Genomic DNA, 243,793 nt, shown 5'->3' on the forward strand with positions numbered 1-243,793 from the left:
GTCTTATACAGTAATCCCCCGATCATTGCGAGGGTTCCGTTCCAGGACCCCTCGCAATGATCGGTTTTGCGCGAAGTAGCGCTGCGGAAGTAAAAACACCATCTGCGCATGCGCAAGCCAATTCGCTTCAGGACTCAGCTGGGAAGCGGCGCGAGCGAACGGCGTGGGCGGGCGAAGGGTGGGCGAGCCACGGGCGCGCGGGCAGGCAGGCGGCGGACAAGCCGTTCGCTCGCGCCGCTCGCTCACGCCGCTTCCCAGCTGAGTCCTGAAGCCAATTCACTTCAGGACTCAGCTGGGAAGCGGCGCGAGCGAACGGTGTGGGTGGGCGAGCGGCGGGGTGCGCGGGCAGGCAGGCAGCGGACAAGCCGTTCGCTCGCGCCGCTCACTCACACCGCTTCCCAGCTGAGTCCTGAAGCCAATTCGCTTCAGGACTCAGCTGGGAAGCGGCGCGAGCGAACGGTGTGGGCGGGCGAGCGGCGGGTGCGCGGGCAGGCAGGTGGCGGACAAGCCGTTCGCTCGCGCCGCTCGCTCGCGCCGCTTCCCAGCTGAGTCCTGAAGCCAATTCGCTTCAGGACTCAGCTGGGAAGCGGCGCGAGCGAACGGCATGGGCGGGCAAGCGGCGTGCGTGCGGGCAGGCAGGCGGCGGACAAGCCGTTCGCTCGCACCGCTCGCTCACGCCGCTTCCCAGCTGAGTCCTGAAGCCAATTCGCTTCAGGACTCAGCTGGGAAGCGGCGTGAGTGAACGGCGTGGGTGGGCGAGCGGCGGGCGCACAGGCAGGCAGGCGGCGGACAAGCCGTTCGCTCGCGCCGCTCGCTCGCACCGCTTCCCAGCTGAGTCCTGAAGCCAATTCGCTTCAGGACTCAGCTGGGAAGCGGCGTGAGCAAACGGCGTGGGCGGGTGAGCGGCGTGCGTGCGGGCAGGCAGGCGGCGGACAAGCCGTTTGCTCGTGCCGCTCGCTCGCACCGCTCGCTCGCGCCGCTTCCCAGCTGAGTCCTGAAGCCAATTCGCTTCAGGACTCAGCTGGGAAGCGGCGCGAGCGAACGGCGTGGGCGGGCGAAGGGCGGGCGAGCGGCAGCAAGGAGTTTGCATGGGCGGTGGGGAAACTCCCGCTCGCCCTCCCGCCAGCAAGAGGGGGAAGACCCAGGGAAGCCGCCCAGCAGCTGATCTGCCCGGCGCCATCTACGCATGCGTGGCCATAAAAAAGGGCGCGCATGCGCAGATGGTGTTTTGACTTCCGGGTTGAAAAATCGCGATTTAGCCCGTTCGCAATGATCGGGATCGCGATACCCGGGGGATCACTGTAATTGCTCCTTCTAAGGGATAAGTAGGCTAAAGTCTCAAAACATCTGGGGGGATATCATCCTAATTATATCTCATACATCAAATGAGCCAATGAGCTCTCAAAAAATAATGTTAAGTTCATTGCTCCAGAAATATTTCATTCAATACAATGTGACTTAGTGCTTATTTTATCTTATATCTTCAAAACCATTATTTAAAGCACTAGATAATATGCAAGAAAAGTGTAGAGGGAGAAGTTACATTACAGTGAAAAATGTATGCTTCTATGTCCTTCTGGAGTGGTTACTAGAAGAGGTTTTGCTTTCTTAACAATATATAAGGAAAGCTATTAATGATTTAAAGTGCCCAATTTATCTTTCATTAAGAACTATTGCAAATCTCTGCAGGTAAGCATCACACTGAGATTCTCCCATTGTATTTCAGCATGTGCCCATAGCAAAGCCACTACCACCACAAAAATGTATCTGCCCAGCCTTCCATTGTGGTTCTAGATTTGGTTGCTCTGCTTCACCACGTTCACCAAATCTGTGTCTCCTGTTCCTTTACAAGTCAGAGGAAGCCAACCCTGAAAAGGAAGTCTTCCATCCATATGATTTTATTTGTGTTCCACTAGCACCGTTATAGTCATACAGTAGCTACATAATTTTTTAGTTTTATTATCACCTCTAAAAAGAGTCAGAAATGTGAAAATTGAAGCCAGAAGGTTTGTATCACAGGATTAATTAGGCAAGGCCAAGTGGAGTCACACTCCCCTAGGCAGTGAGTGCCTCAAGAAGGTGCCTGCCTTCAATTATAGAGTGCACAAAGCAATTAAAAACCCTGTTTCTTTTTCCTAAGGTGTTACTTCTTACTGGATTTTTTTCAGTTCTCTAGAGACCTGAACTGGCTTTAGGTGCAATTCTTTAGGGCAGATATTCATGAAAAATTGATTTGGCCGTAATTCAAGAACAATATGGTCACAATAAGTGTAAAAGGAATGCAGAGACATTTTATGGGCAATGTCTAAATTCATACATTTATAGATTTACCTAAATCTAAGCAATGAAGTATCTAGAAATGATTTTTTTTTTCAAAATAAAACTTATGCCAGTTGTTTCTTCTAGTATTTTTGGGATTTTAATTTTTTGTTGTTAGTGGAGATATTCTATTTTGTTTTTGTTTTTGCTTAACTTTATTTTAGACAAACAATTCAGTCTCTTCAGATAAAAGTACAAACATAGTCAATAGCCAGGAAATCTGAGATATGGAAGTTGCCTATCTGTATAGAACACTTGAAAAGGAAATCCAATTTTACTTATTGGTGACTTCAATGCAACCGAAGGCAGAAAACTTGACTATAAAGATATAAATAAAAAGCAAGAAAACTTGTACCGGATGGTGGATGAATTTCAACTGAAGGATGTTTGGTGCCAATAACAAAATTTATATCTTTTTGTCACAACCGCAAAAGTCCTGGTCGAGAATTGATGTGGCTTGGGCCAATGCTGACTTTCAAACCAATCAGTTAGAATCTGAAATGTCCCGGTCCTGCTGGGGAGAGGTAGATATGGCGGGAGTCACGGGGCTAGCCGTTCTGGAGGAAAAAGAGATCGCTGCTTAATAGCGATCCCTTGTTCCGGTCCCGTGAGCTCAAACCGGAGCCCTGGTGATGAGTGTAATCCGGGCCCTGGGCTCAAGCTGCTGCTACTCAATGCCAGATCGGTCGTGAATAAAGCTCTCCTCATCCGGGATCTGATCCTGGATGAGGAGGCCGATCTGGCATGTGTTACTGAAACCTGGCTAGGCCCAGAGGGAAGGGTGCCTCTCTCGGAAATATGTCCAGCCGGGTTTCAGATATGGCACCAGCCTCGACCCCAGGGAAAGGGGGGAGGAGTGGCTATTGTAGCCAGGGAGAGCCTCCATATGCGTAGACTCGTTGCTCCTGAGATCGCGGGTTGTGAGTCACTCCTTGTGAAGTTGGACTTAGGGGTTCAGGTGGGCTTGTTACTCACGTACCTGCCTCCCAGCTGCGTGTCAACAGCCCTGCCTGTGCTGCTCGAAGAGGTGGCCGGGCTGGCGGTGGAGTTCCCCGGACTCATTGTCCTGGGGGATTTCAATCTGCCGTCACTCGGCGGTTCCTCAGGATTAGCACAGGAGTTCATGGCCACCATGACAGCCATAGACCTGACTCAAGTAGTTCAGGGTCCAACTCACGAGGGTGGATACACACCCGACATGGTATTCCTCTCGGAGCAATTGAATAGTGGTCTGAGACTAAGGGGCTTAGAAGCATTGCCTTTGTCATGGTCAGACCATTTTCTACTGCGGCTCAACTTCCTGGCTCCAATCCTCCCCCGCAGGGAAGCGGAACTGATTAGGAGGTTCCGCCCCAGACGCCTGATGGACCCAGAGGGCTTTCAGAAGGCGCTTGGGATTTTACCAGAGTCACTCGTCCACAGCTCAGCAGAGTCTCTTGCTGAGGCCTGGAACAAGGTTGCAGCGGAGGCTCTTGACCGAATTGCGCCACTGCGACCTCTCTGTGGCACTAGACCCCGTAGAGCTCCATGGTTCAACGAGGAGCTCTGGGAGTTGAAACACCAGAAGAGACGTCTAGAGAAGCGATGGAGGAAGAGTACGTCCGAATCCGACCGAACACTTGTAAGAGCTTTTATTAAGACTTACAAAGTGGCGCTCAAGGCGGCAAGATGCGCGTACCATGCCGCCTTGATTGCATCAGCGGAATCCCGCCCGGCTGCCCTGTTTAGGGTGACCCGCTCCCTTCTAAATCAAGGGGGGAGTTGGGGAACCCTTGCAGGGCAGTGCTGAGGAATTTAACTCATTTTTCGCTGATAAAGTCGCTCGGATCCGAGCGGAACTCGACTCCAATTGCATAGCAGTATCGGCTGACAATGAGTCAGTCGAGGTGACTGGGGCTAAACGTCTTTGTCCATCTGTCTGGGAGGAGTTTGACTTGGTGACACCTGATGACGTGGACAAGGCCATTGGAGCTGTGAGTTCTGCCACCTGCTTACTGGATCCGTGTCCCTCTTGGTTGGTTTCGGCCAGTCGAGAGGTGACACGGAGCTGGGTCCAGGAGATTGTCACCGCCTCCTTGGGGAGGGGGGCCTTCCCGGATCCTTATAAGGAGGTACTTGTGCGCCTCCTCCTCAAGAAGCCTTCCCTGGACCCAGCCGTGCTTAATAACCACCGTCCAGTCTCCAACCTTTCCTTTATGGGGAAGGTTGTTGAGAAGGTGATGGCGCTTATCTAGGTCCTCAACAGTCGGGTTTCAGGCCTGGTTACAGCATGGAAACTGCTTTGGTCGCGTTGATGGATGATCTCTGGCGGGCCCGGGACAGGGGCTTGTCCTCTGTCCTGGTGCTTCTTGACCTCTCAGCGGCTTTTGATACCATCGACCATGGTATCCTTCTGCGCCGACTGGAGGGGTTGCGAGTGGGAGGCACTGTTCTCCAGTGGTTCTCCTCCTACCTCTCTGGTCGGTCGCAGTCGGTGTTAGTGGGGGGTCAGAGGTCGACCTCTAGGTTTCTCCCTTGTGGGGTACCTCAGGGGTCGGTCCTCTCCCCCCTGCTATTTAATATCTACATGAAACCGCTGGGTGAGATCATCCAAGGGCATGGGGTGAGGTATCATCAATATGCGGATGATACCCAGTTGTACATCTCCACCCCATGTCCAGTCAGCGAAGCAGTGGAAGTGATGTGCCGGTACCTGGAGGCTGTTGGGGACTGGATGGGTGTCAACAAACTCAAACTCAATCCAGACAAGACGGAGTGGCTGTGGGTGTTGCCTCCCAAGGACAATTCCATCTGTCCGTCCATTACCCTGGGGGGGGAACTACTGACCCCCTCAGAGAGGGTGCGCAACTTGGGCGTCCTCCTCGACCCACAGCTGACATTGGAACATCATCTTTCGGCTGTGGCGAGGAGGGCGTTTGCCCAGGTTCGCCTGGTGTACCAGTTGCGGCCCTATTTGGACAGGGAGTCATTGCTCACAGTCACTCATGCCCTTATCACCTCGAGGTTCGATTACTGCAACGCTCTCTACATGGGGCTACCTCTGAAAAGTGTTCGGAAACTTCAGATCGTGCAGAATGCAGCCGCGAGAGCCATCGTGGGGCTTCCCAGATTCGCTCACGTTTCTACAACACTCCGTGGCCTGCATTGGCTGCCGATCAGTTTCCGGTCACAATTCAAAGTGTTGGTCATGACCTTTAAAGCCCTACATGGCATTGGACCAGAATACCTCCGGAACCGCCTACTACCGCACGAATCCCAGCGGCCGATAAGGTCCCACAGAGTTGGCCTTCTCCGGGTCCCGTCGACTAAACAATGTCGTCTGGCGGGCCCCAGGGGAAGAGCCTTCTCTGTGGTGGCCCCGGCCCTCTGGAATCAACTCCCCCCGGAGATTAGAACTGCTCCCACCCTCCTTGTCTTCCATAAACTACTTAAGACCCATCTATACCGCCAAGCATGGGGGATTTGAGACACCTTTCCCCCAGGCTTATTATAATTTATGTTTGGTATGTATGTGCTGTTTGTTTTTTTTGTTTTTGTTTTTTTTAATTGATAGCGTTTTTAGTTTTTTCTTAATATTAGATTTGTGCCTGTACAATATTGTTTTATCGCTTGTTGTGAGCCGCCCCGAGTCTTCGGAGAGGGGCGGCATACAAATCTAATAAATTATTATTATTATTATTATTATTATTATTATTATTATTATTATTATTATTTAACACTTGGGCTGATCATAGCCCATTGTGGCTAAAATGGAAGGAACAAGACAGTCCGGTGAATAAAAGATGATCAATGAACCAACTAATGGTTAAAGAAAAAGAATTTATCACCATGATGAAAAAAGATATAGAAGTATTCCTTCAGATTAATCATGATAAATCAACAACCATTCAAAATGCATGGGATACCTTAAAACCATTCATTAGAGGAATATCAATTGCTTATCTAGCCAAACGTAACAAAGAAAAAAGGAGGAAAATAGATATTTTGACCCAAGAATTAAACAAACTAGAAAGCAAATTGCAAGAAAATCCTTTTGATACAAGAACACTAGAAGATTTAAATATAGTGAAACATAAAATTAACCTATTGACCCACAAAGAACTAGGCAAAAACTAAAAGGGATAAAACAGAATTTCTTTCAGTCGGCAAATAAACCAGGCTAATGCACAAAATAGCAAAACAAAAACTGAATAGAAATATAGACATTCTAATAGATTCAAAAGGAGAAAGACAACTGACTACTAAAAAGAAAAAAGATGTAGTCCATAAATTTTATACCAAACTATATAATCAGGAAGAAATAAACAAAGACTCAATTAGGGACTATCTAAGCCAAAGCAATCTCCCGACTATTTCAGAGAAGGATAATAAAGTATTAAACCATAAAATCACACTAACAGAATTTAAAAAGGCAATAGATAAACAAATAATAATAATAAAATTCCCGGGACAGATGGCATACCCTTTGAAATGTATAAAAAAATTAAAAACTATTTGATTTGATACTAGAAATGTTCAATGAGATAATGTAGAAAGGAAATATAACTGAAACTTGGAAAGACATACCACATAACACTTATTCCCAAAGATAAACAAAACAAAGGCCAAATACAGAACTCCAGACCCATATCCCTTCTCAATAAGATTATAAAATATTTGCAGCCACATTTGCAGAAAGATTAAAAAGAATATTAAATAAATTCATTCATCGAAACTAAAATGGCTTTCTACCACATCATCACATTAGGAATAATACGAGAAAACTAATGAATGCAATATAATACTATGATATCCACATTGTCAAACAGGTAGCATTCTTCTTTATTGATGCGCAAAAAGCCTTTGATAATCTAAATTGGCACAATTTTATTAAACAATTAGAAATGATGGACTTTGGCAAAAAAAATATTAGAATAATCAAAGGTATTTATGCTCAACAGACTGCCAAAATTGTAATAAACAGGGATCTTATAGATAAAATAAATATTTAAAAAGGAGTTTGGCAAGGCTGCCCACCGGCACTATTAATTTTCATTTCAGCTCTGGAAACATCATTAAGAAACATAAGAAATAATCCAATAATTAGAGGTTTAAAGAAGGAGGAATATAAAGTCTTAGCATTTGCCGATGATATGGCATTTATTGTTGAAGAGCCTATAATTTCAGCTCATATTTTAATAAAAGAAATTGAAAGATTTGGGAAAGTTGCAAGTCTGAAAAACAGTAAGGAAAAAACAAAAATAATAACAAAGAATATGTCTACTACTTCAAATTCAAAACTAGAAGACCTACTTGACATTAATACAGCTCAAAAGATAAGATATCTAGGAATTACAGTATCGACAAGATGTAGCTCATTAAAAAAAGATAATTATGACATATTAATCCCAAAAATAACTAAGAGCCTAGATTGATGGTCTAAATTACAGCTATCTCTAATGGGCAAAATATCTGAAATTAAAATGAACATTTTATCAAAGTTACTTTTTATGTTTCAGACTATTCCGATCAAATTTAATAAAACATTTTTCATTAATCTTAATAGAATAACTCATAAATTCATATGGCTAAAAAGAAAAGCAAGAATTAAATTCAAATTAATGCAGAATCACAGAACGAGGGTGGGTTGAGACTTCCAAATTGGGAAATTTATTATAAAACCACATCTCTAAGCTTGATAAGAGAATGGATACTTCTATGAGATAAAAGGATGTTAATGTTAGAGGGTTTTGATGTGCAATTGGAATGGCATACATCTTTAATGGTGGACAGAGACAAAAAATACACTCATTTTAGGCACTACTATATTAGAAAAAGTCTTATGGACTTATGGATAAAAATAAGAAATTACCATTGTATCCAAATGCCCAGATGGTTTGCCCCTGTAGAGGCAGAAATATACCCAAATGCCTTACGCCCAAGCAAAATTATAACATATGAGATACTACTGGATGAAAAGAACCAACTAACGTTCAAAGAGATTCTACAACACAAAGGTATTTACTTAGACTGCAATATTTTCAAATCAAACCGAGATATAGTAAAGACAAAACAAGCTTTCAAAAAACAAACATCCTAGATAAACTCCTGTTTGGCCCCGATAAACAAATAATATCAAATTTGTACAAATTTCTTTTACTTCTGGAAGAGGAGGTAACGAGTCCCTTCAAACTCCAGAGAAAACCTGTCCGCTTGCCTCAATCCTGTCCAAACTCCTTCACTCTGTTATGGTTTTAATTTAATGTAAGCACGTTTCTGCTCTTTCCCGCTGCCATCCCCTGAGCTGGAAAAAGAACCGAAAAGGACAAACACCATCTGTACACCCCACCACCACCACGCTTCCTTTGATTCACCTCTCAGTGCTTGCTTTTAGGCTGGAGAAAGGCAGGGTGGCGGCATAGTGTGGTCATCTACAGCTGTCGCCAGTCCTTAGAAATTATGAGTAGCCTGATTTGTAACTGACTTTTGGGGAGGGGGTTATGAGCACCTGAACTAAATGTAATTAACAATTGTGTTTGTGGTTTTCTAAAAGCATAAAGTGGCAGGTACCCAATGTGAATAGAAATTAGAAGAGAAATCTAATCCAGAACAAATCCTTGGGTTTGTTGTTTTGTTTTGTTTTTTTTTTAATTACAAAAGTTATCATTTGTCTGAATGACATTGTACCTAGTTTGGCTTTGAGGAAAGGAGCCTATGCACACTTTTTGAGAGTTTTTGTTGCATGTATCAACAGCAGTCTAGCAAGAAGCCTCCCTCTTCTTCCTTGGCATAATGTTCTGAACATCTAACCTTTATAATTTCGAGCTGGAAAATCATTGGTATCCAACACTGGCCTGAAGCCTATAAAGAAAGACTGACTTTCTGGAAGACAGCAGAGAGTTGAACCGTAAAGCATTTAAAAAAAAATTCTGCTTCTTATAACCCACTGAACTGCAATATAACATTTATACAGTTTTATTTATTTAAAAAACTCTGCCATCTATCTTAACAGATCAGTACTGATAGAATATACTGAATATATCTGATTTTTCATGCTCATTTTTTCCTTCTCCACTTCTATTCATTTTCCTGAACATAACAGATGTGTGAGATCCAGATTTCTGGGACTCCAGCAATCCTAGGCTGCAAGTTATTTTCTAATAGCAAAGAAGTATTATTAATATATTAGTATTTTGTTAGTTTTAAAAATAAAAAAAACTGTTTTTATTCATTAGCATTGTTCAGTAAATTAGCTAAGGCAAATTAATTTGTAAAATGAGAGAGGAAGATACATAGATAGAGAGAGAGAGGATAGAAAGGAAGAAAGGAACAGAGAGAAAGAACGAGAGAGAAGGAAAGAGGGATGGAGAAAGAGAGAGAAAGGGAGGGAGGAAGAGAGAGAGAGAAAAAAAGAAAAAGAATTTTTCTTTGCTCCATATACACCAAATTTTTAATCAAGATGCACCACTGCCAAACCCCCCACCACCCCCAGTCAATGGTGTCCCTCTTTAGCAATGTAAAAATCTGGTCACATTTATTAACAAAACAACAGAATGTGCTGAACTGACAAAAATGACCTTTGAACTAAAGGACAAAGAAGAAACAGAATTCTAGAAATCATGGGGCAAATGGTATAGCTGTTTGGGTAAAAAGAATATAGAAATACAACATGAATTTCAAAATCTGAAAGACTCATATAGAGATTTATGGAGTCTATTAATCTATAAAAAAGTTCAAAAAAAGAAAAATGATAAAAACAAGAAAAGAATGATAAAAACAAGAAAAGAAAGATGATAAAAACAAGTACTATTCATTACGAGAATAAAATCAATCTCTCTTGGAAAAAAATAAAAACAAATAAACTAAATAGTGAATTAATCCAGATCAAGTATGCAAACTACACAACATCAAGAAAATTTATAGTAAGTTACTAAGAAGTTATAGGGTAAGATAGTCAATGGATAGGTTGACAATAAATACAGTACCTATATAAATAGATATAAATTTTCTTTCTTTTTTTCTTATTCTTTTTCTTCTTTCCTTTTTCTCTTTCCTTTTGTGTGCCAAACAGCCTAATCTAGATACAAATGAATAAAATTGCACAAAAATGGGGGGGGGGAGCTTTTATGAGCAAAATAAAAACTAAGCATTAACTTTTTCATTTCAATTTTCATTTCATTGTGTTCAGAAGTGTTCAAATTAGTATCCCAGTAAAAACGTTTTTAAAAAGATCAAATTTAAGTACCTAAAATAAATCATTTTTAGTCCAGGTCATATTGACCAGGGAACAGTAGAAGAGGCACCATTCCAGGAACAGAACAGCAGGGTTAAAAAAAAAACGTTTAAAAACTCTATGTGATAAACCTATACAGATAGCTCTTAACTTACAAGCATTTCTTTAGTGACTATTTACACTAAACTATGAAAATTGTAACTTACAACCAGTTTTCACATGTATGACTGTCACAGCAGCCTGGCCCCTAATCACATGATTAAAATTTGGGTGCTTGGCAACTGGCATGCAGTTACAATGGTTGAAGCATCCCAGGTAATATGATCACCATCTGCAACATTTCCAGCTGGCTTCCAACAAGCAGATTTAATGAAGGAAGTTGGATTTCTTAATAGTGCATGATTCATTTAACAATTGCAGTGTATCTCTTAGCCTTGGTTAAAAAAAAGTCATAAAATGATTCACTCAACAATTGTCTTGGTTAGCAACAGAAATTCTTGTCCTAGTTGTGGTTGTAAATTGAGGTTTATCTATGCAGAATTCATTTATTTAACCAAAGGGCAGATTTGGAACCATATTATGCTGATTGTCCAAATATACTTTTTCAGGGGGTAACTGGACATTTTTGTCCTAAAAAGCACCTTTGGGACAATCATGACTGAGTGACTGAGAATCTCTACATAATATTGCGTTATTGTGTTATTTTATTTATTTTTATCAATCCGTATAACTGGCAATCATACTGATTTCAAAAGCAAAGTTGTTAGCAAGCTGACCTTTTATGAATGCATTGCTTATGGGACTCTTGGGAAATGAAATTTCAGCTTGAATTCCATAGAAGACACCCTTTTGAAAACCATTACCCAGTACCTTGCACAAGGATGATATGATTCTGACGGAGGCCAGTAGGCTGTACTGCAGTACAGATAATAAATAACTCTAGCACTTTGGCACTTTGCCCTTCATAATAAAATTAAGTTCCATCAAAGAAAAGCTGAGGCATACTCAAACTTCACTTTGTTTTTGAGCTTCTGGTTAAAAGACATAATATATTAATGCCCTGCAACTTTGTCAGGGCTCACTTTAAAATTTATATTAAGTAGGTTGTTGCATTATGGTAATGTACTAAATTACCTAAAGCAAAGTAATACAATGATTAACTGACCATAAACATTGGTTTATGGTCAGTTTATAAAGTATTGCAGAGATTAACATTGTGCATTTTCGTAACAGAGAAAATTTGTAGGATGAAATATCTGTCGACCAACTCAGTGCTATTAAGATAATAAAACAGGGGTATCACTCCCAGTGGTCTCAAGTTTCAAGTCGCAAGTAAACTTTGTTTTAAATCATCTTTGCAAATGTCATATATATTCATCATTAAAGAAATATCCAATGGTTTCCAAGCATAGAATAACAGTTTCCAGTATATATTTTCTAATGTATAATGTATAACAAAATATTTTTTTCTTTTTTCTTCTCACTGAAATTATCCATGGAGAATTAAACAGCCAGTTGATTTACTTCCCTTTTTCTTTTATTATAGAAAATTGCTTTGAATCAAACATAAATATCAGATAAAAATCACACTCCTTGATTTTTCTTGCTGAAGGCTTTATTATGTTGAAGGTAGATTGCACTAAACATTGTTTTTAATCACACCTTCATGTTAAACAATACAACGGGTCCAGCTTTTGCAAAATAACTAAAAGTAGCTGTTTCTGCACAAAGGACTGGGGAAAAATAAATGCATAAATGCAAAGCATCCCACTTGAAACTCCTTCATGAAGTAACATGGCCAACATTATACAAAATATATTGGCATTGGCACCATCTTTACATGGAAAATAGTGAAAATTACAATTATTTAGAAAACACAAACATTTCACTTTTTAAAAATAAAATCTTTTTTTTAAATATAATTTATTTATGAATACAAAAAAGGGGGGAGGGAAGTATGAACAGAAAGAAAAAAGGGTAAGGGGAGAGGATACAAAATCAAGGAGTTTGGAAAAATGGTAGTGTTATACATAGTAATACATGAAGTTCTTTACATCAATATTATATTTCTCAAGCTTTGTAGATAAACAGTATTCTTATTATTACCATTTATATCATATATTATAGTAGTAAATCTTACATCTAGTTTCCGATTAAATTCCAATTTCTAATACATATATATATATATATATATATATATATATATATATATATATATGTCACATGTTTAAGCTGAATTTGAAAATTAAGGGAGACTAGGATAGATCTATTTCGGCCTTATTTTGGCCTCATCAGCTAGCCATACCCACTGGGACTTGAACCTGCAACCTTTGCCTTGTAAGGCAGAGAATTATCCTCTAGGCTACAGTATCCAATCCCTTCAGCTCTGTACCAGGGAAGGGTTACATTTTGTGTCGAATCAATATATATTAGTTAATAAAAGATAAATAAAGATGATTTCAGAAAGAGGAAAATAAGAGCAAAGGAGTTAGAAAGATTTGAAGTTTGTTAAGCAGGTGATATAAAAATAAAATCTTAATTCATTGACGTAACCTTGAAGTAAGTTTCTCTTATGGATGAAATAGTTCTTTGCCATCATTTCATTCAAAGTTAACTTAAAGGAACTGGGAAAAATGCTGTTTGAATTTGTATGGATATTCCATAGAGACCTCAGGGTAAAAAAAAAAATTAAAAGAAATATTAAGATGCTATGTCTAATCAAAACAACAGAAAAGGACATTCTGGCTACAGACTTACAACTATTGCTTTAGTGACCAAAATTATTACTAAAAAAGTGATGGGTTCTCACATGTACAACAGTTTCAGTATCCCTTTGATCATGGAATCATGATCTCGGTACTTGGCAAACATTTTGGCAACCAGACAATTGCAGCATCTCACAGTCACATGATTGCCAGCTGGCTTCCAATAAGCATGTCAATAGGAAGCCAGCAGGAAAGATTGTAAGTCATGGTTTTGTGATGTCTCACAATGGCTGCAGTGATTCACTTAATAGCCACAAAAGTCAAAAAGTTGGGTGTGATCTCATGATGCCTTACTTAAAAACTGTACCACTGAAAAACAAATTTTCTGGTTCCTATTGTAGTTGTAAGTTCAGGACTACCTGTAGTTATGATAACAACTTTTAGCTCATTATATCTGTTATTCAAAGTTCAAAGTCAAGATTCTTTCTCATAGCTGAATTAAAGAGCTTTTCTCATGGCCAAGTTAAAGGGACATTAATCTCACTGCCAATATAATATGAGGCTACCAAATGATGCTGTACATAGTTATGGTTCATGGGCAGATTTAAATAAAAACCTAGTGGATTTTACTGGCTTTGTTTTCCTCCCCTGCTACCAGATGTTAGGAAACAGTGGGAAAACAATCACTAATCACTTTCCTTAAAATGGATTAGAAATGGAGTTGGGCAAATGAGGAGTTTTGACAGCTGGCTAGACCAACATGGGACCTTTTTGCTACTTCATGATGCAGCTCTCTCCATACCTGTCAGCAGAAAGTCATGTTCATTTTGAATGCAGGTTTGGCAGAATTCCAGAAGAGTGCTAAATTTATGTTCAAAGGCATATAACAAGGGATCATTTTTTACTGAAGTTGATTTACAGGACATTATGCATGTCAACTCAGAAGTGTATGGCCTCTAGTAGAATTAACTCAAGCAAGCATGTTCAATATAGCTTTAGCTAACAAAATAAGGTTGATAGGGTTGACTTATTTGCCAAACCTTCCAGGTTCTAGTTCTGAAAAGTATTTTAATATTGATCTTTTCTTCCTGCTCCATCATCATCAATCTTGTTCAGGTTTAAGATGAAGTTATGCTTCAAAGCTCTCAGGCATTGGGGACAAATCCATACTGTTATAACAGAGCTATACATTCTAGAAATTAGTTTTAGTCAATGAATTGGTCAAAGGAAATGCAGCAATATTCAGTGAAATAAATGCTATGTACTATGTACTACACAGCTGTCCTCCTGTACTCTCTATAAATTTTAAACAAGATGAAGAAAAAACCACTCCGGAGTTAAATACTATGCTTTCTTTATAGAGCCTATTCAAGAAGCTGCATACTTTTACAAAATTAAAGAATCTGAGATATTTTTTTCAATTGTGAGTTGTATTGAATTTATATATCCCAGACCTTTGATTCATCACAAACTAAATTCTCAAATGTTCAGGTTTACAGGTATGCAGAATGAGGACCATTAAAGATTTGTGTGCCAAACAAAAGATACTGATTTGACTGCTATGAAAATTACCAAAATGGATGAAAGAAGCTATACCTTTTCTATGGATAACCTCCTTTGCACGAAGACTAGCAAATTAAGCGATATATTTATGTCTATCACTCTCTCCATTCAAGCATACTGTTTTCCTTTCTTTAGGGGTTGCATTTAATTACATCAGAAATATATTTAATTCTTGCAGAAAAATCTTGTTTAAAACACATTCTTTGTGGAATCTCAATGACATTCAGATTCTATTCCTTGTATGGTGATCTAAATATCTACCTAATCCACAATGGAGCTGAGGAAAGCAATGAGAAACAACAGGGGGGAAAGAACAGGGCTAGATAAATACATTCATGAGATATATTTATTTATTAGAATATTTATGAAATATAAATATTTTTCCATCTGAAAACATACATAACTTTAGGAAACAAATAGACCAAGCAATCAAGCAATGAGAAGAATGAAAGTCTATGTAGAAGTAACAAAATAAAATATTTAATAAACACAAAGCACATACAAATAAGCAGCCGAAATATCTGTTCCAAATGGATTCTAGTCCATTTCTTGTTTTCTCTTCATGTTATATTTTCTCACTTGATTTCCCCCCCATGTATTAAAACAAATTAGTAGATGAGAAAGCTGGACCCAGTTCAAATAGATATCTAAGCTTTGTTGGGTTGTACTTGTATTATATGACTTTGTCAACCAATGTACCATTCCTAACTGCATTTAATAAGATGTGTCCAGCAAAGGTAAATTGGCATTTGATGATATACTGACAATAAGTATGTATTTACATTTCTCATCAATTTGGTACCTCCATTTCTGTATCCCTGCTCTTTTTGGAATATGAGTTTTTCAAAATCAAATCTACTAGTCAAAGCAGTGAAATAGATCACTAATTTGGTGTAGGATAATTTTGAGATTCGTGCATTCTTTCTTTGAAAGAGATACTTGCACAGAATAATATATATTACCATGTTACCAGCCCATTACTATACAGACAAACCAACATTCAGATACAAATAGGTAACAATCTTTTACCTGGCAAATTTCTAGTTAGAAGACTTCATAAATAAGTTTTCTTTGCTGATCAGTTTGGTCATTGTGGCAATTTTTGCCTATTTCTTTGCTTCTGCACATGCGCAGAAGCAAAGAAAGGCTGAAAATCGCCAAAGTCTCACGCATGCAGGCATCCTTGCATGAGATTTTGGCAATTTTCACCAATTTCATTGCTTCTGCACATGTACAGAAGCCAAATCTCGCATGGGTCTGTGAGGGGTGCACGGGGGTGCGCAGGGGTGCGGTGGGGACATGCAGATGCATAAGCATTGCTGTTTCCGCTACTGTAATGGCGACCCCAGACATATCATGGGCAGCCCAGCCCTGCTACCATCCCTGTCCTAAAGTTCCCAAGTATTTGTAAAATATCTTGTACTCAAAACCATGCTTAAACTTCTTACATATTCATTTTTTGTACTTCCTATATATTGTAATTCTTATATATCCATACATTATATATACTTTCTAATTATATGCATGATAGATAGATAGATAGATAGATAGATAGAAGATAGATAGATAGATAGATAGAAGATAGATAGATAGATAGATAGATAGATAGATAGATAGATAGATAGAAGACAGACAGACAGACAGACAGACAGACAGATAGATAGGAGAGAGGGAGGGGGGAGGGAAGGAAGGAAGGAAGGAATCCCTCTTGAGTCTCTTGTTCCACTCACTATGCAGCTATGTCCTAAGCTGTCTGTTAACTGACGTAACCCTAGGCATCATCTCTTTACCCCATTTCCCACATACTAATACAAAATCAAGTTGTAGGAGGGCTGAGAGATAGAAGAAGCAGAGTTTTAAGGGATTAATGCACTCATTCATTCTGGATATTGTATTTGTAAAACAAAAGGGCTAATGCAATATAACAAGCTTTAAATTATTTTTGTATAGAGGGGAAAAGATCTGTCAAAGTGTGCCCTGCCTTGTTTCCTTCTGTTCACAATGTCTATAACTTCAACAAATGGTGCTCTTGCTCTTTCTGTCTGTTGCTCAATCTGTTTGGAAGCTATCCATCATTCTACAGCCAACCATAATATTTGACACTTCCTGACATCACAAGAGCCACCATCTGTCTATCACTCAAGCCTGATACTTCTTATAGATTGCTTGGACTGCTCTTTAATCAAGATTAAAGGGAGAGAGCACTTTATATGAAGCATTGAAGGAGTTCTGACTGAGCAAATTTGTATTTAAAACAATGAAGTTTGATGTAGTTTCAAGTGAATGCAGGAAGCAAAAAGCTACTCCGGTATCCCCAGAGCTGGCCTCCAGGCCTAGGAGGGCAGTGAGGCCCCTAGCGAGGGCCAGACAGGCTGACGAAGCGGCCCAGGATCAAGCGGCCAAGAGGGTGGAAGGGAGGCCTAGTGGTCCAGGTTGGCATGACCTAACATTACCTGCTCATTCCTGGTCTAAGATCATCGAGCGCTTGGATGAGCTGAATGCCCGCTGGTGCTCCGTCTACAGTCAAAGTTAATGGGGCATACCTCCCTGGGCCTCTGCCTTGCTTGGCAGGCCCCCAAATGAACCAGAGTCTCAATCAGGACCCAGTGTGGCACCTGCCTCCATTGCAATGACTGGGACGGCCAGGCCACCACAAGAGCCCCTGGGATCATGCCAAATTTAACAGGTGAGCAGGTTGCACCCAGTCAACTGCAAGAGTTGGTAGATTTACTGAATTTCACCTGTAGGGTGGTTTCACCTGGCAGGGCCTTTCTGTGCTGTTTATACATGGCCATGAAGGGGCTTTGTTTACCCCATCCTTGGACTCACTTACGCATGGGGTCAAGAGCGACCTCCGCACGTGGCAAGCGTTTTTGGACCATTTCAATGGTGTGTCTTTCTGGAGACAAGAGCTTCTCTTAGAGGCAGAATTACAATTATGCTCCTGGACCGCTGGTGCCCATGGCTTCGGTGTTACTTTGGGAGATAGGTGGTGTCACTCGACGTGGCCTTCGGAGTGGATGGCCTCCACCATTAGAAAGCACTTTATGCTTCTGGAGTTTTTCCTCCTAGTGGTAGCCTTGGAATTATGGGGGGAGGAATTCAGAAACAAGACTGTGCACTTTTGGTGCGACAATATTGCTGTGGTTCACATGGTCAGCTTGCTGACATAGAAAAATGACCATGTTATGTGCCTGGTCCACTATTTTATTAGCAGATGATTGGTTCTCAACATTCTGTTTTTGGCCCACCATGTCCCTGGGCTGGAGAATGGTGTGGCTGATGCCCTGTCACATGGTCAATTATCCAGGTTCCGGATGCTGGATCCGGGGGCACGAGAGTTGCCAGACGCCTTGCCACAACATTTATGGAGCCTGGGGGGGGGGGCCTTCCAAACATTGGAAGATCGAGGTAGGCAGGGCCGTGAGCCTCTCACTAGCCCCCAGTACCCAGCGGGACTACTATAACTCAGGTAAGGAGTTTTGGGATTTTCACTAGGCTAAAGACTATGTTCATCTATGGCCTATCCCGGTCAAACACCTTATGGAGTTCTGCGTTTTGCTTAAGCAATGTAGTCTTTCAACTAAGACCATCCAGAGCAAACTGGCTGGCCTGGCATTTATTGCCAAGGTCCAGGGGTTTCATGACACTTCATCAGATTTCCATATTAGGAGAATGTTAGAGGGTTGGCAAAGAGAGCAGCCGTGCACCTTTGCACACAGCAGGCAAGCTTTGTTCCTTCAGCAACTTTCTGACATTAGCAGGGCCTGGGCTAGGCTTTGTACCTCATGAGGCCCACCTGTTTCATGCCATGGCTATCATAATGTTTTTCGGTGCACACTGAGTAAGTGAGGGTCTCACCTCCTCCCGGTCAGACGGGTCGCTCCGCACCTTGCAGTTTTCTGATGTGACCTTTGAGGAGCCCGGGGAGTCCCTGCAGGTTAGGAGATCCAAGACGGACCAGCTAGGTAAGGGAACAAGGGTCCTACTAGCGCCCACCTCTGACCAGACAGTCTGCTCAGTGCCAGTCCTATCTTTTTTCTGTACAGTACTTTTAGAGGTAATTACAGGGGTTACCTTTATTGTCATGCTGACAGGTCCCCTTTGACTAGGTACCAGTTTGGGACCATAACAGTGAGGGCTCTTAGGGAGATAGGGGTTGATCCCTCTTTATATAGGACCTATACATTTTGTATGAGAGCCGCCACCGTGGCTGCCACCTCGGTTGGAGGTCAGCAGCCTTCAGGACTTATGTTCCCTGTGTAAGGGAATCCAGCTACCGGACATGACTAACCTTCCTTTCTACCTTCTAGATAGACCAATCGGGAAGAAGCCAATGGCACTGCTGTGTGGCCACAGCATGATATTCTGGACCGGTTGGAGTGCAGCGAGGTCAGCTGTTGGGACATAGTTGTCACTTGGCCATTGGGTCAATGTCATCTGGTCCGGGCGGAGGGTCCTGCATTGGGAGGGGGCTCCTCCCTTTGATTTTGGGCAAGCGCCACTCTATGGCGGCTCCCAAATTGTTGTTATTGCACCTTGGTGGCAATGACCTGTGTGTTTTAGGGGGCCTGACAGTCATCTGTCAGGCCCATGAGGACCTATGGGCTCTCTGAGATGTCTGGCGGTCCACGCAAGTGATATGGTCTGAAATCTTACCTCTTCCCGAGGGTTATTCACAAGCTGAGAAGGAAGGAGAGTAAGGCCATAGGCAAAATTGTTTTAGAGTTAGGGGGCACTATTGTTCCACATCCCCGTATTAGCATTGACAAGCCATGGCTTTAGCGTGCCAATGGTGTTCACCTGTCTGAGGAAGGCTACGCATCTTCCTGCAGGACCTGGAGAGGTACCTGTGGGAGCTGGCGCAGGTTGAGGGGGGAGTCAGGGGGCCAAGATAGAGATCTGGCCCCCCTCATTGGCAGGTTAGGGGCAGAAATTGGACAGTGGTTAGCAACTGCGTGTTCTCCTTTGGGCAACTTTGAAGATGATGGACAGCCTCTCTCCAGGAGCTCATGGTGTCTCACTGGCTTGTGAGATTGGGGAAGGGGTGCCCCTAGGTCTCGCCCTATCCAATAACTGGATGGGGATTGGATGGCAAGCCTCCCCATATGCGTAGCATGGCTAGGATCCAGGTGAGGGCATGATCCCCTTCACCTGGATCAGCAAGGAGCTATGCCCATAGTTGCCAAGGAATGTTTTATTAAGTAATTTCAACCCCAAAAGTTTTAGTGACCTCTACAGGTCCCAGTTATTTGTTGTTTAATTAATTAAGTTTTTATTCAACTTAATAAAATGACCCATTTTAAATCCAGCTATGGTCTCCATGTTCTCACTCTTCATCCGGTGCAATTGCCTGTTGGCCGACTTACCAGCCGGATGGGATTTTGTGCTGGGGCTGGAGGAACGTGGCCTCCAGTGTAGCCACCATCTTGGGGGCTGGGATCACATGAGAATTCGTGATAGCCCAGCCCAGGCCTTGCGCGTCATGGCACTGGCCTATGACGCAGCCGGGGTGGGCTGGGAGAGCCCTATATATAGGGCTGTACCACATTTTGGCATCCTTTTTACCCCAGCTGCTGAAGAGCAAACACCTGCCCACCCTCCCTATCTTTCAGTTTGCTTCATTTGGTTGCCCTATGGGGCTGAATAGGATTTTTTTGCGGCCACGGCATTTTAGCTTTTGACCATTTTTTCGCCTATTCCATACTGCAGTGCAGGATGGATTGGTTAGGGGTGCTGCACACATAGTTTTATGATCCTTTAATTGGTTTCCCTTTGGTCACTGGGGTAGGGGCGGAAATTGGGCGGTGGTTAGCAACTGCGTGTTCTCCTTTGGGTATCTTTGAAGATGATGGGCAGACTCTCTCCAGGAGCTCATGGTGTCTCACTGGCCTCAGAGATTGGGGAGAGGATGCCCCTGGATCTCGCCCTATCTAATAACTGGACAGGGATTGGACGGTGAGCCTCCCCACATGCGTAGCATGGCTAGGATCCAGGTGGGGGCATAGTCCACCTGGATCAGAAAGGAGTTATAGGCATAGTTGCCAAGGAATGTTTTATTAAAACATTTCTGTGCAAAAAGTTTTAGTGACCTCTGCAGGTCCCAGTTATTTGTTGCTTAATTCATTAAGTTTTTATTCAACTTAATAAGGTGATCTATTTTAAATCCAGCTATGGTCTTAATGTTCCAACTCCGCATCCGGTGCAATACGTCATTTAAATGTTTCCAAGGAAAAGTAACTTGATACACCAATATTGTTATATACAATATTGCTATGGAAAACACTATACTGTTCTTTGCAATTGTAATATTAACACTAGATTATTCTTTCAATTCTTATGTTTGGGTTTGTACTAATATTTCAAAATAACTCTGCACTGCATCCTATAACATTTTGAATCTCCAAAGACCTACACAATGTAGGTTTTGTAGACTTTAGTTCAGCATTCAATACCATCATACTACACATTGTTCTAACTAAACTAAATCAGCTAACAATAGTTGGATATATAAAAACATAAAACAGATTTAATTGCACTAATCTTGATTTCATAACATATAGACCAACTCAAGAAGAGTATAATTCAGGCATAATGACATTTCAAAACTAAAACTCTCATTACAAAAAACATGATGTATTGGCTTAACAGTTCCTTTATATAATTACCTTCAAAATTGACTTATAGAAACTGTATATATTTAAATGATGTATGAAATAGGAATTAATGCCTATATCAAACTGCAGCATCTACATACAGCTTTTGTGATTTCTGTACTTCAATACATAGTACTTCTACATAACATTCTGGACATAAATAGTAACCTTAAAATTACAGGTATGAATGTTTACATGTATACATTCATGAATGAATTCACATTTAAATTTTAATTATTTTTCTTCAATAAAGTAGCTTTCAATTTTGTTTAAACCCACAAGGATTAATGTCGATTGTTTCTTCTGGTATTTTATGCTCATGGATATTAAATCTGTATTTTCAGCATACTGATACTATCCTCCTCCATACATATTAACAGCATAAAAGAAAAGACAAAACTCTGTAATTCAGCATCTCAAAAAGTAGCCCAACAAGAGCAAGATTATTCAGCCCAGAAATATAAATATAGTTGATTGCATTGAAAGCTAATGAAAAATCCTGGAGAATTAGAATGACTACATTCCTCCAATCTGCTGTGGTAGAGAAATCCACAAAGGTAACCAAAGCACTAGCAACACTAGCCAAAATCTCAGCAGAAAAGGGTCCAGAGAATCTATTTAATCCAAACATATCTGTGGCTGCTGATGATAGTAATGTCTGGTTCCTGTTGCCACCAAGTAAACATATTAGAAGTACCAAGATCATCAGAAAGCACTCTGCTATTGGTATGCTTTAAGCTGGAAAATTCTGCCAGAAAGTTCTCTAAGTCTTAATTTTCCCATACACAATCCCATATCTTTCAGATCTAAGCCAAATCCTTTTATGTTTACTTCAATGTAACCCTTATATTTTCCAAAAGAAATTATTTCCAGCTGTATGTGCATAAGACAGCAGCCATGGCTTTTCTTTCTGAGTGCTTATCTAAGGGCATGAGGAGAGAAATGGGAGCACAAGAAGAAAGAAAATAACAAGGCTGTAGGAGAACATCTTCAAAACACAGATCTAGTAAACATCATCATCCTCTTTCGAGAGTTTCATAAAGCTGTGAATGAGGGAGAGGGGTGAAATGTTACCATTTTTTAATTTTCTCAAACAAAAGAGGCATAATTTTATAAAACAGTTACATTGACTCTAGCATTACAACTAAGTCATTTACAGACGGGCAATGGAAATTTTAGAACATTAAACCCCCTAGAAAAAGAAAACATATTGGTTAAATAAAGATAAATTATTCAGAACATCTGTACTGTTTTGGAAGAAGCTATTTCAATATTGATTAAGCTTCTCACTTTTCAATAGACTAGGGAAAGAAAGCTATCCCAAATCAGACCAGGGCCATATATTGTAGCTTCTCACAAATTGCTTTTTCAACTCAGAGACAAAAAGTTGAGGCACTGGCAAGTGGCCACTATTAGAAACATAGTTTGTAATGACAACTAATTTTCAAGAATACAGTCTAATTAATGAAAATTTCTATAATATTTGAAATGTTCCGTATTTGTTTAATGGGTAACCTGTCAAACTTGATATTCCATCATTGGATGCCTCGCAGACTATTCATTCATTAAAAATTTGAAGCAAATCTCTTCTGAACAATGTTTTAATATATTAGAAATATATAAAGATATGTATGAATATGGCAGGTAGGGAAATAAAACACAAAATATACTATAATTTATCATGAATATATGTCAATACACTGCACATATATGATTTACATACTAGTGATAGTGTGTACAGACTTAGACATAATTGCCTTTTGGCTGCACTACTGTTTTATTGATCAGAATGTACCTAAACTGTTTGTTTGTTTGTTTGTTTGTTTATTTGTTTATTTGTTTGTTTATTTATTTATTTATTTATTTATTTATTTATTTGTTTGTTTGTTTGTTTGTTTGTTTGTTTGTTTGTTTATTTATTTATTTATTTATTTATTTATTTATTTGATTTGATTTGATTTGATTTGATTTGATTTGATTTGATTTGATTTGATTTGATTTGATTTGATTTGTATGCCGCCCCTCTCCGTAGACTCGGGGCGGCTAACAACAGTAATAAAACAAACATATAACAAATCTAATATTTAAAATAACTAAAAACCCTTATTAATTATTAATTATTAAAAACCAAACATACACACAAATATACCATGCATAAATTATATAGGCCTGGGGGGAATGAATATCTCAATTCCTCCATGCCTGACAACAGAGGTGGGTTTTGAGGAGCTTACGAAAGGCAAGGAGAGTGGGGGTAATTCTGATCTCTGGGGAGAGCTGATTCCAGAGGGTTGGGGCCACCACAGAGAAGGCTCTTCCCCTGGGTCCCACCAAACAACATTGTTTAGTCGACGGGACCCGGAGAAGGCCAACTCTGTGGGACCTAACTGGTCACTGGGATTCGTGCGGCAGAAGGCGGTCCAATAGATATTCTGGTCCGATGCCATGAAGGGCTTTATAGGTCATAACCAACACTGTGAATTGTGACCAGAAATTGATCAGCAACCAATGCAGACTGCGGAGTGTTGATGTGACATGGGCATACCTAGTGAAGCCCATGATTGTTCTCGCAGCTGCATTCTGCATGATCTGAATTTTCCAAACACTCTTCAAAGGTAGCCCCATGTAGAGAGCATTACAGTAGTCGAGCCTCGAGGTGATGAGGGCATGAGTGACTGTGAGCAGTGACTCCCGGTCCAAGTAGGGCCACAACTGGTGTATCAGGCGAACCTGGGCAAATGCCCCCCTCGCCACAGCTGAAAGATGTTTCTCTAACATGAGCTGTGGATCGAGGAGGACACCCAAGTTGCGGACCCTCTTTGAGGGGGTCAATGATTCCCCACCCAGGGTGATGGACAGACAGATGGAATTGTCCCTGGGAGGCAAAACCCACAGCCACTAATTAGCATTGTCTTTGTTGTTACTAGAGTATAGTATACACAAGTACAATTAAAGTTGGTATTATTAAAAAGCTATAGATATGGGGTGGACAAAAAAACTGGAAACACTTGACTTTTTGGTATCATAATGTTTGAACATGTTCAAATCAATCAAAACTTGACATATTTTAATGTTTTTTTAAAAAAAATCCGTTATTTGATGTTTTTTAAACTACCTTTTTTTACAGAAATTTAAGGAAATTGTTATAACCTTCTAGAAATGGCAGACCTCTCAGACTTTCAAAGAGGCCAAATTGTTGGTGCTCGAATGGCAGGCACTAGTGTAACAGAAAGTGCCCAAATGTTTGGCGTTTCAAGAGTTAATGTCTCAAAAGTGATGACTGCTTTTAAAAGAGAAGGGAAAATGTCCTTAGCCAAGCACAGGTCTGGTCAAAAGTCAAAGTTATCTGAGAGACATCATCGGACTCTAAAGTGAATTGTTACAGCGGATCACAAGACCACAGTTCCTAAAATCACTGCAGAGCTCAATAGACACGTGCAGAACCCAGTTTCCACAAAAACTGTTCGAAGGGAGCTTCACAAATCTGGATTCCATGGAAGAGCTGCAATTAGAAAACCTCTGCTCTCAAAGACAAATGTTTCAAAGCATTTAGAGTGGTATAGAAACCACCAGAAATGGTCCCTTGAACAGTGGCAAAATGTGATTTTCTCTGACAAATCATTGTTTACCCTTTTTCCGACCTCCGACCATGTTTACGTTTGGAGACAGCCAAAATAATCATTTCATCCAGACTGCCTTCTCCCAACCGTCAAACATGGTGAAGGTTCAGTGATGAACTGGAGTGCTATTTCTTGGAAATCTGCAGGGCCAATGATTTCCCTTCATGGAAGAATTAACAGTCATCACTATTTAGGAATATTGGCCAACCAAATTCATCCTATGGTTCAAGAACTGTTTCCAGAGGGGGATGCCATCTTTCAAGATGATAATGCACCAATCCATAGAGCAAGAATTGTTAAAGAATGGAACGAGGAACATTCTAATGAAGTTCAGCATCTCATCTGGCCACCAGAATCACCAGACCTCAACATTATTGAGCATTTATGGTTGATTTTAGAGATTCAAGTAAGAAGTCGATTTCCACCACCATCATCTCTAAAAGAACTGGAGGGTGCTTTAACTGAAGAATGGGATAAAATTCCTTTGGAAACAATTCACAATTTGTATGAATCAATACCTCGGAGAATTGAGGCTGTATTTGCCGCAAAAGGTGGACCAACACCTTATTAAAAGATATTTTGATGATTTTTCAAGGTGTTTCCATTTTCTTGTCCACCACCTTTTGTCCACATATCATGTGGGAAATCATGTCTTAGTATAAGCAAATGTAAATTGTGAAGAGCATGAATTTTCAAATGAAATGAATTAAAGTAGATAAGTTAAGTGCTATGAAGTAAAAATGAAATAGGAAGATTGCAACACATTTAAATTAATATGTTTTAATTTTTATGAAGATGAGTTGATAAATATGTGGAATGAAATTAAGGTTTAACCCTGGTATTCTCCTCGGGTCTAAAAGGACCCAAAATGAAGTTTGAGACCCTGTAAAAAATTTCCCTGCATATCTGAAACTTGAAATTCCATGACTTATTCCCATTTGAGGGGTTCTTTCTAAGGGTGGTGGGGTTTTTTTTTTTTGGGGGGGGGGTGTTGTATAGTTTTTTCTGGGCAAAAAAAGTTACCAATGCTACCCTCCGTGTCCTTTTAGACCCGGCGTATAAAAGAGTTGGTTCTAGCTATTGGAATGGTCTTTTTGAATACTTTTTTCACTAATATACTAATTTGAACATTTCTGAACACAATGATATGAAAATTGAAATGAAAAAATTAATGCTTATTTGTTTATTTTGCTCAGAAAAGTCCACCCCCTTGTTTATGTGAAATTTTGTTCATTTTCATCTAAATTGGGCTGCAAAATCTTACCTTTTTGACATCTTTGGCATTGAAATACTAATTTGAACATTTCTGAACACAATGAAAATTAACTGGAAAAAATTGATGCTTATTTGCTTATTTTGCTCAGAAAAGGGCCTTCCCCGCACATCTGTGTGCACTTTTTTCAATTTATAGATAGAATAGCCTGCCAAATCAGAATTTTTTGACCATCTTTGGCATTGGCATACTAATTTGAACATTTCTGAACATAATGAAATTAAAAATATATATATTTTGAACACCTGTAGTCTTCCGGGTCATATGTGACCTGGAGTAAAAAAAGGTTGGTTCTAGCTACTGAAATGGACACCACAGCTTGTCCTCTTCTCTCCCCCCCCCTTTCCCCTCACTTCCAGTGCTCCCTCATGTATGAAGGGGAAAAATGAAGAATATGTTCCTGCTGTGGGCTTTGGAGAAGATCCTGATCGGGGTGGGGATGGCAGTGAAGGAAAGTGTCTGTGAGGCAGGGGGAAGGAGAACAGGGTACCTGTGGCAGGCAAGGACGGGCAACAGAGGTGGGGGAGGGGGGAGGAATTGAGGGTCATTTGGGGTGAAAGGTGCGTAAAGTGGTGGGCGACAGAGAAGCACCGCAGTCAAGTTTTCAGCTGGAGCTGGGAGAAGTGGATGAGCTCCATGGCCCTTCGGAGATGCAGAGCCAGGCCTTTGTGATTTGGCAATGTGGCAAGTCTCTCTCGGAGGTGGATCCTCGCAGCAGAGGAATTCTGGGAGTTGAAGTCCACAAGCCTTGAAGCTGTTGGTTAGGGGTTAGGGGTGCAAAGGACTTCAAACCTGGCAAGTTTAAGGCTTTTGGACTTCAACTCCCATTTCTGAGCTAGCATGACTGGTGGAGGAATTCTGGGAGTTGAAGCCCACAAGTTTTGAAGCTGTCAAGTTTGTAGTTTGTAAAAAGTGAACATGGTTTTTAAAAGTGTACATGGTTTTAAAAAGTATACATGGTTGTACAAAGTATTATACTACATTAGTATTTTATTAAACAATATAATACTACACCATTTGATTCAGAATACTTTTTTCCTTGTTTTCCTCCTCTAAAATCTAGATGCGTCTTATACACTGGTGCATCTTATACACTGAAAAATACGGGAAATTCCCAGAAAGAATTTAATTTTTAAAAAAAATTTGTTGTGAAAGTAAAGATAATTTGATGTAGTAGTATAGTGAATGGTTTGTATTAATTAGATTCATCTGTTACTTTTTAAATAAGTTTTTAATTTTCTTGCCTAACTAGGTCTTGCAGTCCATGTATTGTGTGCAACATTATTTAATCCAGAAGAGTGTATCATAATTGAAGTAGCACGGATAAAGCAACCAACAAATAAATAAATAATAAACTGTATCTACATCAGTAGTTCCCAACCCTTTTTTGGCCATGCCCCACCTAAGCATATCTAAAATCCTGATATCCTCCCCTCCCATGACATATAATACTTATTATTCAAAAAGTAACTCCTACTCATGTGGAGCAAGCCTAGAAGGCCATTAAATGGGTTTAAACAAGGTTCCAATTGTCCCCATTAAAAATCAAATAGCCCCCTGTGGGGCATGGGCCCCACATTGGGAACGCTGATCTACATATTAATGAGGGTTTTCTCACTAATAAAACTTGCATAAAACTATTTTTTAAAATAGTTTAAAAAAAAACTATGAAATTTTGTCTCAGCCATTATCAAAATGGGATTCTTTACATCGCCATCATATATTGGGATTGCAGGAGATAAAGGGTCATGTTCTCTCTCGTGCGCGTGCGCTCTCTCTTTCTGTGTGTGTGTGTGTGTTTGTATGTAAAAGAGAGAGAGAGAATGATTATGTAATCATGCAAAAGCTGCATCTTGAGTCAGATGTCCTAACATTTGTATTATTGCATCATCAAGCATATGTCATTTTGGCTATCAAATCATATATTCATCTTCCCATCTCATGCAGATTCACATCTTTCTTTTTAATGCCAAATAGACAGCAGGCTTGCGTATATGCATATTTATAGATCACACAAATTCTCAATGATTCAGGCAGTCAATTAATATTGTTAAATAAATAAATACATAAGGAAGGGTGCATTGTTGAGAGAATCACTTTTTCTCTAATAAAACGAATACTGAAAATAATGGTGCCTACCTGTCTTTAGAATGACTTCAGATTTCCAAATCCTCAAAAATACTGCATGAATGTTGCTAAGTTGTACTTGTTTTCAATGTCTTCAATATTTTTTTCCTCAGGAAGAAGTATGTTATATCTTTTTCATCTATTTTTGGTTCCTAACATTTGCCATAGTGCACTTAAACTGTAATAAACAATAACCAAAATAAGAAAAGTTTAGTTCATTGTTTTTGACTTGTTCCCCAGATTGCTTTGCGCCAGAAGCGAAGTAAAAACGTGGTTACAGAGCTGGATTTTAATTGAGTCACTTTTATTAAATAAATATAACTTTATTTAATCAAACAATAAAACTGCGACCTGCAGAGATCAACTAAGAATTTTGGGGCAGAAATGATGTCAATAAAATTCCTGGACAACTATGTGTGTAGCTCCTTGCTGATCCAGATGAAGGGGACCACGCCCTCTCCTGTATCCAATCCATGCCACGCATGTGAGAGGTCTCGCCGTCCAATCCCAAACAGGCAATTGGGTGAGGCGAGACCCAGAGGCAACCTCTCCCCAATCGCTCAGGCGGCTTATGACACCATGAGCTCTTGGAGAGAGTCTGCCAATCATCCCCAAAGATGCCCAAAGGAGAACACGAGTTGCTAACCACCTCCCAATTTCCGCCCCTAACCTGCCAAGGAGGGGGAGCAGATCTCTATCTTGGCCCCCTGACTCCCCCCTACCTGCACCAGCTCACGTAGGGACCTCTGCAGGTCCTGTAAAAAGATGGCGTTCCCCTGTTCTGACAGGTGAATGGCGTTGCACGATAAATCCATGGCTGATCAACTGTAATAGTGGGATGGGGAATAACTACACCACCTAATTCTCTAACAAACTTGCCAATGACCTTATTAACCTTACATCTAGCCCTATAAATGGCCTTGGGGGAGATGGCGTCCCTCCAAAAATCCGTGGAAGGATTTCAGACCAGATCACTTGCATTGTCGGCCAAGCAAGATGAAGAACCCACAGGTCCTTGCGGGCCTGACAGATCACTGCCAGGCCACCTAGAACACAAAGTTCATTGCCCCCAAGGTGCAAGACCAACCACCTGGGCGCAACCACATTGTGGCACCCACCCAGGAGCAAAGGGAGGAGCCCCTCCCAACGCAGGCCTCTTCATCCAATCCAGATGACTTTTACCCAATGGCCCAAAGACAGCTGTGTCCCAATGACTGATCTTGCTGTGCTTCGGCCGGCCCAAAACGCCATGCTATGGCCATACAACGAATGCCCTTCTCCTTAGACTCAGGGCAGCTTACAACATGTTAGCAATAGCACTTTTTAACAGAACCAGCATATTGCCCCCACAATCTAGGTCCTCATTTTACCCACCTCAGAAGGATGGAAGGCTGAGTCAACCTTGAACCGGTGATGAGATTTGACCGACAGATCTACAGTCAGCTTCTGTGACCTTCTGTGACCTGCAGTACAGCACTCTACCTGCTGCGCCATCCCGGCTTTTATGATGTAACTTGTTGCTTGTATTCTTATGATTTGTATTAATATGGATTTTTTCCTGCTTGCTTATTTGTACCCTATGACAATCATTAAGTATTGTACCTCACGATTCTTGACAAATGTATATATTTTTTTATGTACACTGAGAGCATATGCACCAAAGACAAATTCCTTGTGTGCCAAACCACATTTCACCAATAAAGAATTCTATTCTATCTATTCTATTTATCAAAATGTGACCATGGAAATGTGCAATGATCATAAATTGAGAACAATTGTCCCTTTTTTTTTCAGTGCCGTTGTAACTTTAAGCAAACTGTTATAAGTCAAGGACCACCTGTATTTATTGTTCAAAGCAGAATTTTTAAAATTGTTTTATATTTGTGATATATGCAGTAATTAGTTTCTGGGTGTTTAAGAGCCCCATTAAGAGTTCAATCAGTGCTTAACTCATTAGCTGAAACATAAACCAGGTTGAAACTACAGATCCAGTTGTTTCTCAACATAAGATCTCGTGTTTGATAAACAGACGTTCATATTATGATTTTAGAGAATGGGCAGCATACATTTTATGCAATTCTTTTTATTTATCCTTCTGGTTCACAGATTAATATAGTCCAACTAAAAATGTTTTCACCAGTTTCTTTTTATGTTCTATTTTATCAAAGGTACTTATTTTTCCTCCCTCCAAGAATATAACTCCTACTATTAAATATTTGTGTCAGAGAAAGGGCAGATAATTAGTGGGTGGAGTGAGCACAGGAGTTTTCTCTCCAGTGAATCCATTCCTTACAGATCTCTAATTAAACCAGAAGTTTCATGATGAGCTATGCTATTAAGCATTAAAACCACAAGTAAAACTTGAATAGATTAGTAGAGACTGGAGGACTAAACTGGAAGGATTTTTCTGCTGGTTTTGCTTTAAGGTTCCCTTAATAAATCACATGGTTCTCATCTGCATTTTTTGCATTCACGTTTATCAAGGAAGAGTAGTAGTAACACATGCCATAGCAACATATCAGCTTATGCTACAATATAATATTTGTCTCTTAGACAAAAGTTTATCTTTTCTTTTTAAAAAAATATATTTTATTGGTTAACAAACACAACAAACAAAACATAAAACACTTAATGGAGCTACAGTTGCTCCGCTCAAAGTAGAAGTCTTCATATAAAAGTAAAAAAGTTTATCTGTAAAATACATACTGTTATATAAAATAGAAATATCAATCTTAATGTAAATCTAAGTCTGTATCAAAATTTATAAAGATATATATGAAAAAGAAAAAGGTTTTATGAAAAAACAAAGAGAAAAAAAGGGGGGGGAAAGAGATGAAAGAGATTTATATTTATACTAATAATTACCATACAATTCTAATACTAAATTCAAATATGCAAAATAATATAACAACACGCTTATCTCTTATTCCTTGTTTCCCACCAGATATATACTTTCTGCCAGATATCATAAAATTCTGATTCTTCTTGATTATTTAACCGTCTCGTCATCATATCTAATTCGGCACAGTCTAAAATCTTCTTAAGAATATCTGTTTCTTTTGGAATCTCACTATCTTTCCATTTTTGTGCAAAAACTAACCTAGCTGCTACTAATATATGAACTATTAAATAATATATATCTTTTTTGTATTTATAATTTGATATGCCCAATAGAAAAAATTCTGGTGCTTTCTTAATATCTAATTGAGTTATTTCTCTCAGCCATTTTTCTATTATGTTCCAATACTCTTTAGCAGTGTTCTCTCTAATTTTTTGGGGGGGTGGGCGGAAAAGTATAGTGTCTGAGCGGCAGTCCCTTCTGGACTGGGCGGCACAGAAATAATAAATAAATAAATAAATAAATAAATAAATAAATAAATAAATAAATAAATAAATAAACAAACAAACAAACAAACAAACAAACAAACAAACAAACTAAAAAGCCCACCCTATTTTGCCTCAGAGAATTTCAAAATAAAATACAGTACTGTACTGTGTGTCTATAACAGTGAGCTCATAATAGGGCAACTCTATCAATATCAAAATGCCACTTAAATAGTTGAGCTAGTTTCAAACTAGATTTTGATTTTCTTTCTCTCTTCCTTACTCCCATTCTTTTTCTTTTTCTTTTCCTTCCTCTCTTTTTTCTATCTGTTTCTCTCTTCCTCTCTTCCTCTCTCTCTCCTTCCCTCTCACTCTTTCCCTCTCGGCTTCTGGGCAGGTTTGGAAAACTCTGAGTTGATGATGATTTTTAAGTGAGCGATTGCTCACTGCTCAGCTTAGAGGGAACTATGCTCTTTAGCTTTTGGGCATGTCCACCAGCACGTCAACTATATACAATTTTATTGAAGAAAATTGGCTGATTTGGCTCTGTTACCTGCCAGTCAAAATTATGAGGAATGTCTGCACATCTTCTATCATTTCTGACTGGGTGCAGGCAGTTTAAAAAAAGCAGTAACCCATGAAAAAAATAATAAGGGATGAATAACTTTTAAAGACAATAAGGACTATACCCGTGATGGTAAACCTATGGTATGCATGCCACAGGTGGCACGTGGAGCCACATCAGAGGGCATGCAACACTTTGCCAGGTTTCAGCTCCAGTGCGCATGCGCATTGGCCAGCTGACTTTTGGCCTTGAAAAAGGGCTTTCGTCTTCCGCACCCTTCAGGGAAGCTCCCTGAAGCTCTAGAGGCAAAAAGAAATCACTCAACGAACAAACCGGAAGTTTGGAAAAAGGCACATCCAGTTTGTCATTATTAGCATCCTTAGCAACCAGGATTGGCAGCACGTGGGGTGCAAAAGTTTTGGCCTTTGGTCTTGATTCGACTTTCCACTCCAAGATAGCTGCTGCTGCAGCTTTAGCTACTGCACAGCCATAGCAATGCCTATCTTGAGCACAGAGAGCCGGGTCAGAAGCGGCGGCTGAAACCTCTGTGCCTGTGTGCAGCCAATCCCGATGCACCCACATGCAGTCAATCCTGTACCAGCCGCATTATGGCTGTTAGTCAGCAGGGGACGGAGGGGGCACAAGCCAGATGGGCAGCAGTTTTCTTGGTGACATGGTCAATTCCATTGGGATTGGCAGGGCATGGGGTGCAGAGGTTTCAGCTGCCACTTCTGATCCAGCTCTCTGTGCTCAAGATCTCCACTGCTGCAGCATTATCCCCTGTGCACCACCAAGCAGCACCCTGCTCCTGCGCCCCTTCTTCCTGGCAGCCACTCTGTGTGGCTGCTGAAGCTGCAGCAGCGACTATTTTGGGGTGGAAAGCTGGACTGGGAATAGTGTCCAAAACCTCTCCACCCCAGGTGCTGCCAATCGCAGTGGAATTGGCTGCGCACCAAGCAAGCTGCTACCTGCCCAGCTTGCGTCCCCCAGCCCCTACTTGCCCATGTCAGACCCACTATGGATCTGAGTCAGCAGGGGCCAAGGGGCGCAAACCAGGCAGGCGGCAGCTTGCTTGGCGTTGTGGCTGATTTCACTGAGATTGATGGTAGTGGTCAGGTTTCAGCTGCCATTCCCTATCTGGTTTTCCACACCAAGATAGCCACTGCTGCAGCTTCAGCTTCTTCTGGGCTTCTCCCGTTCTTAGCTCTGGGTACGACGTCCACCTGTGCTGGTCCTCCAGTCGCTCTCTTTTCTTGGTGGTGGTGCCACAGCCTCTGGAGACCAAGCCCCCACTTGGCCTGGGAAGTAAGAGGCACAGGGAGACTGCGCCCACCATCCCTGCGGTCCCCTTGGGAGGAAGCCAAGACAGAGAAAGGCAAATAGAGAGATGGAGGCAGAGAGAGAGGGGTGAAGTAAGAGAAGGTGGGAATGTGAGAGAGAGAAAAGGAGAAAAATTAGAAAACAATGGAGGGAAAGAACGAGGGAGAGAAAAAAAAACAAATTGAGAGAGAGAAGGGGAGAGAAGGAAAAAGAGAGGGAGAGGGAAGAGAAAAACAGAAATGAAAGGGAGAGAGTGTGAGAGAGAAATGAGAACAAATGAGAGGCCTGCAAAGTGCTTCTGAGGTTGGGGCAGGGGGGACAAAAGTTTTTTTTTTACTTAACTCTTCACAATCTTGGTGTGTCTTGTAGTCTGAAAAATATGGTAATTTGCCCTATTGGCACTCAGAGATAAATACATGGATGTTGGTTTGTGGTATGGGCACTTGGTCTCAAAAAGGTTCACCATCACTGGACTATACTCTACATTTAAATAATGTCAGGAATAGGTATGACCAAGAAAAACAAACAAGTAAGGATGGAAAAAAAGTTTGATTTAATTGAATTTTATACATTTGAACTATTCATGTTAAACTTAACTGATTCAATAATTTCACTCTTAAAATTATATTTTGATAACAATTCTTGGAGAAGATTTGAACATTTCATCCAAGATACAAGGCTACTCTTATGGACCTTTGAGTTTCTTTTGGAACCTCGGTTGAAGCATCCTGATTCTCAACAAGTGTGTGATTTGTGCTTTACTTATGCTAAGTTGTCATCAAAAGTCAAATTAAAAAATATTCAAAGCAAGTTGCAAGATATGTCAAATCTCTTTTGGAAGAGGGAGAGGAACAAGGAAAAGAGACAGTGTGTCTACACATCCACAGCACAATATACAACACCTCTCAGTTCCACATGCTGTTGGGAATGTGCTGAGTTATACAATATCAGTTTGAGATGTGTGGAGTTTGTTTTGTGAATAGTAACATTTTTGCTGTTACTACACTGGAAGGTGCCAAGGGGAGACTGCCAGTTTTGGCAACATTTGTCTATCTTAAAGAAGTATACAAACAGCCCAGAAGGAAACTGCTTGAAGCTTATTTGGTATATTCACTTGTCAGTCTAATGCACACACATGAACACATGCAATATAATCATTGTTATTTGTCTAGGACTGATTTTTAGAGACAAAACTGGAAATAGAGTGGTTTTTAACTTCATTTGATGCAAAGAAGACTAAATATTGTTGTGCATCTAATTTCTTCCATTTCAAAGGGCTCAAAGAGTTACTTTAATGTTTAAAATATATGGCACTTTATCATCACTTTTCATGTGTAAGACAAATCTGCATATAACAGTAATATAACAGTTGAGGCTGGAATTTAGAGCCACAATACATAGTCCAAGATATAAGAAATGAAGAGGATAATATATGGCACAATCTGAAGTTAGTTGGGGGAAAGATCAAAAGCAACGTGAGAAAATATTATTTTACTGAAAGAGTAGTAGATCCTTGGAACAAACTTCCAGCAGACGTGTTTGGTAAATCCACAGTAACTGAATTTAAACATGCCTGGTATAAACATATATCCATCCTAAGATAAAATACGGGAAATAGTATAAGGGCAGACTAGATGGACCATGAGGTCTTTTTCTGCTGTCAGTCTTCTATGTTTCTATAATGCTAGCTTAGCTCCAAGTATATATCAGAATTTTCAAAAAGACAGAGCAAAACAGTCCTCATTCTTAAAATAATTGCTATCAGAGCAAACTTTTATTTCTGTAGTCCTTGGCCTACTTGGGTGTCCATTTTATTCTGCAGTGAGACAACGTATTAAGTACAGCTGGATCCTACATCAGAGTTAGAAACTTCAAAGCAGACAAACTGAAAGAGTTGGAAATGTAAGGGTAGGTAGGGAGGGAGGGAGGGAGGGAGGAAGGAAGGAAGGAAGGAAGGAAGGAAGGAAGGAAGGAAGGAAGGAAGGAAGGAAGGAAGGAAAGATAGTTTTGAAAAATCAAAATAAAAACATAATAACTTAGCTTACCCTCACATCAGTCTGCTTTTACTTCTCAATCCTTCCATAGTCAACCTGAAGCCAGCAGGTAACTGTGATCACTATCATAGTTACCCCCAGGCTATCAACCTCAAATTGCTGAGCTATCAACCTCACATTGCTGAGGACATAGCCACAAGCCTATTAATGATCAACTTCAGCTGACCAACCAGAAAAAAATAATCTAATCAGAATCCTAATTTCTGAACTAATGAAGAGATTTTACTGAAACAAAATTTAACTCACCTCACTCAATGGAAAAATGACCACCACATGCCTGCCAATATTGTATGCATTTGTCTAGTTATTTGAAAAAATTACAATAACTCAGCATGTTACATGGAAAACTTGATATTTCTTCACCTCTATGGAAGTGAAAAACCTTTCTTACAAACTGTAATGGTGAAATTATAATATGCTACTATTTTAGCAAGAAGGTGATTTCTCCAATATAAGGATTTCACTATAATAACTTGACTGAGAAAGGCAGGAAGTTATTAGTTAAATTGGCTATAAGCATCAAGTCATTATGTTAAAGTTTTATGTGAAGTTATAAAGATAAGACCTTAGTCTTAGCAGAGTATGCTGATATGGCATAAGAATGGGTTAGACTAGCTTGTATCTACTTTATATTATTTCAAGACCATAATGTGAAAGTCTCAACTAGCAATGACCATGAATGGCAGTCAATACCTATGGATTAATCATGTAACAAATTCATTAAATGGAAATACCAACTTGTAATATGAGATATATGTCATATAAATTTGGAATGAATAATCAAATTAAATTTTAAAAAATAAGTTTCTGGGGAACAAAGAGACAAGAAGAATAATAGATCAGAAATAAAATCATGTAAAAAGCAGAATGCAGGCATGTATGGTAGTAAGTTACAGGCTTAATTATAAATTAAGGGCTTATATAAAGTCAGAAAGTATGCATTTTTTAATAATTAAATTATTGTGGGTGTATATAAGAATAGGAATTTATAGGTTGGTTGTATCCAGTAATGGGCAGCCAAAGTTTTTACTGCCACACTATGAGTGTGGCTTATTTTGTGGGTGTGGCTTGATAGTCATGTGACTGGGTAGGAGTGGCTTGCCGGCCATGTGACCAGGTGGGAGTGGCTTGAACGATTATCATCATTCAAGTGAACTGTTAAGTCCTCGACTTACAACCTCATCAGTGTCGCTCTCTGGGGTGACAATTTGCTTCACGTTTCCCGCACTCTCCTTCCTGGATCGCCCCCTGCCTCAGGCTGGGTAGCTAGGCAAATGGGTGCTGATCAGCTGCTGAGAAAAGAGGCAGGAGGAAAAGGGCCCCCTGCAACTCCTGCCGGTGCTGGTCTCCCTGCTGCTTTCTGAGAAAGAGGAGGAGGATGGAAGGGGGGGGGGATAGTCAGCTGGAGCTGGGCACACAGCTTCATTTCCGCTGGTGGAACTGTGTTCCACTCCGTCCTGCCTGCTACCCATTCCTGGTTATATCTACTGGGCATGCTCCAGTGAAAGGCCTCAAGAACCAACCTGCAACACAGCCGCAAAAAACTACTTTAGAGCTGAACTCAACATAAATAAAAGCACAGTATGGAACCATTTGTGGGAACTCAATGAGTACAAATCCCCAGGACCAAATGGACTAAACTCAGAACTGGCAAACATTGCAGAATCACTACTCCTTATCTACCAGTGATGGGCTCCTATGGGAACGGTCAGGAAAACAGTCCACCCCAGAACACGCAATTTGCACTGAAAGATGTTGAAACAAAATGCATAATCCACGTCCACAGTGTGGTAGTAAAAATTTTGGTAGCCCATCACTGTTATCTACCAAAAATCCTGGCACACAGGATAACTACCAGAAGATTGGAAACGAGCCGATGTAGTTCCCATCTATAAAAAAGAAAAAAACAGATCCACACCTGATTTCTATACCTGAAAAATACTGGAAAAAATAATTTAAAAAACAGCTTTGCCACTACCTAGAAACGAACAAGATAATAACCAGTAGCCAACATGGGTTTGTCAGGAACAAATCATGCCAAACCAATCTCATATCATTTTTCAACACCGTAACCATATTAGTAGACATAATATACGTGTACTTTAGTAAAGCTTTTGATAAAGGAGATCATAATCTCCTACTCCACAAATTAGAAAAAAAATGGGGTAGATTACAACATATGTAGATAGATTAATAGTTGGCTGACCAACCGCACCCACCAAGTTGTCCTCAATGGCTCCAAGTCCACTTGGAAAGAGGTAGGTGGTGGGGTACCACAGGGTTCAATCCTAGGGCCAGTGCTTTTCAACATTTTCATTAATGACCGAGATGAGGGAATAGAGGGGGAACTAATCAAATTTGCAGATGACACCAAGCTAGCAGGGGTATCCAACACCCCAGAGGATAAGCGCAAAATACAGAAAGATCTCAATAGACTAACACTGTAGGCCCAAACTAAAAAAAAGGAAGTTCAACATTGAGAAAAGTGAAGTCCTACACCTAGGCAAGAAAAAGCCCAAGACACACATACAAACTGGGAGGAGCCACACTTAACAGTAGCAACTGTGAAAGAGATCTCGGAGTCTTGGTTGATAACCAACTAAATATGAGCCAGCATTGTGTAGCAGCATCTAAAAAAGTCAACACAATCTTAAGCTGCATCAACAGAGGGATACACTCCAAGACCAGGGAAGCACTAATACTACTATATAATGCCCTAGTCAGACCACACCGGGAGTACTACATTCAATTCCGGTCACCTCACTACACAAGGGACATAGAAACTCTGGAAAAGGTACAAAAGAGAGCAACCAAAATGATAAAGGGACTGGAAACCAAGACATACAAAGAGAGGTTGCTAGAACACGGTATGGATAGTCTAGCGAAAAGGAGGGCCAGGGGGGGACATGATAGCAGTATACAGGTACTTGAGGGGTTGCCACAGAGAGGAGGAAGTCACACTATTTTCTAGGGCGCCAGTGGGCCAGACCAGGAGCAATGGAGGGAAACTGATCAAGGAGAGATTCAACCTGGAAATAAGGAAGAACTTTCTGACGGTTAGGGCGATCAACCAATGGAACGGCCTGCCAGTGGAGGTTGTGAATGCCCCAACCCTTGACATATTCAAGAAGAAATTGGACTGACATCTGATTGGGGTGGTGTAAGGTTCCTGCTTGAGCAGGGGGTTTGGACTAGATGACATGCAGATTCCCTATCAACTCTAATAACAAATAAAATAAATAAAATAAAATAAAAGTGGGAATAATTGATAGAATTTGTTAGATAGGGTGAATGGAAGAGGCAGACAGAAGTGGCTTCAAACAACAGCTTTTTATTTGACAACTATTTACAATCCAGCAAAGGCTCAGTCTGACAGCTAGCCCTTTTATAGGTAAGGGCTAGAAAGTCTAGCCAATCAGCAGTCAATACTTTCCCTCCAGAATGGATGACCTGACTGAAGCTTATGTACTATCCCTGCCCTCTTAGTTGGGCTAACCCCACATGGGACGTAGTCACACTGATAGGCAGGGCACTTAGTTTGTCTTTCAGAGCTGGATGAGTAGTCAGGTTGGGTGAGTTTCTGTTGCTTCTGGATTTTGGCCCAGAACATTGCTGGATCTTCAAAGACTGGTTCACTTGGAGCCTGCCCCCTGGCATGAGTGTTATGAGGTAAGTCTTCTGGACTTGGTTGGGTTGATTTATCTCTGTTTGGAGTGGGGGACTGCTCCTATTGGTTAGGTGTTGGCTCAGAAGTTAGTTCTGGCAGCCTATGAGTGGAGTAACTGAATCAGAGTTGGTCAAAATGTCACCTCCAGCTTCTACTGTCCTTGAGCACTACTCAGTAATAGCAAGGGCTGGGGATCTCTGTGACCATAGCAGGAACCCAGAGACAAACCCAGAGAGGACCCCCAACATAGTTCTGGGTGTATACTTTATCCCCTATGCTAAAGTGACTATGGGAGTCAGCTGGCAGAGTAGTTAAGGTGTAGCTGATCTAGGTGGAATCGCAGTCAGTGACCTATTTGAAGTTTGGAAGGACTTCTACCAGTGGTGCGAGAAGGAGTGATATGCTGCACTAATAAAAAATTATTGATTTGGGTTTGCCAATTACCTGGGCCCATGTGTGAAAGGGCTTCTTTTGATGATCTCACCATTCTCTCCACTTGATCATTGCAAGAGGGTTGGAATGGTGAACCAAGTGTGTGTCTGATCCCCTGCTCTGATAAATAGGTTTCAAATAATAAGGCTGTGAATTGGGGCCTGTTGTCTGAAACCAGGACATCAGGCCATGCATAGAGAAAAGTCTCCATAGTACCTTGACTGCCTTTGCCATGGTGGTGGCCATAAGAGCTATCTCTAACCACTTTGAGTATGTGCCAACCACTAAGAGAAAGGTTTGCCCACAAATAGAAGTCAATGTGCACTCTGGACCAGAGTGCCTTTGGCTATTCCCATTTATGTGCAGGCACTTCTGAGGACCAAGAAGTCAATTAAAAGCACAGGTGTCTCAGGTGTGGTTCTTCCAGTAGCTCTGGCAAGGGACAGTGGCTGAGGGCGTCAGTATGCTACAAAATCTGTCCAGGCTGATGAATTAGTTGGTAGATATAGGGGGCCAGAAAAATGGCCCACACAGTCATCCTGAGTGATAGTGAAGCAGGCGTAGGGCAGTTGCCTGTGATTAGTCCGAAAAGTAGTTTATGGTTAGTGATCAAGTCAAATTGCCACCTATACATATAGTTATGAAACCACTCAACTCCAGCCACAACCAGCATTTCTCTGTCCAGCTGACTGTAATTGCACTCCGCAGTGGTGAGTCCCAGAATAGAAGGTGATGGGTGCCTCGGTGCCACTGGGTAGGTAATGGCTGAGGACAGCCTTGATGCCAAAGGGTGAAGCATCACAAGTCAACACAAGTGGCAATGTATGATTATATTGAATCAGGAAGCTGTCTGCAGTAAGTAGAAATTGGACAGTTGCAAAGGCAGCTGCTTTAGTCCTTCCCCAGGTCCATTTTGCCCTTTTCCTCAACAGCTTGTGGAGCAGCTCAGCCACCGTAGCCTTCTTTTTGAGGGAAATGCTATAGAAGTTAAGGAACCCAAGGAATGCTTGTAATTCAGTCTGGTTCTGAGGGGTCGGGGCATCCTGAATTGTCTTAATTTTTGAATTGTAGGGTGAATCCCAAAGCTGTCAATTATGTACCCTACCATGTCCACTCCAATCTGGTATTTCCCCTTTTTAAGCCACAGATTTTGGTCATGAATTCAGGTCAGCACTGTCCTCCGTCTTTGAAATAATTGTTTTTTTGTCTTTGGACAAAATTAGAGTATCATTGAAATATGGCAAGACCCCTGTAATTCCTTATAACAGATGTTCCACAAGACTTTGGAACAGTCCAGAGGCTATGTTAACTCCAAACTGGAGCCACGTATATTTAAATGCACTCCTGCGTGTCACAATAGTCTATGGAATATTCTAAATTTTGCAGATCACTCAGTCAAGCAGTAGCTCACCTAGATTGCACAACTCAAAATAGACAGCAGCCTTGTGCAGTGCTGCAAAGTATTCATTAATGGACTTCCCCTCCTTCTGGTTCCAGGCATAATGGGTCTTGAGCATTGTCTGTAGGGTGGATCAGGTAATTGTCTGGACTGGCTTTTGGTTCAGTCAGTGACACATCACAGATGTGTCTTTATCACATCTATGTTGCAGTAGCTCAGGAAAAGCACTTGTTTGCTGTAGTTTGCCCAAGGAGATTGTTTGACTCCATGAAGCATTTGAAGCAAGTCATGTAGGTGTCTTTCTGTGCTGGGTTGAAGTGACTCAGTGGGGCATGTGTTGTCATGTCAGCTGAGTTGGCACTTTAGAAAGGCTGTTTGTCAAACACTTACTGCCCCAGGATGGATTGCAAGGTTGTCAGCTCTTTGTTGGCCTATCTGCCTTCCAATCCCACTTTCATTGCCAGTGTTAGATAGGGTGAATGGAAGAGGCAGAATGGTGGACCTGATTGAAGTCTATGTGCTTCAGTCTGAGAATGTAACAAAACTAATTACATTCATTCAATGTAATTTTGAATGAATGTTCAATGTTATTTTGAATGAATGTAATTAAAAATGAAAATATTATTTGGGATAGCTTACATTGATGGATGGTAAGCAAACAAGAGTAAAGAGAAAACATAAATTGCTGGTCAAAATTCTTGCCAAAAAAGATACTGAAACTCCAAGCTTTACATTTATATAGCAAATGTACCTTCCCTCTCCCAAAACACAGATGAAATGCAACTCTGTGCCTGATAATAGCTTTATCCCAAGATCCTGGGTTTCAGCAAAAACAAATAAGAATTTGACCAGCCCCTGCTGTAGTATTGACCCAGACTATGTTCTAGTTGCAAATCTCAAAAGTGCTTAGCTATATTGTGTTCCAGGAGAGCCCAGAATCCTTGAAATATTTTTATTCTGAGCATTTAATTCTGTGCTCGGTGAATAAGATCTGAACATCCCCATGTTTGTAGCACAACCATTCAAGCACACCATTTAAATTCTGAGATATTAAATATATTTTATCATTAATAATCAATACAGTTATTGATTTGTTTTTATCATATTCAAAATCAGTTGCTAAAGCAACAACTCTAAATAATGGTAGGGCTGGTCCTCAGGGCAGTTCAGCAAAAAGAAAAGCTTAAAACCAAGAAGAAAAGGAACAACTAGATTTAAACAGGCTCTTGCTTATACTTGAGTTTATTATATCTTCTATGGTTTTCCTTGTCAGCAATTTCTACAGTGGCAGCTCACACATGCTAATCCTTAAGGGCTACCACATGAAAAATTCTTTGCACCATAAGTTGAATGATCCCTATAGCATCCTGTAAACCAAATATTACCAGATTCATTAACACATTTCATCACACTATTCGTATTTATCAAATATCCAATGCATTTTAATTTTGAGAGAGAGAATCAAAACACATAGTAACAACATCAGGACAGGTTTAAGAGAAAAGCTGTAAAAGCAAAGGCAGCCCTCCCACACTCTTTCAAGGATGGAAAATGAAGTCATCTGCCTCCTTGTCACTGTGTGAATATGAATATTCTGATGAATCCAGTGAAGCTGTTGCTTTGCTTTCTGTTGATCTATGTTACTCAGTGTTTTCCAAGGCTGGGAACAGATGGTGCACCACCTGACTTTGAACAGTCTAATGTAAGATTCATTGTGCTTCACAGGAAATCAAAGATCAAGCAACATTGCAGAAGGTGAAGCAGCACCTCAGTCACTAGCAACACAGTATGATGCAGTCATCATGGGGAATTGAGAAAGAAGGAAAGAAAGAAAGGGAGAGAGAGAGAAAGAAGGAAAAAAAGAAAGGGAGAGAGAGAGAGAAAGAAGGAAAGAAAGAAAGGGAGAGAGAGAGAAAGAAAGAAGGAAAGAAAGGGAGAGAGAGAGAGAAAGAAAGGGAGAGAGAGAGAAAGAAAGGGGGAGAGAGAGAAAAAGAAAGAAAGAAAAGGGAGAGAGAGAAAGAAAGAAAGAAAGAAAGAAAGGGAGAGAAAGAAAGAAAGAAAGGGAGAGAGAGAGAGAAAGAGAGAAAGAAAGAAAGAAAGGGAGAGAGAAAGAAAGAAAGAAAGGGAGAGAGAAAGAAAGAAAGAAAGAAAGAAAGAAAGAAAGAGGGAGGGAGGTCGTTTAGGGAGCATACGCTTAACTTGGAATCCCAAGATTCATTTCTGACAGATTATGCTTACAGTTTTGTTTTTACCTTTTTACCATAGAAGCATGAACAAACCAGATCCTATTTTACTAGCTCATCCAGTGTAGTTCATGCTGTCCTGTAATATCTGCACTCTTGCTCTTCCTATTGGGGAATAAAAGATTAGCTGCCCAAGATGGATGGAAATGGTATTGCTACAATCATAGCTATTTCCTTCAATTATATTTCTCTCTCCCTCTCCCTCTTCTCCCCTCCCTCCCTCCCTTACCAGGAGCAACAACAATAACAACAAAAAAGAGTTGAAACAATGATATAAGTAATGGAAGAAAGCAGCAATCTTGGCAGAATTTTAATTTATGCTCCTGTTCTTGAAGTACACTTGCATTAAACCACCAATCCTTTCTCCTTCCTTTGGACCTTATTGTCATTGTTCATAAGCAAGCTAGCTCTGAGTTTCCTCCTATAGTAAAATGATGACAGTGTCTAAGCAGGGTCATTTCTATTGTCTCCCTCTCCCAACCATTTACATGAACAGGCCCACTCAGTTATTTGTTTGTTTGTGTGTTTGTTTATTTATTTATTTACTTACTTGTTTGTTTATTTAGTCCAATACACAATAATACATAATGAAGGTTATAGAGGATATAGTAGAGAAGAAATACAAGATATAGTTTCAATAGTGGATCTTCTAGTCCCTCACTTTGATTTTAAATTGAGTAAAGTGGTGGTGCCATTTTGACCTTTCAATCTGGCTCCAGATGTCCTTGAACTGCACGCTATCTTTATTCATACATATCCTTATCTATATATCTGGATTTATCTGGATCTGCTCAAAATATGGTCCACTTTATTCTCTAGGCAGTACATACTCTTTTGTTGGCTGGGCTGGTCCTAGGGTAGTACTCATTAATGCTGTAAGATAACACCACAGCCCCAAGAGAGGAAAATGAACAGATAATGCCTTAAATTGAATTTTATTCACTGCTCACTTCTAGGATGTGGTGAATTTGATAACCTGCTTGTTTTGGATCCATTGATATGAGTATTGTTTTGAGGTTCTTTGAAAATCCTTGGTCAAGTCACATGATTGTCCAGTCACTTCCACCTGGTCACATTGCCAGCAAGCCACTCCTACCCAGTCATATGACCATCAACCACACCCACAAAATAAGCCATACCCACAGTGTGGTAGCAAATATTTTGCTAGCCCTTCACTGATATAGATATAGGTGTAAGTGTAGGCATAGATGTAGATATAAATATACAGTACACATACATATACATATACTGTACATATACAGACACAGACAGACAGATAGATAGACACATGTTCAAGGGTGGGCAGCAGGCAGGATGGAGTGGAACACAATTCCACTGGCAGAAATGAAGCTGCATGCTCAACTCCAGCTGACTAGCGGCAGTAACTTCCTGGATTGCTGGTCTCAGCTCGGCTCTCCTTTCCCTGCTGCTGCTGCTGTGTGCTCCTCACTTTTTTCCTCTTTCTTCCTTCCTGGCCTTGGACGAGCTTCCCTCTCTCCTGCCCGGCAACCCTCCAGCCTCACGCGGCCACCTCCCAAGGCCAGGAGAGCTGTGTCACACCGAAGCAGCCTGGGCTGTGGTTTTTTTCCCTTCGTGAAGCCCTCACTCTGCCCACAGCTGAGATTAAAAGGCATCGTGCGGCAATACCATTTTGATGATGATAATTCAAGCCACTCATACCCAGTCACATGACCATCAGGCCATACCCACAAAATAAGCCACACCCACAGTGTGGCAGTGAAAAATTTTGGCTGCCCATTACTGCACACACACACACACATGCATGCAAACATACATATTAGATATCTTATATATTTAGAGATAAGGGCAGTAAATATTTGGGGCTATTTATTTTATCAGAATGAAAAATAGCTTAATAGTTTTTGACTAAGAATTTCTTACAAAATCAACAGTTTTGGTCTTTGAGGAAAAATAACTCTACTTTGACTTGCCAACTTGATGCTGCCATTGAGTTTGGGGGGGGCAGCGGGGGAAAAGCAGAGTTTTTATGTTATACATTTTTAATATTATGTATTGCTTAGAGTCATCTTGTGTGAGTTGGATGCCATGAAACTTGTTTAATAATAATAATAAATAAACTTAATGCCACTCTTTTTAAAGAAATCATAAATAATTATATATATTTCCATGTTACTAATGACTTATTTTAGTTGTGTATAGTTCAGAGTTTGGAAATAGCTAAGAAATTATTATGTCCCCCCTTCTTTTTAAAGAAAATCTAGAGATACTAGTGTCAGTGTTCCCTCTAATTTTTTGGGGGGTGGGCGGAAAAGTATAGTGTCTGAGCGGCAGTCCCTTGGGGACTGGGCGGCACAGAAATAATAATAAAATTTCCCTCTCGGCTTCTGGGCAGGTTTGGAAAACTCTGAGTTGATGATGATTTTTAAGTGAGCGATTGCTCACTGCTCAGCTTAGAGGGAACTATGACTAGTGTATCAAGATAGATTTACAGTTCATAAATCGACTTCCTGAGAACAACAGTTTTAGCAAAACTGTTCTATCAATCCAGCTATCTCAATCACTAACTTTAATGATCAGGTGCAAATTCATTTTATTTTTTCCTATTCTGATCAAGAATGTATATATTACGACTGCAAAGCAATTTGCACATATCAAGTTGGAGGCTAAGCATTGAGCAGACTAGACTTGCCACAAGGCAGCTGGATAATTGCTACTTATGGACTATTCTATCAATGCTTTAGTTTCCTTTCTATGTTTTTGTATATTTCTGTGAAAAATAAACTATAATATTCTCCTGGATTTAAATAAAAACTATGCTATAAGTATAATGATCTGACACTTTTATTCCATATAGAATAGCACTTTAAGGCCCCTCTTTTCTGTTAATTTTGGAAACTTGAACATAGAGCAAAATGATCTTGAAATTTGACAACCTGAATTTCAACCATAATGTAAGAATATCAGGAATTTACATCATTAGATATGGTGATGGACATCAAATGGTATAGGGTTTTATATAGTTTTATATGGTAAATAGACAAATGAACTGATGATTTTGTGATATATACAGTATGATGGTTCCATCCTATATTCTGAATTGTAGGCACAGTATTATGAATATGTCTGTGGGGAAATATAACAAAAGAGACCCTTTTTGCACTCCTTTCCTTTTGATAAGGCATCTGAAGGCACTTGTTTGGTGTCTGCATGATCTACAGCATGTTAGATTAAATAGGTGCCTTTCCTTATCTAGCAGCAATGTATTTTCATGGTCAAATCATCATTAAAAGACCACTGTGTTCTTCAAAGTTTTGTGCTGCATTGATAATTTACCAGAAATTGCATGTGGCATTGATAATTGTTAATATCTTCCAAGTTTGTGAAGTCAAAAAGAAAAGAGACCGGGATGCTACTTTTCTGAAACTGATCCTTCAATATGGAACAACTTCATCTGAGGGTTGACATTTTGAAAATTGATAAAGTGTTCTTCAGAGAATTTTTGGTAATTGATGGTGACAGATTTAGAAGTAATTCAGACTATATGGCTGCCATGGTGAATCTGTTGTTATTAGTGCTATCTTATTTTTAAATTAATTTTGTATATTTAACATGGATGTTTTATTAATGTACTGTTGTTTTGTCATCTGCCAAAATCATTAAGTGATATAAAAATTAATAAATAAAAGAAATCTGTCATAGCAAACAAATGTATTAAATGGCTTTCTAGAAATATCAAGTGGGAGAGTAGTATGTCCAACAGTTTTCTTTAGCACCATAACTCTAATCTGCTCAAGATGTTTCTGATATTTGACATCTTCCCCATAGTGGGTGGGGCTAACCTCCAAGAATGGGAAGACATCGTCCTTCAGCCAATAAGGACTAAGTTTGATTTCTTAATATTTGTCCTTCATCCTGTCCTTTTGAATCAGCCATTTGGGTAAGGATGTATGTCTTCAGTTCCCATCCTTGAAGGCTATTCCAGCAAATGAGAATTCTTTGCTTCAATTCAAAATTGTGTTTCTCCTCTGTGGCTACCTGTCATCGAAATTGCTAACTATGGGCTTCAGCTCAGCAAGGTCCTGTCATTTACTGTCATCATGGTTACTGGCTGTTAGAGGCTGTGTGGTCTGGCCATCTATAGCTGTGCATGAAATAACATCTTGTCACAAGAGACTTTTTATGTTCCTCCTCCATAAGTCAAAAAATACAACCAACCTTTCTTCTTCTTCCTCTGAACCTCAAAAAGTTATGTGGTAGACCTCTTGTTCAAGGAGGCAACCTCTCAGACTGAGGTCATACCAGCCCCAAACCTATTTGTAGATGACATCCTAAAACAGTCCCTTACCTCTGGGCCCCTACCAAGCTCCCTAGACAAATGGTATTATAATGTGGCCTCTCCTCTGGCCCAACATCTCCTCCGGTAGATGCCCCTGTCCTGATACTGCGTTCTCACAATCACCTGCCCGATGACTCTGATGAGCTCCTGCAGCTAGAGGACTGCAGAACAGAGACTGCACTTCAACAAGTGCACAATTGGCTGCCTGGGCCATGAGGGCATCCACCATGGCTTCTTTCTTCTGTCATATCTCTGTGAAATGGCTCAGCACTCTCCAGGACTACCTGCCTGTCTCTGATGTCCAGGTGCAACAGAACTTAAATAAAGTCTTGGCAGCTGCCCAATTTTACATCTGACCTAATCCTCCAATCTGTCTGGTTTGCAGACATTCATTATGAGTACAGGGCTCTCCCATTTGGCCTGTCCTTGGGCCACATATGTTTACTAAGGTCCTGGCAGCATTAGTCACCTTCCTCAGGACCATTCCCATGTGCATCCAGTGCTACCTTGACGATATCTTAATCCAATCCTCAGCTCAGCTCCAGGCAGACAAAGATGTCCAAGTAGCCCTTAACACCCTCAGACACCATGGGTTCCTTGTCAACCTGGCCAAAATCCAATTGTCTCCTTCCACTAGGACCACTCACTTGGGGGCCATTATTGACTCTCTCGAGTGCAGGGTATACCTCTCCCAGGAGTGCAGGCACAGCCTTGTCAAACCGGTTCAACAAGTCCAGGCTCAACCTCAGGTTCCCTTCAATCTGCTCTCCTCGCTTCTTGGCAAAATGATTTTGTCCATTCATATCACCCCTTGGGCTTACCTGCACTCCAGAGAATTGCAATGGTTTCTCTCACCATTTCAGAGGTCAGGATTCAGAACGTCGCCGGCTTGTTTCAGAATCCTAGCCACTCCAGTGGTGGATTTCTCCAGCCATAGCCAAGGGTCTAGTTTCCTGGAGCCTCTCAGCATCCAGACCCATGCTGGCTACAGCATTGCCTGGCACTTGAGCAGGGTGCTCTAAAACATTGCCAAGTCCAAAAGGACATCATGAAAACTCTCCTGCCCTCCAGAAGGCCATCCACAGAGCGTATTTATTCAGCCACTTGGAAAACTTTCTGCTCCTGGTGTACTCAGGCTGGGTATTCCCCAGATGATTTGTCAGTTATTAATGTCCTCCAATTCTTGCAACAAGATTGGCCAAGAGTCTATCCCCCAACATGCTTCACCACCAGGTGGCTGTGCTTTCCACGGTACTACTGTCCAATCTTTCGGTGGTTTCTCCATCAGTGCATCCCTTGATCCCGAGATTCTTGAAAGGGTTATTTAACAGCTGTCCCCCCCCCCATGGTCCACAGATACCCATCTTGGAAACTGTCAAGGGTACTAAATTCCTTACTTGGAGTTCCCTATGAGCCATTGAGAACTGCCTCATTTTGATATTCGACGTGCATGGTTGCCTTTTGGGTAGCCATCACCTCTGCAAGGTGAATTTCAGAATTGGAGGTCCTGTCGGTAAGGGAGGACCTTTGTAGCTTTTACAGGGACAGGGCAATTCTATGCTTAATCCTACCTTTGTCCCAAACATTAATTCCCTTTTCCATAAAGCCCAGGAGCTAGTGCTCCCCAGTTTCTATGCATATCCATTGTGTTGTCTAGAGAGACAATGGCACAAACTAGATGTTAGGAGGGCATTTAAAATACACATAAAATGCAATTCCTCTCTTTGATGAACTGAGGTGCTCTTTGGGTTTTCCAACCCACCTCATTGGGACAGAAAATGTCTTCACAATGGGCCATTGGTTGCATTCCAATGGCTTACAACCAGCAGTCCCTGCCTTGACCAGCCAAAATTACAGCCCACTCGACTTGCAGCACCACTACCATTTCTGCCTGGTCTACTCAGGCATCCATTGGTGAGGTTTGCCGTGAGGCTGCCTGGTCCTCTCCACTCCTCTTTGTTCATCACTACAAGATGGGCATCTTTGCCTTAGCTGAAGTAGCATTTGGGCGCAGAATGCTGCAAAGAGTGGTGCAGGACATAAGGGATGCCAGCCAGACTTAGCCCTCTAAACAAAGAGACGGCTTTGGTAAGTTCCATTTCTGGATGTTAGCTTCACCCATTATGGAGAATGGGCATTGGTCTTACCTGATATGCCCCATCTCATAGGATGGAGCTAACCTCCAATCCCACCCAAAGTTAGTCTGATTTGGCCTTAAGGACATTGTACTATTGTTATGTTTGTGTACATGGAAACTGATCACGTCAACTTGCTGAGTCTAAACATCATCAAAAGAGGAGGAATATAGGATGAAGGACAAATATAAAGAAATCGGGCTTGACCTTAGCTGAAAGGATAGTTTCTTCCCATTCTTGGAGGTTAGCTCTACCCTACAAGAAGGGGCATATTAGGTAAGACCAACACCCATTTTATTAATTATTAACCAGAAGCAATCTTCATAAGCAATTATAACAACTGTATTAGCAAAGTCAATATTTCATCCTGTTATTCCCAAGAGAGTATTAGTTTATAAAGCTATGTCATGGGTAATACAGTGATCCAAAACAACATAACTGCTATGCATTGCTTAAGTTTAAGAATATTTGTTACAGAATTGTAGAGAAAAGAATAGAAATACATGTCTTGAGAAGAGGGGCGCAGTCTGATGGCCGTGGCAGCAGGATTCTTTCCTCTCCTTAGGAATGACTCCGAATTCCCACTGCCCGGGGGTTCTGGTTCTTTTGGACCAGACCAGATTCTTCCTGTAGGGAAGGTGAAGCATGGGATGCTGCTAGAGGCCTGGTAGGGGCCGGCATGCCCCGCCAGGCGAACTGGCTTGGTCTCACACTGGCTGTGGTGAATCCGGCCAGGCAGCCATGCCTGAGTCGACACAGCCACGGAGACAACGCAATGCCGGGATGGAAGCTGAATGATGACATCTGGAAAGAGCTGCAGGAGGAGTACTTACAGAGAAGGAAGGGATATCCAGTCATTGGTGGTGAGCTGAGAGTGCCTGAAAGGGATTTTGGACTTTTGTTTTTCGATTGGTTTGTGGACGGAGCTAAAACATCAGGAGATTATAGAAAGCAGCTATCTGTGCAAGGGGGCATTCAGCGAAAGCTCTAGAAAGTAGCAAACTGCCTATGATTGGACTTTTAAGTTACCTAATTGGTTTTTTAAAAACTTGCCCCTTTGAATCGGGAACCTTAAATTTCTGTTGTGGAAGCTATATTTTTCTTTTTTATTTATAAACAAAGAGGAACATAAAATTACTGGAAGAGGATATCAAAACCGGAAGAGCTGGAAAAGAGCTGGAAAATTTGTCATCTAGCGCCATCACGTGGCCGGAGGAAATATAGCAGCTTGTTATTTGTTTAAAGACTTTGACATCGCAGTTAAAATATACTTTATCTGTTTGATTTTTACACATCTGTTTGGCTTTCACACTGATTGGCTATGAGAAGAAGGATCAGCTATGGCATGGAAGGAAGAAAATATTCAAGATGAAATTGACTGAACTGATTTGAATTGATTGAACTGTCTGATTTGATTGAAAATACATTGGATAATATAATTTGAAATTAAACACTTTTAAGAAAACCCAGAAGATACTAAAAGTTGACAGCACTATAAAGAGGAAGAAGAGGATTGATCTTTTCTCATAAAGTTATAAATTATAAAAGTTATAAATTATAAAAGGAAATCAGTATCCATGAAGAATTGGAATTATTAATATTTTACTGGAGTTTATTATTGAAAAATATATATATCTTATACATATATATATAAATATATAAGCAAGAGATATAAAATTTTAAAATGGAAGAACTATACAAGGGGAGAAAATTTAAATGATTTATGGATGAGAAAATTGAAAACATGATTATTGTGGCTAATATGGACGAGATAATGGAAAATGGTTGTGATTATTTCTGGATGATTATTATTTTTTATATTTTCTTTTTCTTTTTCTTCTGATTGATTGAATTATAAACTGATTACCTGACTTATAGTGATAAATAAAATAGGAGGAGTGTGGAAAACAAAAGGGAAGAGGGACATAAATATTAGGAGAAGGATTAATATGAGATAATAATTAGTATTGATTATTATTAGTATTGATTATTGATTATTTGATAGTGGAAGATATTTAAAATTAGGGAAATATATAGATTAGGGAAGATTATTGCACTGCAATTAGCAGTGAAAATAATTAGAATAGGGAAGATTATTGCACTGATATGACAGTGACACATAGATTAGGGAAGATAATTACACTGGGATTGGCAGTGGAATTTATAGATTAGGGAAGATTATTACACTAAGAACGGCAGTGGATTGGAATCTCTGCAGGGGGGTGAAAAACAATAAAAAATTTCTACCCCCCCCAAAAAAGAAATACATGTCTTATATAATAAATATGAAGAAAGTTATAATAAAAAAAGAGAAATACTCTGTATTATTCAGAAAGTTAATGGTCTGAATAGTATGTGATGGATAATTTCTTAAACAGCTTTTTAAACTATTTTTAGTTGTTACAAATGTTTGTTGAATTGCAGTTGGAAGAAAAATGATACAAAGATAGAGACAGGGCATGTAAGGGCTTACATGGCATGTAAGCTTCACACATGGCAATCACCTAATTTTTCAGTTAATTACTGGGTGGAGAAAAAGCTTAGGCTTCCCCTAAGTATTTAGGTATCTTACAATCTTACACTAAAGTTTTCCTGAAAATTTCAGGAAACTACAGTATTCTGCTAATTATCTACAATCATAGCTAACCAAATGGGATAGGAGACCAGCCTAATTTTAGGCTAGAGAATGCAATAAACATTGAGTTTTCTTCAAGCAAATTCCTGCAAAACACTTTTTTCTTTAGCAAAATGAACTTTGTGCATGCTAAATTTCTATTATATAGAGCTTCCAAATAAATGGTGATCCTGATGGGTGAGAGCTAAAATGATTGTTTCTTCTTAAGATAGCATGTTATTTATGAACTGCTTTCATGTCGCTTTTCTTATCTCATCAGCCTTTGCATTAATTATTCACTGACATTCTGGTTATATGATCTTGGCTTTGCTCAAAAGCAAGTTAAATTTAGTAACTATTCCCTTTTGTCAATGCAGTTTCTAATATTGAAATCCACATTCTGAAAAGATCAAATAACATGCAGCGTTCCTACTTTTCTGATCAAGAGTTATTGTAGGCCATTGCTGGCCAAACAGCATGCAATAATTCATTGCGTGATTTCAACCTGGAGCAAGAGCAATTGGCCACTATATCACATTCTCAAATGAGAATAACTTAAAAAAAACATTAAGTTGTCAAATCTATTTGGGAGCCTTACCTAACATTTAAGTTACAAAGTTACATGCCATAAAGTGCACTCTATACTATATCCTTGCCTGGACCTGACTCTAATCATATCTTTGCATAGTTTTTATTAAGATGCATTCTACTCAAGTTGCTTTATGCTACCTTAGCATTAAGAGGCATGGCATGTAAGCTTCACTTATTCTAATAATACTTCTTTTTATTATTAACACCACATTCATATCTTTTCTTACAAATGAAATTGGATCTTAAGTTGAAAATGATTACTTATCTAAAGTTTTCTGAATAGTCACCTCTGTTCATTTTTTTTGCATAATTCCAGATAGCTGATATGATTGCTGTTATTTGGGAATTTCACAGTTGTGCATGCAGCGGCTTGCTGCTGTTCTTTCATGACAATTGGCATGAAGAGATGTTGCATCTCAAAACAGATTGGATAAATACCCTTCCACAATGGGAAACATCTCTTAGTTCCTTTTCAAGGGAACAACCAGGGTCCATAATATTCTTATTTTACCAAAGCAAGATGAAGAGACAATCCATTTTCACATGAACTGAAAAGAGTTGGGGTTACAATCATAAACTAGTAATTACTCTTCAGCAGTGTAGACCTGGAACTCTTTTGAGTACTTGCTATAACCTTACATTTTAGTAACACAATAACTACATTTCTATGGTTATTTATTATTTATTTTTTTATTTTTTTATTTATTCTTTGTCCAATGTACAATACATATGAAGGAGAATAGACATTAAGTAATATATATAATGATAGAAAGTAAGAAAGAAGAGAGGTTGGAGGAAAGGAGAGAAAATGTATGATATATGAGATAAGGAAAGAAGATTGGACAGGGGACGATAGGCACATCAGTGTACTTATGTACGCCCCTTACTGGCCTCTTAGGAACTTGGAGAGGTCAATCGTGGAGAGTCTTAGGGAGAAATGTTTGGGGCTGGGGGCTGACACCACTGAGTCTGGCAATGAGTTCCATGCTTCGACAACTCGATTATTAAAGTCATATTTTTTACAGTAAAGTTTGGAGCGGTTGATGTTAAGTTTGAATCTGTTGCCTGCTCTTGTGTTGTTGCTGTTGAAGCTGAAGTAGTCATTGACCGGAAGGACATTGCAGCATATGATCTTGTGGGCAATACTTAAATCGTGTTTTAGGCGTCGCAGTTCTAAGCTTTCAAGATCCAGGATACTTAGTTGCTCTTATAAGCAAAACATTTTGTTTCAATCGATGTCAGGACCCTTGTTGAACCTCCTTTTTAAAAATTCCATTAAACTCCATTGTTATTTGTAGACAGTAATGGAGCTGACCATTACATAATTTGGCAAGAATTATTATCTAGCCAAAGAGGACTGAAACATTCTTGGGAAACAAAATATTTGGAAGGAGATTGGGAAAATGCTGTCCTGATTCTTTGGCATATGTGATGGAAGTGAGAATAAACACAATAAGATGTATAAGTCAAAAAAGTGTAGTTCCAGTCTTTTTGTGGAATTGGTTTTCTGGTCTCGTCTACCTTGTGCATCTAACATTGGACCAACACTCTGTTTACAGCTTATTGTTCTGATTTTGTGTTCATCATTTGGGAAGACAAAGGAACTCCTTTTTATGTCCCAGACAAACCAATAGATGTATAGACAAAACTGAAAAGGAGGACATTTCCACAAAGGAAAGTCTTGCAGATGAATTGTGAGCATTGGAAAAACCCTAAGCCATTATTTTGTACTTAAATTGGTATATTTTTCCACAGTTGGGCATAGCACTGTGAAGGAGATCAGACTCTTATTATACATGAAATGCTATCTCCCCCCCCAAACTGACATCTGACATCAACCCACTTAAGCCACCACTCTCTATTATCTCTCTTCACTGAATATACTTCAAATACAAACTACAGAAATGTTGTGATTCAGCCTGAGGCTCCTCAGGGACCGGCTGGAGCTCTGCCGGATCCATGCCCAGAGGAGGAGGACAGTGACCAGGAGGGGGAGGACCAGGCAGACGGGGGAGAGGCACATCAGGAGGAGGAGGAGGGAGAGCAGCCTGAGACCCCCCGGGGGGGGGGCTCTCCCCAGCTAGTAGCCTAGATTCATTGGATGAAGACGCACAGGCTATAATAGACATGCAGCAGAGACATGCAGCTCAAAGAAGGGGCCAATTAGAAAGATATTTCCATCCCTGAATTCGCAACAGCTGGGTTTGGGTGTGGTTCTCCTCAGCAGGGTTGAAAAGACAGGCCCGCCCTTACAGTCTCATGGAGAGTTATCAACTGGGAGTCCTGTGACCTTGCTTCGATTCTTGGCATCTCTGATCTTGGCTTGTGGCCTAGAAGCCTGGAAGACTTGGGGGAGGCGTGGGTTTTATTATCTCCAGAGTTGTTTTTGCCAGCAAGAATCCTGTTTTATTGCCTGGCCTTCGTGAAACCTCTGTGAAACTGCATCGTGTTCCTGTCTGTAAGAACAGTTTTTGTTACCTGTGTTTGCTTTCCAGTATATAAACTGCCTTTGCTTTTTACCAGTGTGTCTGGATACTCTTTTTGGTTGGTGTTGGTGTCTGGGGGGACCCAGACAGAACAAGAAACAAGGAAAACTATAGTGCAGTAATCTTTAGGAAACTAGAAATGTTTTGCGCATGATGACTTCCTCTTTCTTCCTCCCCTTCTTATCTTCTGGTGACTATTATTTCCATTAGAAATCCAAATTTATCATATTGCCTAACAAGGCTTAGTATCATGTATCCTCTCTGGACTGCTAGTTGTTTCCCTCAGTCTTGAAATAACAAATAATTTTAAAAGAAGCTAAAATTTGCTTGTCAAATTTTACATTTTCCTTTTAACACAGATGCTCAGGTTCACCAATCCTGGTGTGCCTGGCATTACCCTAACAACTTGTATGAAAAATCTATTTTGTTCTGAAAGAGACCCAAAATTTGGCTAACTGCTGGTAATGAAATTTTAAGTACAATATTAGAATAAGATTCCATTTGTTTATGTACTTCCTCCATTGAATTGATACAGCTTTTTAAACTGTATGAGTTTCCCAGTTTCAGTCTTGTGAGATGTGTAGCTCTATAAAATGTATGTATGTATGTATGTATGTATGTATGTATGTATGTATGTATGTGCCTTCTCTGGGTCCCGTCGACTAAGCAATGTCGTCTGGCAGGGCCCAGGGGAAGAGCCTTCTACGTGGTGGCCCCATCCCTCTGGAACCAACTCCCCCAGAGATCAGAACTGCCCCCACCTTCCTTGCCTTTCGTAAGTTGTTGAAAACTCACTTGTGCTGCCAGGCATGGGGAAATTAACACCTCCCCTAACTACTTGGTTTATGTATAGTTTGATTAGGTTGTGTGATTATTTTATTATAAGGGTTAGGGTTTTAAACATTGGATTTGTACATTGTTTATGATTGTTGTAAGGTGCCCCAAGTTTTTGAAAAGTGGCGCCATACAAATCTAATAAATTATTATTATTATTATTATTATTATTATTATTATTATTATTATTATTATTATCATCATCATTATGTGTGAGTGGGTGGATGGATACTTGAAGCTGTTGAGATGTGTTGTCACTGTAGCTCTCAAAATCTAAAAGACCTAATCAGCATTAATGCCTGCATGTAACTACCTTCAATGCTATTTTTCATAGTCTAGAATAAATTGATGTAGGTTAAAGAGATATACTGTACTGATCTTCAAAAATAATGTCTAAACCTAAGAGGAAATCATAATGAAATCAACAGTTGTCATCTGGATTAATTTGAAATCAATGCTAAACATTTTAGGATGATGAAATTATATTTCAAAGCTCATTATTTCCTTTCTTTCTCTCTTCATAGAAACAACAGAAATTATGATTAAGTATTAAGGACAATAAGTATTTAACATAAGAAATCTTTTGGTAACACAGTTGTGTAGCTACACCATTGGGACTACCATGTTTCCCTGAAAATAAGATCCTGTTTTATATTTCTTGAACCCTAAAATAAGTGCTTGGCCTTATTGCCATGCACTCAAAAGCCTGATTGGGCTTATTATCAGGGGATGTCTTATTTTGGGGAAAACAGGGTAGTAAGCAAATTTCTTGGGCTTAATTTAACACAACTTTCCTTTTTGTTTATAATTTCTGTTCAAAATCAAGAACATCTACCACCCCAAGCATCAATGCTCTTCAATATCTAATTTCACAGTTTTCTTAACACATATCTCATGTTATTTATTATAGTCAATGTCATCCCAACACCTTTGCCTATGCTTGCTACATTTTAAATGGCAGAGCTGGCAAACCATCAATCATAAATCAAGAAATAAATTTTAACTTCAAACAAGATCAGTTTGTAAAGAAAGCAAATCTTGGATAGCCTAATTGGATACATTACTCACATCTATAAGTGATAAATGCCTGTTTGAGAGAGGTTGTTTTGGGGTTTTGTGTTTTTTTTGACAAGTTCAGTGACAGCAAATTAAAACCCTTTGTCCCTTTTTAGTCAATAAGGAATGTGAAAAATACACATGGATAGTAAAGTGGGAAGGACAAATTATTTCAATTTATATTCCAATAACTATGAAAATGTGATTTTTTAATACACTGCTATATGCAAACACTTCTCTGTTCATCTTGATATGTATTTTGATGCGTGAAGACACAATTGTTTCTTCTACTGTAGTACAAGGTTCTGAAGCACTCTTGATTCACCTACCTAATTACTGAGGAAACTCTCATTAAATATTTTACTATAGACCTGTGGCTATTTATTTTATTTGTAGGAGTTACAGGCTCTTTCAATCAGTGACATATAATTCCTTAATCCATAATTAGATTAAAATAGATACCAAAGCAAATTAAAAATAACATTATCAATTAAATCATGTAAAACTGGGAAGAGCATTTAAACAATAATAAACCAATCCATTGTTTGGATAGATATTCTTGGTGAAACTGCAAACTCAAATCTATTTGGCTAAGCAAATGTTGAAAATAATCTGACTTTTTTGAGAACAAGTCCAATAGTTTCTATTAATCTTTAAAGTAGCGGTGTCTTTTTAAGGTTTCATATCAGTCCAAGGAAGGATCCTATTCTATTACTTTTAAAAGTTATTTTAATGAATACAAATACACACTATAAAATTATTCCCAACTAGGAGATTTCAGGCTAGACATAGCCACAAGTGTAGTTAAAAAAGTCTACGTGGTAGCCATGATGATGCAAATTCCTCCTGTTTTTTTTAATGTGCATTGCACGTATGATAAACTTTTTAAAAATAGGTATACAGTATAGCTTTAAATGTACTATTGTAACCACTATCTTGATTTCTTTTATCATACTTTGCAGATACTCCTGCTTTGGGCACTGCCTGATTTAATTGTGCCATCAAATCTTTATCGACTTAGCAACTTCATTTTTTTCCCCTGTGACAATCTGTTCCCAAACTTTAACCTTAGGTATTCTAAGAGTGCACTCATTGTCACTGGTGTATGCTTTTCAAAAATCTTGTAAAGTTTAAGCCATTTGTATGACTTAAAAATTGTATGTTATTTGCAGTACCTATTGGGCTATTGTTTTACTCATGTTTGAACATTTTATTCTTGAGACATCATTTTTACAACTAATGTGCACTTTGCTGGTCTGAAATAGTTTGAACAGACTTTTGATTGTAAAAACACTAGTTGCCAATAGGGAAGTAACAATACGTGTAAAACATTTCTCTCATCACTAATTGATATGTTGAAGAGAACCTATCCTTATTTAATAAATTGTCCAGGGAAACAAATAAATAATTAGATGACAGTACTATTAACAAGTTTAGCACTGGGCTACATAGGATACAGACTGTTAATTTGTATTAAAAATATAATTTTGTTAAATGAGATTCAGATAATTGGAGTCCTACTGCACATCATCTTTTGGTAATTAGATCTGCTCTGAACTTGCTTCAGACCACATCAATTTAATACTATTATTAGGTTATTAGTACAGGGAATAAGCATGTGGTATTCCCTGCGTGTTCTTACATCTCAAAAGCAACATTAATAATATGTTAATTAAACTGCTGAAGTGAAAGGATCTGAAAAAACAATGATAGGTAACAAGAAAGCACACTCTTTTTATTTTTTTAAAAATATTACATTTAAACAAAAAATAAACTGCACAGATAATGGCATTTTGAAATCCAATAAAAATGACTGAATTTCTTTTTGACCATGGAATAAACTGCAGAAGGCATATTAACCAATTGATGTTCATTTCACCTCACATAACTTATTGTACTAACACTGATTCTAAGATGATTCAAGAAATAATGTTTCTAAAACAAACACCATTTGTTGCTAATGATAGGGCAAAGCAAACTTGAGGAACATTTATAAGCAGTAAAGTCTCTCTTTTGCAAAATCCAATCTCTATTATTTGTAGATAAAATAACTATGGCTCAAAAAAATTATTAAGGCCATCTGCTTGGGTATAGAAGAGAAGAAAAGGTAAAATCCTGATTCTGCTTATGATGTCTGTAGACCAGGGCTGTCAAATTCATGGGCTGGATGTGTCACACTCTGGCCACACCCATGTCCACCTAACAGGTTTTTAATTCCCACAACACTGCTAAACAATTTAGTAAGTTTGTATTATTATTTACTTACTTACTTACTTACTTACTTACTTACTTACTTACTTACTTACTTACTTACTTACTTATTAGATTTCTATGCCGCCCTTCTCGAGACAACTCGGGGCGGCATGCAATATTATAAATGCAATAATATGTAAAGAAATCTATATTACTATATACAGATTACTAAAAGTATTAAAAACCCCACATACAGTCATACACATTCATCCAATTAAATCATACATAGTATCAGCCAGAGACAATCTCATCACTCATGGCCCCCATGCCCGCCAGCAGAGGTAGGTCTTAAGAACTTTACGAAAGACCAGGAGGGAGTGGGCGGTACGTATCTCCAGGGGGAGTTTATTTCAGAAGGTCAGAGTCACCACAGAGAAGGCTTTTCCCCTAGGCCCCACCAGCTGACATTATCTAGCCAAGAGGACCTGGAGAAGGCCAACTCTGTGGGACCTAACCGGCCACTGGGTTACATGAGGCAGAAGACGGTCCCATAGATAATCTGCTCCTAAGCCATGTAGGATTTGTAGATCATAACTAGCACTTTGAATTTTGCCCGGAGACCAATTGGCAACCAGTGCAGCTCATGGAATAATGTTGAAATGTGGGCAGATCTTGATAGCCCACTATAGCTCACGCAGCTGCATTTTGCACAATTTGTAATCTCCGAACACTCTTCAGAGGCAGCCCCATGTAGAGAACATTGTAGTAATTGCACCCTGAGGTATTAAGGGTGTGAGTGAATATGAGAAGATAGGGCTGCAACTAGCGCACAAGGTGTACCTGTGCAAAAGCCTCCCTGCCATAGCCAAGAGATGGTCTTCTAAGCTCAGCTGTGGATCGAAGAGGACACTCAAGTTGTAGACCCTCTCTGAGGGGGGCAAACACTCTCCCCAGGGTGATGGGCGGACAGTTTGTATTGTCCCTGGGAGGCAAAACCCACATCATCATCATCATCCTCATCCTCAACTTTCCTATTACCTACCACCTTTTCTACTTATGATTATGACTTTGTTGCTTACAATTTAACTAGTTTTATTTAGTTTCCTAGTATGATTTATATTGATTGCTTATTTAATAACCTATAATTATCACTAATTCTTTCTTATGATTTATGATGAATGTATTTTTATGATGGCTATGATCATGATTTATAACTCATAGCTTTTATTGACACCAACAGCTTATGCACCAAAGACAAATTTCTTATGTGTCCATCACACACTTGGCCAATAAAGAATTCTATGTTCTAGGTTTGAAAGCAGCAAGTGTGACTAGATACACACCACAGTTAGTTCTCTGCAGGACATCTTGCATGGAACAACTCACTGCGGAACAACTTAACAATTCAATTTAATTATTTAAAAAATTTTTTTTTTAAAAGTTGACATTCATATTTTATTATCTCTCTCCTTTTGTATCCTTTTTTAAAATGATTCTATGCCACCATTTCTTTGATATTAATGTAAATATTGTCCCACAGTAACTTGCCTCACAGTGAGTTGGCTGTGGCAGATTGTCATAGATCCCCACTTTGGTGGGAAGGCAATAGCATTCTGCATGCTTCAGTATAGAATCATGCTGGCCATATGGCCACAGAAATGTCTTTGGACAATACTGGTTGTTTCAGCTATAAGAAACATTGTAACATATACAGTGGTACCTAGTAATATGAACCCCTCGCCATACGAACAATCCAAGATACGAACCTGGGGTTCAGAATTTTTTTGCCTCTTCTTCCGAACTTTTTCCATCTTATGAACCCGCCGCCCGAACGCCGAACCCGGAAGTTTGGCAAAAGTTCGGGGTCGGTGTTCGGGTTCAGGAGGACGTTGAGAAGCCCCGCCGCCCGGCTGTTAACTTTTCAAAAGAGCCGTGGAGCTGTCTGGCCGGTTGGGAGGCTGGAAAGGAGGTGGGGAATCCCAATAGGGAATTCCATGGGCGGAGCTTTGACGTCATGAAGACATCCTTCCTGGAGTCCACGTTTCAGCCGGCCAGGAAGGACGATCTCGCCCAGCGGTTTCATGTAGATATTAAATAGTAGGGTGGAGAGGACCGATCACTGAGGCACCCACAAGGGAGAAGCCTCGAGGTCGACCTCTGACCCCCCACTAACACCGACTGCGACCGACCAGAAAGGTAGGAGCAGAACCACTGAAGAACACTGCCTCCGACTCCCAACCCCTCCAGCCGACGCAAAAGGATACCATGGTCGATGGTATCAAAAGCCATTGAGAGGTCAAGAAGCACCAGGACAGAGGATAAACCCCTGTCCCGGACCCTCCAGAGATCATCCATCAATGCGACCAAAGCAGTTTCCGTGCTATAACCGGGCCTGAATCCTGACTGCTGAGGGCCTAGATAATTGGCTTCTTCCAAGGACCGCTGGAGCGCCACCACCTTCTCAACAACCTTCCCCATAAAGGGAAGGTTGGAGACTGGACTATAGTTGTTGAAAATGGCTGTGTCCAGGGAATGATTCTTGAGGAGGGGGCAAACAAGTGCCTCCTTATAAGAAGCCGGAAAGGACCCCCTCCCCAAGGAAGCGTTGACAATCTCCTGGACCCAGCTCCGTGTCACCTCCCTGCTGGCCGAAACCAGCCAGGAGGGACACAGATCCATTAAACAGGTGGCGGAACTCACAGCTCCAATGGCCTTGTCCACTTCATCAGGTGTCATCAGATCAAACTCTTCCCAGACAGATGGACAAGTACGAGCCCCAGTCACCTCGGCTGACTCGTTGTCAGTCGACTCTGTTATCCAAATCCCACAGAGTCGGCCTTCTTCAGGCCCCATCAGCAATAATGCCTGGCAGGGCCTGGGGGTAGGGCCTTCTTTGTGGCTGCTCTGGTCCTTTGGAATCAACTCCCCCTGGAGATTTAAACCGCCCCCACCCTCCTGGCCTTTTGAAAGGTTTTAAAAACACATCTTTGTGCCGGCAAGCCTGGGGCCGTTGAGCACTGACATTCTTCTCCAGCTGATAGTATGACTGTGTTTGGGATGAATTGTTTGTAATAGTTTTAATTGTCTGGGGTTTTGAGATTTAGACTTTATTTGGTTTTCATAAATTTTGTATTTTGTATTGATTTTTTTTGTAAGCTGCCCTGAGTCCACTGGATAAACGTATAATAGAATTCATTCTTCCAAGGTGGGTAAAATGAGGATCCAGATTGTTGGAGGTAATATGCTGGTTCTGTAAAGCACTTAGAAAGGGCTGTAAAAAGCACTATGAAGAGGTATATAAATCTAAATACTGTTGCTAATGCTATTGCTATTTGTCTGCCATTGCTAAGTTGCCTTCTACCATGGCCCTGGTTTCCCTGGTTGAGTGAGAGCCTGAAGGCTCCAGTTCAGTACACTGTCAGGGGTCACAAGCCCCAGTCAAGTCAACTCCCAGGCCAGGCTGGCTTAACTCCTGTCACCACTGCTGTGGAAAGCCCTGGTCGAGTACTGACTCTCTGGCCAGCCTAAGCTACCACCGCTGCACTGCCCCCCCCCATCCCCGGCCTTGCCGGCGCCACCACATTTCCATGTTATGCGGTATGCAGACTAGATAACTAGGTATTCCCTCTCCATCCCCAGCCTTGCCTGCTAACTGCACCATGGGAGATATATTTCCATTTCACACAGCACATGGGCCCAGCCTTGTTAGCTAGGCGATCTCCCCCCTCCTAAGTTAACTTCCAAGCTGGGATATCCTACCTGCCCCCACTGTCATGGTTGAGAGATTCCCAGGCCGGGTCACCCGACCTGCTGCTGCTGCGAAAAGTCCCTGTCGAGGGCCAACTCCTGGCCTGGCCTAGGCCACTGCTGCTGCATTGCCCCCCCCCCACTCCATCTCTAGCCTTGCCTACCTACCTTCCCTACTCCCTTCCCTGAAGCTTTCCTTTTGGTCCCCATGTAAGGATTTTTTTAAAAAATTGCCTCCAGTTTATCTCCTGCCTTGTTTCACACAGCTCAACACCATCAGTCTGATTAGCCTGCAAGTCTCTTTGAATTTTCTTGCTTGCCTTGGTACATTTGGGTACAGTTATTTTTTGTAATGTATAATAGCATTTTTTCATAATATTAATAATAATCACATACTCATAATAATTGTTTATCCATTTTAGTGAACTTTGCTTAAATAATTGGTTTTATCTTTTATATTTTTATAATTCTGACTTCTGTTAGTCGTTGATAAAAGAAATCTCTTGTCAAGAAGTATTCAGTTTCTTCTTTCTCCTTAATTTTAAGTGTTGTAATCTATCAGTCCCTGCACAATCTAACATGTTTTTATATTTTCATCTATAGGATGTCTTTGTTTTCCACTATTGTGCAAACATAATTCTAGCCACTGTTAACATGTGTAAAATTAAAAATGCATTCCTTTTATTATGTTTATCTGTACACAAATATCTCTGGTTTTAAATCTATACGTTACTTGACCATGTTTCCTAGCCATGACACTACTAACTCTTGAATAGCTACTTGACTTGAGTACAAGCTGAGCCCTAATTCATATATTCCTGTTTTTTAAACTGAGAAATACATTTCAGAAAAAAAATTCAGTATTGCTCTGTGAATGTGCCTATGAATTTCATTCTTAATCTAACTTTTAAGATGATTTTTTACTATTGGGGAGGGGGCTTCAGTACATTTTTAAGATGAAAAGTCTAAGAAGCTTAGGCAACTAAACGTGGCTTCCACTGGCTTCTCTCTCTTCTATGGAAAGAGCATTCAATTAGGGACTGTTGGTCCAGGTAAAATATGGGCTACTGGAAAATAATATTGGCTAGTAAAGATTTTTGTGCAATATTGGCACAAAAGAACAAACTCCCTTGATTTGTTAATTTTATTTTATTTTTCAATTAAATAGTTTCTCATAATTGTAATTATGAAAATATATATCTCTCTCTCTCACACACACACACACACACACACACACACAGAGAGAGAGTAACATCTTTTGTATGTCATTCTTATAGGCTGTCATTTTCAAGTCCACTTTCAGCTCAGTTTTGTCGGGTGAAACTTGTTCCTCTTCCATAATAGCTGTTCAACACTGAATAACCATAGTGTCAGACACTCTTAAAAGTAACTGAATATTACTGATCTCCACTCCTTGCCTGCTTTCTTTGCTTGTCTGCCTTCACTACTCACCCAATTACATGACCACCTAGCCACATTCACTCAGTTACCTGACCACCTAGCCATGCCCCAAGCCATGCCCATATAATTGGTTGTTAAAAAATTTGAATCCCACTGACTTCCCACTCTCAGAAATCCCCAGCATGCATATCTTAAAGTTATCAAGTTTTCAAATATTGCATTGGACTTTTCTTGGACATGGTGGGGGGGGGAGAGGAGATGACCAATGAAAAGTAAGACAAGTTCCTGACCAGTTTTTATTTTAGTCAAAACTGCCACATTTTAAACTACTATATTTAGGGGCACCATTCCCCGAAAGCTGCGTGCCCCCCCAAGTGCCCCCCCGTGTACCCTTTTTCACGGCTGCATGCTCCCCATCCCCCTGCCAGCCCATGCTGGGGGCAGGGATGCACCGGCAGCAGAAGGGAAGGGAGCCGCGGCCGCCCCTGCCTCCCCACGGTGCCTCCGGCCCCCTCAGCCTTTCGACGCTGCCCCCCCGCCCACCCAATCCACCCCCTCTGCTCCTCTGCCGCCTCCTGCCTTTGGGCGCAGCTCCTCCCGCACCCGGAACGCACACCCTGCCCGTCTCACAGTCTCTTTGCCAAGAGCACTTTCGTCCCAGGCTCTCAGCAAGGGGATAGCAGGAGAGGCGGGGCAGGTGTTCTTCAGCGGAGGCCGCCGAAGATGATATTCAATGTCGGGGGCATGCGCGCAGTTGCGCACGCTCCCTATCTGCATACCAGCCCACTCGGAACATTCAAAATAAGAAAAACCTTCGCTGGCGAAGGCTTTTCTTATTTTGAATGTTCCGAGTGGGCTGGTATGGAGATAGGGAGCACACGCAACCGCCCGCGTGCCCCCGACATTGAATATCACCTTCGCCAGCCTCCGCTGAGAATGGAGAGAGAACGAGAGTGAGTGAGAGCAACAGACAGCAAGATAGAGAGAAAGTGAGAAAGAGAGAGAGAGAGAAAGGGGGGAGAGAAAGAGATAGCAAGAGAGAGAGAACAAGAGAGAGAAAGAGTGTGGGAAAGAAAACAAGAGAGAAAGAGTGAGAGAGAGAGAGAGAAAGCAAGAGAGAGAAAGAAAACAAGAGAAAGTGAGAAAAAGAGAGAGAGCAAGAGGGGGAGAGAGAGAGAAAGAGAGAGAAAGAAAGAGAGAGATGAGAGAGGAAGGAAGAGAGAGAGAGAGAGGAAGAAAGCAAGAGAGAGACAGAGAAAGCAAGAGAGAGAGAGAAGAGTGGAAGGAAGAGATAGAGAGAAATGATAGAAAAAAGGGGAGATAAGAGAAATGAGAAAATGATTGAGGCAGAGAATGACAGGAAAGAGAGAGAAACAGAGAGAGAAGTGACTCTTGATTTAAAGCATATGGTAAAAGCACTTAAATAATAACAGAGAAAAAAAACCCAGCCCTCACCTGTTTTTATTAATAGTTATGTTTTTGGTTTTGCTGGTTGATTTAGTTTTAATAGTAATGGATTTTGGTTTTTTTAAATTATTAATTTCTTTTAATAAAAAAGAAGGGATTTTTTCTTATTTGTTTATTTATTTATTTGTTCTATGCCGCCCAGTCCCAAAGGGACTGTCGCTCAGACACTATACTTTTCCGCCCACACCGAAAAAAAATTAGAGGGTACATTGTTTAGGGGACAACTTGAAATACAGTCCTTAATTGTTTGGCTAATAAACATTTGAAATCAGAACTTCTTTTTTTTGCTGGGGATAATGAAAGGCTTATGGGTGATTATTTTGAACATAGTAACCGCAATTAGCACAAATTTGGAAAGTCTTTGTAATATCTAAAATGGAGGTATTGGTGAAGATGACAGAATTGGCAGAGATGGCAAAATTGACTTTCTTAATTTAAAAAAAGCAGAAACTACCTACATTTATTAGTGACTGGAAGTCCTTTACATTGTGTACTTTTTGCTGGAAACAGAAAAAAGTAAACATATTATTTATGGATATGATTAGAAAGGAATATGGAAAGAAAGAAACTGTGCTATAACTAAGGAAATAGAGGGTTCTTTATAGCTGTAGTAAGAAGATCAAGTCACTTTTTAACTTCTTTTTTTTCAATTTCTTAATTATATTTGCACTATTTTTTTCCGTTTCCCTTCATTTCCTTTTAAATGCTAAAACTTTGTAAAATTTTAATTAATATTTTTTACAAAAAACAAATAGATGCAATTTTCAAGCAGGAATGAAGGAAATGCATCAAATCTTTTTATTGGCCAAATAAAAGTTTAATACTGTTCAAAACTCTTATATATCTTTGGATCACAATTGTTTAATTAATTTTATTATTTAATTTTATTGGTGGAAAGTTGGGCTATATATCTAGCAAAAATTAAATTAAATAAGCAGCCGCTGTGAAGATTTCCATATTGATAAATATAGAAGCAAAGTACAGGAAGAAAAAGATTAACTATTGATGAACTATTCGTATTCTCTGATAAAAGTATATCCAAAAATGATGAATGCAAAACAAAAAAAACAGCAATGAAAAATTAAAAGTGTATCAACCAGTAGGTTACTAATCTCCACTTAATTATCACACAAAGAAGAAATAAATCTTCAAAATATATTATATGAAATACAATGCAATATACTCTAAAATGCTTATGTCCATGTTTTAGTTTCTGCTATTGCTTCAAGAGGTCAAGAAGATATATATAGAATTCTCCTTCAGTATTTATATTAGAACACATCCTAAATAGTTGACCTCTGTCCTAACATTATGAATGAATAGGACATGGATGTGTCTTGGTCTCCACAGTCCAGTTATTCATATTTTATTACTGCCTGTTGCCAAAAGTGAACATAAAACTATAGCTGGACCCATTTGGCTATGACCTATAAAGCCCTTCATGGCATCGGACCAGAATATCTTCGGGACCGCCTTCTGCCGCACAAATCCCAGCGACCGGTTAGGTCCCACATATTTGGCCTTCTCCGGGTCCCATCGATGAAACAATGTCGTCTGGCGGGACCCAGGGGAAGAGCCTTCTCTGTGGTGGCCCAGACCCTCTGGAATCAACTCCCTCTAGAAATTAGGATTGCCCCCACCCTCCTTGCCTTTCGTAAACTCCTTAAAACCCATCTCTGTCATCAGACATGGGAAAATTGATTCCCCTGGGCCATTTTATGTATGGTTTGTATGAGAGGTATGATTGTTTTTTATATTAAGGGTTTTAAATTGTTTTAATTATTGGAGTTGTACTGTTTTGTTGTTGTGAGCCGCCCGAGTCTTCGGAGAGGACGGCATACAAATCTAATAAATAAATAAAATAAAATAAATATCCAAAATCTACCTCTGGATAAGCATATTCATAGGAAAATAGACATAGACAATGTTTATTGCTCATTATCAGATTCTAGAATAAAATGTATCTAATTAGAAAAGCAAAATGTTTCCTTTCTAAGTATTGGTTGCCTCAAAATGATAAATAGTGCTAGCTAGCATGCAATAACAAAAGATGCTGTGAAATATAATGGAGTCACAAGTTCTCTGCCTTAATTATTAAGGGGGTTGATAAGCAGGAGCATTTCCAGGAGTGAGAGACATAGGCAATATCAGGTAGAGGCCTAATTAGAAGAGTTGAAAATGTAGTATCAGACGGTATTCTGTGATCCATTTAGATTTATCTTATTGGAAGAAAGCATACCACCCACTCAGGTGTGGCAGGAATGGGCATTGGGAGAGGTCCTCTTTAGAGAGCTGGACAGTTAGGATATAGTGGTAGTAATAAGCCAAAAAAATGTGTGATGAAGCAGATCATTACAGGGAAAAAGATATATGAGAAGAGTCATGTGAGCTGGGTGGCCATATAAAATGATCAATCAATCAATTAATAAGAAACTTGGCTCCACTGCCCTGTTGGTTTTATAGCACAGACAAATGTTTGGGTGTTAAATTATTTAAAGTGCTAGATTCTGCAAAGTCTTGCATTAAGATTTATTTATTTATTTATTTATTACTTAGATTTGTATGCCGCCCCTCTCCGAAGACTCGGGGCGGCTCACAACATGTAAAAACAAATCATAAGCAATCAGACAAATTTAAAATATTTAAATATTTAAAAAACCCCATATGCTAACAGTCACACACACAGACATACCATGCATAAATTAAACGTGCCCAGGGGGAGATGTTTCAGTTCCCCCATGCCTGACGGCAAAGGTGGGTTTTAAGGAGTTTACGGAAGGCAGGAAGAGTAGGGGCAGTTCTAATCTCCGGGGGGAGTTGGTTCCAGAGGGCCGGGGCCGCCACAGAGAAGGCTCTTCCCCTGGGGCCCGCCAACCGACATTGTTTAGTTGACGGGACCCGGAGAAGGCCAACTCTGTGGGACCTAATCGGTCGCTGGGATTCGTGCGGCAGGAGGCGGTCTCGGAGATATTCTGGTCCGATGTCATGAAGGGCTTTAAAGGTCATAACCAACACTTTGAATTGTGACCGGAAATTGATCGGCAACCAATGCAGACTGCGGAGTGATGGTGAAACATGGGCATACCTAGGTAGGCCCATGACTGCTCTCGCAGCTGCATTTTGCACGATCTGAAGTTTCCGAACACTTTTCAAAGGTAGCCCCATGTAGAGAGCATTACAGTAGTCGAACCTCGAGGTGATGAGGGCATGAGTGACTGTGAGCAATGAGTCCCGGTCCAGATAGGGCCGCAACTGGTGCACCAGGCGAACCTGGGCAAACGCCCCCCTCGCCACAGCTGAAAGATCTGTTGTGTTAAGTATAGGTTGATTGCAATAGGATCATACTCCTCCATGATTGTTGTAGAGAAAACAGCAAGAATAAAACCTAGTGAAAATGAAATATTTTGGGTGGAACCACAATCTGAACAAGGCTGTGTACTAGAGGATGTATCTCTGTAAGTTATAGAGAGGGCCCTTGGGAAATCAAGATCCAGCCAACGACGACCGACACCCCCCCTTCCCTCATGGCATCAGTGGACAGAAAGGTGGATGAATCTGGCACCAGGAGACGGAGGTGGCAAAGATGGGGGGGAGAAGAGACTGCTGAGGGTGGAGGTTGAATTGACATCCCTCCCCCCCCCATGGACTGTCACCTGCGGAAGGACAGTCCTGTTCCCTCATTTCCCTCTTGAAAGACAGTAAAGGTTGTAAGACTGTAAACACTTCTTACTTGTGGGGAAAAAAACTATGATTTAACTGCCTCTAGGACAGTGCTGCAAACTGATTCAAACTGTCTCTTTATTGCACTTTATTGCTACATTAATTAAGTCAACATATTGCTATATTAATTTAAATGATTTTAGCGGGATTGGATTTTAATATAATTATTCTGTCTATATTTTTAATTAATTATTGGGGGGTTCTTTTAAGGATTGATGCTTATGATTACTGGAATGAATGGAGTGGATAGAATGGGGGTGGGTGGGGTGGGTGGGTGGGTGTGACTATGGTGTGGATGAAGGGAATAGATATGGTAGCAATGATATACTTGGCACACCTGATGTTGGAGAGGCAGGAGGGGAGGGGGCAACTATCTCAGGGGTGGCAGAGGGTCAGAATATTCCGGTCTTGCTGGGGAGAGGCAGATATGGCAGGAACCATGGAGCTAGCTGCTTAATAGCAATCCCTTCTTCCAGCTCCATGAGCTCAACCCAGGGTACTGGTGACGAGTGTAATTCTGGCCCTGGACTCAGGATGCTGCTACTCAATGCCAGGTCGGTGGTAAATAAAGCTCTCCTCATCCAGGATTTAATCCTGGATGAGGAGGTTACAGTCGGTATTAGTGGGGGGTCAGAGGTCAACCTCTAGGCTTCTCCCTTGTGGGGTGGCTCAGGGATCGGTCCTCTCCCTCCCTACTATTTAACATCTACATGAAACCGCTGGGTAAGATCATCCAAGGGCATGGGATGAGGTATCATCAGTATGCGGATGATACCCAGTTGTACATCTCTACTCCATGTCCAGTCAATGAAGCAGTGGATGTGATGTGCCGGTGCCTGGAGGCTGTTGGGGTCTGGATGGGTGTCAACAGACTCAAACTCAACACTGATAAGACAGAGTGGTTGTGGGTTTTGGGTTTTGCCTCCCAGGGACAACTCCATCTGTCCATCCATCACCCTGGGGGGGGGAAATCATCAGAGAGGGTCCGGAATTTGGGCATCCTTCTTGATCCACAGCTCACATTAGAGAACCATCTTTCAGCTGTGGCGAGGGGGGCGTTTGCCCAGGTTCGCCTGGTGCACCAGTTGCGGCCCTATTTAGACCGGGAGTCACTGTTCACAGTCACTCATGCCCTCATCACATCGAGGCTCGACTACTGTAATGCTCTCTACATGGGGCTACCTTGAAAAGTGTTCGGAAACTTCAGATCCTGCAGAATGCAGCTGCGAGAGCAATCTTGGGATTCCCTAAGTATGCCCATGTTACACCAAAACTTCGCAGTCTGCATTGGTTGCCGATCAGTTTCCGGTCACAATTCAAAGTGTTGGTTATGACCTATAAAGCCCTTCATGGCATCAGACCAGAATATCTCCAGGACCGCCTTCTGCCGCACAAATCCCAGCGACCAGTTAGGTCCCACAGAGTTGGCCTTCTCCGGGTCCCATCGACTAAACAATGTCGTTTGGCAGGACCAGGGGAAGAGCCTTCTCTGTGGCGGCCCCAACCCTCTGGAACCAGCTCCCTCCAGAGATCAGAATTGCCCCCACCCTCCTCACCTTTCGTAAGCTCCTTAAAACCCACTTCTGCCGTCAGGCTTGGGGGAATTGAGATATTCCTTTCCCTTCAGGCCTATACAATTTGTGCATGGTATGTTTGTGTGTATGTTTGATTTTTAAATAAGGGTTTTTAGTTATTTTAAATATTAGATTTGTCATATGCTGTTTTATTATTGTTGTTAGCCACCCCGAGTCTACGGAGAGGGGCGACATACAAATCTAATAAATAAATAAATATGTTCATGATACCATCAGCCTCAAAGAAGGCATTGATGCCTTCCAACCATATTACTCAAGTTATCTTAATAATTTCTATTCAGTCAGCAATCTTCCTTTTTGGGAGTTCCAAATGAAATGGATTATCTATATCTCTTCCTATTTATTTACTGTGTTTTTTGGAGTATAAGTTTCACCATTCCTCCCTAAAAGAGGCTGAAAATTCAAAGCTTTTTTCCCCAGCCCTAACTAGGTGCTAATGATCTTCCTAGCTCTTGCAGGTTATATCATTGTTACTGTCTGCAAAGAATGTTTTCTAAGCTCTAAGTCTTTGTAGAGTTTTTTTCATTGCTCTAACTTGCTCCAAATGTTTCTTTCCAGCCCTAACCAGGTGCTGACAATGTTCCCAGTTCTTACTGGCTTGCAAGCTCTTTCATTGTTACTCTCTCCAAATAAGTTTTTTTTAAAGCCCTAACCAGGGGATAAAATAATGTGCTGAAACTGACTAGACTAAGGATGCTAGCCAGATGAATATCTGGTAAGCAGATTCTTTCCCCTATTTTCCTCCCCAAGAACTAAGGTGCATCTTATACTCCAGTGTGTCTTATACTCTGAAAAATACAGTATTTGTTTGTTTGTTTGATTTCTCTGAAGACTCAGGGCAGCTTATAACATACAAAAATACAAAAACCAATTCAAAGTCCATTATTTAAAACAATCTAAACCCCCAAATTTAAAATCATACAACCCTACTCACTCACACCAGAGTCATACTACAGGCCAGAGCTAGCTGTTCAATGGCCCCAGGCTTGCCGGCAGAGGTAAGTTTTCAATACCTTGCAAAAGGCAGGAGAGTCGGGGCAGTAAGGATTAGAATAGTTAGGATTCATACCAGGGGATGGCATGGAAACTGTATCAATTGCTGTGTCTCTGTAGTGGGACACAAATGAAGCCCTCATGGGCATTCTAGATCTCTCAGTTGTAATTTGAAAGTGAATCACTTTTACGTGGATAGGTAAATGCTCATTTCTTCATAAGCAAGCAGCACTATGGCTTTCCAAATGATTGCACCAAAATTATTCTTATTATTCTTATTATTCTTATTTATTAGATTTATATGCCGCCCCTCTCCGCAGACTCGGGGCAGCTCACAACAATAATAAAAAACAATGTATCACAAATCTAATATTAAAAAGTCTCTAAAAACCCCTTATTTAAAAAGCAGGACACACACACAAACATACCAGGCATAAATTATATAGGCCAGGGGGAGATGTCACAATTTCCCCATGCTTGACGGCAGAGGTGAGTTTTAAGAAGGGTGGGGGCAATCCTAATCTCTGGGGGGAGCTGGTTCCAGAGGGTCGGGGCCGCCACAGAGAAGGCTCTTCCCCTGGGTCCCGCCAGACATTGTTTGGTTGATGGGACCCGGAGAAGGCCAACTCTGTGGGACCTAACCGGTCACTGGGATTCGTGCGGCAGAAGGCGGTCCCGGAGTTATTCTGGTCCGATGCCATGAAGGGCTTTATAGGTCATATGTTAAGAAATAAAATGCTACTCTAATTTTCAGTGGCAAAGGAAGAGAAAAGTAGCTAATCTAGATTACATAAACAATGATTCCTAGGAATAAGTCACATTGAACCCATTGATATTTTTCTTGATGAGATAATCTATGTCATTTCAAAGAAAATTATTGTTATAAGACTATGTTATAAACAAGTTATGAAAGCATGTATAATGATGATCAATTTGATTAAGTAAGTTGGCTATGTTTCTACGTATGTGTAATACTTTTTGATGTGTATGGATGCCTGGATGAACAACTCCAAGTCAAAACAGTCATTATTTTATCACACTAAGAATAATCAAATATTCAGATAATAAATTTGAAAACCATGTATGTGCCAAAAATAGTTATGTAGATGGCACTATACTTCATATATAAATTAGTCTCCCTGATTTTAATGAAAAGTCAGAAACAGAGACTATCGTCAACTTTTTTAAAAAAAAATGTTATGACAATAGTTACTTGTAGTGCAAAACAAACCTGCACAATTCGGGTCCGTACCGAATTTTGCGGTATTCGGCATACCGAACCCGAACCCGGATTTTTTTTAAAAATTTGTGCTCCGGTTCAGCATTTGTGCCAAGCACCGTGATGCGCCACCGCCTCCTCCTCATCTACTGAGAAGAGGAGAAGGAGCTGGGCGCCAGTGGCAGCGGAGGAAGGCGAACACTGGGGAACTGTGGGCCGGTCAGGTGGCACAAAAGGAGCTGGGGAATCCCATGATTCCCATGTATACCAGCAGATTGCTAAGGACGCCAAGGTGATCACTTCCTGGATTCCATCCTCCCTCCACTATTCTAGTGCCGCTCCCGGAATCCAGGAAGTGATCACTTTGGCGTCCTTAGCAACCTGCCGGTATATCTGATGTCAAAGCTCTGCCCCCGGAATCTCTTCGTGGGATTCCCCAGCTCCTTTTGCTTGCGGCGCCACAAGCAAGGGAGGTCTTGTCATGTAATAATAATTTTTATTTTTTTTTACGTAAAGGACGCCGCAGCGGCACTGAAACAAAGGGAGGTCCTTTCATGTAAGGACCTCCCTTTGCTTCCGGCACCGCTGCGGCATCCCTTTTCGTAAAAATAAAAATAAATAAAAATAAAAAATCCATAAAAATAAAAAACGATGGGATTCCGGAGGCGGAGCTTTGACACCACGGACCGTTCGGAGTTCACGTTCAGCTGAACTTTGCATGAAGTTCATCCAAACTCTCTGAACCCGAACACCGTTGGGTTTGCCCATCACTAGTTACTTGCCTTTAGGCATTGTATGTCAGTACCATACACAGTAAACTCAGATATTGTTAGCACTTTTAACTGCAGCCAAAATCACACAGATGGTTTGAGTAAACCAGCCTTTCCTAGCCTGCAGCCCTATAGAAAGGCTATGTTACAAGTTTCACCATTTCAACTAGAGACTATGGAAAAGGTGGAAGCCATCAAAAGGTAACAGGTCAGGAAAAGCACATTCTGAATTACTGTAAACAGCAAGACAACTCCCCGACACACACACACACACACACACACACACACACAAAGCATAAGGGACAAAGCCAAGTCAATTAAAAAGCAAAACTGTAAATTCAGAATATTTTAAATAGGGGCCCACTGTATAGTACTATAAAAAGGGAACTAATTAGCCAAACAATGAAAAACAATATCAGAGAGACCTAAACCATATTCTTGCTGGCCTTATCAAGTGTGGCCCTGATAAGGGAACTGTGATTCAAAAATACCTACAAAGTTATATTTTAAATTTGATTCAAAAATGCCTACAAAGTTATATTTTAAATAGAAATACAGGGTCTCATAATATTTTAACAAGTTAATTTAGAAATAATTGTTATATTTTTAAAGCAATAAAAATCCCAATACAGGAAGGAAAACTATTTAACTGGTGTGCTATTGATAAGAAACCTCAAGCTCATTCTTTACTTCCAGAGGAGTTAACATTCTCTCCAAACATTTTAGAATTCCACTCTCTTATTGGTTTCAAGTATTTTATTCTTAACTTGAATGTGAACCTTATCCAAGATATTCAGGTAGATCCCAAACTCCAGTAAATAAGGATACACAGTACAAGAAGAAATGGTGGAAACTAAACAAGGAGAGAAGTAACTTAGAACGGAGGTGACATTTCCTGACATTTAGAACAATTAATCAGTAGAACAGCTTGCCTCCAGAAGTTGTGAATGCCCCAACACTGGAAGTTTTTAAGAAGAATTTGGATAACCATCTGTCTGAAGTAGTGTAGGGCTTCCTGCCTAAGCAGGGAGTTGAACTAGAAGACCTCCAAGGTCCCTTCCAACTCTGTTGTTGCTATTATTATTATTATTATTATTATTATTATTATTATTATTATTATTATTATTATTATTAAACAATTGTGTTGCATTAAATAGTCACTGAAACTAATTGATGATGAGCATATTCCCTCTCAAAATGGGCAAATCCTTCCAAATTGGAGATATGTGAACATAATTGTCTAGCTTTACCATTTAGAAACATAGAAATATAGAAGACTGACGGCAGAAAAAGACCTCATGGTCCATGTAGTCTGCCCTTATACTATTTTCTGAATTTTATCTTAGGATGGATATACAGTATGTTTATTCCAGACATGTTTAAATTCAGTTACTGTGGATTTACCAACCACGTCAACTGGAAGTTTGTTACAAGCATCTACTACTTTCAGTAAAATAATATTTTCTCACGTTACTTCTAAACTTTCCAACTAACTTCAGATTGTGCCCCCTTGTTGTTATGTCCACTTTCCTATTAAAAACACATCTCTCCTGAACCTTATTCAACCCTTTAACATATTTAAATGTTTCGATCATGTCCCCCCTTTCCCTTCTGTCCTCCAGACTATACAGATTGAGTTCATTAAGTCTTTCCTGATAAGTGTTATGCTTAAGACTTTCCACCATTTTTGTAGTTTGTCTTTGGACACGTTCAATTTTATCAATATCTTTTTGTAGGTGGGGTTTCCAAACTGAACACAGTATTCCAAATGTGGCCTCACCAGCGCTCTATACAGTGGGATTCTAATCTCCCTCTTCCTGCTTGTTATACCTCTAGCTATGCAGCCAAGCATTCTACTTGCTTTCCCTACCGCCTGACAGCACTGTTCACCCATTTTGAGACTGTCAGAAATCACTACCCCATAATCCTTCTCTTCTGAAGTTTTTGCTAGCACAGAACTGCAATATTTTTTCTTGTTGGTTAAAACTTTGAAAATTGGGATTAAGGTGATCCTCATCTTTCAGTGAATCAAAAATAAAGATTCAAGTGTAAACTTCATGAAGGCAGATTTGTATTAGATGTATAGCCAAGGGTTGATGTCTAGAGTGTAATCTACAATTTTCTTTTTCTTTCTTTCTTTTTTTTTAATTTCCTCTATTTTGCATTTGTTCCTCATTGAGCATATTCAGGCAATTCAAAACAATCATTGTTTTTCCTGCTCCTGGGAGCAGAGGAGAGACATTGGATTTTTATTAGGGGAAGATGTATGCAAAATGATGAGGCTGTCCTAACATCCTTTTTGATACTCCCCAAACCAACCTTCCTGTCCATCATGCTGTCAGCCAAAAAGGGCTGCCTTTTGAGGTAGTCCAGACTATAAACACAACAGGGATAACAACTTCATTTTTATTGTAACATTCCAGTAAAAGTCTCTTGAAAGTTTGAAAATTTCTTTTAGAGAGCAGGCTTGCTAGAAAATGGTCAGCCCCTGGCCAGCTGTCATTTGCTCCTTTCAGCCCTCCCTCCAGCTAGCAATAGGGACTACAACTATCAAAACTGTGTTGTTAAACAACTGCAGTGGGTAATGTGAAGGAAGGGAAGAAAGTGTATGTTCTCTCATGGAAATAAAGCTGTACAAAAGAGCCTAAAATTGTTATAAAAATACTTTTCTCCAGTAGTAGGACTCATAAGAAGTAGTAGTGGAAGCAGTAATAGTAAAGTAGTAAGAAAGAATGAGTAGTGAGTTGTAATCTCTGTGTGTGTGTTGCCTAGGGACCTGAGTTGTTGGCACCCTTGAAGCCAATGATTTTCATCTACTAAAAAGAAACTGTGACATTCATTCTTACTCTCATGAAAATTGGGGAGGCTTCCTTCATGGATGCTTTCATCGCCTCTCTTCCTTTGGAATCAAATTTAATTTATCTGATCATGTCTAGGCTGTAGCTCTTTGTCTTATCTTTCAAGGTCATCCCCCACATACCATTACAAGAGGCTATGGCGGCAGGTTTTGATGTCCGATGTAATTTTCATATTTATCTTCCCCAGAAAAACACTGGGTGAGTTATTTAGGAAAATGCCTTCAAAAGGAAAAGGGATAGACCAGATCTCAAAAATAACAAGCTATTTATATTTAACCATATATGGAAAACATATATACATAACAAGTATATGTGATAAGGCTACTACTCAGAAAGTGAGGAGAGATACCTGTCCTGATGTGAAATATTGTAATTTTGTACTATGTTTCCAAGTAAGATTGATACTTAATAATGTAATAACCCATTGTGATTGCTCAAAGAAATGGGTTTTCTTTATTTTTAGAAATTTTGTTTGCCTTCGTTTGGGGGATTTTTAGCCGCAAGCTACACATAAACTATGATAGTTGCTTGCTGTAATGTTGTAGATGCAGCATGGAGTCACCTTTGTTTTGTTCCAATACACTTTTCAATTATGTTGAAAGAATAAAAATAAAACCATTAGACATTCAAACAACCATCTTTCAGAAATCAGCTGCCAGATTTATTAATCTACCTGGAAAAATGTGGAATAAAAACAGAACTTAAAATAAACTCTTTTTTAAAAGGTACAATTTCAAAAGGATCCAACAATTCCAGATAACAAATTCTTATACCATTTTCCCCCTGGGAATTATCTTTTTGTTCAGTGAATCACTACCATATACAGCATATAGATATAGATATAGATATATATTAAATATTAAGACATTTGACTCAGGCTTTCTTTTTTTCAACTAATATTTTCTTTTCAAATAACTGTTCCTTGCAATAAAACCAGGACCGAAAGTAACCACAGAACTTTTTATTTAAGGGAGACGTATATTGGGGATCTATGTCAGTTAAAAGTGGCTCTGTAAATCTGGATTAATCCATACTTTTAAGAACAAATACCAGGATTTTTTTCTGCTTTTTTGCTATCAGGTGACATCTTCTGTATACCCTGCCCATTAAAAATTCAAAAATGATGTAAGAGATTGCAGGTGTACTCAGTTATCCTGTGGACTGAGACTAGTAGACTGATAATCCCAGATCAAATGACATGCTACCTTTGGGGCTATCAATAAGGGTGGTGGATTAATATTTTCATTAAGAAGGGCTTTGAGGAGTGGAGATAAAAATCTTGGCCTCCCGAATCTGCTCAATATACTTTAATGTCTGGCTACCTGAAAGAATAAAGCTACAATTATCATTAAGCAGAATGTGTTTAGGCTTCTAGTAAACATACTTGCTTCTTCCTGTAAGGACTTTTAGCATGCATACCTTGTCATCTCTTCTGTTTCAGAGCCAGTTTATTTAATACGCCTTGTTTAGAAACAAGCCTGTTTCTTCTCATCTACCCTAACTTAGCAATTAAGGTAAGGAGAAACCTTATTTTAGTTTCTTGTTGGAGGATCAAAATTGGCAAGAGGGTAGATGTGCAATCACATCAATACCCTGCCCTTTTGTGTGTATGTAAGTACAAGAGGTGGGGCTTCAACTGTGATGTTGCACTTGCAACTTTCGAGGTCTTGACTCCTACAAAGATGCTTCTGTTGTTAAGACTGGGGGACATATTTGGAATTTTAAGTTCCTCGTTCAGAAAAAAAAGGTTGATAGAGATGACTTCATAAAATGACTGCCATGATGGATGCAGCCAAACAGAAATCACCCATCTACCAGATAACAAATGAATATATATCCCCAGGACTTTTACCACCTCATTTACCTAGGTATATTCTTAAATGGCAAGTGTACATTCCCCAACTGTTTTCTTAAATGAGTAGAATTTTTATTTTTTAAGCAGAACTGTGATTCAAGACAGCTGGAAGTTGACACTCTGAAAATACTAGCCTCCCATTTTTAAATTAGGTGAGGAGGGACGTCTAGGAAATGTCAATAGACATCTGTAGGCATCATGATTAAAGTCACTGATTCTATCCCAATGGTAGCTTTTCAAAAACAAAAACACAAAACAAATTTTATAGCCAGCTAGAGAAATTTTGCCACCGAACAAAGGCAGGGATGAAGCTCTTTTAGCAGAGATTTCTGTAAGGTTAACATGCCATGGGATTTTTAACATGCACACATGAAACTCTCTTAATGTTTTAGGATGAAAGAGATGCATACCCAGTGTGCTTTGTTACAGCTGTGGTTTATAGTGGTTAATACTCATTAAGTTTGAAATGAATTGCATTATAAATCATTTATAGATTTATAGGGTTCCTGACTAATTCTTAACATTGAGTGCAAAGTAAATAACTACATCCCGGCATCTCTGATATCATGTCATTTACAATGAAAGATTATTTTTGAAACTAATAATTATGGACTCCTATCTGCCCTTTCTCTATTTCAGAATTGATGATTTCTGGGCAAACTATGTATATGACTATTGGGATGGATGTTCTCTCCAAACTTCAAATATGCTTTCTATTTCCTTTTCCAATGCAAAAAAAATTAAATCTTCTTAAATATTATTCATTTAATTTGAATTCAAGAATAAGATTCTTGTCTTCTTTCCAATGTTGCCTTCCCCCAAATTAATACAACTTCTGAAGGATTTCCCAAACTTAACTAATCACACTTGCAATTAGTGTTCCTAACAAAATTGTTAAGCATCAGTGCCAGCACTACATGATACAGCCCAAAACAAGAAAAAGAAAATAAGTATTTTTTTTTATATTATGCAGAGGTCTCTGCTCCATGGAGTAGAGCATTATAAAAGGTTCAGCAGAGATCCTCTTTAGCAACTGGAAAGTCCTATCAATGTCGCAATGCACATTAAAGCTGTTTATAGCACAGCTATGGCATAAGCTATTTTTCCAAGCAGTTCAAGTCATCTATTTTGTCCTGAATGCTAACTGTAGTTACAGCATTGCTTATAAAGAACATAGTAAATTCAGCAAAGAGAGTATTACAGGAATAAAGACAGCAGCAGAAGCGATAGCATTAACTAGTATGTATATATGCTTATGAACATAACACAGCAGTATAAAGGCTTAAATGCATATTATTGGATATCATGTCTAAAAATTACCAAAGTACTTATTTGTATATTGGATGTTTTGCTGAAGGAGAAACTGCTTGGACTAAAATAGCATAATGAGATATAAGAACTAGTACAGTTAATTCTTATTGATTAAATAACCTATTTATGAATCAAAGAAAGTGGAAGGATAGCATTCTGTCTCACCCTTTGCGATCACAGTCCTGTACATAAAGTTAAAAGAATATGCAAAATGATTCAGTTAAACAATTACTACACTCAGGTGGACATTGAAAAGTTGAAAACAATTAAATGTTGATGTATTTGCATAACAAGATGGCACTTGATATCAGAAGCGAAGCTACAGCCTTGCAATTTATAATCACAAACCAAGAACTGTGTTCTTTGGACCAGAATGAATGCTTTCCTTAATGACTTCTGTACAGAATCAAGGTAGTGTTTAAGATACATAGATATGTTTTTAAGAAATAAAATAAAAGTAGAACCTGTCTTTCAATGAACAAAACTAAAAATCTAATTCTAACTTCAAACCCAGCTTCTATTATTGGTCCATAGCTTAAAGGTGGAGTACATATTCTGAACGTGCAAAGCTCAATCTTTGTAAAACGTAAATAATGTCTGTCTAGCAATAAAAAAGACAAGAAAAATGGCTAGACTATAGTTAAAAGGGGAGAGAGAGGAAAGTGTCCATGACAGATAGTTCTCCAAGTAGGGTACAAATGGTTATTGACCACATCTAGAATTAACTGTACTATGGGTAATTAGAGAACATGTACATTATTTTTAACCAAGAAAGAAACAAACTCAGACATGATACAGCTTTGTTGTACTTAAAACCTGTATTTTCCACCCTTGTTCCAAAGAATAAACAATTAGATTCGAAACTTCCCTTTTCAAATAAAGTGCACTGTCCATGTCAAACTACAGGAGTAATACAACAGAAGAAACCCCTTTATAGTACTCTTTTATTCTTTTTACAGTTTTTAATCCTTATTCTTATAAAATCAACTGAAGGGAATTCAGCTTTTGTCTTGGTCTCATGAAAGAGGGAAAAGCTTAGGATGAAAAAGGGGCTTCACTTCTATCACTCCATTAATATACATATCCTTCATTATAAGGGTGGGTATTACAGCAGCCTCCTTCTTGAATATAGACCATACTCTCATCAAAGTGGGACAGAGGGACAGTGTCCTCTTCATTGATATGACGTTCGACGTCAGTTTTCAGCAAGGGACGCTGGTTATCCGGAAAGGCCATGGAGAAGAGGGCTTCAGGGTCACAAACAAACTTGTACACGTATCTCTCTCCAGCAACCTTAAGAGTAATATTAAAGAAGAAGGGTGGAAAAGAGAAAGGCTGTAAGAGATGGAAGTACAATTTTCTTTTGCAGCCATATTAGGGGCATCAAAAAATATTTTGTGCATCAGGAACACAGAAAACAAGATGCACAAGGAAAACTGGGCAAAAATTAGATGATAATGAATGACATAGAAGATTAATGGCTTTACTATTTTTTAAAAATAATCACACTGAATAGGGATTTACAAACTTTTTCAGGCTGTAGAACCTTCATTTTAAAAAGTATCCTAGAACTGTTGACGAGAGGCAAGCTCTAGTGATAGAAAAATTGGGTGAGTCTACATGATTTTTTTCTTTTCCCTTTATCATGGAACTCTCCCAACATTTTTTAAAAAAAACCAGAAAAACAAAAGACCCTAAGATTCAGGGAACATGATTTTAAAAAACAATCCCAACATAAAGAATTCTTTTGAATTGCTTTACTGTTTTAATTTGAAATGAACAATCCAACCTATGACTCATTATTAATAAGCTTCTGCTGTCTCAAATGCAGGAAAAGAAGAGGTATAAAGGAAGAGAAAACTGCCAGACAAGTGTCCACAAGATTAGACAGGTCAAGGACAGTCTTATTCGTTTCTCATATATAGAGATATTATATATATGTCAAAAAAAGAGCAAAAGAGCTTGAAATAGATCTATACTAGCCTCCCTTCCTTTTCATTATCAGCAAAAATATGTATGTATGCATGCATGCATGCATATCTTCAATATGGCTCAAGAATACATATATGTATATATTATACGCACACACATACATACATGCACATATACATATATGTATTCTTGAGCCATATTGAAGATATGCATGCATGCATGCATGCATACATAAATACATACATATTTTTGCTGATAATAAATTTTCTTGAACCGTATTGAAGATATACATAATTTATATACATAATTTTCTTGAGCCATATTGAAGGTATACATGCATACATACATGCATACATATATAATTTTATTGAGCCATATTGAAGCTTGAAGCAATTGAGGTTAGATTGTAACACGTCAGCTGATGCTGTATTAGTTATTCCTGGCTCTTTAAGCTAAATGTGGTTGGCTTTCTCTTTTTATTTTATGATGGACGAAAAGTATATTGGAAGTTTTGAGTATTTATATACCATCAGTCTATTTTGATGTGGAGGGGTGACTAAACTTGATCAGAAAAACATTCAACTTCAAGAAAGTAAGTTGATAATGGACTCCATCAAGATGTTATTTTCACAAGAGCTCAGAAAAGAGAGGCTTTGGTCATTTAAGACAAGTATAAAAAAGCTGACGGCTTTTGAATACCACAATTTTTTGTGCCTGACTTCAGCAAAGTGGCAGAACTTTTACCACTCTGCCTGGATTTTATTATGGCTACTTTTACCAAAGAAACTGTAACAGGAAGTTTGTGTATCATTCAATGACAGTCTCTTTTTTATCCCCGTAATTTTGAGGCAAGTTCTTGAAACAACACATCATGCTTTTTTTCCCTTCACTGCAAGATCTGTTTGGCGTATTTTCTTGCAACACAAAGAGGTTAATCTAATACTGACTTGGTTAGCACCAACCATATATTTTCCTACTCACAGACCCTTCTGTTTTGGAGAAAATAGTTTTCTTATCTGGTAAAGCATTCTTGGAAGCTTAAAAACTGTTAATTCACAAATGTACTATTGGCCTAATGAAATACCGCTTTCATCAGATTTTGATTTTATTTCCCACTTTGAGCTAATTTGAGTTATTTGTGTTTTGGTTAATTAGGTTTTTACAATGATTATTTTAAACAAGTGAGGAAGGTTGGCTTTAAAAAGGCAGCACAATTATGTTTTGATTAAGAAAAATAGTAGATATACTGAATATTGAGTACACTTCTATAGTTATTCTGATTATTAGTGTAAGTACTGGATAAAGTTGGGGAAACAAAATTGAAATTGCCAACAAGTCACTAAAATCAAATAATTTTATGCCAATCACTGTATGTCTTCCTTTCAAAGCAGGGACCTTCAGATATCACAGAACTATTTCCTTTAATAACCTCAAGTAGTATATCTAATGTATACCATCATCTGGCAACATATGAAATCTTTTAATCCTTCTCTTGGCAGTCTTAACCTTTTATTTATTGATTTATCAAATTTATTATTCCAATTTATCTTAATTAACAATAAATTAAGCAAATTTATAAATTAAGGAAATTATTATAAAAATAAAATGATAGGATAAGAATGACACGTATAGCTTCAATCATAAAAACAGCTAGTGTTAAAATGCACCCAAAAAATTGGACCCAGTTTAATTAGTTAAGTGTGCATGTATGTGCGCATGCGCAAACACATACACAACCATACATATAGAGATTTTTTTAAAAATATAATCAAGGATAATAGTTTTCTATTTATTTTTTTAAACTTTTAAAGAAAACTACTGTAATCTGCTCAGATTTGAGTCGTGGCTCCTTAAAAGGTTTTGAAGGAAGTTAAAAACATACTTTGAAAGAGGGTTGCATTTTTCCTGACATGAGGGTATGTGAAAGAGAAAAATACGCAGAGGCAATAGACAGGCCAATCTGTTAATAGTGCAGAAAAATGTACAAAATTGACCAAAACTGTACTATAACTTTTCAATTTACATCAAGGTTCATGTTCTAAGTCATGGATTTTGAAATAATAGGATGGGGAGAAAGTTTTGTATGGAAATTTAAAAGTTAGACATTTAATGAACTTCCTTATATTAGTCATACTGGATACGCAGTTTAGAAATACTTGCATTTTTAAACCAATTTATAATTTAACATGCAATATTTCACAGAAATACAAAAACTACAAATTCCTCACCTTTTGCATGATTCCCTTTTCATAATAATAACGAAGTGAACGGCTAAGTTTATCATAGTTCATAGCTGGTCTGTTTTTTTGAATCCCCCAGCGGCGTGCCACCTGTCACCAAGAGAGATTAGCACCCATCTGTTATATTTTATAAAATTTGTTTTATAAATTTGATAAAATGGCTTTATCTGATCCCTTCCTGTCAACATTTAGGCCAGCCCATAATAAGGAGATGATTGATTGCATTGATTGATTGAACTTTGATATATCTTATGATCTCTCCTTGATCTCTCAGTACTTTTTGATGCCCTCTGTCATGGTATCATTTGGACTGGCTTACAGATATGGGAGACTTGGCATTGATGTGGGTCTCTTCCTTTTTCCAGGATCACTTCTAGTTGATATTGGGGAAAGGAATAATCAAAAGCTTTGGAAAGCTAAGGTACCATAGACTAAGCTAAACAGCATGATTACTTCACTATTTAAAGCAAGAGTTCTAAGTTGCGTGTAGCAATGAAAATATCATACATTAGCCAATTCCATTGGAAAAAATTGCTTGCAAAATGTGTATGTGGGGACAGCTTTGTAAAGAGATATACAGTGTTCCCTCGATTTTCGCGGGTTCGAACTTCGCGAATAGCCTATACCACAGTTTTTCAAAAAATATTAATTAAAAAATAATTCATGGTTTTTTTCTATACCACGGTTTTTCCCACCTGATGACATCATACATCATAACCAAACTAATAATTTTTGCAAATAAATAACAAAAAAAATAATTATTGTTAATAAATAATTATGTTTATAAATATCAGGAACACTAATGTCTTATTCAATGGTGACTACCAGTAATAATGGTGAGTAAATGGTTGCTAAGGGAATGGGAAATTGTAATGTAGGGGTTTAAAGTGTTAAGGGAAGGCTTGTGATACTGTCCATAGCCAAAAATTGTGTATTTGCTTCCGCATCTCTACTTCGCGGAAATTCGACTTTCGCGGGTGGTCTTGGAACGCATCCCCTGCGAAAATCGAGGGAACACTGTAGATGAAAATACACAAAAATACAACCTTTTTGTACACACACACACATGCACACACATTTAAGACTTCTAGTTTAAAATAATAAATGACAACTAAATCTATAATAAATCCATTATACATGGTCTGATTTATACAACAGTTGCAATCCCTAACCTATAGTGAAGAAGACACATATTTGCGGTGAATCACCGCTGCTAGTGAGCAGAATCTGGCCACTTGTGCTACAGTTATGTCCTGTTCATCCTTAAGCAGGCATTGAAGTTAGGTAGTGTCAGAACAGCCGGATACCTTGCAATTATTGGCAGAATATGTTTTTTTCCCTAATCTCCGTAAAAGGAGCATATAAGGAGCATGTTTCCCACAGTCTCCACCTCTCCTGAGCTGCAGGGGCAAAGTCTTTTCATGAATGATATTTTTTTATACTTTCCACTTAAAATGAACAGTGGAAACACATGGCATTGTGCAAGCACAAATGTTTTTTGATGGATTGCTGATTCCAACTGATTAAGATAGCTGGCAGAAACACAACACATCTAGTGGCATCTGGAGCCAGAAACAACAGAGTTTTCCCTAAGTCTGCCTGCCTCTCGATATCCTCCACCCTTTGTCGCAAGGTTGTCTTGTTAGATCATAATCCATCTCAAGAATTAAAGCTGAGAAACTTAAGTTGGCAAGATTGGGCTTGACTGCCTTGATCCATAAGGAAGAGAATTTGTCTTGGAGGAGTATCTTTAGCCAAACATTTAGAGATACTATACAGATTCTTGCTTAGACTTTTATCAGTCCTGTCTCCAGTGCAATTGACACAAAAGATAGCATCTGAAGAGTTGATCTAATTAATTTGCATTGAACTATTTCTAATGATGTAAAACATGAAGCTGATGGTCTGATAAAGAAGTTGAGCTAGTGATTTGGCCACAAAAAGTTTAATAGCAGCAGGGACATAATATCCTCCCTTTGTGTGGAAAAAATTAAGAATGGTGCTCTCTGATCTTTGACCCAAGATAGCTGCATATTCTCCATGTGCTTTTTTTGAACCATTGGCCTGAATGACACTCTCAGTATTTGAAGATGGTTACCTGCTCTATTTTGTGTCCATTTAGATACCATGAATAAAATTTTGGCCTTTTTAATATTTGTTTTCTCATAATTTAGATCTAGTTTATTGTTATTAAAGTACTAGAGAGTGATGCTTTGGTCACATATTTGGGGGGGGGGAGGTATTTGGTTTGTTTAGCCATTTTACCACATCATATATGTAAAAGTGAGTATCAGGCCCCCAAAATGCATTCCTGTTTAACCCCCTTTTGAGTTTTAACTGGCTTTGAGAGGGACCCTTGCATATTACACCCCACTTTGAGGGATGTTTTGGTATGTAGGACGCATAATAGATAAAGAAGCCTGTGGTCAATTGAGGCCATTTCCAGCTTCTCCCATTGCTTAGTCCTAATAATTGATCAAAGGCTTTCTTGAGATCTATAAAGCTGGTGCATAATGATACAAGCCTATTTGAGATGCATTTTTCAATTGGTTGATGAAGAACTAAGCACTGATTGATGGTGCCTCTCACCTCTCCAAACCTGGCTTGCTCTTCAGGGATCAAATTCTCAGAATCCAGCTGCCCCTTTAGTTTATCTTGGAGGTGTTTGGAGTAAAGTTTGCTGATCATATTTAGCAGATTTATTGGTCTATAATTGACTGCATCATATCTTTTTCCCTTTTTAAAAATTGGGACGACAATTGCCAAACCCCAATCTTATGGAACATAGCCAGTGGAGTCAATTCACTTGAATAGCACTGCAAAAACCTATAGCCATCACTCTGAATTGTTCTTCAGAAATTAAGTGGTAAAAAGAGTCAGCTCCTCAAGCCTTTAATTTACAATCCTGAGTCGGCCAATGAGTGATTTGATTTTGGACTCTGAAATTAGGGGCCAATTTGATAAGTCCTCTATTGTAGACATTATACTCTCACTAGATAGGTCTTCGTACATTCTCCAAAAGTGAAGTTCCCAGGTTGTAGGACTTCTGTGGACATCTAATGGAGTATGAAATCTGTCCGAGTGTCTAGCTATTAGATGCCAGAATAGAGAGTTCTTTTGCTTTGTGGCCACGTTAAGCTGTTCCAGGAGGTCCTTACGTCTTGTCTCTTCTTAAGAGTAATCAGTTGCTTAGATTGTTTTTGAGGGTAATAAAATGTTTCAGACTTGTTTTATTAACATTCACAGCCTCACTTTTGTACATCTTATAAGCCAAGGTTAAGCTTTCTTGGCTTGTACATAATCCTTGTCAAACCATTGTTTCGAGGTGATACAGAGCCTCTTAGCTTAGTCATGTATATTGGTTGTAGCTTATGAACTACATTGAACATGTAGATATGTTTTTATGGTTCCAGTAAATTTTGTGAAGGGTTGGCTATAATAAAGGCTGAGCAAAGTTTTCAGAGGATATTGTCCTCTGAAAGAGCTCTTCTCACCTTCTGGTCAAGTTGTTCGGAACATTTGAGCCTACATCTTGATGGGCCTGCTAGAGGAATAAATTGCAGGAATAAATTGGTCCCCGAAGGGTATTTGCCAGGTGTAGGCCTTCATATATATATACATAAAGATGGTCATTTTCCAGGCAAGGTAGGACTTCAAAATTTTCTACATGATGTAATAAGTCCACAGATGTTAGGATATAATCAATGGTGGTGTTTTTGGACCCTGACATAAATGTAGTTTTGCCAGGGTAGTTGCCAGCCCAAGAGCCATTGGACATATAAAGATTGAGTTATTCACCATCTTTGCAAGACATAAGCCAACAAAATTTATCCTCTTGTCTTTAGAGAGTTGTATGAGGGAGGAGCTGGTTCTTATGGGAACCTACACTGGTGGATAATGATGATATTTCGTATATAATGTAGAATAATCTGGTCCCAATCTAGCCTTGAAATCTTCCCACAGTTAGACTCTGGCTTTTGGATGGTCTATGTGATGTTTACTAATATAATATTCCAACTCCATCTACACTGCTGTGATTTCAGCATTTCTTACCAATAGAAGAAGATAAACATTAATTATTAAGAGCTGGACAGAGTCCATCTTGAGGAAAAGGGTCATAACCATATGTTTTAATGGGGGAATAAGAAAGGGCTCTGCTCTCAAATTGGTGGAAATGAAAATATCCAGCCCTCCCTTCAGTCTTCCTGGGCCTCTGCCTGGCCTTGCTTCTAGCTTATGCAAATGATATCCATTTAACAGAAGGTCATCCTTGGTCCAGGTCTCTTGCACCAAAATGATATCTTTATCTATCAGAGGATCAGGATAATTTAGACCTCTAAAATAGTACCAGCTTGTAGGGTTGTTGCAATGGATTGAGGTGTCATCACGCTCAAATCTGGCCTTCTTTAAAAGTGAGGAGGCCCATCTAAATCCAGTATAGGCTCCTGGGAAAATTGTTCAGCGTAAGAGGCATGCCATTTTGATGTCTTTTTACTAGGTGTTGAACAGAGGGTTATTAGGTCATGCTCCACTCGGCTTTGAGATGATGACACTGATGTGAGGCCTCTCTCGATCTTGTTGTAGTACTAAAGGTACTATCTATGTACCTATGTAAGTAGGCATTCAGGCTTACAAAAGCTGTTTAGTTTTCATTGTTTACCTATTTTGGTTTACACAAAGTATCTTCTTACACAAAGATGCTTACACAAAGTATCTTCTTAACCAGGGGGGAGTTGGGGAGCCCTTGCAGAGTAGAGCCGAGGATTTTAACACGTTTTTCACTGATAAAGTCGCTCAGATCCGGGCCGACCTCGACTCCAATTGTAAAACAGAGTCGACTGACAATGAGTCAGTCGAGGTGACTGGGGCACGTACTTGTCCACCTGTCTGGGAAGAGTTTGATCTGGTGACACCTGATGAAGTGGACAAGGCCATTGGAGCTGTGAGTTCCGCCACCTGTTTACTGGATCTGTTTCCCTCCTGGTTGGTTTTGGCCAGCAGGGAGGTGACACAGAGCTGGGCCCAGGAGATTACCAACGCTTCCTTGGGGAGGGGAGTCTTTCCAACACTCTATAAAGAAGCGCTTGTGCGCCCCCTCCTCAAGATGCCTTCCCTGGACCCAGCCATACTTAATAACTATCGTCCAGTCTCCAACCTTCCCTTTATGGGGAAGGTTGTTGAGAAGGTGGTGGCACTCCAGCTCCAACGGTCCTTGGAAGAAGCCGATTATCTAGGTCCCCGGCAGTCTGGTTTCAGGCCCGGTTACAGCACGGAAACTTTTTTGGTCGCGTTGATGGATGATCTCTGGCGGGCCCGGGACAGGGGTTTATCCTCTGTCCTGGTGCTCCTTGACCTCTCAGCGGCTTTCGATACCATCGACCATGGTATCCTTCTGCACCGGCTGGAGGGGTTGGGGGTGGGAGGCACTGTTCTCCAGTGGTTCTCCTCCTACCTCTCTGGCCGGTTGCAGTCGGTGTTAGTGGGGGGTCAGAGGTCAGCTCCGAGGTCTCTCCCTTGTGGGGTGCCTCAGGGGTTGGTCCTCTCCCCCCTGCTATTTAATATCTACATGAAACCGCTGGGTGAGATCATCCAAGGACATGGGGTGAGGTATCATCAATATGCTGATGATACCCAGCTTTACATCTCCACCCCATGTCCAGTCAACGAAGCGGTGGAAGTGATGTGCCGGTGCCTGGAGGCTGTTGGGCCCTGGATGGGTGCCAACAGACTCAAACTCAACCCGGATAAGACGGAGTGGCTGTGGGTTTTGCCTCCCAAGGACAATCCCACCTGTCCGTCCATTACCCTGGGGGGGAACTATTGACCCCCTCAGAGAGGGTCCGCAACTTGGGCGTCCTCCTCGATCCACAGCTCACATTAGAGAACCATCTTTCAGCTGTGGCGAGGGGGGTGTTTGCCCAGGTTCGCCTGGTGCGCCAATTGTGGCCCTATCTGGACCGGGACTCATTGCTCACAGTCACTCATGCCCTCATCACCTCGAGGTTCGACTACTGTAATGCTCTCTACATGGGGCTACCTTTGAAAAGTGTTCAGAAACTCCAGATCGTGCAGAATGCAGCTGCGAGAGCAGTCATGGGCTTCCCTAGGTATGCCCATGTTTCACCATCACTCCGCAGTCTGCATTGGCTGCCGATCAATTTCCGGTCACAATTCAAAGTGTTGGTTATGACCTTTAAAGCCCTTCATGGCACTGGACCAGAATATCTCCGGGACCGCCTCCTGCTGCACGAATCCCAGCGACCGATTAGGTCCCACAGAGTGGGCCTTCTCCGGGTCCCGTCAACTAAACAATGTCAGTTGGCGGGCCCCAGGGGAAGAGCCTTCTCTGTGGTGGCACCGGCCCTCTGGAACCAACTCCCGCCAGAGATTAGAACTGCCCCTACTCTTCCTGCCTTCCGTAAACTCCTTAAAACCCACCTTTGCTGTCAGGTATGGGGGAATTGAAACACCTCCCCCGGGCTTGTTCAATTTTCATGCATGGTATGCTTGTGTGTGTGTCTGTTAGTATATGGGGTTCTTTTAAATCTTTAAATATTTTACAGCTATCTGAATTATTTATGATTTGTCATATCTTGTTGTGAGCCGCCCCGAGTCTTCGGAGAGGGGCGGCATACAAATCTAAATAATAAATAAATAAATAAATAAATAAATAAATAAATAAATAAATAAATAAATAAATAAATAAATAAATAAATAAATAAATAAATAAATAAATAAATAAATAAATAAAAAAAATCTGGTCATCATTTTCCCAAACTCAACTTGGATCATATTATTCAGGATCGCAATTCTTAAGTTTCTTCCAAATACACCAATACTCCTCTAAATTTCAAACAGCCCTTTTAAGAGTTCTTCTAAGCCTCTGTTTTTAGGGTACAATAATATTTCAAACAGAATAATATCTTTGCATCTTTTTGGAGATTTTAATGTGCTCCAATGTATGATAGAATCTGAAAATCCATGCATGGATATGAAAGGGTGTACTGTATATCAATAGTGGGTCATAAATCATGTTGCTACCAGTTTGCTCATGCATGCACAGAAGTATCCGGGGCAAGTGGGTGAGCCTCCTGCCACCACCACTATCAGTTTGTTGAACCAGGCCAAACCAAGAGCAACCCACTCCTGGTGCATGTGTATAATCTCTAAAAGGTGTGAAGAATTACAGATCACATGAAAATCAATATAAAGACAGAAAAGGAGACTAACAGAGAAGATACATAGGCTCGGTTCAGATATTAAGAGTTGTGAGAGAATTATATTATTTAAAAAATGAATTTCAAGACAATATCATGCTTGAAATTGTGTGAATTAAATCTTAGCCAAGGTATGTGTACAATAGACACATCTTATCCCCATTTACTGATAAAGATAAAGATTATTTATTGGATTTATATTCTACTTTACTTCCAGTAGCTCAATGTGAGGAACACAGTGATCACTCCTATTTTCTTCACAATAATCAATAATTTAATAATAATAATTTATTAGACTTGTATGCCGCCCCTCTCCGAAGATTCAGGACGGCTCACAACAATAAACAATGCAATACAAATCTAATAATTAAAAACTATAGCTAAAACCCCACTATCATTAAAACAATCAAAATTACACAATCATCACCATACATAAATCTTACTAGCCAGAGAGGGGATATATTAATTACCCCATGCCTGGCGACATAAATAGGTCTTCAGAGTTTTGTGGAAGGCGAGGATGGTGGGGGTGGTTCGAATCTCTGGAGGGAGTTGGCTCTTCTATTAGGTCCCACCAGATGACATTGTTTAGTTGACGGGACCCGGAGAAGGCCAACTCTGTGGGACCTAATCGGCCGCTGGGATTCATGTGGCAGAAGGGGGTCCTGTAGGTATTCTGGTCCGATGCCATGTTGGGGTTTATAGGTCATTACAAACACTTTGAATTGTGTCCGGAAACTAATTGGCAACCAATGCAGGTCGCGGAGTGCTGACAAAACATGGGCATATCTGGGAAGGCCCATGACTGCTCGAGCGACACCACCTTCTCAACAACCTAAAGGGAAGGTTGGAGACTGGACGGTAGTTATTAAATATGGCTGGGTCTAGGAAAGGCTTCTTGAGGAGGGGGCAAACAAGTGCCTCCTTGTAGGGAGCCAGGAAGGATGCCCCCCTCAAAGAATCATTGACAATCTCCTGGTCCCAGCTCTGTGTCACCTCCTTGCTGGCCGAAACTAGCCAGGAGGGATACAGATCCAGCAAACAGGTGGCGGAACTCACAGGTCCAATGGTCTTGTACACTTCATCAGATGTCACCAGGTCAAACTCCTCCCATACAGATGGACAAGGACAGGCCCCAGTCACCTCGACTGACTCATTGTCAGCCGATACTGCCTTCCAATCAGAGTAAAGGTCCATCCGAATCTGAGGGATTTTATCAGCGAAAAACGCATTAAAGTCCTCGGCACTGCCCTGCAAGGGCTCCCCAAGTCCCCCCTGATTTAGAAGGGAGTGGGTCACCCTAAGCAGTCCTAGTGCTGTTGGGTTGAGAACAAGTGGCAACATGTAGATTAGATAGACTGCAAGTCTAATGCAGTCGATTCTTGCAAACTTTGATGGGTATGGAGTCATACACATGTACAGAATCCTATCTGTTAAATTTAAAGACGTCAAAGGTCTTATGCATAAGACCATATTAATTTTTAGTTTTCTTAAGACAATATAGAAATAAAGAAGAAAAGGTACTGAAGCAATGTTTTAAAGTAACGGATTAATATTGGTGGCCCTACTTACCTCTTCTGGTTCAATCAGCTTGAACTCCATACCTCGGCCAGTCCAAGCAATGAAATGAGAGTTTGACGGATCATCAAGAAGAGCTACCAAAAACTGCCACAACTGAAGGGAACCACGCCTCTGGTATGTGGGGCCCTCACGATACATTCCTGGCTCCTGTTTAATGTCACCTAGGCAAAAGAAAATGTGAGTTCATTTATTTCAGTTCATTGGACCCAAGGATGGAATAAATTTAATACCAACAAAGAAAAAAAGATGCTATTGTAGTAAGTGAGAAGAGAGAAAGGAAATGGTAGATAGGATACTATTCAGGATTTTGGGATAACATAGGGCATGATAATTCTTCAGAAAATACTAATTACAAACTTATGGGAATGCAATGTTAGTTACTCATTCCAGAGTCAATTCATACAGTAACAGTATGAAAGTAGCTATCAAAAGTTATGCAAGATCCAGCTTTGGAAATGGTATGTAATATTTGATATAATTTCTCATTAGGAAAAACAGTGTATGTATCTTCTATTGCCTGAAAATACTTATATGAAAAAAATTAACAGTATCTGAATAAAATTTAACAGGATTTTTTGTATGGTATTCAAATTTTATGGATCAATCAGTTTCTTTTTAATACTCCACATTGCTGAGCTATTCATTCACAATTATCTGAAAAGCACTATTAGTTGAGAAAGTATGCATGCATATATTAAAGCTCAAAGATAATCTAACAAGATATATTTTTCCCACAAGAACCCATAAAATATTAATTACATGATTCAAAAAATAACCACATTGAATAAAATATTCAAAATATACAATTGTCAGATAAAAGTTCATAAGTGAAATTATTAATTTTATTCACCTTTGAGTATTGCAATTATTTTTAGCAGAATTTCCCACACTGATGAATATATTTTTTTAAAAAACCCTACATCATATGACAATTAAATTTATTTAACCTGTTGATAGTAAGTTCCTCACCACCATACAGCTTAAAAGTTTAGAGAACTTTCACCTCATTATGTGCAAAATTGAATTAATATGACATAGAATTTAATATGACATGAAATACCCACTCAAATTCCTTTGGTTACAAAAACCAATCTTAACCTTATTAGTAATTTCTCTTCAGAATACATACTGGTTTGATATTTTATTATATCAAATATATATTAAAGATAGTATGTGGTATTACATTATATATTCTACTCTTTGGGCATCAGTTTTAAGAAATACAAGAAATTATAACAATCAACAAAATTGTTGATACACGTAGAAAAGCAGATATGCTCTGTATAATTCATGTCTTCAATAAATAAATTAAGAGAATAATAAATTAAGAGTTTGGATTATTAATAAGTACAGAGCTGCATTCTGTTCTGCTTGTTAATTATGAGATCAGTTTGCATTAAATCTCTAATAACAGGTTTTATGTCATTATCAATGCATTTGAAATCTATCTATGACTCACTGGAATAAATTAGAAGTAATAATTAGAAGTAAAATAGATTGCCCTGGTTCTGGATTTAGATTCCTTGCTTTCACAAATGAAGTGATATGATTGCAAAACATATTTTGATTTCTAAAAGCAAGGGTCAATCATATAAATGACAAATTATATATCTATCTCTCTGCAATTGGATCATAACTGTTTTATCAAGTAAAAAAAACGTTATTCTCTTTTGATTTCATTACATAGAATTTATTTATTATTTATTTTATTTTATTATTTAGATTTGTATGCCGCCCCTCTCCGCAGACTCGGGGCAGCTCACAAGAAAGTGAAAACAATTTACAACAAATCTAAATTACTGTTTAAAAATATTTAAAAGACCCCATTTTCTAAACACACATACATACAAACATACCATTCATAAATTGTATATGCCCGGGGGAGATGTCTCAATTCCCCCATGCCTGACGACAAAGGTGGGTATTAAGGAGCTTACGAAAGGGAAGGAGGGTAGGGGCAGTTCTAATCTCCGGGGGGAGTTGGTTCCAGAGGGCCGGGGCCGCCACAGAGAAGGCTCTTCCCCTGGGGCCCACCAACCGACATTGTTTAGTTGACGGGACTCGGAGAAGGTCCACTCTGTGGGACCTAATCGGTTGCTGGGATTCGTGCGGCAGCAGGCGGTCTCGGAAATATTCTGGTCCAGTGCCATGAAGAGCTTTAAAGGTCATAACCAACACTTTGAATTGTGACCGGAAGTTGATCGGCAACCAATGCAGACTGCGGAGTGTTGGTGAAACATGGGCATACCTAGGTAAGCCCATGACTGCTGCTCTCGCAGCTGCATTCTGCACGATCTGAAGTTTCCGAACACTTTTCAAAGGTAGCCCCATGTAGAGAGCATTACAGTAGTCGAACCTCGAGGTGATGAGGGCATGAGTGACTGTGAGCAGTGAGTCCTGGTCCAGATAGGGCCGCAACTGGTGCACCAGGCAAACCTGGGCAAACGCCCCCCTCGCCACAGCTGAAAGATGGTTCTCTAATGTGAGCTGTGGATCGAGGAGGACGCCCAAGTTGCGGACCCTCTCCGAGGGGGTCAATAATTCCCCCCCCCCAGGGTAATGGAAGGACAGATGGAATTGTCCTTGGGAGGCAAAACCCACAGCCACTCCGTCTTATCCGGGTTGAGTTTGAGTCTGTTGACACCCATCCAGGCCCCAACAGCCTCCAGACACCGGCACATCACTTCCACTGCTTCGTTGAATGGACATGGGGTGGAGATGTAAAGCTGGGTATCATCATCGTACTGAATTACTTCAGTAAGACTGGATAGATGAAAAAAAATGTAACATACCATCAAATTTTTCTGGAACAACACAAGTGTCATCATAAAATTGTCTTGGACCTTTTTCATACATACAACCTATAATTTTAGGAAAAGCAGACACATTAGTCACTTGAAACAGATTATTAAAATACAACTTTCAGAATTCTTATCGAGAAAACATGATGAATTTTAAAAATTGGCATTCAAAACTGAAAAAAATCCCACATAAATGCTATAGCTAAGGGTCAAGATACATATATTTTATCTGCCAGGCTCATTAGAATGTTGCAGGTTAGAGTATTAGTTAGCAATACAATCTGCTGAGAGAATAAAATATGAATCCTCAAAATGACTGATTTGGCATAAATAGATAAAATTGTGGTTTTACCAAGTCAAATGAAAACATTGAAAAGCTTCACCTACAAGCTGTTTCTTCACATATACAAAATGTCTTGCCTTGAAAGAAGGGGTACAAGGAATGTAGTAAATGAATAATGAGATAAAAAATATACTGATGGTAATGGCATAGAACAGTGCTGGCGAACCTATGGCACAGGTGCCACAGGTGGCACCCAGAGCCATATCTACTGACACGCAAGCCATTGTCCTAGCTCAGCTTCAACATGAATTTTGGCTTGCACAGAGGCTCTGGAAGGTGGGATGGGAGAGAGTGTTTTTACTCTCCCCGGGCTCCAGGCAAGCCTTTGGAGTCTGGGGAGGACAAAACATGAGCCTACTGGAACCACCAGAAGTTGGGAAATAGGCCCTTTCTGGTTTCCAGAAGGCCTCCAGTTGATGGCGGAAGCTGTTTTTGCCCTCCCCAAGCATTGAATGATGGGAGTAGGCACTCACGCATGCAGCATAGTGCATGTGCAAGCGCTTTCGGCACCAGAGGGAAAAAAGGTTCGCCATCACTGGCATAGAGCTAGAATTATTTTATTTATTTTACAATATTTAGCACAAAGTATTGTCAAGCCATGCATTCTCCCTTTTCCTAAATGTAATCTTACAATCTTAGTTTATTTTATTAATTAAATGCAAAGAATAGTGATTTTAAATAACTGGACAATTGTTAAATATTATAATAGCTAAATTAGTTCCCTAAAAAATATAGAAACATTTTTCAAAGAAAAGGGTGGCATATTTATTGCTACATAAATGTTATATACATTGTGGTTTCTGAGAGACAACACTGACAGAAAAAATAAACTTGTTGCTGGTCAAAAAGTTGTATCTGTAATAGTTTGAAATTTGACAGAAGGTACAAATTTGCAATAAACCAATACAGTATATGGGAATTGAATAACAAGATGAGAAGCAGTTCATCTTAGACAAATAACTCTTACAATATTCCTTAAGATACTACACAGGATGCTAGAACCCGACTTATTTATTTATTTTTGGAAATGCTTTTTATTTTCTTTTGTACAAACATTTCATCTTTCATTAATAAGTGTGTTGTCTGATATAGTCTGGTTTTGTGTCTTGATTAAAATTTACCACCATAATCATAATTTGTATCTATTCTTATATTACTATTAATATTTAACATATGTGCTGTCATAGAATTTATCTTAACTTATTTGACTTTATAATACATTGCTTTCATTCTCTAACCATTGATAAAATAGTTTCCATATAATCAGATTCTTCCTTTCCTTTAATTGCAACTGTTAATCTATTCATTTCTGCACATTTTAATTACATTTTATCTACAGAGATCTCTTCAATTTTGTAATTTTGTGCAAATACAATTCTAGCTTCACTTATTATATGAATAATCAAATATACATTTTTTACTATAATTTTCTGGTAAAATCCCCAACACAAATGTTTGAGATTTTAGAGCAACATGTTGCTGTATCATCTTCTCCAACCACATACACATTTTTGCCCAATATGTTTTTTCTTCTACACATGTCCACCATATAGGATAGTATGACTCTGGTATCTGATGACATCTCCAACATTTGGATGATTGTCTTTAAACATTTTGCCACTCTTTCAGGTGGTGGATGCTAGAACCCTACTATGCTCTTAGAATGCTATTGTAAATTTATGACATTAATATGGCTATGGCAAACAATCCTATATTTCTTACTAATTAATGTAGTAAAATGAAGTAAGATATTTTTTTACTGGAAATTTTTGATTTCAAAAAATCTAGAAAGAGTAATATTTAGAATTCAAGAAACGTCTTATGAAATTATTTATAAAACATAAGCTACAGTGAAAAATAAGCCAAATGTTTTCTCTTGGTTTCCCAAAGGGAAAGTTAGGGATGCACAGCACACATCCTGAACAGCCCAACAGAGCCAGGAGGTTGCCAGCCAGAAGCCAAAGTCCACTGGTTGAGGAGCACCAAGAAGAGGGGAGAAAAGAGCTAAAGACTTGTCCAGGATCACTTTAGGACAGCCACTTAACTAATCAGTATGTTCTGATCTGAAAGATACTTCCACTTGTATTAGAGCTTGCAAAGGTGGAGGAGCAAGTCAAATCCTATGAGAGATGGATGGAAGGGCAGTGCCATGCTGGGCCTTTCTTTGGGCTGCTACAATGGAAGACATGGTTCATGGAAATTCAAAGGGAGGTGAAAAGGGGAGGAATTGGCCAGAGGAAGGCCCACCTCAGCAAAAGCAACTGACCAGGAAGGGAGGAAGCTTCCTCCTTCTTGGGGAAGCATCATGGGACCCTGGGTCATCTTCCTGCAGTGCTCTCATCCCAGGCCAAGATTTCAACCCAGGTTGTGCCTTGATTGTTCTTACAGCTCCAGGGCAATTCTAGATGGGCTTCCTCTCTTGAAACTATTTTAAGTCACAAATTAGTTCACAGTTAAATGAACTGATGAGGAGTTAAAACAAATGTGAGCACTTTTTTTTCTTATCATGAATTTTATTGACCAGCCTTGTCAATAAAATTGACAATAGCTTCACTATTGGCAGATTTATAATGTATAAAAATACTTTTTCCCCTTTTCTTTATTCTTTACTTTGATAGAAATATACAATATCATGGTGTACAAAAATAGGTAACTAGGGAATGCACAATATGTTCAAAATGAATCTAAACCTGAAGAATAAAGAGTACTTTGCCATGCTACTTTCTATTTTAGATAAAAGATTTGCTTCTACTGTAGTAACATAGAGTTGTTCCATAAGCTACTTAGAACATGCCTGAAAAATATGAAATAAAGAATTAAAACTACCCAAACACAGGCCTCTCTTCCAGAGATTACATGTGGTTATTTAGAAAAGCTTTTGCTTCAGAAACAAGCACCACATTTTTACATTTTTAAAAAAATCCTGTTCATTTTAGCATATTTAGTCTAAGCTAAAATCCTGTTTTTATACAAAAAGAAAGCAAAGTTCACACACATATACACAGAGAGAGACTTAACTTCTGTTCTGTTTGGGTGGCTGAGGAAGCCTTCTTGCCTCATGTAAATGGAATGGCAACTAGGCACTTCTGAAATGAGAAGTCAATATTGGTCAGAGAATGGTTTGATTGCAACTGCACATGCCAAACATGAAACATATTTGAACATTTAAAAAAATACTGTTAAAACTTGGTTCCATTTAGAATCCATTTCCTAGTAAAGGTCCTCGCTCTTTAATCTTTAAATGGGTGAAATTATAGCATCATGGGGGGAAAAGTACCTCAAATGAATTAATTTACAGAATTCTGTGATTCGTTACTCACAAGGGAAGAAAATTTTAGAAAGTTTTTACCACTTCAGTGCTGCTTTCTGCTGCTGATCAGCATCATCACCACACTGCCATAGTCATGTGGTCCTAATTTACAACTTTCCTAAGGCCCTCCCACAAATCACGGGTGAAACTTGGGAAGATAGCAGGGCAACAGTTGAATGTGGGAGACCAATGGTTTGGATTTGCATTGTGTTTAGATAAAGGAAAGTCCCCAACTCCAATGATGGCTTCGGCCTGACAGAAATATATCTGAGAGGATGACTCAATGGGTCATGGGTTATTCAAATTCTAAAATTCAAATGATTCTATATCTTTTTTTTTTTTTTAGCTTTCAGTCATTTAGATATCCTGATACGAAATGTTCAACTGATAAAGACTAGTTTTGAAGGATAATGTTTTGATGGAAAGAAAACATATTCACTTTAAAGGTCTACAAATATTTGATTTTTCCAATAGAATCATTTGGAAGCATTTTTACTGATATATTAAAACTAACCATCTCATATAATCAAGTACTCCATCAAACTTCAATCAAGCATCAGACTTATGTGTAAGTTTATACTATTTTATTATGATGTTTAATCAATATAGCCACAATACATAATGAAGTTCTCAAACACATTTAATACTCTGAGTATTTTTGCATTGTGAATGTCAGGTTAAAATGTGATAAATAGGGTTTTGAACTTTTGTTCAAACACCAGGCACTTTTTCCTTTTATTTGTCTGCTCTGATAGGAATGGTAATAAGGAAAAATTATGTCTACCTAGCCAAGGTTTTTCTAGACCCTCTTGTTTCTTGGATTTTTTATTGCTGTTGTTTGGCAATTTAAATGCAAAATAGGTAATTGGTAGTGGAAGGGATATTCATATCATTAGTTCATGTACTAAGTTACATGGGGCTACCTTTGAAAAGTGTTCGGAAACTTCAGATCGTGCAGAATGCAGCTGCGAGAGCAGTCATGGGCCTACCTAGGTATGCCCATGTTTCACCAACACTCCGCAGTCTGCATTGGTTGCCGATCAACTTCCGGTCACAATTCAAAGTGTTGGTTATGACCTGTAAAGCCCTTCATGGCACTGGACCAGAATACCCCCGAGACCGCCTGCTGCTGCACGAATCCCAGCGACCGATTAGGTCCCACAGAGTGGGCCTTCTCCGGGTCCCGTCAACTAAACAATGTCGGTTGGCGGGCCCCAGGGGAAGAGCCTTCTCTGTGGCGGCCCCGACCCTCTGGAACCAACTCCCCCTGGAGATTAGAACTGCCCCTACTCTCCTTGCCTTTCGTAAGCTCCTTAAGACCCACCTGTGTCGTCAGGCATGGGGGAACTGAGACATCTCCCCCGGGCATATACAATTTATGAATGGTATGTGTGTATGTATGTGTGTTTAGAAATTTGGGTTTTTAAATGTTTTTAGTAGAAATTTAGATTTGTTATAAATAGTTTTTCACTTGTTGTGAGCCGCCCCGAGTCTGCGGAGAGGGGCGGCATATAAATCTAAATAAATAAATAAATAAATAAAATAAATAAGTTGATTGTTCACGTATAGTACTAACATTAAACCTATTTTATTCTTCAACAACACCCCACCCCCAGAAATGATGCAAGCAGCAGCTTCCCAACAAAATATGACATAAGTTATCATAAAATGAATACAAAATACCATTTATTTATTTATTTATTCAGACAATTTATATAGCTTCCTCATTTCACATATAGTGCCAGAATTGGGAACTTACTCTGGATACCTTCCTATCATTTAATTTTACTTAGTTCCAAATATTCCAAGAAATTTGGGATATAAAATTTATTTTTAAGTAAATCAATACTTTACTCAAAAGTGCAGTGTGTTTCCCTAGATTTCTCCAAATTATTGACATAATTTTTAATTATTTACTTATTTATTACATTTTAATCTAGCAAATCTTTATTTTATCTTTAATTACATATGTTCTTATTTTCTCATATTTTCCTGACAACAACAACCCTGTGAGATGGGTTGGGATGAATTGCCCAAAGTCAGCCAGCTGTGTAAGACAGGACTAGAACTCACAATCTCTTGATCTGTTAGACAGCAGTTTCAACACATATTTTGTGCATAATACTTGCAGATTTTCTGAAGAATATTAATTTTATTCTTGCATTTCAATTCCATAGCAAACTGTTCATATTCATTATTCTAGAATTTTAATTTTAACATTCTCGAAACAAAATGTAGTTTGCTATATTATCACATTTTTTCTTAGATTATCTCTGAAGAATTAGAAAACAACAATAAAGGATCAAATGTAATTTATTCAGTGTGGTGTGCAGTCCTTTTCCAAAACGCAATCCTCAATTTCACTGCTCACTGACTAGTGATACGTATCAAGAAGTTAGGGGGAAAAGAAAATGAGATTTTACATTGAATTCACTAAATGAATATAGCCAATGATAACGGTAAGAGCATCTATCAGTTTGATTATTCCTAATATCTTTATTCTTTTTTATTATGAACTACACCTGTCAGATTTGCCATACTTAAAACATTTATTTAAAGTCAGTTAAAAATAATAACAATGCACGGCAAAATACTGTAAATGCAACCTGTCCTTCCATGAACAACAGCAATTATTTCTTCTATCCCTGTAAGGTTTAAGCAAACTTACCTTTATTGTGATAGTTTTGGGGGTTGTATTTCCCACCTCAAACATCAAACTAACAGTAAATACTATTAGAAGACTGGATCGTGAAAATTCATATCAACATAGAAACATAGAATATTTGCTCTAGCTGTGATCTCATATTACTCAAGAATTTGCAGCTTTGCGTGTAGTCCAAGATTAGTTACATTATAAAATATGTAAGCAAGGTAATGGAGAGAAGTGTTAAAACACTGAAGCGCCTTCCCCACCTCTGTTTGCCAAGTCAGATCCTGATTCCATATCCTGGTATGCAATCCCTATTTTTACCAAAAGGGTGTTAAGAATCATAGTATGCCCAAGGAAGAAAGTAAGGAAGGGGCAAAATAATCATACTGAGATTTAAAAAACACACCCTACGAAATAAATTTTACAGGAGTACACAGAAGCTCTAATCACTGCTTTTGCCTTAAATCCATTTATTTCTTAAATGGAATTGACCATGTGTTAAATCTCTGTAGTGTGAAGGCTTTGTAAGGCACCAAGAACATATAACATGTAGAGTTCTTGATCATATCTATACATCTTTAGGAATGTTTTTGGTATAAAAATGCATAGGGTCAATATCTTCTTTCTGAAAGCATAGTCTGTACAGGTGGTCTTTAGCTTACAAACATTCATTTAATAATAATTCTAAGTTATGAGGAAATTGAGAAAAATGAGCTGCGACCAATCTTTACACTTATTATCATTCCAGCATTTCTGTGATTATGTGATTCAAAATTATGAATGGGATGTTTTTTCAACAGTTGCAACATCCCAAGGTTTCATCTCCATTTGTCATCTACCCATCCAGCTCCCAACACCAAAGTCAATGGGAAAAGCCAAATTCAATTAATGTCAGTGTCAATAAAAGTCAAAGAAGAGCACTTAACCACTGTCTCACTTAGTGACAGAAGTTCTGATCCCTGTTTGATCATAGGTTGAGAACTACCTGCATGGGCAGTGAGCGATTTAATTATTGATGATTGAGCCTGTAGTCTAAATATATCAATTCTTAATATTGCAATTGACATGTTAGCAGCTAAATGCTATCCACCACTTTGCATTTAACATAGCCATATGATTAAATGCTACACTATGATTTGAAAAGAAGACTCTCGTATTTTGACTTCTTTCCCCCCGAAGGAACTAAAGCCGTATGATTCTAAAAGTGCTGTTGGTTAATTTATGACTATCAGAATGGGTCAAGCTCTAATCAAATTTTAGAAACATTTCCAAAGTGATTATTCAATCAAATGACTATCACGGTTAATTAGGAGACATAAACATTGCTCTGAAGTTCATCAAAGTAATGACTTAACCAGAAAAAAATACTGCCAATTAAATTCCCTGCTGCTTTCATTTCTAGTTTATCTAATAAAAAGGCCAACAAATGAAATTTAACATTGCAGTTTTAAATTGTGCTAAATGTTTGACTAATACCTAGCAATAATTTAACTAGCAAACTGGCACTGGTTGATAATGATTAAAAACTGTGCCACTGTGTATATTTTGAAAGTTGATGGCCTTTTTGAAAGGAAGAGGGAAGAATAAAAATAGCAGATTCGATAATAATGTTTGAAACAAAGCAGATGGGTAGAACTATTGCAGTTAATATTAGAGAATAGATCAGTGTTTTTCAACCTTTTCAACTTTTAAGATATGTGGACTGCAACTCCCAGAATTCGGGGTACTGATGTCCATACAGTAAGTTGGTAAGGTGGAGGGAAACCAAGCTATAACACATGCAAGTAGTTCCAAGTTAGTTCCAACACTTCCTAAAACTGGAAAGTTGATGCTAGCATTAGCAAGTATAACTGAGTATTCATGGTATACTGTTTCCAAACTTCATATAGATGAAAAAGCAATAAAGCAAACTATAAATAGAAGCAGCATTCAGTATATAAAAAGACCACAAGTAATGTTCATGCACAAAATAAAGTTTTTCTTTAAAACAAAATCAATCACAGTACTTCAAAGTGAGCCTGCCAGCATCATTATCAAGGCAGTTTCCATCAAAGACTATGGGGCACCGAGAAGGGTGTAGCCATAGGCCCAGTGAAGAGAAAAGATGGACAAATAGAAATAACCCCAACCCTGATTGACTCATGCTCTTAAACCATCAATCCCTTTGTTTAAATCCAGCTATGATGGAACTTTATTAAACCAATGAGCAGAGAGCAATTTGCATTCTCAGAAGTGAAAGGAGGACTTTATTACATAAAATAACAAAGTAAATTCAAATATATCCAACCACAACATTTGCAGTGGAAATCCTTCTCTTCAGTGTTCCTCAACCTCAGACAACTTTAGAATGTGTGGACTTTAACTGCAAACTGAGGAATTCTAGAAGTTGAACTTCAATATCTTAAAATAGTTGCAACTTTCCAGTATTCCAAAGCATGTACAGTATATGAAACACTGCCTTCCAGTATTGCAAAGCCTTTGCAAGCCAGTTTTATAAGCTCTGAGTGAAATGGTAATACTTCTTCCCAAATATGATTTTTGTCCATATCTACAAAGTGTTCTCTTTTTCCCTTAATGATGTCTGTCCAGAACATTTGTACAGTGTGGACTCACTGTAGCCGGAATTGTATCCAAGTATAACTATTGTCTCTAAGTATAGAGAACTGGAATACCAAGAATGAGGGGCAAATACTTAAGAAACAGCCAATAGGGAACAAGGTAGACTGCCAGAGGAATATAAGAAGCCTCCAACTGTATGCTATATTTTTTCAAATAATCAGGTGATCTGCTAGTTCTCTTCTCTGTATCAAATATGAACTTCAGTTCTTTGCTGCTTCTTTCCAATATACAATTTCAGCAATAGAATGATAAATACCTGGAATTCAACTCCCCAAAACCCAAAAACTTTACCTTTAGACTATCTACGGTCGACCTCACCCCATTCCTAAGAGGTCTGTAAGGGGTGTGCATAAGAGCAGCAGTGTGCCTACCGTCCCTGTCCTACTATCCTCATTTATCTGTATTAACTTTGTTTGTATTTGTGTTCATACCTACACCTGTTATCTTGCACATGTTTGAAAAACAAATAAAATAAAAATAAAATAAAACAAATAAGCAAGCTAATCACTCCTTGAGATTTGGTTACAGGGTTGCTAAAAGTAACAGTGACCTTAATTATATTTCTACCTTGACAACTATGTTGTGCTGCTTATCTTAAAATATAAATTGATAGATTAGATGCCCCAGGACAAAGAAAACTAATACAGTACACAGCTCCCATTATGCTGAACCACAGCAATCTTCTCAAGCCACAGATCTTGAGAACACAACAAACAATTTTACATTTACGGAACATATGTAAAACAAGATGCAGCAAATCAGTTCCAATAGATGAACAGCTGAAGAAAGGAATCGCCTGATTGAAAGATGTATTAAGTAATTCTGATGCTAATATTTATTGTTAAGGTTTCAGACTATACTAAATAGTCTCTCTCCCATTAATGGCATTAGGACAAAAGAATTGCTTCCACTGTTGTAATGTAAACAAAGGTCTTTCCAGGTTCTATTTACTGACATAGTTAATATACGACTCAAATATGTCAAGAGCAGCATGATGACAGCATGTTCTTAATCCTCAGAATTGGATCAGATAATTGCCACAACAATTTCAACACATCTTTTTCTCTGCCCAATTTTATGAAAATGGTTCTAATCTGCAATATTAAAATAAAGCTTTACCTTTTCTGATGTACTACTTGAGCTACGCTGTAAACAATATGATTTAAATTAGCGGACATCTTTATAGAAGCATTTTTTTAAAAAAGGAATATCCATATGATGTATTTATAATCTATAAAGTTAATTGACTTGTTAAATCTGTTTCCTGGAAAAGTAGTTTGGCAGCTGTTACAGAAATCCTGTTGACTCCTCTATTGTTTTACAATATGTTTGCTTTGCCCATTGTACAGAATTTGTAATGAAAGGGATTAAATAATAAAACTGAACATTTCGGCATATATATGTGTGTGTGTATCTGTGTGTATGGATGCATATATGTATGTATGTATGTCAAATATAATAATGACCATTAGTTTTTCAAAGTGAATAGTTGCTCTTAATTCTATAGAAAACATACTATATTTCACCATAATCTCAAGAATTGCAGAATGGATTGAAAAATTCAAGTCAGAATAATCAATATTGAGCTTCAGAGATCTAAGGATGTTGGGCATTTTTTTAAAGAAATTGGGTGGGGGGGTGTCTAAGATTTAAGGGGGGGGGAAACCAATGGAGAAAAATAAATTAAATTGTAAAATTAGATAGCAAATCTGCCACAAAACAATCTATATTTCATTTACAATTAAAATTATATATAACTAATAGTATGCAACATGATTTACTTACTTCTAGCCAAAATTTCTGTCAATTAATCTACCTATTTCATTCATGGAATTTTACTGGAGCAAATTTAAATGTAACTATCATTCACTCCTTCTCCTTTAAAAAAATTATCAATGTAAAGTAGATGTAAGCTCTTTTTCCTGTATTTGAACAGGGAGAACAGGGTCACATTAAATCAAGATTCAAAATAAAATAAAATTAAATGGTCTTTGTAAAATAACATTAAAAATTCAGCATAACGGAAACATCACATTATGGCAGTTACAAAATGCAAAATCCAGCCATTTAAGGGGGAGGGGGCTTACGATCAACCTCTCATCTGGCAACAACTTTTAAATTATAATCTAATTTGTCCACAGCCATTCCGAAAGAAACCAAAACATGCACAAATAAAAGCTATAGTTTTCCTCCCTGAAATACACCAGATTGCTTTCAATAGCAAACTGCTGGTTTATTCTGGCATTGTCATGACATCCGGTTTTCAGGAAAAACATCAGGCAACAACCAGCCTCCTTTAACAAATGGTTACTTGTACAGAGGATTGCAGAATCAAAAAGGCATGTGTGTTTGTAATGCAAAAAATAAAAGCTGCAATCTACTGCCTATTTTTATGTATTTATTTCAGTCATATGGCATTAGTTTAAGTCAGTGATTTTCAACCTTTTTTGAGCCGCGGCACATTTTTTACATTTACAAAATCCTGGGGCAAACCACCAACCAAAATGACACTCTAAGACACTCTCCTCTCTTTTTCCATCCCTGTCTCCTCCCCCCCTTGTGTGTGTGTGTGTGTATATACACACTCTTGAACCATTTCCAAAACAGGTGAGGGCAGGGGGGGTTTTCTCCCTTGTTCTTTGGGTGCTTTTTATCATATGCTTTAAATCAAGAGTCACTTCTCTCTCTCTTTTGTTTATCTCTCTTCCCTCTCATTCTCTGTCTCAATCATTTTCTCATTTCTCTTTTTCCCTCCCCTTTTTGCTCATTTCTCTTTCTCTCTCCCTTCCTCTCCTTTTCTCTCTCTCTCTCTTTCTTGCTTTCTTTCTCTCTCACTCTTGTGTTCTCTTTCTCTTTTCTTTCTCTCTCTTGCTTTCTCTCTCTCTTTCTCTCTCTCTTGCTTTCTTTCTCTCTCTTTCTCTCTCTCTCACTCTCTCTTTCTCTCTCAGCAAAAAGTTGCGAGACTGGAACCCGAGCTTCCTTCTTCGCGGCACACCTGACCATGTCTCGCGGCACACTAGTGTGCCACGGCACACTGGTTGAAAAACACTGGTTTAAGTGATGTGTAGACTAGCTTGCCTTTTCATAAAGAAGTGCATATAAATGAGTGCACACATTACACCATTTTTCACTCCCTTTTGTTATCTTTGGCTGGAAATACACATCAACATCTGTGCTTTAGCCTCTTCCTCCACCGTTCTCTGTCTATAAAAAATTAAGTTCTGCAAACACTGCTGGGCTATAGTGACATATTTGAATGGAATTCAGACCAACCAGTTCCTGTTTATGTTTCTGATTGGCTCAGAAACCAGTTCCTGTAGCCTTTTCATTCACTATACATTAGAAACATGCCAAGGCCACATAAATGGTGTCAAATTACACACTAAGGAGGCCAACACACATTAATCATTGTTTCAAGTCAATGGGCAGGAGTAGCAGCTGATGGAACACTACACCCTTCAGCTTTGTATAAATGGACATTCCACTGCATTTCTCCCATTACTCTCCCCCGCCTCCTTCCCCCCTAAGCATCCATTTTATGAATGAAACTCCAGGCTCCATTCATATAAAAGCTTTGCTTACTGGGTATAGCCTCTAGGGATCAGTCAGACTTGGGTAAGGCTGATGCGATTGGTTTAAGACAAGTTTCAGCCTTCCATTACTGATTGAAAATTCAGCTGATGTCCATTTGACCTACATTAATGCACAAAGAGTAAATCCAGACTGTATTCTCAATTCTCAAATCAAATCATTAGCCAATGCCACTTACTGTAACTGTAGATTCAGAGGATATTTTATCTATTCCTTTGGGGAGGAGAGAGAAGAAATAAAATCAAGAACAAGACAATCTTTTGGAGTATTGCTACTATGATGTGATGTATGAGATTATAATTATATAAAAATAATTTGACAACATTCATTTCAGTTTTTATATACAGATGGGAGAATGGTAAAGATTTGAGGATATAGCTAGAAAATATTCTTTCAAAGACAGTAAAATCATACATTCTCATGATATAGTACTTATTCCAGACTGCATTCCCCTGATATATAACCCAAAGCAAAAACCTGTCCGTTAAATCAGTGGCCCCCAACCTTTTGGGCACCAGGGACCTCTGTGGAGAGAGGTTTTTCTGTGGGCAAGAGGGTGTGTGGTTTTCTGTGCTACCTGCATCCCAGGGATTGTTTGTGTAACCCAGTTTCTTGCATGCCATGGCCCAGTGCTTGTCTATGGACTGGAGGTTAGGGACTCCTGCTTTACATTATTTGTCCCTTATATATTGTGCTGATTTAAATTAAGTTGCCTAGTGTAAGAAAAAAAACTGTATCATCAACATAGAAATTTATGGAAGCCATGTGGACCAGAGGTGGGTTCCTAGCAGCTCTAAACGGTTCTTTAGAACCATTAGTAACTCAGTGTTAATATCACGAAGCCAATTCTGGTGGTGTATCCATGGATGCCATCTTGGATTTTGCTTCTGCACATGGTCAGAAGTTAATCTTTGCTTCTGTGCATGCAAACGGATCCAGAACCCACCCCGGCTATGGACCCCACAAGTTCCCTTATATTACTTCTTCTTAGGTATTGTAGGATCAAATGGCCTGCCAGTTCGAAACTTGAGGCAAAACTTTATATGATCTTAGAACAATTCTTATCTGAAACTCGTTTCAAAGTATTAATATTGATTAAATATTGGATGTCCAAGACACCAAACCCATTCTAGTTGTCCTTCATTAAAAAATATTTATAGATCAGCTTTCACCTTCTGAGGATTTTCTTTTCCTTTGTCAAATAGAAAAAAATACCCAGATTTTTAAAAGAATCTCTTCCTAATAACTTACAGCTCTTCATCAGATTTGATGTCAAATTCTTTTCGAGAAAGAATAACTCATGAGATTCTAGGACCAAACTTGTAACACCACTTCTATGAACTTTTGTATAAGAATAGATAATCTGAAATTCTAGGTTTCTATTTGATGTGAACTTGACAAATTGCCCAATCATAATCTATAATTCAATAGAAGAGAAAATGTTGAAAAGATAGATAATAGATTCTGTAACAATATTTTATGTACTTAAACCACCTTCTTCTAGGACCAAAGTGACATGCCAAGATTTTCAGATAGTTTCCTAGTCCTAAGGCTTTCAAAAGTAAGAACTGTGATATGGCAATGTGAGTTTGACAAAGCCCTCCAAGTAGAAAAGAGCAAATTAATCAACTACAGTGATCCCCCGATCATTGCGAGGGTTCCGTTCCAGGACCCCCCGCAATGAGCGGGTTTTCGCGAAGTAGCGCTGCGGAAGTAAAAACACCATCTGCGCATGTGCAGATGGTGTTTTTACTTCCGCCGCAGCAGCGAGGCTTCTCCGCTGACTCCTGGCGAACTTCCCCGCTTTAGGAGTCAGCGGAGAAGCGGCGCACCTGTTTTAAAACGATTGGAAACCGGCCTGGTGCGCCGCTTCTCCGCTGACTCCTAAAGCGGGGAAGTTCGCCAGGAGACAGCCGCGAAGCGGCGCGGGTGTTTTAAAACATCGCAGCCGGCCTGGGGGGCTCGGGGGCTTGCCCCCGAGCCCCCCAGGCCGGCTGCGATGTTTTAAAACACCCGCGCCACTTCGCAGCTGTCTCCTGAAGCCGAACGCGGAAGTTAGCGTTCGGCTTCAGGAGACAGCTGCGAAGCGGCGCGCGTGTTTTAAAACGTCGCAGCCAGCCTGGGGGGCTCGGGGGCAAGCCCCCGAGCCCCCCAGGCCGGCTGCGACGTTTTAAAACACCCGAGTTGGGGGCTCGGGGGTTGCTGGAAAGCCCCCCCAGGCCGGCTCCGATCGTTTTAAAACAGGCGCGCGGCTTCTTCGCTGACTCCTGGCGAACTTCCCGGGCGAAGGGTGAAGGGCGGGCGAGCGGCGAACGGCGGGCGAACGGCGGGTGGCCGGGCGAAGGGCGGGCGAGCGGTGAACGACGGGTGGCCGGGCGAACGGCGGGCGAGCGGGTGCTGGGGGGGGCTTCGCCCTCCCGCCAGCAAGAGGGGGAAGACCCAGGGAAGCCGCCCAGCAGCTGATCTGCCCGGCGCCATCTACGCATGCGTGCCCATAGAAAAAAGGGCACGCATGCGCAGATGGTGTTTTGACTTCCGGGTTGAAAAATCGCAAATTAGCCTGTTCGCAATGGTCGGGAACGCAATAACCGGGGGATCACTGTATAGCCATGACATACCTTCTAGAAGAGAAACCCAACATTTTTAATGTACAATTGTTACCTGAACAGTCAGATATACTGTTTGGTATAAAATGCACTGGAGTATAAGACACAGCTTAATTTTGGGGACGGAAAACAAGGAAAAAAGTCCTCTGCCTCCTAGCAATTTGCCCAACAGCAAACAGCACTGATGATATGCACAGTGTGCATGTGTGCCTGAGCCATAGAAATAGCAAAGAATTGAGAAATGTACATTATGACAGTATATTAGTCCCAGAGTTTTCTTAAATGTAATCACACTTACTCCTCCCAATTATTTAAATAGAACTACTCCAAACATGACTAAGTCAGGGTTTAACTCAGGTGCCTTATTTTAATACTAATAGTAAAACAGGATATTTCAGATTATACATTTATTTATTTGTTTGTTTGTTTGTTTGTTTATTCAATTTTTATGCCGCCCTTCTCCTTAAGACTCAGGGCGTCTTACAACAATAGCATTTTTTTAACAGAGCCAGCCTATTGCCCCCACAATCCGGGTCCTCATTTCACCCACCTCGGAAGGATGGAAGGCTGAGTCAACCTTGAGCCGGTGCTGAGATTTGAACCGCTGACCTACAGATCTACAGTCAGCTTCAGTGGCCTGCAGTACAGCACTCTACCTGCTGCGCTACCCCGGCTCTTCAAGATTTTACAAATCTTTAAAACTGATGTGGCATTCTGGAAGTATTCTTTGCTATTTAAAAGAAGATACAATAGCACTGGACCTCTTCAGATCAAGAATTTATTTTAAAAAGCTTTGTTTTGTTAAGTTGTCTAGAACAATAATAAAGCAGTCTAAAAAATAAGTCTAATAATTTGAATGTTCTATAGGTATTATAGGCTTTAAAAACTTTCCTGTGTTGGCAGGCTTAGGGCGATTGATTGAGCTTAACATCTTGCTCCAGTCATATATGTGAGACTGTGTGACTGTTGTTGAATGAACATTTTTATATTATAGGGGTTTTAATTATTAGTTTTAGTGTTAGATTGGGTTTCATTTGTCATATAGTATTGCATTTTGTTCTTATTGTTGTAAACTGCCCTGAGACTCTGGAGAAGGGTGGCTTAGAAATCCAACCAACCAAAAAAAATAAAAATAAAATAAAATAAAATATTGACTTACCTCCTTGTAGCAAAAAACAAACAGCCAGTTTCAGTCTATGCCTGCCCTGTAGCAATGTCTCCATGCAGTTTTAGTTTCATTTTCATTTTAGCCCAGGGTTGCCAGCAACTTCAATCAATCAGCTGAGTGTCAGGAGACAGATAATCAGTGGCTTGTGCTAATCAGGCTATACTGCTGTTTGCTGCATTTGCTGCTAGGTGGTAAATTACTCTTTGAGGGTGGCTGGGTGCATCTTATACACTTATTCAGTGTATAAGACGCACCCAAGTTTTCTTACCTCTTTTGAGAGGTAAGAAGGTGTGTCTTATACTCCAAAAAATGCAGTAGTTTCTTTGAATGTAGCTAGGTTTTGTTATACAGTGAACCCTCGACTTTCGCGTCCTCAAGGATCGCGAAAGGGCTATTTCGCGAGTTTTCAACCCGGAAGTAAACTCCACCATCTGCGCATGCGTGCCCTTCCACGCATGCGTAGATGGTGGAGTTTCCCCGCCGGGCAGAGGCTTCCCTGGGTCTTCCCCCTCTTGCCCCCGTAAGACCCCAGCGGCGGCGCGAGCAACGGCGTGGGCGGGCGGGCGGCACGCGCGGGGACACCCCAGCTCGGCTCCCCAGCTGGGAAGTGGCCCCAGCAACAGCGTGGGCGGGCGGGCGGTGCCCGCGCGCTTGGGGACATCGCAGCTCCGCTCCCCAGCTGGGGAGCCGAGCTAGGGAGTCCCCACCGCGCGCGCGTTGCTGGGGAAAGCGCGCGCGCTTGGGGACATCGCAGCTCCGCTCCCCAGCTGGGGAGCCGAGCTAGGGAGTCCCCACCGCACGCGCGTTGCTGGGGAAAGCGCGCGCGCTTGGGGAATCCCTAGCTCCGCTTCCCAGCTGGGGAGCGGAGCTGCGATGTCCCCAAGCGCGCGCGCTTTCCCCAGCAACGCGCGCGCGGTGGGGACTCCCTAGCTCGGCTCCCCAGCTGGGAAGCGGCCCCAGCAACAGCGTGGGCGGGCGGGCGGTGCCCGCACGCTTGGGGACATCGCAGCTCCGCTCCCCAGCTGGGGAGCCGAGCTAGGGAGTCCCCACCACGCGCGCGTTGCTGGGGAAAGCGCGCGCGCTTGGGGAATCCCTAGCTCCGCTTCCCAGCTGGGGAGCGGAGCTGCGATGTCCCCAAGCGCGCGCGCTTTCCCCAGCAACGCGCGCGTGGTGGGGACTCCCTAGCTCGGCTCCCCAGCTGGGGAGCGGAGCTGCGATGTCCCCAAGCGTGCGGGCACCGCCCGCCCGCCCACGCTGTTGCTGGGGCCGCTTCCCAGCTGGGGAGCCGAGCTAGGGAGTCCCCACCGTGCGCGCGTTGCTGGGGAAAGCGCGCGCGCTTGAGGACATCGCAGCTCCGCTCCCCAGCTGGGAAGCGGAGCTAGGGATTCCCCAAGCGCGCGCGCTTTCCCCAGCAACGCGCGCGTGGTGGGGACTCCCTAGCTCGGCTCCCCAGCTGGGGAGCGGAGCTGCGATGTCCCCAAGCGCGCGCGCTTTCCCCAGCAACGCGCGCGCGGTGGGGACTCCCTAGCTCGGCTCCCCAGCTGGGAAGCGGCCCCAGCAACAGCGTGGGCGGGCGGGCGGTGCCCGCACGCTTGGGGACATCGCAGCTCCGCTCCCCAGCTGGGGAGCCGAGCTAGGGAGTCCCCACCGCACGCGCGTTGCTGGGGAAAGCACGCGCGCTTGGGGAATCCCTAGCTCCGCTTCCCAGCTGGGGAGCGGAGCTGCGATGTCCCCAAGCGCGCGCGCTTTCCCCAGCAACGCGCGCGCGGTGGGGACTCCCTAGCTCGGCTCCCCAGCTGGGAAGCGGCCCCAGCAACAGCAGGAGCAACGGGGTGGGCGGGCGCGAGCAACGGGGTGGGCGGGCGAAGGGCGGGCGGCAGTGGAAGCAAAAACACCATCTGCGCACGCGCAGATGGTGTTTTTACTTCCGCACCGCTACTTCGCTAAAAATCGATCATCGCGTGGGGTCCTGGAACGGAACCCTCGCGATGATCGAGGGTTCACTGTACTGTCTGCAAAATTAGATAGACTACCCGCTGATAATCCATTAACCATTTTTAGATACTATATTGCTTTGTTATTTTTAATATTAGTCTGTGATCATAATAAATTTTTTAAAATGACTACTATTTATGAGGATCTTGTTTAGATAAAAGCTAGTATTTTAAATGAGTTATTTTCAGCTAAAGAATTACAAACAATAAAAATAATGGGAATTTAGGGGGAGAACTATCATTTAATTTTGAAATTAGTTTTTAAGAAACTGAAAAATAAATGAGGTTAAAGTTTACCTGGGGCTAACCGCAGTAGTGGGATTCTACTATCAGTTTACATAGAAACATAGAAGCATAGAAGTCTGACGGCAGAAAAAGACCTCATGGTCCATCTAGTCTGCCCTTATACTATTTTCTGTATTTTATCTTAGGATGGATATACAGTAATACCTACCTCATCTTGCGAACTTAATTGGTTCTGGAAGTAGGTTCGTAAGGCGAAAAGTTTGTAAGATGAAACGTTGTTTCCCACAGGTAACAATCTAAAAGCGATTAATGTGTGCAAAAAGAAAAAAATTGCAAAATGGTGCTCCGCTGGGCGGCGGCGCCCGGCTGTCATCTTTTAAAACAGCCAGGGGGCTTCTCGTTCTCCCGAACCCGAGAAGCGCCTTCATGACGTCAAAGTTCCGCCCATGTAATTCCCTATTGGGATTCCCCACCTCCTTTCCAGGCTCCAGATCAGCCGAAAATGCCGCCACCGATCACAAAAACGGCACTCCGCCGAGCGGCGGCGCCCAGCTGTAACCTTCTGAAACAGCCGGGCACTTCTCGGCGGCCTCCCGAACCCGGACCCGAAAAGTTCGGGTTGGGAGAACGCCAAGAAGCCCGCCAGCTGTTTTAAAAGGTGACAGCCAGGCAGCGGCGCCCAGCAGAGCGCCATTTTGCGATCTGTTGTGGGTTTTTAAGCAGAAAAAAGTTCGTAACAAGAGGCAAAAAATTTCCGAACCCCGGGTTCATATCACGAGGGGTTCGTATCACGAGGGGTTCGTATCACGAGGGGTTCGTATCACGTGGTACCACTGTATGTTTATCCCAGGCATGTTTAAATTCAGTTACTGTGGATTTATCTACCACGTCTGCTGGAAGTTTGTTCCAAGGATCTACTACTATTTCAGTAAAATAATATTTTCTCATGCTGCTTTTGATCTTTCCCCCAACTAACTTCAGATTGTGTCCCCTTGTTCTTGTGTTCACTTTCCTATTAAAAACACTTCCCTCCTGGACCTTATTTAACCCTTTAACATATTTAAATGTTTCGATCATGTCCCCCCTTTTCCTTCTGTCCTCCAGACTATACAGATTGAGTTCATTAAGTCTTTCCTGATACGTTTTATGCTTAAGACTTCCACCATTCTTGTAGCCCATCTTTGGACCCGTTCAATTTTATCACTGGCCATTCTCCAATCCTCAGAAACATCTCCTGTTAACAGGGATTGGTTAAACAAATCAGTCAGGGGGTTAGCAATGACAGATCTGAGTTCTTTAAGAACTCTGGGGTGGATGCCATCTGGACCCATTGCCTTATTTATCTTTAATCGTTCAAGTTTTTCTAAGACATGGGCTTCTAAGATCACTGGAGCTGAATCCGTACAGCTGGAAGCAATGCTATATCCCTCTATAGTATTATTTTGTAAGGTGTCTTTTGAGAAAACTGAACAGAAGTAGTTATTGAAATGGTCAGCGTACAGTGATCCCCCGCTCGTTGCGAGGGTTCCGTTCCAGGACCCCCCGCAACGAGCGGGTTTTCGCGAAGTAGCGCTGCGGAAGTAAAAACACCATCTGCGCATGTGCAGATGGTGTTTTTAACTTCCGCAGCGCTAGCGAGGAGCCGAAGATTGGGGGCGGCGCGGGTGTTTTAAAACGTCGCCGCCGACATGGGGGGCTCGCTAGCACCCCCCCGAACCCCCAACCCGGGTTTGGGGGGGTGCTAGCAAGCCCCCCATGTCGGCGGCGACGTTTTAAAACACCCGCGCGGCTTTCCAATGAGTCCCGAAGACAAACGTCAAACTTCCGCGTTTGTCTTCGGGACTCATTGGAAAGCCGCGCGGGTGTTTTAAAACGTCGCCGCCGACATGGGGGGCTCGCTAGCACCTCCCCGAACCCCCAACCCGGGTTTGGGGGGGTGCTAGCAAGCCCCCCATGTCGGCGGCGACGTTTTAAAACACCCGCGCGGCTTTCCAATGAGTCCCGAAGACAAACGCGGAAGTTTGACGTTTGTCTTCGGGACTCATTGGAAAGCTCCGATCGTTTTAAAACAGGCGCGCCGTTCTCCGCTGACTCCTGGCGAACTTCCCCGCTTTAGGAGTCAGCGGAGAACGGCGCGCCTGTTTTAAAACGATCGGAGCCGGCCGGCTCCGATCGTTTTAAAACAGGCGCGCCGTTCTCCGCTGACTCCTGGCGAACTTCCCGGGCGAAGGGTGAAGGGTGGGCGAGCAGGTGCTGGGGGGGCTTCGCCCTCCCGCCAGCAAGAGGGGGAAGACCCAGGGAAGCCGCCCAGCAGCTGATCTGCCCGGCGCCATCTACGCATGCGTGCCCATAGAAAAAAGGGCATGCATGCGCAGATGGTGTTTTGACTTCCGGGTTCAAAAATCGCAAATTACCCTGTTCGCAATGGTCGGGGACGCAATAACCGGGGGATCACTGTATCTCCTCATTCCCATTAATGTATGTATTATTCCTGGTACTAAGCTTCGTGATGCCGCAGTTTTTCTTCTTCCTATCACTAATATATCTGAAGAAGGTTTTATCCCTCTTCTTTACAGATTTTGCAATTTCTTCCTCTTTTGAGGCTTTAGCAGCATATATTATCTGTTTCACCTCCTTCTGTCTCATTTTATACATCTCTCTATCAGCTAAACGTCCAGACCTTTATACCTCCTATAGGCAGCCTTTTTTTCATTGACTATAGCCCTTACATCAATGCTAAACCATACCAGTTTCTTCTTCCTTTTACCTTTAGTTATTTGTCTTACACACAGTCCAGTGGCTTTTAAGATGGCCTTTTTTAATACAGTCCACTGGGTGCTCACTCCTGCCATTTTATCCCTCCCCTTTAATTCATTATTTAAATATTCCCCCATTGCATTAAAATTTGTTTTTCTGAAATCCAATACTTTGGCTGTAGTATAGGATTGCTCACAATCAGTAAATCAGTTTGTTCACTGATTTACTACTGGTTTGTGCATGCGTGATGCAATTGCGCAGAAGCATCCTTGGTGGGTGGGCGGAGCCTCCTACCACCCACACTACTGGTTCTAAGAACTGGTTTGAACCACCACTGGCTAAACCCTAGCACAAATTTTAATTATATTTAAAAAACAAATTTCTATTAGGTTTCTATTAGAGAAGTTAACTTTAAAAAAGATCAAATCTAGCAGGAATTCGTAAAAATGGGTAAGGTGGTAATTCCAAATATTTTTAAAGAAGGAGACGTGATTACACAAAAAGTTTAGTGACCATGTGAAAATTAAAAAGAATGTTAAAACAATCAAGTAAAGGGAGGAGTATGGCAAAAACGAACAAAAAATACCTGATAAATAGAAAAGGCCTAATCAACTCAAATTTTGGGCAACTCATTTCTAAAAACAGTATGATTGAAGTAGCTGTAGTCCAGCTTGACTTTGAGCTGATCATGATATACTCCAAACTTAAATTAATTCAGACCCAAATCTTGCTTCCTAGACAAGGATGATGTCTAGGATGTTGCCAAGCATGAATCCATCACTTAATGGTTTGAAAGAATAATTGAAGCGCCCGATAAACTGATAGAGGGCAAGTGTTGTCATATCTTAAAAAAAAGGAAAATACAAGACTCAGAAAACTTAAAACTAATCAATCTGTCATTCCTGCCAGGGAAAATTCGATAGGAGATCATAGTGATTGACCGTAAAAGTAAAACAATACTTATTAAAATCATAATGATTTTGTCAAAACATCTGTTGTCAGATTAAATTTATTGATGTTTTCTTTCCTATGAAAAAATACTTTAGTAGATTGTGGGATTGCTTTCCTTACAAGCATTAGGGTCAGTTTGTTAGAGGGGAATTTATGAATGAAAATAGTATGTAAATTGCCTTAGGTTTTATATTTTGCATTTATTATGCTCGTGCTTGTACTTAATTTGTGAATACCAAATTATTTGCTTAAGATAAATGGCCAAGTAAATTTCATAAATACATAATATAATGGATTCTCTCAATAACGTACATTTTAAAAGTCATCTAAATGAGTTCAACTCTAATATGCTTCTAGAAAAATATAATGTTGGGGCTAATCTAATATATCATGGAAGACCACTCATAAAAAATAAGAGTGATTTCCTAAAAGGGCAAATGTAATGTTTGAATGAATTACCAGAAATGTAGTTACCATATCATAAGAAATAATAGTTCCACTGTCTCACCTGGACTCACCTCCAAGTCTGCGGAGAGGGGCGGCATACAAATCTAATAAATTATTATTATTATTATTATTATTATTATTATTATTATTATTATTATTATTGCATCCATTTCAGGTCATCATATTTTAACAAAGATTCAGAGAAACTACAAATGACATAACAAATGACTGAATAGATAATCAGGTGCCTCACATCTAAATCTTATGAGGACAAATTATTTTTAATAGAGATGATAAAGTAGAAAATCTGCTAATACTTTTCAAGTACCTAAAGGAATGTCATACAGAAAAAGACCAGCGCCTTTTCTCTATTACCACACAAGGTAGGGCACCAAATAATGGTGTTACAGTCAAAAAGCAAAATTCTGGGAGATCATTTTGCCATTGAAGCAGATCCTTTGCTGAATGTGTTCTGCAGAGGTTAAACAATAGCCATCCATTTAGAGGTAATTTACATTGGCTTTCTGTGCCAAGCAAAGTGAATTCAATAGTCTAGATGGCTTTCGGATGCTATGGCTTGGTGACCTAGAATATTTCCCATTAAAGAATTATGTGCACCTAGAAAGCACCTATAAAAACTGCACTCTAATAGAAATTACTATTTCATTTTGTAGTCTGAATTATCCCCACAGCATGGCTCCGAAGATGGGTGGAAAAATAAAACATCTACTGTGTTGACATTTCTATTTCTTTCCATGTTCCATTATCTCAACATTCTGCAATAGAAATTGCTTACCTGCAATTACAACTAATTGATCTGCCATTTCCGATGTCATAATTAATGTCATCTTTTAATAGAGTTATAATCATTTCATAATAATGGTTTTCATTCAGCAGATTTCCAAAATGGGTAAGAATATAGAGCTCAACAGCAATAAGCAGTGTCGAGGCTCTTTCAAAATCTCCCAGAAGGAACATCTTATTATAATGATCTTGCAAGAGAGGGTTTTTTTAAAAAAAATTATCTAGATAGCAAAGTATTATTATGCAAGCTCCTTTTCAGTGTGACTTATCCCTAAACATCCATAAACATAATAAAATCAATGATTCAATGGCAAAATGCATTATGCTTCCAAAAGGGTTATTTAAAGTACTCTTAGAGCAAAGATAAGAGGAAAGGGTGATTTCTGCAGAACAAAGCAAACCACCATCAAACAATTGACTGTATTTTATGTTGGTACAGATGTGCCAACTTAAATGCAAGAATTTAGAGCCATAAAAAGTACTCTAAGGCCACAAATCAATTCTTCATGACTATGTCCTGCTAGATCATTTTAAACTAATATTTTCTCCTGCAGAAGCAGAGGCCAATTCTTGAAATTAAAAGAATGGATGAGAATAAGAAACTAAACTTAATTGATATTTACCAAATTTATAAACATGAAAAGCATTCTTGCTCTCCACAAATGTATGGGCAATGAGACAGATCCATCTAACACAATTACCATACAGTACTTCCTTCACAGCTCATTATTCATAATGGAAATTAGCATAACCAAAATTTTAACTACCTCATGATTTTCTAACATCAATTCATTCTGAATCAGGTCTAGGTCAGAAAGAGGAAAGATAATTGACTAAGAATATGTATAAAAAATTCAGCCTTCTCTTACAGAAAATTTTGCACATGGACAAAGCACAGTGGAAATCCACATTTTACTTTGAAGGGTCTTCTAAATCTTGAAAGATATTATCTCTTCTGGGTTAAAAAAAAACATATAAAGGGATCAGTAGCTAGTAGATCTATACATTAGCCCCGTGTTTCCCAACCTTGGCAACTTGAAGATATTTGGACTTCAACTCCCAGAATTCCCCAGCCAAATATCTTCAAGTTGCCAAGGTTGGGAAATACTGCATTAGCAGCCCTACTGTAATGATGAAATTGAAGACAGATAACTCAATTTGCTTCTCTGATATCCTTGTAGGAAAGGCAAGATAAGCACAATAAGAGTTAGATTTTAATATATTGTTAATCTAGGGGAGCAGTGGTATAAAAGAACTGCTTTAATTTATGCTTTGTAGGACTAGTTCCGGAGAATGCTATTTTATCAACAATCAACTCAAGAGTCAACTTAATTATACTTAGGCAAAATATAAACTAATACTTCCTACATGGGGAATAGAGGTTCATATATTAGTTTACCAAATCTTTCAGAATGATGAGGAAGGAGCAAGATAAACCTGCTTCAGTTCAGACAATAAGCATGAAAAATGGTAAGCCTTCCATGGAAAATATAAGAACAAGAACCTTGTTACCATATCAGCTGATTAGCCCAAGTAAGCATATTTGAGGGCATTAAAAGCGGGTTCCTAAAATTATGCCTTTCTCCTTCTCTTGAATCAGTGGTAGCAAAATGTTTTCAAAAAGCTGGACACATTTTTGAAATATCTTCCTCTCTGAGAGAATAGCGCCGGCGGACTTACCTGCCGGCGGCGTTTGCAGGAGGGGCCGGGAAGACACCGGACCCCATGGCGGCCGCCATCTTGGTGCTCGGGCGAAGTCTCGCGACGCGAGACTTCGCCCGAGAGTCAGGCCTGCATAGGCCCGGCTGCTGATTGGTCCGGGCGGGGCTTGCTCTCCCTATTTAAGGGCGGGCAGGCCCGAGGCTCAGCCTTTTCGCCCGGATCATCGCCCCGAGCAGACACTCGGCTGAGTTCTGCTCGTGGCGGCCATTTTGGGAGCAGCCTCGTGTGGCGGCCGCCATTTTGTGGCTGCTCGGTATCCGGCGAAAAGGCCTTTTGCGGTGCCCTTGGGCGAAGTCCGGAGGCAGGAGCCTCTTCCTATCATCGCGGAGCCAGCATCGGCTGGGCTCCGCCCGGGTTTGGTGCACCGGTTGGGATCCGGGGGCGTGGGGGGGCGCTTTTGGGGGGCGCGGCCTGGTCCTTTTCATTAGGCCCCTTTGCATTAAAGCGGTTGGCAGTGAGGCTTTGCTGCCACCGCTGGGGAGGGGGGCGGTTTGGCCTTCTGTGGGGGCCCCCCTGGTATAGGCCTGCCGTGAGTTGGGGTAGGCCTCGCCTCCCGACACTGGCTCATTGTTATCTGGGTTCACCTCATATTTTTGTTATGGCCCCAAAGAAGAGGCAAGCTCGCCCCCCCCCCGGCCCAGCCTGTAGTTTGGCCTAGGAGGGCTTTGAGGCCTTCTGCCCGGGCGCGGGCTGCCGCGGAGGGTCCCCCTGGGGTGGTCCCGTCTGAGGGGGTGGTGGGGTTTGTGCCTGCAGCCCCTTACCCCGAGGTTTCTCTGTCTCTCTCTTGGGCCAGGGTCCTGGAGAGGCTAGATGACTTAGAGCGCTGGCGGTCCGGAGCGGGCCCAGGTGGGCTCCCCCTTGCTGCATCGGCGGCCTGGGGAAGGGACCCAGAAGAAGAAGCAGCCCAGTCCGGGCAGATGGCCCAGACCGGGCAGATGGCCCAAACCGGGCAGATGGCCCAAACCGGGCAGATGGCCCAGGCCGGGCAGATGGCCCAGTCGGGGCAGATGTCAGCTTTCCAGGGCCCCGCTCAGATGGGCCCTCCGTGGATGTCGTCCACCCCATAGGGGGCAGGTGAGGTTGCACCACACTTAGCCACTACATCGCTCCTCCCCGTGCAGGGTCCGGGGTTTAGCCCGCCTGCGCTGGGGAGTGGCACTAGTTTTTTGGGGTCCACTTCAGGCACATGTGGTCAGGTTTGGGCCCCGCTGGCCCTGCCGGCAGTAGCGCCGGGGGTGGCTTTCCCACCTGGGGCAGGGGTGGGGGGTTGGATCCCTCCAGCTCCTGCTATCATGCCCCCGCCCCCTTTGGTGTATCCACCGGGGCTAGGAGTGCTGGGAGCGGGGGTCTCCACCGTGTGGGACCCCTTCGCCAGCATCAAGCCTGTGGCCATCCCTTGTGGGCTGCCTGCTACACCCTTAGGGTACCACCTCCACCCATCAGTGAAGGAAGCAATTTGGCGAGGGGAGTATGTGGACCTCTTCTCCCTCTTAAATAGGGAGGTCCCCAAGCAGGACAAAGATGTCCTGCCTGGGGAAAAGGTGAACAAAACAAAGGTGACAAAGTGTTTCAGCTCATGGCTGTACGCTTTCTTGACTTTCGCATCTGTAGTGATTCAGAGGCAGCCGGTTAGGGCTGCTGCTCTGCTTAAATACATTGATTTAATTGCCAGGGCTAACTTCGAGTACGGAGGTACCATTTGGAGGCATTATGATAAGGGGTTTCGGATGCGCATAGCCCATGACCCTTCCTTGCCCTGGGATATGGTGGTCCCGGACCTTTGGTTCCAGGCCACGTATATGTCCGGCAAGGAGGGTTGTGACAGGACCGACAGCGGTCACTTCATGGAAGAGGAGCCCGTGGCTTCCACGCCAGCCAAGGCGGCTGCGGGGGGAGCGGGAAAGGGGGCTTCCCCGGCGTGCCATGAGTTTGCTGCAAAGGGGGCGTGTTTTCGCCCCTTTTGCAGGTATAAGCATGCGTGCGGTAACTGTGGGGGGAACCATGCCTCTTCCGTGTGCCCCCACCCCAAGAAAGGGGAGGAAAAGAAGGGTGGGGGTCCACCAAAGCCTCCCCCACCAGCTGGGGGAAAAGGGGCCCAGCCCAATTAATTTACAGGTGCTTGAGGGTTGGTTAAGAGACTACCACCCTCGCTCGAGAGCGGCCGCTCTCTTGCTAGGATTCTCTAAGGGATTTAGGATCCCTTACGTGGGGGTTAGGAGGGCCTTCATGTCCGACAACCTCAGGTCGATTGTGGGACATGAAGACATTGTTAGAGAAAAGATTCGGAAGGAGGTGGCCGAGGGCAGGGTCCTGGGGCCCTTCCCGGAGCCGCCCTTCCCGAATCTTAGGGTGTCCCCCCTAGGTGTGGTCCCCAAAAAGGCGAGTGGTGAATTTAGGTTGATTCACCATTTGTCTTTTCCAAGAGGGGAGTCAGTGAATGACTGCATTCCTGACGAGCTTTGTTCAGTCCGGTATGCATCCTTTGATGCTGCCGTGGCTATGGTTAGGAAGTGTGGGGTGGGAGCCCTTATGGGTAAATGCAACATTAAGTCGGCATTCCGGCTCCTCCCCATACACCCAGACGACTTTGAGCTGTTGGGCTTCCATTTTGAGGAAGGTTATTACGTGGACAGAGCTTTGCCCATGGGTTGCTCTGTCTCGTGCTCTCTTTTTGAGAGTTTTAGTACCTTCTTGGAATGGGCGCTCAGGAGGCACAGTGGTCTGGGTTCGGTCGTTCACTACCTTGATGATTTCTTGTTGGCGGGGCCTGCGCGTTCGGAGAAATGTTTTGCTCTAATGCGGGACTTCCAAGCCCTTTGTGCTCAGTTGGGGGTGCCTTTAGCCTCTGAGAAGACCGAAGGCCCCGCCACCAGGATTACCTTTCTCGGTATTGAATTGGACTCAGAGGAGCAATCTTCTAGATTGCCCCTCGATAAGTTACTTAAAATTAAAGGAAAGCTCGATGAGGTTCTTGGTTGCCGGAAGGTCACTCTCCGGCAGCTCCAGGAACTAGCGGGGATTCTCAATTTCGCCTGCCGGGTGGTGGTTCCGGGCAGGGCTTTTTCAAGGAGATTGTACAATGCGATGAAGGGGCTCCGTTTGCCCCATCATCGTACCCGCCTCTGCGCAGGGGTCAGGGCTGACCTTTGCGTGTGGCGGGAGTTCTTGGACAGGTTTAATGGCCTGTCTTTTTGGAGGCCCGAGCTTCTTTTGGAAGCTGAGTTGCAGCTCTGCTCCGATGCTGCGGGGACTTGTGGTTTTGGGGTAGTGTTAGGTGACCAGTGGTGCTGGTCGGCGTGGCCTCCGGAATGGAGTGCCTCTTCTCTGGTTAAGGACCTGACTTTCTTAGAGCTCTTCCCCTTGATAGTGGCCTCAGAGCTTTGGGGGGAGCAGTTTAGGGACAAGACTGTGCATTTTTGGTACGACAACCTAGCGGTTGTCCATGTTGTGAACGCCCTGTCCTCTAAGAGCGACAGGGTCATGCGGCTTGTCCGCCATTTTGTGCACAGGTCCTTGTCCCTAAACACATTGTTTTTGGCTAGGCATGTCCCCGGGTTGGATAACGGGGTCGCTGACGCCTTGTCCCGTGGTCAGTTGTCCAGGTTTCGGACCCTGGCCCCGTGGGCCCGAGAGTCGCCGGAGGCGTTCCCCGGCCACCTTTGGAGTCTGGGGGGGCTCCCGAGCGGTGGAGAGACGAGGCATCCAGGGCAATCTCCCTATCTGTAGCGCCCGGCACCCTCAGGGCATACCAGCGTGCAGGTAAGGAGTTTGGGGAATTTAGGCAGGGTAGGGGTTACCCCCTTAGTTGGCCTGTCCCTGTTGAGCACCTGGCAGAGTTTTGTGTCCAGCTTAGGCAGCGTGGCCTGTCAGTTAGGACTATTAGGTCCCGGTTAGCCGGCCTCGCCTTTTTGTCCAAGGCGGGGGGGTTTGCGGATTTTTCAGGTGACTTCCGCATTCGGAAGATGCTGGAAGGCTGGATGAGGGAGCAAGCGGGGGCCCCTGGTGACACTCGTCGGGCTCTGACGGTTCAGCAGCTGTCCTTGCTTAATGGGGCTTTTGACAGTCTGTGCGCCTCCTTGTATGAGGCCCGTCTTTTTAGGGCAGCGGCTTGTGTCATATTTTTTGGGGCCCTCAGGGTCAGTGAGGCCATGGCATCGTCTCAGGCTGACACGTCGCTCCGCGCCTTCCAGTATGCTGATCTGTCCTTTAGACAGGGGGGGGGGGGTGTCCCTTGTTGTAAGGCATTCGAAGACGGATCAGCTGCACAGAGGGGTTAGTATCCAGCTTAGTGCGGCCGCCGACCAGTCTGTGTGTCCGGTGGCCGCCCTACAGCTTTATTGTAGCTTGCGAGGGTCCGGGCAAGGGTACCTTTTTTGGCATTGGGACGGTATCCCTCTGACCCGTTACCAATTTTGGGTGTTAGTGTCCAGGGCAATGGCCCAGGTAGGCATGGATCCCGCTGGTTATGGAACGCATTCGTTCCGTATCGGCGGCGCCACTAGTGCGGCACTTTCTGGTTTCCCGGCCCATCGGATTCGGGAGATCGGTCGCTGGTGGTCAGCGGCATATTTGGGTTATGTTAGGCCCGCTGAGGATTCTAGGCAGGGCTTAGGCTAGGTAACCTCTCTGTGTGTGTCCTCTTGCAGGTCCCCATGCCAACGCGACACCGACGGCGCTGCTGTGTGGCCACAGCATGATTTTTTGGGCCGGCCGCTCAGCAGCCAGAAGCGCCATCGGGACCCAGTTGTCATTGGGACGGTGGGTCACGGTCGTTTGGATGGGCCGCAGAGGTATGCGGTGGGAGGGGCTCCTACCGTCTTTGCTGGGAGGGCGGCATCCAGTGGCTGCTCCCAGATGGCTGGTCTTGCACCTTGGTGGCAATGACCTGTGCCTGCTTGGGGGTCTACCGCTGATCGTCCAGGCGAGCGAAGACCTACGACGGCTTTGCGATGTGTGGCCCACCACGCAAGTGGTGTGGTCAGAGATCCTCCCAAGGATCGTGTGGAGGGACGCCCTTTCCCTTAGGGCCATTCACCGGGTCAGGCGTAGAGTGAATAAGGCCCTGGGACGGATAGTTAGGGAACTAGGTGGGGTTGTAGTGGCCCATCCCCTCATCACTGTAGATCAGCCGTGGCTTTACCGGGCCGATGGCGTTCACCTGTCAGAACAGGGGAACGCCATTTTCTTACAGGACCTGCAGCGGTCTCTGCGTGAGCTGGCGCAGCTAGAGGGGGGAGTCGGGGGGCCAAGATAGAGATCTGACCCCCGCTCCGTGGCAGGTTAGGGGCGGAAAACTGGGTGGTGGTCTAGCAACTGCGTGTTCTCCCTTGGGCGTCTTTGGGGATGATTGACAGGTTCTCTCCAAGCTTGTGGTGGAAGCGACCTGAGCAGTTGGGGGGAACCTGTCTTTGGGTCACACACCTTTAAGTCCCCTGGTAGGGGTTAGCCGGCGTGACCCCCCTCATGCAAGTGCATGGCAGGGTCTCAGGTGAGGGAGGGGTCCCTCACCTGGACTAGCATGGAGCTACGCCCATAAGTTGCCCAGGAAGTTTATGTGACGTAACTTTTCCGCCCCGGAAGCAATTGTTTGACCCTGCAGGTCCATTGTTTGGGTCATAGTTTGTTTATGCTAATTTTTATGCTAATTTATTTGAATAAATTATGCTAATTTAATTTAATAAAAATGACCCAGTTAAATCCAGCTCGTGTCCGTGTCGTTACTCCGCCTCTCCTGCAAATAAATATCCTACCAAATGCAAAAGGACATGATTAACAGGAATCAATAGCACCTCCACTACCACTTGTTCAGCAATTATTAAGTGAGTAACAACATGATAATCTATTTGATAAAGAAACAGGATTCCAGAAAGAACAACTCCTCCAATGTCTGAGAATTGGGATAAATACCTTACCTAACTACATCTGGCAACCAGATAAATTTAAATTACAAAATACTGTCCTTGCTTACCTTCTTACTAACTTCATTTAAAAGTAAATATATTCAGAGTGTTTACTTCAAGGGATCAAAAATATTCCATTATACTGTAATGTATTATTAAAAATTAAATAGTATCAATGAAAAGTTGGTTTATCAATTGGAAGAGATTTTACAGAAATCATGTGTTAGATTCATCATCAGTATTGTCTGATATCCCAAATCTCTAGATGACTCCAAGTTCAAATAAATAAAAATAATATTAGTGAACAATTGTATTGATATGCAATTAATTAGGAGATTAAAAACTTTGTTTCAATATCCAGTATTTTGACTGATCAGAGCTCTTCTATTGCAGTTAATATCAAAATATCAGTATTGATTTTAAAAATGGAGGGATGGTGATATCTAATGCTTACAATGTGAGCTCTTAATTTCATGCTGAGAAAGAGCCTGAAATGAAATCTTTGTATTAAATTTCCACTTCAGATTGTGGTATCTTGATATTATATTGATAAAAATACATTTCACATAACAAAATCATTTGAAAAAAGTTATTTTATTTAATGGTGGAAATCTTATATGCTTAGATTTCTAATAATCTAATGAGTTAAATAGAATGCTTCTAAATTATTTAGAAATATTGACCCTGGTGACGTTTTTCAGACTTAAATCTTTAAAATAAACCAAATCCTCTGGAACAAAAAAAGTATAAATATATATATATATATATTTGGATTACCTGAGTCATATGCAAAATCTCTAGGTTCTTGTTTAATCATCAGAGGAGGAGGGAAATTTTGATTGACTGAATTGCCAACCATGGCATTGTGTTCATACACTGGATCATGGTACTCCTGTTTAAATCCTTGAGGTGGGAAAGGGATATTTGGCTCAGACATCTGGCGCTGGTACATCGGGCGTCCTTCCCGTGGCATGGCAGGCAAAGGAGGAAAGGAATTACAAGGTTCTGAAAGCTGACGACGAAATCTAGGATAATAACACAGAAAATGTTTATTAATCTGGTGATGGTGGAGAGAGAGGTACAATGGAGAAAGAATGCATTATGGTCAGGGTAGACAGAAGATAAACTGTCACAACAGATGGCATGGGGAAAATGATAGTAAATTTTGGAAATTAATTTTTCTCCTGGGAAAGAAAATAGATACAATTTTACAGTATACAGCAAGAATCTAAGAGATAGCACAGGAAGTATCATTCTGTAAGAATTACATAAAAACAGCTGCCCCTACAGAAAGATTTCATGGTTGGTCCTGCCATAATAAACAGTTTTATTAAGCACCAATTAAGTATGCTCCTTTTTGTTTATTTGATATTAATAAATTATTTAAAAGTAACAGAGTAATGAATGAAACAAGAAAATAATATTTCATATCACAGAAGGAAAAATAAGTATAATATTTAGCAGAAACACTGATTTTGCAGATACTTAAAAATATTATTTATTTCGATAATTTACATATAAATAGCATGTTCAGTATTCAAAACGTTTCATTTAATGTGCCACAGAAAATTTAATATTTCAGTGAAGTATGTTTTGCCCAAACTAAATTAAAAAGTAAGCATAAAAAGAGGGACATAATAACTTTTGCTTACCTGTTATGCCTGAATTTCTTTTCATACTCATTAAGGCAATTGTGCTTTTCACAAATAATAGAATACAATAGTATTGATTGTTTGCTTAAAAGACTTCTACTACTAGCCATCTCACATATGATTCTGGGCAGTAACAACAATTTAATTATTTGTTGAAGCTATAAATAAACTGAGCCATGGCTCATCATGTTTTTCTACCTTTGAGGGTTTTTTCCCTGTCTGGAACCTTCATATTATTCTATGTAAATAAATTGTATGATGACATTGAAAAAAACCCACCAAGTTAAATAGATTAACTTCCACTTCTGTTCATTTTACCGTGTTTCCCCGAAAGTAAGACAGTGTCTTACTTTCTTTTTATCCCCAAAAGCCCCACTATGTCTTACTTTCGGGGTATGTCTTATATTGGAAAAAAATTGTCAAATTTTTTGTTTTAACCATAAAATTAACATTTAGACGCGGTGACGTATGGAGGGGGGGCAGCGCGGAAGTGGGCAGGAGGCGGCGCTCATTTGGATCAGACGGAGGTGGCAGACGCGGTGACGTATAGAGGGGGGGCGGCGCAGAAGTGGGCAGGAGGTGGTGCGCAGCTAGATGAGAGGGAGGCGGCAATACCCCCGTGTTTCCCCGAAAGTAAGACATATGTCTTATATTAGCCGACATATGGCTTATATTAGCCGACCCCCCTGAAACCCCCGATACGTCTTACAATCGGGGGTGTCTTACTATCGGGGAAACAGGGTAGCAGATGAAATTGCAGGACAACAAGCAATTTTTATTACCACAGTCTATAAGAAGAAACTAATAAGAAATATATTTGTAGTTTAAAAGCCTAGAATTTATATGGTGATATTCTGACTTTAGAATGAAAATGCAAATTCAAAGATTAGCGGAACCATCACCAAATTATCTGTGTCATTGTATATATTAGGGAAAATTCATAAATAGTATGTCAGCTGTGAGCCTAAATATTACTACAGCTCATGGGAGTGGGAAAAATGTATGGTATCACATTAAAACTGAATTCTGGAATACATTCTGATAAGATTAAAATATAACCAACTGAATAAATTATCCTTTCTTTAACAATCATTATCAGTATTAAAATATAGCCATAACTAAATTTAAGCAAAATGTATTGGTTTAATATAGGGATGCTTTGCCTTAGGAAATTCAAATTTAAGAAATAAGCAGGGTGATTCAGGGACGTAGCTAAAGCTTCAATTTAGTTTTTTAGCTTTTGTGGTTTTGCTAAGTCTAAAGTTATTTGAACATAGTTTGTTTTGGCTGTTTAACTTCCTCTTCCTAAACTAGTACATTTCAAAATGCTCAAAGGACTAAACAAAAAACAAAAAAGTCCACACCCTTTCAATGGATACTATGCAAATTATAAGTGTAAACAGAAATATTTATGTACAATTGATTTAATTAAATTCAAAACAATGAACAGAGTGGTTTGTAACCCTCATAAAAATAACCACCTATGTAGCAATTTTTTTTGTCAAATAAATAGTATTTATGTGTATGAAATTTATAGGATTGTTTACTTTATCCAAATGCAGTAGAAATTTGAGATGTTGATTATAACATCTGTTCTATTGTTGCCATTAAAATACCATTCTTTAAAAAAACTTTTCAGATTGTCTAGTGCTAATGATTTTTCAATTGATTACTTCCAAAAAATATATGCCAGTTTTTAGATTTGTAGCCCAGTTAACAGAAAATTAAAAAATGCAATAATATAGTCTTATGTGTTAGAACTGAGCATGTTCTGAAAATATCTTGGAAGGCATCCTTCAAACTTCTCTGCTATTCATTAAAGAAAGCATATATTTTATTGTTCTGCCTAGTTCTAAAAATTATACTGTTTTGATTCCTTAAACCAGTAGCAATTTTTTTCAGGCTTGAGAAGAAGTTTTAAAAAACTGTTTTAATTAGCTAGCTCAAATTTCTGTATACAGTGATCCCCCGCTCGTTGCGAGGGTTCCGTTCCAGGACCCCCCGCAATGAGCGGGTTTTCGCGAAGTAGCGCTGCGGAAGTAAAAAAACCATCTGCGCATGTGCAGATGGTGTTTTTACTCCTGCAGCGCTAGCGAGGAGCCGAAGATTGGGGGCGGCACGGCTGTTTTAAAACGTCGCCGCCAGCATGGGGGGCTTCCTAGCAGTCCCCCAAACCCGGGTTGGGGGTCCGGGGGGTGCTGGCAAGCCCCCCATGCCGGCGGCAACATTTTAAAACAGCCGCGCCGCCCCCAATCTTCGGCTCCTCGCTAGCGGGCAGGCAGGCGGCGGACAAGCCGTTCGCTGGCGCTGGCTGTCGGCGCTTTCGAGCTGAGTCCTGGAGCGAATTCGCTCCAGGACTCAGCTCGAAAGCGCCGACAGCCAGCGCGGAGAAGCCGTTCGCTGGCGCTGGCTGTCGCCGCTTTCGAGCTGAGTCCTGGAGCGAATTCGCTTCAGGACTCAGCTCAAAAGCGCCAACAGCCAGCGCCAGCGAACGGCTTCTCCGCGCTGGCTGTCGGCGCTTTCGAGCTGAGTCCTGGAGCGAATTCGCTCCAGGACTCAGCTCAAAAGCGCCGACAGCCAGCGCCAGCGAATGGCTTCTCCGCGCTGGCTGTCGCCGCTTTCCAGCTGAGTCCTGGAGCGAATTCGCTCCAGGACTCAGCTCAAAAGCGCCGACAGCCAGCGCCAGCGAACGGCTTCTCCACGCTGGCTGTCGGCGCTTTCCAGCTGAGTCCTGGAGCGAATTCGCTCCAGGACTCAGCTCAAAAGCGCCGACAGCCAGCGCCAGCGAACGGCTTCTCCGCGCTGGCTGTCGCAGCTTTCCAGCTGAGTCCTGGAGCGAATTCGCTCCAGGACTCAGCTCAAAAGCGCCGACAGCCAGCGCCAGCGAACGGCTTCTCCGCGCTGGCTCTCGCCGCTTTCCAGCTGAGTCCTGGAGCGAATTCGCTTCAGGACTCAGCTCGAAAGCGGCGAGAATGAACGGCGCGGGCGGGCGAAGGGCGGGCGGCAGCGAGGAGTTTGAGTGGGCGGTGGGGAAACTCCTTGCTGATGCCCGCTGCTCGCCCTCCCGCCAGCAAGAGGGGGAAGACCCAGGGAAGCCGCCCAGCAGCTGATCTGCCGGGTGCCATCTACGCATGCGTGCCCATAGAAAAAAAGGGCACACATGCGCAGATGGTGTTTTGACTTCCGGGTTGAAAAATCGCAAATTACCCTGTTCGCAATGGTCGGGGACGCAATAACCGGGGTATTACTGTAGTCCGAAGGACCTTTTTCTGAAACCTTTTAAAATGTATATAGGATTACTATATATGATGATAAACAACACATTGTCTCAGAATATTTTACCTTTCCGTGTATTGATTGTGATTCTTGTCTCTGCATGCATGTGTATTCACTCATTTATCATTCTCAAGATTTTAAATAAAATTAACTATGGTGGATGATCATGATGTATTCAATAACAAACACAATATTAAAAAGTGGCAAGACATAGCTACTTGCAATGGAAAGCAAACATAGGAACAATTGACACTGTTACCTGTGATCCATAGGAAAGTTATTGTCTGGGATGGGATGAGATGGAGGCAAGTGAGTCGTAAAAATCCGGTCTGGTTTAGAACTCTGAACCGAGTTTGAAGATGCATGATGCAATGGTGAAACTGGAGTGCTTGATGGAGTTGGTGGGTTAGAAGTCCTCATTCCCACTTGTGGCTTCTGATCATAGGCACTGTTTGTTAAACAAGAAGAAATATAAGTGGCTTTGTCAGATAGACTAATGGACTGATTGTAAACAATCCATAGATAATGATCTCAAATTTCTAGCATATCCCAGTTAGATTTGATAATACACTCAAGACTCATATGCAATCTTATCTATATCTGATTCCCTTTATTGTTTTGGTGAGAAGAACCGTTGTACCTACCTGAACGGTCTTCTCGATGCCCTGGAAGGAGAGTCCAGCATGGGTTTAGCTCAAGTCTTATTGGTAGGACTGAGTTTCAAATTAACATAAATAAATAATAATTAGGTACCGCCCCCTTGCTGCCCCAAGTACCCAGTTTTAAAAAACGAAAAGATGTAAGATAATGAACTTTATTAACAACCATAATAACATAAGAAACAGTATCAGTAAACAAAACCTCCCATGGTTCTTCGGGAGGGTATGGACTCTCCTTCCAGGGCATCGAGAAGACCGTTCAGGTAGGTACAACGGTTCTTCTCCCATGCCTCCTGGAAGGAGAGTCCAGCATGGGATATACCCAAGGTCCAAAGTTCAGGGAGGGAGATTGTGAACCATGGGTGGTACCTCCCCGCACACCTTCTGGAGTACCCGTCTGCCAAAAGCAGCCTCAGCTGAAGCGAAGGTATCCAATTTGTAATGGCGAATAAAAGTTGTGGGTGAACTCCAGGCCGCGGCTCTGCAGATATCCTCAAGGGGAGCTTGTGACGCCCAAGCTGCCGAAGAAGCCGCACTCCTTGTCGAATGAGCCTGTATACCACTCGGTGGAGTCCTTGCGCTAGCCTTGTATGCCTCAACTATACATAGTCTCACCCACTGGCTGATAGTATTAGAAGATACCTTGAGGCCCAGTTTGCTAGCACTAAACGACACAAACAAAGCCTCAGTTTTGCGTGAACTGCCGGTACGCCTGATGTAAAGCTTCAATGCTCTGCGTACGTCTATCTTGTGCCACTTAAGCTCTAAAGGGTGAGTACCATGAGCACAAAAATCCGGTAACACCAGCTCTAGAGCCCTGTGAAAGTGAGTGTTGATCTTTGGAAGAAAGGTGGGGTCCAGACGTAAACAAACTCTGTCTGGATAAAATTGACACAAGTCTGATCTGACCGACAGGGCGGACAGTTCGGAAACCCGCCTTGCCGAGGTGACTGCCACCAAAAAGGCCGTCTTAAAGGAAAGGTAACGCAATGGAACAGTTCTCAACGGTTCAAATGGTGGTCCCGTGAGGGCCTGAAGGACCAAGGTCAAGTCCCATGTGGGAAAACGACGAACAGGAGGGGGATGCGTGTTGGTAGCCCCTCTGAGAAAATCCTTAACCCAAGGGTGACTAGTTAAAGGTCCCCCATCGTCCCGCTTAATAATGGTGGCAAGCGCTGCGACCTGGCGTTTTAGCGTGTTTGGCGCCAAACCTTTCTCCAAACCTTTCTGCAAGAATTCCAGGACAGGGATGACTGTAGAATCCTGTGGTCGAAGGTTCCTGTCATTGCAGAAGGAATGGAAGGCTGCCCAGGTTGCCTGATAAATTCGGACTGTGGAAGGGCGTCGAGCCGCTTGAATAGTTGCGATAACATTCTCGGGAAGGAGACAACTCCTCAACCTGTCCCCTGCAAATGCCATGCGGTTAAGTGGAACCATTGGGGTTCCGGGTGGTACACGAACCCCTGGCTGAGGCATATCCGGTCGTCCGGTATCCTCCACGGTGGAGAAATGGACAGTTCTCTGAGGTCCGCAAACCACGGTCTCCGAGGCCAATGAGGCGCTAGCAAGATCACCTCCGCCTCCTCCGACAGGATCTTCCTTACCACTGATGGAATAAGTGGAATCGGGGGGAAGGCGTACAGTAGGACCTTTGGCCACTGAAGATGTAGTGCATTGACTCCTTCGGCTCCCGGAGTTGGAAAACGGGAGTAGAACCTCCGGAGTTGGGTATTCTGGGGGGGTAGCGAATAGATCCACCACCGGTTCCCCGAACCGACGCGAGACTTCCTGAAACAGACCCGGATCGAGCCGCCACTCCGCCGGGTCCAGTTCCTGGCGACTGAGCCAATCCGCCTGCTTGTTGTCCTCCCCCGCGATGTGCTCTGCATGGAGGGAGGAAAGATGAGTCTCCGCCCAGTTGAAGAGGAGGACCGTCTCTTCCATCAACCTGAGAGAGCGCGTTCCGCCCTGGTGATTTAAATGCGCCCTGGTCGCTACGTTGTCCGTGCGTACAAGGACGTGGTGACCTTCCAGTAAGGTGGCGAAGGCCAGCAAGGCCAAGCGGACAGCTCTCAACTCCAAGAAATTGATGTTTATTGGGCATAGCTCCTGGGGGCTCCAGAAGCCCTGAGCCACCTGGGACTGGATGTGAGCCCCCCACCCCAGCAGACTGGCGTCTGTGGTGAGGATCGTGTGATGGCATGGTCCGAAGGAAGTGCCCTGCCGCAGTGCTGCAGATTTCCACCAGCGGAGAGAGAGTTGCAACTCGCGTCCCACGACGGTTAGACGGTGTGTATGGCTCAATCTGCGACGCTGAAACGGGAGCAAGGTCCACTGGAGCAGTCGATAATGGTAACGGGCCCAAGGGACAATGTCCACGCAGGATACCAGGGTCCCGAGTACCTTTGACAGGAAGGACAACGGCACCGTTCGGCCCTGTTGAAGGCCGCCTATGAGAGAACAGATGCGTTGCTGTCTCTCCGGGGATAGATACACTCTTTGAGAGACCGTATCTATCACCGCACCCAGATGAATGAGTCTGGTGACAGGAGCCAAATGGCTTTTTGGCCTGTTGATGGTAAAGCCATGACGTTGTAGACAAGACATCGTGGTTCGTAAGTCCTTGTGCGCCCTCTGGCGGGTTGGAGACAGAAGTAAGATGTCGTCCAAATATGCGAGAATCCGGATAGGTCGGGACCGCAGATCGGCCAGTAGTGCATCCAGTACCTTCGTAAAGGTACGTGGGGCCGATGATAGGCCAAAGGACATGGCCCTGTACTGGTAATGGACGTTGTGTAGACAGAATCGAAGAAATTGTCGATGGTACGGGTGTATGGGAATGTGCAGGTAGGCCTCCTTTAAATCCACTGAAGTAAGCAGGTCCCCTGCCCGAACAGAGGCCAGGATGGAGCGGAGGGAGGCCATCTTGAACCGTCAGTACAGAATATACTGGTTCAGACGTTTGAGGTTCAAGATGAGCCTGCAACCCCCGGAGGCCTTGGGTACAAGGAACACCCTTGAATAGAATCCCGTACCCTTGGAATTGTCCTGAACAGGTTCGATCGCCTGGATCTGTAAAAGGTGGAGAATTTCCTGATCTAACAGAGACCTCCTTTCGAAGTCTCTGGGGACCGGACAGGCGGTAAAATGGTGTGGAGGGTCGTGTAGAAACTCGATCTTTAACCCCTGCGAGATAGTGGCTAAGACCCAAGGGTCTGAGGTGGTAGCTCGCCATCTCTCGCTGAACTTTTGTAGCCTGCCCCCCAAAGGAATGTCGTCCAGGCAGTCACTTGGCACGCCTGGCGTTCCGTTGTTGGTATCCACGGTATGGGCGTCTCGTCTGGGAGAAACCTCTGCCTCGTTCCTGGGAATACTGTCGGTCATTCCTGTAGGATGTGGAAAAGGCCCCCTGTGAGTAAGGTCTGGCCTGCTGTGAAGGGGCGGACCACGAGTCCCAACGAAAGGACTGCCTACGGGAGTACGGCCCAGCCCTGCGGTCCTGGCGGCGGAAAGATCTTGGGAGGACCTTCCTTTTATCCTTATCCTCCACCAGGACAGGATCTAGGGCCTCCCCGAACAATTTTGTACCCTCAAAGGGAGCCGAAGACAGAGTCCACTTCGACTTGGCATCCACCTGCCAGTTCCTGAGCCAAAGCAGGCGCCTTGACGCAATGGTGGAAGCCATAGCCCTGGAGGCAAATTTCGCGGCATGCAGGGTGGCATCTGTGGAAAATTCCGCAGTCGCGAGGAGCTTATTCAAGTCCTGCCGCAGTCGAGTCTCCTCAGGAGCCAGTCTCGCCTGAACCTCCTGAATCCACATAATGGGTCTTTTTGAGAAGAGTTTCCGCTCTCCTTTCATCCGGTTTCAAATTGTCCGCCGTCTCTGAAGGCACAACCGTGCGGGAAACCAAAGTGGCCACCGGCTTGTCCACGGGGGGGAACTGGAGCAGCGTCTCCATGCTGTCATCAAAAGTATAAAACCTGCGTTCCAGGTTAGAAGGCCCTTGCGCCGCCGCCGGATGTTGCCACGGGCGCTTGACATTCTCAAGGAAAATCTCCAATGCAGGAACCTTGTCCGATTCCTTAGCGGGTTCCTTGCATAGAGCAGCCGAGGTGCGTGGCCCGTCTGATGACTCCACTAATGGCGTTGCTCCTGGCACATCTAAGGCTTGCTTTGCCTTGCGCAATAAAACCCTATACAAGGAGGGTTTAAAAAGTCCCGCCACTGCTGGCTGCTCTGGAACAGTGAATTCATCATCTGACAGGCCCTCACCGTGGTCACTGTCCTCCTCAAAGTCAGTGTGGTCAATGGACACAGAACCCAACCCAGTCGGGGGCGGTGGTGCTGACCAAATGTCTCTGGGCTGGATAGGCTGAGAGGGAAAGACATTGGCTCGTTGTGTTGCCGCAGCGATGCCCTGCGTAAATGCATTGGCCACAATGTCCTGTATAGCAGGGGCAAAGGCCTGCCAAGCATCTGCATTGTCTCTAAGCCCCGCTGCCGTGGGGGTGAAGGTAGATGAAGGCACATAACATGGTGTCTGTAACTCCCCTTGAGACAGAACCTGCCTATGAGAAGAGGTAGGCCTCTCAGACCTCGCTGCAGGTGATGGCAATGGAGGGGGGATCTGCCTGTCAGGGGACCAGTCTCTCTCCGTTGCGGTGCCCTGGAGGCCCATGGAAGCAGCAGGTGGAAGGGCAGATGGAGGAAGAGGCTGAAAGGGGCCTATAGTGAGTCCACCTACGATGGGGGGGGGACAAGGCCGCCTCCAAACGCTGCTCTAGGGCCTTGATCTTCCTCTCAGCCTCACGAAGGGAGGAACTTGATTGGGAGGACTTATTCTTAGGCTTGGTGGCCTTATCCTTCCCTTTGACAGGAGTGACAGTCTGGGCCTGTTCCTCTGCACTGACCAGTTGGTCTGCCATATTCATCAAATTAATATGGGGCAGCGTACTCACGATCGAATCCACAAAACGTGCACAGCCACAGTTATATTGAGAAACAGAAGGCTCTCACTTGCAAGCAATGGCATGAAGACAGGACTGACAGTGAAAAGCAGCGTTGCAATAGGCTGACAGCCTACCACGTGACCTCGTCGGCTGTCTCCGGGCAGGCTTCAGAAGATTGACACTTGGCCAGCTGCCCATTTCGCGCCTAATTAAAACGGCAAGGCTATGCCGTTCGCGCTCTTGGCCCGTTGCCAACAAAAAAAGATGGCGGCCAGAAGAATCGCCTCAGAGGGCGAGTATGCACTCAGCGAGGTCGGGAAGCCTCGCCGCCGCCGCCATCGAAGATTTGCTCGTCGCTGGGAGGTTGCCGAAGCCTCCCCTTGCCGCTCGCCCCTGCGAACGATCGAACAGCTGTTAGGCGGCTTTAAAAGGCCGCCGCGGCTTTCTTACGGCGCTCTCTGTCTCCCGCCGCCGCTCGGAGGTTGCCGACGCCTCCCTTTGCCGCTCGCCCCTGCGAGCGGTCAATCAGCTGTTAGGCGGCTTTGAAGGGCCACCGCGGCTTCCATTAGGCGTTCTTAGTCTTCCGCCGCCCCCGAAAATGGGGAGGGACGGACCCCCCCCATCTGGGGTGATTTGGGCTTATTGGACCATCAGGTCCTATAATGATTTCATTATAGCCCGGTTGCTCCTCGGTGGGCAGTACCCGCTGAGAGAAGAGGCCCCAAAAGGAGAAAAGGTGGGGGTGGTGCCCGCGGAGGGCAGAGACCCCATCAGATCAGGAACCTATTGAAAGAGAAAAAGGGAACAAAATTAAAAGGTTCACATAATATTTATTATACATTAATTCACTTTAGATACTCAACCTAAAGGGGAGAGAAAAAACTCATGTCCTTAACCTCGACTGAGTTTTTTAAAACTGGGTACTTGGGGCAGCAAGGGGGCGGTACCTAATTATTATTTATTTATGTTAATTTGAAACTCAGTCCTACCAATAAGACTTGAGCTAAACCCATGCTGGACTCTCCTTCCAGGAGGCATGGGAGAATTCTGAGAAATAGTCCCAAAATATAGCTGAAAGGCACATTTTAGGTAATACTGATTTAGACAGACCAGATGAATAACTTTGAAGTTGAATTTTATTTCCCCATGTGCCTCTAAATTATTTTAGCCATGATTACATTATTGTACCATAATGGCTGAGTTCACATATCTTGTAAGGTCCTGAATTATGATTTACAAATGCAAAAACTAAGTTCACGTTATGCACTTAGACTACACCAAATACAATGCAGCACAAAACACAATATTTAATCAAGTTCCTCTGGCCAGTAACTAATGCTAATCTTGAACAATCTTGATTCTATATTACAGTCTTAATCTTGATTCTGCTAGATGATAGAAGCATAAATCATTCTCTATCCAGCATTATTTCCTAACCCAGTTAGGAAGTTCTGGGAATAATATGCATAACAAATACACACTGATTATTCTTTGTGCTTGTTAGATACATCTGCTATTTGTTTGGAGAGTTTGTTTTTTTTACTTTTTAAGAATATGTAGAACAAAATGCTTGCACCACAATTTTTATAAAGACATCTTTGCAGCTTTATAAAGATTTTGGATCATGAAAGCTGATGTTACAAAAATGAACTTTTAAAGTTATAAAATATAAATAAAAATGGTTAAAATCACAATTTTAAAAAATCAGAAATATTCCACAAAGCATAGAAACATAGAACAGTGTTTTTCAACCAGTGTGACGTGGCACATTAATGTGCCGTGAGACATGGTCAGGTGTGCCGTGGGGAAATTAGAGAATGCTACAAAAACTGCCTAAGTCACATGTCAGTCCCCCAACTAGGGTGAGGCCGTGCTTTCTTAACAACTCCCCTCAAGCGGGAGTGGCAGTTGGCATTCCAGTCAGTGAAGCAGTGGAAGTGATGTGTCGGTGCCTGGAGGCTGTTGGGCTCTGGATGGGTGTCAACAGACTCAAACTCAACCCTGATAAGACAGAGTGGCTGTGGGTTTTGCCTCCCAAAGACAATTCCATCTGTCCGTCCATAACTCGGGGGGGGGGGAATTACTAACCCCCTCAGAGAAGGTCCACAACTTGGGCGTCCTCCTTGATCCACAGCTTACATTAGAGAAACATCTTTCAGCTGTGGCAAGGGGGGCGTTTGCCCAGGTTTGCCTGGTGCACCAGTTGCGGCCCTATCTGGATCGGGAGTCACTGCTCACAGTCACTCATGCCCTCATCACCTCAAGGCTCGACTACTGTAACGCTCTCTACATGGGGCTACCTTTGAAAAGTGTTCAGAAACTCCAGATCATGCAGAATGCAGCTGCGAGAGCAATCATGGGCTTTCCCAAAAATGCCCGTGTCACACCAACACTCTGCAGTCTGCATTGGTTGCCAATCAGTTTCCGGTCACAATTCAAAGTGTTGGTTATGACCTATAAAGCCCTTCATGGTACCGGACCAGATTATCTCCGGGACCGCCTTCTGCCGCATGAATCCCAGCAACCGATTAGGTCCCACAGAGTGGGCTTCTCCGGGTCCCGTCAACTAAACAATGTTGTTTGGCGGGACCCAGGGGAAGAGCCTTCTCTGTGGCGGCCCCGGCCCTCTGGAACCAACTCCCTCCAGAGATCAGAATTTCCCCCACCCTCCTCGCCTTTCGTAAGCTCCTTAAAACCCACCTCTGCTGTCAGGCATGGGGGAACTGAGATGTTCTTTCCCTCTGGGCCTCTACAGTTTATGCATGGTATCTCCGGGACCGCCTTCTGCCGCACGAATCCCAGCGACCGGTTCGGTCCCACAGAGTGGGCTTCTCCGGGTCCCGCCAACTAAACAATGTCATCTGGCGGGACCAAGGGGAAGAGCCTTCTCTGTGGTGGCTCCGACCCTCTGGAACCAGCTCCCCCCTGAGATCAGGATTGCCCCCACCCTCCTTGCCTTTCGCAAACTCCTTAAAACCCACCTCTGCCGTCAGGCATGGGGGAACTGAAACATCTCCCCCTTGCCCATGTTGTTTTGGTGTTAGATTGACTGTATGCGTGTTTTTAATATTGTTGTTTTTTATGAATTTTTTTTTAATGAATTTTTTAGTTTAAAATTGTAATTGGATTGGTGGGTATTGGATTTGTTATTATGTATTGTTTTTACCTTGTTGTGAGCCGCCCCGAGTTTGCGGAGAGGGCCGGCATATAAATACAATAAATCTAATCTAATCTAATCTAATGGTATGTCAGTATGTATGTCTGGTTTTTATAATAAGGGTTTTTAGTTGTTTTATTATTGGATTGCTACATATTGTTTTTATCACTGTTGTTAGCCGCCCCGAGTCCACGGAGAGGGGCGGCATACAAATCCAATAAATGAATGAATGAATGTCCAACCTCTTTTCAGAAAGGGGAAGTGAAAGGCCGAGCCTCGGGAAAAGGGGGACATGGGATTCAGGAGGTATGTGTGATTGACAGGGGCGCAGCTCAATAGGCACACAGCAGTACTCCTCAGCTTTCCCACCCCTCTCCAACCATGGGCAGGGGTGGAACAATGGGAGGAAAAGGAGAATGGAAGCAGGAAAATGGCAGCGGCATTGGCAGTGGCGGCAGCTCGCAGCAGAGCGCAGCACCCACAGCCTGCTTCCCCGCTCTGCTCCTACTTGCGATTCTTTCATCCCTGCGTGAGTCTCAGGTGTGTCGTATTGGGCAGCTGTGGGGGTGGGGACAACCGAGAGGAGCACAGATGGAAGGAGTGGCTACTTCATCCTTGGAGACCCGCCGCCCTCTTAGCCCGATCCAGTGTATGCCGGAGGTAGAGGAGGAAGACCAGCACTTGTTTGTCTGGGGTGCAATAGGGAGGAAAAAGAAGAGCGCCAGGTTGGCCGCTGGGCAAAAGGCGAAGGAAGCAGAGGGCAATGCTGCTTTTGTAGAATGAATTGGAGGGCTGAATAGAATGGAATAGAATAAAATAGAATGGAATAGAATATATTTGACCTTTTTCTTTTTATAAGAGGCCCCCGCAGAGGGTGATATACAATGCATCACAATGCATCACAATGTTATCTATATTATATATGGCCTCCTGAAGGGTCATCTTCTTAAAGAGCTCAAATCTCTATATACACCATCAAAACAGACAGGACCAAGGCCCCTGCACCCAGCTGACACTATATGTATAATATGTACTGTGTTATAGTGTCATTTTGTGTCATTTGGGTTGGTGGTGTGCCCCAGGATTTTTTAAATGTAAAAAATGTGCCGCGGTTCAAAAAAGATTGAAAATCACTGACATAGATGATTCATGGCAGATTGACCTCATGGTCCATCTGTTCTGCCCTTATACTATTTCCTGTATTTTATCTTAGGATGGATATATGTTTATCACAGGCATGTTTAAATTCAGTTACTGTGGATTTACCAACCACATCTGCTGGAAGTTTGTTCCAAGCATCTACTACTCTTTCAGTAAAATAATATTTTCTCACATTGCTTCTGATCTTTCCCCCAATTAACCTAAGATTGTGCCCCTTTGTTCTTGTGTTAACTTTCCTATTAAAAACACTTCCCTCCTGAACTTTATTTAAGCAAAACTTTTACTAGACTGATTAAAGTTTTAGACAGCATATTCAAATTTTTGCATTTCAAAGAACTCACCACAAACCAATATTATTATTATTATTTTTATTATTATTATTGTTATTATTATTATTGTTATTATTATTATTATTATTATTTTATTTATTTATTTATTTATTAAATTTGTATGCCCCCCCTCTCCGTAGACTATTAAAAGTAACCCCATATCCTTATTTCAAATAATGTCTTGTCAGTTTGCATGTATTTATCAAATTTCTAAGCCATCCAATTGTAACATAAATCTGGCCAGTATGAGTGAGAAGAGAAGCATCAAAGATGTAAATTGGGATTTTTCAGGTATAGAGTAAGACTGAGCTGCACTAGGAGTAATTCCAAAGCTTGATAGGAATTAGAAACAAATATATTTTTTATCAATAAGCTAGTCTTTCATTGAATCACTTCAGAATATCGGTTTAAGATGATTGGAAGATATAAATTATGTTAAATGAATAATTGGAAGTCAGAGATTGTATTGTTTGAAATTGGTTGATTTTTAAGTTTCATCAACCCCTCAAGAGCTACTTCCAAAGTAAGATTTATTTTATTCTTAAGCAAGAAACATGCTAGTAAGATCACATCTTATGTTTTATTTGAAATGTTTCGGTAGGTGAATGCATGTATATAAGGAATTTGAATTTCAAAAGAAACATGACATATTTGATTGGAACAAGTGAGTAAACCTGATAAGAAGTCATATCCTTGACAGATGGAGGAAATCCAGGAAATTTAGAAAAGGATTTACTTTGTATGAACCTATGAGAAGGAACCTATTATGTTCTAGATAAAGCTGAACTACAATTCTCAGCATCTTTCCCTTTCTATGATCATGAGAAAGGAGTTATGGAAAATCAGAGAAGGCATAGACAACCCATCCTCACTCAGTGGTCTGTTGCCATCTTAGAGTTAGATGCACTTTTAGAATGTTAGAAACATACAGTAAAACTAAAATAAAAATACAATGCATATTACAAGGATGCTATTCTTTTCTTCAAAAAAGTTAGTCTCTTGGCTGCAGAGCTATTTGAACTCCCAAGAGTAAATACATCACTGCAAAGCACTCTGTGGGATGAATAAAAAGGAAGATACTTTATACCCATCCTAATGCATCTGGATACCACTTATGGACCTTTCTTCCAAAGGAAGCATTCCTCATGCCCACTTTGATTCCTTTTTGGCAATGGGCTTAATTTTCCCAAGTTTCTATTGTTGAAGACCATCACCATCAAATAGCTTTTGATACTTTTATAGAGCATGCACACGAGCTGTTATGCTCTGTTGCATTTTTACACTTTCTTTGTCACTGGAAATTGCAGAGATGAAATAAGATATAAATGAAAATGAATGGAACAACAGTTCTACCTACAATATGTGTGCAGTGTGTGTACAATATGCAGAATGTGTGAAAAAAACAGTTCCAAGGAAGAAAAACAGCATCTCCTTAGGGAAAGTGATAATGATCCACACTGGCTTGCAATTTTTTTTTTTTACTTCAACTCCTATAATCCTACATCATTACACAACTTTAATAAGCTTTCAGATTATTGGCCATAGTGACTGCACTCAGATGATTCTTAATTTCACTTGTTTCACTATCATTTGAAACTGGGAAAAGGGCCACTATCTGAAAAAGGATTCAATTTTCCCTTTTTTTGGCACAGCTCCTGTAACAGGTGCAGGCAAAGCCCTTGTTCTTGTTTCCATAAAAGCAGGAGTCACCTTAATCATTTTTCAATGCAAAACAAATAGTAGCCTGATCATGCATAGACAGTAACTACAAAGCTATTACAGACTATCAATTTCGACAACATAGCAGCTGATGAGACAGAGGATGAGAATTAGTTAATAATATACAGGTATAAGCTGTTACTGAAAGTGGAAGTTGAAAACTTATATAATAGTGTTCACCGGCTCTGGATTAGCTTTCAAAATAATGCTATTCTGCTTTATTATTCCCCATAAAAAAATTTCAAAACTGTCCTCTTGTCCCTTCCAGATGTGTTGAACATCTGAACCAGGAACTGTAGTTTCATCTCAACCTAAAGTTAAAGAACCAATACCAGTTTCACCACATTTGAGTCTCAGTGAAAGGTTCCAGATTCCACTACAATTATTTGCATGCAATGGACAGTGTGTAGTTGTTATCTGATTTTTCCAGAAATGCGCAAGCATTCCTGTATGCCCTGTTTGATCATGCCCACCTGATGTCAATTGTCAATGGACAGATTCACATGCAGATGGTTTGTTCATCGCAATATGCAAACCAGGAACTCTGAATGATAATAGAGAAGAACAAATTAGTATCTGTCATGACAAAAAGCCATAAGCTTGTTGGCTACATTTATTGGCAAAAGCAACCAAGGGGTGGCAAGCAGAAGCATAGAGGAATCACTATATTTCTCTTTTAAGCTATGTAGGGAATTCTGGGAGTTGAAGTCCACATAATTTAACAAGGTTAAAAAACTAAGATTGAGAAACAAGATTGGTTTAATTGTTTTAAAATTTTATTTTTAAAAAATATACACAAAACAAAAAATCCAAGTGTTCATGCAGCCAATATTATTTCAAATGTAACATTTATGAAAGAGAAACCCCCATATCTAAGGGAAAACCAAGACCATGGTTTCCCAAAAGTGCTTTTTCAAAAGGATTTTGGGATCAAGGAAAAACAAAACCCAGTTTGCCTTTTGAAAAAAGCCCTTTTGTGATGATTTAGCCTTACTGTGTTTCCACTTTAGCTTATTTTTCTTAGGAGTAAAGATGATAGGAATTTATTTTCCATTTACAAACTGGTATGATCAAATGCAACTTTGCTACATCACAAGACCAAATAACCTCTTCCCAGGATCAAGAAAAAGTAGATTTTAATTGTTCTGTTACTGTATCACCATGATGTTAAAGTTTATGCTAAAAGCACTAAAGCAAAATATACTATTTACTTTACCTGACATTGTACAGGCACTTTTCTCCATAACTGAATTTGAATGGTTGTTCTTGACTACAAGCTGAGCTGAGTCCAGAACATGGACTGTGAGGTTCTTTCTTGATTTTCACTGAAAGACCATGAAAAGCCACTGGAAAGATTAAAAACAACAACAACAAGAACATAAATTTATTTCAAACAGGTAAGGATGTAGGAATGATTTAATATATGTATAATATTGAAATTCATTTCAAACTAATGCTAGACTTTCTGACTTTTCTATACTACATGGCATTTACTATTCCACCTTCACCCTTATTTTTAATTACATGCCATGAAGAGCCGGGGTGGCGCAGCAGGTAGAGTGCTGTATTGCAGGCCACTGAAGCTGACTTGTAGATCTGAAGGTCAGCGGTTCAAATCTCATCACCAGCTCAAGGTTGACTCAGCCTTCCATCCTTCCGAGGTGGGTAAAATGAGGACCCGGATTGTGGGGGCAATAGCCTAGCTCTGTTTTAAAAAAGTGCTATTGCTAACATGTTGTAAGCCGCCCTGAGTCTAAGGAGAAGGGTGGCATAAAAATGGAATAAATAAATAAATAAACAAACAAACAAACAAACAAACAAACAAACAAACAAACAAACAAACAAACAAACAAATAAATAAATAAATAAATAAATAAATAAATAAATAATATCCTGGCAAAGGTTCATTCAACATGTTCTGTGACTGAGACCAAAGGTAAGTAAGAATTTGGCCAGGTGGAATAGTTTGTGGGTCAAAAAATTAAAAGTTGTTCAATACTAAAATAAATTATATATAATGGAGAGAGAGTTTTGGGATTTTTTCAGTGACTAAAGAAAAATTTAAAAAGTATGATAAACCTCTTGTCTACCAGAGGATACTGAAACATGACTTCCCATCATTGGTAGTCTCATTAAGCAATAGTCAATAATAATGGGAACAGTAGTTCAACAATCTTTGGGGGTCTTCAAACTTCTCACCCTTGCTTAAAAATAAAATATGGCAAACATATTTAATATTTACAACTTTGACAGGAAATATAATTTAGATAAAGTCAAGGAGCTTCAGAACTAAGGTATAAAAATGAGCAAGCTAATTACACAATCAACATCATCACAAAGGAATCAGCATTTAATAAATATTCCACAGACTAGTACTTGATATAGCAGCCATAAAAGTGTTGGGAAAGATATTCAAATGACATGATGTGCCCATAGCTACAACGATCAGAATTGTGCAAAACATGCTGGTCCCTGTGACACTCTATGGAAGCCAAAGTCAGACTTTGGGATAAAGGGACAGAAATAGATCCTGTTTTGAAGGATTTTTGACATTTTTGAACTTTGGTATTAGACAAGAGTGCAGATCACAGGCAGTCAAGAAAACAAACCAATAAAGCATTGACCAAATCAATTTAGAGATCTCACTTGGGGAACAAGTGACCAAAGTCAGATTATCCTGTTTTGGATAAATTAAGACCTAACTGTCTAAAGAAAGTTCCAATAGTGGGAAGGGGGGAAAAGTAGAGGGCGATCAAAGCAACATAGATGAAAACATGTTGGCAATGACATGGTTGGAAAACCTGAAAGGCCAGGTTAGAAACAAATCATGATGGAGAATATTTATGTGGTCACCATGGATTTTATGACTCATAATCAAAAATTAAGCTATCAAACTTTTTTCCCTAAAAACTGTTATTTTTCTCTCCCAGAGCTGCTTCCCCCCTCCAAAATCAGACAAATACAAATAAAGTCTTCATACAAAGATATAATAGCTATAGGTTGGCCACATCTCCATTAATTCTAGTTTGACATCTTCCAGCATTCATACAAAAGTATGGAGGAAACAAACAATTCCATAGCAATTAGGCTCAGCCTCAACTGAGGTAAGAATCCAAAGCATAGACTAAATATGATGATGACAGATTGTACTTGAAGTAGATGGTCCCCAAACAGGAAACCAAGCAATGTAAGGCTTCACAGATATCTGCAGAAACTTTATTGACTGCTTATCAGTTTCTGTGTGGAATTTAGAGTGACCACAAGAGTAGAGTTATTTTGCTGCAGCAATTCTCCCTCATTACAGACAGCAGCTGCATTTTCTACCAACTGTGGTTTCTGGGTGGTCTTCAAAGGCAATCTCAAGTTGTGTATATTATAGCAGTGTAATTAAGAGGTGATGAGGGTGTGAGTCATCATCAATGAAACAAACCATAACTATTTGCATTTGCTTTTAATTATCTCATGTCAAAAATACTGTACTTTTCAGTCTAAGATACTTCAAAATAGTATTTTTAGTTATAAATTAAACACATATTCATTGAAATCCTAACTCAAAAATCATAACTAGCAGCAGCTCTGGAAGCAACCACTTGCTAATTTAGTTTTCTAAACTGTGGGGAAACCTTTAATATTAATAAACTTCACAAATTTTCAACACGACATATTAATCAAGTGCAGTTCCTTGCACAATATTTGGTACTGAGGAACTGTCACCAATTTAGATATATTTCAGATAAATCAGCATGGCTGATAAACTGTTGGTAAGAAGGTATTATGCTTCCCAAACACCATGGCTTAAAATTATGAATGAGAAACATTACTGCTGTAGCACCACTCCCACTTATAGATTATCTATTTGAATTTGGTTGAACTCTTGGGAATAAAATATTAAACATGCTACGCCTTTGGTCAAATTCAATATGACTCTTTTTCGAAACATGAGAACTGATATCCTATTTAAATCCATGATATCAAAGTAAAGACTGATTTTCAGAAATGATTGCACAGTTTCAACCTCTAACAATTTCATTTGGAGATAAGATACTTACTTACTAACTAACTAACTAACTAACTAACTAACTAACTAACTAACTATTTATTTATTTATTTGATTTGTATGCCGCCCCTCTCCGAAGACTCGGGGCGGCTAACAACAATATAAAAAGACAATGTAAACAAATCTAATATTAAAAGACAATCTAAAAAAACCCCAATTTAAAAAAACCACTCATACATACTAGCATACAATGTATAAATTCTATAAGCCTAGGGGGAAGAGAAATTTAAATTCCCCCATGCCTGACGACAGAGGTGGGTTTTAAGGAGCTTGCGAAAGGCAAGGAGGGTGGGGGCAACCCTGATATCTGTGGGGAGCTGGTTGTTTATGTGATAGGAAGAAGCCAGCTATCTCTCTTTCTTTCTTTCTTTCTTTCTTTCTTTCTTTCTTTCTATCTATCTATCTATCATCTGTCTGTCTAACTATAATCTATCTACCTATCTATTATCACATTCATACAGCTGCACAACTCAACTAAAATCACCCTGGATAAAGAAAAAACAGAATTTAATTTTAAAAGGAAAAGGTGCCTGATAGGCCTCTTCTCATCAGGTGGAGCCATCATTCAGGATGAGATGTCTTCATCTACTCAGAATGAGGACCAAGTCTGTAGTTTTTGCTGGATCTGTTCTCTTGGGATACAGTTTCGGCAAGACCGAAGAAGCAGACTTGATATGGCTGCTGGAAGATACTGTTGATAACTCCCTTCCTGAACACTCCCACAAAAATGGCAGATACCAAATAGCAAAAAGTCAGGGTGAGAAAATGATAACTCAAGAATAAAAAACCTTAACCAAAAATTAGAATGAATAAAAAAAGAAGAAGAAACAACAGCTTCTAAAGCTTGCTGGGTCCACATGGAGCCTGGAGAAAATTAATCTAACAAGGGTGGGACTGAATGATGGTTTTTGACTTTTGCAAAAAAAACATGGGTAAAAAAAAAGAATGATGGCCACTGGGGATATAGAATGACCAATGGCCACTTCATTAGTGAGGTCTCTGCTTCTGGAATCTGCCATGGTAGAGCCATTGATAGCACTTTCAGATCCACAAATCATGCCCTTCTAAGTCAGAGAGAAGCCAGCAGGATCTCTTGTAGCCTCTGTTCCAATACTTTCTGAATGACCTGGGGCAGGATTGGTAGTGGTGGAAAGTGTAGAGGAGACTCGGTAGCCACTATTGTCAAAGTACATTCACTGCCTCTGCTCCGTCGTTGGAAATTGGGGGAAGAACCATGGGAGCTATGAATTGCCTGGAATGGTGAACAGGTCCACTTGTGGGAAGCCATTGCGGATTGTGATGTCATTGAAGAGGGATGGGTGCAGATGCCACTCTGCATGGTCCACCTCTGTCCAATTGAGCCAATCTGCTTGGGTATTGGAAAACCCTGAGATATGGTCCACTGAAAGTGACAGCAGATGTTTTTTCTGCCCAGAGTCCCAGTTTCAGTGCCTCCTACAACAGAGCTCAAGAATGAGTCCTGCCTTGGTGGTTGATATGAGCTTTTGTGTGATGATGTCCATAAGAAGTTCCCCTTGAAATGGTTAATGGCCAGTGATACAGCCTGAAGCTCCAACCAATTGATCGAGCTCTGGACTTCTGCTGTGACTATGTCTCCTGTGCCATCTGACCTTGAGAATCAACACCCCAGCCCATCAGGCTTGCATCCATCATTACAAGCACCCTGGGAGGATCCTGTAAGAGGCAACTTTTGGAGATCATGGGTGATTGACACCAGCTGAGGGATCTATGAAGATTGGGAGAGACCAGGACTCTGGCTGTCGAAGTTCTGAGCCCTGCCTTCTGGAATGGTAAAAGAAACCATTGAAGCTCCCTCGCATGAAGGGTGATGGAGATATAGGATACAGGAGGGAAGACAGGAGGATTAGGAAGACCTTATGCTCTCATTGTGCCTGAGCAACAATATGCTTAATGCTGTCCTGTCTCTCCCTGGAGAGATGAACTCTGCACTCCACAGTATCTATAAGGGCTCCCAGGTGCAGGCGAGACTTAATGGTGACAGTTGGCTCTTTTCCAAATTGATGGAGAAGCCATGTAGTTGCAGGATGGTGATGGCTACTTGGAGATGGCACTCTCCCGGGGGAAGGGGGGAGAGGATGCCTCAACCAGAATATCATCCAGGTAACATTGTACCTTTACAGGAAAGGACCTAAGGTGGGCCACTGCCACTGCCAACACCTTAGTAAACACCCTGGGAATGAAAGATAGGCCAAAAGGGAATGCCCTATATTGGAATTGCCTATTTGCATAGCAGAATTGGAGGTACTTCTAAATATTATGGTTAATTGGTATGTGTAAGTAGGCCTCTGTCAGTTCTAAGGATGCTAGGAAATCACCCTGCCTGAGCACCCCAGGATAGACTGCCAGGAGTATATCTTGAACCACTTATATGGAATGTAAGGGAATGGAATGGAATGGAATAGAAAGGAAAGGAAAGGAAAGGAAGATTACAGCTACAGCTACAGAATATGCGACTGACTTTCCCAACAACATCAGCAAGTCACCGTCAAATAAGCTTCAAGTATTTTATAATAATTACACTACCTTTAATAATTTTGTTACAATTAAAACAACCTTTAAAGATTTTGTTTGATGAAATAAGCATTTATGATTTTGTAATAATTAAATAAACATCTGTAGTTTTGTTATATCAAATAGGTATATTTCCATATTAATCAAATGGAATGCAATGGGATTTGAATGGGGAAAAAATTCAAAAGATATGGCTGGAGGCTTTTTTTCTCTTGCTGCGAATGTGTGCCGCTACCCGCTCTCCCAAAGTTAAAAACCCATCCAAAGACAAGACTCCAATAGACAAGGTTGAATCCTGGAAGTCAATGCCTGAATATTAGAGTGTCAGAACAAGTAGCTTCCCAAGGACAGACCAGGATGAATCCAGATAATCAATGCCCTCTACACAATATCTAAGGAAAGCAAGACAACTCCAGGCAGACCGGGCAAGCCCTACTGGTCAATCCCTCTTGGTTCCTCCTGCGTGAAGGTGTGCAAAGGCCGGAGTTGGATTTAAATGCCCAGCGCAATTGAAAGAGTGTTTTCCTTAAGAGTTCCAGAAACGAAACAGGGCAAAATGAAACAAAATGGGCAAAATCCAACACTCACAAGGTAATCCAGGGAAGGGTCAAGTTCAGGAGGGGAAAAGGGTAGCCACAACAGTCAGCCTGAGGACTGAGTTGAAACTGGGGCCCAGGAAGGCGGACCCAGCAAAAAGAACAGACTTGGTCCTCATTCTGAGTGGACAAGGACATCCCATCCTGAATGATGGCTCCATTCAGGATATAGAACCAACCATAATACATAAACTAATAAACAGTAATAAAGTAATAAAATGGAAATTCAAGCAGAATTGTCACACTACTATCCTTAGCAGCCTGATTCAGGTGACTTCAAATAGTCATTCCTACTAAGTGCACTTCAATCTGTAACTGCCTTTTATGCTGGACCATATAAACAAATAGCAACATGCTTATCCAACATCTCTTAAAGTTTCAGCTTTTTCTTGAAGTGTGAAACCTCAGTAAATTGTTCCTTCGCCCCTCCAAGTAACAATTTTGGCGCATTAGTCAAGAGATCAAAAGAAAACTTATTTGCTTCCAAGAATCCTCCTGCTTAAATTTCCATCCATTTAAAAATTAAAAAACAACAACAACCAGAAGAAGCTTAAAAATTATCAGGTCCACTCTTCTCCTTTCAGTGCAAGGTCAAGAAGCTTAACTGTAGTCCCAGAATCCTGAGTTATCCCTCCTCTAAAATACCTCTACTATGTCCCATGTATTTTATTAGAATCTAGTAATTATGTGTCATGTTACTGATAGTGTATCTTGACTTTTATCAACATTTCCTAATCTGGCACATATTTTTGTTTTGAAAAAGTGGGGTTTAAAATCATATATTAAGATGCCTCTGATTTTTAAACACTGATCTTCTATAGTACATCTGGAATCAACCTTGGGCCCTTTTCCATTCTCGATTTGTTGGTTCTGGTTTCTTTCTTAATCCATAATGACAAACTATTTTTCATAATTGCCTTTAAAATGAAAGAAACATAGAGGTTCCCACAGCACATTATGGACATATCCCTATATATGTGACATTTCTACATGCATGCATACATGCATGCATGCATGCATGCATGCATACATACATACATACATACATGTTTGTGTGTTTTTGTGTATGTGCGTGTGTGTGAAAGGGAGAGAGAGAGAGAGAGATCAATAACCGGGATGTGAAGAGACAGCAAAGCAACTAAAAACAGTTTTTCAGCTCACTGGAACAAGGCTTTTCAAATGCATTATGTTCATTTTATGTAATTTGCTTTTCTTTCCCAGATAGAATTGGTGCATGTAACAGACTATTAAGTACTAAATTATTCCTTATCAAATCACCATCACTGGGAGTCATGATCAACACTAATTAAATAAAACTTTCTCTGAACATGATGTCTTCTAGTTCTTCTGCTACAAGACATATTTTCTTTTGCTTCTGATACAAGGAAAGCAAGGTTCAAAGGGCAGAGCTGGGAGCTGGAGTTTTAATGAAAAGTTCATGTCATCTTTTTTAGATTCTCAAGATATAATGTCTGAACTAGCAAAGTTATTTTTTTAACATCAGGGTGCAGCTTAAACCTGCTAAGGTTCCCACCACCATGACCCATATCTGGTCAACATCTAGCAGTGCTCTGAGAATCAGATGCTTAAGAGGACCAAATATTCAATTATCAGTGCAAAAACTGGTGAGATTGGTTGAACTTTTGGTTCATGCTTTTTGTGGTTGAAGATAACAAGTTAGCTATTATTTTCTTTTGGAATCATTATTAAAATAGGTGGGGTAACATCTATCATGAGCATAGAAACATAAGGAACACACACAAATAAGAAATTTAATATATTACCCAGCTTTCTGCTTTACCATTCCATGGAATACAGAGGCAGAAACTTTCATGAAATTCTTAAAATTCCTTCTTGAGAACAATTCCAGACTTCAAACAGATTTCCATAGTTTGAAAAAATAGTATAAACTACTCAAATAATCACTTCTAATTTAGCAATCTGAAAGATGACTCTATCTTGGCAAAATCTCATGTGACATATAGATTTCAGCACTCAAAGAACACAAATAACATTTTCAGAGTATAGGATGCACCTTTTTCTTCCCTAACAAAAGGCTGAAAATGTGGGTGTGTCTTATACAAATGTAACTTTTTTTGAAGCTTTTTTTAGCTTTAACTAGGTGCTAATGATCTTCCCAGCTCTTACCAACTTGCAAGCTCTTTCATTGTTACTCTTGGCGAAGAATGTACTCCAAGCCCTAAGTATTTGCAGGGGTTTATCATTGCTCTAACCTGCTCCAAATGTTTCTTTCCAGCCCCAACCAGTGCTAACGATGTTCCCAACTCTAAACTACTTGCAATTGTTATTCTCTCTTAACCAGGGGATAAAATAATGTGCTGAAGCTGACCAGACTAAGGACACTAGCCAGATGAATATCTGGTAAGCAGATTCTTTTCCCTATTTTCCTCCCCCAAAACTAAGATGTGTCTTATACTCTGATGCATCTTATACAGTGATCCCTCGAGTTTCGCGATCTCAATCTTCGCGAAACGCTATATCACGATTTTTAAAAAAATATTAATTTTTTAAAAAACCACTTCTGCGTTTGGCTTCAGGACTCAGCTGGGAAGCGGCGCGGCTGTTTTAAAAGGTCGCAGCTGGCCTGGGGGGCTTCCCAGCACCCCCCCGAACCCTCAACCTGGGTCTTCCTGGCCGCCCACGCAAAGGGGAAACCCCGGCTCCTCGCTGATGCCCGCCGCTCGCCCGCCCGCCAGCAAGAGGGAGAAGACCCAGGGAAGGTTCCTTCGGCCGCCCAGCAGCTGATCTGCTCGGTAGCGCAGCAGCAGCGAGGAGCCGAATCGGGGTTTCCCCTTTGCGTGGGCAGCGGGGAACGCAAACTCCACCATCTACGCATGCGCGGCCATAGAAAAAAATGGGCGCGTATGCGCAGATGGTGTTTTTACTTCCACAACCCTACATCGCGAAAAATCAATTATCGCGAGGGGTCTTGGAACGGAACCCTCGCGATAATAGAGGGATCAGTGTACAGTGATCCCCCGGTTATTGCGTTCCCGACCATTGCGAACAGGCTAATTTGCGATTTTTCAACCCGGAAGTCAAAACACCATCTGCGCATGCGTGCCCTTTTTTTCTATGGGCACGCATGCGTAGATGGCGCCGGGCAGATCAGCTGCTGGGCGGCTTCCCTGGGTCTTCCCCCTCTTGCTGGCGGGAGGGCGAGCCGCGGGCATCAGCAAGGAGTTTCCCCACCGCCCACGCAAACTCCTCGCTGCCGCTCGCCCGCCCTTCGCCCGCCCACGCCGTTCGCTCCCCTTCTTGCTGGCGGGAGGGCGAGAAGCCCTCCCCAGCACCCGCTCGCCCGCCCTTTGCCGCTCGCCCGCCCTTCGCCCGGCCACCCGCCCTTCGCTCGCTGCTCGCCCGGCCACCCGGGTTCGGGGGGGTGCTGGCAAGCCGCCCATGCCGGCGGCGACGTTTTAAAACAGCTGCGCCGCTTTCCAATGAGTTCCGAAGACAAACGTCAAACTTCCGCGTTTGTCTTCGGGACTCATTGGAAAGCGGCGCGGCTGTTTTAAAACGTCGCCGCCGGCATGGGCGGCTTCCTAGCAGCCCCCCAAACCCGGGTTGGGGGACCGGGGGCTGCTAGGAAGCCGCCCATGCCGGCGGCGACGTTTTAAAACAGCCGCGCCGCTTTCCAATGAGTCCCGAAGACAAACGCGGAAGTTTGACGTTTGTCTTCGGGACTCATTGGAAAGCGGTGCGGCTGTTTTAAAACGTCACTGCTGGCATGGGCGGCTTGCCAGCACCCCCCGGACCCCCAACCCGGGTTTGGGGGGCTGCTAGGAAGCCCCCCATGCCGGCGGCGACGTTTTAAAACAGCCGCGCGGCTTTCCAATGAGTCCCCTTCCCAGGAACCCCAATCTTCGGCTCCTCGCTAGCACCGCGGAAGTAAAAACACCATCTGCGCATGCGCAGATGGTGTTTTTACTTCCGCAGCGCTACTTCGCGAAAACCCGCTCGTTGCGGGGGGTCCTGGAACGGAACCCTTGCAATGATCGGGGGATCACTGTACTCCAAAAAATATGGTATGTTTTTTCTGGTTCCGTTTCCTGATTCTGTTTCTGTTTCCTGATTTTCCTAAACCTTACTTACAATACCTATAATAAATGGGGAGGGAGATTTTAAAAATCCAAATCTCAAGCAAGTTTTTCTGGATTTCTATGTTTCTCTTATTCAGTTTATACTTAAAAAGACAAGTGAAACATATGAATATAGCTTTTTAAAGTTTTGGAAGTCTGGGTGTATATGGCACTCATTTCACATATAATGACCTACATCTGGATGCATGCTATACAGTTCCAGACCACTGATTTGAAAATTTGTAGAACATATTGGAAGTTTAGAACTGTGTATTTAAGAAACAGTAGACAAGCATTAAAGTTTCTTACCAATCGCCGTAGTGTTTGTTTGTTTTATGAAAACCTGAAGGGAAAAGTAATAACAGTCCCAAAACTGAAACCCCTAGAAATCTGGCCCCTTCTATGCTTGCTTATAACACACCCAGTTCATTTCACATTGTAGACCTACCATATTATTCAGAGTATAAGATGCACCTTAGTTTTTGGTGAGAAAAATAGGGGAGAAAATCTGCCTACCAGGTATTCATCTGGCTAGCGTCCTAGACCAGTCAGCTTCAGCACATTATTTTATCCCCTAGTTAAGACTTAAAGAAAAACCTTATTCAGAGAGAGTAACAATGAAAGAGCTTGCAAGCCAGTAAGAGCTGGGAATATTGTTAGCATCTCACTAGGGCTGGAAAGAAACTTATTTGGAGCTAGTAGAGCTCTTTTAAAAAGCCTGAAAAGACTTAGGGCTGGAAAAACATTCTTTGGATAAAGTAACAATGAAAGATAAGGTAGGAAGATAAGAGCTGGGAAGAGTGTTAGTACCTAGTTATCACCTAACCCCCCAAAACTTTACTCTTAGACTATTCACTGTTGCCCTCTCCCGATTCCTAAGAGGTCAATAACTGGCATGCATAAGTGCACCAGCGTGCCTTCCGTCCCCTGTCCTAATGTTTCTTTTTTTTTACTAGTAACATGTATATAAATATTAGTATATCTTTGTATACCATCAACATGTTCTTGACAAAAATAAACAAGTTAAAAATGAATAAATAGGTCTGAAAAAAGTTTTGGTTTTTTTTAAAGCTACATTCAGAGTATACGACACACCCAAATTTTCAGCCTCTTTTAGGGAGGAAAAGAGTATGTTTTATACTCTGAGAATATACTGTACATCTTGTGAAATTCTCCTTTCTTCTCAAGAAACATTAAGTTTAACCAGAGCATATTAATCTGAATTATAAGAAGATCAACTAGAGATTAATGGGCCAAACCTCAAGGAAAATATTGTTGCTAATGTTTCAGAATAAAAAGTTGAGCAGTTTCCAGTGTTTAAAGTTAAAACACCTGGCTTGAATGCAATGAGCAAAAACTTAACCTCGAGATAAAACATATAAACTGAACAAAGAGAAAAAAGTGAAACAGAAGAAACATGAATGGATATCATTATCCTATTGCAAAACAACCCCTCACCATTAAAACGTCAGGTTGTGTCAAATCTTTAGAGTTAAAAGATTATCCCTATATTCAGATACAGAAGAGACATGTACTGTCATTTGACAGTGAAATGCAATGAAATGTTGCCAACTGCAACTAATTGGGGCTTTACATCCCTAAACACAAAATACAATTTGTCAACAAAAGAACTATTTAAAATCATATTTTTAAATCTTCTTCTTTGAACGAGGAATAGCAGAAAATTTCCTCCAAAATAATGTACATTGGAAAGGATGCTTTGGCTGATTCGCATATATCCGAATAACAAGCTCAAAAGCATTTACCATGATGTCTTCAAAAAGTTTTATTCACTTTCAGCCCCACCAAGGAATTTTGGAAATGGTGTGGTACGGAGAGCCTTACAACAAGGTCATGTTTAAAGGGGCCATGATCTTTCACAAGGGCTTCCAAGGGCCAGCCATGGTTTTATTTCAGATCTCATTCTGTCTTGTAGGTGATTAATGGATTCAGATGGCTTCAATTAACATGCAGCAAAATTCTAGCCAAAAAAGAGGCAGCGACTGATAAAACTCACAGTACTGAAGATTCCTTAAACACATCTATCTGTTCATGCATAAGACTCAACCAGAAAGCGTTCAGATGCTTCATTATTGCCTTTCAAAGATTCTTTTCCACTACATTTCCCCCTGCCAAAGTCTGCCTCCCCTTCTTTCTCCAGCACGCAAAAATCCATTACTAAACAGTCTAATCTCAGCTATCAGTGCAGAGTGCCTTTTAGGGAGCCATTAAACCATTTCTCTTGTTTACAGTGCCTGAAGAAAGATGTGAATTATGCCTGTGACAAAGTGGGTGATAACATTTCCAAACTCAGATCAAAATGCAAACTGAAATACATTTAAAGGACAAAGTCCCTAGATGGAGGTTGGTTGTTTTTGTTTTTGTTTTTTTCATTTTTGAATTTGTATTTTTGTTTGGAAATGTTATTTACTTGTCTTGCATTGGACAAAATCTCCTATAGAAGTTATTTTTGATGTTCCTTTTTTTTTCTACATATCTTACAGGGAACGAAAGGTAGAAGAGTGTGGCTGTTTTATTTGTTTACACAAGAAGAAACATTATCTCAACCAACTTTGATTATATATAACCCCTAGCTCCCTACTCAAAATCATCAAGTGAATGCTTCCATGGATCATTCTGACAGTGCTCCTAAGAAAATATAAAATATAAATACAATATTTGTGATGCAATGGCATGCATTAAAAAATTAAAAAGTAATGACTTCAACCATGTTTTTAAAAAATCTCTTTTGCTACTTGAATCTACTATAACTTTGATTTATGCATATATATATACTTATTGGAGAGATGCAAGATTACAGACTTGATAGAAGACTGCTATTCTTAGTTATCTCTGGACATGAAAAAAAAACCTAAACCCTAAAGCATGCTGAATATACAGCTGTGGTTACTTATATTCAGTATTCCTCAAGTGGCTCAGAAATTCAACATTTGAGATCTGCATGCATTCAGATTGAATGATGGAAGATTTAAAAACTTAAGCACATGAGTCATTTCCCATCAAGAACTCTGGCCAAGGGGCAAAGAACATAGTTCAGCAACAAAATGTCAAGCTGCACATACAAGGCACTTTGTTAATGTTCCGGAAAATGCAAGGAGTCCCATGTGCTTCTCTGCCCTTATACAAACTTTCTGATGAAATAAAATCCAGGAACTCCAAGAAGAACTAGAGAGTTTCAATTAGAAAATCAGTGATAACTGCACCTTGCTTAATATGAAATTCTGAATGGGGTGCTTTTAGACAGAAATTCTAAGTCGCAGTGCTAAAAATCTTTAGGAACTGTACCCCATAAATGTAAGAGTTCCAATACCAGTTCTCCCCATAGAAGCATTTGTTTTTAAAGGAGAGCTATTTTAATGAATACTTAAACATTTCAGGGATTTTAACATATAAAAATAATAAGTTGCAGAAATGTCACACTTTAGCATAGAAATATGAACTGAAAGAATTTGATGGATTTGATAATATGTCATCAAACTGAAATCAAATTTAACTACACAGATTTTCTCTAGGAGGATTCCTCCAGCTCTACCAATGATCCACCCATTCTGTCATTCTCCTCCCCCTCCCTTTCTTTCTATCTTCTCCAGCACTATATTTCTTCAGAGAGCTGACTCTTTCTTTAATATGTCCCAAATATAAGTTAAGCCTCATTACTTGTCCCCTGGGTGATAATTTTGAATTGATTAATTCTATGATCTATTTGATTGTTTTCTTGGTTAAAGCTAGTGTTCCCAGGAGTCTTCTACAACAGCAAAGGTCAAAAGCATTTACTTTTGCTATATCCTGACTCTCCAAAGTTCAAATTTGTCATAGAATGTCATAGAAAAAAAGTCTGCATGATTTTGATTTTTGTAGATAGAGCCCTATCAAATCATTTCAATATCTTTTCCAAGCAATGTCTACATTGCAATTATACAAAGAGCTAGTTTGCAAAAAAGATAGACTCCTTTAAATATCTTTATACTAAACAGAGTTAAATCTGGAATATGTTGCAATATGATATGATAGACATTAATTTCAATGGTTTTAAAAGGAGACTGGCAAATTTATGGCAGTGTTGGACTACCGTTGCCTGCCAGTCCTGATGACTGTTATCTGAAATTGCAGACAGCATGTCTTGAATACCAGCTGTTACAAAGCAACAGTATAAGTGGAACATGGAAATTTACACTCCTGTAGTTAAATAGGATACTCAAGGAATGTATTCTTTATTAAATATGGTACTCAAGGAATGTATTCTTTACTGATTTTTGAAATGAGCTTTTGAATTCATTATTTAAAGGTATGGGTATATTTGATATGACCTAGATTTAATAATATATTAAAGAATGGAATTATTTTATATTAATATTCTTTTGATCCTTTTTTTAATTTTGGTTTATTTTAATCATTACAATTGCTTAAGTGTAATTATCTCTATTATTGCTGTGGAATATTTTTGTTAGCCATAATGTATTTATTCGCCCACTTTATTCTCTGTGAGAATAAAGGATTATATGAGTTAATAGTTTTGTTTTTTCTTATGCTATATATTTTTGATAGAATAAAAAGGAATAACTGCCAAGTAAACCTCAATTTATATTAAAAAATAGTGTTCCTTGAGTTTGACTCTTGGTGGATATGTGACTATGTTCATATTGCATTTTTGTCAAAAATATAGAAATGATTTGCTATTGCCTTCTTCCTGGATTATTTTTAGCTTCCTAATCTAGTCCATAACTTAGGTTCCCATTCAAGTAGTAAAAAGGTCTGATATACCATATAGATTATTTTTGAGACAATTACATTATTTATAAAAAATATGCAATTCATAAAAAGAAGTAATTGAATGAAGGCATAATAAAGGCAGCTGGTCAGCGTATTAGAATTTTGACCACTTGTTAAGAGTGTAGTTGTCTGAAAGGTTCAGGGTCATCTCTTATGAGCCTGATGGTGCAGTGGTTAGAATGCAGCATTACAGGCTAATTCTGTTGACTGCCAGCAGCTCAATTCAAGGTTAGTAAAATGAGGGCCAATTCTGTAAGCTACTTAGAGAGGGCTGAAAGCACTGTGAAATGGTATATAACTGTAAACACTGTTCACTATTGTTATGAGACTTGGAGTGTTATAGGAAGAAAGTGATTCTAAGATTAATTTTTCTTTTCCTATCTTATTTTCAACTGTTACAAGAAATTCTCTATTCTATATGTGTATGAATTGAGAAGTATAAATATTTGTGGATAGGATTGTGTGGCTTACTTACTTACTTACTTACTTACTTACTTACTTACTTACTTACTTACTTACTTACTTACTTACTTACTTATAGCACTTTTTAACAGAGCCAGCATATTGCCCCCACAATCCGGGTCCACATATAGTAGATGTATAAATGATTTTTTAAAATTTGCATAATTATCCACACCTTCTTCTAAAAAGTGGTGATTATTTGGTCATAATACATATGCTTTTACACAGTAAAGAAAAATTACCAGAAACTAAAGTTTGTTTTCTTTACTCAAAGACTAATTATATTCTTCGGAGAGGAGCGGCATACAAATCTAATAAACTGAATTGAATTGAATAACTAGGAAAAAAAATATATAAGAGTTTTCCTGTATTCTTTGATTTTTGTGCGCATGAATTCATTGAGATGTCTTCCATCCTAGAATATTGACCATCTCACTAATTTTAACTATAAAAAGAATAAAAGCAAGAGAAAACTAGCCAACTATTCAATGGATGGTAATATCTAGAAATATTTGGATGTATGGCAAAATTAGAGATAAACAATGAGTAGCACACTTAGAATACCTAAGAAGCCTAGTTTAAATTTTTACATCCAAAATATATGATAATTTCTGATACCATAATTGTACCAAACTGTAATTGTTATTTAAATAGGGGAAAAAAGCCAGGATCTAATTTAATGAATATAAATTGGAGCAATCTAAATTTCATTTAAATATAAGGAAATACCTCCTATGCCTTTAAATATAAATAAAACATTTAACTACTTTTATATTTAAATATAATACTTCCACTACCTAGAATCTCATCTATAAAGTGATAGCAGCATCACAAAATGCACAGGAGTGGATAAAGCATGGTTACAGTGAAAGATCAATATTATGATCTATGAGTGACACATGCCAAATCACCTAAAATCAAACATGTATAAAACAATGGTGCACTCATCAGTTCTATATAATCCTGAATGCTGGCCAGTCACAAATATGTCAAGCATACTTATCAGGCCAACTGAGATCTGCATTGTTCTGTCGGAAGAATGAGGGTGGCAAAGAATTGAGGTGAGACTTTCCAAGAGAAATCTCTTTATTAGAATAACAGCTAACCAGCAACAAGAACAGGAAAAAACAGCAACTCACTTTCTGTCAGGTGCTATTTATATAGCAGCTGTCACAATGGACAATCAATAGCATGTGTTTTTTTCCCCGCCAGCTGAGCAGTCACACCTCAGCCGATAGAAGACACTTCCGGGTTGCTGGGCAAAATGGTGTGGCTTGTGGATGCAACAACCCTTACCCTTGTATATCCCATGCATAATCTTGCAAATATGCTGGATGCTTGCGGCTCCTCCCTGATTAATGCAATTGAGAATTTGTGCTTGGAACAGAAAGTGGCTGCTCCGGGATCACAGAAGACTGTGGTACAACTTCACCTAGATGCCCTGCAGGTATAAAACAGTCTAGTCCTCCAGGTAAGCTAGGTCCGGATGTATGGTGCAGGAAAAATAATCAGGGCCATCGAATTGCTGGTGGTGTTCATAGAGGCAGCTTCCATGCTCAGTTCAGATGAGGTCTCACCCAGTGGTGGAGTGGAGGCAAACAGTTGCCCTTGGAGCTAGTCAATATGGTGACACCAGTTCCTTCTTTCCTAAAGCTCAACCCTATAAGAACATAGCCCTGTTACTAGTATTACTCATCCAGGTAGCCGGCAAGGTTACCCCCCATAGTTCTGAGCATATAGTTGGTCCCCCCATTTGACACAGCTGGTTGAGTCCAAGGGGTGGCAACTTGTCCAAGGTGGTCCTGAATCATAGACCCAAGAGCAGCTCACCTGGGCTGTGTTTGTTCACTGAGCACAAGATTGTATATTGTGAAAGGAGATATTTAACTATTTCGTCTTGCTAATTTCCTTGCCCAAACCTAGCCAGAGCATCTTTACCTGCTCTAATAACTCATTCTACCATGCCATTGCTGGCCAGAGGAAAAGGGGTGACCTGGGCATGGCAAATGACCTGCTCTGCCAGGAACATCTGGAACATGGCCAAGGTGAATTTATTTACTTATTTGTTTGGTTGGTTGGTTGCCCCTCTCCAAAGACTTGGGGTGGCTTACAACATATAAAAGAACAATTAAAAATATCCTAAATCCAATTTTAAGATTCAACTAACGAATTTAAAACCCCAGTTCCTTAAAAACCAATCACTCTCAGACAATCAAACATACATTCCATTCATCAGCCAAGGGCAATGTCTAATGGCCCCAGGCCTTTTGACACAAGTAGGTCTTCAGACTCTTGTGGAAGGCAGTTAGGGTGGGGGTGGTATGAATCTCTCAGGGAAGCTGGTTCCAGAGGGCCAGAACCCCCACAGAGAAGGCTCTTCCCCTAGGCCCCACCAAGTGACATTGTTCATTTGATCAGACCTAGAGAAGGCCTACTCTGTGGGACCTGACCGGTCGCTGGGGCTCATGTGGCAGGAGGCAGTCCCATAAGTAATCTGGTACGATGCCATGTAGGGCTTTATTGGTCATAACCAAGACTTTGAATTGCATTCAGAAGCCAATCAACAGATGAAACCCACAGCCATGCCATCTTGTCAACAGGAACTTGCTTATAGGCCTGAGCCATATCCAACTTAGACAATATGGAGCCCTGGCCCAGGGAATGGAGAAGATGCTGGACTATGGCTATGCACAATTGAGTGTGCATTTAAAATCACACAGTTGAGTGTGCATTTAAAATCAGCACATATAGATTTAATTTATTTGACTTCTATGCCGCCCAATCCCATGGGACTCCATCTTACTTGATGAGAATTACAACGGGAGTTTCCATTTTGAGTGGTCAGTGGGCTCAAAATGCCCTGTGCTATTTATTTATTTATTTAATTAATTTAAATTCTATGCAGCTCAATCTCTAAGGACTCAGGGCATCTTACAACGATTTAAAAATACAAATACAGTAACAAAGAAGTCAAATGTGGAAAATCTAAAACTATAAATCAGAGTTAGAAACCCATACCCAATCAATCCAGGCAACACACATACATACCATTCAATGTAATTTGGCCATGGCAAATGTCAGTTTCATGGCCCCCAGACCTGCTGGCAAAGCCAGGTCTTTGTAGCCTTTCGGAACATCGAGGAAGTTGGTTCCATAAAGCTGGGGCAGCCAGAGAGAAAGCCCTCCCCCACAGATCTTATTGGTCTCTGGGAGATTTGCGGCAGGAAACGGTCCTGTAGATAATCTGGCCCTAAGCCATGTCAGGCTTTATAGGCGATACACCTTGAATTGTGACCAGACACTAATTGGTAGCCAGTGCAGCTCGCATAATGGCTCATGCAGCTGTATTCTGGACTATTTGCAGTCTCCAAACACTCTTCAAGTGTAGCCCCATGTAGAGCGCATTACAATAAGCAAGACTGGCGGTGATGAGGGCCTGAGTGACTGTGCGTAAAGCCTCCTAGTCCAGATAGATTTAACTTATCCAGTTCCTTGTCCACTTGAGGATGGAGTTCAAAATGCATACGCCTAGATTTAAGCCTAATAGGGGCCCCTGGAGACTAAGTTAAGGGATATAGGGTTCTCCATATATTTACTTAGGATGCCATTGAAGACCTCTGCAAATTCTGTGGTTAAGGTTTCAAAGTCATATCCAGTGGTAGAGTGGATGTCAGTTATGTTGAGCCTCAGAATCTTGAACCTGTCTAGCCCTAGCAGACTGAGAAGCATTCTCTTAACTACAATCAATGGAAGGTGAGCTGAGACATTACATTTCTCAACAAGAATTGGCCCTGACCTAAAATGGGAATAGTATTCCGTCGATAGTCATTCAGACTGGTGTTGCAGACAATTTGGTGGCCTCTGGTTAAGCTAGGAACTAGCTTCTTCAAGGTGTTCCAGGCATTCATTCATTCATTGCATTTATGTGCCACTCACTCCAAATTATTATTATTGTTGTTGTTTGTTGTTGTATTATTATTATTATTATTATTATTATTATTATTATTATTATTATTATGTCAGTACAACACAGCAAACGAGATCACTATGCTGGATTTCGTATTTTATCAGCAGTCGGGCGCTTCCCAAGCACCTAGCACTGCGTGATGTAGAGGCGAATTATGTTTGCCGATCCCAGTAAAGCGGCCTTTTGCAATTGACAGATGGAGATTTTGTCAATTCCAATGGTTTTCAAATGTCCGCTGAGATCCTTTGGCACTGCGCCCAGCGTGCCAAGTACCACTGGGACCACTTTCACGGGCTTATGCCAGAGTCGTTGCAGCTCGATTTTTAGATCTTCGTATTTCACTAATTTCTCTAGCTGCTTCTCCTCAATTCTGCTGTCTCCTGGGCTTGCGATGTTGATGATCCATACTTTCTTTTTCTCCACGATCACGTCTGGTGTGTTATGTTTCAGAATTCGGTCAGTCTGAAGTCCCACAGTAGTTTTGCTTGCTCATTTTCGACCACTTTTTCAGGCTTATGATCCCACCAGTTCTTTGCCACTGGTAAATGGTAGTTCCGGCACAACTTCCAGTGGATCATCTGTGCCACAGCATCATGTCTATGCTTGTATTATTATTATTATTATTATTATTATTATTATTATTAATTATTAATTTTTTTTAGATTTGTATGCCACCCCTCTCTGAAGACTCTGGGCGGCTCATAAATACAAGGAAAGAAGGCAATAAATACATCAATAAAATCTACATAAAAATCTAAAATCCATAAAAAAAACTACAATATCATAAAAGGAAAACCATACATACTCACAATCAATCCTAATTCCAAGCCTGCCGGAAAAACCATATCTGACATGACCTGAGCTGGACAAGGAGCACTCCCAACAAAGTCTGGTGACACAAATGAGTCTTTAGACTCTTACGGAAGGCAAGGACCATTGGGGCAGTAGGAATCTGTGGGGCAGTTGATTCCACATGGTTGGAGCCACCAGAGAGAAGGCTCTTCCTCGGGGTCCCACCAACCAACATTGCTTGGTGGATGGGACCTGGAGAAGGCTGACTCTGTGGGCCCTAACTGGCCGCAGCGAGGTATGAGGGAGGAGTCAGTCCTGTAAATAGTTTAGCTCTGAGCCATTTAAAGGTTTAAAGGTTTAGAAGAGCCTAAATCCACCTCCAATCTACAGCCCCCACCCCTTATCTGAAAGTCGGGTAATTTTTTTTTTGCTGGACCCAGTGGATGCATGGCTAATTGACACAGCAGAGTAGATGCTATCACAGGAGATTGTAAAGCAATCTTCCCTGGGCTTAGTAAAGCCTCCTTGGAATGTTCTGACAGAATGTGGGCCAGATGAAGGAGTGAGGTTTTGCAAGGTATGGTGTCAATCCAAACTAAGGAGGAAGCATAATGACATATAGCAATCATGATATTGTTCCCAGTATCGCCTATTTCTGTCTGTTGTGCTAAATAGCCAGTTTTCGGGGCAATCCATTAAGAAGGGTAAGGCTTTTTTCTAGCAAGTAGTGTTGCTGACCTTCTCTGCTCCTGTCTTTTCTCTGCCCTACATGTCCTTGTATCAGGTACAGAAGGCAGTTACTTCTCCTCATTGACTGGCTGCAGCTGGGTGTTTTTCCCACCTGGAGCCCTAGCCAAATCTCTCACAGATGGCTGCTCAGAAACATCAATCAATTCAATTCTTGATGTGCCAGGAACTGGTTCATCCTCTCCCAACCTGACATTATAGAGTGGTATCTTGGGAATCATCTGGGAGACTCATGATGACTTGGAATCAGGTTATTTGAAAGACCAGTGACATCTACCCAATCCACCAGTCAGGAATCAGAGAACGCTATGGGTCTCCTAATTCTAAAGAGGTACATATAGTAGGACCAAGAAAAAGGGTCTTCTCCATAGAGGGTTCATCCCTGTGGAACATCATCCTCAGAGAAATAAAATTGTAACATTTGCAAGGTCTTGAAATCGTGGTTTTATCAATGGGCCTCAGGACTCTAAATTGGATGGAGCAGTTTCTGATAAGTTCTGAAGAACCAGTAGTGGAAATTTTGTAAGGCACCCTGAGTCACTGAGAGTGAGTAAGGTGGTCATATAAGTAAACTTCATTAGATTGAAAAATTGTGAATTATGATACAAGTGATGTAAATACACATCACTTGAATCATAAGTGGAGAATACTAATAGATACTTTGGAGTAAAAAAAAATGAGTTCCTTATTTGACAAGCAAAAGCAAATGCATAGGGAAAGCCTTATTTCATGGGTATGACAAACTTCATTACGATATTAACAAGAACTTCAAGGATCACATGATCAAAGATACTCAGCATGGAAGCTGACTATACCTTTTTAGAGGGAAAATATTTTCAGCTCTACTGGGAATATGGAATTGTTGAGACAGTAGCAGCAGAGAGTCAATTGAAAAAACAGCAAAAGTTATCCTGAAAACAGGAAGTACAGATAAAAGTTAAAGTACTAAGTACTTTAAAAGATTGTGAAATGGTGACCCTCTGATCAATTTTGTAGAAAGAAATGATTAAGTTCAAACTAAAATAAGTTATAGGTTCCTGAACAAATGCCTCAAAAGAATTCCTGGTCCATGTTTACAATAAACAAGGAAAAAGAATAATAAGTGAATCTTCATGGATGTCTCAGAAGTATATTGTTATCCAAAAATAAAATAAAATATTATTCATTATTGAAGGTTTCCTTGGCTCAGGATTCCCATTAAAACAGCAGGTAAAAGTGGCAGCTGGACAACTTTAGCAAACTTTTGTTGGTGGACTAGGATCTTACTATCTCACGGCTTGAACATTATTAAGTTTTGATTACTTAATATACCTAGAAAATGTGGTTGTTTCTGAAAGCTCATTGGAAATGGAATGACATCTACACTAAATCACTATACTGGTTGACAGTAGGCCCCTAAGCACAATTCAAATTCCTGGTCAGCTAACAATCATGCAGCGCTAGAATATAGAACTAGCACTATATTGCATGAAATTCTTTGAAAAAGCTTGTTCATAGTCCTCAAGATTTAGTCATTTCCCATTCAGATAACTGCAGTGCAACATATGTGGTGTTGCCCCTGCAAACTGTCTAGAACCTACAACTGCTTCAGAATGCAACTGCATGTGCAGTTTTTAGTGCCTAACAATTCATCTTAATTATACTACCATTGCATAAGCTGCTCTGAATGCCAGTTGCTTTCTGAGTTTCTTTCAAAGTTATATTTATCCCCTGTAAAACTTTAAATGGTCCAGGTCCTGGTTATGTGCTCATCTGCTACACTAGATAAGATAGGCATGTTCCAGGTCCCCTCTTAAATGATGGCACATATTGAGACCTTGGAGACATCCCTTCTCAATGGTCACCCCAACCTCCCATCTGAGATCTGAAAAATTCCTATCTTTTATTCTATAAGAAAGTAATGAACATCTGCCTGTTCCTATATATGTTGGACTGGAATGGAGATTGAGCTGGGAGTCTACTTAGTTTGATGCCTGGAATTGGGGATAGAGATTATGGTCTTGGTATTTATTTTTGGTTTTTGTTGATTGTTGTGAGCTTCTAGGATCATTATTTCAGATAGGTGGCCATATGAATTATGTAAATAAAATAAGTAACTAGTATGTGGGTGAGATGGCAAAACTTCTCTTTAATATTTTACCCTATAAATACATACAGATTACCTTAATTATATTCAATAGATGAAAAGTATTTTATTTCAATGTGTTTGGTCACAACCAAATAACTATGGGTGCCTATCTTAGGTTTAATTTTTGCTCTTTGTGATTTTTTTAATATTATTCTGTTTTAATCATGTAAAACATGCTTTGGAAAGAGGTATGGTTGGTATTGCATGCTGCCCCTAGTTCTTTGAGATTGGGGCAAGTAATAAATACTGTAAAATCAATCAACAGACAATGAATCTCTCAGTTACATCTAACAAACTCATCAATCACTGACAACTTGAAATAAATATAACAGTAGTTTGCCCTGCTAGCTTTGTTCTGCTTAAAGCTATATACATGATACATAATGACAATAACAATAGCAGCATCAACTCTTTCACATTTCAGTCTGCATCACTGGATTTACTTGCAGGAGCACTCATGTGAATGAAAACATTAATAATGACAGCAACCTCCAGTTATCATTTCACAGAAAGCAAAGTAGAAAAACTTGACAATAGTTTGGCAAAGACAGTAGATGTAATCCAATCCTATCTTGCTTTGCTTTGGCTTCAGTTCAGATCTATCCAACCCACACTAGATTAGTAGATGGAAACAGCATGGCATCTCATTTTTGGAAACTAATTCCGTATGATGAGCCCAAGCTCTGGAAAACTGAGCCAACTGGCAATGAAGTATCATGTGGGCGAGATGAAACCATGTGGGACATTTATCTAACAAAAAAAAAAAAAGTACAGCTATACAGTTGAAGTTGCCACTCTCTAGAAAAGAAATCATCCAAAAAGTAGACAACCAAATTAAAAATATCATCTGTTAAAATCTAGTTTCCAGCCAATTTTCTTTCCCTTTACCTTCCCTATAGAAGAATATGTGAAGACCATAATAGAAGTGAAAAGTAAAATAGAGCTAAGTATTTCTGTTGCTAGATTTCAAATTTAAATTTAATTCAAATTTAAATTCTGTAGTATGGAGTCTATCCCACCAAAGAGTCATCTAAAAGGCAAAGCGAAAATAAGTTAGTCCAACTAGTTGGCCTAGCTTAATTTCTATTAGTCAGCACTGTAATAGAACATGACTCTGATTGTGAAACATTGATAGGAGATTCGTAGATGCTATCAGAGATATCAAGTAATGAAGCTATGAAAGTTGTTGAAGAAATGAATATGTGTAGATCAGAGTTGAACTGTGGAAAGTTTTATGTTCTCTGAGCTTGTCTGATTTCTTGCAGACTTTTAATTTCATTAGGTAACATCATCAGTACTCAACAAATAATCAAACTCAGAATGTATTATGAACTCTACAGCTATACAGATTAATCCATATTTTTTCAAATGCAAATCTAATTTGCATTCTATAAGCTTTGCTTTTTGAGACAATTTATGTTACGTTAAATAGCACAACAAAAATTAATAATTATGCTTTTTTTGTTCTGAAATCTGAATGCTATTTTAGCCAAAACAATAAAACTTTCAATTACTCTTGCTTTTACTCTCTCAGAGAAATTTCCATTGTTACGTTTGTGTACTTACCTTATTCATTGACCTTGTTTGACAATTATATCTGACATTGTCTCTGACTTCTTATATATGCTCATTACCCCTCAAAAGAAGACACTGTGAGGCAAATCAATTTACAGAGCTTTTCCAGATCGGGAAAAGAGTAGCCAAATACGTTACTTATTTTTCAATAAAAATAAGAGCCATCAGAGTGACAAGAACAGAATGGAGCCAGTACATCTACCTGTCCCAACAGATCTGGTAGTAGCATCATGCTGCGAGTCCTGTATGAGAAGGAGCACCATCTGACAGGATCCAAGAGATGAACTTTCACTGTTGTGCCTCCACCTTCTGGAACATCATTATGAGGTTAGTCACAACATATGTGATCTTTCAGAAAGCCCTCAAAATATTGGTTTGCAGGTCTGGTAATAAACACTGGAATGTTGGCTACACTATACATAATTTCTTCCCCCCTTACCTTACTTTATCTATATTGTTTTGTTTTAATTGCTAGATTTGGTTGTGTATTATCCAGAGTCACATCGAGTTGGGCAGCCATAGATATTTAGGCAAAAATAAATAAATTCAGGAGCATTAGACTTATATACCATTCCATAGTACTTTACAGCATTCTCTGAGTGTTTATGATACATACTGTCCCCGTGAATCTGGGACCTCATTTTATTGATCACAGAAGGATAGAAGATCTCAAGCCCATGAGGATGTGGGCAGAGTTAGCTTGTAGTAGCTTCTAAATACTGTGCCTCCAGGATTGTTATACTTTAATCAGAGAACAAGATACAAAATAGAAATCTGTGAGTCCATTCAAGACATTCTGTAGCTTATTTGAATACTAAGTTATTTTGGTGATGAGACTTCAGTCTTAAGAAATTTAAATTCATCTCCTGCTAAAGGAAAGCCAAGCTTTCACTAAACACCAAGCACAATTCACCTGCTTCCAAAACAGAAATGATACAGAAATTACAAAGATCATTTTTCAATATTCTGCCAATAAAAATGACTTGTTAGGCCAAATGAATGATTGTAGCCTAAACTGTTTCAGCTGTTCACAGGATGGAAATCCACATGATTTAAGAGAAAGTTCTGTCAACTGTAGAAAATGAATAACAGAAGCAAAGAAAAAACAGTGTAGAAAAAAAACAAACACATCTATGACCTGTTTAACATCTCCTCTTAGAATACAAAATTTTCCAATTCAATTTATATATGACAATTGTTTCAGCTTTTATCATGTTTCTGGAATTGAAGTTTATTTAAGTGAATCTTGCTCAGACAGAAATGCCATCTTAGCTAGTTGTCTTAAACTTATATACAAATTCTTCCTGTTATATATTTAATTTTATTTAGACATCCCATCACTTGTCTATGAAAATGACTTGAATTAGATGTTTCCCCATCAATTGCAAACAGGCTAAAACAAGGAAAGCATCCCAAAGAAATAGTTGATGCAGTTACAAAGTACTGAGAGACCATTCAGAAGCCCTCTAAATCAGGGGTGCCACACTCTAGGCCCTTGGGCTAGATCCAGCCAGTGGATACTTAGATCCTATCCATGGAGTCACTCTGGAAACAGTGAAGGAATGCCCCACACTACTTCTGCCAGCAAAAACAGAGCTCAAAATGGCTATGGGCAGTCCTCATGAGCTTTATTTTTGCTGGCAGAGGATTGCAGGAGGCCATTGCCACCAAAAATGAGCTTGGGAGCCAATAATTTGCTGGCAGACTACTTAGGCCACCATAGGCATCCGGCATGGGTGACGTCGAGCTGGCCATACCCACCTTGGCTCTACCCACCCCAACCCCCAAAGTCAAACACAACCCTGATGTGGCTCTCAATGAAATCAAGTTTGACCTGCTCTAAATGAACAATTTGGTAAATGGAAACAATTTTGAGTAAAGATGCCTCTAGATGATCTAGCCTCTGCCTTTAATTGTGAAATCAGTTAGACTTCTTTCTTCCATCTTAACATTCAAAATTTAAGCAGCAATCTTCCTTTTTGTTTATTTTTTTAGTAACACAACAGCTTATAATATTTCTTTATAAAATGATAGTTGACACTTTCCCATCATATCTCAGAGGATTTCTAATATGAATTCCAATGTCTCAAGAAATTATATCAATCATTTGTAATTTTAAAAAATGAAATATTTTTACTTGTTTAAATTGGAATGCAATGAGTCTATCTTAAAACTCACAAACTGTTGAATGGTAGTTCTTAAATCAATTGTCCTAACCACTAACCTTTGCACTCCAACTGTGCTGCTATGGAAGTATAAGTTCTCAGAAATCTATCTTAGCTGTTGCATCTAAGTTTCAAATCTTGAATACAGGAGAAGTTGGCAGTTCCAAAGAGATCGCTTGCAGTGCCTCATATATCATGATCTTCAAAGATTCTGATGATTACTCATACTGCTATAAAATAACCACTTTGGAATAACCACTTTCAAAATGAATTACATCACAATGTATTCCTAACATTTAGCATGTCTATCCTGTAGCCAAGGTCAGTGAGGCTGGAGAGATTAAAATGAATGTAAAGCACTGGTTCTTCCATTCCCATCACTACTATGGGACTGGTTGCTTTGATTTTTTTTTAAAAAAACCATAACTGAATGGCATATTTTCGGGAGTGGAAAGCCAATAAATTATCTCTCATTTCTAATATACAATTTTCAAGTCTGTCCATATTTAGTGATTTGCTGATTCCATCCTATAAATAGCCTTCAAGAAATTGAGGTGAAGCAATGACAATAAGAGTTGGAATCCCATAAATCAACTAAGGGTGTGACACCAAAAAGGAAAAATTAATGTTCTCCAGAGGGTTATCTTTCTCATCACCTGCTCACCAGCTCCTTAGATACCAAATAAAGGACTATTTAGCTATTCCTGAGGTGGTCAACAAGAAATGAGTTTCTGTCAAGCTGATATTAAGTTGCTATTCTACATATCATCTCAATGGATAGAACATTTCTGAATAAACAGCAGATTAAAACTTCCAGGTTCCTTATTTATGGCAAGTAAATATATAAAGTAGAAATAAGAAGAGAAAGGTGTTGTTATATATTTGCACCCTTCAGTTATTTGTAAAAATAATAAGGGTGAGATACCAACCAACCAACAAAAATAATAAGAAGAAATTTGCTAGGAACTTGCACACTTGACTATGGTGCATGCAAAGTGAAAAAAAATATAGTAATACATAGGTATTGAGATTACAAAGTAAATGTGACTAACTTTAAGACACTGAACTTTCTGAACTCTTAACTTACTAAAATACATCAGATACTAGAACTTGTCACATTTCAAACTTATTAAAAGCGGTCTTAAATTTAATAAATGGATTTCTTGAACAAGAAATGTATTTATTATTGGCATAAGTGGAAGTAAAAGTTAGGCTACTTAATAGTTAGCAAATATATACTGTTTGTTTATAATGTCTAAATTATGTCTTCTGAATTTTTGTTAAACCATGCAATATAGAGGATATAGGAATATCCTATATAGGAAGAGGAACCATTACCAAAGAAACTAACAGATAAAAGCAACTTGAATCAAAGTCAAGAAAGTAGGAGTGCGTTCCAAAGATTTTTTTTCAATTATTCTGTGCATGTGGTTTACTTTTGTGGGTGCGGCTTAATTTTGTGGGAGTGAACTCACAGTCATGTGACTGGGTGGGAATGGCTTCATGATCATGTGACTGGGTGGGTGTGGCTAGGTGGCCATGTAACTGGGTGGGCATGACTAATTTAGAAGTCTATTAATACAGGAAATAGTATAAGGACAGATCAGATGGACCATGAAGTCTTTTTATGCTGTCAATCTTCTGTTTCTATGTTAAACAATACACATAAATTAAACTTTAATTTGTTTTGCTCCTGGAAGTATTTTATGTGCTTTTGTTTGCACGTTGCTCTTTTGGTTGACTTTTTTTCCCAGATCGTTTTTAAGTTGTTTAAGAGTCTAATGGTCCACTTCTAGAAACTCAGTTTTGCAGCAATTTTTCTCAGCCCCAAGAAGTTTACCGTCAACAAATAGAACAAATCAGGAAAAGCATGGCCTCTTCTTGTTTTGGGTGGTAAGGAATTCAGCACAAGAGTTGGGCCTCCTTAGAGAGGCAAAGGAACAAGTTTATGTCTATTCTAGAATCTGGAAAAGGCACATCTCAGCAGCAACCTCCTGCAAACTTCAGACTCTTCCCCAGCCAAGTACTCCAACAAGCAGAGACTCCTTTCACTCTCCCTCCACTGCTGCTCAGTGCCAGAACAGACAAGAATGAAAAGAGGTGCTTCTCCTCTGGGCTTGATTCCTCTACCCTCTCCTAAATAGCTCCCTTGCCAAGATTGTTACTGAAGTAGCAGCCATGATACCTAAGCAAGCCCCTTCTGGCACAAGGGCCTCCTCTGCCTGCCTGAGCTGAGCTGGACTATCAAGTAGAGTAGCCTACATGCCCCCTTAATAGATGGGGGAAGGGAAAATGAGGGATTGCTACTACTACTGGCCTGCTTTCCTAGAAAGCGCTGCCTCTCTATTCCCTTCCCCATCCCAGCCACCAATTTGGCTTTGAAATTAAGTCTGGCTTCCCCTTAGCCGGCTCTTGATCAGGGAACCCATAGCCTTAATCTGAAACCTAGGAAGAGTAATAGGGGATCATGAAGATGTGCTTGCAATTAAGAAAACTTAAAATCTACAATTCTACAGCAAAGCTCTTTTCATGAACAGGGAGGACGAAAACCACCTTTAATGCAGGGCTCCTGCTCCTGCTATCACTGTGCAAGCCCATCCACAACAGAGGGGAGACCCAAGATTTCTGACACTGCTGTCTTTCCCGCGCTTCCCTCCTTCCCCGCGGTTGTCTTCCCACCATCCACCATTAGAGGAAGCCTTGCTATTTCCCTTCACTTCCACTGCTGCTGTCCTGTCCCAAGCAAGGTGGGGAGTGGTGGCACTCGGGCCAGGAGATTCGGCAGTTGCAAGGCACTTTAGGGAAGAGTCAGGGAGGTGTCTGATGCTGCTGTTGCCAGTGCGTTCCTGGCCACAGTCTCAAAGATTGGCAACAAAACTTGGAGATAGGAGAGCAAAACAAGTGAGTGAACCTTCAGGCTGCTGGCTGGCTTGTTTATTCCCCCTCGCTCCCAAGGAAAGCCCACTGGAACAGCAGCAGTGGCACATGTGGCTGCAAGAGGAAAAGAGGCCAGGTGAGACCCAGATGCTTTCTGACTCCCTCATCACAGAAGCGTCAACCCCACACTTTCGTGTCTCTGCTAGTAGCTGTCCCCTTCTCCCTCTCCCTTATGGGTTATCCTGTGTGAAAAACAGGGCAGCTGCTAGAAAAGAGAGAGAAGGAGGGGTTGAGGCTTGTGACAAGGGGAGCTGGAAACTGTCTGGGTCTCACTCAGCCACTCTTCCTCTCTCAGCCACATGTGCTGCCGTTCCAGAGTGCTTTCCTTGGGAGAGAGAGGGGATAAAGAGGCCATAAAGTGGGCGGGAGTGCGGCCACCATTGTTACACATGTTGTTGTTGGGGTCCTGGAGAGCTATGCTCACGCTGGCAATCCGGAGGGCAGGGGAAATTAACCGCTGCCTCCTAGCTAAGGAGTCAACTAGAAGCGAGCTGGGCAGGGGTAGGGGTAATGGTGGCCCCTCCTGTCCTTCCTGGAGAGTACCTCTGCTGATGGGAGGCGGAAAGGTGATGCCTGGGGAGGGCAAGGTTAGTGTGCTTCCAGCTGCACTCTGCAGTGCCCCTGCCAGCTCAGAAGAAGCTTCAGGAAGTGCTGGCCAGCAGGGAGAGAAGGAGCTGGCCCAGCAACCTTTTTAGCCAAATGGCTGCAAAGCTTGCCAAGCTGTCCTCCACCTTCCCTACTATACCTGTAAGTTTTATCAGGAGGTGCTGGCCGGAAGAGAGGGAAGCCAGCCTGGCATACATTGTAGCTGCTTGACTACAAAGATTGCCAAACCGGATACCTTTCTCCCTGCCAACCAGCACCTCCCAAAGCTTCTCCTAGGTCAGCAGAGGCACTGCAGGATGCTAACCTTGCCCTCCCTGGGCATCACTGGCCCACTGCCCATCAGCATAGGTGCTTTTTGGGAAGGGCTGGCTGACTGGGAGAGGGCAGCTGACCTTGAAAAACCTCATAGCCACAATCAGATCCTGGAGGCCAAAGGAAGCTGCTTACACCTCTGGAACCGCCTTCTACCGCATAAATCCCAGCGGCCGATAAGGTCCCACAGAGTTGGCCTTCCCCGGTCCCACCAACTAAACAATGTCATTTGGCGGGCCCCAGGGGAAGAGCCTTCTCTGTGGCGGCCCCGGCATTCTGAAATCAACTCCCCCCAGAAATTAGAACTGCCCCCCACCCTCCTTGTCTTTCGCAAATTACTTAAGACCCACCTGTATCGCCAAGCATGGGGGAATTGAGACACCTCCCCCAGGCTTTTATATTTTATGTATGGTATGCGTGTGTTGCATGGTTTTTTAAATGATGGGTTTTTTACATGTTTTTTAATATTACATTTGTTTCCATTGTAACATTGTTATTATTATTGTTGTAAGCCGCCCTGAGTCTCCGGAGAGGGGCGGCATACAAATCTAATAAATAATAATAATAATAATTATTACTACTACTACTACTACTACTACTACTGTTATTATTTTGCATAAACACAATGACTCCACTTCCGGCTTTCCTTCAGAGCCAGCAAGGCCATCAGGGCTTTCACAGTCGCAGTGGGAAACTTCCCAGCGGCCACTGGGATCCCCTGTTGCCAACAGGCTTGGAAATAAGGCCAACCCGCTGGCCTCAGAAGCATTTTAAGTGCAGTGTTTATTTCAGAATACAGTAAATGTATTTTAGGACACTTTGCAACTGCAGATTTGTTCTGGGGCTCAATGGCAATAAAAGAAGGGGGAAGCATCAATGATATCTTCATCACAACTGTGGAAATGCTAGAAATTCCACATGCGAACCAGTTTTTGAGGTACCTACTCATCAGCACTTTCAGGACCAGCTTCTCACTCTCCTGTAGTTGCCGGGTTTTTAGCCCATGTTTTGCTGAGAATGATGATTCTGTCTTCCAGATCAGGGGAGGCAGTTTTACTTCTAGGGAGGCCCAGTGTTACTGAGGATGGATGTGCAGTGCCAAAATTTCATTAAAAATTGCCCCCCAAAAGCTGAAAACAAGATGGCGGTGCATGCGCAGCACCGGGCAGTTGGCTTGTGTGCATGTGCAGAGAAAGAATCAACAAAAAATTCTTCCAGAAAAGATGGCTGTGCCCATGGATTGGCACCAACCAATCTGGTTCTGTGACATCATCATGATGTCACCAGTGAGCCTCTATAGTTCAGGTGAACCAGTCCGGGAGACACCCACCCCTGCAAGAAAGTAACATGAATAGATATGTCAAACAAGTTTCTCAACAGTTTGAACAAAATAAAAGGGGGATAATGCATTTGGTTACTATAACTTCACAATAAAAATAGTACTAACTTATATGCCATTGGTTTGCTAGTTTGCTCTACCTTATAGGACAGTGATGGCCAACCTTTTTTCCCTCAGGTGAAGAAAGTATATGTGCACACACTATCATACCTGCACGAGTGCCCACACGCATAATTCAATGCCTGGGGAGGGTGAAAATTGCCTCCCTGTACCCCCCACAAGGCCCTCTGAAGGTCAGAAACAGCCCATTTCCCAACTTCTGGTAAGCCTGGTAGGCCTGATTCTCACCCTCCCAGGTTCCAGAGGATTTCCTGGAGCCTAGGGAAGGGAAAACATCCTCCCCCATCCCCCAGAGGCCTTCCGAAAGGCAAAAATGCCTTCCCGGAGCCTCTGTATGAGCCGAAAATCAGTTGGCTGGTGCTCACATGCGTGCTAGAGCTAAGCTAGGGCAACAGCTCATGTGCCGGCAGATATGGTTCCACATCCCACCTGTAGCACCTATGCCATTGGTTCACCATCACTGTTATAGGAAGTAGCCTAGTATATTAGTGAGCTTCCCTTACTATGGAGAGGGTGGACAATTAAACCTACCTAAGTCATATATTGCTACTAAATGGTTATTGTCACAATGTAGATATAGAGCCTACATAGATTAAACAGAAATACATTTACTGTAATATGATTTGCAGAAAACCAAAATTGTAAAAGCTTTTATAGCATGAAGGGCTAAAAGATCATAGACCACAAAATTCCAAAGTAAAAAAAAAACATTTTATTTTACAAATAAAAGTCATCAATTAGGTATTCAACTCTGCTAACCTTGTTCAATCATACACTGCATTTCTAAGAAAGATAATTCTTGAAATGTTTCATACCTCATTTAATTGGTATGTGAATACAAGGGAGGGAGGAGAGAGCCAAAAATTATTAATGCTTAAATGTTAAGCAACTGTTGCTTGTTGAGTCCCATTCAGATTTGGCTCTTACGTTAAAGGGACTCTGTATTTCAAAGCCAGCCTTCTCAGAGTAATTATTAGGAATAAGAAAATAGATGCAAAAATAGGAGGTCCATTAAGGTGTACCATCAGGAAAAAAAACAACCTGAGTTTGAAGAAAATATGGTAACACATACAGCACTAGACTAATTCAGTTTTATAGATTACTGGGTAGGATTCCTATCAGCACATTAAAGCAGAAGATTAGATTAGATTTATTGGATTTATATGCCGCCCCTCTCCGCAGACTCGGGGCGGCTCACAACAATAGTAAAAAACAGTACATAGTGACAAATCCAATGCCCACCAATCCAATTACAATTTTAAGTTAAGAAATTCATAAAACAATCCCAATATATATAAAAAACAAGCACACAATCAATCAGACATCAAAACAACATGGGCAAGGGGGAGATGTTTTAGTTCCCCCATGCCTGACGGCAGAGGTGGGTTTTAAGGAGTTTACGAAAGGCAAGGAGGGTGGGGGCAATCCTAATCTCAGTGGGGAGCTGGTTCCAGAGGGTCAGAGCCACCACAGAGAAGGCTCTTCCCCTGGGTCCCACCAGACGACATTGTTTAGTCAACGGGACCCGAAGAAGGCCGACTCTGTGGGACCTAACCGGTCGCTGGGATTCATGCGGCAGAAGGCGGTCCCGAAGATATTCTGGTCCGGTGCCATGAAGGGCTTTATAGGTCATAACCAACACTTTGAATTGTGACCGGAAACTGATCGGCAACCAATGCAGACTGCGAAGTGTTGGAGTAATATGGGCATACTTAGAGAGGCCCATAATTGCTCTCGCAGCTGCATTCTGCACGATCTGAAGTTTCTGAACACTTTTCAAAGGTAGCCCCATGTAGAGAGCGCCACAGTAGTTTACATGAAGCCTTTTAAATGTATTTCTACAATCACAAGACAAAAAATATTGGGAAAGCTACATCTGGCTCAAATTCAATTGACTCTTAAATAAACAGAAGGAGTCTTGGCTTATTTCTGATCCAGATTTAATTGATTCAGTGGCTAATACACCAGGGGTGGCTTCTAACTTACCTCGCTGCTTCGCTTCCTCCCGTGCTGCCTGACTGTGCCTCTTGGGCAAATATGCATGTGCATATACACAGTGCCGAAAAGCGCACAAAAAAATTAAAAAGCCAAAAACAAGATGGCGACACATCTGTAGTGCCGGAAACTTTGCTACGGTGCAGAAAAAAAAATCAGATTTTTTTTTTTAAAAGATAATGGTGTCCATGGACATCAACCGAACCACTTCCATGATGTCATCATGAGATCACCAGTGGGTTGCTACTGGTTTGGGCAAACTGGTCTGAACTGGGAAGAACCCGCCTCTGTAATATATCCTTTCCTTTTGTCTTCATTGAAGGAAAGAACCCACAGCCAGTAACTTTTTTCCAAATATTAAAGGCTAATAACAAACTAAGACAATATTTATATATATATATTTAAAGGATGTAAGCATATAATTGCTTATCTTTTCATATAAATGTGTAACTTTTAACTGTGGCATTAATCTGCAAAAATAAGCAGGCAATGTAATTTAAATCTGGCATGTGTGACCAAAACCTGGCTGGGCCCAGAGGGAGGAGTTCCTCTCTCTGAAATTTGCCCAGCCGGGTTTCGGGTATGGCATCAGCCTCGACCCCAGGGAAGTGGCTATTAAAGCCAGGGAGAGCCTTTGCCTGCATAGACTCGTTGCTCCAGAGATTGCGGGTTGCAAGTCCCTCCTGGTGAAGTTGGACTTAGGGTTCAGGTGGGCTTGTTGCTCACGTACCTGCCTCCCAGCTTTGTGTCAACAGTCCCGCCTATGCTGCTCGAGGAGGTAGCCGGGCTGGTGGTAGGGTTCCCCAAACTTATTGTCTTGGAGTACTTTAACCTACCATCGCTATTGCAGGAGTTCGTGGCCACCACGACAGCCATGGACCTGACTCAAGTAGTACAGAGTCCGACTCACGAGGGGGGGGGAACGCACCCGACATGGTATTCCTATCTGAGCAATTGAGTAATGGTCTGAGACTAAGGGGCTTAGAAATGTTGCCTCTGTCATGATCAAACCATTTTCTATTGCGGCTTGACTTCCTGGCTCCAATCCTTCCCAGCAGGGAGGGGGAACCGACTAGGTGGTTCCACCCCAGATGCCTGATGGACCCAGAGGACTTTCAGAGAGTGCTTGGGGTTATTTCAGATGCACTCGTCCACACTTCGGCAGAGTCTCTTGCTGAGGCCTGGAACAAGGCTGCAGCAGAGGCTCTTGACCGGATTGCGCCATTGCGACCTCTCCATGGCACTAGACACCGTAGAGCTCTATGGTTCAATGAGGAGCTCCGGGAGTTGAAGTGCCAGAGGAGACATCTAGAGAAGCGATGGAGGAAGAGTAAGTCCGAATCAGATCGAACACTTGTAAGAGCTCATATTAAGACTTACCAAGTGGCGCTCAAGACGGCGTTCGGGAGGCTGCTGGGAAACCCCGCCGCCCGGCTGTCATCTTTTAAAACAGCCACGCGGCTTCCCAGCAGTCTCCGAACGCGGTTCGTAACTGGAAAAAAGTTCGTAAGAAGAGGCAAAATTTTTCTGAACCCCGGGTTCGGTTCAGGAGGTTGCTGGGAAGCCCCTTAGCCTGGCTGTCACCTTTTAAAACAGCCGCGCGGCTTCCCAGCAGTCTCCGAACGCCGAATGCGGAAGTTCGGGTTTGGCGTTCGGCTTCCGGAGGCTGCTGGGAAGCCGCCCAGCTGTTTTAAAAGGTGACAGCCGGGCTGGGGGGCTTCCCAGCAACCTCCCGAACCCCGAACTTTTGCCGAACTTCCGGGTTCGGGACGTTTCTGGGAAGCCCCCCAGCCCGGCTGTCACCTTTTAAAACAGCCGCGCGGCTTCCCAGCAGCTTCCCGAAGCCGAACGCCAAACCCAAACTTCCGCGTTCGGCATTGGGAGACTGCTGGGAAGCCGCACGGCTGTTTTAAAAGGTGACAGCCAGGCTGGGGGGCTTCCCAGCAACCTCCCGAACCGAACCCTGGGTTCAGAAAAATTTTGCCTCTTCTTATGAACTTTTTTCGAGTTACGAACCGGCGTTCGGGAGGCTGCTGGGAAGCCCCGCCGCCCGGCTGTCACCTTTTAAAACAGCCGCGCAGCTTCCCAGCAGTCTCCGAACGCCGGTTCGTAACTCGAAAAAAGTTTGTAAGAAGAGGCAAAATTTTTCTGAACCCCGGGTTCGTATCACGAGTTGTTCGTAAGACGAGGGGTTCGTATCTTGAGGTACCACTGTACATCATTTATTATATAAACTGTATGAGTATGTACACACACACACACACACACACAGTTGTTCTAAAATTATACACATTCAACCTCATTTACTGTGATAGGAAAAACATACCCAGAGTCCAAAAAGGAAAAAAAAAACAAAAAAATCATTTATTTCTACCAGTTCTGAGTATCTGACCCAAAATCTATTACAGGTTCTGCACACCTGACCATACCTGTAAGAGCCCATCACTGCTAGTATAGATCTATTTCAAGCTATTTTGCTCTCATCATCTAGCCATATCCTTAGTGGGATTTGAACCTGGGGAATCAAGTTGCTTTAACTTTTAGACCACTGGTTTTACTTCTAGACACAAACACACTTATACATGTATGCATACATACACACATACATATATATATATATACATACATACATACATACATACATACATACATACATACATACATACAATGCAACAAATCCAACATCTATATTTTTATGGAATCTAACTAATTTAGTTATGGTGGACTACCTGATGAAAATGCCAACCCAGTATGCAACTCACTTTGTAGTATACAGTAAAAATAATAGGCTTGTATCTTAAATCATTAAGAATGGAACTGAAAATAGAACTCTCCGTACAATAACTTTATACAAATCTATGGCGACACCACATTTTAACCACTATGAGATTTAAAAATGATCTCACATATCTAGAAAAAGTTATAAAATACGATTGGAATCTCTCCCCACTTGTCCCTGAAAGAAAGCTTACTGTAATTGGAGCTCTTTGCATTAAAAGAAAGAACAGATTTGATAGAGATATATAATACTGTTAAGTGGTTATAAAAGTATTTTCCTCTTTTTCACAGTGTTCAAATTTGTCTGCTGAAAATAACTATAGAGTGATTTGTGACTTACAGAAAGAAATACTTTCTCAAACAATGCAAAGTTAAAAGCGGAATTCACTAGCAATTATGGCAGACACAGACAACAGGGATGGTATTAAAAATGGCAGGACATATTTAGTAAATCGACTGGCCACTAACTAATATATGTAGTTTCTAGAACCGCTAAGTTTATAGTCAGGGCTGTACAGATGAGAATACGTTTTATAGAACATATTGGGGTGGCATGCAAAGGAGATGAACTTACTTAAGAATATTTTATATCAGTATCTTAGTTTTGTTTAATATAATCCTTTGCACAAGTTATATTCTCATGTTTTACTACTCAATTTTAGCTTATTATACTGCATTTTAACTTATTATTTATTCAAATTCCCTCTATTTTAGCCAATTTTACTGTATTTTAACCAGTCACAGTTTTATGATGACCGATGTGGTCCTTTTTCTTGCTTTGATATGGTCGATTGACTAATCAAATAAAGTTGATATTGACTGGCCACTAACACCTTTTGAATCTTTTATGTAATGTTTGCTGGGAAGTTACTGGAGGCAAAAACTATCATTGTCTATACTACTGGTATTAGCAACTTTCCCAAAACTGTGAATCTCAGAGGTAGGTTCTTCCAGGTTCAGAACAGTTTGTGAACTGTTCTGAACTGGAATATAGTTTCCAATTTATATAATTCCCAAGTAAATTAGATGGCACTGGGTTTTAATCTCTTCCACTACATTAGTATCTGCAAGATTTTATATATTCCAAATGAAAACATTTAGGAGCATCCTTGCCATTTGAAAGGAAGCCTTTGATTTTATGATGGATTTATGATAGTATATGAAACATCAGCCAAGTGAAGAATAGCTTTTGCATGTGTTGCTTAATGTAAGTAAATATGCTTCCAAGCACTAAGAATTGTATTACTTAACACAAGAAATTGTTCTCACTCAACCCTATAATTTTTAAAAAATATATAAATCTGAAATGGTACTCGCAATCCCAGTTTATAGCTTAAATAAAAGAGAACTATCTAAACAAATGTACCAGGGGTCGGCTGCTGCCTGGATGGGAGGGAACGCAGTGGGGTAGCGAAAATGGAGCTCCACCCCAGAGCATCCAATTTGCACTGAAAGATGAAAGGAAAATGCAGGGCTTCCTGCATAAGCCATGCCCACAGTGTGGTAGTAAAATTTTTGGTAGCCCTACACTGCCTATATCATAAGGTGTCTCCTTTTTGGATACAAAGAGCACAAGGGCAAATTGTTTATATCCATAGTGGTAGAATCAGGACTGAGTGGAAAGTAGATAAGGAAATTATAGGTGGGAATACAAAGAAAATAAATGCAAGATTGATCTTTTAAAAAATGCCAACATTGTATAGCTTTAAAGCTGAAGGAAGCAATACTGCTCAGGTGACACAAATTTTGAAGTGATTTAAGGAAAATAACAAAGCTAATAATGAACATTTCCATCTTGAAACCTAGAGCCTGTCTGGAAATCATTAAACAAAAGGACACTGAATGTATGCACTTAATTTATTCAGAAACAAAATACCAAGAATGAAGGTGACTCTCATACAAAATAACAAAGCATAGCCTAAGTTAATTTTTTATATTCAGAAACTATGAGTTACAGCCCAGATATTAAATTTGGAACACTAAACAGAAACAAAGTATCATGTCCATCTAGAATACTTTCTTCAGAACAATATATATATCTTCTTTAAGGATTACAATCTTAGCATGAGTTTGGGAGACAATTGCTGCAATCTTCATATTTATACTCTTATTTTTTTATCCTAGTATAGTCTAAAACGGGTGTCCAACTACCAGGCTCTATCTGAGCTGTTTGGAACTGGGCCACAAAAATGGTGAATAAGTGAGCAAATGCATGTATCCCCATTTGCATAAGCAGTGCAAGAATGTGCACCCATACAATCCTGCAGGATTTCTTCCTGCTAGTAGCTTCCGGGCAGGATGGACCACCGCCGCGCAGGACCCAGCCCTGTGGCTACTGGCAAAAGCAAAGGCCCGGGGCTGGGTCCTGCAGCCACCTCTCCAAGCTGCTTCTTGCGCTGGCTCAACTAGGAGACGCGTCTAGCGCTCTGCCTGATCAAGCCGACCTGGTCTCTCTCTGGCTGCGGTGGGGCAGCAAGTGCGTCTCCTAGCTGAGCCAGTGTGAGAAGCAACTCAGAGAGGTGGCCGCCAGCAGGAAAAAATGCTCCAGGGTGGGCCTGGTGGCCAGGCCTGGCAGGCGACAGCCACCTTTCCGAGCTGCTTCTCGCGCTGGCTCAGCAGGAGATGCGCCTGGTGCTCTGCCTGCTCAAGCCGCCCCAGTCCCATTCTGGCTGCGTTGGGGCAGCAGGCGCATCTCCTAGCTGAGCCAGCGCTGAGCCAAAAAATGTGCTAGGCGGCTTGAGTCTCTTCTCTAAATGACCCCAGTGGCAGCAGCGGCAGAGGTGACTCATGCCCACCGAACAAGCACTGTGCTCTCTGGACCCACCTAGCAGTGGGTGCTGTTGCTGCTGGTTGTGGCGGCAAGATTTGGCTTCTGCACATGCATGGAAGCTGAATCTTGTGTGCATAGTATGTGCTTGGTACATGCATGGCGGGTGGCAATGGTCATGCATGCGCAACACCATTTTCACTGTCCTACCAGGAGCTCACCTTTGGGTGTGGGACAAGGGAATGAATTCTAAACTGGAAGTAGAAACCCTCGGAAAAATCAGATTCAAGTTTCTCCAGATGTACCAAGATGGCTCTAGGAATAAATTGGAACTTTGAGGAAGATTTTGCCTCGAACTCTGATTGGAACTTAGATGTTAATTGGACTGCTGAAAATAGGCTTAGTACAAAATACAGGTAGTCCTTGACTTACAACCTCAATTGAGCCCAACATTTCTGTTGCTAAGTGAAACAATTGTTAAGTGAATTTTGCCCCACTTTATGTCAAGTGAATCACTACAGTTACTAAGTTATCTGGTTAATTAATTTGGCTTTCCCATTGACTTTGATTGTCACAAGATTACACGACTCTGGGACACTGCAACTGTCATAAATATATATATCATTGCCAAGAGTCTGGATTTTTATCATGTGACCATGGGAATGGTTCAATGGTTTTAACTGTGAAAAACATTTTTTTCAGTGCGGTTGTAACTTTAAACAGTCACCAAATGAACTGTTGTAAGCTAAGGTCTACCTGAACATGCACAAATACTTCAGCATGCGTATTGTAAGATACTAATACCTTAAACCACTGATGGTAAACCTCAGGTGCTTGGGTTTATCCACATACATAATATAATATCTACCTCCCCTCACACATGCACACAGATCCCCACACTGTCATCCCCTCCACCCATGTGAACAGACTCTCGTCTTCCAATATGCCTGTTAAGCCATTTTTCGCCATCCATAGGGTTCAGGAAAGCAAAAAAAGCTGAAAAGAAGGCCAAAAATAGCTGGCTGGCACACATATGTGCATTGGAGCAGACATAGAGCAACACTGCCCTCAGATATGGCTGCACATACCACTTGTGGCAACTGTGCCATAGGTTCACTATCACTGCCCTAAACAGTCTTACTAAATTCATTTAATAATGATGGATTTGTAAGTATTGAAACAGATTAATTTCTTATGAACAGAATTTGTATATCACCCCAGTCAGCCTGTGTTATACACTCTCAGAAATGCAAACAACAGCAACTGAATGCATGTTGAGATCAATACATTGTTATTTAGCACAAACCTCACAATGGGTAGATTCAGAATGATCTAAATGTTAGAAAAACCAAATGTAACTTTCAGCATCTGATGTATTGGAAGTGTATTAGCAACCAGATATTAATAATAGGTCAGGCTTAGAGTGGTCAGTCAATATTAAAGTGTTCAATAAATACCACGTGCAGTGTTCCCTTTAAGGCGCGCAGATGACCTTCTCCTCTCCTACCCGCTTTGGCGTCGGCAGCCAGGGCTGAGGCTGCTCTGGCTCTGATACCCACCCGTGCGGCATCGGAGGAGGCGTTGGCCTCCTCCCCGCCACCGCGCCAGGGGCTGCCCCCTAGAGCGATGGACGCGGGCTCGGCCCTGAGCTTTGCCTCCTCCCCCACCGCCACACTGGGGGCTCGGCCCTGAACTCTGCCTCCTCCTCCACCGCCATGCTGGCAGCAAAGAATCAAGGCTTCTGAGGTGAGCTGTGCGGTGGCGGCGGGAGGCAGAGCCAAGGGGAGTGCACGAAGCCAAGGGGAGGGCACGCTTTTCAAATGCGCTGCTTTCCTGCAACACTTTCCTGGGCAGGGGTGGGCTGGGGGAGGCGGCCACCTCCCCCCACCCATAGCACCAGGCTCAAGCCCTGCGCCAGCCAGCAAAGCCGGCTCACCGCCGGAGAACTGGAGAGAAAGAAAGAAAAGAGAGGGGAAAGAGAGGGAGGGAAAGAGAAGTGGAGAGGAAGGAGGGAGGGAGGGAAGGAAGAGAGAGAAAAGGGAGAAAAAGGGAGAGAGAAAGGGAGGAAGAGAGGAAAAAAGGAAGAGAGAAATATAAAGGGAGGGAGGGAGAAAGAGAGGGAGAGGGAGGGAAAGAGGGAAAGGGAGAGAGTAAAGTGGAAGGAAGACAGAAGGAAAGAAAGGAACGGAGGGAGAGAAAGAGCGGGAGAGGGGGGAAAGAGGGAAGAGAGGAAGGAAGAGAGAGAGAAAAAAAAGTGGAAGGAAGAGAGAAGGAAAGAAAGGGGGGAGAGAGAGAAAGAAAATCAAAATCTAGTTTGAAACTAACTCAACTATTTAAGTGGCATTTTGATATTTAGCAGAGTTGCCCCATTCTGAGGTCACTGTTACAGACACACAGTATTTTATTTTGAAATTCTCTGAGGCAAAATATGGTGGGTTTTTTAAAAACCAAAATATCTTTACTGCAGATTAAGATCAGCAAAACAATATCAATCATCCATTTTCTTAATATACTTTAATTTTCATGGCTCTCAGCTGCGTAAAAACCTTTGGTAACTTATAATTAAAAAGAAAAATAACAAATATCAAAAGAAAAACGCAGGCTACTGAAAAACAACATGGTTTCTTCCCTTTAGCAAGGATGGTAGAAATTTGAGGAGGGATGATTGATTATTAAATATGGATTGACTATGGAATAATGGTAAAAGATATATTTAGATGTTGTTTAATATTAGGATGTATTAATTCGTAAAATTGGATTAGAATTTAGAACTATATAGAATTACATAGGTAAAATTAATGGAAGGGGTTTATGATATGTACTTTATATGTATTTTATGAGTTTGCATTATGAATTTAAAATATACTTGGAAATGTAGAAGATTAATGAAAGTTAATAATAAATGCTAAGTGCCTGAAAATTAATTGAGCTTGGAAATATTGAATGAAATTATAGAAAAGTAAATATGGATATATATTAATTGATGCATTGGGGTTCAGATAGATTTTCATAGTGTTATTAGATTACTATAATACTATGATAAATATTTAAGAAATTAAGATTTTAAAGCATGGATTTATTAATAGTTGTGTTTTTGGTTTTGCTGATTGTTTTACTTTTAATAGTAATAGATTTTGGTTTTGTTTTATTATTAATTTCTTTTAATAAAAAAGAAGGGATTTTCTTTCCTTGTTTGTTTGTTTGTTTGTTTGTTTGTTTGACTTCTATGCCGCCCAGTCCCAAAGGGACTGCCGCTCAGACACTATACTTTTCTGCCCACACCAAAAAAAAATTAGAGGGAACACTGACCACGTGTAAAAGACTAAGCACAAACTGACTTCTGGATTGCATCATATATGTTTAAACCATGCTTTATATTTTGGAGGAAGTGAGTCTTATATTCCAACTACAGTTTTTGCTTATTCTTTTAGATTCTTAGTATTGTACAATTTCCCTTCAATGTTTAATTTGGATTAGACTATTCTCTTGCCAAAAAACTACTATGACAGCTGATGAGCCCCTGATTTCAACTAGCTGAATAACTTTCTCTACATCTAGAAGAAGAAGAAGGAAAGAAAACATACTCACTTTTCTTTTTTTGAAGCTGGAAATCTGGTTCACTTTTGCTTTTAGTGTTCATTGGAATTTTATATTTTCAATAATTAAGCATTGTGAGACACCATGATCTAGTATACTTTTTATAGTATACTATTATATAGAATAGAATAGAATAGAATTTTTATTGGCCAAGTGTGATTGGACACACAAGGAATTTGTCTTGGTGCATATGCTCTCAACGTACATAAAATAAAATATACATTTGTCAAGAATCATGTGGTACAACACTTAATGATTGTCATAGGGGTCAAATAAGCCACTGTTTTTCAACCAGTGTGCCGTGGCACACTAGTGTGCCGTGAGACATGGTCAGGTGTGCCGCGAAGAAGGAAGCTCTCTCGCAACTTTTTGCTGAGAGAGAGTGAGAGTGAGAGAGAGAGAAAGCAAGAGAGAGAGAAAGCAAGAGAGAGAAAAGGAGAGGAAGGGAGAGAGAGAGAAATGAGCAAAAAGGGGAGGAAAAAAGAGAAATGAGAAAATGATTGAGACAGAGAATGAGAGGAAAGAGAGAGAAACATAAGAGAGAGAAGTGACTCTTGATTTAAAGCATATGATAAAAAGCACCCAAAGAATAAGAGAGAGAAAACCCCCAGCCCTCACCTGTTTTTGGAAATGGTTCAAGAGTGTGTATACACACACACACACAAGGGGGGGAGGAGACAGGGATGGAAAAAGAGAGGAGAGTGTCTTACAGTGTCATTTTGTGTCATTTTGGTTGGTGGTGTGCCCCAGAATTTTGTAAATGTAAAAAATGTGCCGCGGCTCAAAAAAGGTTGAAAATCACTGAAATAAGCAATGAAGAAGCAATATTAATAAAAATCTTAGGATATACGCAACAAGTTACAGTCATACAGTCAACATGGGAGGAAATGGGTGATAGGAATGATGAGAAAAACTAGTAGAATAGAAGTGCAGATTTAGTAGAAAGTCTGACAGTGTTGAGAGAATTATTTGTTTAGTAGAGTGATGGCATTCGGGAAAAAACTGTTCTTGTGTCTAGTTGTCTTGGTGTGCAGTGCTCTGTAGCGACGTTTTGAGGGTAGGAGTTGAAACAATTTGTGTCCAGGATGTGGACACTAATACTATTGATGTGGACAATAATACTATTGATAACCAGTCATGACAAGCTACCAGTTTCACAGAATATAGGGAAACTTACTTGAACTAATCTATTTTTTTTCCAGGGCTTTTAATGTGTTATTAATCAAAATAGAATTGGAAGGGACCTTGGAGGTCTTTTAATCCAACCCCCTGCTCAAATAAAGAAGACCATATACCAGTGATGGCAAACCTTTTTTGGCTTGGGTGCTAAAAGGGTGTGCGCACACATGATAGCATGTTTGTGCATGCACATACCCGTAATTCAATACCCTCCCCTCACACCTGCGCACAACCCCTATGTTGCCCCCGTGCATATGAAGGGGCCACAATGAAGCCTCCAGATTTCTGGTAGGCCCAATGGGCAATTTTTCACTGCCCCCCAGGCTTCAGGAAAGCCTCCTGAATATTGTTTGCTATGGGGATAGCAAACAGTGGCCCAACATGCCAACCAGAAGTCTGGAAACGAATTTCCAGAAGTTGGTTTCCAAATTTCTGTTTGCCCAATTGGCTGTTTTTTGCCACCCCCAGGGTTTAGGAGGCTTTCATGAAGCTTAGGGAGAGTAAAAACAGCCAAAAAGAAGCCCAAAATTCAGCTGGCCAGCATGCACATGCACATGGGAGTTGACATAGGGCAACGCCTTGTATTACCTGAGATACGTATCCGCATGCCACCCATGGCATGCATGCCATAGGTTTGTCATCACTGCCATTACCATTTTAGACATTGGTCTGAATTTATTTTATATTTTATGTTTTCCAATATTTGAAATATATCATTTGTAAAAACGTTTGCCCCTGGGTTGGATCTAAATACAGTCAGTCAGTTACTGAAATTAATCAGAATTACGTTCCACTGAAGATTACCAGCTGAAGTCCAACTGATATGCTAATTATATAGCAATAGCACTTATATACCGCTTGTTAGTACTTTGCAGCCCTTTTAAGCAGTTTATAGAATCAGCATACTGCCCACAGCAATCCGTATCCTCGTTTTACTGACCTCAAAAGGATGTAAGGCTGAGTTATATAATTATATGCAGAACACATCGACTAAATGCCTAATAAGTTACAAATTCTGATTTTCCTATTGTAAGTGAAAAGAACAGCTGCTTTTCATTAGGAAGGGATATCATTCCAACTTGAGACCATTATGAAATCCATTGTTAGAGCCATAACTAAATTTCCAAAAACATGCTCATGCTACATATGATGGCAGTATAAAATATTCATATTGCACTGGATTGAGCATATCTCTAGTTTTACTACTTGTGCATATATACATGTAAATACATCCAAATAGTTTGGATATTTTATCCCTTAACTAAGGGATATTTTATCCCTTTCTAACTAATCCATTGAAAAATAATTTACTGATTTAATATGCTGATATATAAATCAGAACATTGGTATTTCTAACATCCTAGAGGCTATATAAATACAAAGGGGACTAACATACTGCCTATGACATTTGCAACTATTGCTATAGTGCAAAGATTTCCAACTTTTTAAGACTATATAACAGTGATGACAAACCTATGGCACATGTGCCACAAGTAACATGCAAAGCCACATCTGAGGGCATGTAAGGCATTGTCCTATGTCAGCTCCAGGGCTTCTTTTCAGGTGTTTTGATCTCCCCAGGCTTACAAAAAGCCTCCTGAAGCCTGTGGATTGTGAAAGATGGCCCAACCAGAAGTTGTTGTTGTTGTTGTTATTATTATTACTATTATATTTGTTCGTTTGTTTATTAAATTTGTATGCCGCCCCTCTCCACAGACTCGGGGCGGCTCACAGCAATAGTAGAAAACAATGTAAAATACAAATCTAATATTTTAAAAAACCTAAAATCCCATAATTTAAAAAACATACACACAACATGCCATACATAAACTATATAGGCCTGGGGAAGATATTATTATTATTATTATTATTATTATTATTATTATTATTATTATTATTATTATTTAGATTTCTTGGCCTGCATAGGCTCATTGCTCCAGAGGTTGAGGGTTGCGAGTCCCTCCTGGTGAAGTTGGACTTAGGGGTTCAGGTGGGCTTGTTACTCACGTACCTGCCTCCCAGCTGCGTGTCAACAACCCTGCCTGTGCTGCTCGAGGAGGTGGCCGGGCTGGCGGTGGAGTTCCCTGGACTTATCGTCCTGGGGGACTTCAATCTGCCGTCGCTCGGCGGTTCCTCTGGACTGGCACAGGAGTTCATGGCCACCATGACAGCCATGGACCTGACTCAAGTAGTTCAGGGTCCGACTCACGAGGGTGAGCACGCACCCGATATGATATTCCTCTCTGAGCAACTGAGTAATGATCTGAGATTAAGGGGCTTAGAAGTGCTGCCTTTGTCGTGGTCAGATCATTTCCTACTGCGGCTTAACTTCCTGGCTCCAATCCTTCCCCGCAGGGAGGCGGATCCAGAAGGCTTCCAGATGGCGCTTGGGGTTATTCCAGATACACTTGTCCACAGTTCGGCAGAGTCTCTTGCTGAGGCCTGGAACAAGGCTGCAGGGGAGGCTCTTGACCGGATTGCGCCGTTGCGACCTCTCTGCGGCACTAGACCCCGTAGAGCTCCATGGTTCAACGAGGAGCTCCGGGTGTTGAAGCGCCAGAAGAGACGTCTGGAGAAGCGATGGAGGAAGAGTAAGTCCGAATCCGATCGAACACTTGTAAGAGCTCATATTAAGACTTACAAAGTGGCTCTCAAGGCGGCAAGATGCGCGTATCATGCCGCCTTGATTGCATCAGTGGAATCCCGCCCGGCCGCTCTGTTTAGGGTAACCTGCTCCCTTCTTAATCAGAGGGGAGTTGGGGAGCCCTTGCAGAGTAGTGCCGAGGATTTTAACACGTTTTTCGCTGATAAAATCACCCGGATCCGAGCGGACCTCGACTCCAATTGTGAAACAGAGTCGACTGACAATGAGTCAGTCGAAGTGACTGGGGCTAAACGTCTTTGTCCATCTGTCTGGGGGGAGTTTGACTTGGTGACACCTGATGAAGTGGACAAGGCCATTGGAGCTGTGAGTTCCGCCACCTGTTTACTGGATCCGTGTCCCTCTTGGCTGGTTTCGGCCAGTCGAGGGGTGACACGGAGCTGGGTCCAGGAGATTGTCAACGCCTCCTTGGGGAGGGGGTCCTTTCCGCCACTTTATAAGGAGGCGGTTGTGCGCCCCCTCCTCAAGAAGCCTTCCCTGGACCCAGCCGTGCTTAATAACTACCGTCCAGTCTCCAACCTTCCCTTCATGGGGAAGGTTGTCGAGAAGATGGTGGCACTTCAACTCCAGCGGTCCTTGGATGAAGCCGATTATCTAGGTCCTCAGCAGTCTGGATTCAGGCCCGGCTACAGCACGGAAACTGCTTTGGTCGCGTTGATGGATGATCTCTGGCGGGCCCTGGACAGGGGCTTGTCCTCTGTCCTGGTGCTCCTTGACTTCTCAGCGGCTTTCGATACCATCGACCATGGTATCCTTCTGCGCCGGCTGGAGGGGTTGGGAGTGGGAGGCACTGTTCTTCAGTGGTTCTCCTCCTACCTCTCCGGTCGGTCGCAGTCGGTGTTAGTGGGGGGTCAGAGGTCGACCCCGAGGTTTCTCTCTTGTGGGGTGCCTCAGGGGTCGGTCCTCTCCCCCCTGCTATTTAATATCTACATGAAACCGCTGGGTGAGATCATCCAAGGGCATGGGGTGAGGTATCATCAATATGCCGATGATACCCAGTTGTACATCTCCACCCCATGTCCAGTCAACGAAGCAGTGGAAGTGATGTGCCGGTGCCTGGAGGCTGTTGGGGCCTGGATGGGTGTCAACAAACTCAAACTCAACCCAGACAAGACGGAGTGGCTGTGGGTTTTGCCTCCCAAGGACAATTCTATCTGTCCGTCCATTACCCTGGGGGGGGGGATTATTGACCCCCTCAGAGAGGGTCCGCAACTTGGGCATCCTCCTCGATCCACAGCTCACATTAGAAAAACACCTTTCAGCTGTGGTGAGGAGGGCGTTTGCCCAGGTTCGCCTGGTGCGCCAGTTGCGGCCCTATTTGGACCGGGAATCATTGCTCACAGTCACTCATGCCCTCATCACCTCGAGGCTCGACTACTGTAACGCTCTCTACATGGGGCTACCTTTGAAAAGTGTTCAGAAACTTCAGATCGTGCAGAATGCAGCTGCGAGAGCAATTATGGGCTTCTCCAAGTATGCCCATATCACTCCAACACTCCGCAGTCTGCATTGGCTGCCGATCAGCTTCCGCTGTTGGTTATGACCTATAAAGCCCTTCATGGCACCGGACCAGAATATCTTCGGGACCGCCTCCTGCCGCACGAATCCCAGCGACCGGTTAGGTCCCACAGAGTTGGCCTTCTCCGGGTCCCGTCGACTAAACAATGTCGTCTGGCGGGACCCAGGGGAAGAGCCTTCTCTGTGGGGGCCCCGACCCTCTGGAACCAGCTCCCCCCTGAGATTAGGATTGCCCCCACCCTCCCTGCCTTTCGTAAACTCCTTAAGACCCACCTTTGCCGTCAGGCATGGGGGAACTAAAACACCTCCCCCTTGCCCATGTTGTTTTGTTGATTGATTGACTGTGTATCTGTTTTTTATATATACTGTTTTTTATGAGATTATTAATTTAAATTGGAACTGGATGGGTGGGCATTGGATTTGGTATTGTGTACTGTACTGTTTTTTTATTATTGTTGTGAGCCGCCCCGAGTTTGCGGAGAGGGGCGGCATATAAATCCAATAAACCTAACCTAACCTAACCTGTATGCCGCCCCTCTCCAAGGACTCGGAGCGGTTCCAGTTCATTTGTATGTGTCACCACCAGCATACTTTTCACTGTCAGAGGTCTTCAAGAACTTCTTCAGCTTGATGCAGTTGCAGGGAGGCCTCTCATACCTCAGCCCATTTGTTCTGCAGCTGGCAAAGCTTTCCTGAAGGCCTCTGCAGCCGATAACAGACCTCCAAAGCAATCCGGAGCTCTGTTATCGGCTAGAGAGGCCTTCAGAAAAGGCCTTTAGGAAAGGTATCTGCAGCTGATAACAGAACTCTGGATCAATCTGGAGCTCCTGGCTGCAGGAGAAACGGGTCGAGGTATGTAAGGCCTGGTTGCAACTATTTGAAGGTAAGTAGTAGAGCAGTTCTACTTCCATTTTGTTTCTGAACTTCTGGTTGGTCTCTTGAGCCATTTTTCGCTATCCCCAAGCTTCAGGAGGCTTTCTTGAACCCTGGTAGAATAAAAAACAGCCCAACAGGCTTACCGAAGTATAGAGGCTTCAGTGAGTGTGAGCATGTGTAGGGTGAGGGACACCGTGGGGGTTGTGCGCATTTGTGGGGACTGTACAGAGGTTGTATGCATACATAAGCAGGAGGGTATTGCATTATGGATGTGGGCACGCACATGAACTCTTTTGGCACCCGATGTCAGGCTGAACTCTCAACTCTCTAACTGTACATGAAGATTGACACCCGAGCCACAAAATGTTCACCACCACTGCTATACAACTGGGCTCCCCCCCCCCCTCCAAATCTATGGGTTTTTTAATGCAAGAAGGTCCTACCATTTCCACTGTAGCTTAAAAATGCTATTGACACCTTGACTATATTTGAATAAACTTTTTTGTTGTGTTGTTTTTAGCTTCATAGACAGCCATTGAGCTCTCATGGAATCCTAGCATTTCAGAAAACAGAGCTTGAGAAAGGGTATCATAATGGATTTATTCATTATGGTTATCTTTGGCTATGGCTACAAATTAAAGTTATGTCAAAGTTTCAAGACTGCCCAATATTATTTTTGTTGCAATAACACTGCTTCACAAGGAGAGATGCAATGCAGGTAGTCCTTAATTTACAAGACCTGGAGCAGGCTACTCCACGCATGGGGATGGATGCTGTTTCATTTGTGGGAATGGAGCTGTGCGCATAGCTCCAACTGATTGGTGGTTGGGCAAGTGCGCCCAGCATGAGAATTGAATGTGCAGGAAGCAAAATCTCATACAAAGATGCATGCAACCATGAAAGTTTGGCGATTTTCATTGGTTTTTTGTTTTTGCACATGCGTATAGACAAATAATAGCTGAAAATCAATGAAATCTCGTGGCTGAGCATATGCAGGAAGCAAATCTCCTGCTGGGCACATGCACCTAACTCTTGCCCATGTGACCGCAACTGCCAGCCACCCAGCGGCATCCCGGTATATGGAGGTAAGAGTGGCCCGTCACTGCTTACGACCACAATTTGCAAAACTTTTGTTAAATCAATTGTTTATCTTTCTTGTCATAGTTGTTAACTGAATCGCTGCAGTTGTTCAGTTAATAACACAGGTGTTCCGACTTTGCTTGTCAGAAGGTCATGAAGAAAGGACACTGCAACTATCTTAAATATGAACCAGTTCCAAAGCATCTGAATTTTGATTATGAAATCATGGGGATGCTGCAAGGGTTATAAATGTGAAAAACAACCATAAGTCATTTTTTTCAATGCCATTATAATTTTGAATTATCACTAAACCTCACAAAAAGTACTTTGGATATTCACAACTGGGCTGCATTTACAACCCTTTGCAGTCTTCATGGTCTCACGAATGTGCTTTAGAGCAGATTTTCCAGAAATCTGCATTTATTTCCAGGTTTTGATAAAACTGCACCCAAAACAGATGACTGATTTGTTTAATGACCACAGCAGCTGATTTATGACTATAGTATTTGCTTATTGACTACTACAAAAAAGCTTGTAAAATTGGGCTCCATTTTGGTCATAACTTGACCCTACCAGTGTGCGATATCATTTGGCACATATCATCTGGTTTTATTTCTTCCTTAATTATCTAGTATTTAATGCCAACGCCTGTAATCCAGAAAAGAGTATAGAAGACCATGGGTACCTTGCTTTTTTATTTCTTTTGAATCCATGTTATATTATTCCTACAATGGGAAACTGTGAGAATAATGTGTGAGCTTTCTTTCCATTTTTTTTATCATCCAAGAAAATTCATAACAACATACAGATGTCTTTACTCATTGTGAAAGAGTAACAAGGCCTCTGCAACATGGCTTTCCATTTCAGAACCAATATCATTTTTACAGCATGACTCAACAGGCTTGGCTTTTTCATTACAGAAGAATGTTATTAGATTTGTAAAATATAATTCCTACACCTGTTAGATTGCTGAGTATTAAAGTCTGACAAGTTTATTAGACACCTCTTATTTATCCAAATGAAAACTCCTCCTATATATCCTATATTCAAGACAGATAGAGAAGAAAGACAAGAAAAAAAATCTTTGGTTTCCTTTGGCAAAGTTTCACGTGGAAACTATAAAGCAATATTTGAGCCTTCGCCTTTAAACGTACTTTCAATCAAACCGTAGGTTATTTTATTTAAAAGCAGCCATGCCTTCTAAAGTCAAACCCCAATTAATTATACTGCTTTTCCAAATGTAAGTACTAACCATGTCTAATCTAATGAACAGCATATGCTTAGTTCATATTATGACAGAGCCATTACTTATGTCGATAAACTGCGTACACTTCCCACAGCTGTAATAAAGGACAGGAAAATACTCTAATTAAAGGATACTGAAGACTGTGAAAGGGGGAGGGAGAAGCAATATACTTCACATGAGGGTATATAATAGGGTTATTAAAACAGGGACTTCATTGCTATCTTTTCCATGGCATCCTCTTTATTGCATTTCACAACCTAGCAATGTTAGCAAAGCACCATGACAAGCTGGATGTTTGTTTTTATTTATAAAGACATGTGCTGTTAACATGGTTCCTATTACTTGCTAACAGTGGTCTACCAGTGTCTCCTTTTTGTAAACCAAACAAATGTTTGAGAAGCCAAGGCTATTGGGGTTCGCAAACATTTGCTGTTCAAGATTCAAAATTCAAAAATTTTTCTTAAACTAGGCCGCTTTTGGTCCTGATATTTCCATCCCTTTCTTGTATTATTCTGGTTAACCTGTATTTTTATTAATATTACCTCTATATAAAAGTTGTATCTTTCCATAAGCATTCTCTGAGTTAAGGGCTATTTTATTTTAACCTTGCAACTCTCACTAATGGACAACGTTTTTTGTTCTAAGATTTTTTTTGTCTGTAATATTGCATTGATTAGAATCCCTTCTAGTATTTTCATTGCAAAAGACAGCCTAGAAAAGGGTATGCGGTTTTTATCTGATTGGTTCAAACTTTCTTCCTATGAGTTAGTTATTCCTTCCCTGCCGCCAAATACTACAGAGAAAGGGGTATACAAGAAAGAAAAAGAGAACCCAAGCAAAAGACTGTAATAAGGAAAGAATGGCAAAATGAAAATTTGCTTTTGTTTCTGAGGAAAACTTAGCCATGGCATATTCACTGATTTGAATAAACAAGGAATCAAGGATATATAGATCGAATCAATCCAAGGTGCCACAAGTAAGTCAAGCCAAAGGATAATGGGTCTTGGTTTGTCATATATTTTGCAACAGTGAGAAGGCAGTTTTGGTTAGCGCTAGTGCTCACCTCAAAAACAAGGTCACTTTTTAAAAAAATAAAATAAAAATTAAATTTCCAAAAGGATTAGAGATCAATACTGTCTATATATAGAGAAGGGGGAGCAGGCAGCAGCCATTTGTTTTAATAGTGGTAGTGTGCCAGTTGTGGATTAGATCAATAGTGAGGCTATCAAGGTCTTTGTATCCTTCAGAGCTAGGAGTTACATTTTTTTTAAGTTAAAAAATGCATCTCCAGAGTCTGCAGAAAAATAATACACCAAGTTTTACTTATTAAAAACAAAATGCATCTTTCAAGTTGCTACTACAACCACAGATTAAGGAATTAATAAAATCATTGTAGTAATCCCAACATGAATGCATGCATACATGCATGCATGCATATACACATACATACATAATGGGAATTTAAATTTTCATTAAATTGAAATAGTTTCCTAATTTTCCAAAGAAAAAAGACTAACAAGAAGCTCTAGAGGAACTAGAGGATAGATAAATATTCAATCTTAATATAGGCTAATGCTTGGGGCTAACCACAAAATGAAATTATAGCGATAAGGAGGAACAAAGAATCAACTATATTATTAAAATTATTTCACTCAATTAAATTGAGAGGAAAAAGAATCAACGGAGATCTGCCATATGAATAAAAATGTAATCTATAGAAATATTTCTTAGTGGCTAAAATATAGTCTTTTGACAGGCTTGTGGTTGGCTTTCAACATAGTTAAAAGACAAGATAAAACAGTTTGCTTAATACATTGGACCTTTTTAAATCAAAACTATTAAATAAAAGATCTTCCTTGAAACCATGGAGAGCAAGACAAAGTAGACAAAAATGGACTTGATCAGGTTTCTTAAACTTGAACACTCTCCACATATGTGGATTTTTCATAGAGTAAGGTAGGTAGGCCTTTAAAATTTCTGTTGCTAAGTGAGACAATTTTTTGTCCCATTGTATAACCTTTATTGCCATAATTATGAAGTGAATTACTGTTGTTAAATTAGCAACATGGTTAAGTCAATCTGGTTTTTCCATTGACTTTGCTTGTCAGAAGGTCACAAAAGGTAATCATATGACACTCGGACACTTCAATTGTCATAATTATGAATCAGTTGCCAAGTATCTGAATTTTGATTATGTGACCATGAGAATACTGCAATGATCACAAAATATGAAAACTGGTCATAAGTCACTTTTTTCAGTGCTATTTTATTTCACAGGCTCATTGAATATACTTTTGTATTATACGTTGAGGACAATCTGTATGTACTTCAATTTGCAAAATTCACCAATCTCCAAAGAAAATTGAATAAATAATGAAGCTCAACTCCTCCTCAGTATCCATTGGTCTAGTGGTGTAATTCTTTTGACAATTCAGAGGCAATTTACCATTGCCATTTAAAAAATATTTTTTATTAATGTCCCAGTGCACCCTACATTTCTATGATTACATAGGCAAATGGCCCAAACAGACAAATGGTGGATCCATTGGAAAGTCTGAGAGATACAAGAAACATACTCAGGGTTACTAAACTCAAACTAATTTGATGAATAAAATAATGATGAAAATAATAACAAGAACTATGAAAGATCTAAAACACTCTGCAGAGAATTTGAAATACTTGGGTGGAAAGCTAACATGCATGGCTCTGTTATTCCTAATCACCACTCAATTAAAAAAATTGGTTATAGTGTGATCTAGTAAAAGGCAGATTTTTATCTTCCTATGTATAATTTTCTGATCCTCTTTTGCTGGAAAATTGGTTCATATTATACATAAGTAGGGAGTATTTACTTCCTTCTTAGTTCCTTCAAAATTGCCAAAAGAATGCATACATATTTGCAGCATGTTTCTATATATGGGTTTCAGGGGTTTTTCCAGGTCTATAAGAAGATGGCTAGAATTATTGTGGATCCTTCTTCACGCTATAACATCATGCAAAGTTGACGATGACGTTGCCGGGGCGGGGCCTGCTAGCCCTTTATAAAGGGCTGCGCAGGCTCGGGGTTTCCTTTTCACCCCGGACAACGAGCAGCCGAACACCCGCCTGCCCTCCCTATCTTTCAGTGTGCTACAGGGGTAGCCCTTAGGGGGCCGACTAGGAATTTTTGGTGCTCGGTATTTTTCTGCGAACGTTTTTTTAACCTATTCCACACTGCAGCGCGGGACAGATGGTTAGGGGGTGTTTTCGCTCCCTGATTAGTTCTAATTGGCTTACCTCTGGTCATTGGGTTGGCAGGTTAGGGGTGGAAATTGGGAGAGGTTTAGCAAGTGCGTGTTCTCCGTTGGGCATCTTTGGGGATGATTGGCAGACTCTCTCCAAGGGCTCATGGTGGCTTTTAAATCGGCCTGAGCAATTGGGGAGAACCTGCCTCTGGGTCTCGCCCATTTCAATTTCCTTCCAGGGATTGGACGGCGAGACCTCCCACATGCATAGCATGGCTGGGATCCAGGTGAGGGCGTGGCCCCTTCACCGGGATCAGCATGGAGCTACGCCCTAAGTTGCCCCAGAAGTTTTTATTACGTCATTTCCGCCCCGGAAGTATTTTAGTTGACCTCTGCGGGTCCATGTTAGGTTGAATTAAATTAATTAATTAATTAAATTAATAAAAATGACCCAGTTTTAAATCCAGCTGTGTCCGCGTTGTTATTCCGCCTCTGCTGCAATGCAAGTTAGTGCAGATTCAAGTTCAGAACATCAGAAAATGAAACAAAACTTAACATACTAAATAGAAAAGAGGAACAAAAGTTGAATATATATCAACAATCCTCCAAATCCTCTGCAACTCTAAAGATGGTTCCAGAAAGAGAAACTACTTAGATGTGCCAGAAATTAATGCAAACATATTATCCCCTTAGAAACTATTTTCATGATCAGATGGCCCTTCAGTCTCCTCTACATTAGTGTTCTTCTTAGAGTATATTTACCTAAAGAAATGTATATTTTATTTCTAAGTTATATCAGGAAGAATGACATAAATAACCTTCTACTGAAAAATGCATGTAGTTCCATCCTTACCTTTTTTCTGTCTTCCTAATTAACTTCCATCAACTTGGAGATCTGTACAGTATTCTATTAGTCCCCAAAACATATTTAGCATAGCAACTGGAAGCCTCCTGGGTATTTTTATAAGCACATTTTTTACATATTCTTACTAACATTTGCAAACTTTCTGCTACAAAAATGTTACACGTATGTAGGTAGATGAGTGGATTTTCCTGAAATTTGAAAATCTATAAAATCAGCAGCAGTCATATTGCAATATTAAAATCAAGAAATATAATTGAAAAAGACCTACTTCTGAAATAGCCATTCACTATATTTCTAGGAAGGCACCCATATCAATAATGATTTCAGGGTAAGTAGAAACAAATGAGAAGAGACATTCTTTCAGGATTCTAATCACAAGCCATGAAACAGTTTTAGAAGTTAATAATGTAAAGATAAATGTTTCCCCTTCCAATCATGTCTGACACTAGGGAGAAGAACTCATCTCCAATGTTGGATTCAGCATTGTCAGAAGACATTTCCATGGTCATGTGGCCAGCATGACCATATGCTGAGAAGCACAGAACGCTGGTACTTTCCCACCTAAGTAGTACTGTTTATCTTATTCACCTTTGCTAGTTTCAGAACTGCTAAGTGGGCAGAAGCTTGGTAAGGAGGTAGCTCACCCCATCATTGGGTCTTGATCCTGAGCTTTCCATCTGAGCTGTCATTTCCCCTCTTACAGATCAATATCAGAATATTTTATTGGTTCTGGAAATGAATAAAAAGAGCCAACAAAGACCATGCAAAAGTGTAGTCTTAATTTGGTGGCTTTTGCTGCATTATTTCTAACAACTTTATTCTAGACCACTAATTCTCCCCAAGGACAGACTCTGATTAGTAGATTACAAGGGCAATCAGTGGAAGTACATATGTAAAATTAAGATTAAGACACATTTATTGTATTTATGGGAGAAGACCTTGTCTCCTAGTTTTTTCTGGGCCTGAAATATATATCTTTGGGAAATTGTGTTTAGTCCTATTTTTCTTTTGTTTAAAATACAGACCTATTTTATTAGGCCTTTGGCTTTTTATTGGGTGATAATTGTTTGTTTTTTGTTGTCAGTTGCTTTCAACACCCCCTGGGAAGGAAGGATGAAAACAAATTGAATTAATAATAATACAGAGGAAAAAGAGGAGGGAGAAGGTAATCAAAAACAAAATCAGGATCAGAAGAAAAGTATTCTGCTTTTGGATATTTTTTAACTGACAAGAAAAGTGCACCCCAAATGTGGAATACAGTTTTGTTTGTGTTTGGGCCATTTTGCCATTATTGTGCAATGCCTACAAAAAAGAAGGCCCTTTGTTTTCTTTGGTTTTTGCATGTTCAGTTCTTTGTCAGGCATAAAGAAATTGTACGATCATTGTAACATTAATTTGTGTATGAAAAACAGCCACCACAGACCACAAACAAATCTTTAAAGCAATATTATATAAGAAAGGTAAGTCCCACAATTTAATGTCAAGATATTTGTCAAAAGGAGCTACTGGGATACAATCTATGCTTCTGGCTATATTTATTAAAAATCAGAGCATGTGCAAGCAAACTTACATAATTCCTTTGTAACGAAACAGAAAATCTTGTAGGAGTACTTAAATCAATCCCAGAATCCTTGATAGTAGCTATTTCAAACATCAGAAGATTTCATGACAAAATCTTCTTGCACCTTTTAATGCAAAGTATGAGAAGGCAGTTTTTTCATGACTATCCTGCTTACAGAGACTTCTTTTAAAGAATGCAAATTACCATATTTAAGAATAACCCCAGTAGAATTAAAGATAAAATAACTAAGTAGGCATGCTCTGTTCTTGGGATTTAAGGAAACTCATATAACTTAATTCTATGAAGGTCTGTAATTAATCCAAATTAAGCTTGGCTGTTTTTCTCCTTCACCTATCAATGTTGAAACTAGTCATCAAAATAGAATCAGAACTGGTTGGTAACTGAAGAAAAGTGAATTGTGTAATCCATCACTTGTCTTCTTTCCTATTTTACCCTTTATAAATGTATAGTATGTACATATGCACACAAACATCCTTTTATAAACAAAATATAAACTTACAATTTGTGCATACAAAAAAGTATATGTATACCATATATATTGGCAAAACTTTCTAAATTTGTGCTTACATATACTGTATATAAAACTTTCTTTCCAAGCAATATTTTACTGAGTTCACTGCACAATCTGTGTAACTTTGTATCTATTGCTGAATTAATTTCCAACAATTAGAAATATTCTGGACCTTTATAAAGGAAGAACAAGGGAAAATAATACCATTCCATTGCATTATGCAAATTGTAGTTATAGATTGAGTTGCAATGATAATCAGAAAATATCAAGCACATAATTCCAAAGGTGTGTTAGTGTATAAATAAGAAACAATTTCAAAAGGTTAAACAGCAAAATTCACTTGGTAAGGGAATAAAATATTTTGATTAAAACATCTCAAGCTCTCTAAAAATGGCTGATAGGATTTTAATTTTGTTTAAGTCTCTATATATATACAGCCTAGCAATTGCATACAGATCCTTCTGGACATACACAGAAGACTATTTATCTGGACAGATATCTTTAGCTACATTATTGCATTAATGTCTGAAGGGCTAAGGTTCACTTAAGAAAACCTGATCATCTTAAATAAACAATATTTGGCCCTTCTATAAGAGTCATTGACTTATTTTTGTGTCAATTGTAAAACAAAATGTTGGCAAAGCTTTGCATTCCTCACTAGAATAGGTGAGGAATGGTTTTGTGCTTAGCGAAAAGATCTCCTTAACTGAAGATAATCGTTCCAAATTTCAAATATCTTTACCTATGATAAAAACATAAAAATGTATGAAATCCATATCGGTGATCCACATGTGAATCTGTTTTAAACTCGGTCTTATAAAATGTAGCAAAATTAATGAAGTGATAATGAAAACATTTCATTTGCAAATATAGTCTCTAATAAAACTATGCATAAATTATTTTTAAATATAATGAATCAAGTTTAATCATGCTTTAAAGTTAAGATTATACTTATTGCTTCCTAACAACTTTATTTCCACCTTTACGTATGTCATATCATTTTTTCAACACTATTATTAAAATTAGGTTTATTTATCACACTTAGAAACCACCCATCTTTCTCACTGAAGAACATTAATTAACGTCATTTGAAATGTTTTATTTTTTTCAGTTTGCAACTTATGTAAGGAACTTGAAAAAAGTTAATCTCATAGCCTATTTAAATAGAAAATGTTTGTCAAGAAACTTGATTTTGAGAATGGTTTCCTTCTCAAAATCAAGTTTCTTGACAAACATTTTCTATTAATTAAATGAAGCTTTCACAACAATTGCAGAATATACTATACCATAATATTGCATGTTTTTTTCAATACATAACCAATGAAGAATATGAAAAGAAAAGAATTAAAATTACAGTGTGAAGAACATACAGAAGATGGGGGGGGGGGGGATATCATGTTATAATAACTCTAAATAATCATTTGACATTATGGGGATGTCTTTCTAAACGGAAGTAAAAAATAATGAATGATATATTCATTGCAATGACAATGGATTGTACCTTGCCTTTCTTCCCATAGGACAATCATGGCAGATAACAATTTGAATTTTTTTAAAAAAACAAATGAATTTAAAAACCAGATAACATTATTAGTACTACCACTTAACATTTGACTGAAGAAAACGATCTTACCAGATCTCCTAGAGATTATGCTCTCCGCCATGCTGATTCTTCCTTTCCCTAGCCAGTTTGGTCTAGTGGTTATAACTATCAGGCTAGAAACCAGGTTGGTGAGAGTTCTAGTCCCACCTCAGGCATGAAAACCAGCTGAATGATCTCGGGCCACTCCCTCTCTTTCAGCCCAACCCACCTCACAGGGTTGTTGTGGGGAAAATAGGAGGAGGAAGAAGTAGAAGGTTAAGTTTGCCGCCTTGAGATATTTATAAAAATAATAACAGCAGGATAGAAAAAAGTAAATTGCACATATTTCTCAAAGGTATAGTGTGCCATTCAAGTGCATTAATCAACAATACAGTGTTTCCAGTGTTGATGATTTACACCAAATTCACTAGCATATCTATAATATAACAGATCAAAAGTCCAAGAAATAAGTTTAATAACCATGAGCTCCAAGAATGGAAAAATAAAAACCAATAAACTTGTATGGGAAAACCTGAATAGGCAACTACCCATATTTTTAAAGAATGGGGCATTAAAGAGGATCTGTTAATTGACAGAAGATTTTCCCTGTTCTGATGTTGGCAAGAGCATGGAACAATGGGGAAAATTTAATTACAAATAGCTGAATAAACGCATAAATGTTCTAAAAAGCATTAAGTGAGTGATAAGCCAATTCATATCCAATTTATGTACATGATGAACATAATATCCAATTTATGTACAAGATTACATAACATCTTTGCCCTTTGCGTTGCTCCTTAAATTCATCACTGGAGGCTCTTGCAAATAATCAGCTATTAGCAAACAATGGGGTGGGATCAAATGAAAAGATATTAGTCAACCATAAAACCCTTCCATCAAGGTGTTCTTTGAAATAAACCACACACAAATCTTACCACAAATCCTAGCATATTTTAAGGAGTGCTTTTTATAGCCACATACTATTCTGTTTTTTAGCTAATATTTGCCATAAATCCATCTTCCACTCTATTCCTGGCTTGGTATGATTTAAAATGTTTGTTTCTGACTTTACTACTGAGAAGTGACAACTTTCTTGGCTCCTCTGTTTCCTGCTCTAAAAAAGCCCCATGGGAGGAGCTCCACTTTATGTTTAGCCTTTAAGTTTTAGTTGAAAGAAATAGGAAGGCTTCAGATTTCTGAAGAGCAGAATGGATAATGAAAAATAAATTTGGGGGCACTCTATGGTAAAATAAATGAATGCCACACTCCACTTGAGAATTTAACTCCTAACTTCTTTTTTTTGGTACGAGAGAATCTAAAGCTATTTCCTTTCATAAAAACAAGGAGTTATAAAAGTAGAGGAAAATGTTGGACAGGCACTAAATTTAGTATTTGTAGCACAATAACCGAAATAAAATCCTATGTAAAAACTACTTATTACTGTACTCCATGTGATTAGGCTATTCTGCTAACGCCAAGCAACTACAATCTTGAAAATTCAATTGTTGGGTAACAAATAGCTTGACTCCCATAGTCATGAATTTTCCTTTGCCTCAAAGTTGCCTTGTGTACATCTATTCCCTTTTTACATTTATTTATCTTTTGCCAATTAAAACAAAAAACATTAATCGCTGAAACTGTTTTTAAGAATACAAAGCTGGCTGTAAATTTGGATCAGAGACTACACAGGTTCTCAGAGTATGTTAGGAACCACATTCTGAATCACTGACAAAGCATGTCATGCCATTTACATAGGTTATAAATTACAATTAATTAAACACTTTTACTATTTATTATTTCCCATGTCTCTTAAAAACTGCACTGGATAACTATTTTTGAAGTTCCTCTGATTGCACACCACCAGAACATTGATAAAATGCCCATTAAACACTACTACTACTACTACTACTACTACTACTACTACTACTATATACTACTACTACTACTATTACTACTGCTACTACTACTACTGTTGTTGTTATCACTAGCATTTTGCTAGAAGAATTCATTTAGTTCCCCATTCTGGGAAACCTACTTCTTCTCACAATGAAAATATCTACAAAATTAAATAAATGGGAAAAAGAGTAGGAGGAGGAAAGACAGATGGACATTGGCTTTTCAAACAATCTATTTGTTGTTGCAATTCAGGGAGGGTTCTCCATATATTTTTACACTGAGGTCATGGACAGACATTCTGCTACTCTACCTAACAACTGGCTAAAGGAAGGGAAAATATAGATAATGAGTATGTATATTCATATGCATATATATTGAAGGAATTTTTTTTTAAAGTGCCATACTTACAACTCTCTGCCTGGTAGTCTGGTACAAATTGCTCATCATTGTCAGGTACCTGAGCTGAAGATAAGGTAAAGGGGGGAAATGAAAAGAAATAATTTATTAGAAACAATAATTAGTAAAAGAAACTAATAAATGAAAAAGAGCTAGTTCTAACTCTTAGGACTAGCCAAATCAAGAAGAGAATGCACTTTACATAAAACAAAAAATTAAATGATTATGGGAATCGACTATAAATGGAGATGCACTGGGAAATTCTGCACTTGAGGTTGCATTAATCAGCACCGAACATAAACATCCCATACATATATTGGGCATACTTCACAAGAGCCAAGCATTTACTTCAATAAGTAAGGTGATGTATTAGTTACTAAATACCTTCATGCTAAAACTAGGTAGAAAACAGTTAACCCAGCTTAGATTTATGGTTTTATCTTGCCAGCATTTAGGAGGTAGAATTGCATTTATGTAGCAATAAATTTAACTAATATCATTAAGGCAAGCAACTAAGGGGTCAAACAGAATGCAGGCTGAGTCCCATTGAAGCTTTTGAGGCTTCTACCTTTGTGTCCTATAATATTTAAGAGAAAAAATAGCAGGAATGAAAATAGGATAGACAAAAGAAGATAATTTCCCCTTCAATTTTATGAAATTCTAGAACACATCTAAACCAGTAATCTAAAATATTTCATGCTTTTAACTCTAAAGTAATTCTATTTTTTTAAAAAAAAAATAGGTACATTTGGAAATATGTTTTCACACCTTTAGAAGAGTTTTGCTGTTAAACATTTATAATTTGTAACGGAATTATAAAGGTTTCTTCATTTGATAGAAGGATTCATCACTCATCCATTTGTATAGAAAAATATCATCCAAAGGGCAGAATATAATTACATAATATTTTTACATAATTTCCCAAAATTCTTGGATATAATTAAAAACTTATCTTTGTGCATGCTTGACTATAATTAAGTAACTAAGCCCTGGGAAACTTACTTCTAGCTAATGATCCTAGACATAGCAAGAGAATCCACTGCAGAGATCCTTGTCTTGAAATCATTATTTTTAATTTTATTAATTCAACTAGAATTCACTTCAAGAGCTAGTAATCGACCAAACATTTTCACCGATATGGATTTTTACCTGAATGAAAGTATTGTCAGGGCATCCAAATAAAATTAATGCACACATCTATAAGTTAGCTTATAGCAAATAAGTTCATAAATTTAGCTACAAGCTCATGGCATTTACTAGTACATATTATCAAATAAATATTTTTTAAATTGAAATATTAATAATCATATACTATTTCTTCTTTGATAGTTTCTTATTTCTTTTAAGCAGATTATCTAATTCAAAACCATTATAGAGAAATTAAAGTAAAATTACCCACATAAGGAAAAACCTGAAAAAGACTGACTGAAATATTTCTGAAATTGTGATCCAAAGAGGTTTAATTTAAGTGGAAAAACTAGGGCTAAACTGATTTTTTAACTTACTAAAATCTAAAGCCTTCCCTTACTTCCAGGATCAACATTTTATCTTGTAGGAAACAAGATTTGCCTAAAAGCATCTTGATTAATAAACAATATTGGTATTGTTGGTTGGATTTAGGCCCAGATTTTCAGATCACATCAGAACCACAAATGCTTACTCATTATTCTGTTAATTGGACATTATTAATAGTATTCAGTTCAAAATGTACTGACATATAGGCAACATCAACTATGCAACTATTGTGAAATATTCTATTTCTATAGGGCAGAAAGGAGAACTGCTGATGTTTGCTCTTTTCATAGTGCAAAAAATTATCCTAGAGTAACAATTACCCCTAGTTGTGAAAAGATGATTTCCACATTCTGGATCAACAGTTTATAAGAACCAATGAAACTGTAATATGAACAGATGATAAGCTGAAGATACTCTGCAGATTTCTCTTATTTATTCTCCATTATTCACACAGACTGTAATTCACATTTCTCCTTTTAAAATCTACTGGAATAGCAGGTACAATTAACCATTATTCCCATACTATAATAAACCTCAATGTTCTTAATATCCTTTAAGGAATTTATCTTTCAGGAATTCAGCATATCTTTCTGGCTTCACAGGAACTCTTTGGGTTAGATGTGACTTTATCACATTAAAAAGTAAATTTTTCATATTAAGCTGCAACATTTAACTTCTGTTTTCAATGATTCACAAGCCAAAAAAGAAAATGAAAACTTACCAGCAGCATTTTACAAATTGTTGTATTCAGATCAAAAATAAATAAAGGATTTTTTTCTGCCCTACATCTTTAGCATGCAAAATAAAGTTCGTAGACTAGTTACTAAAATGTGTAAACATGTTTGAACAGTTGTAGAGAATTATTCTGAATGATGAAATCTAACTTTTAGAACAACAGCTGTAACTTCAATCTCACTTTGGTGAAATAAAGACATTTAAAAATACAAATCAAAATTAAGTTATAAGCCATATAAATGGGTTGATGTTTTAAAGCACAGACCCTTCAGCAAACACAATTCCAATTTATCTACATTTTTAATAACTTGAGCTAGTACCATATTTCCAAACTGACCAAAGGCATACTTATTGTTGTTCTTATGAATAAGAAAAGACACAGTTTAAACTTTCGCTTCCAAGATACAAACACTACATTAACACGCCACCTGTTTAACAGCTGTATATTATTTGTTGTTTGTAATAGTAACAGCTGTAACTGGTTTCCAGTAAAGAAGAAAACTACCAGTAAAGAAGAAAACTTCCAGTAAAGAAGAAATCTACCATGTTTCCCTGAAAATAAGACTCTGTCTTATATTTTTTTTAACTCTGAAAAAAGCGCTTGGCCTTATTGCCATGCACTCAAAAGCCTGATTGGGCTTCTTATCAGGAGATGTCTTATTTTGGAGGAAACAGACTTGTATATGCTGTTTTATAAAATGAAATGAAGTTATAGCATATTTTAAATATATGATTACATCTTAAGTCTTGTATATAGCAATTTATGAAATCTGGTCCAGTTTTAAATCAACGTATTTATTCTTTTCTGAAGTAAGCAATCTAGCTGAAAAAGCACTCAGTGGCTACAATTAAGTAGAAATAAAATATACTTTAGCATCAGAAACACAAAAAAATAGGAGAACTATAACTACTAAACATTCAAGTTTCAGAACCCAATAAGCTTCATTTTAGTATCAGCTCATCATGACTTCTTTATTCTTCTAATAAAATCAAGAGTAATAATTGATTAACATGTCGAGTATTTCACCATATCACCCTGCAAAGAAATTTAGGTTTCCACACTAAAATTAGACCAGCAGGTAATCAATTAAGTAAGCATAACTATACCTTAAATCCCCCAAACAAACTGACTCTTGTTTAATTAAGGGATATAATATACCTTAATTTAAATCCTCCAAACAAAAATGTGGTGGCTGCAGGTAGTTTTAGATGCCAATCATTTCCTTTTTCGCGTCACTACTACAATTCAGTGAGTCTTTCATAAAAGGAATACTAGTTTTTAATATGGTGACAGAGCAGGAGGCGGGATATATCAATATAAATGACTGTTGAATTTGGATTCTATGGGGGATAGAATATTTAAGAGCCCCTTTGTAATAACATTCTACTTAAGACTAGGGAAAAAGGTAAATAGAAGAAATGCTTTAAGAGGTAAGAATAATGGGAACAGCTTTATCAGGTTTATTCTGTATTAATATACAAGTTGTCATTAATTATCTCACTTTGGAGAGAACAATTTCTGTTCTTTCCTTTTACAGTACTTCCTTCTTTTCCTGTCAACGTCTCAAATCTTCCCTGGGTGAAAGTAAAAGTAATGAAGTGTGGTTAAAAACTCTATGGGGAGATTTTAGTTCCAAATAACACTTATTTACTTTTAAATAACAAAAAAATTGCTGGGATTTACTCAGAAATATGCTCTTTTGATATAACGGCACTGACCCAGGGGTATGAAGGATCACTCTCCAATAAGATATTGACATTTTCAACATGCACCTAAATGCCTGAGACCTTTTTTAATATTAAGAAGAAAAGGAAACATCTTTAAGATTTTGTGATTAAGTGAAGTAACAGAATAGAACAAACTGAATGTCAATTTAGGTGGGGGGTTTTAAGTAATCACCTTCTCCCCCCAAAAGTATATGCTGGGTGGAGAGCAAAAGAACGAAGCAAAAGTAGACAGCAAAAGAAGTTGAGTTGATATTTAATTAAAACCTTTTCTATCCACTGTAACAATGACCTGGAGCCAAACAAGGCAGAAGATGTATGAGTCATTCTCTCTGCCAGTGAATGAGACAGCTGATCTCTTAAATAATTATTCAAGAGAAGCAGTCAGAATTGGAGTTCTGCCTTCATTCACAAAAACAGAATCCAGCAAGAAACATGTGGCTTCAACCGCAATCTTTTCTTGTCACACCCCCAGTAGAAAAGGAGAGAGAATGAAAGAGAGACAGAAGAATAAACTTGAACTTTTTATATAAACACATCAATTTCATTGCTTTGTTTCAGGACACTACACAGGCCCTATCAGGGAAACAAATACAATAAATGAGATGTCAAAAAAATTTAAAAAAAAAAAATAAGATGGACTCAGAAGGGGAAAAAGTTACAGGCTCTACAGGAGATGCTCAGGAAACAGAGTGAGAAAGGGAAAACGCACAAGGCAGATTAGCCAAAGCACTATTTTTCAATCAATTCTACACAGACTGTGACAACATTTCCAGTAGCATTTCTCCTTGATTTGCCAAAGATTTTGAAGATCAAGGAATTCTCCTTTGAAAAGAAAAAAAGAGCTACACAAATGAAGAACAAATGCATGTCTCAGTGTTCTATACACACAAAATTATTTACAACTAAAATGTAAATAAATTAAAGAAATGGTGTTCCTTCCAATTAATTTTCTAAAGTGAATTATATAATATAATATATGATACTTTGCCTTTTAAGATATTAAAAAACATACGATTTCCAAAATTGTACACTTTCTTTACAAATACTTTTTAACAGTTTTAAGATGCAAAAGTGACTAATAAAATCTCAAACCAAAACAATTTTGTCATTTCAGCCTGATCTAAACATTGCAGCCCTAAGAAAGTAGACATCCAAGACCTATGAGACAGATTATTATTTATTTGATTATACAAAACTGTTACACTATTTTATAATGAGCAGAAAATGCTCTTAGGATCTACCTGCATGTAAAGACATCATAAATATGTCTTCCAAAAGCCTAACTTTATATCTTTGTTATCTTTATGACATATACAAATTTCCCATTCTCACTCCTTTAAAATGTTTCATTTTAGAAATGCCTTCAAGTTATTGTGTATTAGAAATAACCCTGTAATTTTGTTTTCCCAAATACCTCGGAAACTTTTACTATATAAACTTTGTATTTCTCATTAATTCTTTCTACTGTAAAATTTATATTTTAGGCTTTTTTTTAAAGGGAATATTTAAACATTATATAAAACATGAAAGATTTTAATCTTGATAGTGAAGATGAAGATAACAAACTAACACCCTGATTTATGGCACTTCAATATCATTTTGTCTCTTGATGAAAATAAAAAGGAGCAATTACATTGCATTTGAAAGAGAAAAATAAAATAAAATAAAGTCAGAATAGAAACAAGAGGTAAACTGTGCCAAGAACATGAAATTTTTACAAAGTTCATTCACCAAACCTGGCCATTATTTTCACTGGCACCAGTATATTTTGAGGAAATTATTTCTTTATCTGAATCTCTGGTATGATCCAAAGGAGAAAGGGACTTATAAAAAAACAATAACACTATTTTACCTGTCTTTTCACTAACAGATTATTCTTTCTAGATGACATTTTGTTAAATCAATACTAATATAACAAAGTTTTACTTCTTGTAACGTTTACATTACACTTTATCCATCATTTTTAATGTTTTGAATACAAATTTAAAACATTCTTCTTTTCAGCTTATTTTTCTTTCAAACCACAAACTGTTTCCATCATAACACAGCAGGTTTTCAGCACCATCAGTCTTTTTGTTCCCTTTTTTGTTACAGAATAAACAGCGGGAGCTTCCGATAATGAAAAATACATTAAGTTCATATTTGAGCTGATTATTTGAAGTCAGTTGTTAACTTCTGTTTGTCAAGAGCAATTTAATGCAATATCTACAAATTCAATAGGGAAGTTTTATCATCTGCTGGGCCAAAATGGCATCACCATGACACTGCATGCACAAGAATTAACAGGTTTAGTTAAAAGTCCCATAGATTTTGAATAAACTTTTCTGTGAATGCACAAATGAAGTACTGAATAACCCAGAGGTGTTAGTAGATGATAGTAATGCTTTACTAAGTTAGGAAATTATTAACAACCCTTCTTTTTTTAGAATGCTCGGATCCCTTTGGTTTATTTTGTTTTAAGTCTCAATACAGTAGCAACAGCAGGTTTCCACCGAAGGAAAAACAAGTGTTTAAGTCTGTATCTCACACAGAGAACAAGAAAGAAAGTTTGGTCAAGCATTCTGCTAGGTTCTTGTGCCTCTGGATGCAAACCATTTTTGAATCTCACATCCTAGATTTGGCACACACATCACAACGACCAAATGACAGCACACTACATTACAACAACCAAATCTGATTCTATTCACCACTGAATTATTTTTCTACCTTCAATACATATGTAAATGCCATTGTTTCCAGACTTTTGTGAAAAGAGAATAGGCTGTTTATGATTACTCATTTTAAGCAATATCTTCCCCAGAAGAATAGAGATACTGATAAATATGCACTTCAAATATCTCAACTATCATTCCCCCCCCCCTTTTTGTACTCTCGTTCATCTAAAAACGATTTCTCTAAAATGAGGATGTAAGGGGGAAAGAGGACAGATCCTCCAACAACTAAAAAGTAATAATCCATAATGATTCAGTCAGATGCTACTGTACTACATGTTTTAAAAGGAGTGGCAGAATTAAGAAAGTTAAAGTGACATTCCTGGATACAAAGCATTATAAGGGCTAATTATTTCACAGAGCTGTAACTTTATCAGCAACCATGTGAACATAAATGGACAAAATTTAATCAAGGGGTAAGCAACCTAGATTGACTTAAAGACCAATTTTATCACTAATCTTATGTGGATTACTTACTACCTACAGAGCAACTCTTTTTTTTTCCTTCTTGGAAAATGCAAAAAAAATTATTAAGTCATAATTGTGATTTGTAGTCTTAGGTTACAAAAACTTTCTCTCGACTATTATATTTCACATGAGCTCAATTAGTTTTCATGTTTAAGATTTGATTCAACAAAGTCCTATGCTGGATACTGGACATACTACTTAAATATGTTGGTATGATGCTTTAAACAGCGTAAATCTCCAAGGCAAGAATTTAATTTTTCATGTTTAATTGGTAATAGCACAAAGCATTTTCTGCATGCTAACTCAGAAGAGTGTCCTATTGCTGTCAGTGAAACTTATTTCTAGCTGAGTACAGGAGTATAGCCCAATTTTTATTGCCTTTTGTTTATTCCTTTTGTTTAATCAGAACTATCATTAGCAAATTATATAAAATCTATTTTGGTCATTCTTCCTTTTCAGAAACATTTTAAACAATCATCTGATTATTATTTTTTTTTAAATGGAATTTACCGGTAATCAAAATTTACAAAATTAAAACATGCATTAAAACTTAAACTCACTGAGTGAAATGAGCATTTAGTTCTTTGATGGTCCTCCAAGTTATCAAAATGAGCTGAAAGTTCAGCATATTATATAGATCTTTACTTAGTTACTTTACACAGCTATTCTTGAATTTTAGCTAAGACCTTCAATATTAATATTGAGGTTTACTACCTATTACATCATATTTAATATTTTGTTACTAGATACTGTACATTGCAAAAAAAAGATATATTAATGAGAATTACATATTATTTGGCAAATTATATAAGGTGGTGTCAAAAAGGTAGGCAGTCTGTATGCATCATTACAATACTTCTCTTTCCTCTGTTAAGCAGCTGCATCAAATTATCCCTTTCCTTTCCAAAAGAAATAGAATGTTCATTCAACAATAATGCACATTCAGTAAGAGTTAAAAAAAAATTAAAACCTCAAGGAATACTAAAAATGCATAAGCAAGCAAGAGCACATATAGACAGAGACATATCACCTAATTCTGAATGAGGATTAACTATTTTTCTTGATTATATATTTTTTTAAATAAAATTTGAATCGAGTTATCTTCATGTTCAAAAAAGCACAAACATGTCAGAAACATCAACTTTTTAGTTAGAAAATATATCTCAGTTAGCATTAACTTCCTATGCTTTTCCAAAACTTCTCTCAGCATCTCATCCTACCCAAGTCAAAATCCACAGTGATTTAACTTCAGCACTAAAACTATTTCCTTAAAATCTGTCAACTGTGTTAAAATAAGCTATTTCAGAGTTAAGGAAACACAAGGGGATGCGAGAGGAAGGAAATGAAAAAAAAATAAAAGTTTCTCTTTTTAAATGCCTTGCAAAATAAATATCTATAAATTTGAAATAATGGTAATAGAAATCCATCGTTTTATAAGTAGGCAATACACACCCAATGTTCGGTGTTGCGAACAAGCAGGGAAGAAGACACTTTCACTTAAATCTTGAAGCATCCCGTCCTGATGAACTCAGAGAAACTATATTCTGCCATCAGAAAAGTACTTCCTCCAGAACACTAAACAATTGTATGCTCTGCTCTGAAGGAAAGAGCGAGTCTAGTTCTGGCTGTAGGCAGTCTCCTGAGGTACAATAATATAAACCTGATCAATTGCAATTAAAATCTGAACAGAGGCTTGGAACGTGAAGTCTTGGTGCATTAGTTCTTGCCAAAAGCAGATGTGATTGTGGGCTGGAAGCAATTTCTCCTGGTAATTTGTGATGACATTGGATAGAGCAGCCCCAGAGTCCCCAAAGACAGACTCATCAGAGGCTCTAATGTATGCATGACACAAGAGGTGGCTCTTTTAGAGCTCAATTAATTGGGCTGAACATTAAGACAGCAAGTTCAGGACTTTTTTCCCCCTCCCTTTCCCCCCCTCCCTTTTTCTTCCAGAGTGCTTTCTCTACCCCTACCCCCCCCCCCCCCTTTCCTTGCCTTCTTTATTTTGGGTAGAAAACATTTTTCCCTCCTTACCTTCTGCAAGCCATGTTTCCTGCAACTGGCTTAGATCTTGAAACAGTTCTAAGAAAAGAATAAGAGATTCAAAAACAAAAGGTCAGCAGCTCCGTAATGTTCAATAATACTAAATTAAGCAAAGATCTTTGTAATTTATTGTATTTTATCTAATTTTGTGTAGATGCAAATACTAGTTTTTGCATGGAAACTAGTATTTCTGTTGATACATGTAAAGTATCACAATCAACTCCAATAATAATACTTTACATGTATCAACAGACTTTCTTGAGAGAACCGATAAAAATCAATTGACCTGATTTCCAAATGACCAAGACTACTTAAAGAGAAATTCCTTGAACTTCTTTATGAATATCCACTCAAAGATAATTCTATTTATTTCAGTGGGACTTACTCCATAATAACTACATCAGACTATAATCTAACATTTTTAAAAAGAGTACTCAATAATGAAATGAGTTTTGCTCATTTGTTTGGTATAAAATATTATAAAATGACAGATAAAATCGGACAAGTTCCCATTGCAAAGTAAGATTTTTACTTAAATTACTCTGGGAAGGAGGAATTTGCTAGTTAGTGTATTTAGTTAATAAATCTCAAATATAAACAAAATGGAAACCTGAATTGGTAATTTAATCAAATCAGTTCTCTGCAGATGCATGAATTCATTAAGCTCTTGGTTAGGTTTGAATGCTATTAATCATTATGTCCACATTAGAAAATAACTTTTTATATAGCATTCTAGAAGGGTGTGAGGGCTTTCAAAATTATTACAGATCATCCTCTGGGAAGTCTTTACAAAGCTACAAATCCAAGTTGGATAGAGTAATTTTATATTGCAGGGTAACTAACAGAGTGAATTTCTCTAGTCTGAACCCAATCTAAGAAAGGACATTGGTGCTTTTCTTAAAGTTTGAGACAAGCAAATGAGGCAGCAATGTTGCAAAACAGTTGTTTCTTTTCAACAGCCTTTTCACAAACTTATCAAGTGTTAGATTCACAGGGTATGATGTTAAAAAGTGTTCTTCTGACTGTTTCATAGTTGGTTACTCTAGGATTTACAAACCAAATGGTAGAGATGGAAAAAGTAGGCAGATAGAACTTTGAATCTTGTCCTATTTTATCTCTCGTGCTTAAAGCAAAACTTTAGCATCTCTCTGAAAAACAACAGTAGGTACTTCCAAAGGAAATGATAATGGGAAGAGTGTGTGCAGAGGCCTACAGGTGAGTAAAGTGTTTGCACCCTTTTACTACCTATAAATTCTTGCCAGATTTTCACCTCCAGGTATATGGGCTTATGTACATCCCTACCATGTGGCAAAATCTAACACAGAGAGTGAGTCACTGAAGGTACATCAACCTAGCAGTGAATTGCTTTTGTCAGCTTGTGTCACATCATGAGATGTGGTTTTCTTGTCTCATTTCTATAAATAGATGTAGACAAACTCCAGGAAGATGCATGAGGGAGGAAAAGAGGAGAAAAGGATAGAAATGTGCAGGTAACAACATTTAAAAAGCATATTATTACAGGGTATGTAGTTATAAGTGAGGGAACTAGTAACATTTATTCTCTCACCCCCCTTCCGTGCGTAACACCTCACCTTCTGAGTCATGAGCCAGATCTCTGTTAATGAATTTTCTTTTCCTGACATTTGCTGGTCGCTCATTACAATTTCTCCCACAGAGATTCTACAAATAGAATAGAATGGTTATTTTAAAAGGAAAAAGCGGAAGAAGTTAGATATCAAGCAATATTAGCAATAGGTTTTAAATGTTAAGGTTCTGGAGAAAGCTTAAAGCTTCCCTGCTGATCTTATCACTAATTTCAAACTACAATTAAGCCAAGGAATATTTAGGTTCAATCCACCTACTAAAAACAAATGCCCACTTATCTAGAAAAGCAGGGCTGTAGGTGTTAAGTATTAATTTTGGCAAGCTAAAATTCTAGCACCTACCAAGGATATTTTTTTTTAAGTCAACTTTTAATTGATGCTGGTTGGGAGAATGATATATTTTAATTTTTAACTCTATTTGTCAAAGTCCTTTAAAAGGGGGGAAACTTTTTTTTCCCTTTAGGGGACTTTTCTCTATTTAACATGACAAAGAAGACTTAAACACTTTTAAAACTGCAACAATTATGATTTCTTTCTTCTTATAATATATAAGGGTAAAAGTGCTTTTGTTTTTCCTCAAACCAAAATGGTATGTGGGGAAAAATGGACATTTATTGAATTAAATGTACATCTCATTACAACCTATAACTTTTCCTCCCTTCGCTTCCATCCAAAAATAAAACAACCAAAAACAACCAGAACAACTTCCCCCATAAAAGCTTTTGCCTTCTCCCCCTCTGCAAATTGCACCCTCCCACCGAGACCCAATAACTTAGGAACTGATCACTCACATTAGTGACCATGTAAGGCACTTGCTGGTCATAAAATCCATCCATTCTGATGACTTTAGCGTAGTATTTTTATTATTCTCTGGACATTGGATTTAAAAGAGAGTTCCTCCAGATGCAGTCTTCAAAGAGCCTTTTAAAAAACCGAGAACACAAGATGGCTTTTAGATTTTTTTTTTAAGTCATGAATGAACTGCTTGAATTTACATATCTAATGATCCTCCAAGAGTGCCATTCATAAAAACACACGCATCCCTCCTCTGCTGCTTTCCTCTGGGTTACAAACAAGAGCCGGAGAGGATAGCAAGAGGATGGAAAGGACTTCGGGAAGAGGGGGGAAAAACAAGAAATCAAATCGCGAGCCTAGCTTTGGTCCCTGGAACGATCCCATTTGTAAACGTGTGCAGAACTAGTAATGGCGCACGACACAATTCGCGTTACACCTAACGGGAGAGAGGAGAGAAAAAGAGAGAGAGATAGAAAGAGAAGGCAGAGCTACCTTCTCCTTGCAAACCACAACCACGTAATCGCCGGAGCAACAGACAACAAAGTTGCTGTTAAAAACCCACCTGAAAGTACAGCAAAGACGATCGGATGCGCGCGCGCGCACACACACGCGCGCACCAAAACAAAAAGTCCCTACAAACGTAATAAGAACATTTAATTATTTCTCCCAGCACTTCTCCTTTCAAGCGAAAAGCGCCACTGACAGGACGCTACATTCAGTGGTTTTTCCTCTACTTCTCCTCCAGGGGCCTCTAGTCTAAACTGAGGGATCTCCGTAGCCCATTGGCTAACCGCGTCTTTAACAGGATCAGATTTCTAACTGCCAGTCAAACTGCATCTCACCACCCCCCCACCCGCCGCCCGTGGAAAAAGGGAAAAGCCGGATCCTCCCGGATTCTGAAGGGGATTCGAGGGATCGTTGTTATTCCCTAATTTTACCTCGCTGTATCTGTCTTCCCCACACACACACACACCCCACTCCAAACGCACACAGCTGTTCTACAAAGATTTGGTGCGAGATTCTCAGTTTAACAGCGCCTCTATCACATAGATGCCGTGCCGACGACTTAATATTTCCGTTTATGCAATTTTAAGAGATTTCACCCACCCACCCCTCCCCATGCGCCAGTAAAGGGGCCCCAGTCAATGTATTTCATTTGATGTGGCTTTTTTCATAAAATGCTGTTCTCCAATCACATCGTACTTCCAGAACGTTGTGATATTCAACTACCATTTTCCATTGCTTTAGAATTCACATACATAACTTACTTTCAAGGATGAGATCAAATATTGAAAACCCTATCAATTCGCTACAATTCCCAATATCATTCAAAAACTTCACCCATCCCCCATACACAGACTAAAGTGATGCTATTGGGAATTAATTTCTTTTACTGATCAATGAATCTTATTGTAAAGCAATGAATAACCCAGATAGTATAAAATTAGTGCTTAAAATGGTGGTTTGGCAATTTGATTGGAATATAATTTTTTTTTTCAGTCAAGTTTTTGGAATCACATTACACTTTTCTAGAAGAAATAGATAATCTCAGTCAAACAAAATAGAGGGACACAGGTGAAGTACACTTCACTGAATACATTAAAACAACTGAATTCACAAGAACATTTTCACCTAAGAGTTCATGACAATATCCTTTCAACTGTGACATAAAACTTTTCTCCTGCATTTTTGAGAACTTCATACTTTAATAATTGTTGAGCTTATTTACATTAAGCTTTCAAATTCAAAGCATGCCTTTTATTTTGTTTTGAACCATGATCTGCTGCTTTGAAAACTATCCCTATAAATAAATAAATAAAACGTGAATATACTACCAACTGGACCTCAACAAAGGACAATGATAATGTACTTACATATCCACAGAGAAAACCAGGGACCCTCCTGAAGCATCGAAGAGGGCTTCCCAAAGATCAGGATACTTTAATGTTCCAAAAGAAGGTGCTTTATTCCCCCAAAGTGCTTTAATAATTCCCAGGTGCAAATGTTTTCCATTGCTCTACTAGATAAATATCAGGAATGAGCTGAGTTCTTTTTTTTGCAAAAGCCTGATTGATGCACTTCAAAAAGGAGGAAAGTCTCCTTAATTTTTAGCAGTAGAATGAAGTTGCTGTTGTATTTCATTTTACTTAAAGCAAGATGCTGGTGATTAGTGTTTTAGCCCATCTTTATTTTTGATCATTCCAAGGTGGTAAATATACTTTATACTACTGCACTTTTGGTTTTCCCCATAATAACAACTTTGTGAGGTGATTTGGGCTCAGAGTGAGTGGCTGGCCCTAATATAGACAGCAAGCATCCATGATTAAGACAGGCCAAAATCTGTTTCCTAGTTTTTAGCAGCACATTAATAGTGCAACAAACTAGCTCTATGATGGTTAGTAAAGCACACAAGCCATACAATAGTGCTTTGAACTGAAAGATCTGTGACACAAATCATCTCATGAATGTCTGGGACATAATGGTCACTGCATGGAGTAGGCTATGTCTTGAGTGCCTTCCTGAAGCATAGAACACTTCACATGCCCTATGTATATATGCATGTATCTATGTATGGGCAAGAGGGAAAACTTTGCTATGATCTCAGTGAACAAATAGTGTTAGAGTTCACTAGAAAAATGAAGGAGCCAGGATGGCGCAGCTGTAGAGTGCTGTACTGCAGGCCACTGAAGCTGACTATAGATCTGAAAGTCAGCGGTTCAGATCTCATCACTGGCTCAAGGTTGACTCAGCCTTCCATCCTTCCGAGGTGGGTAAAATGAGGACCCGGACTGTGGGGGCAATATGGTGGCTCTGTTAAAAAATGCTATTGCTAACATGTTGTAAGCCGCCCTGAGTCTAAGGAGAAGGGCGGCATAAAAATTGAAAAAATAAAATAATAAAATAAAATAAAATAGTAAAAATAAGCGATAAAACCAAAATGGTACTATTCAAAAGGAGGGGGAAAAACACAACAGGATCATCCAGTTAAAATTTATAAAAAAGAAGGTAAATTTAACCTATGACTAAACTTATTGGAAGGAAATGATTGTAAAAATATTCTGTTTCCTTCACACATAGCATGGGAAATAATAAGCAGAAAGACTAAGATGGCAGAAGGGAAATATGTGGGATGAAATAGATGTTTCAGAGTATAGTTATATATCGTATATGACCATTTATTCAGCAACCATTCAAAATTATAGAGGTGCTGATGGCCATAGTTCCCTCTAAGCTGAGCAGTGAGCAATCGCTCACTTAAAAATCATCATCAACTCAGAGTTTTCCAAACCTGCCCAGAAGCCGAGAGGGAAAGAGTGAGAGGGAAGGAGAGAGAGAGGAAGAGAGAGAAACAGATAGAAAAAAGAGAGGAAGGAAAAGAGAAAGAAAAAGAATGGGAGTAAGGAAGAGAGAAAGAAAATCAAAATCTAGTTTGAGACTAGCTCAACTGTTTAAGTGGCATTTTGATATTGATAGAGTTGCCCTATTATGAGCTCACTGTTATAGACACACAGTACAGTATTTTATTTTGAAATTCTCTGAGGCAAAACGGTGGGTTTTTTATTTGTTTGTTTGTTTGTTTGTTTATTTATTTATTATTTCTGTGCCGCCCAGTCCCGAAGGGACTGCCGCTCAGACACTATACTTTTCCGCCCACCCCCCCAAAAAATTAGAGGGAACACTGCTGATGGCCCATTTGCAACTTTCACAGCAACACTCAGCCATGTGGTTGCCCTTATAGACAGTATGTTTTTGGTAAGCTATGCAGGATCCACTTTTCCCTGCACTCTTTCCCTACTTCTCCTCACCTTAATGAGCTGATTGTTTTTATCTACACTAAAAGCAATACAAGTGTGTTGCCAGTCTCTTCCCACCCATCCTGAGAGTAAAAAGTATGCTATGCAACTAGCTTACAGTATTCTCTTGAAATCACTTGCTCTTCAATCTCTCCATTCTTGGAGTTAGAAAAAAAAATGAGGTTTTTGTACAGTCTCCTTTGTCTGACCTTCCCACCTCCCATGCAGGTACAACCATAGTTACTGATTTCTAACATAGCAACTGTTTCACTTAGTGTGAAAGTTGCAAGTCCCAATTAGCATCATTAAATAAGGATTGCCAGTAAGCTTGTTGATGCTCATTCTTGATTCTATGACTGGTTTTACATTTTACACCAAGTCACTATTTCCAATTGCAGTTTGGTGGCTTAGGCACAATGACTTTGAGTTTACGTATAACTCTAAACAATTATTGTTTGCCTCTAGTTTGATTATTCCATGGTAATTGACTTGGTGCAAAATACTAAAACGTATTAGCTGAATTCACATATTCAAATAGGACTCACATGGTATATTGTGAATTTGGCTGATAATTTCAACTTTATAAGTGACAAGAAAATATAATCTTTGTATTTGGCAGAGAGCGAGCATGTTTCCGATTATGTGCTTGTAATAATTATCTTTACTTTTTTTAACCCTTTCCCCCTAGGAAAATACCTTTGCGTCAAATATTAAGTCAGTTTGGCATTTACAGACAATACAAAAAAATGGCATAATATTCCATGGTAAACTATAAATTGCAAGTTATTTTTTTGGGGGGGAGTTGGTTAATTTATGAGAATGGTGGCATTTTATTATTATTGTTTAGTAACTGAATTTTAATTACATTTTTTAATTATCATCCTCTTTTTTGGCATCTAAACATGCATTTTTATGGAAGAAAATGTCACTTTCTATATTGGGTGTGGCCTCCAAAGAAAGAAATTGTATTCCAATAAATAGTTGCTAGATTTCTAACACAGCTTCTTATGCAACCAATTTACAGTTTTAAATGTAATGTTCATCTTTAAAATTCTTGCAGACTTTTCATTTCTCAGTGCTTAATAATACTTTTCTCCCCCCCCCCCCCCCCAGTCCAGGTATCACTTATTTGTGCATCTTCTGGTAGGTTTTGTTTTGTTTTTCTCTGCTTTGCATGAAGAACTTAACATCTCTTTTATCAAGTAATTATATAATTTTCTTTCTTCTGTTGAATCCTGTCTTATTCTCAAAGTCTGCCTGGACAGGCTAAGAGAAAGTCAGCAGCCATTGGTCATCCAGCTGGCTTTGAGTCTAACGTGGAATATAACTCATTGTCTCAAAGTCTCCAAGTTATCAGCATAATGCCATAACTGGCATTCATATAAATGTTTAAGATACAGTACATCTGTTTTAAAAGAACCTGGTAAATTAAATCTTTGTGAAGATGCCTAAAATCTTCTTAGAAAATCATCTTATATATTGAGCCCAGAGCTATATTATTATAGTTCAGATATCTTGGAAATTCAAAATATTTTATGTCATATTTTCTTTAGACCATAAGACAATAACCTGTTGTGTTTCGAAGTAAAATATGCCAAAATGTATCTTCCTTATTAATATACAGTGATATCTTGTCTTATGAACCCCTCGTCATATGAACTTTTCAAGATACGAACCCAGGGTTTAAGAGCCCGGGTTCGTGGCCTCTCTTACTGCGCGTGCGCTCTTACTGAGAGAGGGATTCCCCTGCCTTGTGACTGCCCCCAATGGGATTTTCCATTCGTTTTCGTGCCCACCGGGATTCCCTGCCTCCCGACTGCCAGCCGAAGCGCCTTGTCCAGATGCTCCCCTTCCTCATCCATCTGTACAGTGGGAGGCGAAGCGCTGGAGGGGTGTGTCAGGCCGGCCCTCCTGCCCCCCCAGCCAAAAATGCAAAGCCTTGCCACTGCTGCAGCCACTGAAGGAGCTTAACCTCCCGGTCCTTCCTGCCCCTCAGTCCCACCCCTCAGCCATGGCCTGCAGAAGCTACCTCCCGAGCCCTCTTGCCCAGCAGGAGGTGAAGCACTGGGGTGGGGGGTGTCAGGCCAGCTCTCCTGCCTACCCCCCCAGCCAAAAACCCAAAGCTTCACCACTGCAACAGCTGCCGCAAGAGGCTTAAACCTCCTGGTCCTCCCTGCCCCTCACCTGTGGCCGGCAGAAATGTCTCCCGAGGGCTCTTGCCTGGCCGAAGGCAAAATGCTGGCAAAACTCTTTGGAGACTAAAAGGCAAACTCCTTCCAGGTACCACTGCTGCTGCCCGGCTCGATTTTTGGGTGTGAGCATGAGTGATTGTGAAGACCAGCATTTGTGCTTCACAGAGAGAAATAGAGAGAGAGTGAGAGAGACACCATGCAGGGAAGGAAGGCTGGTTGGCGAGGGGCTTCGCCCCCCTCTTTTCTCACCCGCTGCATGCCTTCCTCCATCGCCGTGAGATTCTCTCTTTCTGTCTCTCTGTCTCTTTCTCACTCTCTTTCTTTCTCTCTTTCTGTCTGTCTCTCTCTCTCTCTGTGAGCACAAACCCTGGTCTTCGAGAGAAAACGGCAACTGCCCTTTAAACGGAAGGCTTCTGAGATGCCAACGCGACCCCGTTTGAGAAGCCGCCCCAGGAAGACTGAAGGGGGGGTTGTATCTCCCTGCCCTGTGGAGTCACAAACCCCGCAAAGGTCCATGGTGCAAAGTTGGAGGAGGATCCTGGGGAGGAAGGATGCCAATGGGAGAGGAAGGGAAAGAGGGGGAAAGCGATATTATACCGAAAGGAGAGATAACTAGGGGCAGAGATTTTCGGTGGCTCCTTGCCATCGCCCACTTGATGGAGCCTGACACACACCCTCCAGCACTTCAGGATCCTGGCCAGCAGCTTTAAGTGGGCAGTGGGCAGGAGGGGGAGACGGGGAAAATCCCTGCCCCTAGTTCTCTCTCGTTTCAGTATAAGATCGCTCTTCCCCCTCTTTCCCTTCCTCTCCCATTGGCATACTTCCTCCCTGGGATCCTCCTCCAACTTTGCGCCCCAGACCTTCACCGGGTGTGTGAGTGCACAGGGCAGGGAGGCAGGTTCTGCCGGCCGGTTATTCAGGATCCCGGCCGGCAGCTTCAAGCGGGCAGTGGGCGGGAGGGAGAGGCGGGGAAAGCTCTTTGAGAAGCCGCCTCAGGAAGACTGAAGTCTTTTGTCTTCCTGAGGCGGCTTCTCAAAGAGCTTTCCCCACCTCCCCCTCCCACCCACCACCCGCTTGAAGCTGCCGGCTGAGATCCTGAATAACCGGCCGGCAGAACTTGCCTCCTGAGTCCTCTTGCCCGGTGGGAGGTGAAGTGCTGGGGAGGGAGTCAGGCTCCGGGTCTGGAGTCGCCTCTCCTGCACCCCGAAGCCGATATGCCCACTTGATGAAGCCTCCTTCCTTTCTTATTTTTCCTCAGAACCGAAAGGGTTGGGAGCCAGCACGGCTTCTTTGCTTCGCATCCACCTCAATGCTGGGTGAAAATGACAGCGGACAGCGAGGAAGAGGAGCTGGGGAGAGAAGGAAGGAAGAAGCAACAACAGGAGATAGCCCAGAGATCTCAACATCTGGCCCCTTTCCTTCCCGGCTCCTCTTCCTCACTGCCCGCTGTCATTTTCACCCAGCATTGGGGTGGATGTGAAGCAAAGAAGCCGTACTGGCTCCCAACCCTTTCTGTTCTGAGGAAAAGTAAGAAAGGAAGGAGGCTCAAATAAAATGGGTGAATTGGCTTGGGGGGAAGGAGAGGCGACTCCAGACCCAGAACCTGACTCCCTCCCCCAGCGCTTTGCCTCTGGCTGGGCAAGAGCCCTCAGGAGACAGTTCTGATGGCCACGGGCGAGGGGCAAGGAGGACTGGGAGGCTTAAGCTTCTTGTGATGGCTGCGGCAGCGGTGAAGCTTTGGGATTTTGGCTGGGGGGGGAGCCGGAGGGCCAGCCTGACACCCCCACCCCAGTGCTTCACCTCCCGCTGGGCAAGAGGGCTCAGGAGACAGTTCTGCCAGCCTACTATGGGGATCCTTCCAACAAAGAGTGATGTGCGGGAGGGTCGGGAAGGACTGGGAGGCTCAAGCCTCCTTCGGTGGTGAGGTCCTGGCTTCTGGGTTTCTGAGTTTTGGGCTTGCACGCATTATTCACTTTTCCATTGATTCCTATGGGAAACATTGTTTCACCTTACGAACTTTTCACCTTACGAACCTCGTCCTGGAACCAATTAAGTTCGTAAGACAAGGTATCAAATAAATCATGTTTGGGTCTAGCTTCCTATTTTTGCTCACATGTTTTAGGCATAAAAGATGAATTTATATACACTTTGAGACTAGAATTCAATATTCAGTATTATGAGCTTTCATGTATTATTATCTGCACTTCCCTATAATGTATATATTATATAGTAAAGCATGAAATATTTGTAATAATATTAGATAATGTTAGAAACAGTTGTGTGTTGCTACCAGCTTGCCCTGTGTCATGTGAACCAGTCATAGTCATAGTAGGAGGCTCTGCCTACCTATCAGGATATCAGCACAGGTGATCTGCGCATGCATAGAAATGGCACACGCACAATCTCTGAACTGGTAATAAAGGTAAGTGAAACCTATTACTGGTTAGAAGACACACATATACACACATACAGAGTCACAGACACAGACATAGGGGGGAAGGATATAACGTATAAGCTGCATAAGTTGTACGTTATACGGATTGTGGCTAGATATTTCATTTTTGCCAGAGTTGTCCCATCTCAGGTGAAAATCATCCTGGATCTGTTTCCTGGAGTTTATCCTAGACAACTGACTAAATAGCAACAAACAGCCATAAAAAATTTATGTCAGACAGTGCAAGGAAAAGATTCAGTTTTGCCCTGGTGTTAGTATTTGAGGAGGGTAACCACAACTGAGCCATCACTTTTGGGACAGCACCTAGGTGTTACAAAAGATACTGAACTCTCTAATTCCTTGTTTTCCTCTTGAAACTGACCACATTTTTGCAATATTCAGATGACTGCCCTGACTTGAAGATTTGACAGAGACCTGACATTCAAAGTTGGAAGCCTATTCATAGAAATTACATCCAATTATCATCTCCCAGTACTGAGGGTGCAGGAACCAGCATGCGAGGCAACAGCTACAAGAATGCAATCCTCAATGGCTCAAGCCCCAGACATGTTCAATGCCAGAAAGGAATCCTGGAACACATGCAGGTCGAAGTTCCAGATCTTCTTACAGGCAAGTAACCTGCATGATGCTACAGACAACAGGAAAAGAGCCCTGTTCTTAAATTACTGTGGCTCAGAGATATACATAGTAGCATAAATGCTAGCAGATCCTGAAACTGTAGAGACATAACCTGGTCAAAGCTACAAGCAAAATTAGTGGCTCATTTCAAGCCTGCTGCCTTAGCTAGAGAGAGATCTTATCCAGGTTCAAATTTAAAGATCCCAAGGATATGCTCACCAACAGGCTAATCCTCAAGATGCAGAACTCAGCCCTCCAAAAAAAAGCTCCTCATAGAGGAGGAAGCCACACTGCAAGATGTCTTAAAAGCAGCCAAGGCAGCTGAGGTTTCTGATGCCTCAGCAATGGAACTGAGAAGAACAGCGACAACAGTAAACTGGGTATAGACAGAGATCGACTGGACATCAGAAGTTCCAGAGAACCAAGAGGATGACCCAAGCCACAACAGAGACACTTGCCTGCAGGTCAGAACAAACACCAGGGAATACCGAAGAGAAGACCAAAGAGTCCTCAAGTACCCCAGCTGGAAAGGAAGTCACCCCTGCACAAAGTGCAGCTTCAGAGATGCCATCTACTGCAGATGCCAAAAGAAAGGACACTCCGCAGAAGCCTGCTGCACAGCACTCATGGATGACTTCCCTCCCAAAGCCGCCCCGCCAAGGTCCTATGGAAGTAATTGGCAAGCAGACCAAACTATCAATGAGGGAACTACAGAAGGCCCAAAGAAAATGAAGAGACTTTAACACAGGTAAAACATCCCATTCAGTTAGCAACACTTCAGTGCTCAAAGACCAAACACCAATAGTCACTCCCATGAAGCCAAATGGGTCAGTTTGCGTATGCGCTGATTACAAGGCAACCTTAAACAGAGCCTTACAGCACCACGCTTACCTATACCAATAGATCAACACTTTCTGGGAAAGGGGTCAATTTTTGCGAAGCTGGATTTGGCACAAGCGTACCAATAATTGCCAGTAGACCATGACACCGTAGAGTCTCAAACAATAGTAACACAGAGAGGAGCCTTCAAATGTGTAAGGTTGCAAATTGGGGTTAGCATAGGCCCTGGAACTTTCCAAAGCCTCAGGAGAAGTTATTACATAGAATTCCTGGCATAGTGCCCTATTTTGACAACATTTTAGTGTCCAGAGATTCAAAAGCTCCACTTTGGGAAAGACTCAAGGAAGTGCTGACGAGGTTCCAACAAAAGGGTCTAAAAGTAAAGCTGGAGAACTGCTCATGGGGTGTAGAATTTTTAGGATTTAAAATAGACAAGGAGGGCATCCATCTCATGGAGGATAAGGTAAAGACTATTAATCCCTATATTCTGTCCGGGTCTTATTTGACCCAAAATGAAATTTGAGATCCTAAACAATTTTTTTTCTGCAGATATGAAATTTGTGATTAAGTGACTTTTCCTCATTTGAGGGGTTCTTACTATGAGTGTGGTTTGGGAGGGCTTTGGGGGTTTTTTGGTTTACCTGTTGCTACATGTTGATTGTTACACTTGTACTGTTGGGGTCAATATTGGCTTTTACAGGTTTGAAACTTGTGATTGATTTACTTTTCCTCATTTGAGTGGTTCTTACCAGTGTTCCCTCTAATTTTTTGGGGGGGTGGGCGGAAAAGTATAGTGTCTGAGTGGCAGTCCCTTCGGGACTGGGCGGCACAGAATAAATAAATAAATAAACAAACAAACAAACAAACAAAAAACAAAAAAACGCACCCTGTTTTGCCTCAGAGAATTCCAAAATAAAATACTGTACTGTGTGTCTATAACAGTGAGCTCATAATAGGGCAACTCTATCAATATCAAAATGCCACTTAAATAGTTGAGCTAGTTTCAAACTAGATTTTGATTTTCTTTCTCTCTTCCTTACTCCCATTCTTTTTCTTTTTCTTTCCCTTCCTCTCTTTTTTCTGTTTCTCTCTCTTCCTCTCTTCCTCTCTCTCTCCTTCCCTCTCACTCTTTCCCTCTCGGCTTCTGGGCAGGTTTGGAGAACTCTGAGTTGATGTTGATTTTTAAGTGAGCGATTGCTCACTGCTCAGCTTAGAGGGAACTATGGTTCTTACTATGAATGTGGTTTTTTGGGGGGATTGGAGTTAGGGGTTTAGGGTTAGGGTTAAGATTAGGGTTGATCCAATCCATACAAGTATAACAATCAGTATGCAGCAACAGGTAAACCAAAAAAACCCATTAACCCCCCAAAAAACCACACAAACCACAGAACCCCTCAAATGAGGAAAATGAGTGTTGAAATGGTTGTTTGCAACACATGGCATACCAGATGTTCATAGTATCAGACAACGAACCACAATTAACTGCTCGCTAAATGGAACTCTTAATAGTGGAGCTGGGCATCAGACATGCCCTGGTTTCACCATGCTGTCTGGCAAGTAATGGACAAGTAGAATGCATGGTGAGGGTAACCAAGGAAGCCTTCAGGAAGTCCACACCAGGACATTGGCAGGAAAGAATTGACCAATTCCTCCTGGCACAACACATAACTCCGTGCACCACCACAAATAAAAGTCCTGCAGAACTCCTTATGGGGACAAGACTATGTTCACAAGTAGACAGACTGCATCCCACGTACACACAAGAGACTCACAAAATGCCACAGGCTCCGGAGAGAAGTCTAGAAGCGGAGGAGCTGGTATTTGCCTGAGGGTATGAGGGTGAAACACATTGGAAAAAAGTGGTGGTCACAGGCAAACCTGGTCCAAGGATATATTATTAATATTAAAGACAATTAGAAGATGGCAGGGAATGGAAGAGGCACATAGATCAACTCAGGAAGAGACAAGCCTCCACTTCCTTCCAATTTAAAGAGAACCAAATCCCAAAATCAAATCCCTGGGTCTCTGTCTCCAACAGTTCGCAAAGCGCCATTTCCGGAACCCACCAGCAACTTTGACACAATAAACAAAGAAAGGGAGGGCCTACCTGATCTTCACCATGCATCCAGCATCAGCCACCAATGGTATCTGGAGGCTGGTGGAGGTATTTCAGCATCAATGCAGCCCCCCCCAAACAGGCAGGGCCTATAGGCCTCTGCGGAGCTGCACAAGAGCCGGCATCACAGGAGGATGCCGGCAACTCACTGACTGAACTGCACAGATCCCATGGGTCCTACCGGATGGTAAAGCAACCAATCCATTTGCAGGATTATGTTGCATGGTTAAATGATTGACATGAGCCTCAAGACGTAGAGGGGAGGGGTGTTCTGTCCGCTGTGGGATGTTCTGTCCACTGTGATTTGCATGCTGGCCATTGATTGGGTAAAGTGCGACGGGCAGATTCAAATATCTGTCGACCAACGCCTCCGCTGCCTGGCAAAATAAAAAGACACCAGTTTCTCCTGCGCAAGTCTTTTGCCATCTGGACTCACTTGTACATAGTTGCTGGCGTTTCACTGTGTATTCAATAAACCTGATTACAGCTTCAACGTGTCCAGCTCAATTTGTCTGATCTAACATTTACACTTACATAGAGAGAGAGATTGAGAGAGAGAGAGAGAGAGAGAGAGAGAGAGAGAGAGAGAGATATGCTTCACTATGAAACTATGTGATTGAATTTGATAAATGATAGTTAAAGTTTGAAAATTAATGAGCAGTTATGATTGGGCTCGATACATTTACACTTAATGCTTGAAAATGTATATAGAATGTTGCAAATCCTTAACATCAGAGTATGTTAATATAAGACAACTGGCAGTTGGAACAGAGTTCTTTTCAATTGTATGGGTGAGTATAATATCACAGGCCAGATGAGTCACATTCTGGCATGCCCACATCCGGTTTAGTGAAGGGCTAGCATCATAGCATATTAATATAAGGCATCTGGCAGTTAGAACAGAGTTCTTTTCAAGTGGGAAAGGGGAGTAGAGTGTTTAATTCCTTAGCCTCAGAGTGTGTTAATTTATTTTATTTATTTATTTATTGGATTTGTATGCTGCCCCTCTCCGTAGACTCGGGGCGGCTAACAACAATGATAAAAACAGCATGTAATAATACTGTATAAGAAATATTAATGATCTGATGATCATTTTGAAAAATCCTTTCTTAGTGAGCATCTAGAAGCCAAGAGGAACATACATTCAAGTTTCAAGTTTGTAGGCTTTATAGTTATCAAGATTTCATGATGAGTGGCTTTTATATATATAAATATATGTGTGTGTTTCGTTTCTTCGCTTGTTCACAACTGATTTAAAGGAACTGGACTGATTATAAATAAATACTTTAATCTGGAATGTTCTTATATTAATCTTGCACTATCTGTTCAAATCAAGATTGGGAAATCTAGTTAGCCACAATCTTCCATTTTTGTTTTGTTGGTGTTTTTTCCAGTATCTACATATCAAGATCAGGAATAAAATAATGGACTACAGTAACTATAAGTTTGCAAGCATTAGTTTCTTCATTTTCTTGACTCTTACAGAGACTGAAAATCAATACTGTCTCTTTGCTAGAGATGGAGAGTCACTGCTGATTCAATGGAAATGAGCACTCAAGAGCAATTATATAGTTACACGATGCTTACCACAATATCCTAGGGTTCTGTATAATGAGCACTTATTGTTGCTGCTTCTAAAGTCATGTAGGATTGTCTTAGCACTAGAAATAGTGGTTCCTTTGTAAAAGAAAATTGGATAAATATCATGGGATAGTATCAATTCTATGAAAATCAGCATGTGATGGTGCGACAGCTATAATACTTTTTTGATTTGGCTGTCTGGATTTTAGGAACAAATGTATAGAAAGTTTATGAAAATCAAAAGCAACAAAGAATGAATGCAAAAAAAAATTAAACAATTTGATGGACATACAGTAGACTTAATATGAGGGATGACATTCTCTTTTGATCTCTTCCTTCTTTCATACAGGACAAAATGTAGACAAAATGTACAGTAGTCCCTCGCTATATTGCGCTTCACCTACTGCGGTTTCACTTCATTGCGGATTTTCAAGAAATATTAATGAGAAAAATCATTCGCGGATCTTCGCTGGTTCGCGGGTTTCTGAGGAAGTCGATCGGCAGATTTAAACAGTCCGCGGAAATCGATTGGCAGGTTTTTCAAAAAAAAATATCTAAAATTGTAAATACTGTATTTAAATACTGTATCTAAAATAAATACTGTGTGGGAAGGGTTTATAAACACTTAAAACAATGAAAACTTACCAAACAATTACAATATAAATACTTAAATAAGTACTATCAGTCGATAAATTTCCCATCACGGATTTCACCTATCGCGGCTGGGTCTGGAACGTAACACCAGCGATAGGTGAGGGCTTACTGTATTCCAAGAACAAAGCAGGCATTATCTTTTCACATCTTCAAAAGTAATTGATATATTTCTTAATTTTTTCAAATCTCTATTTCTGATTTGTGAAATCAAATCTCATTTCTGATTTGTGAAGTCACTTTTTTCATCAACTGGAAACCAATAAACCTTAATAATGCTACAATGCTAACAAATTTAGAACTTTTATAGTTTGTGTCTTCAACTATTTTTGTTATTTGTCCATTTTCTTCTAAAAGACCAAGTTAAAAACCTGATATATATAGATATATATAAGCCCAAAATAGATATATAGTAGTCTCTCTTCCTTTTCACAAACACAAAACCTAAACGGTGAGGAAGATCAGAATAGTTGTTCAGCTGAAGAATTGTATAAATTTATTTATTTGTTTGTTTGTTTGTTTGTTTGTTTGTTTGATTGTTTGTTTGTTTGTTTTATTTATTACTTGGACTTCTGTGCCACCATTCTCTGCAGACTCAGGGCGGATCACAAGAATCAATACAGTAATACAAAAAGAAGACATACAAGAAGTCCAAATCTAAAATGTAGACCTAAAACCCTAGTTCTTAAAAACACTAGCCTTAATGATTCAATTATCTTTGGGGCCTTTATTATCCACTTTATTGCACTGGAAAAAAAATTCAGCGAAACTCCATTGGATTATTGTTCAATCTGATTTTTTAATATGCACTGTTTTCTAATTTTGAATCTGTAAATAACTCCACAAAATAATATGGCTGGATTCAGATTTGCATGAAAATGGCAATGAAAATTTGAATAAAATGTAAAAGTTGCATCAATTTTTGTTCATTAAAGACAGTGTTTCTAGGATTTAGAAATGTTAACATTTGTGGTCCAACTCTGACAATTTTACAGCCAGATTTTGACTGGACAATCCTAGAAGTTGAAGTCCACATATCTTAAAATTGTCAAGTTTGAGCAAACACTGATTTAAGGAGTCATTAAGACATACATTTTGACATACATTTTGATTTTTGCAAGAAGTTGTAGAATATGATGGGAAAAGGTACTAGCTAGGATGGACCAGCAATGGACCTCTATTGGAGCTATTACTTCTGGATTGCAAAACTCCAAATGATCACTATATCAAAGTAGAGCATTTCCTTTATTTCTCTACTGCCCTTTAGTAGCCATTTACTGTATTTTTCAAAGTATAAGATACATCAGAGTATAAGAGGCACCTAAGTTTTTGGGGAGGAAAATAGGGAAAAGAATATGCTTACCAGGTATTCACCTGGCTAGTATCCTTAGTCTGGTCAGCTTCAGCACATTATTTTATTCCCTAGTTAAGGGCTTAAAAAAAACTTTATTCTGAGAGAGGAACAATGAAAGAGCTTGCAAGCCACTAAAAGTTGGGAACATCATTAGCACCTGGAAAGAAACAGTTGGAGCAAGTAGCGCAATGGAAGATCCCTGCAAAGACTTAGGCCTTGGAAAACATTCTTAGGCAAAAATCACACCCACTCAGACTCATCAGTCTGGAACCCACACCACATTTCAGACATAAACACTCTAGAAAATGTCCAGAAATACTTTACCAGAAGAGCCCTTCATTCCTCCACTCACAATAGAATACCCTACGAAACTAGACTTACAATCCTAGGTTTAGAAAGCTTAGAACTACATTGCCTTAAACACAATCTAAGCATAGCCCATAAAATCATATGCTACAACGTCCTTCCTGTCAACAACTACTTCAGCTTCAACCACAACAACACACGAGCACATAACAAATACAAACTTAATGTAAACTGCTCCAAACTTGACTGCAGGAAATACGATTTTAGTAACCGAGTAGTTGATGCATGGACTCACTACCTGACTCTACAGTATCTTCTCCTAACCCCCAAAACTTTACTCTTAGACTATCCACTGTTGACCTCTCCGGATTCCTAAGAGGTCAGTAAGGGGCGTGCATAAGTGAACCAGCATGCCTTCCGTCCCCTGTCCTAATGTTTCTTTTATTTTTTACTAGTACCATGCATATGAATATTATTATATCTAATGTTTCTTCTTATTTTTTTCCCTTTTCTTCATGTATATTAATACAGTGGTACCTCATGATACGAACCCCTCGCCATACGAACAACCTGAGATACGAACTTCCAGGTTCGGCATTCGGGAGGCCGCCAAGAAGACCCCCGGCTGTTTCAAAAGGTGACAGGTGGATGGCGGGGCTTCTCAGCAGCCACCCGAACCCAAACTTTTGCCAAACTTCCGGGTTCGGCATTGGGAGAACGCTGTTTCAAAAGATGACAGCCGGGCGGCGGCGTTTTTTTTGCAATTTTTAAAAATTGCACACATTAATTCATTTTACATTGTTTCCTATGGGAAACAATGTTTCGTCTTACGAACTTTTCGCCTTACAAACCTCCCCGGGAACCAATTAGGTTCGTAAGACGAGGTATTACTGTATTATTATATCTTTACATACCTCCAATATGTACTTGACAAAACAAACAAATAAATAAAATAAATAATAAGCTGTGTTCCATATACATTGATATATGACGTATGATCTTTAAAGCAGGCAATCTCTCCTTCCATGAAAGAAGATCAATTTTTTATCTATTTCAAAGAGTGATTCATAAAGATAGTCTTGAGAATCCTCAAAATTCCAGCCTTGTTTCTCTTGCCCTAGCATTTTAAAATCCAAGGTAGTAATCATATTATCTCCTTATTTGGCAGTTTGTTTAGAAGGACAACTTTGATTAGTTCTGTACCTCCAGAATTATAAATGACTCAAATGATGTACCACTAGTTTCCACTGTCCAAAATAAGAGGAAGACTTGATACACAGTATTTAAAATGATTTTCTAATGTTGGGCAGATGACTATAATTTTAAAATTCAGACTGATATAAAAAGCCAGATATTGCTAGCTAAGATATTTTACCTCATTGACAAGACAATGCTCCACTTTAGGTTTAACCTATAATGCTGACTAAACAACAGTGCCTCACTTTAAATATCAGGCCATTAGAGTGACAATGCAAGGTCTTATGGGAATTCTCCTTGGGACAATATTTTGTAAATATAACAGTCACCTTACAATACCCTTCTTTTGCAAAGGGGGAAAACTCGAAGAATCATCTAAAAACACAGAAAAGAAAAATGCTAACTTTGAAAGAGAAAAAATGGAGATGAGAAAACATTGCATTGAGATAAAACATGCTGGAGACTATTTATACAATGAAATTACCTGCGAAAGCTCTTTTGTATCTTCAAGAATATCAAATATTCTGTCACAGAGTTTAATATCTCTGTAAAATTTCTGTGATAAGCTTCTTCACTCCTTAACTGACTATGTAAAATTTGAAGGTGAATGTGTATGATTCCTTGAGGATTTTTTAACTGCCAAACAATCATATGTGAATCTTGAGATTAGTAGAGGTAACAAATAAAAACAAACTAATCTAAATACTTCATCTTTTATCCTCTTCTCCATGAAATTCAGTTGAAGCATTAAATTATGTTGGTGTTGATAAATAGATTGCAGTGGTTTTGTGACTCTTTGTTTCACCCCTATTTTTCTTGTGTACAGAAATGCTCAACTGAGATGCACATTTCAGTTCACTATGAAGACACAGTGCAGCAATTTCTAAGTGAATTTCTAACTGTTTCTAGGACTCAAACACCAATAATTTTAAAAAAGTAGCCAGAAAGCTTGACAACTACCATATACATGCCATTGTATTAGTCTTTCATAAATTCTTCCATTGCCAAAGACATAAAGGGACATTGACATTGGCACAATGCCATTTTTAGAAGTAACCCTTACATGTCAATATGCATATCTCACACTTCTCAATTTCTACTGAGCACTGCCAATTGTAGCATTTTGTACACTTATTTTGATAATATAATGGATTAATGTCTCCTATACTTCCTTTGGCTTGTGAACCATTTTATTGCCACTGGAATAGTATTATAGAATTGCTCTACTAAAAATGACATTTTAAGACCATACATTTGATTTATATATACACTGATGTTAATGCTCACATCACCCTATAGTACAGTAGTGGGTTTTTAAATCCTTTACTACTAGTTTGCGTGCATGCTCACGTGCATGTGCAATGCTTCCACGTATGTGCAGAAGCATCCCAGGCAGGTGGGCGGAGCCTCCCATTGTGGCATTACCAGTTCTTAGAACTGACCCAAACCAGGAGCAACCCAGCGCTGCTATAGTATGTTTTACTTTTAGTTATTGATAGCCTTCATATTTTTTATAGATTGAAATGTTCCATCATTCTGGGGCACATATGCATTCCTCAGCATAAATTACTCAGTAATTACTTCCTGTGCCATTGTGGCAAAGAAGAGATTTAAAAAAATCAAGAAGCAAACATAACTTTTGGTCAAAGCTGCTGTTTTAACTTTTTTTTTTATCTCCCAGATAGGACAATGTCCATTCTATTCAATAGTGTTTGAGTAAAGGGTGTTCCTTATTAACAAGCCTAAATTGTGATCATTAAATACCGGTAGTACATTCTTACAACTGCTCCCTTAGTATTCTGGAAAATTGATATGGTCAAAATTGCCACTAGTATAGCCAGGGATGGGCAGGACCCAGAACAGGGGGAAATGCCATTCCGGCGGCAGAAATGGAGCATGTAGCCTCATTTCGTCACTGCCAGGCATGCATGTGCCATGCACATGCAAACGGAGCAATTCCGGTGGAGCCAGAGGTAAGTAGCTACTGGTTCACACTGGTTCTATAGAAATGATAGCAGAAAATTTCCCGCTTGCCAAACCGTGAGCAATCGCCAGTTGGCCATGCCCCTGAACTGGCTTTAATGACAGAGCCACCATCTTGTTTTTTTGCTTCTGTGCATGCGCAGAAGCTTAATTTTCAGCACAGAAGGAAGCGAACCGGAGGCATGTAAGAAAAGTAAGATAATGGCATCCAGCCCTCACAATTCCTGGCAAATAGATGGGGAAGAAATGGAGGTAGTGGCATTTTATTTTCCTGGGCTCTGAGATCACCACAGATGAGGACTGCAGCCAAGAAAGTAAAAGAGCTTGCTCCTGGGGAGAAAAGCTATGGCAAATCTAGACAGCATACTAAAAAGCAGAGACATCACCCCGCCAACAAAAATGCATATAGTCAAAGCTATGCTTTTCTCAGTTGCAATATATTCGGGGTGGGCTACTGCCCAGATAGGGGAGAACATAGTGAGGTAGCGAAAATGGAGCTCCACCCCAGAGCACCCAATTTGCCCTGAAAGATGTTGAAAAAAATGCATAAGCCATGCCCGCAATGTGGTAGTAAAGATTTTGGTAGCCCATCACTGAATGTATGGCTCTGAAAGTTGAACCATAAAAAAGGCTGAGCACAAAACAATTGAGGGCTTTGAACTATGGTGCTGGAGAAGACTCCTCTGAGTCCCTTGGACTGCAAGGCGACCAAACCAGTCAGTCCTAGACAAGATCAACCCTCCTGACTGCTCTTTAGAAGGCCAGATCCTGAAGATGAAACTCAAATACTTTGGCCTCCAAGTGAGAAGGAAGGACTCACTGGAGAAGAGGCTAATGCTGGGAACAATTGGGGGCAAAATAAGAAGGGAGTGGCAGAGAATGAGATGACTGGATGGAGTCACTGAAGCAGTCAGCATCCGCTTAAATGGACTCTGGAGGACAGTAGAGGACAGAAAGGTCTGGAGGAAACTTGTCCATGGGTCATGATGGGTTGGACCCAACTTTGTACCTAACAACACAAACACCCTTGATTCTGGTTCATCACGCTCACCACACATAGCTGCTGACAGAGGAAATCAGGGCCATGGGCTCAGACTGTTGCTGCTGAATGCCAAGTCAATCATCAACAAGGCCCGTCTGATCTGAGGTCGTGGGGCCAATTAAGTGGTTCTGCCCCAGGTGCCAAATGAACCTGCAAGACTCTCTTGCCCACAATCTGGCAGAGTCCCTGGTGATGGCCTGGAATAAGGCCTCATCAGGGGCTCTAGATCAGATTGAGTCTTTGTGACGTCTCTGTGGCAGTGAATCCAGAACAGCTCCTTGGTTCATCAAGGAGCTCTAGGAGATGAAAAACCAGAATAGACACCTGGAGTGATGCTAGAGGACCAGTAAATCTGAATCCGACCAAGCACTATTAAGAACTTAGGACTTATCTAGTGGCGATATGAGTGGCAAAACGTTCACATTTTTCTGCACTTATTGCATCCACAGAATCACATCAAGTCACCCTTTTAGGGTGACCCATTCTCTTCTTAACTTGGAAGAAACAGAGGAGCCCTTACAGGGTAGAACTGAGGAATTTGTTCCGTTTCTAGCAGACAAAGTCGCTCAGATTCGAATGGACTTGGATTTGGGTTTGGCAATATTGACTGTCTTTACATCTCTACCCTGTGCTATTTCAGTGAAGCGGTGGATGTAATGTGCCAGTACCTGGAGACTGTAAGGATCTGGATGTGAGTTAACAGGCTCAAGCTCAAACCTGACAAGACTGAATGGCTGTGGGTATTGCCTCTGAAGGACTATACCTTCTGTCCATACTTGGTTCTGGAGAGGGGAGAAACATTAACACCCCCAGAATGGGTTCACAATCTGGGTGTCCTCCTAGATCCTCAGCTGAGACTAGAACAACATCTGTCAGCTGTAGCTAGGGGGAGTTTTGCGCAGATTCGCCTAGTGCACCAGTTGCAATCTGGATCAGGAGTCTCTTCTCCTCAACACCCATGCCCTTATCACCTCATGGGTTTATTACTGTAATCTGCTCTACATGGGGCGACCCTTGAAAAGCATTTGGAAATTACAATTAATCCAGGATGCAGCCATGCGAGCTATTTTGGATGCACCAAGGTACACTCACATCACATCAACATTCCACGAACTGCACTGGCTTCCAATCATTTTCCGAGTGCAATTCAAGATATTGGTTATCACCTATAAAGCTCTACATGGCTTAGGACCAAACTATCTCCAGGACTGCCTCCTGACACACAGCTCCCAGCAACCAATCAGGGCCCACAGGGTTGGCCTTCTCTGGGTCCCATTGGCCAAAGTGTTGATTGGCGGGGCCATGTGGGAGGGTCTTCTCTGTGGCAGTGTCAGCTCTCTGGAACCATCTGCCTCCTGAATTCCATATTGCCCCCACCCTGCTGGCTTTCCGGAAAGCCATGAAGGCCTGGCTTTGCCAGCAGGCCTGGGGCCATGGAGCAACTTGATAACACTTTGATCTGGCCACTAAACAAGAAGAATTCTTGTTTCTGCCGCACGAATCCCAGCGACCAGTTAGGTCCCACAGAGTTGGCCTTCTCCGGGTCCCGTCGACTAAACAATGTTGTTTGGCGCGACCCAGGGGAAGAGCCTTCTCTGTGGCAGCCCTGACCCTCTGGAATCTGCTCCCCCCAGATATTAGAATTGCCCCCACCCTCCTTGCCTTTTGTAAGCTCCTTAAAACCCATCTCTGTTGTCAGGCATGGGGGAATTTAGATATTCATTCCCCCCAGGCCTATACAATTTATGCATGGTATATTTGTGTCTATGTTTGGTTTTTAATAAGGATTTTAGTTATTTTAAATATTAGATTTGTTATATGTTGTTTTATTACTGTTGTTAGCTGCCCCGAGTCTACGGAGAGGGGCGGCATATAAATCTAATAAATAAATAAATAAATAAATAAATAAATAAATTTATAATAATAATAATAATAATAATAATAATAATAATGGTTTTTAATGGGTTTTATATTGTTTTTATACTGTTTTCTTTATATATTGTATGCCACCCAGAGTCCGGAAGGAGTTGGTCGGTTTATAAATATAATTAATAAAATAAATAAATAATAAAATGCTGATTCAGAAGATCATTATTTTTCAGAAAAGATTTTTGCCTTAAATGACACAGGGTGACAACTCTTGGTTAAAAGAGTTGCAAAACCCACCAAGCTCAGAGGGCACCAAGGACAGACAGAAGCACAACTCATGAATGAAGGCAAAACTATGTCCCGGGAGAATGTTGGATGATCCCGCCTGGTTTAGTCTTCCAAGCTTTCGGACTCATGCTAGAGCACATCCTCGGGGAATTTTTCTTGCACCAGAAGCACAACTGAAACATGAACTGATCTGCTTTGCATCTTGGCATTCATTATCATATCTTTCTTCTTTTGTGCCCAAGCTTGAGCACCTTCTTTGTACTCATGGATCTCTATAAACCAAAAACCACTGTAAAGGCAAGGAATGCAAAATATGGTCACTGTTTATTTTATAAAAAAGCATATTCTCTTTTGTGTAATACGAGGTTTTAATTATTGATTTATAAAATGCATTTCCCTCCTGTCAAATATTTTATATGTTTCCACTCTACAGCAGAACATAAGTTATAGAGGTTTTATCCAAAAAAACCCCAGCTATTATTTCATTATTTTTAGTTATGAAAAACCGGATGGAAAATGAGTCAACTAGTGATAAAAATACAAAATTGGGGATATAGGTGATGAAGGTACATATAAAAACTGCAGCTACAAGCCATCCTATGTGATAGATTTTTAGTCAAATGACAGCATCCTGAAAAATTCTTCAGACTAATCAATTTATCTAACAAATAAATGATATGTGCTGAATTGCTGGAAGTGACAAAGCAGGGCAACATGACTGTCCAGTGTGTAATAAAAAGCTGTAGCTCAATATCAGAGTTCAGATTTTGCCTTCAATCCTAAGTATTTGTAAACTATATTACAAAACCTCTGTATTACAACACTTCTGCTTGAAACCCCTGTAAGATATTACAAGTCAGTATACAACAAATGTATATATTATGTTATGATACTATTTCTCTATGGTGAATTATTTTTAAGAAATAGGTTAAAAATGTGAAATAAATTCTGTTTGCCATGTTTATATAAAGAAGCTTTTGGAGTGCCTTATTTATAAAACTGTAGTATAAACACCTGAGGATTTATTTAAAGGAGAAAAACTAAATTATTTTTCTGGATTTCTTTAATGCATGGGGTTTTTTTTAAATGCAAAATTCCTCAATGAATATTATGAATTACATGCTGTGCATCTTTTTCGTTCTTTCCAAATTATGCTAGCATTTCTTATGCTTTGCAGTTCAGTGGAATGTCCTGATTCATTTCCAGTCAATCTTACAGTCAAATTCCTTTTATATCATATGGGCCAGATTCAAATATCCTATTGACTTGAAAAGACTAACTAAAACAAGTCAGTGATACAGTTTTGAATCAAACCTTTCAATAGTGTCAGCTGCTCTCTAGTCTGAAGCCAAGGTAGAATAGTATTTTATTTATTTGTTTATTTGTTTGTCAAACTTGTACAAGTTAACAAGTATAGATAACATAAACAAAGGAAGTAAGTACACATAAATGGGGACAGTAAGACAGGGATAGTAGGCACACTGGTGCGCTCGTTCATGTTCACTTTATGGACATCTTAGGAATGGGGTGAAGTCCATGGTAAATAGTTTGAGGTTGAAGCTGTGAGAGTTTGAGGATGTAACAATGGAGTTGGGAAGAGCATTCCAGGCATTGACCACTCTGTTGCTGAAGACGTATTTTATGCAATCGAGTTTGGAGTGGTTTACCTCGGGTTTGTATTGATTGTTTGCCTGTGTATTATTGTGACTGAAGCTAAAGAAGTAATTGACAGGTAAGACATTGTAGCAGACAATTTTGTGTACTATTCTTAGATCGGACCACAGGTGGGGCAGTTCCAGATTGTCTAAGGTGGATAGCCAGAATTTCAAGCCTGGTGGCATAAGGGATTCTATTGTGACTAAAAGAGTGGAGTACTTTTCTCATGAAATACCCCTGGACCTGCTTAATCATGTTAATGTATGATATGCAGTGTGGATTCCAGGTGGATGAGCTGTATTCAAGAATGTGACAAAGGTTTTGTATGCCCTAGTTAGCAATACAGTATAATGTTACTGGAGAAGAAACTTCACAAGATTAGGTTAACAACTCTTAATGCCTTTTTGGCAATTCTGTTGCAGTGAGTTTTGGGGTTTTGTAGGACAGAACATTTATTTGTTGAGATTTGCAGTTGCCAAATGCACAACCATTATGACACACAGTCAAGTTCACTTTGTAGAGCAGCAGCATTGTCAGTGCTGTTAAATAATTTTATGTCATCGGGTAAGAGGACACATCTGCTTTTAATATGGCTGCATAAGTCATTTATGTAAATTAGAAAGAGAGTATGTTCTAGAATGCTGCCTTGGGGGACACCGCTGTTAACTGGTGCCAAATTTGATTGGACCCTATTTTGACTATGTTTTGCCTATTAGACAAGAGTGTGGCTCTCCACCTGTACAGGGATCTGGATCTGCAGTAAGTGTTGAATATGTAAATATTTAAATGTACAAAGTTACCAGGAGTTCACACTTACATGTTGGATG

At 40.4% G+C, this 243,793-nt stretch overlaps 1 protein-coding gene across 3 annotated transcripts; it reads right to left on the minus strand.

The window, feature by feature from the left end:
- Nucleotides 1-78,375: 78,375 nt before the first annotated feature.
- On the minus strand, nucleotides 78,376-221,035 carry ETV1 (ETS variant transcription factor 1). 3 transcript variants are annotated; one of them, XM_070767094.1, is made up of 13 exons: nucleotides 220,899-221,035; nucleotides 219,021-219,150; nucleotides 218,218-218,305; nucleotides 216,617-216,664; nucleotides 207,438-207,491; nucleotides 145,641-145,770; nucleotides 132,709-132,897; nucleotides 128,299-128,546; nucleotides 99,762-99,842; nucleotides 96,405-96,473; nucleotides 93,604-93,773; nucleotides 84,803-84,904; nucleotides 78,376-81,935 (listed from the first exon to the last, which is right to left on the minus strand). In XM_070767094.1, exons 2-13 carry the CDS (start codon nucleotides 219,063-219,065, stop codon nucleotides 81,714-81,716), a joined length of 1,446 nt encoding a protein of 481 aa, XP_070623195.1. In that variant the 5' UTR covers nucleotides 219,066-219,150; nucleotides 220,899-221,035; the 3' UTR covers nucleotides 78,376-81,713. The 3 variants fall into 3 exon arrangements, with proteins under 3 accessions (XP_070623195.1, XP_070623197.1, XP_070623196.1); XM_070767096.1 differs by having other exon boundaries at nucleotides 99,774-99,842; nucleotides 220,899-221,034; XM_070767095.1 differs by lacking the exon at nucleotides 220,899-221,035 and adding an exon at nucleotides 219,587-219,793.
- Between the last annotated feature and the right edge of the window lie 22,758 nt (nucleotides 221,036-243,793).

This window comes from Erythrolamprus reginae, chromosome Z (assembly GCF_031021105.1).
Source record: "Erythrolamprus reginae isolate rEryReg1 chromosome Z, rEryReg1.hap1, whole genome shotgun sequence".
NCBI lineage: Eukaryota > Metazoa > Chordata > Lepidosauria > Squamata > Dipsadidae > Erythrolamprus > Erythrolamprus reginae.

Bases quoted from the DNA above. Each gene is read 5' to 3' on its own strand.
- ETV1 (XM_070767094.1), bottom strand. From the start codon at position 219,065: ATGGATGGATTTTATGACCAGCAAGTGCCTTACATGGTCACTAAT. The intron at 99,843-128,298 runs GTAATCCAAATA...TTCTCATTTCAG, and splicing joins AGATTTTGCATATGACTCAG to AAGTGCCTAGTTGCCATTCC. The intron at 96,474-99,761 runs CTGTGTATATGT...CTAAAATTATAG, and splicing joins AACAGAAGTTAAGTCTCTCT to GTTGTATGTATGAAAAAGGT.